Raw genomic sequence first — 261,761 nt, 5'->3', positions numbered from 1 at the left:
TCCAACCCATGGTATGACTCCAGTTGTTGGCACGCAGACCCCCATATACACACACACATGCCCTGAATAGAGTCCCTCACCCATGAGAAGAGTCAGAAAGCAGTTCAACGAGAAGAGAAGACAGACTGCACTAAGTGGGCACAGGGCACGGCCAGACAAGCGCATTGACCAGCAGCTGTCTATGGTCATTTTTATCCACTTACCCTTCTATTGTCTTATACTTGTTTCTCCCAAAATCACTTAGATCCATCCCTTTCATTATCCCTTTGGAACCTTTGGTTCCTTCCCTAAGCATCTCATAATAAGCCTTGCGCTATGTCAAAATGCATCCCATAATGTGTCCCACAGGGCACCACCAGGTAGCAGCTCCCTCAGTCCGAAAGGTGCTGTGGTCTTGTCTTATCCTGGTGGGCTCCAGACCTGGGGCTGAAGTTCTCCTGGGAGAGCCCTGGGAGGAGCCCAGGTAGGGTGTCCCTTTCTCTGAGTCTTTTGTTTGGGTTCCCACCTGCCTTGGGGCCGCCTCTGTGCTCCTCTGTGCTTGTGGAGATGGCTTTCTGATGGGCTGGTACCTCCTGTCACGGGCCTTGTGAGCATCAGGGACTGCAAGTTATTTGGGCTCACTCACCTGCCATTGCCTCTCCATGGGGGTGCGGAGGAGGTTTGATCATATAACTTAACATTCCACATTGTCCTTTCTGAGGGGCTCACACGATTCTGAATATTTGGACCCAAGTCAGTGAATGAAACCAAACTTTGTCAAGCACCTCCACGGCAATGTGCTGTATCAACATAAAACCTGATGGCTTCCAGGTAGGGATCCCCGTGGCTTCTCAACCACCTGCTGGCTTATGGCCCATGAAAACATTAACTGCGTACTGCAGATGGCCGTACCTGGTGCTTATGGCAGAGAGAGAATGAGGGATCGCGCCCACCCCTTCCTCCGGCGCACACCTCTGCCATGTGCATGCTGGCCATGGGTTACAGCTTTGGGTTTGCTTTGTATTCCATACTTAGAGGGTAGCTGCTCAGTAGTAAACTGTTCTCACGGTGGCTCCTTGGTCCTTTGGTAGATCAGTGTCCTGAGTAATATTCCTGTTTTGGGGTTGCTTTCTTTTGGGAAAGTTATGGCAGAGATCTGTCAGGGTTATGTTTTATAACAAAAGAAACATTATCACAGCAAACAAACTCTATACTGGACTGTATTATCAGATTGCACTATCAGGTTATTGAATTGCAGTTGTATCCCCCAGCAGGGTCGTTAAGTGGCAGGGCACAGAGCTATGTAAAGTTGGAGCAGCAGCGCACCGCTCCCGGGCTTCACGGCCACCTCGGGTGCTGCTGTCACCCGCCGCACTGCCAGTGGCGCCCGCCTGCCCGCGCGTGGAGCACACGCCATAACGCCACCCGCCCGTTCGAGACCGAGGGGTACCAATTCCCCACGAAAGAGCGTTTCCTGTTAAGAAAAGCGAAAGAAAGCACAAGCGCGCAATCAGCCGCGCGGCCCGAGCCACGCGCCCGCCCCCTCCCCCAGGGCCGCCCGTGCCCGCCCGCTTGCGGTTTCGTTTCCAGCGAGCCCGCGGCGGGGCGGGCGGGGACAGCCGGGCCGGGGCCGGGGCCCGGCGCACAGGGCCCAGCCGGGAAGGGGAAGGGCGGGCCGGCTGCTGCCGGGAGTAGGCGTCGGGCGGCTGGCAGCTCCCGGCAGCGGGGAGCCGGGGTGGGGCCGGCCGGGCGGGTTGCTGCCCCACCGCCCCCTCCGGAGCGCTGTTTGCCCGCGCTTCGCCGACCCCCGGCCCCCCTCCCCCGGCGCCCGCGGGGGGCGAGTGGTCGCGGAGCCCGCCAGGCCGGTGCCCGGGGGCGGCCGGTGCCCGGGGGCGGCCGGTGCCCGGGGGCGGCCGGTGCCCGGGGGCGGCCGGTGCCCGGGGGCTGCGCCTGTTACCGGCCTGGCTGGGCAGCGCCAGGCGCGGTTTGCCTGGAAAGCCTGTCGCAAGCGGAGGTCGAACGGACAAACCAACCCCCGCCAGCCATAGTAGGTAACTATGCTGTAAAACGTGTGGGTATGTATAGATGCGTGTGTGTGTTACGTATATGAAACAGCAAGAAAACCAGCCCAGACACCCTCTCACCCACCCACCCTTTCCTGGTCTGTTTGCTACTGAATACCCCAAGGTGAGCAATGAAAAGGAGGAAACTAAATTAATGATATTGAAAGCCTGGCTGCATCGGTGGCTTCTGTGGCCTTACAGTCAGTATTTTGCAGATTCGTTTCAGTTTCTTCTTGTTGCATTTTTTTTTTTCTGAGCAAATGTCGCTAAACCTGTTTTTAAGCACAGATGAAATCACTGGAAATTAGCCTTCATCAGTCTCACCTGTTTCGGGAAATCCACCTCCACAACCTACTAAAGTAGTTTCAGGTTATTAGAACCTAAACGTTAACACTTAGCTATTTCATACACCACCGTCTCCGTGCTCCTCCTACACACCAAGTGAAAAGGTTACAGGTTTTCTGTATTACGTGTTTTTGCTTCCGTGACAAACACTGTGAATGTGCTTTCAAGTGGAAAGAAGAAAATACTTTTTGAAAACTTTTCAGTGGTCATTGCACAGTATTTTAACTCTTCTGAGAGGCTCAGCCCTTTTTTGAGACAACATAAGCGGGTGAACTTACACTGAAACATATGTTCAAAGCTGTGTTTGGTGCTGTTGACCATGGTATCCCAGTACAGTCTGCAAGTTAATGCGAGTACATCCTTCTAATACTTGGGTTTTTTCCTGTATTCTTGAGTGACTTCTAGAATCAGTAAAAAGAAAGCGCTCTTTATTTTTGGCTAAGCTAATGCATAGGCTGAGCAGCTCTTCTTGCCTTACACAACAGCAAGGCAAGGGGCCTTCACTGTGCTCAGACCTTGGGGAAGGGGTATCTGTTCTTAGCAGAGAAGGGTAGGCAATGCTCTTCCCGTTATTCCTGCTTATGACCTTTGCAGACATGACTAGTAAGTTGTGTAGGAGATTTTTGGTCATTGTTAGCAGCTGTTTGGCACCATTTGAGATTAATGTTGTAGGGACCCTGAGTTTGTGTAGATGGATGACTTCTTGCTACTGGTGTTCCAAGGACTGTTGCTCAGATACAGCTTTGATCAGATGACATGTTTCTTAAAATGCCTGTGGCATTTTGTGTACTAATTTTCCCAACATTTCTGTCTCTGGTTACAGTGAACCACTGTTAGCAATAAAGAATTTTCCCTAGTGGGGAATTTTCCAATAATGGGGAAGTTTCCTGAAGAAGTAGGTGGAGTTACATCAACATTTAAATTCTGTCACAAGAAACCTTTGGGCAAATAGTTCTGTTTTTCCTGTCTTCTTCATTTGATTGTGATACAGCAGTAATACTGAAGAGCATTTTGCACAGTAAATTATCTTGGTTTTTATAAAACTCTGTTTGCATAGATGTCAGAAGCTGGCAGGAGGAGAGAAGGGGAATTGTGGCAGGTTCTGTAAGAAACAGAAGATTGCAGCTTTGCTAAAGTTCTTTCATTGGCATCTAGGTCTTGAGCTGCTTCAGCTGATCCAGCCAGCGGATTGTTCTTCTCAGGGTGAAAGAGGAGAAGGGTCTGTAATTGTTATTGCAACAGGTTTTTTAATGTGCATCTGGATTTGACCTGGACCTACTTTTTTTCCTCTCTGAAAGTGAAAAGTTGAGCCCAGCAGCAGACTTTCTCGCTCCTGCAGAATTTTGTAAGTAAGAGTCATACTTCTTTTTGTGTGCAGTAAGGCTTGTTTTCCTCTACAGTGGGAGAAAGTTTATGAATTAAAATTCAGCAACTGCAGGATACAATCTTGGGTCTTAGAACTGTAAAAGTTTACTTGTCATCCATCTTACAGGAGTTAATCAGAACACCTGTCCTGGAGTTCACACCAACATTCAGATTTCCAGACAAAAAAGTGGGTATGAGTTGCACGCATGGGTATGGGTATCTTTCTATGACTACAGTGCACATGTTACTTGTTCTGAGCAGTCTCTCAGCTACAGTGTCCACTTTAAAAAAAAAAAAAAAAAAAAAAGTAGAAAGTATTTTGGGGCTGGGTGTGCTACAGCTCTGGTCATTCTGGCATGGGGAGTGTAGAGAGGTTGCACACTCACTATACCCATCAGTCTCAGCGGCTTGCTCGTCTGCAGGCTAGCCTCTAGAGTAAGCGCAATCAGAGCACACCTGTGAGATTGGTATGCCTCTGTCTTGTTTGAGAAGCTTTACTTTGGAGCTTAGTTGGTGCTCTGGACTGCTTGTTACACATGAGGCAGTGGCATCATGATGGAGGCACTCTCATGCGTTACCACCAGAAAATCTTAGGTACCCACAGGATTAGGCAGCGGTTTGCTAGTGCTTTTAAGAACATCACTTGTCATTAAGGGCTGAATTGGGTACCTAACCATCTCAAGAAACCTAGGATTTATTTATCAATGAAACAGATCTTTCACCCTGAGAATCTTTTATTTTCCTGTCCCTGTTAGCAGAACATCCTTTCGTAATTGCTCATGCCTGCCTCACAATGTGTTAGACTGACTCACTTTCTCAGCTCTGTCTGTGTTTGCTTCTGCAAACCTGCTATTGGCATCAGCCAGCAGCAGCAATCTGAGGAAAAAAGTAGCTTGAATCAATTTTTTATAAGAAGTCTAATTCCATTAAGCCGTAACACTGCAAAGGCACATGCCTTGTGATTGAGGACAATATTGTTACCTTATTATCATCTTAAAGTTGAAAGCCAGAGAAAGAAAGACAAACTTACCAAAATGGTAAGAGTCACAGTCCAGATAGATTTTCATGAGTTAGGAAGCATGATGGGTATTACAGTTGCCTAATTTCTTACACAAATGCTGACACTACCACTAGAAAACAGCTGAAGGCAATCTTTCCTTATTTTTCTGGGTCTTTGGGTATCCAAAATGAGGACTTAAGATTCTACAGTTTTCTGTACTCACTGAACACTTCCCTTACAGCGGGTTGAATATTTCTTGACAGTAATTTGAAAAACGATGGCAGTGTTTGATACCAGTATTCCTCTGACTTAAAACAGACACTTAGCAAGTGCAGGGTGTGTGTGAAGGTAATCAGTGTTTTTTAACGTTATAGTATTGTGTAGGAGTATAAAAGCTATGTCAGTAAAGAGGGAAAAAACTTCTGATGGAAAATTGAAATAATTTACATGTTCAGAGGTAAAGCAGCAGAAATTCAAGAAAATAGATTGTCTTCGTAGGCTGACTGTTTTTGTCACTGTTTTACAAAGGCACTATTGTGTAAATACTCATAAAGTGATTAATTACCACAGGAATTCTGTTGGCAGAATATGTAACTTCACAAGCCCCATGATAAGTACTGTGAGATCAGGTGTTACAAAACCAGGTATGTTCACATTATGTTAAAGTATGGCAAACAGGTGGGGAAGAACTAAATTCTTTTTCTTCCACCGAACATATATAGAAAACTTCTCCATACTCCTAGGAGGAACAGCACTCCCTGCTACAGTTTAGGGGAACAACTGGGGATTTGTCAGTATTTATTTACTAATTGACAGATAGTAATAAAGCATATGTTTTGCCATAACCAAGGGAAAATGTTTAAAGCAAGTAAAATCGGATATTCTTCCTGAAACTGTGCAGGAAGGTTTCTGCCTGATCATCTACTGTAGCTAAAGGTGCAATTTTGTCATGTTTTCAGCCAGAGTGGAATTCAGTGCCTTCTGTCTAGTTCTTTGCATGGAGTGACTACAAAGCGTATTTTACTGTGCAAATTAGAAAAATGAGCAGATACTTATACTTACCTATTATTTTTATCATTTTAGGTTCTATCTACATCATGGAAAAGCCTTTGCTTTTGTTTATATTTATATTCTACTGGCATTTCCTAAATGGTAAGAAGATGAGTCCTAAGAAGCAGTAGAACTGTTTAAGTATGTTTCCGTTCCATGTGTAAGCACAAAAATGTTAATTCTTCAGTTTTCTTTCAAGTGCTAGCGTCTGGAGTTTTTCCATTAATGTTTTAAATAAAAAGGTCTTAGCATGTTTTTACTTTTAACTAAATATGTGTGCTTTGATACAGGGCCAGGTTGAAATCCCCAGTGTTTCAGCATAGACATAATTTCAGACAAGGTACTATTTGCATTACACAAAAGGTTTTATTGGCACTGTCAAACCTGGGAGTTGTCATGTATTTAACATTGTGTGTAAAAACAATTGCCTTTTGTATAAACAGAGCATTCCTATCCAAGGCACTAACCATTGCCAGTTACTGTGGCAGTGTTCTGAAAGCAACAGGCTATGCACACATTTGCCTATATTTAGTACAGCATCACGTTGCATGTGTGCACAAAGTAGGTGTCTGCAGGTATAAATAACGCAGTTTGTACCAAAATTGGGCAAGTGCATACAAGAATGTTTAACTTTTTTGAACAGGGCAGGTACTTTTGGTCCTTAAAATGTCCTATGTATATGGTAAGGCATGACTTGAAAGATTAGTCTTAAAATTGGAAAAGTAAGGTTTCTTACAAATTTTGTTTTTCAGCTTTATTCACAGTTGAAGCCCCCCAGTCACTCTACACTGTGGAACATGGGAACAATGTGACCATGGAATGCACGTTTCCAGTGAATGGGAAATTAAAGTTTGGAGATTTAAGTGTCAGCTGGGAAAAGAAAGATGAGTTGAAGCAGGTTTATGCACTTCTTAAAGGAGAGGAAGACTTCAAAAGTCAACACAGTGACTTTAGGGGAAGAATAAAATTGTTGAAAGAAAATCTGAACTTGGGTCGGTCTCTCCTTCACATCACTGATGTGAAGCTCAGAGATGCAGGGTTTTACCGCTGTGTTATTGGCTACGGGGGAGCTGACTACAAGATAATCAATCTGAAAGTTAAGGGTGAGTGTGCTACTGCAGGAGGTTCAGTGTTCTCTGATACTGTTAAAAGATTTCGGAAGAGTCCCTGAAGTAAGACATGACTGTGTTAGCATTTAAAGAAACCTTTCCAGGGGTAGAAGCTGACTCATGGCCCTTGCACAGCTATTTATCTTTGTGTTTCTGTCTGGGTTGAATCCATGTTCTGTCCTTTATTTCCCACAATGCCATATGAGGAACTGTGTTGCAAACCCATTTAGACAGGATGAAAACCAGAAAGCAGATGTACTTTTCTAAATAGTGTCAAGACTGTAATAAATCCTGTACCTCCAGTTACTATGGAGAGACACAATAGTGATATTTACTTTTCCTATCAAGAGCATTATTTACAAAATCCTAGCTGATGTACAGAAACTGGACCGAGGGGCTAATGATAAAGAAATGCTGTCTTGCTAATATATGCTGTTCTTCTAGCTAACTACTAGTAATAATCTTCTTCCATTTGTTTAGCTCCTTACAGAACTATAACCCAAGGAGTAGTGAGCACGAGAGACAATGAATGGAAGTTGACATGTCAGTCAGAAGGATACCCACAAGCTGAAGTGATGTGGCGAAACAGACGATATGAAGATTTGACTGATAAGGCAAACACAAGTTATGAAACTGGAAGTGACCAGCTGTATCGTGTGACAAGTACCCTTACAATCAAAAGTAGGATCGATGAGTTTTTTTACTGTATATTCTGGAATAAAGAGCTGCAAGAAAATACATCTGCCATTTTACACATAGCAGGTAGCTTTTCTGATATTCACTTATGGCAATATACTTCGAAGGTACTATGTAACTTTTTCCCAGTTGTATCAGCTGTGATTTGGTTCTCTTTCCTATATATTTTTGAAAATGCTAAAAAGAAATTCTCGTGTTGTTATTAGTTATTAGTGTATAGTTTCACCGTAATAACATGTTCATCATGCACGTCTGGACAGAATTCAAGGGTAGAAATTTTGCATGACATACAGTTATGTGAAAATTGACTCTGAGTGTTAAAAAAGTTCCATTATTTGAAAAGCATATTGCTTAGAGCCTAGAAATTAAACCCTCCCCATATAAATTAAACAAACCTTTCAAGAAAATTCTGTTTTGATGATGGTAACTGTCAAATAACTTTGAACACCGTTTTGTCTTTTTCTGCAACTACAGCCTTTGCTTTGAGCAGATTTAAATCTAACAAATTGTACACAGATATTTTTTTTCTCATAAAGTCTGGATTGAAGGAAGATGTGTGAATGGAGAAGACCAATGCAGTTTCTCATTAGACCTTTTAACTGGGCATCACCCCTACTGCTTTTGATTACTCTTAATTTCTGCATTGTACCCTGCTGTGTTTGCACAAGCTTTCAACCAAACTGGAGACCTGAACCAACCCAAAAATAGTATTTCTGTTTATCAGACTTACTTGGTTAGGTCATTTCCCTGGTTCATCATGCAGTTTTAAAAACACGTGCTGGCAAGCTTTTTGGGACTGACAAGGGGTGGAAACAGGCAGCTTGAGAGTGAGGAAAGCCAGGCCATCCTTTCAGTGAGCGGTGAGCAGGCAAGTATGGTTTTAACAAGAAATGTCTCTGGGATTCAAGGAAGCCACTTACCCTTTGCATTCAGAACTTTACCAGCTGAGAGGCACTCCGTTCTCAGTCAGCTCTTTCCTGTAGTCCTCATGGAAAACTAAGCTTCTAACACTTCTAACCGTGGTGACAGGCAGGATTTGTGCTTGTAGGTAAAGACACTATCACATGGAATGAGGAAGGCAAAGATAAATATGAATGTTCCTTCTTTTCCTGTGTTGGGATGAGATATGGTGAAGCGCACCACCAGCACCTGACCTTAGACAAAATCTGAAATGCTGTTATCATGTCAGAACTGCTCATAGCAAAAGTAACATGGTGAAAATGAAAGGAAAAGGGAGAAGCTTATGCAATTATGTAATGTTTTGCCCCCTTGATTTTCTTGAAGATTCAGCTGATGGTCTTCTGTGGCCTAAGAGCAGACACTTTGTTGGACCAATTCTCATTGTGACCGCTTTCTTTGGATCAGTGCTTCTATTAATGCTCTACATAAGAAAAGGTATTAAAATTATTTATTTTAGTGTATCTCAGTTATTATCAATCTGTTCTACTGATTGCGAACCAGAATGCTAGGAGAAGACAGGGTACTAGAGTTGTTTTTTTTCCCTACATTCTCTAAAAAATTTCACTGAACTGTTAGTGCATGGGTTTTTTTAAGTGATCTAATTGTTATGAATTCTACATACATCTTGATTCTGGTTAAAACACCGTATAAACTGCGGACTACATATGAAGTGATAGATCTAAGGTTTTGAGTCTGAAAGATTTTTGTTTTTTTCTTTTCCTACAAGAGCGAATATTCCCACTGTGGCTTCAGACAACTGGATTTATACCCTTTGAGCTTTTTCAATTCACTTCACTGGCTTGAATTGGACATTTTCAGCATCACAGTATGCTGAAGAGCTGAAGCATTGACAATGATTTGTTTTCACTTGCTAGCTAACCAGAGAAAAATCTTGGGGAAATAATTTTGAGGGTGAGCATGAAAAGAATGTGGTTTGCCCCCAAGTTAAAGAAAAATGTTTGAAATGTGTTCCTTAACCTGAAATAAGTACTGCTACATTTTGTTCTTTGGTTGTTTGTGGGGTTTTTTCCCTTGGAGGCAAAGTAGGTTTGAGGATTTTGTATACAGGTCTATTTTTTAGTCTTTTTTTTAACAGATACAATAAAGTCATGCAGGTCTCAGAACATCCATGGGACTCATCCAAAAATGTCAAAAGGAAGGTGGTTTTGCTGAACATCCTGGTTTTGAGCAGAACTCTTCCTCTGTATAACAGATTTGTGGATTTTTTTTAGCTGGTGTGTAGCTACTTCTTTTTTTCCAAATAACTTTTTGAGTTTGGTGGTTGGGGTTTTTGGTTGTTTGGTTTTTTTTGGTTTTTTTTTTTGTCCAGTTGTCTGCAGAGAAAAAGTACAAGAGGCATTGAAGCCGATACAATACTCCTAGCATTATATCATACTGGCATGACTGTGTAAATTATTACACAGTCATGTAATGTTCCAAAAACCTGAACAAGATAGCTGACTAAATGCTTCTCTTAAAATTCTTGAATTTTATAGATGTACATATGTGTAGGTAGCATGAAACTCAGCTGGAATTAATGCAAAGGCTAGTTGTACTCTCTTTTAAAGTGGTATCTCAACAGCTTCCACACTAAAAGGTGTACTTTCTGAGGTGGTGTAGCAGAACTGTTGGTTTTCCTGTGTGCCTGCTCTCTTTTCCACAGTGAAAACCAGAAACAGCCCTAATTTCTGTCTAGAAACTACACAAACTATCTATGAATAAACTCCAGACCGAGCATTCACGTTCAAGTTGCAGAAAATAAATACAAGATAAAACTAAATGTGTTATATTCTAAATATGTAATATAACTGTGTAATATTCAGTGTTTTGGTCACAAACTTATCTCCTGCATTGGTGCTATGGAAACAAGTCCTGGGAGAAGTGTTTGTAAGCTTAACAGGCTTGCAGGTGATGCTAACAGACTGCAGAAGGCCTGTATATAACCCTGCATGTATAAGAATACACTGGCCTAATAACACAACAGGGACGTGAGCAGAACATGAAAGTGGAAGGAGGGACAGCAAAATCCTTTACTTCTCAGAAGATTCCCGCTGGGGATTTCAGTGAAGGTCAGAAGTTTCCTAGGTTGCTTGAGTAATGTTTATTGTTCGTGTATATACATGATAATGTATATATGTCACAATGTATGTGATTATCATGATTATGTTGTATATGCATGTGTGTCATAAACTACAAGTTGATTCAGAAGCTAGAGCAGTAGCAACAGGTTTTTGTTTTAAAACGCAAGCTGTCCTAGATGACAAATGATTCTTTCAGAACAGAACCTCCTTGGAATATGGGTGGTTTTCCCCTCAAAAAGCACTGAGAAAGTGATCCCCTTTTTGTTCCCTGTTGCCCAATATGTTCAAATTCTTGGTTATAATATACAATGGGAAAACATTTTCTACAGATAGTAGTGTATAGTATCAATGAAGTTCTGTCTTAGGAATGAAGAAAGGAAAAGGGAAAGGACACTGACAGGTCGGGGGCGCTCAAGAATATATTTTAAATTCTTTGAAGAAATGGAGGGGTTTGAGAACACTATGCTAAGCATGCCCTTCCCACCAGTGTGCTTAAGCTCCCATTAGCTCTGAAGTAAGTATGTTGTTGGTTTTCTAAATTTTTCTCTCTTATTTTCTTTCAGCTAGAGCAAATAAGGACACTGGAACACCTGTGGCTAGTTCATCAATAGCAAGTATGTACACACAGTATAAATATAGATCAGTGTAATTAATGCAGAAATAATTGCTTGAGAATTTACTTTGTAATGGTGCCAACCAAACACAGATTTACATACAGCTTTCATTTTGCTTTCTACTTTTCCCTTACGTAACAACTATAAATTACAATTGATCAGTGACTTTTTTGTTACTATGTCAACTTACTGAAAGGAAAACATGAAAGAAAAGCATATTTGTTCCAGGACCAGATGTAGTCCTGATATGCACAAGGACAGGGCGGTGTGCTATGATCTGGGAAGTCTGTGATAGGATAGGACATGCTCCCTGGGACATGTACCTCACGATAGCAGCATATTCTGGTGTGCAGACTTTATGCTGCAATTCAAACCATGTTGGCACAATCCTGTGTTTCCCCCAGTATTATAGTGTGCATTTGAAGGTCTTTGTCACACCATTGAGGACAGAGGGTTTTGCCCTATTGAGAAGAAGCTTTAGCTTCTCTTAACAGTTTCTTTTTCCTCCTGTTGAGATACTGATGCTATTTGCTATAAGCAAAGCTCAGTGAATGGCCAGTAGAAGCATGGCAGTCAGAAATAGAGGAAAGAGTGGAGAGAGAGTTAATATTTACAGCAGGAGAGAAGAGACTAAAATCCTTCAGCCTCCTCTCATGATGGCTCATGTATGGTATGGGATATTCTGTTTGTTGTATGGTTTTATTTGGAGACCACTATAAATTAAACTACTATGTGAAAATTAGTTCATACTGGCAGTTGGGGGTTTTCCTAAGAAAACCTCTCTTGTGAATACTTGCCCAAAATGGACACAACACTTGGTATTAATCTCTCCTCCCAGCCTGCATTTAAGTCACACCATTCCTGGATGACCTGAGATAGCAGCTTTTAACACAGATTTATCACTACATGAAAAGTTCAAGCTATGCTGACTGTTCTCTGTATGTGTGTAATTTGTTTAAAGAGCTGTCAAAAGAGAAGGATACACACGACTGCAGAGATGCTTCTTTTGAAGATGAGTTGAAATGTAAGTATAAATTACGAAGGGAAAAATAGTAGCAAATTGCACACAGTGTAAATCATCAGTAGTTATCAGAGCCTTGATTCATGGCTGGTTTGTTCAGTCCCCTGTTCCAACAGACAGATGCTCCAAGTCAGAGAGTTGAGGCGTGGGGTGTGCTGCTAGGGGTACCAACAGATAGAACACTGAATGTATTTGAAGAACTTTAAAATAAGATTTTTTTAAAAAGGGCGACCCAAGCCACAGCAATTTCACTGTATTTGCTAGAGTACTTCCCACCAGTGTGTTTGAACTATCACTGTATTTCCTCCCATGATCAACTTCTTATTCTATTTGACCTTTTAATTTCATTTTAGTTCTTTAATTTTGACAATAAAGGAAATTTTTTTGGTACCTCTGAGGTCTAGGAAAGAATCCCAATACCATGAAATGGTCTGCAACACCATATTTTGTAATTTGATAATTTTTTCATGTAATTCTTCCTTTTACAGATATGCAAATTGAGAAGACCTAGGGAAATCGGAGGAAGCTTTTTTTCCTCTGTGGTGAAGGTTTGACAGCTCAGATGTTCTTTGTTCTGTCTGTTAAGGGGGATATTAATTTTTTATTCTCATTTTGTGATGGCAATCTTTCTCCACCTTGTTGTAACTCAGGAAGAACTGCAATGAAGTACTAGAATCATTATAGCATAAAAAGTCCTTGGATTCAGGCTTCTGCATATGAGACTAGGTGTGAAGGTATTTATTTAAATATTAATGTCACATCATTCTCAAGTTTATGCACTTTCAAAGACATGTTTAATTTAAAATATCTTTAAGGTAAAGCACTTTAGGTCTATGACCATCATGAATTTCATGGCTAGTTCTTGAACAGGCCATTTTCTGGGCTTGTTTTTTTCCTTTTTTTTGCCGCCTCCCCCCACCGAGCTCTCACTTCTTGAAGAGGTTTTGTTTTCCAGCCTTTGAAGAATTTTTTCATTACTTTTAATCCTCATAAAAGATAAAGGTACAACAAAACAAGATGCCATGCAGACAGGGCATTTTTTGTCCCTACTATAGATCGTAAAAAACCCAGATACTCACAGTTAAGCCTGAAATAGGTGCTCTAACCCTCTTGGCAACTATGGTTTGGAAATTATTTGATAATACAGAGTTTCTTGATCTCTTTCTCTGAAATGTGTTTTGGGTTTTTAATTTCCTTGTGATATAGCTGGAGTATACTTAGTTACTGCTCATTACTCTTCTGACTTGGGGATAATGCAACTCTTCAGATATTTGAGAAGGACAGCTCTTGATTTGGACTGCTTCGTTGTTCATCTTGCGAATAGAAGGAAGAGAACCTTCTCACGGCTAGAACACGAAATACACGCTCATGTGATTACTTAAGAAATGCTGAGGGAACGGGGTCCTGGATCGCATTTCTTAAGCTATTGCTTTGTGACATTTCGCTAGGTGCATTTTCTTTGCTTTTATTGGGTCATACACAGATTAAAATTATTTATTACAATGCTATTCACAATTACATTTTTAAAATAAAATATGTTTGTTTTTCATGTGTTTTTTCCTTCTCACTTTGACTTGTCAATAAGTAGTGTTGGCACTACTTGTGCTTTTTCTGGGAAAATCATGTATCTAAAATTTGGGTGTAGAATAGTACCTACAACCATGTCATCCCTCTAATGGCTCCCACAAAGAAGAGAGAGTAGAAAGCTGGAATCTCACTGGGCTCAGGTTTTATTTTTCAGTTTAAAATAGATGGGTCTATTGTGCAGTCTTAAGAATGAGAATACAGCTCTTGGCCCAGGGCTTCACTGCTGGCAGTATTTGATCTAGCTAACGTAACATTGTGTTTAATACATCTCAGCAAACTGCCTTATATAGTAGGATAGAGAAATGAGTCTCTTAACCATAATGGAATTGGTAGACCCCAGTTAAGTAAACTAGATACTATAAAGTGATCTCCTAATTCATTGCAGAACTTGCATATTCTGATACCAGTTCTTGCCATTTGATCCTTTAAGGAGCTAACTTGAACATCCCATCCTGCTTCCCAACATGCTTTTTGAAGCTACAGTCTGGGTGTCACTGAAGATTATGGCCAAATCTTAACTGTTCCCAGAGTACAAGAATGGCTTTGGGAATGTTAAGGCCATTTCTAGAAAAAGCACTGACCCTCCTCAACACAAAAATGTAGCTTCATATCACCATGTAATGGTGGTGATTTTGGGCAGCCTCTTCATTTCCTACTTCCTCTTTAAGACTACAACAGCTGTTTGCATATTAAAGCTAAGAGTGTACTCCTGTCAGTTATTATCAGCCTTTGCAAGGCAGTGCTATTACCGCCGTGCTTAGTATCATGGAACTGAAGTTGATGTCTTTATCAAGCTCCCCCGGACAGCAGGAACTGTTACATTTATCTTTTCCCAGCAGGAGAAGAGGTAAGTTACTACTGGCAGTACTGTATGTCAGGTCAGTAAGATAATGAAATGAGGGGATATAAATATGTTTTTAAATTCTGTAGCTGAATGCTGCTGTCCAAAATGCAAGTGCTTGAATTCCTGAATGGTTGATGGGAATCTTTAAATTTTGCTTCTTCATTAGAAAAGCAGGATGTGTGGTAGATAACAGATGATGTGAAAAGACCTGTCCTCTCTAAATAAGCCTGACTTTGTATTTCTCTAAAATCCAAACCAGAACTTGTCTAATCTAACCTTAGTAGTTTTACAAATTAGGGTTTTAGGATAAGCTAAGACTTTTGGCTTCATTCATGTGAATAGAGAGAGACAGGCCCACACACTCATCCTCTGGTGCCATGAGTTCTTCCTGCACAATTGCTTTCCGCTTGTGACAGAGGGAGAATGCACACCTAACTGAAAATACAACACAGTGAGGTCATGAGAACTAGGAAAAAGGAAACCTTTCCTATCCTAACAAAAACTGGAGTTAAGCACCATATTTGCAATAATTTTTTTTTTCTTCAGTTAATAATTTTTGCATGCTACTTCAGTGAGTTTGGGTATCTGGAAAATGAAGCAGGAAGCTAGAGCAGACTCAGCTTCAGTAAGCTTTGTTTTTCTTCCTAATAGCCAAGCATTGTTAGATGCCCAGACATGCTCAAAAAAGCCTGGTTCATGTGCACAGTCAAAATTGGCTTGTTCGTATGTGAGTTCAGGATTCATGCATTTGAAAAATATAATTATGAACCAGTCTGGTGGCCTGTTTTGTGATGTGGCATTTAGTTCTGTAGAATATGAATGCTATTACTAATAACAATTACATTAAGGAATAACTAATAAGAAAAATAGAATCACTGCTGTTGGCCTGCAGGGCTTTTCATGGAGCAGCATGGAAGATGCATGTCCCTTTTCCCTTTTGGCCAAAAAAGTAACTTTAATGTGGGTGTCGTATCCAAGCATGGGCTAACCAGCAAAATGTCAGAGATGTTAACTCAATTTCTGCTTTTGCACATATCAGAAGTCCACAGTGGGACTTCTGGTTTTGCTGCATCTTCTCCCTGATTCCCTGTCTCACTCTCCATCCTGCAATCTAGGAGATTGTCCCAGGCAAGTCCCTGCCAGTTGCTGCTGAGTTCATGAGATGCCCGAGGCTGGTCACTGACTCTGAGGCAATTGCACTGAGCTTTTGTCTCCCTGTCCTGAAACAGGAACACATCAAGAAAACCCACTGTGGCCAGAGCTGGCTTAGAATGAGTAGGTGGTGATGGTAACTGAAGTAACTTTGAGGTACCTTTTCTGTCAGGTGGGAAGAGAACAAGGAACACTTCTGTTTTCCTTCCATAAGTCTCAGTACCTGCAGGGAAGCTAGAACTTAAGACACAGGGGGTGTAGAGATTCCCTAACAAACAAGTGGGGAAGTTGTGAGTGGGGTAGGCAACCAGAGGGCTAATCAGAAGGGAAGGACAGCAATCAACAAAAAAAGGCTTCCCTGAGGACTTCATGCAGCTAGACAGCCTTCCTTGGTAGGCCACTGGTGCTCTGCAAAGGCATTTGCTGGGAATCACCGTGACTGCAGCTGGGATGTCCATTTTTCACAATGTCCCTGGCAGAGGGCTGTCTCCTGCCTTTCCCACTTCAGGATGCCTGTGGGCTCTGCACAGCTTGCACATCATTCATAGTTTTCTGCCTTTTTCTTTATTTTATGATTAAGAGATCCTTTGAAAACCGATATTAATGGCAAGGTGTGGTTGCATAAAAAGTCATCCCTAAACAGGCTATTAGTCTTAGCATGCCACAGAGCAGACAAGGCCTTGGAGAGTTGGTGGAGGGAAAAAAAGTTTCCCTTACTGTTAAGGGAAACAGTAAGCACAGGCAGCAGCCGGGAAGAAGTGCCCTAGGAACATTGAATTCTCCTGTTTCTCACCTACAGAAAGAGCACAGATTTCAGTTTGCTGCCATCTTTTCCCCTTTGCTTTTAGTGAAAGTTAGGACATCAGGCTAACTTGATTTTGATTGTAAATCATAGACCAAGCTCAGCTCTGGCCCTATGGGCTCTTATCTCCCTTTCAAGTGTCCAATCATCCAAACCATTGACTTCTGACAGCTGTCCAAGGGGTCATCGGAGCCTTCCTGGAAAAAAGGCAGGCTACACAGGAATTACTGTATGTGGTAGGGTTACACAGGATAAGTTTACTGAGGAAAAAAGAAGTAGTATAACAGTGTTTTCATTGAGATGGATTGCTCTACACCAGGCAGCAGGAGACATGATTTCATAGTCTGAGTTGGGCTGGAGCTCTGAGGCAGGCAGTCATCCCACATCATCCCAAACCAGCCAGGACCCATGGGACTCAAGCCACAACCATTATTTCCATGGAGATGGAGCACTATTCTCCCAAGTCATGAAGAACTAACTGTAGACAAAAGAGTATGTGTGTCCCACCTGAAGCACCAATACATCCAAGAAACCTGGGAAGAAACTGTATCCTCTTTTATGTCTCCTTCTTGCGATCTGGTCATAAATTAAAAGGTAGAGTGATGAACAACAGTATGGGAGTAAATTGTACCTAGTAACAGTAAAATGCACAGAGACATCCATCAGTAAGGTTGTTCAATAGAACAGAATACTTTATGCTGAAAAAGAGCCCTGGCAGTCACCTAGCCCAACCTTCCACTCAAAGTATGGCCAACTTAAATCCAGTTGCCCAGGCTTTGTCCTGTCAAGTTTGGTATATTTGCAAAAGTGGAGACTGACAGCCTTCAGCTGGGCAACACTGTTTGACTATGCCTCATTGTGATTATTTTTTTATAAATGATGTGGATATAGATGAAAAATGTACAGAAAATGTCTTCTGCAAATGTTAGGTAATCTCTCAAGGAGTTATTGTAAAACTAATCTGATGAAAATTGAGAAAATGTAACTTGATAGTTTCATGAATGCAGAACAGTCCTAGTAAATGCTAGTTCAGATGCCAAGGCTGTGTACTACTCTAAATGGGTATAAATCCAGCAAAAAAATATGGCTGTAATTAAAAGCAGAATTTGACCATATAAATTTTACAGAATCCTTTGAGTAAGCTTGTTTGAATGCACATTCTCAGCAATGCAGAGCATTGAACTCAAACTATGAAATCTCAAAATGAAACTGGAACTGCTGACAAATTCCTATGAAACTTGGTGGTTTCCTTTTAACACAGTCAGTTGTTCTGTGACATAGAGCCTGGATAAGATCAGCCTCCAAGTTATGCTGTCGGTACATGTTTTAAACTGATCATGAGAACTGGATAGTTTCTGCTGTAGTGCAAAGTAGCTGATAGAGCTACTTGGTAAAACCAAAACTCCTAGCTGTTGCATGAACCTGATTCTTCCAATGCCTGCATAAACATCTAAAGTGAGTACAATGCTGCTAAAATGCAAATTGATATTTACTGTATTTCTGACTGGTGGATTGCAGGGTTTTTTCCTATATTCTAAAGATTTACTTAAATTAAGTTTATTTTTAAATGATATGTAGGAAGTAGACTCTGATTCTGAACCAGAGATTGGATAAGTCCCAGATCCTAAAACACAGGTCCATATAACTTCAAACTCTGGGGAATAAAATGTTTTAGAAGCTGAACCTGTCTTGCATCTCAATCTTCTGTCATAAGCAATGGCAGAAGAGTGGTGCTAGCGAGCTTCTTGAGCTTATGCATTGGGATGTTGCTGTTCCTGGATCTTTCATTCTGAATTTCAGGGAAGAGTTGTATAGAGAACAAAATCTGTACATGTTTGTATCTGTATGTTCCTGCTTACTTTCTTTTAGTTGTTATTCAACCCCTACCTGCAGGTGGTAGGTTGTTTTAATTGTACAGCAAGTCTGGAGACCTTCACCTTCTGCATTCCCAGGAGGAGCACAGGCTAGGAAGAGGAGAAGTTCTTGTGCTCCTCTGAAGTCTTTCTTTCTGTAGAAGCTGGAGATATGAAGGAAGATTTGCAATGTATCACACCAAAGTGTCAGCCTGTATTGTTCTGTGCTGCTGCTTAGAGCTGAAAAGCATGCGTTCCCTAGATACGCAGCTGCATTTTAAATATTTTCTGTAACAAGTTTTCAACCCAATCTTATCCTAACATTTATGGCAAAAAATATGTTTATTTGAGGTTGTACTCAAATTATAGTAGTTAACATTGAATAAAATAACAGTGAAAAATATACAACAGGTGATAGTTACACAATGGAAGGAAAGTGAAAATGCGCAGCATGGGTGAGCAAAGAAGGAAGTGAGAAATGTTATCTCTTTATCTGAAAGCTGAAGTGAGATGGAGAGCTGACTGAAACAATGCAAATAGGCTGTCACAGGTGATGTGAACATCAGATACAAAGCAATGGACTCAACAGTAAATTAACTGCATATTGAGGTGGTGTGCTGGTTTTGGCTGGGACAGAGTCAACTTTCTTCATAGTAGCTGGCACGGTGTTATGTTTTAGATTTGTGCTGGAAACAGTTATTTTATATCTATATATAGTAATAAATATATATATATCAACGGTGTTGACAATACAGAGGTGTCTTCGTTATTGCTGAGCAGAGCTTCACAGAGTCAAGACCTTTTCTGTGTCTCACCCCACCACACCAGCGAGTGGGCTGGGGGTGCACAAGAAGCTGGGAGGGGGCACAGCTGGGACAGCTGATCCCAACTGGCCAAAGGGATGTGCTGTACAATATGATGCCATGCTCAGCATACAAAATTGGGGGAAGAAAGAAGCGGGGAAGGTTCGGAGTGATGGCTTTTTTCTTTCCAAGTAACTGTTAACGCATGACGGAGCCCTGCTGTCCTGGGGATGGCCGAACACCTGCCTGCCCATGGGAAGTGGTGAATGCATTCCTTGGCTTGCTTTGTAGTGTGTGGTTTTTGCTTTACCTATTAATCCATCTCTATGTTAACCCATGAGTTTTCTCACTTTTCCAATCCTGTCCCCCAGCCTGCTGAGGGGGAGTGAGTGAGTGGCTGTGTGGTGCTTGGCTGCCACCTTGGGTTAAACCACAACAGGTGGACAACAGGGGACTGCAGTGAGGGTGCAGCAGCAGAGGAAGAACAGCAGGTGAGAGGGTGTGTGGATGAGGTGGGTTGGAGAGGATGAGGGCAGAAGACAAAGTCCACAGAATGTACTAAGACAGCCTGAGAAATGGACCTTGAACAAATGTTAATATGCATTGCTAGTTTTTTTATGAAGTCCTTGAAATGGAAGCAAATACCTTCTTTCTGACAGTGAGATATAGAACAGAGGTTATTTGTATAAGGATCTAATGCTGCTAGGAATTTTAAACTTTTTTTTAAAACCTTTTTTTTTGTTTAAGCTGGATCCTTCACTGAAAGAAAAATCAGTTTAGTCATGTCATGAGGAGGTTGGAAAGGTTGTGTCTTTTTGCACACGTGAGAGTTTTGGAAGGAAGCTTCTGAAACCACAAGATGCACCGAAGGCAAAAGAGTTTCAGTAACAGAGAAAGACAAAGAAAGCAAACAGTGCCTGGGACCCTTCAGTCTTTTGCCGTGTACATATGTGTATGAGAAGATGGTCTGTTTTCCAGAAGAATAAGCATAAAACTCAGTTCATGCAGGAAGATCTGAATTACCCCAAAACAAAGTAGTTTAGGCATGAGCAGCAGTACAGTCACATTAGCCTGGTATTGCTCTGATGCTTCTTTTGGCCAAATGGAGCCAAGCAGGATACCATGTTAACACAGCTTGTTTGCTTCTGGTATTCAGATGAGTTTGTCTTTCTGGGATATTTCCAGAGGGGACTGCATTGTGCTTTGCACAGACACTACCTTTGCAGTACAAAAATACAAAGACTTTAGAAAGAGAGGGAATAGGAAAAGCATGATCTGAGCTGATCTCTGTAATTTTATAGAGTGTATCAGTGGCAGAGCAAAAATGTTGAATGTAGGAATGAGCAAATCAATTTCAAGTTTCAAATCTATTAACAAAATGTATCAGCTCAGGATTTTTCACTAGTCTTTCACATCACTTCCACTACCCTGTTTGCTGAAGTGCATTTGAGAGTTTGTGCGGAGGTGGACACAGGGCATCTGGCCAGCCTGGTGAACGGCCAGCCTCCTCCCATCTCCCATCTGTGGAGTGCAATGAACCTGTATTCTTCCAGGAACTTTGTAAGAACATGTGTCTTATACCTGCTAAAATGGAGCATGATCACATCGCAAGTGCTGTCAATGTGCTAACTTGATCTGCAGGGAAATACAATACAAGCAAGGGTGTGTCTACAATACCTGCTTAACTTTAAAAGGGCCAAGTACCCTTTCCTTGGTCCTTTAATTTTTCACACTGAAGTCTGAGCGATTATTGTGAACTTCTCTGTATGTTTGACTTGTACTCTACACCTGGAGAAGGGCCAGTGTGCCTGGAAACTTGTTTAGATTTTCCAGCACTTCTCGTTATTCTAGTGGAGGATACACTCTTGGTCTACAAACTCTTCTTGCTTACTGCCACTAAGTGTCATTATGTAAATGCTAAATGTTTTTGCTGTTCTTAATTGTCCCTTCACTGGAATACAAAATATTTTAATAGCTGAAATGATGTTTCCAGGAAAGGGTTATCCATGGCTTTTTTTAGGCTATGGAGTCCCTGAATGACTGACTGCCTCTGGTTGTGTTCAGCTGTGTTAGCGGACAGCATAAAAAAGATTCATCCGGCACAGGATCCTTTGCTACCCTTGTTTGGCAGCAATCGTATGATCATAGAATGCTTTGGGTTAGAAGGTCATCTAGTCCAACCCTCCTGCAATGAGCAGGGACAACCATAGCAAGGCTACTAACCAGCGCTGGTGCCAGAGGGTCTTGTACTCATGTCTTATACTAAGATGTTCCTTTTATTTAAGAAAACCACTATGATCTTTCCGATACACAGATGAAATCAATAAAACTGAATTCACAGTTCACATTATTCAAATGTGGGTTTGGATTCTTATTACTAAGCAGTAAAATGCAAAATATTCTGTGATTTCCATGTTCCTTTTCTTACAAAGCTTCTTGCAAATTTTTCAGTATTGTCAACATTGTAGGAGTTGTCAGTAACTGAGGTCAAATCACTCTTAACACTTCTGAGCAGATTGTGCCAATCTCCCTCATCAAATCACTGTGGTTCATAACATGAGTGTTCCCCAAAGATAAGATCCACCAGCCATAACAATAAAGACATGCCAAAGAGATCTACACAAAGCACAGCTGCTTAAAGGAAGCATCCCAGCTTTTGCTCAAGAGCTCCATGGTTTAGGCATATACCAGAGTTTAATGTTCCCCTTTTGCCACCACTTGTACCTCCTGTAAGGACAAGCACCCCTTCACTTCTGTCTGTAGAACTGAATGAAGCCTATGCTTAATATTGAAAATTGAACACTAAGTTGAAAGCAATACTGTGGCCTGGAGCACACAGCTTGTGCAGTTTGAGATGGGAATGCTGAGCCGAAATTTTCAGAGGGAAAAAGAAATATCTTTCTCACTCTTTGCCAGGAGAATTTTGAGCAACTGCTTGAGATTTTATGTGAACTGGGGCATTCCACTGGCCAAAAAATTCTTTTTTTTTTTCAGAGATGAGTGTTATAATCCCTGTGGGTGTGTGAGCTTGGGCCAGGACTAAAGTCATAGATGGTCAACTGAATCAAAAGGAGGCAAACTACATAGTATTGTTTTGACATTTTGGGGAATTTTAGCTATTTATTATCATTGCCCTCTGAATTTCACTCAGCATTCACTAAGAAAACTTACCAGAACATGTTTCTTTTGGGCCAAACAAAGTCAAATATGAGTTTCAACTAAGTACTTTTAGTAAAATAAAAAAGCTGTATAAAAAAAGAAGAATATATTCCTCCCTTTTCCTATTCATATTGTCATGTCTTTGTTTTCATTGTTTCCACTTAAATTTTTAGGCTTGGGCCCCATAGCCTCATTGGAACTCTTACAACTCATAAAAAGCCATGATGGTGTTTAGATGTCTGATGCTGTGGGTTTTATTACCTCAACCTTCAAAGGTTTATTCAGCTTCATTTTCATAATCACACAGCACTGTGTGAAAGCTTGCTTTCTCTTCTGCAGGTTGGTCTGGGAAATTCATTCATTTACTGACAGGATCCAAATTGCTGTTGAAATGTCATGCAACTTCCTTGTGTTCTTAGATGTGGATTTCAATTCCTGACTTTGCTGCCAGAACCACCAAGTGCTGATTTTTATGGTGCAGTGTTGCTTTGTTACATCCCTATGAAGTTGTAACAAAGAGATGATAAATGCACTTTAGAAATGGCCTTTTGCCTACAGGAAGAAAAAGACACAAGTGCACAAACTTGTTAGGATAGTTGTGTACAAGGATTACTGCATGGCACATGTTTCACAAAAGGTAGGGAGAACATACGGGCTATTCTGTAACAGCATGAATGGTTGGTACTGCAAGCTCAGAAAAAATCACCTTCCAGATGCTGGTGCAGACCTTCTTCATGGAAGTGCATCAGGATGCCTGGCAGAGCCATGTGGTTGAGTTGCATGGGTAGATTGTGCTGAGATTGCACAACAGATTGATGTACACTAGTAAAATCATGGAAAAAAAGAAAGATGGCTTCTAATACAGACTGTTGCTTCTAATACAGATCCTTGCTGGTCACCACAAGCATTTTATGACTCTGCTTTCAATATCACAAGCAAAAAGTTTCCCTCTTTGTATTCTTCTATGTATTTATGGTATATGTCAAACTCTTCTCCCTCTAATCCATCTGGCCAGGCAAGATTTACTCTTATTTCGTATTTAATAATTACGATTGTTATCTGCTGGGGCTTTGATTATGTATCCCCTTATTTTTATTCTACCCTTTTACTCTCAGTAATAATGTATATTTTAAAAAGTCCCATCCCCTACATTATGCAAGGTACATGGTCTGCATTCTTAATGTACTGTGAGCTATAGAAAGAGAGTAGATCACTTCAAATGCCCCACAGGAGGCTAACCCAGGGATCTCAACATTGATGTGAAATAGTTGCATTCTTCATTCAGTTCTTCCCTCCATGTCCACCTGTTTCTAGGTAGGCTGTGTGGAGAAGTGAGTATAGCAGGAGATTGAGGATGGTAAATTTCTTTATAGTATTAACCAGGGGTCCTCAAACTACGGCCCACAGGCTGGATACAGCCCCCCAGGGTCCTCAATCCAGCCCCCGATATTTACAGACACCCCCCCCCCGCACCACCCCCCACCCCCCACCCCCCCGCCGGGGGTTGCGGGGGGAAACCAAGCAGCCGCAGATGGCTGCCTGCCACTGCATCCGCGCGCCGGCCCCCTGGTTAAACAGTTTGAGGACCCCTGGTATTAACTGTGAAATGCTGTGTTGGCTACATAATGAATGAAATCTAACCCAGCTGTCAGGGATGGGATCTTTGTTTCTACATCCAAGAAATGGAGATAGTGATGCTGATGTTGTTTATTAGCTCCTTTCTCATACAGCTAAAATAATTACAATTTATCACACATTAAGTAGTGGAAACTCAGTCCTCTGATAAAGCTAATTTGCTTTTATTTACATGTAATAAGCCTGCTTACTGTAGTTTGCACACACCCCTTTAGGGTGACATAAAGGTCACCTTTAGCTGTGACATCAAACAATTAAGGCCTACATTTCCAGGAAAATCTTGGCTGCTAACTTTACTAAAGCTTGAGCCTAACTTTCTGGGGTACGGAGGGCTCAAAAATGGAAGCGATCACAGAAATGCAACACCTGAGAAAATCAGAGCCAGAATGTTTCAAGCTGAGCCACAAATGAGTGGGGAAGTAACGTTAAAAACCGTCTCCAGTAAGTCTAGCTCCGGGGAAGTCTAAAATTGCTTCTTCTCTTCTTTACTTCCTTATGCCTACTTCTGGATCTCCTTCGCTGATTTTTTTTTAGAGTATACTCTATGTTAGCATGCTTTATTCAAAGTAACTCTTCCTTCTTTTCTATTATCTCATCAGTTTTGTTATAAATGTCCGTGGGTTTTGTGCTTGGCTTTTTAGTTATGTTGATCTGTATACAAAAGTACAGTTTGCTTGTTACTGGAACAGTAAGGTACTCTAAAACTGGACTTTCTTCTATTGCATTATTTCAGGGCTGTTGGTTTACTGTCAGTAATACAAGGTACTTTGCATGTGTCAGGCGCTGCCACGTGCAAAGCGAAAGAATTAACAGCAGTAGGTTTTCACATCTAATCCATTCTGAAGCAAACTTTAATTTACCCACCCTGAGATTTCCAAGTATCTCTTGTTGAGTTCTAGGTATCTGCTGGTCTTGAGGTTAAAGAACTTGGGCAATAAGTATCCACAAAAAAGTATACAAAGCAGAGTTGAAACAAAATCAGGGTTAGCAATCTTGTAAGCTAGATCAGGCATTAGTGCAGGCAGTTAAAAAAGTCTGCTTGTGCATGTTTCTGAAGCTCTTCCACATGTGAGAAGCCAACTGCAATTGATTTTTATTACTGATGGGTAGAGGTTCAGTGTGAAGTTGTAAAAGCACTGGCCTGTCAGACTAAGACTGCCCTGCAAGCTACAGACCCTGAAAGCCTCATGGCTGAAGTAATGGAAGTTTTATTTCCCTTCGTTGCCACAGGTCAGTAGTTCACATTCCATGTGTGTGCACAGGTTGTTTTAACCAGGATTTTCCCTGTTTCTAGTGGTAGCCTAGTGTTTGTTTTTATTTTTGCTGATTTTTAGCTGCGATGGGTTTTGAAGGCTAGCATGGCTCTAACCCAGGGGTCCTCAAACTTTTTAACCAGGGGGCCGGCGCGCGGATGCAGTGGCAGGCAGCCATCTGCGGCTGCTTGGTTTCCCCCCCAACCCCCGGCGGGAGGGTGCGGGGGGGTCTGTAAATACCAGGGGCCGGATTGAGGACCCTGGGGGGCTGTGTCTGGCCCGCAGGCCGTAGTTTGAGGACCCCTGCTCTAACCCATCTCAGCAGGAGGAGGTAGCTGTGGCAAGTTCTGGTGCAAACCCACTTCTCTTTCAGATCCACCTGACAAAATGCTCCAGATCCTCACAATGCTGTTGCTGGAAACACAGCTCTCCATGGTTTCAGGTAAGAGAAACTGCCTTTCAATTCCACCAGTAGAACCAATGCAGCAAATATCACCACGCCCTCAGTACACGGGCTTCAGCACTTCCAGTGACACCTACACGAACAGCCGGCGATGTCTGCAGCCTCTGCTTTGCAGCGTTGTGCAGAAGGCACTGCGTACTAACTCAGCGCAGGGCAGATGTCCATCGCTTTCCACAGTCAGGCTTCTTTAAGGCACAGTGTCCTGCCAGCTGAGGCGCAGAGCAGCAGCGGGCACGGCCATGAGAGGGAGGATGCCCAAAGCAAGCTAAGCCAACTGTGAGCAGAACAACCCCAGTGTGAGGCAGAGTGAGCGAAAACCACATGTATTCCCCTGTCCAGGCCTCCAGCGCGAGCAGCTTGGCTAAAACCCAGGAGGAGCTGGGCAGCTTTTTAATTACTTTTCCTTCATTATGGTTGTATTAAAATACATAAACAAACATTCCTAGGAGGAATTGAAGCTTTCCCTGTATTTCACAAACACATGAAATAACAGGAATGCATAAACAGGTGCATGAACTTCTTTTTTAATGTCACTATCAGTAATTCCAAGTGTTTCTGAATTAAATCTACCAGTATATGGTACATCCAATATGGAAAGTAGTAACAAGGTATATTGAATGATGTATCATAAATAACTCCGTTATCAGGTACACTTTAAAATGGTAAACTAGTCATAACTATTAATTTCATATTTGGTGAATAGCTAAGAAGATTATTTTGATATACTTTCTGTAACACTGTTGCATGTATCTGAGAAGATGCGTGGGATAAAGTTATGTTCAGGTGGTCCTGGGCTTGTAGAAGACTGGAATTGCTAGGTACCAATTCTTCCAAGTTACATGTGCTTATCCAGTGCAATGCTGTTTCACAGGAGTTGCACTGTTCTCTTGGTAAAGGATAATGAAACCAGATTTACTATTTCCAAAATTAACTGTTGCTTTTACTAGAATCTTAGGATTTACAGTTCAATCACAGTTCCACAGAGGTACTCCCTGTGTAATCACCCTCTCAGCCTTAACTTATATCTAAAACGTGAAAATAAAACCTTGCTCATTTTGTCCTTGGTTTTCAGACTCTGTTATCAATAGAGAATATAGAAGATTTGCTATAAATACTATTGACATGGTAGAAACGTTAGTGTGATTAGGAACAAAAAATGCTAAAAACTTTTAGTTAAACCAGTAGCCATATACCTGACTACATGACACGTTTTCACCCAAATTTAAAGAAAATCAGAACATATTTTAATACCAAAAAAACCCACCAAAACTCTTTTCTCTTCCTGTGGCAGCTTTATTTACAGTTGAAGTTCCTCAACAGCTATACATTGTGGAGCATGGGAGCAATGTAACCATGGAATGCAGATTCCCTGTGAACGGTTCATTAAACCTAGGACTCCTGACGGTTGTTTGGGAGCAAAAAAGGCAGGGCCAGTCGAAATCAAAAGAGGTGTACACGCTCCGCAATGGGAAGGCATCGCTTCCATCACAACATCACGATTATGTAGGAAGAGCAGCACTTCTGCACAGCGAACTGAAACTGGGACGAGCTATCCTTCAGATCACCAGCGTGAAGATCACAGATGCGGGATCATACCTTTGTCTCATTGACTATCAGGGTGCGGACTACAAGTACATTACTTTGGAAGTAAAAGGTTAGTGGCTGGCTTGAATGTTAAGTATATATTCATTGCAATGTCCCCCCTAAATTCCTACAAGATTGTAGAAATTGACTAATTGGGAGGGATTTGTTTCTAACTCTCTCACCAACACCTTGTGCACAGCCCCCAGGGCCATGAAAGTTATCTTTGTGCTGGCTAGTCCTTGGTTCAGTGGCCAGCCGAGCTTCTCCAGGAGCAGACTGCTCTGCCTCCATCCTTCATCCCTCTGACTTCTTCCCACACTCTCCTCCAGTGGCCCCACCCCATACCTCTCATTTGACCCCCTGCCCTTTTGGGTCACCTCTGGCGATTCCCAAAAGTTTCTCAGAGGTTCTTTAATTGACTTACAAGCCCTGCTGCAGCTACCTAAGTGGCTGGGAATTCCCCGAGTGACTGCAGCTCCCAGAGCAAGGACGTGATTTTCTGAGCTTGTCAAAGCCAAAGGGACATTAGTAATAGATGCGTACGTTACCGGAGAGCATGACAGACCAGTCCTTTGAAAGGCCTCTAGTGTTTCCCTCTAACTGCAGTATGCCTGTGTGATACAAAGCAGCGTTCATTTCCCACCCAGGCATTTAAATACGGATTTTTGTCAAATGCAAAAATGGATACAGCTGTTTTTAAGACCCGCATTTGTTCCTCTGAACTGTCCTTACAGAAATTCTAAGTTCATTTTGTTGTAAAATGACTAAAATATCACACTTGTCTATAAGCTATGGTAAAACAAATATTAAACCCAGCCTTTTTCTTAATGTAGCATATTCAAAAAGTGGAAATAGGGTCCTGTGAGACTTCACTTGTTTCCTGTGTATTGATAAATTATAAATTCAGTGTCAGCTTCTGCCTTGTATAAAGTAGTGAAGTAAGTTCTGTCACTGGAGGCATGAGAAGGATTGAATAACAAATACTGAATTGTTCTAGAGAACATCCTTCACCATTTCAAGTCAGTGTGCCTCAGACACAGCCATAGACAAAACATGGCATTAAAGGGAAGGAAGGAGAGCGAACTGGGAAAATGATGATTGTTGCATAAAGGAATTTCACTCAACTTCTTATGCAGCATCCTACAAGAGAATAAACACTCAAGTAATGAGAAAACCAGGTGAAGACAAGTTTGTTTTTATATGCCAGTCAGAAGGCTTTCCTCTGGCAGAGGTTTTCTGGCAAAATGAGAAGAACTTCAGTCTCAGTGGATCTGCAAATACCACCTATACACTGACTGCAGACGGTCTCTACAATGTCACCAGCATCCTGACATTCAAACCAAACCTGAGTGAGAACTACAGCTGTGTGTTCTGGAATAAGGAACTGAATGGACAAACTTCAGCTCATATTTCCACTTTAGGTTTGTATGACTTTGAACTTATACAAGACAGAGAGTGTTAGTATATACATTGTGCCCTATAACCCATCACTGGAATTTGGTTCTAGAAAACCGTGTAATATTGATGCTCTGGAAAAGAAACAAGGCTATTATTTATGCCTTTGAAGCCTCAGCTATCTCACACTCCAGCAAGCTAGTCTGTCATTTTTTTGCTATGTATTTTAGGTTCAGGGTAGCTCCCATTATTTGGCTGCTAGTACAGAGGAAATTCTTTAATCTGCATAGGTGTCTCCCCTGATCTAGACTCCTAATTAATTGTTCTCCAAATGGGATACAAATAAATTGCAGTAGTGCTCACTCAAATGCCACACAAATGGAAGATTTTACTCATGTTTTTTAAAGCTTCCTATAGTTATATTGCAGAATGAACTATTCATAAGATGAGTGTAAGCCACCATGTTGATAAAGTTTAAGAATCTTTCGTTCAGTCAGAGCAAGACTTTGGAGAGTTAGAACTGATTACTTCATAAACAATGCCTGTTTTGTAAAAGTTATAAATTTACTTTATTTTCATGTTTTTTGACAGCTTTAATAAGTACACAGTATAATGGACAAAAATCCCTGGTCTTATTTATCGTCCCCACGTGTGTGATGGTGGCTGTTCTTCCCTCTGCATTAATAATCTTTCAAAAGAGAAAATCATTTGAGAATGGGCAACCCAAAGAAGGTACATTTTACTTCAGATAGTGGATCTTTTCACTTAGCATGACCTTTTGGAAGTTTTAGTAACTCTAGGCACACTTGTGTGATGTTAGTCACATTTTATTTCTAGATGCACTCTGTTCTAAAATGAGATCTTGGATCATTTGAGTTGGGTTTTATTTTCCTTACCTTGTTACTTACATGAGACAAGGTATGTGAGAAGATATATTTTTTAATCCTATCAGCTACTATTCTGTAAAGAATACAAACAAAGCTTTGGTTTGGGTAAGAAGGGCTGTCAAAACATAGTTTGAACGATGTTTTTCTTCATGGCTACAAAGTCACCGTAGCTACAGCATACAACACAGAATTTTTATTTTTGATTCCCATTAAGGCTGTATAATTAAAATGGTATGCTGTATAGGACTATTACAAACAGTGTTTCTTTCCTTGTTTGCAAGTGCAATAGTGGAAGGTAATAAAAGAAGCAGGCTATTATTCTAGTCTTGCATATGGATAGACTCTAGTAAACTCAGGCAAATGCATTTACTGTCATGAAATTAAAGTCTTGCTATTAAGGACGTCCAAATTCAGTTCAAAATTTGTAAAAGAAAAGAAGTGTAGAGAAGTTTAGGTATTTGGTAGGAGTTAATAAACTTAAATGTGCTTAAAGCTCGGTTTAATCTAAAAGTTTGTTGAATTGTTTTTTTTTTTTTCAAGTCTAGAAATGTTTAATCTAAATTTGTATATGTATTTACTTTAACAGACAGGAAAAGAAAACATAACCCTAACCCGAAAGATGAGAACAGTAAGTCATACGGTTTTCTATATTTATGCTTACAGCTTTTTCTTTCTTACAGCTAAAATCTTATGGCAGCTTAAGTAGGTAGCAGCTTACATCAAAATAGAGACTAGCTTTGAATTTGGATTCAGCTTTTCTTCAATTTTCTAAGAATGCCAAATCTAATGGTATAACTTTCTCACAGGTGATTTAAAAATGTGTAAATGTTTGTTCCCTTTCACTGAGCTACAGATAGCTTACACACATAGGTCGGTATACACCTCTGTATGCTAACTGCAGTTCTAGTAGCCATAGCTGAGTAGGATACACACAGAAATCTGGTTGTTCTAGAAGGCATCAAGATTTTTCTGGTAATAGTCTGTTATACCTGTGGCTCAGGCTACAGGTTTTGACAACAAAAAAAGATACCTCGTTTACATGGAATATTAGATCAGCAACTGAGCCAGAGCCACTTCTCATCTTATGAGTATGTGCCTGCCCTAGACAACCAGGAATTTTTGCATTGCAGAGGGAAGGTAATGCCTCAAAAAGTATCAGGATGTATGTAACTGTCCTGTACTAAAATGGAACTGAAAAAAAGAAACTACCATAGAGAACTATAATGCTATGGTAAGAAAGCTCTTAGAATACCTACTTACATAAATCGCTTTTGTTACCTATACCTAGAAGTCTGACAGGTTAATGTACTGTCAGAAGAGAGGCTGTGGCCAGTGTTAGGTATGGTGGTACTGGGCTCAGCTGTAACTCCTTGGTGTCCAAACAGAGCCTAACACAGCCTATGGAGATCAGGCCTGAGGCTGCCAAGTGTGCTCTAGGTATATAAATGATTCTCCCCCAAGGAGCAAAACTGGAGCAAAACTGTGATGCTGCTGACCAAGCAGCCTGAAGAAACAATACACAGCAGTTTCTGGACACATAGGCAGCTTTGGGCTTTTCCAGGGACAGAACTGACTTGAGAAGCCACCTGTGTTTCTCACTGCTAAACAAAAAATAGGTCAAGAAGTCATCAGCCTAAAAAATAACTTCTGCAGGTAAAATGAAAACTAGGGATTGAATGGAGAGGGCATGAATTCACTGATTCCCACATCACCTCAGATTGCGGTGCTTGTATCTTACCTGTAGCTGTCCAATCCACTGCCATTGGTAGGTATTACAGTCAAAATGACACTTTCAGAAAAACACTTTCATCTTTCGGAAGTCAGCACTTGCTGTAGTCAAAGCCCTTTCTTATTTTTCACGTGATGGTGTGATTGCCATGGGCAAATGAACAGAAGCTCAAGGCAAGCAGCAATCTGAAGGACAGCGTTGGTGCATGTCTGGACGTGATTCCAGTGCACGTTGTCTGAGCGTAGCGTGGCTTCCCATGGCTTGTTGTATTACTGTTGCAGAATTTTTTCACTTTGTGGCCGTAGCCGCCTCTATGCACTTACTGAAATGAAGAAATTAAAGGAGAGGTAGCAGCTTTTTGTGGTCTTGTTTTACTTCTTCATTTTAATGACCGAAAGTCTTTGTGCAACATGCAGTAAGTCATATGACAAACATTCATATTTCTCAGCATCATATATTTTTAAGAAACACTGGAAATAACCTTTTTTCCATGATGAATAGGTAGTTGAGGCATAAAAGCCACAGATACTTTACCAGAGACCCTTGGAAATGACCCACATGGCCTTGGTTACAGGAACAAGGATTGCTCATGTTATCATTTTATCCTACGGCTCAAGCTGTATCAGCACTGAAGGTGTAGGACATTTCACCTCATCACTGAAGTCCCAGTTCTGCAAACTTTTATTCAGATGCGCAGATTTTACCCATAAGCATTCCCATGGATGCTATCTAACCAGATTTTGGTTTTGTTATTTAATTTATATGGCAGATAGTGATAGCTCTGGTGTAATAGTAAATTCAGAATTTGGACAACAGATAAGAGAGAGAGAGAGAGAGAGAATTCTTCCCTCAAAAAGAATTGCAACAGGATATCTTTGTAATTAATGGCTGCTTTAAGGAGCCATTTTAACTTCAGCATAGCCCAGAAACGTTTGCATACAATAAAGACATGGCCTTCACTCTTTACCACTCAGTTGTTAAAAACAGTTCTTTATTTGCTTAAATTATTGCAGATTTAAAGAATAATACTAATCCATTTTCTTTTTTCAAGGAGATGATTTTAACTCTCAAACTGAGGCTTTATACTTATCAACTGTCACAGCTTCAAGAGACAGTGGGAGTGTGGGTCTCTGAAAACGCTTCATCTCACATGCCGTAATTTGCACTTTTTGTATCTGTTTTTGGGGACTTCAAAGGACAGTTACAGCACTTTATCTTTGGCATGAACAGTGAACTCAAGGGGATTTATTGCTACTGTAGCAATGGAAAGCTATGCTTCTTCAGATACCCTATTTTGAAGTTACTGAGAATTATGTGGTCATGAAATGTGGTTTACCATTGCAGAGAGGGTGTCCAAGTGCCTTTGGTACACTTTTGCACTTACTGTTGCTCAAGTTTGTTTAAGAATGCCTTTATTAACTGTTCCAGTCTCAGGAATGGTGCTTGGATTCAAACATCTTTCGGCAAGTTGAATAAAAGCTGTACATACTCTTATTTCTAAACAGTCATCTTTCAGGTGGAGACATCATTACATGCTCCTATCTTATTTCCAAACTTCCCAGCACATTAAACTGGAAATTACCACAAGCACCCACCAGCATGGCAATATATGGAAGGCGTTTCACATCAAAAAAGCAATAAAAGGTTGAAGTTAAATCAAAGGACAGACAAAAAAAATTTCTTAGGAGGAATTTGGAAGCAGAAGTGAAAAGGAAGCTCAGAAGATTTCTCCAGTGACTGTTTTTAAACAGTAATTACAACTTTTCTCAAAGGAAAAGATGAATCTTTTCCATGCCAGGCACTTATCTGTCTTGTTTCCTATTACTGGAACACCTAAAAATGCCTCATTCAACTCTGAACACACTGTGCACTGGGCATAGCTTCTACAATGCCAGTTTTGAAAAAATGCCCAACAGGAACCAACTCTGCATCTTAGTCATCAGATAGTGAAGCAAGGGCACTGGGTAGAATCTGTCACGTTATTTTCAAAAAGCGCTGGCTCTGGTCAGCTGTGTTTTCTCTTGAGATGTAACAAGATTGAAGAAAGGTGTTCACATGGAAACTACTTTTGTCATTGTCTTGCTATTCGAAGACTGCTATCTGTTTCACAAAAAATATTGTATCAATTATGTTAAGGTTTTCTTCATAGCACTTGCTCTGGATTTAGATGGGAGCTGCTTCTCCAGGGTCACGTTGCAGCTATTTACTTTGGCACAAAGTGGACCTACAGTGCTGCTACGAGCCCAGAAGGACAAGATGCACCCCCCACCCCCCCCCATCTATTTTACCAGGATAGCTGATTTTGAATAGCAGGGCTGCTGTTGATTTACCTGTAGAAGAGAAAACCGAATGTCTCTCTCTGTCATCACTTCAGTTATCCATGTGTTGTACCTTTAAATACTCATTTGAGGCTATAGGATTTAGTTGAGACAAATCCCTGCTAGGATTGTAATGTCCTTGCTGACATGGCAAATCAGGTAGATGTCAGAGAATCAGAGGCAGCTTCTTGAAGCACTTGTGTAGCTTCAGATGCAATAGCAGCTTAGGGACTGCCCTGGCTTGCACCACCTAGCAACACTTAAGGGTGAGTACATAAGGTCAAGCAATTTCTCCCCGTGCCAGATTTGTATTCTGCTGGGAACTATGAGCCCCTTCTGTCAGCCACAGTGAAAAATCTAACCCAGTGTATTCCTGGAAGGACTTAATTTTGCATTTTTCTATTTCTTTTTTCCTTGTAATCATAAAATGGAAGTAATTCATACTGAATTTATGTGGATGAACAGTGTGGATATACTAACACCACAGCCTTTGAAATTAGATTATGGTGATTATCATTGTACCTTACTGAAATGAAAGTCATCCTGACATCATCTTACGCCGCTGAGCAAATGTTGCCTGGGTTTGGGCGGGGAAGAACAGGTGTGGGCAGCACTTGGTGCCCGTTTTACAGGCATAGCAAACACTGTCCTGCTTCCCTATTCATGGTCTGTATACTGCTAGGTTTCACGCAGTATCCCCTAGGCAGAGGCAGCCCAGCTTTGCACAGCAGTCCTATGCCCTACCCACCCCGTTTCACATGAAAGGAGCAATAGCACTATTTGCTGTGATAACCGTAAGAACATCCAGAAATATATCCTTGGTTTACAGGTTTCTGTATTTTTACCAGCTCTTACTGGGTACTTAAGAACTGCAATAAAAACTAATCAGGATGGTTGTCACATTTTAGTTTGTGAAACTTAGCTTGTCAGCAGCTTGGCCAGTCTATATGTGTCTATGAATTCATGCATGAGTTGTTTTTCACTGTAAACCATGGAGCATATGATACGGGTGTGATACGATGAGTCTCTGTTCTTCCTGCTTCAGCTACTGTTTTACATGTGGGTATCCTGAAACAGCTGAAAAGTTTTCAGATACAGATAAACTGTCTGCAAACTGTTTGGCTTTTTTTTTTTTTTTTTAATAATTTTGAAGTTTACAGTAAGTCAAGACCTGATATTATTAGACCATAAAATATTAGATATTTTTAGATGTACTATAAAGTTTATTTTGTAGGGACTGACTTTAATACTTACACTCTCAACTCTCATTTCGGAGTGGCATAGTGGACACCTTGCATAGGAAGCCTCCATTATCTTTTCTAATATGTACCTCCCCTATTCATCTGCATAAGTTTGTCCCAGCTGGGAGACTGTCATAAGCAATAGCATGTGTCTGTATTGTGTAAATGTACAGATTCAGTGAACATTGATGGAATGTTTGTATGAAAATCTGTGCAAAGAATCTACTCGCTGGTTTATAGTCATCAAACAGGCTACTGAATATTGAGGAAGACCATTTTTCACAATGCGGGTATAAAAAAATAGTTTCTAAGCATTTAATTCTTGTCTGATTAAGGAACACTACTTTTGCAGTCCCCTGACCTCCTTTACTGTGAGTTATTTGCCATTTTAGCACAGGAGCAATGGGCAAATTAGGGGATTCCTCACCTCTGCTAATAAGGATAGATTTTAAGGGCTTGCAGTAGGTTTCTCTGAGGTTTGCTACTTGTAGCAACATTTTTAGTATCTGTGACTTGCAGATACTTGCAGATACTCTGCAGAACTGCAGAGCTTGCACTGTGATTAGGATCACAGAGAGTAAGATTATGTCTGTTTTGTATCACATTCACTTTCATACCAACAACAGCCTAAATCCACTCCACTTACTTGATTTCCATTAGCACAGACGTGTCTGAAAGCAACACTAAACATCAGGTAAGTTAATAGCTTTGGAAAAAGACTGAAGTGGAAGAAGGATTTCTAATGGCCAGTTGAAACTTAAGTCTTACAACACTTACATCTGCATAGCAGAAAACTGTCAGCTGATTCTGACCATGTGCTTACTGGGAGCAGTTGGAAATGCTTTTTTAGAGGTCTGGATTGCCAATGAACAAAATCCTGCCTTTCTTAAGAAATGGTGCAGTCATCTTTTCTTACAGACTTTCTTTCTTTGCCTGACAAAAACATGCTGCTTGCCACCAAAACTGGTATCTTCCTACTTCACAAAAAGGCAAAGGAGAAAGATTTTACAAACCATCTCTACACTGTGAAGAATCAACATTACTGAAACAGATCTAACTTCAAAATTGGCTTTTCTTTCTGTGGGGGTGGGGATCAACTAAGTGACCCTTCTAACCCTAAGTGACCTTTGATTGTAAATTTGTTGTTCAAATTAGCTTCCCTGTCCTTTGTAATTGTCTGATGAAAGCGTGGCCTGAAAAAGTATAGCCCCAGCTCAATGACTGGCCTCCGGTTTGACAAGGCATCCTGGTTTTCCTCAGCATCTTGTCAAGTGTGCCCTGAAATACTGTTTTATAGACAGCGCACTGCAGTATTTCACTCAACTCCCATACACAGCCATATGGTAAAAAGTAGCTGACACAGGTAAGTGCCCCATGCAAACACTGTTAAAAGCTGACTTGAAAGAAACATTAATTGATTCCAGTGTATTTACTTTTGGCTTTTATGTTTACTGACCTTTTTCTGCAGCTGAGGTTTGTTTACTCACAACCCTCCTTCCTTAATGGGCTTTTCCAAGTGAGAAGTGAAATGTCTTTCATGCAGTCTGTGTTAGAAACCACTTTACATAAGGAAATAAAACATGCAGTAGAAATTTGAAGAGTGGGTTTAAGTGCATTCCTTACACACGTGTTTTTTAAGTAGTGGGCCAAGATGAGTCTCAGCTGGTGACAACAAGGCTTTCTGCGATGAGGTGGGGAATCTAGCTAGTCAGAAATGTAGGATTCTAATTGTAATTGGATTTTTTTTTTGTAATTGTAAGAAGATTGATGTGCTACTGGATGGCTGCATTTGTGTATGAAATCACATTTTTTAGGTAAGACGATGAACACACTCTTCCCATATCTAAAACTGATAACTGTCAGTCTTAACAATGCTCCAGCTTTGCAACAGCTATGCCAAAAAACCAAGTTGACCAATGGTGAAATAACTCTTTCTACCTAGTATTCATGGAGCATTAAAGTAAAGCCTGGCAGAACAAAGAAGCCAGATAGTGGTAAAGAGTCACATAAACCTGAGAATGTCACTGAGAAAGGAGAAGCTTTTGGTGGGAAAAGGGAACAGGAGATGGCCAACAATTTTTTTTTCAAGAGGGACACAGAATTTTTGTGAGAACAGTAAAGTCAGAGGAAACACTGCCATTTCAAAGAATTTCCTGGTTCATATAAGAAGCCAAGAACTATTGAGGGATTCTTCTGTACACCTCCAAAATATTGCAGCCCTAGTCCATGGAGCTGTCTCAGACCGGTGAGATAACTGAAGCAGCAAGACAGCTGTAAACTTATAGAGCAAAAGCAATGTATCTAGACCTCCATGCAGTCTTTGATTTTCTGTACGTTTGCCACGCACACACTTTGTGCTCCTAAAAAGCTGTGAAGTAACAAGTAAACCACAGAGTGTAGACCCTGCTGAGGTATTGGGGAAGATGTCAGGGATAGAGTCTGCTTCTGGACTGGCTAAATGCTCAAAGCCAGGAGCAGAAGTTGATTTAGCAATCTCAGAGATGGAGAATTCCCAGCTGAGAAGCCTGTTTACATGAGAGTCTAAATTTCAGAGCCAGATGAAGATTAGTATATGCTGCCAATGGGAATTATTTCCACTTTCCCATACATTCTGCTGTTGACATAGGTTTCACAGTTTGACATCAGAAGAGATCACTGGATCAGTTATTTTAATTGCTCCTATATTACAGTTTATGAAGGGTTGTTTGGGTTCTTTATAACAAGCCTCAAACTACACCTCTATGAAGCTGTTCAGTTTTCCAAAACTGAAAATGTGTGTAACAATTGCCGCAAGAGAACAGAAGATCAGAGCCCCAGTTGCCTCCACTAGGAGAAAGCTGTTCGGGTCAGGCATTCTCAGGATTTCCACAATGCTGGGTTGTACAATTGTACCCCACATGGGAGAGAGGAAGGTAGAAAAAGCCCAAAGGAGTGAAAAATTTTCTTGCATCAATCAAGACAGTCTTGAACAAGACATATTCTGGGAATTATTTCAGGGCATGAGCCAACTGTGCTCTCAGTTAGTCACTGCTCACCTTGTCCAGTCTCTGATACTTCAGAAAAGGATGCTGTTATGCTGGAAGCCAAACTGTGCACTGGGATAACTTAATGTTACTGGTGCTTCCAGGTGACTGGCTACAGTCTGAAACACAGAGATTTAGTTGTGCATCTTGCCTGACAGGACTGCCAATGGGCAGAAGCTGAAAGGTTCTTGACTGAAATAGAGAAATCCATAAAGAACTGTAGGAAGTGATTAGCACAATTAACTAGACAGATAGGCTCACAGTCCCTATGCTGGGTCTTGATATAAGTCATGCAACCTTTGTTGATCTGCATATTTTCAGCTTTATTCTTTACCTGATCTGCCTCAGGTACCCGGTCAATTACAGCAGCGCGACTGCACATATAACATAGCTCCAGTTCTGGGCTACATGTATGATTTGCTCCTTCATCTGTTATCTCAAAACAAGATCATAATTGAGATAATTAAGCTTCCTGTTTCTAAGCCTGCATAGTTGCCCTTTTTGTCATTGCCCTTTGCAGTACTTGAGTACTCCTTGGGGTTTCCCTGCCTGCCTGAGGGGGAAGACAGGATTGCTGTTAAGAAAAATATCTCATTTAGGCTATTGGAGGAGTAGCCCACCAGGATGGAAAGGAGCTGTTTTAAAAGTCAATAGTGGCATAGAAACAAAGGTATAAAGTGACTCTGTGCTAAATGCAGCGCAGAGATCAGGCTGCTTGAGAGTTTTAGGGTAGGGGGGCTCAGAAGAAGCTTTTGAGTGAAAGCAGTAGAGCAAAACCCAAACTTGTTTACAGCTAGAGCTCAATTGGTTTGTGGAAGGGATTGTGTGACTCAGGTCTTGTGACATCAGGGTCCTGGACATGGCCATCATGAGGCCTTCTCTAACTCTGTGCTCTTGTCTTAAAGACTACACAAACCCTTTTTACCACTTGCTGAGGTCTATACCTGTGAGGACACCAGCTCTCCTGGAGTTAGAACTTTTGAGACACTACTTCCCACCCAGTAAGTGTAGCCTGCATTAATTTTCCTTCATAACCTCCTTTAATAAACTAAAGCAACAAGCTGCAGCTATCTACTGCTGAGCTCCTACTCGGAGACTCTGTTTGCTTAGGCCTATCAACAAGGTCTGTTTTAATAAAAAAGTTTTGCCCTTGGTGTCTGACTGGACACTTGTTCAAACCTGCGTTTTTCCCAGGAGGACAAGAACATGTGCAGTGCTTTGATATATATTGAAATCTTACTTGTCATGAGAAACAGCTTTCATCTTGCGGTGCCATGAAGTAAATACTCTAGTAAAGGGGCCTGCTGCTGGTTTCGAAACCAGAAGCCTCATGGAAGGAATAAGGAACGAGGTAAACCATTCTTCAGTCCTGCACGGCGACTGCTGTGAGCTAGCCATTCCTGCGTGTAGGTAGATGCTCAGGCTTGCTCCATGCCAGCCTTGCACTTCATAGCTGTCTGACAGCAGGAGCCCTCTCACAGAGGACAGCTACAAACCGGCTGCCATGCCTGCTGCTCCAGTTTTGCAGGCATTGGCCACCTAATGTGTGTGCTCACAGGCACAAGACAGCTTGGTTTTTTGCAGAATTGGACTTTGTGCCATGAAGATACACTCCGTGAAGAGCAACTACAAAAGCATTTGAAACAAATCATGCTAGTCAGCGTGCAGGGGAAAACATGACACAACCTAGTTTAAACCTCTCCTTGTGACTATGAATGTCCTAGAAAGTCTCTTAAATTGTTAATTAAATCCAAAAAGCCACAGGGAGCTAAGATAAAGCTGGAATGATTTAGGGAATCTGGCTTGTATTTTCAGCCTAATTTTTTGAATTTTTCCACTTTGGTAGATTTAAGTTAAACTTTTCTTTTTACTAGTGTTTCAACAGGATATAGTGTATTTTAAAGATCCCCTTTTGTACATGAAAAGAGGGGTTCCTCCTCTGGCTTTTGGAAGATTGAGACAACAAGATAAGGTTGTACTTGTTTTCCTCCAAAATCTGGTAACTGGAGATCTCAGTGCTGCAAGCTGATTTATATAAGCAGATGTGACACATTTACAGAAGCCCACTGAAATACAGCAGACTACAGCAAATACACTTGAATGCAGGGAATTACTTACCTACTTTTATCAAGTGTCTGCAGGCCATACACCCCAGCACCACAGTACCGTGTTTATTTGAGTTTCTAATTTTGGCAAACAGTGGCTGTTAAAATCAGCAGCAAAATAGCTGACTATGTTCCTGAAAATGTAGGAGTAACTGCATTGAAGACTCATGGCTGCTCTCAGAAGGAACAGGGTGGCCTATTTTGGCCCTGTTTTCTATCCTGTAGATGAGTTCACATAAGAAAACTCAGGATAGGGACTACTTTTTCCTACTGAATTTTGCTATTTGTCACCTAATCTATTTCGTAAGAAGCATGGAATTTCCTGAGAAAGGGATTTAATTAGCTAATTTCATGGTTCTGTAGGCTAGTGAAGTGTCAACACAGCATCTCCTATCTGAGAACCTCGAAGTGTTTTCCAAGCGTGTGCAAACACTATCATACTACTTTACTGATGAAGGTAAGCTTGTACCTTAGTCAATGCAGACTGAAAGACACAAAAGGAATAAAAGCCACATCTCTTGAGGTTTCACTACCATCCCCATAAAACTAGTTTTATTATCCTTGCAAAGCAATCTGTCAGTGGGTTGCTCCACAAGGGGCTATGAACCAGAAGTAGATGGCAACCTCAGCACCATGCTCTCCTTGGGCCACAGCCCAGCGGTGCCTAAGCAGGACCAGGGCTGGTGACAATCTCTCAACAACCTCTTTGTAGCCACGGTGATGGGTCAGGTCCAACATCTACGCAGTTACATGCAGCCAGCCAGGCCTGGAGACGGCAATCTACAGCACGGGCCCACAGTCCAGTCAGGAGAAGCAGTAAGTCAGGACAGTGGCAGACAGGGCTGGGCATGTACCTACAGCTCAAATCAGGCAAGACTGGGTATCTGGGCATGTGCTTGATGAGGGCTCCTGGGGCCATGGATAGAGCGGCTGGCTGAGGCTGGCCAGGGCAGCTGAAGCATGCTGTTGCATGTAGTCCCCTGGCAATGAGGAGCCTGTTGCTTTCTGTAAAACATCCTGTGTTCATTATAACTAGTTTTAATAGCAATTGTCTTTGTAGACAAGCAGGACATCTCCTGTGACTGCTATTCTTAGAGCAGCCACTTTGCAGTACCCACGCTCCTTCTGCTTTAGCTGTTATATTTAACTACAGCCCTGCATGTTGTTATTTTTAAACGTTAAAGGGTTTTTTTGCAATAGGGAAGCATAGATGCATAGCGCTATTATATTCATACTCACATGTAACTGACTCTTAACAAAAATTAAGTCAGTTAACTTCCAGTTGCTCTTCATTGCACAGCAGCATGATTTTTTCTCTTGGGAAAGCAGGAAAAGTCTGAGTTGCAAGCACAGATTTGGAAAACTCTGAGCAGAAATACAGCCAACTTCATCTGTGTACCCACGCAAATGGATTCTATCCCTGAAAATATGAAAGCGATCAAGAAACAAAAGTTGTCCCACAGTCTCTATAGTTAAGCTCTGCTGAGCTGACCACAATGCTGCTAACAGATCTTACCTCGAGTTAGGTGGATTGGTTACATGCTTTAATGACCTATTCACTTCTCTTTTTCAAAACAAACTTGGTTAAATCTAATATCGAGATGCCATCTCAGGACTGCTTCCGACAGCTGTACAGCGTGACTTTGCAACTTCACTACTTCTCACAATGCAGCAGACTTATAAACAAGATATCATAGTAAGATCCCATTATTTACAGAAAAAAACAATCTGGCAAAATGCAAGAACAAAGGAAGTGCTATTAAAAAAAGACAATGACAGATGGTAACTATGATACTTCCCCCCACTCCAAAACAAGGAATAGGCTGCAAAAATTTGAAGCATGTTTTACTAAGCAGCCCTGAAGATGTGAAAAGAAAATAGTTTCATAGCTAAGCAAATTGTGTTGCTATTCAGTTATTTAACCCCTGTCCTGGCTGTTGGGCACATAAACCTGCCATCCTGTGCATCTCAAACAGCAACAGGATTTTGATGGGGGTCTCTAATCAGGAATGTGTCAGCAAATTAGTAAAGCTTTCTTTAGTAAAGCTTTCTTTGTATGCTAGAATAATAGTTTTCAGTCCTATTTTCTGTCTGGTTCCTCTCCTCTCCTTGGCATATTTCATATTTCTCTTGAGTGGTATGTGCCAACAGCCACAGAAAAAGCAAATATAAAATGACAACACATTTATTAACATTTTTACCTACGTAACCAACATCAGCTGAGTCAGAGTACTGCTGTCTGTCTGATGTCTCCAATAATTCCTTTTTTGCTAGTAAGTCTCTAAAGGCTTTATTTTACAAATAAAGATCTGAACATTTTACACTATTTGACTAAGGTGCCATTTCAAGTCAAGACACTATAAATACAATCAAACAAGCTGTCGAATGCCTAAGCATTATGCTCTGTCCAGGGACATGGGTGTGTGTGAGGGTTGTTTCTGAATCCCATGAAAACAACAGCTGCAGTTGCTTCTTGCAGGAAGCATTGAGTGAAAACAACAATACTGAGAAACGTTTTTCTTTCTTCTTCTTCTTTCTTCTTTTTTTAAAAAAAAATTTGCTGTGTGCTAGTAGCATGTATGCATTTTTTAAGAGACTTGGAATCTGGCTCTAGTGTTCCTACAGTTTTAATGACACCTAGCCTAACAGTGGTACCTTCCATTGCTATTGACATGAGGAAGGCTTGTATTTTGCCGGTCATTTACATATTGAAACAATCAATTTCTAACTGGTTCCACCTGTTTCATCAATAATGAAATTATGATGTTCTAGTCTTGGTGAAAAATCCTGTATTTCTGCACCTCTTGTATTCTTCTACTGCAGAAGCTCAAGTTTTCAGCCCCTTAATTTAGATTTTCATGACACATTTGGAAACTTCTCTTCAAACCTTTGCAGCTACATTTGCAACACAGCACAGATTCCTGCCTGTATCATGGGAATTTTATTTTGCTGTCTCAGCAAGGGGTATATTATTTGAAATCCAGTTCTCAGTGGGAGTATGAAGGAAAGAGGGATGAAATGTCAATATTTCAAGGACTATTACAAAACTTCGGGAAAAGGATCACAAGACTGAAGTCTCACAAGGCCAAGAATGTCACATGAGTCAAGACAGCATGTGAACATGAACAAGTATGTCTTTTAAAACTAGCTCTTCTCCAGGTTTTGCTGAGCAATGGCATATCTGGTTTTACCACGTATATGATAGAGATACCTCCTGAGGGGTGCAGAGGTCTTGCAAGTCCCTTTATGTTCAAAAGAAGCTGCAAAAACAGCTGTTTCACAGACTAGATCTATATACTTCATTTTTCTACTGACTTCAGTTATGCATGTCCTGTGCTTCTGTGCAAGCCTCGCAAGCTGGTGACTTTTTCCAGCTAAAAAGCAAAGGTTTCAACAGCAGTTTTGCCTGTGTGCCCTCCCATAAGCTCTCACATGTCCTATCAGAGGAATTAAACAGAAAACAAAATTTTGCAATTCTATCTACTAAAAATTAATTTGTAATTGGCAAGTCACTAAGGTTCCTTTTTATGTCAACAGAGATTAATTAGAATTCTATATACATGGTTTCTGGACAACATGGATACTCCGTCAAAGAACACAAACATGGGAATTTGAAATGTGCTGCCTGAGTACAAGCTGAAGGAGAACCATTGGACAGGTGATGAAGCATTAGAGTTTTGCCTCATTTAATGCTGGGGACAGCTCACAGACTATTATGCACCCCACACTGAGGTGACACAGAAATGACAGTGATTTTGGTTCTGGGCACTATGATTTTTATGCTTTATGAAATCTTCTTCATTCTCTTCAAGCAACAATAGATTGTTCCTTGATCTGGCTGATCCACTGATTTTGGAAAAAAATTGTAAAATGGAGAAAAAACATGTGTCTGCAGTGTAACAGCCTACTCAAGAAGTGGACCCACTGACTTCAGTACCTACCCAAAGGCAAGCTTCATTGGATACTCCCTAGGTCTTATAATGGAAGGGACAGTGAACAGCAGGTCCTTACTTACACCACTAGGTTTGATAGATTTTGTAATGTTTCCCCCTCTTCTCTTCCTTCTGTGAATCCTACATAAACACAAACCACACTTATATAAGCACAGGCATACAGGTGGCTGGATCAGGTATCTCCTCGCTGGCTGATCAGTCTTGAAGGTCAACAGTGAAATATACGCATGTCCCCACTCACATATCTTACATGTACATTCAGATTTGCAGTTGTTTTCAGGTCACGTACAATAATTTTCCACATCCTGTGCACTGAGTTTAACGCTGGGTCAGATCCTAGACAGCATCCTGCAGTCCTGAGGCCTTTAATCATTCTTGGTGCCCTTGGTGCCCTTTTTGACGTGAAAGGGTGAGAACAACCAACAGTGTTAAAGTCACAAGAATACCTTGAACTTAAACACTGATAAAATAATGTTCTCATTACTATCAGTAAAGTAATACTGAGCTAGCATTTGTTAGGGAAAAACATCAATGATTAAAAAAGCATTGAAGAGTTTATAATGTAGTGCTGATTTAGGAGTGCATTAAAAACATGCTTCAGTAATTTTCAATTTGTGCATAAAACCCTCATCTTTACAGTAGGACACACTGAAAGGACTATGGTGTTTAGTGTATTTAAGTACACTGAAGTTGGCTTCAGTGAGTCACAAAGGCACTTAGAACACATATTTGCTAAAGTAGAGCCTTCTCACTAAACATTTTGCACCATCTGTCGTCTATCAGGCATGTGCATTTTCAGTCACAGAGATTATTTCGATATATTTGGGGCTGGCCAGCAGTTTTTGTTGACCTACATAAGTGAAACAGAAAAAACACTCTTAATATGGTAGTATTCTTAATAAAACCTAGCAATTAATAAGACTGTAAATACACCAGTCACTCTGAGACCTGCATTTCCTAGGATTGTTTAACAATTGGTGCTATGTTTCATCATATGATTCCAAAAAGATAAGTAATGGCAACACTTTTGTCTGAGTATGTCCTTATTTTGCATTAATTGTCCTTTATTTACTACAAGTATTAAGCCAAGTCATAAAGCGCTATTCAAGCTGGAAAACTGGCATTCAATGATATGTAACATGCTTACCAAAACAAGAAAGCGTCGGTGTAGAGAACTGTATTTTGTTCTGCCAGCATTCCAACCAGTTTGCTTCCCACTCAACAGTTTTGTGGGTATGGTCTACAAAAGCTGAAATGCTTCTCTTTTTTTTTATTAAGATCGTATCACTGAAAATAAGTGCTTTGATTACATTTAGGAAAACGTCTGTTCCACGCTGTCAAGGAACTGCTGAAAAATTGGCATGGTTCAGTGATTGAAAAAATATGACTGCTGGAGTGTAGCCTAAAACCAGAAGTTCATACAGCACTTGCCCTTTTGTTTTGCTGTTTTGATGCTAATTTACACCCTCCGGAGAACAAGCTCTATAGCGCCACACAGTGTTTATTTACGAATGTCGAACCTCTAAACAGCCCACAGGATAGTTAAGCGGTATTTCTAATTGTGGATAAAGTCAACCAACTCTCAATAATTTTTCTATTGTATTCTTGTTTAATGGGTGTATTTTGCTGATAGGTTATTTAATATCTGTGGGGTTCATCTAAGAACATAACTGACAGCATTCACACTTTTTTTGTGCGTGTATATTACCAGCGCGTCCTGACATTGCGCCTTCTGCCCCTTCAGATCTTCAGCTGAAGAAAACACAAGCTTCTGCTTGGCAGACAGGTCTCCTTACATAACTTAGACATAGCAGTTTGGTGAGGTATATACTATCAGAAATGTTTTAACAACAAAGACTTCCTAGACACCACACAAGAGTCCCTGTACAGTTTCAGACCGTAAGTCAGAATATGGTTGTCCTCACTGCTCTGACCCTCCTGATTGGAAACTGTATTTTTTTTGATGTGCAGACGTTAAGCATGAAGAAAAGCAATTTACTTGTAAATACGGTAATGTAAAGGCTCTATTTGAGCTTTTTTTTTTGCATTGAATGGGTTACCATTTAATCAATGATGATTTGGGATGAGCAATCAGTTCTCATGTAATTTACCAAGAGATAAATGACTTTCGAGTTTTGTCTTGCAAGTGGAAGATACTTTAAGGTGCAACAGATAGGTCACTAACAAATTGGAAAAAAAAGCAGAGTTCAAAAATAATTTCTTTTACATTTGACTTCAACAGGAAACAGCTCAAAATATGATGCCTTCTCTGACAGTGACAATTTCAGTTGTACTTGCAGCTGTATCTTAGGGATGTTGTAATGGCTCTACCTCAGTATCAACTTGGCCCTTATAAAAAAGCTGGGGGTTTTTTTCAGTGTAGTCAGTGATCACAAAGAACTTGAACTGATCATTTGTTCTTTCAGACACAGCCACATTAGTATAGACAGAGAGAGATGAGCTGCTAAGGGGAAGAGCAATGGAAACCAGAATTCTTGCTGCACACGACGCTGTATGGTAGTGACATACAAACTGATGGGAAACCAGGCTCTTGAAACAAGCAAGTAATTTGTTTGCATAGTGCTTCACAGATGTTCACTTACAGTACTTCATGTTTGTTTCCACCCAGCTGGGAATAAAATTCCAACATTCAAAGAATGCTTTGCTAGGAAAATATTTAATAAGAACTAGCTCAACCACTATACATATGTAATCAAAATAGAGTGGAGTTGCTACAGCTCTCTTTGCCTACCAAATAAAAGCCTATAAAGGGCACTGCTAATGCTACAGGTACCTTAATGCTGCAGATGATGTTCAACAGCCTACCAGATGAGACTCCTGCCTCCAACATGTATGTTCTCCTTTACTGTACATCTTCAAACTCAAAACACTCTTCAAATTTAACAGTGGAGTCAAAGTGTGATCTATTACAGATAATACTGTATCCACAACACTTGTGTTATGGATAACATGTATCAATATAATATGTATAGCAATATAATTCAAGTGCACATTTGCGAGTTTCAGATGATGCAATACAGCAAATGTTTGCGAAATTCCACAAGCCCCTAGAATAACCAATAATTTAAATATATAACATAAGACAGGTCCATGTCACCCTATCTACCAATGCTTCTATATGTAAGAGCTCCTATCCCTCCAACTGTTTTGCTTGCACTTCTCATATCTATGCAACATACTGTAACCGTACTGTGTACCCTGCACTTCAGGAAGAGATGCTACCTGGTAAAAACATGCAGCCACCATCCCACAAAAGTTTAATTCATTTCTTTCCATACATGGCAGCTTGCATGGTTCTTTGGCCAGTTTGTTTACAGTGAAAAAAAAATGTTTTTCCAGCACTGGTTTATATTGAAAATTATGTTAGGAAATGCATACCAGAGTCATTTAGCTCCTTCTACTAACAGTTTCAAGGAATGCAATTCTCTAGACATATTCAGAAACTGCAATGGCTTTTGGCAAAAGTAATTGTGTGCATAAAGTAAATACTTCAGTGGTAGACTCATGAAACTAAGCGCATATTTTGTCAGTCACTGAAACCCACATAAAGTCTGAAGGAAGACAATGTATTTCTAAGGATATTTTCACTGACATAGAAGAATGTTTTAAAAAATAACCCCTTACTGAATTTATAGCAGTTATGAAAACCAAACTGAAGTTTGTTTCTATATAGATTTTATTCCAAAGAACCCAAATCTTCTGCAAAGTTGTGGTAGGTATGTTAAATCTGATAGCCCATGGTTTTGGCACATATATTTATTGATGCTGACAATGATTAATCCATTAAGTTATATGGATTGCTTTCAGAACTTTTCAAATCTTTTTCTGCCTTCCTATTTGGCTTTATATATTGTGTACAGCTGTTAATGTATGGGTAAGTGCTCTGCTCTGACTTCCCTTTCTATTTTCTCAGAGACAAGTAAACATAAGAAAGTGTTTGGGCCCAAATTTATTTGATTTCTAACTGAACCACAGCGATGACTTTATTGTAGTATTTGTATCCACACGTATTTCTGCTCCAAAATTCACTAGCAAATCTACTAATTCACTTGCAAATTTCAGGTTTGGGTTCTTGACTGCTTGGTGAAAGCCATCTCTGAATAATATATATGTTTCCAAAATCCAGAATAAAAGTATGCTCGTTTGGTTCGTCCACTGAAAAAAAATCCAGAAATATTATTGCAAAATTCCATTGCAAAACTCAGGAAACTGAGTTCTAATCCTACTGGTTTGTACTGCTGGTTAGTTACATAAACTGTCCAGTGAGAAACTGAAACAGTACTCTCTGACTTGTGTGAAATGACATACCACTATGAAACAGATGGAGTGTATTTACAGGTAATTAGGGAATGATCTGAAACAAATTATTATTAATTGCATAAGCTTACAAATAATCAAATGGTAAGAAATGTTTCCAAATGATTTTGTGACCATTTGTGAATAACTGATGGCTAGAAAAAACAGCTGGAATGTATTCAATTAATTTTACTACTTGCACTTTCTTTGCTCACAATTACTTTTTATTCTATGTAACCATAGCTGGGTATAAAAATAAACAATATTGACAGAAAGTTAGCATAAATATGATGATTAATCCAAAACCCCTGTCCTGGTCTAGTCCAGAATGATTGTTTTATATGGTAAAATGATGGAGTCTACCTATCGTAAATAAATTTTGTCCCAGTATTTCAGGTCACATACTGTATTTAAGCACAGTTTGATGACTTTGATTTTGCAGTAACAACAGAATAAACAGACCTTCCCCTTCCAACAGTCTCTTCAAAGGAATACTCCTTCCATCTCTATTGGATGAGTTCAGAAAATGTCTGCAATAATCAGAGTGACTTTTCTCTATACTTTATTAAAACTCACAGCTTTGCAGCTGACTAGCCTTACCATTTAATCCACTGTGGTTTTTTTTTCTTTTCCTTTTAAAATATGTATGATTCTCCTGTGGTGTTATAGAAAATAACTTCCCTTTTACTTTTTTTTTTTAGTTTTTTATCTTAATGTTTTGGTATTTCTTTAGATTTCGTCTTTAAGGATGGCAACAACCATTATAATTCACCCTCTGAAATGAGCTCTGTGGATGGTCTGTAGGAAAATTAGTTGAGTATTTGCCCTGCCTTGTTCTGTTTATATGGAACTGTTGTCAGTGAAAAAGCCCATTTTGGTGGGTCAAAGGATGACTAATAAAACAGGCAGTTTAAATGAAGGCTAATCTATGCAATCTTCACAGGTCAGCAGCAGAAATCTACAAAGTAAAGGACTCGTTTGTTCCATAACCAGTTTTAAGAAGTCAAGATGGCTCAGTTAAGATATTTTGATGTACATAACACAGGTGCTCATGTATAATCACAAGCTTTCTGTGGTTTATATGCCTTAATGCCTGCATCTGTAAACAGCATGGCAAAAACTTCCTGCCATTGACTATGACCATGCCTCACTGACAGTCTTTCTATAAGGTTTCTTAGCTTTGAGCTATACTGCTGGCAGTTATAATAGTGGGGGGAGGGCTAAGGTGGTTTTTTTACATTTCACATACATGGACTGACCCTTCATAATTATTCATGCAACAGCTCCAGATATAACATCAGGTGAGAGCTAGCTGCACAATCTAAATGACGGCTCATGGCAATAGCTGCAAATAAATGCCAGGAGTCTTAACCATGGCAACTGTTCAGAATACCTACCCTTCTGCAACATCTTCATCCTGGATCTACTTCTGCCACCAGCAGTGCCCCCTCCTTCCTTTCACTAGCCTGCTAATACCAAGACTTATGTATCTAGGCTTATGATATTTTAATGTCCCTGGATGTTCCCACAGCTCTGCATGAGCTCTTCCTTTTCAGGACACAGCTGAGTGCAGCTTCCAAAACAACATGACTGCCACTGAGTAGGCAGCTGCAAGGAACTCCTATCTCAGACTAGGTGAACTTGATGACAACTGACAATTGGACCTCTGTGCATAAAGGGCTTTCACAGTTCTCTTGAGCTTTGTTATCATAGTCTTGCTGCTATATCCTGTAATTGTGCTTTGATAGCCACTGCCAGAACTGTTCAAGAAACTCCGAGAGCTTGGTCTCCCGCATACACTTGATTTCTACACAACTTTTGTGTCCCAAGGCATTATGATTTATATTCCCATACTGCAACACTGAGAAATGTGCTTATGTTTTCAAGTACAAACAGCCTATGATTAAAACCAAATTACCACTCTAGGCATCTAAATAAGTACTCGGATCAGCCCACAAAAACATACAAAAAATTACATAGTTCAGAACATATCCATATCATTGATGTGAGGATTTTGATAGTAACACCTTTAACAAAACACTGCATCGTTTTATTTCTGATTTCAATTATGCGCCTCATGTCTCTCCACAGAGAAAGCAACAGTATCAGCAATACAAACACTACAAAGACGTCAGCCTCTTTACTTTTGGCACAATGTACAGTTAGAACAAAATCCTACCATGTAATTGCTATTAACAGCAGAAGCTGTTCCCCCCATTAACGCTGCTCTCAGCACACAACCTGGCGTTGTTCTTCAGGAACAACATAAGCTGGAAGCATGTTTGCCTTTTATGTGTTAGGATGCTGTAGCATTAACTAAGTAAGCTACAAAGAAGTATGAAAGACATGCAAGTCCCTTATTAATTGTTTCACGATTTTTGAGAAATTTCTTCGTACTTTCATCAACATGAAGCTGGCAAAAAGTAATTAATCCAGAATGATGATTCTAAAAGTCACATCTGTTCTTCAGGATGTACTTTGGGCTATTTATTTTATAATATGAGCAATAGAAGGGGATTTTATGAATGAGATGCTGTTACACTCCCGAATATTATTTCCATTTCCTAATTTAGAAGGCTAGATATCAAAAAAACAGGCCAAAAAGGGTTCTGAGAAGAAACTATAGCAAGGAGGGTGTTAGTAGCAGAAGCACTGATTGCCATCCATTTGACAGCAAGGAATTTGATGGTAAGGCTGTGTCCAAATTGTCCACTTAAGTCTGGGGTACGAAATATCTTGGTGTTTTGCTCCTCTACTACATTTTTTTTTCAGGGTATATTATGGTTTTGTCTGGATTCTAGTATGTGCATCCTTGTAACTCACTTCTCTGCTTGTGATTGTGTTCATATGGGAGTATTTCAGCTGGAGCATGGTATTTGTATGTTAACAACTTCCAAACAGGAAGATGTTCAGAGAGCTGGCCTTAGGTGTGTGGACACGCCATATTCTTTGAAGGGAACTGAGTAACTCGCCTGCAGCGAGACGCAGTTTCAAGACAGGTCTGGAAGAACTCCTTTAACAAGCAGTGCTGGGGGACTGCTTCTGTGAACGTTCCTGATTATTTCTACCAGTGGACATCTACCTTTCGTTCTCTTCTATCTCCTTTTATTTTCCAATTGCAGGAGAAGACTAACAAGCCTCATGCACTACATCTAAAGCTATAGCATTAGTTTCCACTTCAAATCCTTCATACTACATGTTCCTGCTCTCTCCTTAATGCGTGAATAAAAGCATTTGGGCAATCATGAAAATAAGAATAAGAAACAAATAGGTCCTGCATAAAAAATAACCTAGGGAGTTTTTTTTTAAAAGAATCAGACCCTCGATCCAACTCATCCCTTGGGTGAAACGTCTGTGCCAGCACCTGGCAGAAGCCTGACGCCAAACCCACGACGCTGCACTCCTCCCTGTGCCTGCCCTCATCCTGCCCCCAAACCAGCCTCAACGGCAACGCTCCTGTCGGCGGCTCACCGGTTCTCCTCACTCAGACCTGCCTTTGTCACCTACAGCTGCTATCCCTGGCACCTTGTCATGGAACCAGCCCCGCACCTGCGAAGCGCTGGGTGCCAAACGGACCTCCGCCACGCCGCGCCTCCGACAGCACCAAGCCCGGGCCCCCCGGGCTGAGGCTGGCCCGGGCCCCGAGCCCCCAGCGCCTGCCCGTTCGGCACCGCCCCCACCGCCCCGCCCCCCGCGCATGCGCAGGCCGCCGCCAGCCCGGCCCCGCCCCCGGCCCCCCAGCCAAGTGGCGGGCGATGCTTTGCGCGCATGCGCAGAGCGCCCCGCCCCGCTCCTCCCCCCCCTCCCCCCGAATGCGCGTGCGCTCCCCGCCCGGTCCCTCCCCGCCTGCGCGCGCCTTTTCGCCCGGAACCTTGACACGGAGTCTCTTGGGCCCGGGAGACTCAGGCGCCTCTGACGTCACTTCCGCGCGGCTCCATCGCCGGGGCCAATGGGCGCCTCCGCGCCCGGCCCCACCCCGCCCCCGCCCTCCCCCTTCCTCCGCTGCGGGGCCGCCGTCGCGCTTGGGGCCGCGGCGTTCAGACGCCGTAGCGGGGGAGGAGGAGGATAAGGAGAAGGAGGAGGAAGGAGATGGCGGCGGGGGCCTCGGCGGTGACGACGACAGCGATACGGAGAGCGGGCGGGCGAGGCACCCGCAGGAGGGAGGAGCCGCCGCTGCAGCCGCCGCAGCTCCCGCGGGCCCGCTCGGAGCAGTGACCGGCCGCCTCCCTCAGGCCGCGGCCCGCTCGGCACTCGCCCCGCCCCGGACTCGCCTCCACCTCTATCCTCGGCGGCTGCGGCGCTCCCCGCCCCCACGCCCGCGCGAGAGCAACGGCGGAGGCGGCGGCTGGGGACACGGCCCGCGGCCCCCGGCCCCCGGCGGCGAGCAGGCCTTAGCCGTCCCCCGCCTGGGCACGGGCGGTGGCGGCGGTGGACCGAGGTGTCCCGTCGCTTTGCTGGTGATTATGCATGGTCGGCCCCGGGCCGGTGGTCAGAGCCCGTCGTCCGGAGGCCGTCGAGCGGGCAGCGAGCCCTCCTGCATCTCTCCTTCGGCTGATGTGCCTGCCGCCCCCGCCTAGGCTAGAGTAAGCCAAGAGCCCGCTTCTCGGGAAGAGGGAAATCTACAGCCATGTATTTTCTTAGCGGCTGGCCTAAGAGGTTGTTATGTCCTCTGGAGGTCCTGGAGCAACCTCTTCACATCCAGACGGATCCCCAGAGAGCTTTCTTCGCAGTGTTATCCCCATCTCAGCTAAGCATCTGGTACTGCAGAGTGAGTATCCATCTTTATGTTACCCCTCAGGTCCTGTGCTCCCAGCTGAAAAGCCCTCTTATCTGTAAATTATTTTTTTTTTCGTTCCTGTTCCAGAAAGGGTCGTAAAATTTGGGACTAAAACTTACAGAATACTTCATTATTTGTAAATCGGAGTGGTGAAGCCTCCGTGGTTACTGATATCAGGGTAGTGTTAAAATATGTAAAGTCAACCTACTTGGAGTTAACACCTGTTATTCCTGAAAATGAAACTTTGAACCAACTTGTTTTTTACTTGACTTTAAGTAGCGCTTAAGCTTAATATGAGAGTTTGTAGCAGTGCTTCTTTTTGCAAGTACTGTTAGTGCCTTCTGCCTTGGTATGTATTGTATTTTATGTAAAAGAATGTATGAACGCAGGAGATACGAAACATTTTTTATAAAACACAGAACAGACTGTAACATTCTGTGTAATGGTATTACACACAAGTTCACAAACTCTTCTTTCTATGAAAAAGTTTATGAAAAGTTTTGCTGCCCTAACCAGAAGAATTGCCATGGCTTTTGCATGGAAATTGCTGCTTGAGCAACATCCGGTTTGAGACTGCCTGTATAATTAACATTAAATGCCTTCCTTTTAAATCGCGGTAACAAAAATGCTCTTTGTCAGTTTGATTTGGTGGGGTCAATGAAACAGCTGTGATATTGATTTTAAGTTCTGATGCTGGATCCTTTTAAATAATCGTAGATTAGACCCTAAATCTGTCTATAAATATTTCCAATTCCAGATAATTTATAGAGTTCATCTCAGATTACAGGAGAAAACTTAAGCCAATTTTAGAAAGCTGATACTGGAAGGTCTCAAATGACAGTTAGCCTTAAAAGCTTGTTTTATGTTTTAACATGTTGAGATTTCATTGCTTTTCCTTGTGTTGTGCTCTGCGTGGCTGTTCATTAGTTCCTGGGTGGGGTGCTGATACTGTTCTGGGGTTTTTTTAACCTGTGTGAGTATCCAACTAGGACATAACAGCCCAGCAGGTACGCTGTCTGAACATCACGGGGCCTCTTGTTTTTTTTCATTTGTGGCCCATAGGGTAGATAAAGTGTATGCTCTTCTAGCTTTTGCCAGTTGTTAAACCTATAGTTGTAGTCAGTCAACAGACCACAACTGCTGTTCTGTTCCAGAAAAATACATTAAAAAAGCCCCCAGGCTTGTAGAATGCTTCTCAAGATGTGCCCCGTTGTCTAGAACGTAGTTTACTTTATGGTCTGTTTCTGAGGACGACATTCTTTAACTTACATGCTTGAACTTGTTTTGAAATGTTGAATGTTGTATAACTGGCTACAGACAGAGCAGTAAAAGAATTCACTCGATGCAGAAGAGTTGAGCAAACTTACAGATTGTTTCAGTTTTTTAAATACACTTTAATTCAGTATGTAATGGGTACTTTTGAGGAAAGTGCTGACTTTGCAAGGCTTCATCACTGGCTGATCTTAGACTAAAAAGTATGTTACAGTCTCACCACTGCTGTGGACATCCAGCCATTTAAGAGCATTTTTAAAGATAATCTCTTGTGTTATTTTCATGCATGTCGTGGTGGTGGTTTGTTTTGTTGTTTTTTGGATTGGGTTTTTGTTTGGTTTTGAAGGTGAAGCTTAAAATTGTGTGCTGGACTTCTGTAAAACAAACTGAAATTATTGCATTCTAGAAAATATTTTCATTGTCGGAAGTATCTTCTTTGGAACAAGGCTAAGTTCTGGTCAGGCTAAACTAATGCAGTTTCTTGAAGTAGAAAAGCCTTCAGGCTAATGTTCTTGTTAAGAATTTTCTCAACTGTATATTTGAAAGGTTTCATGTAAGAATGAGGTGACGAGGCTGGTGAAGTTCTGTTTTGATTTTTTCAAGAGCAGGGAGCCCTTTGAAATACTTTCAGACGTGTGAATTTACATTCAGTACGTGTATTTTTCAAGTAAGGTGGTAATGTTTAAAGCTCCTTTTCACCTACCGTGTCCTAAGAACTAACAGAACTAAGGAAACTTTATCCCAAAGTGTGGATGGTTTTCTGGTTTGAAACAATATATGTATTAAGATAGAAGCTTGGGTAAATGATGTAGGTAAAACCAGAAGGAATTCTGTTAGTGGTTTTGAGCCAAGAAGCCCGTGACTATTTTACATGTTATTTTGTACAGGGAGATTGGATTGTGGATCGAAAAGACCACTGATGAGTGGTGAATGTTTTTGATCGTGCACCAGTATTGGTGAAAGACTCTTGAGCATGTGCCTCCAAATGTGTACTTTTTTATGCATCATATGCATGTGCCACTTTACTAGTATGCATGTTGTCAAGCACACACAACATAGAGTAGAATAGAATGGACTGTTTCACTTGGGAGGGACCTACAAAGATCATCTAGTTGTTGGACTAGAGTAGACCAACTGGCCTTGGCCTGACCAATTCAGGGCTGACCAAAAGTTAAAGCATATTACTAAAGGCATTGTCCAAATGCCTCTTAAACACTGACAAGCTTGGGGCATTGACCACCTCACTAGGAAGACTGTTCCAGTGTTTGAAGAAAAAAAAAAAAAAAAAAAAAAAAAAGAATGAGGTAAAGTTGAAATAAACACATTTTTAAATTTTTACTTTATTTTGTTCATTAGTGCTACAAAAAATATTTTCTTCTTTCATCCCAATGGATTGTATTAAATGCATCCCACGTTGGAGAACGCTGTTCCAAATATTTTTCTTATATCAGAAGAAATTTTTGGCTTGGGTACCTCAAAAGATTCTGTGACACCAAGAGCCAATGAAACTGTTTTCATTGACAGCTTTGGAAGGCTTGTCACTGTTTTCATTCCATAATGTTAAGTACTTGGATGCTTGAAATGAGAAATTTAAATTAGCATTTCAAAGTTTCTTTAATGAAAATGAGGTAACTGATGTTTAGTAGATTGACTGGGGAACTACAGGTGAGTTATCATGAGGCAGCCGTGCAGTCTTGAGTGTCATGATCTTTCCTGCTTGCACATGTATTCTAGTGGCTCTTATTGTGAACTGGGGATGGCTTTTACAGGGTTGTTTGGCTTGCTATTTTTCAGCCTATTTTTTTTCAGCTAATGAAGGAATCAAAGGAGCAGTGTAGCTGGCTTGTTGAAAGTGTTACTCCTTTAACAGTAGTGGCATTTAATTTTAAATTGCTTTTGTTATTTCATGAAATAAGAGCTTGAGGCAGTACAGGAAATTCTAGATACTCACTCACAGGGCTCTACATATTAAGGGAAGATGTATGCAACCAAGGAAGGAGGTGTGATAGATCAGTGGAGCTCCCCTGTAAGTGTTGAAGAGTGAATTATGTGCAACAAGAATAGTCTGATGATGTAGTTCTATGTGTAAATATAGTTCAGAATGTCCCTTCTTTAATAACAAACTTGTGGCAATGACAGGAGTAAGTACTGGTGTTGAATATGTAATGAAAATTCCTGGAGGTTGTTGGACAGTCAGCTATGACTCTGCCAGTCAAAACCAGTTTTGTTAGCTCTTTGAAGCCAAGAGTAGCTTGCCCCAACTACTCATTTTGAGGAGCATTTCTTAGTTACCTAGGTGCTTATCAGTTTATGATTTATGTCTGCCCTTGTTTCTAAACTTTCCTGGGCTTTTTGTGATGATCCGATGTTTAATCGGGACACCCAAATGAACTGTAAGCTCATGGGAAAGCATGCATGTCAGAATCCTAGATTGTCAAATAATCTGTATTCATTTTAAATGCTGAGTAAGTCTGTATCCAGACAGCCCTCGTAACTCACACTCTTGGGTGCTTTTCAGTCTCTAGCTGTTGCAGTACTAGAGTTGAACTTGATGCATGCTTTAAATGTAAGCATACACATTTGTTACACAGGACAAAACAGGGGACTGTGCTTGTTAGAGAAGTGATCTCCATAACCTGGAATTTTGGCATGATACAAAAGGAGTTGCTTGTGACACCAGTCCTTATAGTTCATATGATAGATGAATAAATATATTTTAAAAATACACAGTTGTTTTGTAATCTTTTTTTATTGCAGGTGGCCATTGAGATAAGAAAATAATTATGTTTTGACTGTGCTTTCAGGATTATGCTTTCATCTCAGAACTGTAAGCAGAATAATTTACTGAATTATTGTATGTGGCCTTTTCCTACATAAGATTAGATACAATGTCTGTAGCATTTTTATGTGGAATTTGATTGCAAAATGAACAACAGAAGTCTTGATAATGATGTAAGTGGTTGTGTATTGTTAACAATATGACATGGCATCAGTGCAAACTAAGACATCTTGCCTCTTCTGCTGTATTTTTTTCCTTAGTAATTTAACCCCTGAGATGCTAACCTCTTACTGATACCTATCAGACATGTCTGAGAAGGCCATTTCTTCTTACACGTCAGTAGCAGTTGTGCTGTTGCTTCTATTGCAAAGATATATTGTTGTTATGTAATTAAGGAAATGAGGATTAACCGGTTAGACTGATGGATTTGTAATGTGAAATGTAAAATTGTTATGTGGATATTCAGTAGGTCTTACCAAGTTTTCCGTGTCTCCTGTGTTAATATAAAATAGGTGACCCCTGAAAGGCATCTCAGAATTACTTGCATGAAGAGAAAAGCATCCTCAGTTACGAGTTTTAACTGTCCAACTAGTTTCACATAATAGAGTTGTTTGCCAATAGGAGATCAGAGATGAGGTTAGAGGGTCTGTTCTCTATCACACGCAATTCCATTTAATCCGTATGTAAGCACTTGGAAATTAACGGGGCTGAGGAGCAGCAGCAAGTATCTTATCGAATATGGATGGCTTTTCTTATTTGCAGCACTTTTAAGCAGCAGATTAACTAACGACTTTCACCTGGTAGAGTTAGTTGTTGACAGTTTTGATGCACTTTGGTTTTTTGAGCTCTTTCACAGTAGCTTGTGAAGCACAGTGTTGGGAACTGTGTCTGCCATGTTTGTTGGATGGATACTCTGCTGATTCTAAGCTTTCCAGTTGCTTTTAAAACTGAATTAAAGGAGTTACATTTTTATAACTAACCGTGCTTTTAGAAATTCTTTTATCGCCATCTTGTATCTGTTACTAACAAAATGGCTTTTTCGTGGTCTTTTTTTTCTTTTTTTTCCTTCTGGTCCTTTCTAATGAATTGTCCTGTTCCTTATGCATGCATGCATGCTTTCCTTTTTTCCATCTAACCTTTCTGGTTTGTTTGTTTCTAAACCTACAAAGCTTCAGTCTTTAAAGTGGAACATAGACCATCTACTGATGAAATAAAGTGCAGTGTCACCAGCCTTTTGTTTGGTTTTCTCCAAGCCTTGTCTTTGTTGCTTAGATGGTAAGCTCATCAGAACAACATGCTTTTTATTTTTGTCTTGGGCCTACAGCCTAGTGAAGTGTTGAAGCATTTGTCTTAGAAAACTGAACAGTACATTTGTGGTTTTGAAAGAAATTGTCTCTTGATTCTAAATGTGATTAATTTTTGGTGTCATGAATACTAAATGTTAGGGGTTGAGAATATTAGGATTTTAACAATTGCCTATGGCCATGCAGGTTCTTGAATTGATGTTACATTAAAAACCCAAACCCATATATAACACCATGTTGTCAGTTGCTAATACTGTTGCATGCTCTCAGCCAAGCTAAGAACTTTTTCCTAGACATAACTGTTGTGAAAAGATTGCTATTCTTCCAGATACTCAGTGTCTGAAAGCTATAATTAAATGCAAAAAATTATTTGGTAATAGTGAATTGGTGGCATTAAAGATGAGTTGTTTAAAAGAGAGAAGGAAGTATTAAGGATTGTGAAATTTACTTGGTTTTAAAATTCAAGTTACTTTGGATTTATGGTTACAATAAAAAGAGCAAAATAAAAAAAATGGAGTTCAGAGTTGAACACATCAGTTATGGATAGGCTAGGCAAAACATTCAGAACTTCTCAATGTTCTTGGGTATTATTTGGGTAGAAATAATTTAATTCAGTGCAGCTTTATCAGTATTCTAAAAAAATCATTTAACCTCTTGTGGTATGTAAGAATTGGAGTATGACTGTATCCTGTGTGATGCAGCATTCTTAGAATTTAGGCAAGGGTATGATTTTGCTATTTATATTTCATACAGATATAGTAACTACTTCTTTGTTTTGCTTAAAAATTACAGAAGTGCTGGTGTCTCACACGAACATCCACAGGCCTGAGCAAGAGTATTACTTCGTATTTTCAGTAATTTTTTGTGTGACTATAAGTAGCAGTGTTCCTGTCTTGCTCTCCTCCCTTCTGCGTTTAAGTAAATTCTGTGGTAAGAGAGCAACTAAAAATAAGGGAACACTAAAAAGTTTCGTTGTCTGAATGCATACATACTGTTAGGTGTTTACTTGTCAAACTTAGGCCAGTAGTTTTCCATTGTATTTGCTGACCTACTTAACTTGTTAAATCTACTGTATACACAGTTCATCATTAACCTCCAGCAGTCAAACCACAGAGTCCAAATTAAGGGAGACTCACTGTTTCATTATTTTATATACTGTCAAACAAACAGCGATTGTACTTCTCTCCAGTATAGTTTTCTTCAAAGCCTGTTAAACATCTCAGTTAGGATATACACTTGCTCATGAGGGCTGTTGCCCAAGTCTCTACTGCTTGTCCTCTTTAGACAGTCTGTTCAGAGCAATGTTCATGTCTTGGTTTGGTATTGAAATGTCTGCTTGATTTGCATTTACATCAAATGTGATAGAATGTTTGTGTTTAGAGAAGTTAAGTGGTAATATCGCAAGTCTAAGCTCTCCGAATCTGCTGTGTTTGTGTATCTTGATAGATTTCTTCCTAAAAACCATAAGGTTCAATGTTCTGAGACTACTTACGTTGCTCATAGTTACTGCTTAAAAAGAAATGGGAAAGATGTTGTATTTGGTCAGGTAGAATTAACTAAAATAGTAACAACTTAAAATTATTTCACCATGAGTTTGGTTTGTGTGGTTTTTTTTGTTTTGGGGTTTTTGTTTTTGGTTTTTTTGTGGGTTTTTTTTTTTTGGTGTTTCTTTTTTAATTGTTTGCTTAGGTATTTTGTCCTGATGTTGATGCAGAGCTCATCTTTTTTAGTGGAAAGTCCGAAGAAATTCCTAATGTACAACAACAACTAATAATGAAACAAAAGTGAGTTTGAAAATAGTGTAAGTGTCTGCTCATGAAGCTAGCTTGCTACCTTACTGTTTTATAAATAGTGCAATTCCTATATTTCAGTATTGGTCATCCAAAACACATTTGCTTTTGTCTGTCTCTTTTGAATTTTGTCAAAATCTCACATCACTAAAAAAAGGCATATTTTATGCTAGAAAGGCATTGTTGAGACGTGTAAAGATTTTGAAGTAAGTGCTTCTGTGGAAAGTGCTCTTGTGAAAAGGTAGCCAAATGAATGATGTATGGGGAGGGAAGGAGATAAAGTATATTTAGCTGTGGGTACAAGAAGTTCTGTTTCTCTCTTTTCAGTAGCATTAACTAGAGCACTGGAGAATTTGTTTCCTCTTTGGTAATAAAACTGCTACATTCTTTTAAGGTTATCTTCCCCTCTTTTTTTTTTTTTTTTTTTTTTTTTTCTTCTTTTCACCATTTCTGTTACCCTGTGAGCATCCACCTCCACTGTTCTGTTTTGTGAGTGTCACCTTCTGTTTTGTGTGATCTTACATTCATCCCAAGAGGCAAAATGTACTGTATCAAAATGCTAGATTTTCTCTGCGGCAGATTGTAACATGCCAGATATGCTTCTTATCTATTTTGGGAAGCTTTTGCTAGTTTTAGTTGCAATTTGAGTGAAGAATTGCTTACTCAGTTCTTTCTTCCTGGAGAACTGAAGGTGTGTACTTCTGTTATGTAGACAGATTTTGTTGTTGTTTGTTTTGTTTAAACAACCCTTTATTTGTTAGGTCACTTGCTATGTTTCAGGAATCACTAGTTTTCTCCAAAAGCTGTGGCTCTATGGTTAGTATTTCAGCAAGCATTATAAAGGAGGATTAATATCTTGGCTTACTTGAAATAGTATGTGTGTCTTATTAGTTCTACTTAACTAGGTTTCTTTATAATTTTAGTAGCTGCATGTAGAAGTGTAAAGAGGAAAAAAACATGGAGTTTTCATGAAGCTGATACAGACAGTTGGTTTTTCCAGCAGAGACAAATGTAAAAATTTAAGAAAATTTTGTGTAACAGAATCTGAACAGTTTCTGTACAGGCCATGAGTTAAATATCTAAAACTAATCAGAGAGAAGAATTGTACTAACTAGGCCCTTATTTTTGAGAGAATGTTTGTTTAATGGCTTGCTCTGTTCAGAGCAAGTAATTAAAATTAGGCTGATAGACTTCTGTACTCCTCTGCCATTATAAATCTTTGGTCACTTCAGATGTAATAAATTACTTTAGGTGTAGAATGACCATTTCTCCTTCTCTTGCATGAGCCGAACAGGATATTGAGCTATATTGAGCTGCCCTTCTGGTTTGTTAATGTAGCAGTTCATGCTTTTGAGGGAAGCTCATACACAGGAATAAAGTGTCGATGTTGGGGTTTTCCTCACATACAAAATTATGCTTTTTAGTTGGGAAGTATGGGGAAATAAATTGCATCAGTGAAGTATTTATGGCTTAACCATTAGCTGGGTAGCCTTTTTGACCTATTGAATTAGAAGTGGGTCTGCTTTCTAATACGAGAAGAAGCTACTTAAATTACAAAAAGGTAAAAATGATTGCTTGCCCTCTTAATGTTAACTCCTTTAGTCCTTGTCTGTAAGGCACAAAATAAAATCAGTCTAGAAATCAATTTGTATAAATTGTATAGCTGCTGCTTATGTGAACGTTCTTCCAGATTTTAAGTTGTAATAGCAGCTTTCTTGTGAATAAATGTCTCAAGAACATTACAGTATAAGAGCTGTTGTTACATTCTGTAAAAGTAGCAGTGTAGAAGGAAAATTATTCAGCGTTAATGAGCTTCTAAAACTTTCTTTGCCTGCTGCTAAAATGCTTGAAACACAACAGTGCTTTACAATAGGTCTCCAAATCTGCGTTAATGGTGCACATTACCAAGATTGTACTTGTCCTCACAAGGCACTCTCTATCTGTACATCTACAACAGTTAAGGCGGGTCTCAGCCAAGCAGTGAAAGGCTGTAGTTCATGAGAGCAACCAATAAGAATCTGTTGAGAATAATTAGTTATCTGTTTAGTGTTAGAATAATTTGATCAGCAAATACCTGCAAAAGAAGCCACATGAATTGAAAAAAGTGGTGTAAATAGTTTTGGGGTACAGATTAGTTTGCGTGTTATACTTTACAGTATAAATACTTAACTTTGTTTTTGATAATTCGGTTCTGTGTGGGTGTAAAATTTTAAGTAATAATGCTGTTTACAGGATGCAGAGTTACACTATGAATTTACCAACGCTAAGACTCTCTGTGCTCCTTTTTCATATGTATGATGAAAGCATATGATTACTTATTCATATGATTTTTCATTTTAAATTGATTTGGTTTTAACTACTTTTTTTTTAAGGGAAACTGAAGCAACTGATTCCAAATATGATGGCAGTAGATATCCACTGAGTTCTCAGGTAGTTTCTGGGTAGGATTAATGTTTTTAGACTTGCAACAGCTTCCACTGTTTGAGCAAGTAAGCTCACTAAGAACAATGGCAAGTTGCCATCACCTGTGGTTCTTGTGGTGGACGACAAGCTTTGCCAGGGGTTTTCATGATTAATCACTCTTTTTGCTGAAAGTACTCTTCAGCCTTTTAGTTTCCTTACAGGCGCTGGAGGAGAGTGCTGGTTTTGGTAGAGTTTGCTGCTGCAACTATGAAGGAAAATTGGCACTGATAAGTTAGGAAGAACATCTGTTAGGAAGATGAGGGGGAACTTCTTTTACAGAAGGAAGTGTGGCTTGTTTAATTTAACTGAAGGCTGAGGAAGTACAGTTGTCATCTAATTAATATACATGCACCTTTCACTGTTGCTACCTCCCAGTGGTGTAGGGTAGCAGACTGGGGAATACCTTGTCTTGTCACGAAGGAGGGAAGACACAGTCACTCAATATGAGTGATCAGCAGACTTCGTTTATTGTGCCTTACAGTCACCTTTTATGCCTTGTTATAATTAGCTCATACATATTATGAAAGTTAAGCTCATTATTGGTTAGTTGCCTAAATACCGAGCCCGCCCCTAGTTTATCTTCTGTAGTTATCTGTTCCCACCTGCAACATTCTTTTCCCACCGCAATCTTCCTGTTATTGTGTAACGAGAACAGCCAAGGATAGTGTATTTTTGCTTTACTTCAGATAAGCTGAGAGCGATGTGCGTTTTTGTCCAGCCAGCTGGACTATGTCTATGTGACCTTTTTCAGCTAGCCAGTTATCCACAATACCCATCTAAGCTGAAAACTGTTACTGGTTCAAGAGCAAGAAGGTACAAACAAAAAGAGTGTTTCTAAGCACTGGAGCAAGGAAGGGTAACTTCCCATTAGGTTGTTGTGTCACAGCTCTCAACTGCTTTCATGAAAGGGAATGAAGACTTACTGCCTATGGTAGCTTTGTGTGGGCTGTATGGCCCCAAAGCTCTTTTTCATTCCCGGGAGGAAAGGTGTTCATGGGTATATCTCATCATATGCAAAATCTTTTCAGCAAACAGTAGGGATGGTTTTTCTGCACAATTTCTGGCAACCAGTTCTTGAAGTGGTGTGAAACAGATTACCTGATTATCATTCTCTTTAATACAGTGACCCATCTATTTAGTAGAAACTAAGCAAATGGATTGTACCAAATACTCTGTAGAATTTTTCATCTTAGTTAATTTTGACAGTCCTTTTCATTGTAGGAGCCTCTTGGAGGTGGTTCTGTTTATCAGTCACCCTTTGTCTACCTTGAAACTACTTTTGTATTCTGTAATGACTCATTTCTGGGCAAATGAAGGTTTTTATTTAAATATACTGGGTTTGAAAGAGTGAGATTAGGAATGACAGTGTGGTAGGAGTTCTGCATAAATTTCTTTTAAAGGCACCATTGTGTAATGCATTGTCAAATACACACAGATTTTTTAACCTTCCCCTTCAAGGGAAATGTGTTCTTGCTGTTAAGAAAACATAGTTGTTTACAGTTATATCACAATATGACAACCATCCCATTCTTCTAGATATGACATGTAATAGTTTGGGTTTTTTTTCTTCCAGCCCAGTGTATTAATCGTAAGCTACAAGGAACTATCAAAAGCAGCTTCCCAGTTTGGACCTTATAAACAAGCAGAATGGCGTCCTGACAGCACCATGATAGCTGTTTCAGTAAGTGGAGTTTTTATTACTTCTGTGGTTAAACAATTGCAAAGACAGTTTTGTATTACCAGTTTCTGTGCTTATACAAATTTGCAGATTGTATGTACGTTTAGTGTATATATATATTTTAATAATAGTACCAAGGTATTTTTGGATGATAGAAGCTTCCTTTAGTAGCTTTCATTCATTTTTTTCCCCCTGAAGAATGAACTGCAATTCTTGGTATTAAAATAATGCTTAATGTATTGGTGAGGGGTGATACAGCATCTCATTAGTTTAGTAATCTGGTCACAGAGAATAAAGGAATTGGAAGATATGAAATAGTTGAGGAGTTAAGTGACATAAACATATGCCACTTCATAAGTAGGATTTACAGTTGTTTCAGAAAGGTGGTTATAGGAGGATGAAACTGTAGTTTTATTATGGTGCAGTATCTTTTGGTGATTCAGAAAAAATGCAGGGCACTGAGAACATAGAAACATGGGCAGTGATAGGTGATACATAGACTCTTCTGTTCAGACGCTTAAAGGTAAAGATGAGATCTTGCCTTACATGGAAATAAAATCTTGTTTTGTAGTTGATGCTGTGCTCACAGCAGTAAAGTGGGCTATTTCAGCACCAGCATATATAAATTTGAGATGCAAGGTAGACACAGAGGTGTGAGTAGAGTTTGTAGGAGTCAGAATATGGGATGGCACTCCTGGTGATTTTTGGTCAGGTCTTACATTAGGACGAGGCCTTGAGTTGGGTAACTTTCTTTTTCTACATTTTCTTCTGAGAAGGTGCAGAAGAAAAGAATGAAATCATTAAACTTCCCCACCAGAAGTTCATTATGTGGAAACCGGGTAACAACTACCGTATTTGTTGGTGTACTGACTTTACCTCCTAATATAAACTCTCCGTGCTTAAAATTATGCCTGTGATGCTTTGTAGTTTTTAAACCAATCAGATATTGTTATCTTAGTGGAAAATACAAGATGGTTTATGGAATAGTTCCTGTCTCTACTAATATCATCATTACTCTACATCAGCTAAACTTCCTGTGCTCCTGTTTTCTTGTGTGTAATGCAGGGCTAGACTTTTCTGAGTAGCTGGTTTGGAATGTTTAATTCACCTAAAAGAATCTCATGGAATCAATGCAATAAACTATTTCTGTTAGTGTCAGCTTATATTTTCAGTTAGCAAATGCTAATGATTACCAGCAAAGACAGAAGGGAGACTTCTGTAACATTTATTATGAATAAAAAAGAACTCTGCAGTTTTATAATACAGCATATAATCACATGTAAAATATCCAAATATATTTTATTGTCCTGTAATTTATGCAGTAGTTCAGAAGAGATTTAAATTCTTACATTGAATTACTTTGCATATTATGGTTTTTTTCTGTGATGTTGGGATCCGTTTGCTCAAGAAACCTTGTATGTCAGCTGACAGTCAGACTAGCTTTAGTTTCTGCCAGTTCAGTTACTGTACTTTCAACTTTTTCTGCAGCTAAATGTTTAGTGTTCTTTCTGGCAGATGATGTCAGAATCTAAATGCCCATAAAGTCTGTTTGTAAACCTAGGTTTTACAAATTAAAGTTTAAAATGGTCAAACAGTTTATAAAATAATGAGTATGATGAGATTCCTAATATTCTTCATGTTTCTCATGCTTACATTGGATCTCCTGAGTGTATATATACAAATAATATAGTCAAGCATATTTGTATCACCACTTCTGTTTTGCAGGTTTTTTTTAATATGCTTTTGGAATATATATATGAAGTTTAATTTGAAACAGTTAGTGAGTCCTACTGAAAGACAGATACTGGTATTTTTGTTACAGAGAGACAGGGTGGAAAGGCAATTCCGGGAGCTTAATGAAGAAGATGTTCCTGCTGATGCATGATATTTTTACCCCCAAAGTAAAACTGTGAACTTCTTTCCAAGAGGATAAACATTTTCTCCCCTCTTTGACTTCTTCTTAAGAAGAAAATTAACAAATACAAATGAAGAAGCAATAGCAAAGCAAGTTCTTAATTAAAAAGAATAGCTTGTGCTACTAGTTTTGTTGGACTAAATTAACTTCAGTTTAATTACTGAAGTCCTGTACAATAGCTAAAAATACTAGTTTGAAAGCTGAGTTAGGTGATATAGTTTCTCACCTGTTATTACCTGTGCTCTTGAGTTTCTTGAGTGTAATAGTTCTATGTAATAATAAAATTACGTTAAGAAGGTGAACAAAAGGCTTAGTATGGACTTGTAAGCCAAGTGGTACATTCACTTTTTTTTTGGATGGGGAGCGTAGTCTGGATTTAACGACCACTACAGCAGTGATAATACAGCGTTTTATATTTCTGACTGCCAGAGTGTTCAGAGCATATCTATGAAAATAAATCACTTTGCAGCATGTGCTTTGAGGTAATTATTATTAGTACTGAAGGCAAACTTTGGTCTACTATATAAGGCTTTATAAAATACTTCCAAGTAGCTTTAATGGTATGCAGTGAAACTTAAGCAGTTCTCACACTGTCATCATCCCCTAGCAATTCTAACTTCCTTTGCTACTAATACTTTCTACTACTAAACTGTTGGCACCCTTTCTAAACTGATCTTTTTTTCCTTGATATTTTGTAGTTTCTTCTTTCATATTGCTGCATTTGTAATTTTTCCTGTGTTACTGGGAAATACTTTGTTTCTTGTTTGGATTAGTACATACACCTAAGGTAGCTAATACTAGTGGTTAAACGTTGTGATTTGGGTCAAGATGCTTCAACATGGAGAAATATACAAGGCATATCCTTCCCTTGCTACAGGAAGTGCTTTGGTATAAATAGACTGCTCTTCGGTGTGCATTCCCATAGCTAAGCCAGAGCTTTGCTAAAGATTATAGCATACAAGAAAGTATGTTGTGAAACTCCTTGCAACATACTGTATATTTATACTTTTGACTGTCAAAGATGAGAATGATCAGGGAACAGATGACAGTGATGGTTACTTCAGTAAGTTTCATTGCAACACCGACATTTCTAAAGCAATGTAGAAACCTGTGTGAATGAATATGATCAATTTGCAGGACGTGTAGGTTGAATGTTTCTGCATTTCATCCAGCTCTTTGTGGAATTTGAGGTTCTGTTTAGAAATGAACCTGTAACAATAGCAACTCTGTGCTTGGAATAGTGTTCAGTAAGGCTCTTTGTACTTAATATCAGTATAAAGATACTTCACAGTATTATTTTACTTTCCCTTCCAGTGTAAGATAACTTACAGGTTGAATATTTAATGATGTAATGGAAAGAACCTGTAAAGATGTTAGAAATGGGCACGTTTCTGTGCCACATAATACCTGAACATGATATTACTGCACACAGAGAAGCTTCCATTTACTTTCAGCCTATCTCAAGCTCACCGCTGTGGTTCGATTTTATTCTTGCATATACTCACTTTGAATTAGGGTAATTGTGTTTCTTGGACTTGGAAGCCAAAACAAATTTCTTTCATGATAAAGCAAAATGACTGGGGAAAAACATGGCAATTGTGAACTGATAAATTAAGCTAACAGGAGTGTTACTTCTGCCTTTATTCAAAGAAAAGGAATCCAGCTTTGCAAAGCAACTTGATAACCATTCATTCCAGTGCTTCTTGTCTCCTGTAATAGTTCTTTGGGTACATGCCCAGCCTATATTAAAATGATTCGATGGAAACCCTGTTTCACAACAATGCACTTGTCTGAAGGATAAATTTGTGCTTTAAACAAATCATACTTCTTGGAACAGCTAACCTTATTGGTCATCTGCCTCTCCTGTGCTTATAAAACACTGGATCAGCTTCTAGTCATGACTGGAACATCTGATAACTAAATGATTTATATTTGTTCTCTGCATAGTGTTATAGTTTGAAGTCAGTCTTCCAGAATGGCAGGATATGCATTGGAATTGAATTGTAGAATTTTTTTTTTAGACACCAGAAGGTTTTGAAAAGGTGTGTGGCATGAGGATTTTTTCAAAACTACCTGGATGACCAACATTGAGAGGCAGTGCCCAGCTTCTTTGAACTCTGTAGCGTCCATTTGTGTTCAAACACCTGGAGGTCTTGTTCTGAAGGATTGCTACCTTCTACTACATGCTTTCTGCGTTAATTGTCTTTGTTGGTGTCAATTAGATTCTAAATCTAACACCAGATCAGGTACTACGTATTTGTATGAATCGGAGGAAAATTTCTGCTGGATTTTTCTATTTATCTATCTACTAAGTGATCTGTTCAGTGGGCTGTAAAGGCTAGTATCGATTTTACTTAGAATGAATTTCAATGCATGGGTTTTTAATATATCTGAAATTTGATACATTCAATGTATGAGACATGCAGAAATTGCAAGAGTTTGTATGGATTTTACTCATGCAGATAGACTATTTATCTTATCAGTGTTTCTCTTTCAGACTGCAAATGGATACATCTTATTTTTTGAAATCCCTTCAGCAAGAGACAAGTATCTTTATGAGCCAGTGTATCCCAAGTAAGTGTGTTAAACTTTCTTCGCATCCCCACAGTGTGAAAAAAATATGGCTAGACAAATCCTAAGCAGATTTCATGATAAAAAATATTTCCTTCCAAAGTATGTTTTAAAACTTGAGTGTGAAGCATCATTCCAATGAGAGTCAGTTCAGAGAAGCTGGTCTAATTGGTTTGTGGTGCGCTAGTAAGATTCCTTAGGTCCATCTTACAAGCTGTCAACATCTTAAACAGCAGGGTTAAAATTGTCTAGTGTTAGAATTTGAGGAAGTCTGTTGAATTCATGATCAATACAAACTTTAATAATCTCTTTTGAGTAACTCAGCTGAGCAAGTCATGTTTCTTTGGAACTACTAGGCTGCAGTTTTTAATAGATTCCTCTCAGCTCTTCAACTCCATAATAACCTGGCTGCCATTCAGCAGGACCTGGACAGGCTAGAGAATTGGGCCGAGGGCAACGTAATGAAGTTCAGCAAAGGCAAGTGTAGGGTCCTGCACCTGGAGAGGAACAACCCCACGCACCAGCACAGGCTGGGGCTGACCTGCTGGAAGGCAGCGCTGCGGGGAAGGGCCTGGGAGTGCTGGTGGACAGCAAGCTGCCCATGAGCTAGCAGTGTGCCCTGGTGGCCAAGGCAGCCAGTGGGATCCTGGGGTGTGTTAGGAGTGTGGCCAGCAGGTTGAGGGAGGTCATCCTCTCCCTCTGCTCTGCCCTGGTGATGCTGCATATGGAGTGTGATGTCCAGTTCTGGGCTCCCCAGCTCAAGAGAGACAGGGAGCTGCTGGAGAGGGTCCAGCAGAGGCTACAAAGCTGATGAGGGGACTCAAGCATCTCCCGTATGAGGAAAGGCTGAGAGAGCTGGGCCTGTTTAGCATGGAGAAGACTGAGAGGGGATCTTACCGGTGTCCACAGTATCTTAAAAGGAAGTGTCAAGAGCATGGGGCTAGCTTTTGTCAGTAGTGCCCAGTGGCAGGACAAAGGGCAGTGGGCACAAACTGCAACACAAGAAGTTCCATCTGAACATGAGGAAGAACTTGTTTACTTTGAGGCTGACAGAGCACTGGAACAGGCTGCCCAGAGAGGCTGTGGAGTCTCCTCCTGTGGAGACGTTCAAAAGCTGCCTTGGTGCAATTCCTTGCAACCTGCTCCAACCCTGCATCCAACCCTGGCCATTCCATGATTCTGTGGACTTCAGAGAATTTTGAAACAAATGGGAAATAAATTTGCAATATTATGGAAAGTACACAAATAATTTTTAGTAAGAATACACAAGTATTTTAGATGCAGTGTGTTGTCATTGTCTTATTTTCCTTATTGACAGAGTATGTGTTAAGATGTGACTGTATGTTGGACGTATTTGTGATTGACTTACTTGACTTTGGGTTTGGCAGAATTGGGAAGTATTTTGGATAAATTAAAACCTCAAGGGATGTGTTTGCTTGTGCGTTTAGATATGCAGAATCTGTAGTCATTGATGGCTCAAATTTGTCTACAGAAATAATAAAACACTCTTGATTTCTTATTGGCTAGGAACTGATTTTTTTGGTTTATCTCTCTGTATATGTTCATCGTTATGATAATGCTAGATAAATTAAAATTTTTTTTCATATTTGTAAAATGAATTAAAGTTGGTTGGTCATGTAAGAGGAAAACATTTTTATTTTTTTAAAACCATAACTGTTAAACTGTGAACATTAAGGAAAAATAGATCAGGTTCTCAGGAGCATTTACGTTTTAAATCTCTATTCTTTTACAAGTGCATATAGGAAGAAATAACTTGGCAGGTAGTAGATGATTTCAGAGTGAATTCTTGCTTCATTGAGTGGAAGATTTGGTGTGTTTTACTACTATAATGCATCTTTTAGCTCATCTACCTAGCCCTCAAAGCTCTGGAATTATGTGGATTTTACTGTTGCAACTTGTCTATTTTCCAAAAGCTTAAGACCAATGTGTACAAGTTATTACTTTACTTGCCTTTTTCTGAGATGCAAGTAGCATTTTTCAAACTGACTTTTCACGTCTGACTTACTGTCATCAGGAAAAAAATAAGCAGAAAACCTGTTAGTGCACCCTGTTGAAATAAATAAAGGGATAGTATATCTTCAGCAATATGTGCATTGTACATAATGCAAAAGACTATTGTATGTTCTTCCTGTTCTGTTTGCAACGTTGGGTTTTTTATTGGCAAAATCTGAAAATATATGGAAATACATATAAAATATGCAGTAAGAATTAAAAAAGAAGCTTTGGAAAGTTCATTTAGACATGGCACATATAGGAAGGTTTGAAAATACCTGTTGAACAGTCAGTGACTAACCAGTCTGAATTTTCTATAAAACAATGGTAACTCATTTGTGTTGTCAACCTAAAAGCATGTGTTTTATGATTTTATTTTTTTTTGTTAGCTGTGTGTTGAATGGTGAGGATTTAAAGGTATATTTGTATAGCCCAAAAGGATAGAATGCTGAAATCTGTGGATGAGTAAGATGAGGTGTTTGTCCCTAGAGTGTTTATGATGGGTCACTCACAATCTGCTAAGAGTAATGCATATGCTTAACTTTAAGAAGATGAATTATTACACTGAATTTACTGGGATTACTAGTCTGTCTTTATTTAACCCTCAATTTTGAAAACCTACAGAAAATTACTACTGTTCTGGTTATATTAGAGCAAAAGGAAAACACAAGCATTTGTGTGTGAATTATGCCTGCTGTGATTAACATCAAATTATTCTACAAGCTATTATAATGGGATAAACTTTTTTTGGTACAGATACAGCCTGTATAGTTTCACTAATTTGCTTTGTAGATTAAATACGAAAAAAAAGCCAAAGAAAAACCACCTCAACCAAAAATGAATAAACAGACAAACTATAAAGGCCCAGAATTGAAACTTTTAACTTTCTTCTGACTTCTGGTCATTTTCCGAAGACATTTCTCTGAAGTGGCTGGATTTCATTGCAACTGGTCTGAAAAATGCCCAATTAATTTTGTTGATTCTGAAGCCATTAAAAATCAGTGAAAGGCCTTATATCTCACTGGCCTTGTTCTTGGAAAGGGGCATCTTACTGTGTTCTACCACTGTGAAACTGTGTTCCCTGGCTCCTTCCTCTGTGTTGGCAGCAGTGACTATGCAGGTGTGCCTTAAGTAAGGTTGGGTTGTTGACTCAACTGGGAAACTAAACCTGCCTGTCTACCTTCTTCACCTCTCCCTATCCCCTCCCCTGCATTCCAGTAGCTTAGCTTGCATGTTGGCATATAATAAAGGCTGGCGTTAGAAAATGGTAACCATGAAGTAGCACTGACTAGCAGCAGTGGGAAGCTCAAAAACACAGAGTGACTGCTCAGCGATATTCATATGATAGTTCATGATAAAGCAATTGCTTGCAATGTTTTAATTCTAATGCAAATGTTAATTACAGCTTGTCTAGCTCTGTCTTATGTGGTCATTTACCTATGACAGACAAAGTGAGTGGGAAGGTGATTATTTCTCATAGAGTCATAGAATCATTTAGGTTGGAAAAGACCTTTGAGATCATAGAGTCCAACCATTAACCCAGGACTGCCAAGTAATACCAAAACTGCTAAGTCATGGCCATAAGCACCACATTTATGTGGGTTTTTTTTTTAAACACTGTCAGGGATGGCGATTCCACAACCTCCCTGGGCAGCCTGTTCCAATGCTTGACCATCTTTTAGTGAAGAAATTCTTCCAAATATCTGATCTAAACTTTACCTGGCACAATTTGAGGCCATTTCTTCCTGTTGTATAGCTTGTAACGTGGGAGAAGAGGCCTACTCCCACCTGACTACAACCTCCTTTCAGGTAGTTGTAAAGAGCAACAAGGTCCCCCCAAGTCTCTTTTTCTCCAGACTAAACCACCCCAGTTCCCTCAGCTGCTCCCCACAGGACTTGTGCTCCAGACCCTTCCCCAGCCCCGCTGCCCTTCCCTGGACACGCTGCAGCCCCTCTACGTCCCTCCTGCAGTGAGGGGCCCAAACCTGAACACAGGGTTCGAGGTGCAGCCTCACCAGTGCCCAGTGCAGGGGGACAGTCCCTTCCCTTGCCCTGCTGGCCACACTGCTCCTGACACAAGCCAGGGTGCTGCTGGCCTCCTTGGCCACCTGGGCACACTGCTGGCTCATGCCCAGCCGGCTGCCGACCAGCACCCCCAGGCCCTTTCCCACCAGGCCCTTTCCAGCCGCTCTGCCCCAGCCTGTAGCGCTGTGTGGGGCTGGTGTGACCCAGGTGCAGGACCCGGCACGGAGCCTTCTTGAACCTCATCCAGCTGGCCTCGGACCCATCGGTCCAGCATGTCCAGATCCCTCTGCAGAGCCTTCCTACCCTACCATCAAGCAGATCAACACTCCCCTACAACTTGGTGTCATCTGCAGACTTACTGGGGTCACACTTAACCCCCTCATTTCAGGTTGTCAATGAAGATACTAAACAGGACTGGCCCAGCACTGAGCCCTGGGGAACACCACTTGTGACCAGTCACCAGCTGGATGTGACTCCATTCACCACCACTCTTGGGTCTCATCTGTCCAGCCAGCTTCTTACACAGCGCAGAGTGCATCCATCCAGGCCATGAGCAGCCAGTTTCCCCAGGAGGATGCTGTGGGAGATGGTGTCAAAGGCTTTACTAAGGTCCAGGTAGACAACATCCACAGCCTTTCCCTCATCTGCTAGGTGGGTCATCTTGTCATAGAAGCAGATCAGGTTTGTCAAGCAGGACCTTCCTTTCCTAAACCCATGCTGGCTGGGCCCAGTCCCCTAGTTGTGCTGCACATGCCACGTGATGGCACCCAGGATGATGTGCTCCCTAACCTTCCCTGGCACAAAGGTCAGGTTGACAGGCCTGTAGTTCCCTGGATCCTTCTTCTTGCCCTTCTTGCAGATGGGTGTTACATTGGGTAACCTCCAGTCTTCTGGGACGTCTCCAGTTTTCCAGGACTGTTGATAAATGATGGAGAGTGGCTTGGTGAGCTCCTCTGCCCGTTCCCTCAGTATCCCTGGATAGATCCCATCTAGCCCCATATACTCTGTGTAAATGGAGCAGCAAGTCACTGTTTCCTCCTGGACTGTGGGGACTTCATTTTGCTCCCCGTCCCTGTTTTCCAGCTCATGAGGGCTGAATACTCTGAGGGTAACTGGTCTTACTATTAAAGGCTGAGGCGAAGAAAGCATTAAGTATCTCAGCCTTTTCTTCATCCTTTGTGGCCATGTTACCCACCGCATCCAATAAAGGATGGAGATTATCCTTGGCCCTCCTTTTGCTTCTGATGTATATCTTTTGGCAGTGGCCAGCTTGAGTTCCAGCTGGGCTTTCACCTTTCTAATCTTTTCCCTGCATAACCTCACGACATCCTTATAGTCCTCCCGAGTTGCCTGCCCCTTCTTCCAAAGGTGGCAAACTCCTTTTTCCCCTGAGTTCCAGCCAAAGCTCTCTGTTCAGATCTCCTTTTTGAAGAATGTCCAGCCTTCCTGGACCCCTTGGCCCTTTTGCAGAGTACAAAGATGTAATACTGTCCTTGCATTAGTTGTGTGATAGGACAGCTGCTGGAAACAAGTCAGTAAAAACAGTGAAATGGATGGACACCAGTTTCAAATGTAGGTCTCCACACTTTGCATATTTTGAGGTAAAGTTTTTTTTTGTCTACTGTTCTTCTCTTTGGACACATCCACAACATGTCCGAAAGTTAAGAGGTCTTGTAGAACATCATCAGTTTCATGAGTTGTGTTATTTGGTTTGTGTGTGTGTGTAGGGTTTTTTTTTTGGTTGGTTGGTTTTTTTTTAGCTAATGAGCACACTTCTGTCAGTGCTTCTGAAAGTTCAGTCTTAATCTACTTTGTAAAATTATGACTTAGTTCTTAATCTTAAACTGTCCATATCTACTAACTTTTTATAAGTGGAGCAAAGCCTGTTCTCTGTATCCTTTCTTACATAATAATGACCAAATGTGACAGAAACATAAAATTTCAGTATAGTGACTACAAAATAAAGTAAAACTCTCTTAATACAACTTCAGCTTGAACAGAGTTCTTAGGCAGCATAAGTTAACATAATGAGGTGGTTGTGCACTGGAAGGACACACCAGTAACATCCTTAGCTGCACCAAAATCCTGGTGCAAGATTTTCTGGTTTAGTCAGTACCCTGAAGTTGCACTTGCTAGGTTTGATTCCATACAAGTGAGAAGATTAAGAAAGGTTGTGTTTAAATTCTCTTGTCAGCTCAGTTCTCATTTGAATGAAATTATATATTTTACTGTAAGTAAAAAAGGAACATCAGAAAAGCAGGTGATAAGGTATATGATAGACCACCACTTTCTTGACTTTAGTTACTTTTGCAGTCTTCCAGATGGGGACACTGGTAGCTGCAGTTAAATTACAGTTTTATTTGGTATTGGCATTTTTTAAGTAACTTCTTTAAAATTTGCTTGATAGTGGTTTAGCCTTGATTTGAAGAAAAGGATCAAAAAAAGTTGCTGAAAATAAAAACCACTCCTCATTTGTCCATATGGGAGAGGTATGTTTGTGGAGAAAAAGTACAGTCCTTCCACTTCATAGCTGTTTGTTACACGGAGTTGTTACTATATATGGCTGTTGAGCAAGATGATCCAGAAGAGCTTGCCTGTATTTGATCTGTTCACAGAACTATTCTAGCATAAAGTTATTGTGTAAACTGTAATTACATTTGCAAAATTTTTCTGCTGGTACAGCTTGAACGAAATGCACGAAGATAAAACAAAAACCAAACCTGCCTGGGGAATAGAAACATTTTTCCTGTTTATAGCGCAATACACGTAGAGTATATCTAATCACAGTATGATTTTTGTGGGTTTTTTTAAGGGTCAGGTCTCTTCTATAGCAATCTTTAGTTCTGGTAGAAGAATCAAAGTGTGAGTTGAGGCTAAGCTATCATTGTGTTTGAATGCAAGAGTCTCTGCTTCCCTTATCTTTTAGTAGAATGAAATGACCAGATTTTGGAAAGTAAGGTTGAGTGAACTCTCCTTGCCCCATGCTATTGTTTGTTTAAAACTGGACAGAATCAAGAGTCTAGGAAAATTGATTTCCTGTTTGAAAATGCCCTTTTGGCATGACTTCCTCCTTTTCATATCAGCCTATTGTAATGGTCTTTATATTCTGAAATTAAATGTTTTAGTGGAAGTGCTGGAATTCAAGGTTATCAGCATTTGTTCCTGGAGCCCACAAAACCTTTTTAAGTTTGTTCTATCAAAAATTGAGGGCATAGCTCTTACAAAATTGAGAATATATGAAGAACTTTAAGATGGTTGAGGGGGGAATGCTTTTTAAATGCTAGCTATTTTATACCTTCAGAGGTTTAATCAGTTAAATAAGGAACTGACCTGTTCAGCTTTATGCACATTTTATGTAAAATCTATTATTAGGTTAATGTGATAAAGCGAGTGCTGATACCATAAGTGCAGCATTCTGTTACGAATTTTGAGTATTTATACTTATATTTAAAAAACAAGGAAGCTTTTTAAAACTTTTCTAGAGTTGATAGTTTTTTGTCAAATTGTAAGATTTTAGGAATGTTATGAAGTGTAGTTGTTCTATTGAAGGAAATATTTTTGGCTTTGTTGATATTTGGCTAGGAATTCTAGTTTGTTCTTGGAGTGAACAGACATTCATGCGCAATGAAAACCTAAAGTATCCTGCTTAACTTCTTAGACTAAAAACAGGGGAAAAGGCAGTAATTGTGTGGTTTTGTTTTGTTTTCAAATTGAGCCACAATAGTCTGCAGCTTCATTCCAGCTCTTAGAAGCTTTGCTCCAGTTCAGAGAAGACTTGGAAGAGAATCAGTATTGGCCATTAGCCCACATTCTGGGATACTTTCCTCCAGTGAGCACAAGTACAAAGTCCTGCTTCAATTAGTTCAGTCTGATTTTACTACCATATTACCAAAGCCGTTACAAGAAGAAACATGAACAAAACATATGTATGGCAAAGCAAATAAAATTAATCTCCATCTGTGATACACTTAAGAAAAGTGGCAGTGCATACAGGCTAATTTGTACCTTTGTAAGCTGTGGCAAGGTATAGTAATATCTTTTCATGGAGTTTCCAAAGGAATTTTACAGATATTCCTTTGTTTCACAGTGATGAGATGCAGCAGAGGCTTCCCTGTACTGAAATGTTACTTACTTCTCCTTAGAAGTTTGGCAAGGAGAGTCACTTAAGATTTGTCACTTGAAGAGACAACATGTGGTGACATAACACTGAGGGTATTTTTGCTTTTAAAAAAGACAAAACCTAAAAAACTTTACATGGCTAATAAACTAAACATGGTAATTGGGAGATTCTTCTGCCTCAAGATTTCATCATATCCTCAAGTGGAGCCTGCATGTGGGGAATGGGGGGAAGTCATGTGAATGTCGTGTAAATCTAGAATGCAACCTCAGTGCTGTAGAGTTTTATGTACCTGAAAATGCTTTAAAAATAAGTTGCTTTCTGACCAATATGGGCAGGTGAACAAACCTAGTGTTAATATTCTAACCAATATGGGCATGTGAACAAGCTGGTGTTAATATCCTGGTTTACAATACAGCATTGTTGCTTATATGTCTGTATTCGTGTCCTACTCTTTCTGGCACTTTTCAAAGCTTTTTCCTTTTCTGTAGTGAGATGGTTTATAGGTGCCATAAATTACCTAATCAGTGGGGATTTTTTTTCCTGGTTCAGGAGATTTAAGATTAGTGTGTACAAAGGTTTTGAACTTTAAACTCTACAAGGGTAACTGATGAGGTGTACAGTTAATTAACTTACTAAATAATTTTTATTTGGAATTAAGCTTGTGCTAAACCTTTAACAGTGTGGTTTTCCCCGTAAGTTGTTTTTAGTATTGGTTGGAAAATTTATTTTTAAAACTAGATTACTTGTAGAATTTTTGTTAACCATTATGGCACTTGCTAGACCTTGATGTGGTTCAGGAGGCTTAAAATGTCATCAAGAAATCTTTACAACTGCAATAATGATTTGGTAAACCATTTAGCATTTTTACATGAATCGTTGATTAATATGCTAGCTAGTTATTTCTCTTCTCAAGCCATGGAAACCTGTTACTACTGACTTGGGTTAAAAAGGCTGTACTAAGAATTACTTTTCTAAACCCTTATTCATTCTTTATAGTTCCTGTGGGCTTTCTTTAAATCTTCCTTTGTCCCACTCTTGCCAATCTGTGTGCATATAGCTGTGGATCCAGCTGGGTAAATTTCACCTTCAGCTGGTGGCTGCCTACACTGGATGGTGAAGAGATGCAGGTTTATGGGTGAGAAGACTCTAGACATATGGAAATCAAAGCTCATAGTGTAACTTGTTTTACTTGTTTAAGAACCACTCCTAAAAAGCATGGTGGACAGTCAATTATTAGTGAAGAATCACATGTTCAGAGATGATGATGCAGGCTTTTTGAATCAGGTATAAAAAAAATTAAGTCCTTAGCTCTACAGATAACTGGCTAACTGAAGTCTTCGCATGAACCAATTAAAAAACAGTTAATAAACATTGCGTAATTGTGCTAATGCAACAATAATGGCTGCTCTCAGTGTTTTGCTTTTTGTGCCATCAGGGAGAGCAACGCAGACTTCTTGGTGGTGTAAATTAATTTAGAAACATTTTGCCCTTTTTTTCTCACATGTATAATGCTCTTAATAGTTGAAATATCAAGGCATTGGATTCTTTTTCTCTTTTCCAAGAAGTACTACTGAAGAAACCATTTTAGCAGCAATGATTCAGAATATCATAGCCCTGAAGTAGTATAAAAATATTTGATACTGTTTATGTCAGTTATTTTTTCAAAAGATACTTACTGAACAAGAGTTTTTTCAGTAAAATATCTCCATTACTTCCCAAGCAGCTATGATTTGACTAGGGGGAAGGGATGCTACTGACTTGTTCATTGTTTCTTTGTTTTTTAATTAATGTAGTACCTGCCAATAGCCACACTCTTTTCTTTTTGGAAGCATAGTATTTGACTGTGGGAGCATCTCTGAACTTTTCTAAACTATTATCCAGCCATAACATCTACATGTATTATTATGATTACCCCAGATAGTAAGGTCGAAACTTAAATCCTAATCTAATGCTATTTCTACCTCTGGAATAGAATTCTCCAGTAATAAGCAGAAAACAGTGAACGTTATTTTGTAAAACTGAACATGATTTTGAAATACATAGAACAGACTAAAAAAGATAACATGTTATGTATCTTAATTGCAAATTATAAAGTCCTTAAGTACATCCTTTCAGATTTTGCTGTAATTAACTTCTTAAGTATTTCTTAGTTGCTTCTGCTAGCAGTGACTATGTCTGGTAATGATGTTTCTGAGTAAGTTTTGCCCATGGATCGTGGTGTACCACTTAACCACTGTGCATGTAGTGGAGGACAAAGTGCAGCACTGTGCTGCTAGAAAAATTTGCTGGGTGGTGTCCTGTTTCCTCCCTGAGCCTACCCCACACCAGATAACAAACTCAATGAAATTCTTCCTCACAGACCAGGGGAGGCTAGGTCGCTATGGTTTTGCATGGTGCTGCCTCTTTCTTGAACTTAGGATGCTTAAGATTTCTTGTTGTGGGGTTTTGAAGAGGCTGGGGGGGAATTAAATACAATTCTCCATTTTCTCATTGTTGCATCTTGCATCATGATTTGAGCTTACAGGTTTTTCTTCTAACAGAGTCAGTGCTACTTGCAGAGCCAGTTCTTCCCCTGTTAGGGGATCAATGAATACAAAGGAATTATGACTCCATACTAGGAATTTTAGCAATTCACTTACTTATAGGCTCTTCTTTCATTTTGAGGAAGTCAGGTTAGAACTGAAGCAGGAGAAGGTTAATGTGGGGAAAGCTGAGAGAATTGGAGTTTGGACACAGGGCAAGCTATTAAGGTAGACTTATATTTACCATTCCTCTTTACCATTATTTAAAAGGTGATCCATGAGATACAGTTGTGTAGGCTTTCAACATCTGAAAGACATTTTGTTACACCAAATAGTGCTCAGTTTTCTGTGAACAAGCGTATCACTGATGACATGCTAAATAGTGAACAGACAATGAACCTGTTAGTTTAAAAAATACACCTTAGTCTTCAAGATGTGAAACTTCCCGATAAACCTTATATTCTATGTTTAAAAGAACAGCCTGCATTCCTAATCTTTACATGTTTGGGGGTTTCTTGGATTGCAGATATAGTGGGAGATTTTTCTTAGTTCTGAGTGTTAAGAAGTTTTATTCACAGGTTTAGTTACATTAACAGATGGCTGTGCAAACAGAAGTGAAGTTATATTTGTTTCGGCATGCTGCTGGTTGGTCACTGGAATGTGTTCCTCTCAATTCTTGTGCAAAAGTGAGTTACTTAAAAGTTTGGCTACAAGCAGGTGCTGATGTGGCAACCCAGAGCAAACATTCTTTCCTGCTTCCGTCAGCAGTGCACATTCTTCGTGTAAAGGTCAAAATGACTTAACTAGTATGGCTGACTCTTGCAGATGTGGACTATATGAACGCAAGTGTGCTTGGATTTTGCCCCTTTGCACCCATGGTAAGGGTTTCTTTTGAATCGATGAATTTGACACATTCTTTTGAATCGATGAATAATCACAGGCAATGCATTAAAATACTGACAATTGGAGTGTCAGTCATGATGATAGTGCTTCAATGGAAGAAGGTATGCTCTGCAGATGAAACTAGCTCATGAAACTGAAACTACTTAAATATTCTTGTAAACTATTTTTAATAGAGGTATTTAAAGAAAAAGAAGCTTGCCCACATGGAGATTTGAAATTTCTCTACTAGCAAAAGTTGTCTTTTAAACCTTATTTTTTCCATTCTGGCTTTGTATTTTGTGCTATGCAGAAACACTGTGTTTATATTTGGTTATGTACCTCAGTCAGTTACAACAGGCATATTGTATGGTGTTATGTAGGTAATATGTACAACAAAATACCTGGGGTTTTGTTAAGAGTGTCTCCAACCCCCAGGATGTTGCATTGCAGATAGCGACTTAGAGATCTGAAGGAATTAATCCTCTATGTTATATTATTTCATCTGTGAAATCCCTGACTCTAAAAGACAGCAGGCCAGATTAGGGGGATTTTGCTTCATGAACTTCAAGAAATGCAGTCTCATTTACTGTTTAAAAGAACCCACAAGGCCATAATGCTAGTATTAACTAGCCACATTTTCTTTTTAACTTGTTTCAGACCTCCTGTCGGTCCAGGATAGCTACGTTACATGAAGGGCCGTTTTTTCCCCAAGACAGCTGTATTTTTTTGAAATACAAACATTTTAGTAATGTAATGTTTGTACAAGTTACCATTTGTGGGTGGTAGATTAACTAACTAACCAACCTTACAGTAATTTTTCTCATTTTCTGCTATAATCCTTCATGGTCACCATGGTTTTGTTCTGAAAAGATGTTACTGCTTTGGTCTGCTAATTCCAGAATGTCAAAGGTTGCCTTGGCCTTACCTTAGCTAGCATGTATCTTTGTCCTTGCTGTGTAAGAAAAGGTGTAGTGTCCATCAAACAGTAACAGGTAGGAATTTTGTGTTTAGCTCTAAAATGGTAACGGAATTAAGGCATTTGATATTGACTGTGATAACCAAGGCAGGAAAGAGATTGAGGCATCCCTGTGGTGTCAAGCTTACCTAAAACTGCAGCTGCTTGGGTTTTTGCCATGTCTTGGGCAGTTGCATTGGCTACCCTGGTATAAAATAGAAGAAGGGTTTTGTCAGTTAAAATCCAGGTAAAGATTAGTAGATTTGTGTATGTATCTCTTTGTTTCTAAGTTATACTAAACTCTTAACTTGTCTGCAATGCCTGTTTCATGCATAGTTTGCTTTGTTTACTAGCATAATGCTCATGACATGGATGAGCTGGATGGCATGTTACAATACTTAGGATTGTAGGTCAGTTTTCATTTTTAAAAAGAAAAGTTAATGAAATGTGTGGCACATCTGGTAACCCAGACAAATAAGGAATATTTTATTGATACTGTATTGAGCTTTAAAATAACTGCATTTAGAGAATGAAATGTGAAAATTAAAATGAGGAAAATAAAACCTGAAAGCTTTCAACATCTAGAAGTTGATACTGTGTAATGGTCTGTTTAAAGGAAGAGAATCAGTGCTTAGTTATCGCTTTGTAACAGGTCTTAGGTTTACTCTTAATTTGTTATAGGGAGGTATATTCTTAGGAATTACTGTAATAAATGTCTACCTGTTGGGTTATGCATGCTGAATTAGTAGTATAAATATTGATCTGGCAAAAGTAACTGAAGAAACATGAATGTTTTACAGTCTGTAGGGTCTGTAATGTAACTTGAAAAAGAATGAATTGGAGATACATAAAAATTCAACACATTTAATTAATGGAAACTGTTGAATACCATTTTACTGATTCAGAATTTGCATTAATATATATCACTTATTTTAGGATTATTAAGGTGGGCTACACAGTTATTTTAATGTTCATTCTGTATTCATTGTCTTATTTTGTTTACATAGTCTTTATAGGTGTGTAGGATAAGACAGACTAAAGTTTTTGCACTAAAATTATGTCTTAGATATTAAGTATTGCTTGTGGCAGGTTGCGCATGAGTGTCTGGTGTATATAGGGGGGAAAAAAAACTGGGAATGTAAGTAACGCTTAGCTCTTTAGAGGGTCATCTTGTTTCAGTTGTAGTATTTCTCTTTTATTTTAGAGGAGGCCCACATCTAAAAGGAACCCCACATTATAAGGAAGAACAGTGTGCTCCTTCATTAAACCTAGAAATGAAGAAGGTGCTGGACTTGCAAGCCTCTATCACAAGGTATGCTCACTAATCATGTCTTAAGAATTCTTCTGCATATAGTGGTTACTAGTTGAAAAGTGAAGGGGAAACTGGATGGAAAAAAACCTTTCTAATAAGTTTTTAGACTTATTAGTAGTAAGAACTAACAGTTACTAACAGTAAGTAAAGAGGTGAAAAAGTAAATTGCTGTTTGAGAATTCTTTCTTTCTGTGCTTGGCTATACTAATATTTTTGCCATATAGAGGTATATAGCACATGTACATTCAGTATTACGTTATGTTACTATAAATGTGTTTGTCCTTTGGCTCAAAGTATCGATTAGCAATTTCATGGGGACATAGGTGCATAAGAGCAAAACTGTACGCAACATTTCAGCATTTCTCCAGCTGCCTGCAGAGGGTCCCTATCTGTCCTGGAAAACCCTTTTGTTCACCTCTTCCTTTTTTTGTGGTGATTGCCTTCCCTATAAGTAAGCTTTGAACATGCCTAATAAGTGTGTGTGAAAAGTTGATGCAAATGTGTAGCATTGGGATGGGGTGGAAAAGTACAGTTTGGGAAGAGGCCCCACAGGAAAAAATGGATGTTGGAAGAAATACACTGTGTACGAAAAAAGCTTTCCTGGGAAACTGCAGGTTGTTATCGCATACAAATAGATTAACAGTAGTTTTCAGAATTTTTGAGATGTTTGGGGAAGGATTTAGGAAAAGTCTAGTTTCTGCTTCATCAATGAACTTAGACCACATGTTACATAGTGTTGTGGATTATTTGCAGCCTAGGCAATATTGGTTATTTTCTGGGATAGATGAATAACCTGACTGTTGGCAGCAATGTCTTATGTTTAGTCAAAAGTATTAAAATTATCTTCAGCAATTCATACACCGGTTGAACAATTACTCACACAATATGGACCTTATTGCTGGAGAAAAATAAACATACACCATATTTTGTCAGCTTGGTACCTTCTAGAGGATTTAGGGACTTAGTTCGTAACTTATTTGATGTAACTTCTCAACATGGTTGCTGATATAAGAGGTGGTAGTATGGTGTTTGTTACAGTAATTGATCCTTTTGTGAGTTTGATTTGAGATGCCATTTTTTAGAGAATGACGAATACATTTGTTAGTTTGCAGTCCACGATAGAGGATCTACTTGTGGCTACTGCTGATGGATTTCTCCATCTCATTCACTGGGATGGTATGACCAATGGAAGGAAAGCCATCAACTTGTGTACAGTTCCATTTTCTGTGGACCTCCAGTCTTCTCGAGGTAGGTTTTGGGGTTTTTGTATTGCTTATGATAGTCAACTATTGGCAAAATACTGCCTAATATAAAATGTTATTTCTGTTCTGAAGCAAAGATGAGAAAAATGTGCCTTTTGTAAATGTGAACAAAATAGCCTATTTAAATTGGGTTTCTCTGTGAAGCAATAAGTAAACAACTTAAATGACTGCTGGCTTGCAGTATCACTGTGTTCACATATTTTAAGTTGGTGATATTTCTCAGCAGGTTCACTTTTGGGCTTTGAAGATGTTTATGTCAGAGATATGGAATACTGTGCCACGCTTGATGGTTTTGCTGTTGTTTTCAATGATGGCAGAGTTGGTTTCATCACACCAATGTCAAGCAAATTCACTGCTGAGGTATATTTCCTTTAGTATTTCTAGCATGCACTCTAAAATAAATGTGTTTCCCTTGGTCTCTGCATTTCAGTTAGCTTTCTACTTCAAATAACATTCAGCTGCAAAAAAATTTAAAAGTTTGCAACTGCTTAAGAGGTAACTTTCATACCATAATTTAAACTAGATTGGTTTAGGGCTAGTACCTGCTTATGGGAGACCATAGTTGATAGTATATTTAATATTTTCTTTTTGCTACAAAATATCATTATAATTCTGCGGTCTTCTTACTGTCTCTGTGACAGACTTCCTGTTATACGTGGGGAGATAAGAATTGGTTTCTCCTATGGCAAAGTATCATAGGTGCTATTTTTAGCTTTTAGCCATAATCAAGTCTAACTCTTCTCATAGTGACAAGCATACTTCACAATCTGTTTTAAAGGAATCGTTTCCTAGTTCAGTCTTTTCTTACCTGTAGTTCACCCTACAAACTCAAATATATTTTGTGATTAAATATCCTTATTTTGATTACAGAAAACCCAGAAGAATTTGTGTAGTCTGTCCCTAACTTCACACATTTAGAATATTTGTGATTTCAGCTGTTGCAGATGGGGATTTGTTTTCTTGTTCCGTGTTTTCTGTTCGTCCTTAGTACCATCTGCTGCTGTTGTTTTTTTTTTTTTAAATGGAGTATCAGGTGTATCTTTGCCTTATAGGTGTTGACTTGCTTTGATTATTCAAAGCTCTGATAAACAGTTTCCTTACATACTGGCATCTTTCTGTAATTTCTGTTAGGAGCAATGAAACCAGTTTTACATATACTGGATTTTGTTTATCTGTGCCATGTCAGTTAATCTTGACATTTGCAATAGAAATTTCTTGAGGTGATGAAGGTCAGCTGGCAGATCTGTAATACAGCATACATGGGTAGCACATGGGTAGAAGCTGACTGTCATGAATAAAAGCACTGTTAGCTAAAACCTCTGTGAATTCCTTTCTTTACAGCAGCTCCACGGTGTCTGGGCTCAAGATGTGATTGATGGAACTTGTGTGGCAGTAAATAACAAATACAGGCTAATGGCATTTGGATGTGCCAAGTAAGTTTTGTAAGGCTGGTTCAATGCAGGGGACAACCACGGGAGGCGGGGGATGAGAGTGGTTTAATTACAAAGCTTAAGTACTAGTTTCTTCTTACAAGTTGTGCTGCCAGAGCTATAAAGATGAAAGTGATCAGTCTTCCTAGAGATTATATAATCTACTGTGTCAAGAAGTTGGGAGCAATGACGAAAGAAACGATTGCCTGCTTGAACTGCTGTTGAAATTGGTGCTGGCTGGACCAGTAGCAAGGATTGGAAAGTGTAGCTGTCCCAGTTAATTTCAAAGCAGGACTATAAAGTCAGTTCTAAGCAGTTAGTTGTAATAATACTGGACAAGAATCAGCACTTCATCCCCAACTGAGAAAATGCTCTGTGAAGCATTGATTTGGTCAGGAAAAATGTTGCCTGTTTGCGTAATTGGGTATTCATAAACTAAATGTTACAAAAGTACTTTAGTTCTGGTGTTTTGCTTACTGCTCCTTCAAGAAGTTCTGTATAAAACTACTTCAGCTGGTCTAGAGTGCAGCTGCTTGTTTTTTTGTTGGTGGTTGGTTTTTTTTTTTAAATTGCATCTTATATATTTCTTTTTTATAGCATTTCAGAAGATCTGGGTAGTTTAGTCTTGAACTGTCTTCCTAAGAAAAAGTACTCTTGGTAGTAGCAACAATGCAGTGTGTTGGTGTTTGCCTCTGAAATAGGAATAGTGACTATAATTCATTGATCTTGGTATGCATTAGTACACTTCTGATCAGCACTGAGTGAATACTGACTTCCCTCTTGGATTGTCTTGCAGTTGGAAGCCATAGATATTTGTGGTTGTGTGTGTACACATGTGTTTATCAGAGAATGAAATAGTCTTAGTGCATTGGGTTTTCAAGGGCCAGTGTTTTGGGTCCTCCACTACCTTCTGGAAAGTATCTTACAAATTTGTTTCCTAAAGTTCTTTGAGTGTTACTTGACACAATGTTTCTGTTCTAGATAAATTTGGTATTGGTGAGAAAAAAGTAGATTATATTGACCTCTTGAAATTGATGAGAAATCCAAATGGTCTATAGTCTTAAAGCATGTGTAATCTCTTCCAGCGGCTCTGTGCAGGTTTATACAATAGATACCACCACTGGCGCCATGCAGTTTTCTCATAAATTGGAGCTGACACCAAAACAGTATCCTGGTGAGCTACTCTTATTACTAGAATTTTCCAGCTATTTTTAGGGTATTAAAGAATATTTTTATCCTTGGCTAGTTAACAACTATTTGTTGTTTGCTTTATCACTGATGGGATTAGTATTTACTCTTGCATGTTTGTAGTAATTTACTTTTGCGCGTTTGTTCTTTAAGCTGTTTGCTTTTAACTGACTTTTGGATGTGTTTCATATGTGCGGGTGTGGGGTTGTTTTGGCGTTTTTTTGTTTGTGGTTTGTTTTTTTTTTGTTTTTTACTAAAACTGAATCTGAGTTAGCGGTTTACAGACTTGCTGCTTCTGGTTGTTCCTTTTTAAATGATGCAGATTTTAGTAGTTCCCACAGGTAGTCTTGAGATCACTTTACTGTTACTCACCTGAGAAAATGAGAGATTATTGTCAAACTGTTAATGAAATAATAGAGGTATGAATTAACTTGAAACAACTGACATGTAGGTTGATTATTATTATCAAAAAAAAATGAGTAATCCAGGACCCTGCCTGAGCTGCAGTGAACAGAAGCTCAGTGGAATTTTTCATGTAGTAATGATGAGTGTTGTGGACTTGAGAGTGAGGAACGTACAAAGTGGGCGAATTGTGTCCTGAACTGAAAATCTGTGTGCCTACTAGGTTTCAACAAAAAAATCCAGTCTGTGAACAACAGAGTTTTACAGTTGTGCTAAGTGCCAAAGGAAGAGGTTTCGAGGATGGATATAAAGTCTTCTTTTGTCTAAAAATTGTGTTACCAGAATTGCAGTTCTATGGTTGTGTCATAGCACAGTATATTTCTCGCCTTTCTTGTATATACTTAGTTTCATATGAAACCAAACATGTATTTGAAAGAAAACATGCATTCATTTGCTTGTTCATGTTGCCAATGTCAGTTTGATGAATGTAGCAAAAAAGTTAATTGAAAAATCAAATGTTTATTTCCATGTATTTTTGTTTCTACTCTTATGGTGAAAGCAGTTGGAGGACATTTAATGTTTTTTACATGGTATGTTATTGTCTGTTTTTAAACAGATATCTGGAATAAAACAGGACCTGTTAAACTAATGCGATGGTCACCTGATAGCTGTGTTGTGATGGTGACCTGGGAATGTGGAGGCTTGTCATTGTGGAGTGTTTTTGGTGCTCAGCTTATCTGTACTTTAGGAGGTGATTTTGCGTGAGTATCTTTAATGAAATTGTGAAATGCTTTATTGGAAACCTTTATTTTTCTATAGTTAAAATCATGTAATTGAAAACTAATTCACCAAGTTAGCTTTTTTTACATCTTTTAAATTATAATTCCTTAGATATTGGAATCATTGAATAATATTTGGGAGGGGAACTTTTGAATATAAATGAAAATGTATTATTTTCTTTTTGTATTGGTCTTTTTGGCTGTAAAAGCAAAGCACCCTAAAAGCAGGCAAATATTAAAATTTCCTCAGTGCCAGTATATATTTGCTGAAAAAGTGCTAACATCCAGAAAGCACAATTCAAACAGTTTATTCTAGACATCTGACAATTCTATGGCCTTTTATGCAGCGTCATGGATCAAACAGGCTTTATAGTTTCAATATAGAGCCCTATGACAGTACAAAGATAAGAAGATGATTTCTTATTTTGATGAAGTTATTTCCACACTCAAATTTTTCTGTTCTGTTTTTAAGGTATCAGTCTGATGGTTCCAAAAAGGACCCTCTAAAGATCAGTTCTATGGTAAATACGAATGTAAAAATACTGTAATAGGATGGCTGTTAATATTTTTAATTAGTCTTAGTAAAACAGATTTTCAGTTTTCTGAAAAGTTTTCTTTAGCTTAATTTTAAACAGTAAGATGCCTTACTTACTTAAGAGTAAGATTCAATACACCAATGTTGTATTGAAGGAAGAGGTAAAAGGGACAACTGATGATTTTTTAAATACTCTTTTTTGTGTATATGCCTGATCATGAAGTGTGCATGACATGCCTTTTCTTGGACTTGATTTTAATATTAAGAATGAATGGTTTTTCCTTAATCTTTTGGGTTTTTTTATTCTGATGGCATATTTCAGAGTACAATGAGGCACAGAACAACACTAATTGTAAATGTATTTGTTTCCCTAAAATGGCTAGCTTACCTTTGGCTGTTAAGTATCTCAACTCAAAATATGAATTCAAGAGAGTCTTAACTGCTGTTGTTTCAATACAGGCTAACTAAGATGAAATCCTGCTAGTACATGAAAAAAACCACATTTTTCAAGGCCTCTTTTACAAACCATGATGAATTTTGTACAATACTTCTAAAACACTAGATTTTATTTATGTGTAGCTTAGGTGCTATGAAGATAGACAATTTTAAACATGCAGCATATATTTGCAAGGACAGTACAATGTACCTTCTAAAAAACCCCAAAGATTGAAATTCTGATACCATTAAATTTAATGAACAGCCAGTGTAATTCTGGGGATCGGGCGTTTTTTCATACCGGATTCTGTTTGTGGATTTTTTGTTATTTGCTTTCAGCTGCAAGCTAAACAGTCTTCATTACTTATGTGGATGTCTTACATAGTTACTTTTCATTTAATCAACATTTTTTATGTAAAAAAGAAAAGAATTTAATCTAGGTTCTTACCATTCCTTGTGGACTTTACTGCTGTGGGTTACTTACGATTCCTACAATGATTTTTTTTTTAAGAATACCAAACTGTGTGGTTTTTTGCCAGGTTCATGTCTATCATAAAATTAGTTACAGTAAGTTTCTGTAGTTCTTGTTTTCTCAAAAACTATAGTGTTTGGGTTTGGGTTTTCATTATTGTTATTCTTTTACATTCAGACCTGGGGATCAGAAGGGTATCATCTGTGGGTTATTGATGGGAGTTCTTCAAACGTGAAGCCTGAAAGAGATGCAAATAATGAAGCTCACCAGTTTGGTATTCTGCAGTTTCATTTCATCAAGAGTGCACTCACTGTTAATCCTTGCATGGTAAGATTTTTGTTTGATAAATATATCCTTATTTTAAAGCATATTTTCAGTTTTCAGGTGACCTTGAGTTACTCTCTTAACAGGTTTTAAAGTCTGCTTTGCAGCCATTAGGCTGGTCTTCCTTTTTTGTCATAGAGCCTTTAATATAGTACTTTGAATATATTGCTATGCAATATTGTAACATAAAACCTACGAGTACGTAGTGATAAAAAACCTAAGAACTGCCTTAACACTTACTGTTCATGTTGTTTACATAGAACCTGTTAATATATTGATTGTGTGTTTTCCTTTGTTTTCTGTACATGGAGTTCAAGGTTGCTTTTGGGTTTTTTTGTTGTTTTGTTTTTAATGTAGAGTAACCAGGAACAAGTCCTCCTTCAAGGAGAAGATCGCTTATATTTGAACTGTGGAGATGCAACCCAGGCTCAGAGTCCCAGAAATGCTTCAGCACACTCTGAACATAAGCCTACCAGGGAGAGAGGCCCATTTTCGGATGGCAGTTTAGATTCTCAGGGTTTAAGCACTTTACTAGGACACAGGCATTGGCATGTTGTACAGGTAATTGTTGATGGTTGCCCATATGTGCTTTGTGCTTGCAAGAGTTTATAGGGCTGGAATTAGCAGCTGATCACTGTCTGCCATACCCTTTTCCTCTAGTATGAGATCATTGCCTTTTAATTGGCAATTGGATTTCCTCTGGTACGGCTTTTTCTTACTGTGAAATGGTAAAAGAATGTTGACTATCTCAGCCTTGTGGCTAATGGGTTTGCATTCTGGCCAATAAAAAAAAATACAATGTCTTCTTGACTTCAGGAAGGAGTAGTTAAATTACTGTCCTGGGCTTTGAAAGGGAGAATAAATGCAAAATGCAAGAAATCCTTTAGGGATTTGTTCTGTTATTTATGCAAATTGCTTTAAGCATATTCAGCTCATGAACATATCCTTCAGACTTTGGCTATATTTTCAACCAGTCTTAGATGGCATCTATTTAATCATGTAATTAAAACTTCACAATATCAAGCTTGCAAAGAAGAATTTCCAGAGGTAGTAATGGGGCAGATTCTATTTTCTCTGTAATATGGAGAAAAAATTAAATAACCTTTAATCTGTAATGTTATTGTATGCTCTTCCATGCTTGAATTGGTAGATATTTTTGTAAATAAAAGTTTTTAAGAAGTCCCCCCGATTTTGTTTTTCACATCGTACCTGAATCTCTATTATTAAACAGCATTTGACTTGAGGCATGTATGTCAGGTTCTAGACACTGTTGAATCTTCCCTTAGCTGGCCAGGTAGCTCTTCAGTCTTCTGAAACTGGCACAGGAGGGGAAAGTCATCGTTCTGTGTAGGAGTAAAACTAACACAATTGGAATTACTAGAGTGAGCAACACACCCATGAGAACAGTCAGTGGCTGGTTAATGAAAGCACCTACATGCCTTGTATCAAACCAAGGGCTGGAGTTTGAACCTGGATTTGTATCATTCCATGTGACATGAAGAAACCATGTGACATCCAGGATCAAGATTTAATTTGTCATATCCCAGTCAAGTGCTCTCATAACAAGGCTTTTGGATGTGCTGATGTGTACCTCTGATAGGATTAGAAATTTCATCCCAACACTGGAAGTCTCTCCTGAATGCTGTGTTTTATCAAAACTTGTATGTTCCCTTGAAAGGTTCTAATGGGGGAGAAGTACCTAGCAGGGGAGAAGAGCAAAATTTGACTAATAATCTGTAATATAGTATTGGCTGTTGGATGTTGTTAAGGTATTTCTGTGTATCTTATGTTAAAAACAGGCTAACATTTAGGCTTCAGTAACTTCTGGGGTGAGGGGTGGGAGAAGTAATTGTATTTAAAAAAGAAATCCCACCATTAAAAACCTTTAAACCAGTGTTTTGGAAAAACGTGGGCATTGTGTACATTCCTTCAGAACGTTGTAATTAATCATTACTTTAATGGTGCTTGGTATAGTTACATGGGTTTGGGTTTTCTCTTTGTTTTCTTTTAGATTCATAGTACGTATCTAGAGAGCAACTGGCCTATAAGGGTGAGTATTTTAAGAATACATTCTTGTTCTTTAAAAGTACTGGTTTTTTATAACTGTCCCTTACGGTTGGATGACTCTGGAAGATGAAGTCAGTGTTTTAAATTACAAAAAGAAGAGGATGTATTGAGCAGTGAAGTAGAAAACATGAAGATACTTTACAGGTTTTGACTCTTGATATTATATTGCCTTGTGGTGCTGCGCTTGGATAGGATATATAATTTAAATAAGCTCCTTCCTGAAGTTTTGGGGTTTTTTCTCTTTAAACAGTTTTCAGCCATTGACAAGCTTGGACAGAATGTAGCTGTTGTTGGCAAGTTTGGTTTTGCACATTATTCTTTACTTACCAAAAAATGGAAGCTATTTGGAAACATTACCCAGGTGAGAGGCTGTAGTACTTTATTCAGGTATATTGGGGAGGTTGTACTTGTTGGAATGTGACTCTTGAAGAAAATTAAAAAATACCTTTTTCAAATAAACAACAGCCTGTAGACACACTTGGGATTAGAGATGATGGTTTTGCATGTGTTTTTCATAAAATGGCTGAAATGCTTATCCTGTGGCTTTGGCATAATAATTTGTGTCTGATTATTAAAAGGCTTCCAAATCTGAGTGTGTATAGTCAGACACTGCCATATGTCTTATCTGAGAGTTTGTGTGAAGTACAGCTTTAGATGCTAAGCTTGTAAATTCTGGCCAAAAGCAGAAAGTTAATTTGAGAGAGTTCAGTGATGTCAGTAGCATAAGGAACTGTGGAGCTGTGTTTTGCAAGACAATGTTTGTCCTTCACATATTTTTCTTAGCATTTTAAGAGTTTTTTAAACAATAAAAATTTCACATACATAGATTGTCTTGCCTCTATCAGTAAGGCTTATAGACATAATGTATGGCTTTCAGAAATTACCCATAAAGTGTACGTGTGTGTTTATGTGTGTATAAGTATATAAAAATACATGCATAAATAAAATTTACTTGCTTTTTTCTTTTTAGGAGCAAAATATGATGGTAACAGGTGGCTTAGCGTGGTGGAATGACTTCATTGTTCTTGCATGTTATAATTTAAATGATCATCAGGAAGAGGTGAGCTATGAGTGAATTATGTTTAGAATATCTTTTCTACAGTGTAAAAAGCTTGATACATAGGTGGCTTTTGGTCATGTTCTGTATTAATATGTAGGTAATTCTTTTAGAAAAGTTTATTATTGCTATTAAAAATTATTTTCTGCTGACTGCCATGGCCTTACTATTCTGAAAATTTTGTGATATTTTCGCATGTTAGCATGAAGCCTGTTTCATGAAGCCTGTTTTGATATATCTAGTTACAGTATTTTGAGACACTTTTGTAAGGTTTTAAATTAGATGGGCAGAAGAGCTTTACTTACTCTTTGCTTTTTAAAACTAATGGATAAAACTCCTTCCTTATGATTGTTTTTCAGTATTTAAGATTTGACTGTACTGTTCTTTAACCATTTTGGATGCAATAATATAATGCAATGGATAAAACATTTGATGAAACAAGAACCCAGTAATGTGTCTCACTAGAAATCCTCGACAGCCAATTCACAAAAAAGAAAGCAAGTAAACATGGAGTGACTATTAGTTTGTTGGTAAAACTGTGTTCAAGCGACTCCTTTTCTTGTAGCTGAGAGTCTACCTGCGAACATCTAATCTTGACAATGCATTTGCACACATCACCAAACTGCAAGCAGACACGTTACTACTGAGCATCTTCCGGGACATTGTAATATTGTTCAGAGCAGATTGTTCCATTTGCCTTTACAGTATTGAGAGAAGGCCTGAAGGGTGAGTGTCACTATTTAAATGCTTTTGCAGTAATGTGCTTGTAAATCTGTTCTTAGTCTGGGTAAATTCTTACGATGCTATAAAGGTGTTGGATAACTTGCGGAGTCAGATTTTTAAAATACAGAGAGGTAAGTGTTATCTGTATGCACAAGTGGTAGTTCATGAGTGTTGTCGCTTGCATGTATACAGATACGCACATTAGGTGTGGGAGTAGTGATTGAGATATGCATGTTTCCAGCTGTCTGTACCAGCATCTTCTAGTTGTTAGAAACTTGAAAACTGAGTGTAAATAGAAGATAAAGGTACTAAAAGACAACCACATATTTGAATATTTTTAATAAAAAAATGTTTCTAATGTTAGAAGTAGGAATTGGTGAGAGTGGTGGCAGAGTAGCAAAGATGATGACAGAAAATTTTGGTCAGCAGTAAGGTTGTGGGGAGCTATTTTGGTGCAAAAGTAGCAGCAATATAATCAGGAAGTTAAGAATAGTGAACCTAAGGAGGTGATAAAGATTCCCAGATAGTTTTTTGAAGTACCTAAGCAGGTGGTTTTTCTTACAGTTATGGTATCTTGGCTGCAGCAAGAAGGGACCTTTTTTTGATTTTAGCAGAAAGCAAGCTGTTGATCTGCTTTAAAGGAAAATATTTTCATTGCTTTTGAAATGCAAAGAGCCCTCCCAACAAAATCCAAACCCTGGAATTGTCTTACTGAAGGGTGAATAGAGTCTTATTCTGATGTAGCTGATACTGTCTTCTATCCACTCATACCTGTATTCCCCAAAACTCTCAAGATAAAGTAGCCTAGCTTAGGTTTATTTGGTATCTTTAAATAGATATGTGGGCCTATGGGATTCATGGTTAAAGGATAGTTAGTTATGTTGTTCTGTAGAGTAAACTGGTTGCTTATTTTCATTAGGTTTATGTCAAGATAGTAGTTTTACGTTAAATACTGTTTTAAAATTGCTAAATGTAGTCATCTTTCCTTTCAGTCTTAACCCTACTGCCAGTATCCAAGTTCTTCAAGAAGTGTCCATGTCTCGGTACATTCCTCATCCTTTTCTTGTAGTGTCTGTTACATTGACATCAGTGAGGACAGAGACTGGCATCACCTTGAAGATGCCTCAGCAGGTAACAGATCTATAGCACTCAAAATTCAAAAGAATCTGTGCCTGGATTTGTTAGCTTAGTCCTCAAAGCTTACCTGGCTGATAAATGAATCATAAATCAGTGGTTCTTTTATGTGATAAAATGCAGAACATGCTTTTTGTGATGCTTGTTACATGGACATTGTGTGTGTGAACTGGGGACAGGTGGGCGGAAATAAAATCCAAACTGTCCTATTTCATATCTTCTTGTGTCATCTTGTAAAGTTTGGGGCCAAATCTTGGAGGACAAGTTAAACTTAACTGTGTCAATGGCATGTTTCTCTGTTGTGTATTGAAAGCTGAACACCAGAGCAATCCATTGCATTAGGAGATGCCTTTCTGGCAGCAACAGGTCCATTACTCAAAGAATAAACAAAAAAGAGGAAAAGATAATGACCCTATAAGGTTACTTCTAGTCAATTTCCTACTACAGTAAAATAAAGTGAGATAATCTCTCCCACTAGTTACATCAGGAGATAGGCCAACAGCCAAACAATGACTAAGGTGTGAAGGGGAATCCCTGTCTTAATGTCTTAACTCCAGAAATTATTTAGTCCACTGAAAGCACAGTGCAAGGAGAACTTGGATTTTTGTTGTCTGTGCTTTAAACAAATTAAGCTTAACTATTGGGATAGCTGCAGTATGAATCATACTTTTTCATCAGAGCAGCTACCTTAAGATCATTTAGAAGTTGTGTCATCTGTGAGGCAGGCCTGTAGACATGTGAATGTACATATTTTTCCACGTACCAAAGCCACTGGCAGATATGAAAGCAGTGGCATGGATGTAAAATGAGGTTTCTGCTTGCTTCCTTCAGTTCATTCTAATTTAGTGTCCCATAAAATTGAACATCTGTCCTGAGACTTTGATATGATCTTAGGCAAGGGCATGAAAAACAATATACTTGTGGTTTTCTAGTCCATCTTGCCTTATTCCTGAACTACCTGAACTATGGTGTTTCCTAGTGTTAAGAAAAAGCTACTGGAACTTTTTAGAACACTAGTACTATTTTAAATTTAGTTTCAGACTGAACAAATATTACCCCTTTTCTTTCTAAGAGCCCATATCTTCAAACTTTGTCAATCTTCCTGATCAAAAGAAAAGTATTGATGTTAGCACTGAGTATGACACTGCACTGTAGGCAGAGCAATGTGTCTGACTTAGCAGAGTGTCTCAGCTTTTTCAGTGATGTTACTTGTTAGTGTCCTTAACCCCTGATGCTGCCAATTTACCATACAGGCCCTCTACCCATGTATTTTAAAACTAAACTTCATGCACAGTGTGGTATTAGCTCCAGTGGCTTGGTTTGAAGTTAACACGTAACAGTTCTGAAATAAATCTTTAGAAAGAATACTTTGCTTCCTTGATATGTCTAATAAGAAAAATTTTTCTGTAACTGCAGCTTTTAAAAATTCAAGATGCTGTACAAGTGTGGCTAGACCCTTTTTGGCTTGTCTGCCAGTGTTAGTCTTTGCAGTCAGATACTGGCTGCCATGTAGTGGTGATACTGATAAGAATCCAGAGCTTTATTTTTCTTCAAATACTGGTGGCTTGGCATAGCTGGAAAAAGCCTATATCAGATAAACACATGGAATGAGTCTGGTGAAAAAGAAACCTTGCAGTATTTACTCTTTTGCATGAGAACTGCTTAAGTGAATCTATCTGTAGGTATTTAGTTCTACGTGATTTTCCCAAGTCCTTCTGCTTTGAATTTGGTTGCTAGTCATCTCTGTACGACAGTGCAGTTAATTTACTCTTATTATGCTGGGTTTGTATTGTGGTTATGAGTAAAATGATGCGTTCAAAAGGCTTAAAATACTTTGCATAATACTCTTTTATCCTTAGGCTTGTGAGGCTGAAAGTATTATGCTAAATTTAGCAGGACAACTCATCATGTTGCAAAGGGATCGATCTGGACCCCAGATACGAGATAAGGATAATAACCCTAATCAAAGGAAGCATGTGAGTAAATATCTGTGGAATATTGTATGGCTTCAAAGATGTTGTCAGTGACTGCAGAAGTTGTGGAATGGAGTGGTCCAGGCATAAAGAAAAGATGTCTATAATGCAAGGCAGTGTTTGTACACTTACAGGCTGAATTGTGAGCTGGAAGTAACTCATTACTCCCATTATATTTTTTTTTTCTCTAAGAATCTGTGAAATGTTACTACTTAATTGTGTAAATATCTAACTGAAATATTTAATACTGGTGTTTACTACTTGTATTGCATTGAAAAATATGAATTTTAAGAATAAAATTCCTGTGCAAAATCTGGTATGCACTAATGACAGAAAATCTCCAGTCTGTCTAAAACTAGTATCTATGTTTATGGAACATTATCATCTGTTCAGAGTATCTTTTTACAAAGTTCGTAAAAACAACAGTAAGAGAAATCAATGACTGAACTTTTCAGTTTTTCTGTGCTGACAAAAACCATTTCTACATGAAACAAGCACTTTGGAAGAGTGAAATCTGTAAAGTTTAGATGAATAATTGTTTGCAGCTCAGTAAAACACTAGCAAATACGGTGTTTGTAGTAATTTTGTCAGTTCTAGATTAGACTCGTGGGCTAACTGAAGAAGCAGAGAGCAGGTTTTATTTTTCTCCCTTATTCTCACACCTCTGGCTTCTTGACTAAGTATAAGGAGGTTAAATAAGTAAAAGAAATGTCTTTTGAGTTAATGTAAGTAAAAAGTAGTGTTGTCCCAGGTGCTAGGGTGTAGTTAAGCAGATTTGTTTCTTCTCTGTTAGAAGAATTAACTTGTTTGAAAAGAGTAGTTCATAGCTGAAAAAAGAGTTCTCGTGGAGAGGGTAAAAGGAAAAAAAAAGGAATAATGAAGAATTCTGATTTTTCTTTTTTTCTTTCTTTTAAAATAGCTGCCTTTTTGTGCTCCAGTTGTCCTAGCCCAGTCTGTTGAAAATGTATGGACTACTTGCAGGATCAACAAACAGAAACGCCACTTACTGGAGGCTCTGTGGCTCAGCTGTGGTGGGGCAGGTATGAAAGTCTGGCTTCCCCTGTTTCCCAGAGATCATCGAAAACCGCATTCCTTTCTGTCAAGACGGATCATGCTGCCTTTCCACATCAACATATACCCATTGGCTGTTTTGTTTGAAGATGCCTTGGTTCTTGGTGCTGTTAATGACACTGTGCTCTATGACTGTTTATACACTCAAACCAGTGCTAGAGAACACTTAGAGGTTCTCTTTCCTTTCTCCATTGTTGAGAGAACCTCTCAGATCTACCTCCATCACATTTTACGCCAGCTCTTGGTTAGGAACCTCGGTGAACAAGCCTTGCTTTTGGCCCACTCCTGTGCCACGTTACCATACTTTTCTCATGTACTAGAACTGATGCTTCATGAAGTGCTGGAAGAAGAAGCTACCTCGCGGGAACCCATTCCCGACCCACTGCTTCCCACTGTGGCGAAGTTCATTACAGAGTTCCCCCTCTTCCTGCAGACAGTTGTTCATTGTGCTAGGAAGACAGAATATGCCCTGTGGAATTACCTGTTTGCTGCTGTTGGAAACCCAAAGGACTTATTTGAGGAGTGCTTAATGGCCCAGGATTTGGACACAGCTGCCTCTTATCTTATTATCCTACAGGTAATGGTACTTACATATTGCAAGAGAAGTGATATTTTCTAGTGTAGTATTTTAAAAATATTGTCATACCGAAGTTAAGACATGTTAAAACAAATCACTTTTAACAGTTTTCTGTTGAGCTTATGTCCAGTTGTGAAGGGGGGGAATATCATGCAATGTAAGTAGTTAGTTTACTGTTATAAAAAGGAATATAATAGCTTGAAATATGCTGCTTCTAATCTCTGGTATATTTGACTGTGACATGGTGTGGTTTGACTTAATAGGATTTTTGTTGCTTGATAGCAAAAGCAAGTAACTTAATTATGTTTTGTTACTTGCAGAATATGGAAGTTCCAGCAGTTAGCAGACAACATGCTACTCTCCTATTTAATACTGCCTTAGAGCAGGGAAAGTGGGATCTTTGTCGTCATATGATCAGATTTCTTAAAGCCATTGGTTCTGGAGAAACAGAGACACCTCCAGCTACACCAACAACTCAGGTTTGTAATGAGAACAGCAAATACTATGCATCAAACCTTTTATGATTAATCTTGCTACTATATAGCATGTTTGCTCCTTTGACTGTATGTTTTGGTTTTCTTGGTTTTAGGAACCTAGTTCAAGTAGTGGCTTTGAGTTCTTCAGACATCGCAGCATTAGTTTATCCCAATCAGCAGAGAATCTTCATGGCAAGTTTAATTTGACAAAGACACTGAGTATGCCCTCTGGCCCATCTGGAAAAAGGTAATTGGTAGTAATACCTTCTTCCTGGCTTTGTTAGGTACTAACTTTCTCACCAATTTAAGTTATAGGAGAACATTATATGAGAGTTAGATTTGTCATAGTCTCCCTCCACATCCCTCTGCATGTGTCTCTTCCCGACTGTCAAAATGTCTGTGCCTCTCTCTTACGTTCTTGGGAGGATATTTTCTCACACATGTAAATACACATGTGTGTGTTTGTATGTACACATACACAGGCACACCTAGGTAGATACTGCTGACCAAAAACCTCTGAATCCACTGGATGTGTATGTAGTAGTTTAAATAGCTAGCAAGACCATGCCTTATATCAGAATGATCTGTTTTGCTAAAAGGTAAGTCTTGAACAGCTCACAGTACTGCAGCGTCATAGCATACTTTGCACTGTGATACTGTGCACATCTTGATCTAGCAGTATGTTGCCAAGCCATAAATAGAGCCTTTACCCCTTGGGGTGAATCCCGCTTAAACTGCTGTGTACAGAATACTTATTGATCTGTATTAGTGTTCAGAAGCAGCACTGAGCTGGGATTCGTTGTTGTCTTGGTTTCACTTTTTTGCCCATGTAAGACTTTCAGAACAATCTCAGTAGAAATTCAGATGCTTCTATTTAGTGATTTTCCATAGAGAGTACAATCTTAAGAGTTTTGATAAGCATTAGTCTAGGACCTTTCCTGACTTGTTCTCTAAACCTGTTTTCTCAGAAGTCACTTTGCAATGGCATCTGCCTTTTACCTCTCCTTTACTTTTTTCTGCGTTGCTGAGAGTTTAATATTCTATGGACACTGCTGCTGTTGTAATGTCCTGCCCTTATTTCACTTACCTGTTGAGACAATGGGATCTTTCAGAGAACATAAATAGCAAGGAACAGTGGAAACTGCTTTTATTGGTGTATAGAAAGCTCCCACTACCTAATGTACTGTGGTTGTGGTCAACAGCCATTATGACTCAGTTTTACCAGTCTTAATGTCCCTGTTCTCTGCTCTGTCTGTAGGTGGAGTAAAGACAGCGACTGTGCTGAGAACATGTACATCGACATGATGCTCTGGCGGCATGCTCGGCATCTGCTAGAAGAAATCAAGCTGAAAGACCTGGGCTGCTTTGCTGCACAGTTAGGCTTTGAGCTGATCGGGTGGCTGTGCAAGGAGCGAGCCAGAGCTGCCCGTGTGGAGGATTTTGTGTTTGCTTTGAAAAAGCTGCACAAGGATTTCCTCTGGCCATTTCCAGTCATACCGGCTTCCTCCATTAATTCACCTTTCAAGAATGGAAAGTACAAGACAGGTGCTGTAATGTCTGAGTTGATTTGGAATAAGTTTTCCTTCTGCTGTCCTGTACCCATCAGTCTGAGTATGTCCTTCACATCAGTTCAACCAAGCAAAGAACAGGCTGAGGCTTTTTGGACAGGTTGAGGCTTGTCACCTTCACAGCTTTCTCCCACAGAGTGTGTTTTTTGAAGGGATTCTGTTTAGCACGAACAGCATCTCTTGTGTAGTCTGATTACACTACTGTTTCTGTTGAGGTTTCTTGCTTTCTCAGGTGCACTGAACTGGGTATCACTTGTGCAGATGTTGAGTTGAACGTGGATATTGCTCTGTGATGGAAATTCTGCTACAGAAATCTACTAAAATCAACATTCTTACATAGTTTTTAGATTAGGTTTTGATGAACTTTTTAAAATTTAAAAAAATAATGTTTCTAATATTTGAAATTTGCTTTATGTTGAAAGGTAGGAATTTTGACTACTTGCTGTAAGCCTCTGTTGTATTATTAATCTCCTAGCTCGCTGGTTTACCTTCTTATGGCAAAGTTGACACTAGCTGCCAAGTCTTCCTCTTGGTAGTAGCAGCACTGTTATTTAGTTCTATTGATGCTAACCCTTTACCAACTGATATTTCTTTTATGCCAGTGCATAAAAAGTTGATCAGAAATTCTTGAAGGACCTAAACTTGGTGCATTCCCTTGCTTTTGGTGATCCCTCAGCAAACTAATTGAATACTGACTTAGATACGAGTTTTAGCTTCCTGAAATGCCTGGAGAGAGGTTTCCAAATTTCATGATTACATGACTTCTTTTTGATGGGTTCTTGGGGTTTTTTTTCAGCTGTGGGGGAGCAGCTGCTAAAATCTCAGTCTGCAGACACCTTCGTAAACATGGAAATGGACACAGGGGTTTCAAACACACCTCGGAGTCGCAGCTGGCTTGGCACTATCGGCTCCTCTCAGAGGGAGATTGACAACGTTTCATCCCATGGACCACACATGCAAGATGCATTCCTTTCTCCTTTGCTAAGCAAAGGTTAGTCACTCTTCCTTCTGTCTGCTCATTGCAAAAATGCACCTGGAAGTACACACACCTTGGTATTTGCATGCCACTGCTCTATTGTTGCTTCTCAACTGCTGATAACCGTAATGGGGGTGGGGGTGGGTCGCAGGAAGAGGACTTGTTGAAAAGTGAACAGAAATTTTTACAACAGAAAGATAATGCCCATGTCATACATCTTTATGTACTTTGAGTATGAAATTGATACTTGCTGAAGTTCCTGTCTATGGTGGTAACTCAAAATTTAGTACTTTTACAGTCTGGCTGAGAAGAGTGTTCTAAGTTTTTTCTATCTTTGTCTCTTGCTCAGGTCAGCCTTTTCCACGAGTTGGCACTGTTCTAATGCATGAACGTTTTGCTTTTGGATTTCTTTAGAAAGTTATGAGATAAATTCTTCATTGAGAAAGTTGAGAAAACGACAGTCCCATATAGTTTTCTTTTTCCCTTATGGCTTTGCTTAAATCACTTTTCTAAAAGCTCAAATGATTAACAGTTTAGGAAGATACAAAGGGGAATATTAATCTGTATGCATCTTTTCTGACCACAGAGGAACATTTTCAGCAGTGTCTAGATCATCTAATTTCCACTTTATTAGGCGAACGGCTTAAGTACCTAAGTGTGAACCACAATTTCCCTGAGATGCTTGTGCCTCCTGTGACAGTCAGAGCTGCTATTAAAAAGTGAAGGAAGAGTGAGGTTCTGTCCCTGTGCTTGGGCACTGCCTTGTTCTATTTTCACTCCTGTTTCTCATGTTTATTACTTCTGGAGACTGCAGGAATGCATTAGGTTTAAATAAATTTGTTACAGAACTCTCCAAAAAAATGGAGAAAATTTATTTCTCTTTTCGTTGCACTATTTTGTCCTGCCACTACTGCTGTTCCTATAAACAAGTATCTCATGTTTTTTTCTAAGATGGGTGAAGACCTTTGAGTTCAGTGGACATTTTGAAGCAGTTTATCCTAAAGTTAAAACTAAATTAATAGTCTTTAAAATGTTACAAGCTGAATTCTAATAATAATAACTTCGTAAATAAATAAGCCAGCAGTGGCATTCATGGGCAAGAAGCTAATAAAATTACTTTCTGGCTTTGTAAACATGTTCCACAGAAAAGTTGCATCTACTTTAATATGGCAGCTGTTCTGGAGGGTAGGTGCCCTCATGACTTCACTATGACTTCATAACTCACCACTGTAATGGTTTTCACTTTGCTGTTACTGTTCTTGTGAAAATTCTGTGGCTGCATCTACTCTTCACGTTTTTAGTAGAAACACCTCTTCTTGAAATTAGTGCAGGTAAATATTTACATTACCAAGCATTCAGAATGCTCAGAGTTTTGTATGAAGAAAAGAAGTTGCTATTCCACCTTTGTTTTTTAAAAAAGTTAAAGGTTAAGAAGGTGGTATCTTTAGACAGACTGCAACCCTTCCTGCAGACATAAGACTATAGTATGTAAGAGGCTGTCGCTGTGCCCTGACAGTGGTTGCCAACATATCTGTAGGATCCCTTATTGATACTATTCTGCAGAATTATTTTTATTTGATAGAAAAACTACTGCATTCCTGCAGTAATTGTTCTACCATATAGTGTGACAAGAAGAATGCTGAAGTGGGATGGACAGTGTATGCCCGTAGTACCTTATGAGCACTGTGAGCAAAGCAGTACTGTGTAATTTGTTTATTTCTGTAGGAAGTGGTAGTTCTGAAATTCTGAGTCTCATGGAAGTAAGCAGTTTCTTTTTCCCTTATGTTTCTGAGTGTTTTTGATAGGTGATGAATGCAGCATTGGTTCAGCAACAGACCTGACGGAAACAAGTTCTGTGGTGGATGGTGACTGGACCATGGTGGATGAAAACTTCTCCAGTTTAAGTTTAACTCAGTCAGAGCTTGAACATCTCTCTTTGGAACTGGCTAGTAAAGGGCCGCACAAGTCACAGGTCCAGCTGCGGTAGGTAACATAATCTTTGTATTTGAAACTAAAAATTACTAGTATGCAGCATTAGGAGAAAAAAACAGTCTACAGAATCACACTGGGATTTTGTCTTCTGAGTGCAAAAAGTAGTAAGTAGACTGTTTCTCTCTCTAGGTACTTGCTACATATCTTCATGGAAGCAGGATGTCTGGATTGGTGTATTATCATAGGCCTTATCCTCAGAGAATCTTCAGTGATCAACCAGGTTTTCAGCATAATGCAATCCTCTGATATTGATGGAGAAATCTGTCAGAATATCAAGACTGGCCTACATGCTGTTGACAAATGGGCTTCTACAGATTGGTAAGTGTTATTTTCCATGTCATTTTCATTCCAGTTGTAGATAATTAGTTGCCTGAAAAATAACTTTGAGTTATCTCGGCTCTAGCTGAAACAGTTACTTAAAAGCACTTTTACAGGAAATTTCAGGACAGTCACTTAATACAGTTGTGAACAAACTGGAGGGAGTGGGGGTGCTGGGGGGGTGGGGGCGGAACAAACAACAAATTAAACCCCAAACAACAGTGTCCCCAACTTTGTTTGATTTCCCCAACATAATTTGTTTGATTATAGTTGCCTTTTTCCCTCTATTTAAAAGAAAAAAAATTGTACAGGAAGGATTATAGAAGATAATTATTTATAGCAAACATCTCCCAGGAAAAGCTGCTTTTCGGGCATATGACAGAAGTACGCTTTTTGTAATTGACTCATGGTGTTCTATACCATTATTTTCCTAGCCCTGGGTACAAGCCATTTCTGAATAGCATCAAACCACAGATCCAGAAACTAAGTGAAATAGTAGAAGAGCAAGTACAGCCTGAAGCTTTTCAGCCAGTGAATCTTTCTAAGGTTACTGAACAAGCAAACCCCAGAGCTGAGGAAAGCAGGACGTCTTCTAGCCATGGCACTAATCCTCAGAGTGATGCTGGGAGCAGCAATGCAAGCAGGCATGAAGAGGACAAATCTAAGACAGAGGATGAGGATTCATTCCAAGAAGGCAGTTATGACTGTATTGTGTCTTAAGTGGAAGATTAATTACTTCCCAAGCATCAGGTGTGAAAGGAAGCAAACCAGCTCTTAGACATGCTTCCATGTTTTAGATTTGAACTCTTTATTTTTTTAATATTTCAATCTTTGAAATCTTTAGTGGGGATAACTAAGCAGCAGTTTCATCTAATAATTTCAAAAAGAGGCAAGATTTTTTTTTATGCAATCTTCAGACTAGCTTGTAGCTGTTAATACTTTAATAGTGTTGAGAGACAGCGAATACATATGGAGACAGGTTCAACTAATATTCATCAGTACCTTTACATCACCAACACATGTTCTGACGAAACTACTTATCTCTTGCTTGAGTTTAAAAGGCAAAGAGGGGATTAAATTTAAGAACTGTTATCCTTCGCAGCTTGCCTGCCTAAAAAAATGTCTGATCAATGCAGTTCAGATTGGTTTGATATCAATATTTTGTATTAAAGGACTGTAAAATATATTGTATGTTTTTGTGAATACTCTTGTACAAATACTCGAGGTTGTACCGTATTTGAAGGTACTTAGATGTATTGTGCATGTTTCTAGATGACTAGTAAAGCAGAGTTGCACTTCTTACTGGATGAGGCATATTTTACTGACCTAACATTGACACAAGGTGGCTTGACTGTTTTTTACTGCCACTTACAGATCTTGTAGTTGGGTTTAAGGGATTGCTGAAGGTTATTTATTTCATTGTAAATTCTTTTCTGAAAAATGAATTTTTAAAATGTAAATATCATCATATACTCTTGCTATGGAAAATTAGTTTAACAGCTCATACTTAAACATTTTTCAAACATTTTATAATATGCATACTTGTAACTAAGACATATTTAACTTTCATACAATGTTATGGAAAGATGGCTGCAGAAGTCTGTTGCTTTGAGGTACTTATTTTTTCTAGCTGCTGTCCCTATGTAATAACTACCTGTAACAGTATTAATTTAGATATTAGCTTGTTTGTACTGTGCAATCTGAAAAATGCAACATTACTCATTTTATACAAAATAAACTAGTTTATTTTTTATAACATCACTTGATTACTGACATGGACCAAACTAGTCATCATAGGGTAGTTACAGCATTTGTTGCTTTTCTAGTGTAGTTACTAATTGCACATCCATTTAAACTCTGAAAATTAAGAATATTCACAATTAAGTTGAAATAAATGGTGGTATAATCATGTTTATTTTCTTTGTAGATAAGATCAAGTGCTTTAAAATGTACAAATATTAAACTGTTGCTTTAGAACGGCTTTACTAAGCCAATACAACCAGTACAAGTGCAATAATTGCAAGTATTACTTTGAAAGCTGGGGATTTTAGTGAATGCAGCTTGAATTTCCATTTAAGAGTTGAAATTAATATTGAAGTTACAGTAAAGAAGTCTGGTTCAAGAGTCCCAGCATTAAGCTTAGTCTGCATTGTAGCTACTGGTTACAGATAATGTCTATCATACCTACATGCCTGTTGTGATCTGTCGTCAAAATCCATTATTGTTATAAGGGGATACTTAAAGCTTTTTTATGATAAAAAACCTGCTTAATCTATGTTAAAAGAAATAAAAACTGTGCTTCAAGTTAATATTTTTCTGTGGTTCTGTGGTAACAATGTAAGTCAAGCCCATCATCAGCTTTCTGCTGATCAGGTTTGGGTCTGTACAAGTGAAAACATGTATTAACTGATATACTAACATTCTTAATATTAGTATCTTACTATTGTGCTACTGTTGTTTAGCAGTAAAATCTTTCTAGTTGTGAAATTTTAGAAGTTTGTACTTCTTTAGTAGTGATTATCTCTATGCAAATCCTATGTGCTAATTTTGTATTTCAATTTCACTGCTGTTATACCTGTAATTAAAAGACAACTGTATTCAACTTTACTTGAAGTTACTCCTGTGGAAAATAACTATTTCTGACTTCAACCCATTGACAGTAAGTTACCAAAATTCAACCAAGTAGTCTCAGAGAAAGAAAGCTGTCAAAGAAACTACCTGATGAAGATTTTTTAAATTTTTTTACATCAGACGCCTATGGCCTGTTTTACAGGATGAAGGCATTGAATTTCCAAGTTAAAATTACCTTATTAGTGCATCTTTGAAGTTACAAGCAGCTGCTTTGAAAAGAGGTGTATTGGGTTTAGGTGGCAAGGGTGTGGTAGCAAGGGTGCTGCAGGGGTGGCCTTGGTGAGTAGGGGTGGCCTTGGTGAGTAGAGCTGCCCATGGCAGCCACAGCCGGTCCCAACAGACCCACCATGGGCACAGCTGAGCCTGTCAGCCAAGCTGGTGCTGCCTCTCTGTAATATCTTTAACAAGGGGTAAAAGTATTGCATTTGGTAGCAATAGTACTATCATTTGACAAAATCACTGTGTCTTGGTCCGCTTGATATTGCATGAAGAGACGTCCATTCCTTCCAAGGGCTCTCCACAAGGTCGCTCCTGGTGAAAACATCAGGTTAACTACCTGACAAGGTTTATTCACTTCGCAGGTATTGTTGCTTTGTGTTCATAAGTGGGTACTATTTCTCCACCACCAGCTTGTGGTCATTGTATTAGTCATTCCTGGATAGCTTCCTGGGGTAATGGTATTGCCCAAATGGACCATAAGACATAGGACAAGATTCATGATTCAAAACAGGTAGTTCTGTAAAAGATGGAGCTAAAAGGTCATGATCCTGTTCCTAAAGAAAACATCTGTTAGCAGGGACATAATTCCCATTCAAATTCCTATGTCTTCCAGGTCATTTCATACAAAGGAGCAAGAATTTGCCCTAAACATGGAGTATGCTGTCTCCAAAATCCAAATAATCCAATAACTCTTTGTGCATTGGTTTTATTTTATGGTGTTGCAAAATCCAAATTTTTCTGCCTGGCTTCTGGCAGTATTTCTTTGTGTCGACGATGCCACTGTATCCCTAAAAACTTCACTGCCTGAGCTGGTCCCTGACTTTGCTTGGATTAATCTGCCATCCTTTGTTTTTCATATGCTGAATTAACAATTCTAATTGATCTTGCACCTCTTTGCTCACTTTCTCCCTGAATCATAATGTCAATATAGCATACTGTCTGTATGGTGGCTGGCGGCGTCAACAAATGCAGACACTCAGCCACTGTCCGGTGACAAATGGTAGGGCTGTGTACCCACCCTTGAGGCAGATGGGTAAAAGTACACTGTCTGCCTTGCCCAGTACAGGCGAGTTGTTCCCAGTGCTCCTCGGCGCTGGGTATTGTAAAGAAAGCTTTAGCCACATGAATTGCTGCATACCAGGTTCCTGGATGTTGTTGCACCTTTTCAATCAAAGTGACAGTATCTGGCACTGTGGCTGTTAACAGCGGAGCGTATTTAGCTGCCTGTAACCCACGGTCATTCACCAGGTCTCATCGCTTTTCTTCACCGGCCACACTGGATTATTCCAGGCAGCAGTGGTCGGTTTTAAAATGCCTGTCTCTAACAGATCCTTTATTGATGAAATTTCCTCATGTCCTCTGGGATTCTGTATTGTTTTGTTGTAACAACTTTCATTGCAGAAGGAATCTGTCTCTGGGACATTTTTACTTTTCCTACAAGTACAGGTGTAGCCATAATATATAGCTTTACTCCAAACTGATACTGTCGGTCTTGTAAATGCAATTTAACCCTTTTTAAATACCAATTCCAATAATATATTTGGGGATTAGGACAATTGTAACCAGACAGGTTCTTTTTGGAAAATTTCCTATTTTCATTTCAATTTTAGTTTGAACAGCTTCGGACCTTTAAATCACTCTGCATTTCTGTAAATTAAAGAGGCCTCTGCTCCTGAATCTACAAGGGCTCTGACTTGTTGGGGGAATTGAGTCTTCCAATAAATTTGCAGCTCCACATGTGGGTGACTGTCTTTCTTAACCTACCTTTGTATTGGAGCTTGGCCCTCTTTTCATTCCATCTTTTAACTCTTCAAATTACTGAAGGAAGGTTTTGACATCGCGCCAGGGATGTGGCTCGTCAAACTGTCCCCAGTCCTCCCTGTGCCCTGGAAAGTGTGACTCTCCAGTGGGGGCCCTCTGCTGGGGTGTGGGGACCCCCTCCAGGTCCGCAGGGTGGGGCAGAAGGCTGAGCTGCATCCTTGGGCGATTCTGCAAACCTCTGCCGGCTATGGCTATTTACTTACTTGATTTATTTCCTCCTCTGTTTAAATAACCTCCACATCTCATTTGTAGGAATTCCATCAATCTTATCTTGACATCTTTTAACAAAGCAGCGAACATTTCTTTCTGTGAGATTCTATTATTTTCAGCTTTATTATTTTCATTTCTATTACCATGCCCTGTGTTTTGCATCAGATCCCATTCCCCTAAATCTCCCAATTGTTGTACCTTCCCAATTACTTCTTCTATGGGGCTCCCTGTCTCATTTATTAAAAAGTGTCATGATGACATTGTTATATGCAGGCAGAGCAATTTTAATGCTATTATTCCTAACAGGTGCAGTTAACCCAGCCTGTATCATCGTGCCGACGTCTCCTATGAAGGCAGCAATTTTCATCCCTTCCTCTTTGAGACACTGTATGCACTCTTTTAATCTCCTCCTGGCCAGTCCCCTTCCGTTGGGGTATTTGCAGTTGCAACCTGCAGCTGCGAAGGCGAACAAATAAATATCTCCCTCATCATGAATTTGAAAAACATCTTGCACAAAAGAATCAGAACTTGATGTTACAAACTTCTTACTATCTACAGCATCCAATGCAATTCCTGACGCTCCTAAATCATACGGCTGCACCATCCAAGTGAGCAAAGATTCCCTTGATTTCTGCCAGAATCGCTGTCATATCATTAATTTCATGCTGAGTATAATCCTCAATTACATCATGTCTCACTTGCCATCCATCTGGCCCCGATTCTAATTTTCTTCTGTAGTGATGAGTTTTATCTCTACAACCTCAGAAACAAACTCTCCCCCTACACTCACATCTGAATCAGTTGACTCCATGTATCACCGTCCCACTCGTCAGGATCCCACCGTGTTCCTGCCTCAGCAGTAACTGCACATCTTTTCCCTTTTCACTCTACGCCACCATTTACAATACTTACCACTGAGCAACCCGAACCCTTCTCAGCCACAGTCTGGTAAGCATCCAACTTGTATTCAACGAACAATTCTGGCACTGCAACAGGACCACCTTACTTTACAAATTACGTATTGCTCTGACTCCACTTTCTCTACACAAATCTGCTCCTGCTGCTGATGCTGTTTCCTCTAAGCCGTTAGCAAATTCCATCCACAACGCCCTAACGCAGCCACTCCCTTCCCTTTTCCAACAGGTACCTTTTGCACACGTTTTACCACATCAAGGGGTTCTGCTTCTCCCAAGCATGCATCCCAACTTTCACAAAGTCCAGCACAACAAGACCACTTGGTGGCTAAAATACAAGTAAGGCATGTGTTCCTACCTGGGAGTATCAATCGTCACACTAGCGACAGTTGAACTTGCCTCTTTTTTATTAAATACAGACATTTTAACTTTGTATCCTGTCTGTGAGCCTGGCTTGTGTTTTGCTGACTGACTGAGTACCAAGAAAAAATGGATTCCAAATAAAATATAACAATAAATCTTGTTTATTATATTACAATATAATAAAGTAAAATATCATGCAATATGATAAAAGGAAACAGTACTGGTTATTACACACAATATGATAGAAGAGCAATAGGAGCGATGCACCAAATTGTGACTGTAAAGCATTACGGTGATTAAGAAAAGGATACATCACCAATTACCACCTTAATAACATCATCCAAGCCCACGCTTCAGCTGGGAAACCCCACTGCCACTGGTGCCCGGAGTATCTCAGTAACTGGGAAGTTCCTACACGGTGCCTCCACCCATAGGTGAGGCTTCTGGCCCAGTCCCAGAGCTTGCCTGCCTTTATACTTTGTGAAAACAAAACCAGCTTACATACCTAGTGTATGCAAGGTTTTAAAGTTTGTGCCACATGCAGATCTCATGGTCCATAAGGTCCACACGCACCAATGATGCTGGCCAGATGTCCGAGCATGGTTGAGTTACTGTCACAACACAGCTGCACACCGTATTTGTTGTCTGGGTGGTCCCGCATGCATCCTGCCTGCGCAGGGGGCCTGGGACAAGCACCACCTGTCTGACTCACTAAATGTGATTTGTAGTTGTCCTTGAGCTCACTGCCCGAGTTAAACAGTCCTGATTACATGCATGATCAAAGACTTCTTCATAAGCAGTAATCAATCATTATTTAATAAACTTTCACCACACCAGTCCACAAAGGAGAAGCAGGAGTCTCTGCTCCAGGCACTGGATCCCCTGCAGCCTGTGTCTCCATACAAGTGAACACGTATGTTAACTGATACACTAATGCTCTTAATATTAGTACCCTCCTACTGTGGTTTAGCAGTTACATCTTTTTAGACCATGGTGAAGCAGGTTGTTCCCCCGCATCCCACTGTGGAGCACACCGGAGCAGACAACCACACCGCAGCCTGTGCAGGACCACACGACAGAGGGGTGGATGAGCCCTGCAGGAAGCTGCAGCCCATGGAGAGTTCGTGCAGGAGCCGGTTTTCTGGCAGGAGCTGTGGCTCACGGGGGTTGCAGTCTGCAACAGTCCGTTCCTGAAAGACTGCCCCATCAAGAGGAGGATCCTCTTGAACTGCTGCAGCAGTTCATGAGAGACTCTATCCCGTGGGAGGGACACCATGCTGGAGCCAGGGAATAGTGTGAGGGGAGAGGAGCTGCTACAGACACCATGACCTGACCCTCAACTGGCCATCCCTGATCCCTCCGCACCGTTGTGGTAGAGGAGGCAGAAGAGTAAAGTTGAGTCTGGGTAGAAAAGGGACGTTGGGGGAAGGCGGTTTTTATTTTTTTCTTTGTTGCTATCCCACTTTAATTGGCAATAAATTAATCTTCCTCAAGGCCAGTTTGTTGTGCCTGTTACGCTAACTGTCTCAACTCAGAAGCTTTTTCGTCTTATTTTCTCCTCCAGCCCTGGTGAGGAGAGGGCATGAATGGCGCAGTTTGGTGGGCAACTGACAGCCAGCCAAGGTTAACCCATCACAGAAGGTTTATTCATCATGCGCTATTATTTCAATCTAATCATAGCAGAAATGGGCCATTTAGAGGGTCAGCATCTTCTATGGAATTCCAGCTCACTGTCTCTCCTCTCGTTTTGCTTATCCAGCTTACATAAAACTGGCTGTCCTGGTTCTTGCCCCTCTGCCCTACTTAAGCATTTAGCAGCACAGAAAGAGGCCTGACTTCCTCTTTCACCAGCATTTGCATATCATCAAGCTTTCTTGATCTGGTTCTCAACCTGTGTAAAATTAATGGCCTTTGAGAAACAGCAACAATGCTGGGTTCCGTGCTACCCCTTTAAAAAAAATTCTCTCATTCAGGGTATACTTGTAAAACTGCTTGAGTCAAGTCACGTTTCTGACGATGATTTTCACCATCACTTTTGTCAACCAAAGCAAGCTAGTTTTTCACTAGTATGTTTTAGTCCAAGGCAACTAATTTAGATGGTTTTAGAGCGGAAGTATCTGCAAGCTACAGGCTGAGATCCACTACTACTTAAACAAATGAATGCATCATCTAGCCAGAACCTGTACAGAACAGGCCCCTTTTCATTATAAAGGGAAGAAGTTGTCTACAGCTACCATGATATTACAAGAGATGATGGGTAACTTGCTGAGGGCGGTAAGCTCACTTTAGCTGAAGGAGAGCCTCCAAGAAAAAAAAAATTTCCACAGCCCCAACTTACTGTCTCATCTTAGTCTCCTATCCTAGAGCAGAAGGCTGTTGAGATACTCAACGGGGCCGCGGAATGAATGCCATCTTATGGCGAGTGGCCGTACTCCCAAGTGCTTAAACACAGAAAAGGGAGGAGCCTTCCCATACCGCTTTGAGTGCAAGACACAACTTGTTTTCTATTGATCACGTACACGACATGTACAGGCCTCCTTTGCAACCACATGCTTAAATTGATAAAATGCTGATCTCTGAAGCTCTTTTACCTATACATAGTAGCAGTACTTGTATGTTAACAAAGAGCATAACAGATTCTCAAAGCCATCGAAAGTCAGGGAAGAGCTCAAGCATTAAGGAAGAGTAAAGCAATTTAGAAAAGGCTGTGCATGTGAACCGTTTCAGATGAACACTGAAGAATTCCAATGCTTACTGCTCCCATTAAGAATACTTTTTCTACTCCCATGCCCTTCTATCCTTAAAATTACCAGCTGCTTGCTTTTTGTGTATTTCAAGAGTAAGACACACACTACTTTTTATGAGAAATAATAAACTACAGTAGAAGACTAATCTGTTTGTACTGAATGGTGAAGCAGATGGACACTGAAACAGCAGAATCTTCCATCCTGTTTTTTGACCTGCACTCAACAGTAAGTTTGCCCTTGCCTGTCTGTTTTGCAAAGCAGCTTTGCTGCCAGTGACTCTTCCACACCACATCTTGTTTCAAGAAGAAACACTTCTTCTCCAGGCAGCCAGGCAGGGCCCTCAATTTAACGCTTCTCAGCTTAGTTAATTTATACATACTTTGCCCATGTGTATCTCTGCTCTAGTTGTCTAATGGCAGCATCACTTAGCAGTATTTCTACCCCAAGCTTAAATAGAACATTAGTGCAATGAAAGAACTCCAAATATGCCTTTAATCATGCTGAAAATCTAATTTTACTGATTTAAGTTTTGCTTTTATTTACAAAAACAAGTATTTACAACAAACTAGACATCCCTCAATTTATTTAATAAGGGTTAAATCCTGAGTTAGCACAATTATTGCTTCACTGACATTTCAGAAACTGCTAACAGACATTTTTGTATTTTTGGTTCCCAGTAGGAATTCCCACACAGCACTTTTTCAAAGCTTTAAATCAGAAGCAAAACACAAAATAAAAATCAAAACAGGAAGTCAGTAAATATCAGTGCAGCTTTAGTTAACTAGCTGTGCATCGAGTGCAGTACAAAATATTTGTTGAGATTCAAAACAAGTCTTATGAACGAAAACTGGTTTTCAAATCATTAATAGCACTTTTTAAAAATTATAAATGCAGAATATAGGGATTGTAGTTTCAAATCAGATACAATCAACTGAGTGATGATTACACACATGTTAATGTAAAAAGACTCACTGGTTTTAAGAATTGATGGCCAGCTCATTATGATTACAGTAATCAAACCTCTTAAGTCCATGAGTCACAGTTGGTAATTTTGAGGAATGCACCTTGCAACACATGAAACTGGCTCTTGCCACTACAGAACAATTTGAAGGAAAAGTACCTGACCAGGGAGCTGCTACGCATCACAACTCACACAAAGCATCACAAAATGTTCTTTCACATGCCCTGCAGACTTCCAGTTCTAGCATGTTTTTACTTGAAATGATGATGCACGCACAAAATCTGTTTTACATGCTTTGGCAATACACATGAGATGAACAAAATACTAGTTACACAATTTGTAGCATGGTACTGATGTCACAGAATGTTTATATATGGTTCAGAAAAAAGCATGAAGACGTTTCTTCAGGTACACAAAGTTCTTTGCATTTCAGAAACTAACATTAACTGCTAACACTGCACTGAAAAAAACGTGAGAGTATAAAAAAAAAAAACCAAAGCGGTCAGTGGCTTCCGAACTTGTAGATTAAAACTGGAAGATATTCTAAATCACTCACAGTCATTTATAAAACCCATCCTGTGGAAATAAAACAAGAGCAATCCAGAGATATTAGACCTCATTTAAAGACGACTCTTCTAGGTATCTTTCCTTACAGAAAGCAAATGGTATTTTAAGAAACAAGTTCAGTGTATTAACAAAGTGCAATGCTGTCACATTACCAAGTCTCTCCAGAGGAGATACCAAAATTAGCCAATTCTAATAAATTAGAAGATAAGTTGAAATTTAGAGTAGATTAATTATAAGACATCCACATAAAGGAGTGGGGATTTAGCACTCTTACATACAAGAGACCAAGTTACACGGTTATATGCTTATACTGAAAGATCCCAATAGGAACAGAAAGATAGTTAGGTCAAACCTGCCCACTCAAGTTGTAAGACTGAAGAGACAGGGAAAAAGGTAGGATTTAGGTTTTTAGCAGAAACATATTATTTGGAAAAGATAATTCAGATAAATAATTACCACATTCTGTCATAGTATCTATTTTTCTGCATTATGCATTTGTCGAAGACTGGGAATGCAAACTACATACGTATCGTAGCTTTTACGGACTTCATCCAGTGACATCCAGTCACTGGCCTTGCAGTAACTAAAGGGGGCTTACAAGAAAGATGGGGACATACTTTTTAGTAGGGCCTGTAGCAATAGGACATGAGGTAATGGCTTTAAATTAAAGGACGGCTGACCTAGATCAGATACTAGGAAGAAATTCTTTACTCTGTGTGTGGTGAGGCAGTGGAACAGGCTGCCCAGGGAAGCTGTGGATGCCCCATCCCTGGCAGCGCTCAAGGCCAGGCTGGACGGGGCTTTGAGCAACCTGGTCTAGTGGAAGGTGTCCCTGCCCATGGCTGGGGGGTTGGAACTACATGGTCTTTAAGGTCCCTTCCAACCCAAACCATTCTGTGATTCTATGACAAAAGTAATGTTTAGGACTTTGCCACCTCTGCCACCCTATCATGTAAACAAGCATCTTTTAGTTGAAGGTCTTACTTTAATGGGATGGGTAGATTTCATAGGTGATAGTTCCCATGCATGAAAAGTATGGTTATATTTTACATAACATCAAAACAACTTCATGAGACCCTTTCAGTACAGTTGTCATTACATTATGCTAACCTTACCTGCTCAAATGAAGTTTTCATTTTAAGAAACCCACTAGTCAAACTAGCACTCCAGTGGAAGAACCAAGGTGAACTGTATTCATGTTGACATGAAGTGTCACTATATCCCCAAAACAGCAGTAGTCCTTAAATAATCAAACTGCTAAAGAAATACCATTTGTGCCAAAGTACTTTAAATTCTTGTGAAAGTCTCCAGCATCTTGTTAGGAAGTGTTTGCCACACCAGCATTCTCTGTCACAGAGATTACCCTATTAGTGCTGCATTACTGTCAACATTAAAAGACAAAAAGGTCATAGGTGCAGGACCAACCAGAAGAAAACGTCCAGTTTGGAAACCTCTCCAGTAAGGCATAGAGTTGAGGTGACTTTTGATCTTCCCCAAAAAAGTAATGTGCTGCTACGGCAAGAGACACTATTCCATCAGAACGCTTTCCTGGGGCCTGAAAGTGAGAAAAGGGCAACAGAGTCTTTAGGAGTGTTTATGGCTTTTAAATATGAGATCAGTCCAGATGTACTTTTCCACAGACTTGGTATGTATCAGTTTGCTCTTGCCTGTACATCAAGAGGCTATGGAAAAGGTCCCAGGCGAGGCAAGATATCAAGACACCCCCCGCCTCTGAAATGGACATCATGACCATGCCAGCACTAATGAAAGTACAGGGACTTTCTGAGGGTATGTCCCTGGAAAACCCCTGACCTCTTATATGGGGACAGGTGGAGATGGTCAGGAATAAAGGCCTGGACGACCATTGCTGGAGACAGTATGGGTACACTACTTTCCTTGTATATGAGGGTTATTAGATAGAATTCATTAGATTAGGTTCTGAGCAACCTGATCTAAAGATGCCCCTGCTTATTGCAGGGGAGTTGGACTAGATGACCTTTCCAAGTCCCCTCCAACCTAAACTACTCTATGATCCTATGCAATAAACTTCATCCTGCAGGTCTTCGTCCTACATGTTAAAACACTTTCCCTCTTGAAATGTACCAATTTCATTACATGACAAGTCAGATTTTCATTGAACTTGCAACCAGGTATTTAAATCACAGTGCCTCTGACATGTTACATAGCTTGCACACGCTCTAACTTCAATGTTTGTATCTGGCAGTTTTGCTGACAAATCAAGACAGACTCCAACAGAGTATTTATACTGATCCTTCTGTTGTGATTCCTTAGCATGAAAAGCCTTTTCTCCCTAGCTCTGCCACTATCAGTCTTGCAAAGCTTATCACACTGCAGATTCCTGTCTGCCTTTATCAAGTACCCTCAGAAGATTATTTGGTTAAGTGTTTAGACTGCATGATCCAGGAGGAACAAGGGACTTTCCAAACTTTCAAAGGTTCTTGTACTATTTACTCAAAGAAAAAGACACTGTTAAAACTCTTCAAAAATATGCAGCTCTGCAAAAAGTTTTTCACTGGCAAGTTCGTTGGCAGGGGTGGGGGGTGCGGGGTGGCAGATCATAAATCCCACTGGAACAGCAATACTGGAAGCCTTGCTTTCAACTGAAAATAATGTAAAAGAAAATTTAGTAAACAAAGCTTTTACAGCTCTCTTCAGCTTCAAGATAGGTAAGTTTCCCACCTTGCACTCCCTGTAATTTCCCAACACCAAGCAAACAAGACACATGAAAAGAAAACTACTCGCGATGGGAAAAAGAAGTCTGAAATAACAGTTAATGAAGATAAAACTTCAAGAACTATGAGATCCAAACATACAACTAAGACCATGGAGAGAAGTAAAAAAATTCTCCTTTTGGCTGTTTAGCAAGTTAGTGAACTAAGCATCAAAACCATATTTGAGCTGATATATAAAGTTGAAGGACAAATTAAAAGAGGGAAGCTACAATTAGGATCTATCAACAAAAGCAAAGCTTAAGGAAGTTGTTATGACATTTTTGACATAAGAATGCAGCAATGGGGACAACAGGGCAGACCACAGGATCATCAGGTTTCCAGCAGCATACTCACCGTCAGTTCTACCCAGAAGTGCCAGGGCATAGCCTGCAGCCCATGAGAGTAAAACACAAAGTAGTCTCCCCCTATGCTAGCAACCGGTGTACCATTCCCAAGAGACCAGGCAGACAGAGACGACCCTTCATGTGGCCGAACATACAACGACATGTGACTTGGACCTGCAGAGACAGGGATATATATCTATATGTACCAGCAAGTGGACATACGGAATAGCCATCTGTTTTCCTATATTGTAGCATGTTACCTGTGTATTACTATTTGTGTCTTCCAAAACACGATGCAACTGTCTTCCGTATAGCAGAAACTGCAATTATTTCTAAGTGGTGAAATAAATGAGATTACGTAGGAGAAGGACAGAGCTATAAATTGGACTTCACGGAAGGACTTGCTATAAAAAGATCAAGGCTTACTCAAAATAGACAAGGTTATCAGTCCCCCAAATAACAACTGCAATACAACACCCACAGACTCTAGAGTTATGAAACTGAATTAATTCATGCTAATCCCACAAAGCTCACCATATTGGGAATGGCACTAGAACCTGCAGTACTATAGTAAAAATCTGCCTTATTATGGATATAAAAATAAACACGAATCACAAACCAGAAGCTTCAGTCACTCACCAGATACTTCAAAGCTTAACCTCACAGAATTCCAGGGCATCAGCTCCTTGGACAGAACTTTAAACTGAATGGGGCTTCTTGGGAAAATTTCTGGAGCAGGAAGATACCAGTTTTTCCTGTAACAAAGACAAACAAACATTAACTACTTGTCAGTGCAACACTCAGGGGTACTAAATATGAGAATCCCAGAAGTTTTTGGACAGCACACCTGACTGTGCTGTTACTAAACGAAATATTCAAGAGCTACTGATTCTAGCAGAAGGCAGGTAAAATTATCAGCTTATGGCCAGACAAATATTTAAAGGGTGCGTTAATAGAAAAATAGTCATCAGTGTGTTCACTCATTACTTCCATCTGCTTTAATGTACAAAACAATAAAATAAGTAAGAGTATCTGCATCTTCAAACTGGTACACTTCTGCTCACACAGTTCCTCGGGTATGAGAAACAGTCACAACAGCTAGTTTTCTCCTGTGGAGACCAGCTACTCTAGACTTCCTCTGCTGCGGTGAGGCAGGGGGAAGGAAAAGAAGAGACATACGTACTCCTCCTCTGAACTTCCCTTTAGAAGGCCCCCCGTTCACCTTATTTTCCAGGGGTGCTGACATCAATTTTCCACACATCAGCTTCTACAGCTCCTGCAACAGACCCAGCAATTTCTTGCACAGATTCTGGCAGAAGACACTCCACCTACGCAGAAGTTTAAGTGTCTTCTGAAGTGGCAGGATTATTTACCTTTAGACCAAGATTAGCCTTGTGTTTTCTTCCCTTACATAAGCCAGATTGCATAAATAACCAATATACTCTGGCCAGTTAAGTGCTCCAGTGAAGCGGTGTTCACACTAACCGGAACATGAAATGCACTGGCAGAATCCAGGGAAGGCCACAGAAAGGAGCTTTCTCCTCGCATGGAGTTCTGATGGTGTCATTGATTTCAGGTACATGGGGAGTTATGTGAAATATTCCATTATAATCAAACCCATTAATCCATATAGCAGAGTCACTTTTAACTATATTTCCATCTAGACCATGAAATCGTCTGCTCGTGTGCTAGAAGGAAGAAAAAAAAAAGATACACAGAAAGATGATGGAGCCTAAGCAGTTCACAAGAGTCAGAAGTGATTCTGAAATACCCTCCCATGTCAATCTTTAAGGTCAACTGTATTTTGAGTATGCATTGAACATGTATCTGAGTATTTATGGTATTTATGAATTATATAGAGAGAATTACTCAGGTAAGAGAAACATATCATAAAAACGCCTACATTCAGAACATGACTGTGCCTGTATTTGTTCATCTCCCATCACGTTCACTTTTTGAACTACCATTGCTTACTCAACTCTCTGACCTAAAACCCCCTAAAAAACCCTGCTCCTCTGACAGAGATAAACTGAACACAGAGGTTGAACAAGAGAAACACTAGCAATTCTTTCAAATCCAGGAAATATCATTAGAGCTTTTAAAGCAACCAAGAAAGGGAAGCTTACGTTTTGGGGGGCAGTGGTCTTTGAAAAAAACACACCCTCTTGCAAACAGACACAATATGATATGCAAGGCTTTTCTTACCTGTAGAAAGACTCGCTTAGGCTTTGGATTGGCCACATCGGAACTATAAGGGAAGAAGATTCCACTACAAACGAGAATCAGAGTGACTACACACACAGTAGTTAGAGTTATTAGTGTTGTTTTTGTACTTTTGACAAGGTAAATGAAGTTAATCTAGGGAATAAAAAGACAGCCTAGTTATAAAACTGCAACACTTCAGAAATAAGACACTATTTGTGTAACTCTAAGATCCAATTATGGAACTAAAAGTACACTTAAAAGATTCCATTGTAAGTACTACCTTTTACAAGACACTTCTTTGCAATCTCAGTATTTAAAACCAAAAGGAATTAAGTACACTTACAGAGCTTTTAAAAATTTCCCATTTTTTAAAAACGTCTGCCAACAAAAACCTAGAACCTTTGTAGCAAGGGCAGCAGAAAAAAAAAAGAAGCCCTGAGAATATTTTTGAAATGTAGTGTATGTATTGTTCAGCCACATATTATACTTCACCTAAAGTGAAAGCCTGTCCAAATTCCAGCATTAAACTGCTTATTTTACACCAATCTTTACTAGTTCAACATAAAGCAGATATGTTTTTGTAACCCCTGCTTCAATGACTTTTTTTGACAATACAAAGCATGGAAACTTTGACATGTTTCCTAGAAATTTCCTGTAATATTTATAATAATATCATTAACTTCAAGAATTAATTTAGAAAAACACTGATTCTGAACTCTACAGAAAGTTTAAAAGTTTCAAACAACATTTACAAATCTACTTACAAAGTAAGATGACAAAATCATAGTGATGACCACAATAAGTCCTGCCAATACCATATCTGGTAGAATTTCTGAACCACTTCGTCCCATAATAGGTGTAAACATTTCAAATACAGTCCAACTAAGATACATCATATACAGATAGGGAACAAACATTCCCAGCATATACATCATGACAAACTTCATTGTGGTGCCTATAGGGGACAGAAAGAACCAAAAGACAAAAAAAGTAAAAGCTTAAAAGGACATGGACAGCTTCACTAACATATGTATCTGTATACTGCTGCAAGGCCAAATACACAATACAGGTCCTAATCCCTGACATGGACACGGAAAAGGGATCTCATTTTACATAGCCAATGCCAATATAACCCTTAAACACAACACAAAATTATTAGTGTATTAAAAAAAAAATTAAACAGGCGCTCTGTCCCAAACACTGTTTAAATATGACAGTATTTTTTACCAACCTTTACTGTTTATCCAAGTATGTAATTGCTTATTAATAACCCTACATAGTATTGTTCTTTTTAGACTGAGACACAGTATTTCAGTATTTTTTTTTTTAAGAGCTTCTCCATACTTTCAAACCATCTGTAGTTCAAGAACACTTTCTTGTTACAGAAATGCCACATGGTTACTTTGATTATTCAGGTTCACAGTTTGGGATTTCTTTTGCTTAAATAACAGAGTTGGGGCAGAGGTTTCAAAATACAACCTCCTCCCCTCAGAACTCTTACCTTTTTGGCTGAATTCTTTATGGATCATCAGCCTAGTGAGTAAAGGAAATGCTACCCATAATGTACAAATGAATGCTGAACAAAGGCCCATCTGAGTAATCACAGCCAATGCTATAGACCAAATCATCAATGAGGCATCAAAAAAAGTATCTCCCAGGTACTGTTCATTCATATTCTGTAACAAAAAAGCAAATACACTCATTACTGAGCATATTCCACATCTCACATCTCATGAGAACACACAGAAAAATCCTTATTTCTTGTGTATAATCGTTTTCCTTGGACAAAATCTTGACAAGCAGCATCTCACCATTCTCTTACCACTTAAGTTACCCATGATGTATCCTTTTTTTCTTAAATTTTTTAAATCTGCTCTGACAGATTAAAAAAAAGAGATTACATGGGCTGGGGCGGAGGGAGGATGGGAATGCACAAATGACAATACTAAGAAGTTGCAAGACTGATGTTTCAGGTACACAGGCAAAAAGGGCCTTTCTATAAAAAGCATTCGTATTTGCACTACATAGCTTTTTTATATGCTTCACTTATGCATGAACAAGTTATCTGTATCTCCTTGAGATTCTAAACCTGGTTTTACACAGCAGCTGTTAATACTCTTATACAAGCACTGTTACTAGTGTACAAATACTATATGGGTGCCTTTATGTGTCATGCCATAGCTGTCACTTTAGAAGTCTGCTTTTTTAAATATATTACTTGTTTTGAAGAAGAGACATGCATGAGTCACATAATACCAGATAAACTTCCCTCTTTTTTGAAAGTGTAACCATCAAAAATGTGGCTTGGTTTTGTGAGTTTTTTGAAAAATTGTATGAGCAATGCTGCAGTGTTTGTAGTGCAAGATTCTTGACCGTGACTCCTGCTAGTAGCAAGAAGGACTGCTTGCATGAACAACGGCTATCAGAAAGTGCTAGTTCAGTTTTGGCCTGACAAGAAACAAAAAGAAAAGGAGGGAGGGGAGAAACAAAACCTATTTCAAAACAAAAAGCTTAGTAATTCACAAGTTCTTGTGCCACTAACAGAAAACACTGAGGCACTGCCTGAGATTGTGAAGTAAGAGATTAGCTTCCAAAATTATTATGCAATGCTAAGTACAACATTAGTTACAGAGGCAGCTACTGAGGCAGCATAAACTGTATGGTGTACTGCAAGCTACAGCATGCAAGACAATTAAGAGACTCATGATATCAAGTTGGTTGATCTGCTGATAAAGACAACCAACAGGACAGAAGTAGATCCAGAGCCTGGAATAGCTGTACAGTTAGTGAAAGTACAAGAGTAGAAAATTATAACATCAGATCTGTTTTATGAATGGCTCATCTCTTCCACAAATGGACGCCACCACATAACTGGTATATGTAAACAAATACATCTAACACTCCCCTTGCCTAAACAATTAAAAAAAACACTTGCAGATAATGGAACCTTCCATACAATCACATTTCAGTAAATTCTTAAAACTTCTTCAAATACTTGGATGAAGCTGGATTTGGCTGACAACTTTAGATTCCCTAAATTCTCTTGCCAAAAGCTTGTACAAATGGCTGAGAAGGTAAGTAACAGCAAGCTGAGTGACTAAATATTACTGCACCTAAAACCTAAACCTAGTAGCAGACTTCTGCCCTGGAAGTGTCAGATACCTCAAGGCCTTAATTGTTTTTAATACAAAACCATTAAACTATCATCTAAACATATGGGATTGTTATAAACTGTAATTATGACATAATAATGCAAGTTAAATCATGTTGGTTAGTCCGTAAGAAACAATTTAAGCAAAAAAAAAGGCAGACAGACAGTAATTGTGACAAATGACAGCAATGGAATGGTAACACACCAAATCCTCATCAAGCCTTTACCTATTGCAGAAAAGAACATGGGACTAACAAGAGCTCTGTTCCATCTCCAGTTGTGATCAAAACAACTATCAATCAGAATAATCACAGAGAGAAAGTGGCAACTCCAATTTTTACAACAGCTTCATTTAGAAAGTGCTGTACAGCAGATTACTATATTGGAAGAGGGCATGGCAGAATTATAGGATCTGACAGATGTAAGAAAAAAACTTTCATATGAACCATATGAAAAAAATTGTATTATTTGCTTAAAAGGTTGTGAATACAAATGACATTACCAAAAGAACATGCATAATAGGACAGAATAAAACAGAGAGAACTAGAATTCCAAGTTACATAACAAAATGTAAATGACAAATTAGATCAAATAAAGATTAAAAATATTAAGAGATATAGAAGAGGCACCATACCAAAATAAGTTATTAAATTTAGGGAACCTGTTATACAAGTACATTCAGAGGCAAGAATCTGGCAAGATTTAAAGAACATTTCAGTATATATGTAGATTCTGCAAGTATCAACAGAACATTGAAACATATCAAAACCCCTAAGTTCTCCAGCTGTTGCTCTGCTCTCTTATTACTGAAGTGATGGCAGGAAGAGAAGTATTGGACACTGTATTCTACTAGGCTTTTTGCCTTGTTTTCTGAAGCAGCTCCTAAAGGTCATAAGCAAGGAGGAAGCTTTAAACCACGAAGCTTTTAACTCTCTGAATTTAGTAGAGCAAACCCTGTGCTTAGATGAAGCAGTTTTTACAGTGACAATTTCAATACTTCTGTCCAACACAGTAAACTTATTTTGTCTTTTTAATCAACTCAAAAATCCTATCTCCCACAGATCAAACACTACATTGCCCTTCAACATTAGCAACAAAGTCAAGTTTACCTTGTAGAAGAACTTCTTGGCTAGCGTGTGCACAAGAATGAGCTTAGCTGCAGCTGCCGTGCCATACAGAAACACAGAAACATAGAAATGGGTATACCAAGAAAGAGACCGTCCAATAACAGAGACAAATCCTGCCACTGTAAGGACTGTCACCAGTGTGCAGACCCAACTTATCAGTGTTAAGCTGAATGCAGTGAAGAATTTCTTCAGGTTAGGAATAGCTATGAAGGAGAAAAAAACAGAAGTTTCATTCAATGGTCATGTATTGAACTGCAGGCTATCAAGACTGTAACTACCCCACTGTACAATCGCTTTAATGACCAAAACAGAACTGCACAAGGAAAGAAGAAAGCGTGCCCTGGGCACTTGGTCTCTTCTCCCAAGTAACAAGGTAAGAGGAAATGGCCTCAAGTTACGCCAGGGGAGGTTTAGATGGGGTATAGGAAAAATTTCTTCACCGAAAGGGTTGTCAAGCATTGGAACAGGCTGCCCAGGGAGGTGGTTGAGTCACCGTCCCTGGAGGTATTTAAAAGATGTGTAGACATGATTCTTAGGGACACGGTTTAGTGGTGGACTTGGCAGTGCTAGGTTAACAGTTGGATTCTGTCATCTTAAGGGACTTTTCCAACCTAAACCTATGATTTCTTAACAGCATGGTCTAAATCACTTAGCCTATTTCTTTGCAAATCTTTTTGCAGTCTTCCCCACTGCAAGATTTATTCCCTAAGTACTAGCATATTTTGTAGATTACCATGATCCTAATAGTAAAAATTTCCCTAGGGAACCAGCAGAGCCCCTCTATCACCTATAAAGTCTAAAAAAAAAAAAAAAAAAGAAAAGAAAAAGGAGTTGTTTTTCCTAAATTTTCTTTTACTCCAGAAATGATTGCTGGATTCTGGGGGTTCAGGGACCATGTTTTGTTTTTTTTTTTTAAAACAGGCATGTTCTTACACATACATGGAAAGGTCTAACTAGAAAATTTAAGTTGTTTTACACCCTTTATTAAGCTTTGTTTCCCCATCTGTTGTTTTCTTATTTGCTCTTGCCTATGAACAGGTGCTAAAGAAACATGATTCCAAAGCCTGACCAGTGTTAACAGAACAAAGTTTATACAGATACTACGCAATTTTTTTTTCATTTTCAGACCTTTAAAAGATTTAATTCTAATCTTCATGAAAGGATAAGAGACACTATCATGATTCACAAATGCTAGACATCTAGGCCTATCATAGCCCTTCTTCATCATAATTAATCACAGTTGAGAGATTTAAACACAAAGCAACTCCTAGGGCATGCTGCACAACTAAATTTTATTTCTGAGGTTTATCTTAACAGAGGCCTTAATTGCCTGAACACTTCCTTCATCTACTGATTGCTATTCACTAAAGAGTAAGGTGATATAATTTTTTTTTATGTATATATATATATATTTTAAGACCTAGACTTACCTCTGGTTTTGGGTTGTAATACTTTTTTGCTTAAATAAAGAAAAGCAATTGCTGCTGTAACATTGTTCATGATGGTGCCAACACGAGCAGGATAAGCCAGGACAAATAAACCAAGTACATCAAAGAACACAACATTCCCATGTCGATAGTCAAAAGATTTCGCCAACCTGTCTGATGTTGCTAGGTATTTTAGGACAGCTAGAATATTGTCACCTATTGAAAAAGCAGATAAAGAACATAACTGTATCAGGGTTCACAAATTAGTACACAGCATTTTTTTAAATATAAACATTCTTAAAAATAAAACTGTATTGAAATATCCTCAAAGACATGAATATACAACTGATTATTCCAAAATAGCTATAGGATGGTACACACAGCATAGTATTTTCTATACAGCTGTCACTAAAATAAGTATACTTGATAAGCTTCATGTATTTAAATACTGTTCAATGAAGGCACTAGCCATGCTTTCAGCCCATAAGCCCTTCATGTCTGACACTGAAGCACTGGACTTCAAGGCTTACCCATAAAGGAGTTTATAATTTCCTAATCTTCCTCCTCTTCTCCTTGCCACTAGCAACCCCTCTATGTTTCAATGACTGTTAACTACCTGCCTTTCTTTCCCTAGATGACTGTAAGGTAGGAGACAAGAAGGCTATTTTCCTTTGTAGCCTAGGGGTACCAACCATTTCCTTTCCCACAGTACAGCCAAAACACATGTAATCAAATGAGAACAACTGTTCTCAATTTCATTTTGCTTTTACTTTACCTGTAAAAGTGCTAATTGGCTGAAAAGTTTGTCTCTTTTTTTCCCCAGCTGTTATATGTTATAGCAAAAGATGTTCCACATAACCACCATGACCAGTAAAACCATCTTTCCGACAGGAATTTGGAAGTGTTATTTTCCATCTTGCCACTGCATTGGCACAAAAAGTGTTTAAAACTCTTATTCATGGTGGTCATCTAAGCTGGCTTCTGTATAAGCTTGAAGAGGAAAATGGTCAAAATCCTGGAGGCATTTAGGATTATGTTAGGTTTTCCTGGGAAACTAGAAGCCTTAATCCAATTTTCTTTACTGCAGTCTGTCAAATACTCTGCTTTGAGCACAACCTGCCAGTAGAAAATAAATCCTGTTTATCTGTAGTCTGTGTGCTATGTTTGTAAGTTTGACAGATTCATTCTAAAGAAAAACCTCTGCTCGCAGATCAGTCTCTCTGCTACCAACTTAACCATAAGCTTCCCATGAACATTAATGAATAAGGGGACTTACTGAGAGAAAAGGAATGCAGAACACTGAACAATGAGGTATCAGTGGCTAGATTATAACCTTAACTAGATTCCACCATTACCTTCAAATCAACTTCATTGGATGCTAATGAAGTTTATCCTCCCAAGTTGACCAAACATATTTCCTTCATATTTTAAAGACATGCATTCAGTTCATGCTTTGTTCTTTAAAACACATAATAAAATTTATTAATTTATTGTGATAGTAGTCTTACAGCAGAATGAAAAAGCAGCTACAACACAACTCTCTAGTAAATTACCATATTCTTGAAATACAAACCTGCCCTCTGAATGGAATCGGTTACAATTCTGTCTGATGTGTCATATTCTGTGTGATAAATGTAGCCATTTTCAATAAAAGCCAAATCTATTCCTACATAGAAAGAAAAAACATATTTGAAATTACGTAAATGTAAAGCCTCAAAACAAACGTGAAAGTTTTCACGCAAAACATTGCTCTACTTTGTAGTGTACTCACTGTTTTTAAAGATTATGATAATAGCCTGCCTTGTAGAAGGAAGACCGAGATTGCACGTGTATTTAAAGAAAGGACACTTTTAACATTTTTAAAATATCTATCCTTTCCATTTCCATCCAATCCATCCTATCGATTTGCTTGACATCTGTACACAAACTGATCTCTACTGGAGCAACATGAAAATTCCTAATCAACCCAGCTTCAGAAAAGATGAACAAGGTGCTTTCTAAACATTTACTAGTAAAACATCAATAGAGATCCATGATGAAAAGCAGCACTGTGGAACTATAGAAACACCCTCTTAAAATACCTGGTGTGTTCTCTTTACTTCTAATTTGTAAACAGCTTTTCAAACAGCCAGTCCAAAAACTCTTAAAAGTCCAAATAATTTGTAAAAAATAAACAAAGCATTATAGAAAATGAAGTTTTCTGCAAGATTAATTATACATCCATTGTATCCTAAACACAGGCCCCTCAGCCGCATATCCAAAATGCTGCTGTCTGCAATCTGAATCCTCACAAGTTTCCAGGCATTTTACAAATCAGGCCTAAATTCTACCAGCAAACAAAGAGGAACAGACAAGTTCTTTAGCTCAACTACTCTATTTCTGTTTGCTTAGCAAAAACTGAGATCTGTGAGAATTCATTTACCATTTATGATCCAGGTGAGATTCTCAACAAATAATGAACACATTTTACATCAGCTACTTTATTTTTCATGCTAGAAGCTTACTTTGGAACAGTTCTGTTCTAAGAATCAATTCAGAAATATCACTTCTCTTGAAAGTGAGTCCAGTGACAACCTGTGCCAGACAGCAAGGATTTTACAGAAGTTTACATTTCTTTGAATTGTGTTTTCATTGTGTGTTCCATGGTTTTATCCCACTGGTCATTCTCCGCAGAATTATAAACAGATTAGCAAAACCAAAACCTGCTGTCCTGTGCTTGATTGTGATGAAAGAAAAAATAAAAGGTAATGAAAACGCATTGATTACTAAGTCACTATCTTTAAAAAGGATTATTTTGGTTTATCCATTAGGTACAGACATTTAATTCCTGCAATTTATTAGCAACATTACCAAAATGTTTCAAACCAGAGTATTTAATATTGTACTGTTAATTCCTTGAGTGTTTTCATGGCTTGCAGGAAACTTTTCCACCATGTTTTTTCCTCCTGGAAAACAGCAGTCTCCAAAAAACATCTATAACAACCTACAGGACAAGCCAAGTCTAAAGGTTCTTGCCTTAGAAAAAAAAGCGGGCAAATCTGCTCTCAAACTGAAAGACAAATAAAACATGAGTACCTTCACATACTGAACCGCAAAATAGTCTCCTCGTTATAAACTTAAAATAAATGGTTGCATGATGCACATTGACATGTCTTCTGATAATATACCTGGAACATTGCCAAAGTCCCTGTAGATACGGAAGTCTGTGTCTGCCGGAATAATACCGCTCTGAAATATTTCCTGTGCCACCACAGAGGCAAAGGGATGTTTGGCTGCAACTACATATGCTTGTACCAGCCAAGGATTCTCAGGTCCTAATAAAGATGAGCAGAAAGTTCACAATTACTTTTTGAACTTCAGTTAAGACATGTATCTTTACGGTAACAAATAATGCAAAGGAACTCAATAGAGTTTTAATGCTGTTGCCCCACAGGGTATATTCTAAGTGCATCTGTGTTGGCTGCATGACTCATACTTGAGAGAAAGAATTAGCTGCACTTGGGGGGGGGAAAAAAAACACTGATGTGTTGAGTGTTCAGCGAAGAGTAGGTAAGTCATTTCCCAAAACAAGATCCAGCACTAATGAAGAAGTCACAACCTTTAGTAAAGTTTCCAATTTATCATCTACGTATCATACCTCCAAACTGCTGTTTACAAAAAAACAGTCTCTCCATTAAAGCATTCAATTAAGCACTTCCAGCAGAAGGAAGTCCGCAGTCAGCTAGAATGGAGCAGAACTATAACTGTATCCTACAAAACACACAAGTTTTCCTGCTTCCTGAGCAGCAGCTGGAGTTTTAATGCCAACATCTCCCTGCAGACATTTTGCAAGAACTGCTGTGAAAATTAAATAAAGCACATGACAGTATTGGTATGCAAGACATAAAAGAGACCCAAATCTGGTTTCCTCCTTATTACCTTGATGTAAAAGGTAAATACAACATCTGTAATTCTGTTCTACATAGGCTTCCCCCTATGAGGCAACTTCTGTGGCAGTGCTTTAGCCTACGTGTATCTAAAGATGGAGGGGAACTTTTATGCACAGAGTTGGGAAAAAGGCACAGAGGTTCTCCTGTCTTTTGCTTATGTATCACTTTCAACATTCCTGCAAGTCTACATTGTTTATTATCAAATTATCATAGTATAGAAACTGGACACAATGCAAGCTCATACCTGTTTGAAAAACAAGTTCTTTTCCTCCTACACCTGCTGCCTCCAGGTTAATAAAAGCTCTAATTGACTTGGCCCACTCATGTTGTGTAATGAAGCCATGACTAGCCTTGAGGGGAAAACAAAAACAAACAAAAAAAAAATAGGTCAAATATCTTCCAGACCAGCCTAAACGTTATTTTCCACCATGTATGACCGTAAATGAAGACTGGACAAGGCAGCCAGATCACTTACAACACTAACAGATGCAGAAAACCCAAGTCTTCTAATTAAACTAATATGAACAACATTCTTAATCTATGTATATTTTTCCCTTTGAAATCAAATACATTTTCCTCAGAATGTTAAAGACTGGCATTTAACTAGTATTTCAACAGATTAAATACTAGAGTAATATCTAGAGTTACTCCTCTGTCAGTTTTGATACACAGCTTTGATGGGTATTTTATAATTCTGGCATATTCTTACCTGCAAAATGTTTTCTTCTGCACCATTAAATAAGAATATGACAGCATGCTGCAGGGACTCTGATGATTTTGAAAGCGTGTTAAGTATTTCAAGCATCACTGCGCAGCTAACAGCATCATCACTGGCACCTTAAAATAATCAGCAGAATGGCACGGCTTACAACAAACATGCAGAATTGCAATAAAGACCAGAAAAGTAAAAAGCTTTATGCTATCTCAGTCACCTAATCTAACCGAGGTACAATTACGTCAAGCTGTAGTGTATTTTTTACTACTGCTTGTACCCTGCGTCTACACTAGTTAAAAGCAACAGCAGAAAGAAAAATAATGTTCCAAAGCTGAGCAAGTGAAATAATAGATACCAGATCCAATACTGCTGTTCAAGAAAAGTACACTAACCAGGTTACTAAGCAAGTAAAGTAATCATTATCTATTTTTCTAATAACAATACAAATAAACAAGGACATAATTTTTACTTCTGGCATACTCAAATTTTTAAAAATAAACATTCTCACACAAGTCATCCTAAAGCATCCTACACTTGTAACATATTCAGTTAAGAGGACAAAATTTCAAAGTAACATAAAGCCAAGATTGCAAAATAAAGCAAAGGAAACACCAGAATTCACACCTTGAAAACATTTTTTAAATGACAGTACACATTATAATACATATTTTCATGACAAGATGCTTTCCATCACCCTTCTTTCTGTGCAGAAAACCTCAGTTGCCGAGAGCTCAGTAGCCTGTTCTCTTTGAGTTCCTCATCCAACACTATTCTGCCCGTGCTCCGAGTTCCTCACACCCCCTCCCACACCTTGCCATTTTTTTAGCTTGATTAAGTGCCTATCTTTTAGCCAAGGTCTACCATTGCCTCATTTCTCTCACTTTGGTGCCAGCCATAGCATGTCCCTACCCCACTCTCATCTATAAAACAGGAGCAAACGGAGATTTAACTCATTCTTTCAAGCCTGCATTGCACATATGATGCCCACATGCACTGACATGCACACACATGTCAGTGTGGTCAGGCGTCAACATGCTGTTAGGGCAGACTCATTAGCTGCTAAACTGTTTAATTTACACATTCAAAAATAAAAGAGAAAAAACCAAAGCAGCTCTTCCAAAGCTTGTTACTTGGCAAAATTTAGATATATCTGCCCCTTTCATGAAAAGGGCATGTTCCTGATCCAAACACGTCTCAGTCTAAATTTCAGCCTTAGTTTATTGTATGGAAGTATTTTAGAATAAATAAATAAAACCAAAATGTTTCCAATCCACTGTTCTCTAACCTGTTTCTCACAAATGAATGCCTTGTTCTGCCAAAAGCTTTCCAAAAGCCCCCCCCAAATACCCAATTTAAAGCCCTGATTATATTGCTATCTGAATTTACCAGTAGTTTACTCTTAGCCACACGAGTTCTTTTATCTAACTTATGCTGTGTTGAAAACTCGGCAGAGAAGTGATCATAATTTTCAATGAGATTAATCACTTATCTGCCTTGCTGTAAAGCTAAGAAATTGAAAGTTATTCATTTCAACAGACAGACAGATTTACATCTGACTAAAGCAGCCGTGAAACCATATACTAATGACAGAAGCTCACAGTGAAAGTACCATCCTCAAACACTTCATATACAGCAAAACTGACAGGAGGTTAAAACAGATTTTATGGCAAGTATCAGTAACGTAAGGGAATGACATCATCAGCTACATCTGCAATGGTAATTTCAAGGATGTTTCTGCTTCAAGTTTATTGGAGAAGAATCAAATAGGCCATACAAACTGGAAATTAGTACCATTAGAACAAGAGACATGTTTTAGGAATGTAGTTTATGTTCTTTCTTCACAAGGAACTCGAGCTTTCTAACTAAGCATTGATGTTCTAATGGCTCAGTGAGTTTTGCTTTACTCATTTTGTATACGTAAGCATCAATAGCAGGTCATGTTTTATCATCTGACTTTCAAATACATTACTTATTGAGCACTGAGTCCTGCCGATTCCAGTTAAATAACAATTTTTGGAATGAAAAAAAGCTGTAAGCAAGTACCTTACAGAAATACAAGAGAACAGAAAACAAAAGGTTCTTCTTTAGCTGATGTGTAAGTTTCACACTAAGACAATGAAAGACAGCAGTTCCTGACTGTTGTGGTAAAGGGCTAGGCTGCTTTGTGATTACAGGCAAGCATACAGGCTGATTTCTAGCTCCTCCATAGATTTCTGTATAATTCTATACAAATCACTAATATTCCTGGCACCACTGTGCAAGGCGGGTGAAGTATTTTGCTGTCTGAATGAGTGTAAAGAAAGTAATCGTTGCAGATGTAACGGACCCACAATTTACACAGGCATCAATCTAAAGACAGTTCTCAATAATGATTGTATTATACTTGCAAACTATTCTTTCTGAGTCTAGGCAGCCATATTTAGACTATATATACAGTAATTAGCATCTCTGCACTTCCTAAATAACAGATCATGTGTAATAATCATGCAGTTATTAAGCTTAATTTGGAAACTCAATCTTGCATACATATGATTGAGAAATTCTGCATCCTATTTGTTCCCAGAAAAAAGGCACAAGGAGTACCGCAAGTGCTTTGTTTCTCTAGCTAATACTCAACTGTTTTCTCAATAATAAAAGACTATTTGCATGTGCTAAAGAACAGAATGTTTACCTTCAGAAATAAAATACCGTGTGGGGTGTAAATGAAGAAAATTCGGTAAAAGCTGTGCTGTTGGTGAGTGAAACCTGTAGTTATTTTTCAACAGCAGTAACAGGCACACACCTGTGGCTGAGTGTTGTAACAAATGTTTTCGTGTGGTTTTCAGTTCCCTACCTTCCCTGCACTGTTAAAACCATGTATTTACAGAGCTGTTTACACCACTGCTGCAATTATTATTTAACATGATCAGACTTATAAAAATGGAGAGGGACAAGAGTAAAAGAATACGCAACAGTGACAGTGAAAGTAGCAGTGAGAGAATGTACATGCTACCAAGGCAACAGTACCCCTTAATCTTTGATCGGAAGAGTTTCTTAAGAGAGCTCTGAATGCAGAAAGAAAACAAAGATTTGGCATAGCTTAAGGATTTCACACTAGAAACATAAAGCAGGACACCAGAAGAAAAACACAGGCTAGTTAGTGAGGGTGGGAACAGTTTCTGGCACAAAGCATCTTGTGAAAGGAAAACCAGAATTAAATCAGTACAAAAGTATGGAAAGACCTGAATGATACGTGGAAGCAGCACATGAACTACGTGCGTAAGCAGTGAATTATAAGAAAGGAAGACATAACCAAGCTTTCTAGAATTCTAAATGTAGTATCCGTAATTTGCTGCCTACCAGAAAGTGAGGGTGAAATCCTGACTTTTGGAGGAGCAACTTGTCACTCTAAATACTGGATCTTACTGAAATCAAGCAGATTAGCTGGCACATGCAGTATTCTAGCATGTGGGTATAAGGCTATTTGGTATAACAAGACAGCAAGCCAAGTTCTGTGGCTCACCTAATACACAGAAACGCAGAACGAACATGTGGACCTACCCGGGGTATTTGGTACGGAATCAAAGTGACAATTGGATAACACTGCATGCTCGGCTCCGTTTCGGGGTTCCAGCTTCACTACAACATTGGTTATGTTTGCATAGTAACTAGTAAAGCCTCCTAAAAAGTCAATGCTGAAAGAGCCTGTAGGCCTCTGTATGTCTACAGATATCTTGTGAGCATCTGTGCTTTCTCTTTCTATGGCCCTAATTTGTTCTAAGAGGTAGTTAACTGTAAGAACTTCATTTTCTGGACTTCCAACTGTTCTGGGCCCAATTGCTGTTATGTTGTCAAGATATCCCCTGTAAGAGATAAATTACACATTCAGCATCAACACATTCAACATTTAGTATGCAACTTAACTACAACTATAATACTGTTGTACATTGTTCTATTTCAAAACTCGTAGTAAGTGGAAGAGACTAAAGCCAATTAGACAGTAACTGCAGTCAAGATGGCAAGGACCACCATGGTAATGGGCATACAGTACTGATCCTCACTCCGTGCTCCTCAGGCTATCCATCACAACATTAAACCAAACCACTGGTTTTCTGGTTCGAGCACACCATCCCAAAAAATAAACAAAAGGCTGAATGGAGAAGCTGAACATTTCCTCTTCAGCAACGTTCTGCATAAGCATACGTGCTCCTCCCTGAACGAGCGCACCGTCAATAAGATCTACACCGCTGAAAATCTGCAAAGAAAACCCTTTTCCAGGCACTAAGACCTTTGTAAGACTACGAGAATTACTACGGAGGATGCGCTGTTTGACCAGCCCAAAGCAGCACCTTTACGGGGCGGCCGGCAGGAGCGCGGGGGCCCTTACGCACCGTCACCCCATTTCTGGGAGCCCGAGCGAGCCCCGAGCTCCTGCCGGGGCACGGCGCGACTCGCGCTCCGCCAGCGACCGCGACCCAGCGACCGCCCGACGGCAGAGGGCCCCGACGGCCGCCAGCCGGGGCTGCCCGGGCGTCTGCCGAGCGGGGGTCGCCCCGAGCGGGGCCCCCGCGCCAAGCACAGGGCAGCGGCAGCCACCGCCGCCCGCGGGGTGATGCCGGGCGGACTCTGCCCCGCGGCCGGCCTGACACGGGAAGGCTCCGCGGCCCCGCCCGCTCGCCGTACCTGGCGCGGAGGGCGCTGAAGTCGCGGGGCCCAGCGGCGGGCGGCTGGCTCAGCAGCTGCCGGTGCGAGACGTGCGCCAGCGCCCGCAGCCCCAGCAGGAACAGCAGCACCAGCGGCGCCCCCCGTCCCTCGGGCAGCGGCCGCGGCGGTGGCCCGGCCCGCTTCTTCCTGCCCACGTAGTCGTCGCCGTCCTCCCGCGGCGGCGGGTGGCGGCGGTCGCGGTGGCCGCCGGTGGCGCGGAGCCGCCACACCGTCGCCGCCGCGCTCCGCTCCATGGGCCCCTCGCCTCGCCTCGCCTCGCCTCGCTGCCGGCGCCGGCTCCGACGCGCAGACGCGCGATACGGGCACCGACGAGGGCCAAAAAGCGCCCGCCCCTCTGCGCCGCCGGGCTCGGCGCGCGGGGTGGGGGCGGGGCCAGGCCTGTCACGGGGCGGGGTCTCGTCGCCGCCCGCCCGCCCGCGCCTCGTGCTGGCCCGAGAGGGGTGGGCAGCGCGCGTCGCCCGCAAAGGCGGACCGCGCTGGGTGTGGCCGCGGCTTTTTTGGGTTTTTTTAATACCGAAACGCGAAGGAAAGCGCGCAGGAGTAACCGTGGTGGCGGGGGGGCGGGGGGCGGCGGTGAAGAGTGCCACAAAGCCACCACACCAGGGACAACGGGGGGTGACGCCCCGTACACACGCAGTCCCGGCACTAGCGGAGCTCTGCGCCCCCGGGCCCGTCCGTGCCCCCCACCCGCACTGCATCTTTGCCATTGCGCAGCCGCCGCGCCGGCCTGGCGGAGCCGGGACAGCCCGCGGTGGCGCGGCACCTCTCGGGGGTGCTGGCAGCTGCCGGTGAAGCCGTGCCCGGGCGAGCACCCGCCGCAGGGTAGCCCGAGAGGTGGCACGGGCCGTCGCCCTCGCAGCACTCCGCTTGCTCCTGCCCGGGAGCCAAGCCTTTGCGGTGCCTTTGAGTGGTGGCCCAGGCCGCTCCGTGGCCATCTCGCTGCCTTCGTCACGCCGCGGCCCGCCAGGTTTTGCAGAGGCGGGTGCGGGGCGGCTGCACCGCAGAGCTAGTGCGCCTCTCAGCACGGGCTGAAACACGGTACAGGCTTCGAGCAAGTAGTTTTGGTCAGGTTTAGTCACGCTGGAGTCTCACAGGTTCTCACCAGCCTCGTCCCCACTGAAAGGCACAGGGTTCCTCCTTTCCACGGGGTGGGGGCTTCATTAGCAGGGGGCTCTCTTTGCTCGGGGGTGGACCTTTTAGCATGCTCTCTGGGGTACTCCACACGCGGTTCAAGTAATTTTCTCTTTGGTCTCACGAACCGTTTGGTTCTCCTTGCACTTGCTGTTTCTTAGCTTCACCTATTTCTGGTGTCTATTCCTTCTCCCAAGGCTGTGTCATGGTAACTGTTTGTAAGGGCTGATTAACACCCTCTTGTTTTTCATTATAGATCTTTACATGTTTTGTCTAAATTTCAAGTTGAAGGAAGAACAGACTGACCTTCAGTTAAACCACCTGCCTGCGTATGTTTGATGTAATACTGAGCCGGTCGACTGCGGTACTGCTCTGCAACGTACCTGGCTACTCCCAAAGCTATCGTAAGAGGTGCTTGTTTCTTGTGCTCTGTGACATAATCTGGAAACAGATTATGTAATGGTGTCATCCAGAGAACTGGCTGTTCCACTATATCCAGTGTTTGCAGAGGAACACTGAATGTTGCTGCTTTCTACCCTGCCTCTGTGCTGCCCCATGGAATTGCAATGCCCTTTGGGATGAACAAGTCTGAAGGAGTGGTGCACTGAAATGTGATGTCCATGGTCTCTGCACATCTCCAAGTGCTCTAGTAAATTTCCATATTCTGGCCTAGTGAGTTTCCTCATTTGCTTCACTGCACCCTTAGTACAGACAAAATTATTGCTTACAATTTATGATTTACACTCCAGACTCTGCTACTACACTTAAGACCCAGTAACATAGTTGTAACCTGAGAGGTTTGTTTAGTTCTTCTTCTTCCTGCTTTTGTTTTACTCACCTGTGTTACCTCCTGCTTCACAGGCAGACAAATATACCCCCAGACTCGGCACTCGAAAGAAGATTTTACATTAGAAGCAGCTCTACTATGAAAAATTCCAATGTAAATGTTTTCTTAAAAATACAAGTGTATAAGAAGTTCAGTGAAATGCCTGCAACACAAATAACCAAAGCTAATTAAATGTAAGCCCCCACAAATGCAATAGAATGGAAGCTGCTCTTTGAAATTGTCATATTAATAATCTGCATGATGGTAAGGCTGCATTACTGAAATACATAAGAAAACGTGATTTTAAAGAAAGATGCAGCCAGATAGTCAGTATTAATCTGCATTTCTTCTTTGAAATTCCTAAGTAGGTCTTAAAGATGTATAGAGAAGTCAAACAAGGAATCAAATATGCACTTTCATCTTTTATTTTGATTTCATGTATAATATCATCAGTGCTGAAGTACTGGGGTCCACCACTCCTGAAAACCTCAACTCAGCAGCTTTATACAGGGGCAGTTCCTCTCCAGCAACACATTTTGCTGCATTTCAGTTTGACTGTGTTAGAACAGGCCCTACACTATTGCTCTGGAGGGTAACACAATCTGAGAAATCAGGAGCTACACATCGTTCATTTATTTTGGATTTACACTTACCTGAGGATTAGAACTCTAAAAGAATTTCATCCCTTTCTTAATAGCCTTTTTCATTTCATTCTTTGGGCAACATTTGAACATTAAAAAGCCCCCAGTTAAGAAAAAGACTTGACCACACTGATTTTGGTGATGGTCACACTCTACAGGTCAAAATTATTTTTAATATTCTGTCAATTCAAAATTCAGAAGTAATTTTCTGCTTTGGACCAGAAAGGCTTCTGATGTTTGGAATACCAACAGCCCTTTTATTATCTGTTCTGAGCACAGTATTTGGAAGGGCACTGTGCAATGTGAATTAAACTGGAAGTATAGTGCATACACGTTTTGACATGACTGGAACATCAGGGTCAAATACGTCAACAAATACAGTGCTCTTTATTGCTCTGTTAGTCTGGAATGACCGATTTAAGATAATTGGATCTAATTTCCAAACAAATGATTCAGCATAGATTTGATTTGACTTTATGTCAAGAAGGCTGATGATTAACCTAGTGTCTTGTAATTCACGCTGCTTCATTTTGCCAGCTCACAACAGAGGGAAATCCCTTGCTCACTGAGCATGAATTATACTTGTAAGCTATGTTTTAGGCAGAAAAAGTAAAAATCCAGCCTTTCATTCACATGGACTATGGGCCTGGTTTGTTCTCCAACTTAGTAGCATAACCAAGTTAAATGATAGCAGGATAACATTCTTGCTTAACCAATAAATAGAAATATGAACTTTTCATAGGTTAAGGCCACCATCAGTTATTTACAGTAAGGGATCTAGAACACTGTCTTCAGAAAAGCATTTAGTTTTGATCAAAAATAAAAAATTATGAAGCATCCATCAAATAATGGGAAAATTGTTCCCAGAGTCACCTTTCTCATTCAAATGTGATTTGTGCTACTAGTTTCTTCACCTTCACTTCTTTTCCATCCATTGGATCTTCTTATATCATTGACTGATAAATTGAAAATCCCTTTGTTACAGGATTTCTGGTCCATTGTAGGTATTAACACATCATGATCAAGACTCCCTCTTACATTCATCTTTGAGCTTGAGCCTTATAAGCTGTTACTTTTCTAGTCCTTTCATCCTTTTTCTAACTGTTCTCTGATGATTTCCAGTTTTTCAGTAACTTTCCTGCACTGCTGAAGCAAAAGGAGAGGTGGTATCTCAGTGCCAACACCAATGCCAGATACAAAGGTAAAATACTCGCTACCCTGCAGGGAGGCAGAGCTGTTTGTTTAAGCATGCTGCCACAGTTTTGAAGTGTCAGGGAATCTGTTTCTGTCGCTACAACATGTTCCCTCCATCTACTCTGTGTCCCATAGCGTCTCTGACAGGCAGGATCTTCCAGACCAGCTTTCGGTGAAACTGGAGCTTCGCAGGAAGCAGGAAACCCTGTGAGGAGGAGAAACCAGATTTTACACCCTGAGTATCCAGGGCCTGTTGTGTCAGCCTTTCCTAGTGACACCTGTGGGTCTGGAACAATCTTACTTTCCTGCACTACAGCCAGGCCTGGACCACCAAGCATCTGAGCCCTCCTGCTGCAATACAGCTAGATATTCACTCCTCCCTCAGGCCTTGGAGCTATCCTCTCTTCAGTCACATCGAATGATCTATCATCTTCATAAGTCACGTCACTTTTATAGCCACAGTGTTGTAACTGGAAGCTTAGATTGAGTCAGTTTTCTACCCTGTCTTCAAGGGGTTTTTTTGGTCACTACTACCCACAGGCTAGTCTCCATCTCTTAGCTATGGCCAGCCTCTGATTCCGTGTGCTGCAAGCCTGAAAATGTTTGCCTTGCACACTTGATAAGCATTCAGTATTGCTCTGAATCAACAGGTGCTCTTTATTATCTGTAGCTATCCTAGTCTTAAACATGGAACCAGAAAGAATATTGTAAGAACTCAGTGCAAGCATCCACCCTTGTACAAACACAGTGTAGTCTTGTGTAGCCTGGATTCAGTTCAGATATAAGCAGCTGTTCACTTTGAAAACTGTTCCACACAGGCACACTTCATGCTGTCTGGGGAGTTTGCATTTCTTCTTGGTCATTATTGCCTCACTTTATGACATAACTCCAAACTACAGTATCTAGCCATTAATTGATGCCAAAACAGCACAGAGTAACTGCTCAGAGGCCAATTTTGTCTTTAAACAGCAAAGGTATTTATTTATTTCGTGCAACATTGGGGAGCTAGCCAATTTGCACCAGACAAACTAGCTCCAAAGTTTTCAGTGAAAAGTTAGGTATTTTATACAGTTTTCGTGAGAGGCTACACAACATCTTAACATACATGCTCATTTGATTTTGACACCTAATCATTCCGTTCACAATAGGTGGGATCTAGGTGGAGTAGACTTTCAATTTTCTTTGTTCAGTGATTTCCTGACTTGATGGTCTCCTTACCTCCTTCAGGTGCCCACCTTATCTTTTCTAATTATTCAGAGTACATTCCTTTCTCAACACAAACAGAGCATCACCCAGAGCATTGTACCAAACTCATACTGACTCATCTTTTTTTTAAGACTTTGTTCTGTTTCAGTATGTAGCCATTGATGGCATTACCTATGGTAGACTAGTTTAAGAAAATGGCACAGGGAATCTAATGAGCTTACATCCCTCAGTGTCAGTACTCTCAGCTGAATCCTTGTGAAAATCTTTCCCGGACATCAACCAGAGGGTATTAAGGGCTCATTTAGCTAAACACATCCATCTTTTTTCCCAAGATACAAGGACAGCAAATGCCTCATCAACACTCCAGACGTACCCAAGAATTGGGTGTTTCCACTACTATCCCATGATTAAACCAGATTGATGAAACCCTGGTCACTCATTCTGGAACAGGAGGTGGAAGAACCACTTACAGACTCTAGATTGATAGGGCACAGACAGACTGTTATTTGCATTTTGTTTTGGTAAGCTTAAGAAGTTTTTACCTCTCTTCCCTGTTTAGCAGTACTTATTTTCTGTGGTCCCTCTCTTTCTTACCCTGTTATTTTGTAATGGGAGCTGTAATCATAACCAATAATTACATAGTAAAAATGAGCTGATTGTTGCTTATTGAAAAACAAAACAAACCCCAACAATTCCATACAAAAAATGAACTGATTATTGCTTGTTGAAAAACAAAACAACCTTTCTTCAGACAGATATACCCTTCCGTTGAAGCCAATACAGGCTTTATGTCACCCTCTTCCCTGTGGATACACGGCTCCCTTTCCCATGCAGACTCAGCATTCCCTTTGTTATTAAAGGGGGGCAGGCCTTGATGTTACCCTGGAGAAAGGGGAGGGTGGCTATCACCACCCCCGCTGGGATTTCAGGATAGAGGTCTTTTTCTTCATTTGCTCCCAGCTTGGAAAGGGTCAGTCAGTCTTAAACTAATAATAATTTCTTAAGCTGACAATAGGATAAATGGAACCCAGTCCAAATATAAGCCATTTATTCTTCCTTTAACTATTAAATATGTCACTTTGTGCAGTCTGACAACTTCTGTGAAATCCTGCCAGCTATCCTGTCTCCACAAAACACAAGCACAGAAATCACCTCCTTCACCAGCCTAACGTTTTGCAACCAAATCATTTCCCTGCTTCTCCTTCTCTAATCACATTGAGCAGATCTCAATCTCCTTTTTCTTTCAGGACCTCAAGTCTCTCCACACTCACCTACATTTCTTTTCTTACCCAGTTTGGTTTAGCAACCCATGTCAGCTGTTTTGGCAGCAATGTCAGTCTGTTTATTTATTCCATAATCATTTCCCAATACTTTCCCATGCTAGCATCTCTCCTACACACAGTCCTCAGACAATTCATGTTCAGGCTACCCATATTACATCAGCAGTCATTTAACACCACAGACTAAAGAGACAGTCATTTTGGTAAATATTCTGTTGGCTGAGAAATGATATGACCTGGCAATATTTTATCTTGGCTTACTATCTGTTTATATAATGTTCTCAGAAAGCTTTGGTCAGTAAAAAAAGGGTGTGTATGTGATAAGAGCTGGTAGGTCCAGGTTGAAGGTCAAGTGTGATCCCCACCAAGGACTGCTGAGTGCAGGAAGCATGGTTTCATAAGCTATCCTTATGTCCTTCCACCAGAGCACAGCTGACTGCTAGGAGACTTTGCCAGGCTCTGTGTGTATTTATGGCAGGCTGGCCTTTTACGTTTGTGTAGTCTATTTAAATAAGAACTACCCTCCAGAGACTTGTTTTCCACATCTTATACATACTACAATAATAGACAGCCAAAAGACATATTTTGTGTCTTCTTCAAAAGCAGCCCTGTTCCAACTGAGAAATCAGTGAAGAATTTCCCTGGTTGGTGAAAGGAGTGAAATAACTCTGAAATCAATGGAGCTGAAACCATTTGCAGCAACCGAAAACATAGTCACAATTTTTAATTTTGAGACCATTGAGGAAAAGGCATTTTGAAAAGCATCTATAGCCAGGCTCTGCTTAAGCCATTGCCAATTTTGTGCTACAAACCTAATAGTAAAAGCCAAGACACAGCCAACTCCTGAATGGTTCAATAATTCTTTATGACTTAATTGGACTGAATTGAAGCATAATCTCTTCCTAATAATAAGTCACTATTATTCTCTGAAGGACGGGTGTTCCAGGCAGATTCTTATTTCACTTCACAGCAGATATTTCATGTAGCAGTCTACCTATGAATGTATTTTGTGCTTACCCGAGCACTTAAAGTGGAAGCTAGCCATTGGACTTAGTGAAAGCTGAGCTGACGAACTAGATCTAAACAGAAATGACTCTTCTTGCCACCTGAAATAAACTATTTTCTCCAATGTATGAATGGAAACCTGAAAGCTCTCTTAAGAGTGTTCTGAAATGCTTAAATGCTAAACAAGAAATAATGTAAGTAGCATTTATAGAAGTTCGGTCTACAGCTTTTTCTTATTTCTTAAGGAGAAATGGGAGAGGCTTGGGCTTAATTTTCAAATGTAAAATGTGGAGAAAAACAGTGGATGAATAGGGAGAAGTACTGTACAAAGCTGCAGGTATAGCATAAAGATCTCATATGTTGACAGAAAATTATGAAAATGATAATTTAGGCTGATCAGCTGAGCAAAAGCTACTGTGGTAGTAATTCATAATAGTAGTTCTGGATAACCCAAACTGAATGATATAACTAAAGATGTGTGCAGTAGGAAGAACTGTAGAAAGTGAACATTCAGTGTACTATCAGTAAGACCATCTGTTTTTAAGCCACAGTCATGACAGACCATGACAATACTCCTTTGCACATAATCTCCAATAATTTCAGTGAATATAATATTAAAAAATGATCCAATGGACTGATGAACTGTTCCAAAATCATTATTTTCTCTATCGACTTAAACCTCCATGACTGAAAAATAACACAGTACTGAAATAATGAAAAATTCTTGATGAATAACAAACTCAAAATAGCAAGGAAGTCTTTCCAAGTGTCTTTACTACAAAGAATCCTGCTCTTTTCCCATATGTATTACCAGATAGAAAAAAAATCTTTGAGGTTTTTAATCTTTAAAGGCTTTTTCTCATCTGACTGCTGATTTAATGTCTGATTCCTAAGTGCTAACACATCTTAAGCATTTTAAATGGATTAAAAAAAAAAAAAGGGAGGGGATACAAACTATTAAGGAAAATCTAATTTTGTTTACATGGTATATCCTTATTTACTAGTTCCTAGGCTTGGCAATTTCAAGCAGCTATTCTTCCTCATCCACTAGGCTATCCTCCTTTTCTACATTGTACCTCCTTTTCTACATTGGTGTATTTTCTAATGGACTGCACAGAAGTTCAGTGCAACTGGCAAAAAAGACTTCAAAACCCTCTGTAGGCCTGCAGTGATCATACGAAGAATTGCCTTTTGCTTTCAGTTGAGTAGCACAGGAAAAGGACAAAAGGCCAAAGCCATAAGCTACAGCGAGGAAAGTTCAAACTAGGCATTAGGAGGAAAATACCATGATGACAGTGGTACAACATTGGCACAGGTTGTCCAGAGAGGCTTCATCTCTGCTGTCATCAACAAAATCCATTTGGATTGCTGTTTGTCTTCATCTGGTTTACAGCTCTAACTATGTTAGAAATGTAGTCTTATTTATCACGGTCACTGTGATATGTGCATCTGTCTGGACAATATAGCTTGGTGTCATCCATCTACACACATTCAATTTCTACACCGTTCATTTTTTTCATGGTGAGGCTCTGGAAGGCGATGTAGGCCTGCAGAGTAAGGAGTGGAAATAAGCCTGTGAAAGAACCAGACCTACTGATCCAGTTTATATATATCAGGGTGTAAAGAAAATATGGCTTAAAGACATTTTTCAGCTCACAGCCTTTCAGGTTTCTCAAACAGAAGCCATGCAGCAACGTGGCACATAACTGTCTAGCGTGGGGGGGAAGGAGGAAGGCAGATGGGAGCAGTGTCACTGCTGACAAGTTACTCTGAAACTTTGCCTTAAAGTTAAGTCCACAATTCAGTTATTGCGCCTTATTGGCACCACTGGAGCCACCAGCTTCCCTTGTCTGTATGGCAGAGCTTCTAGGCTCACAGCTTCGTGGGGGCTATGAACATACTATGCTATAATTGCCATGCGAGTGTCTCCTCTGGATTAAGCAGCCCCATCTACAAAGTTTCATTCCTAGCTATTTTTTTTCTGCCTTCTGCGTTCTGAAGGCACACAATGAATTTCTCCAAATTGAGGAATTGCCCCAGCATAGGTTTTTCCCAGCAGGATCGGTTCACCAGTCTGGCTCACTGCATGAAAGCCCACATAGCAGCAGGAAGATGAAGAAAGGCTGGCAGCAACTTTTCAGTCAGCAGTGCAAACTTAAATACACTTCAAAAACTACCCCATAATTTTTCTTTGCCATACTTTTGACTTCTCCAGCCCTACAAAACAGTCCTAGAGAATTCTCCCAGCAAAAGAAAATTAGAACGTTACCACATGAACTTGATTTCCCACTTGAAAAATGCCAAAAATATGAAATAGATCTGTTTCTTAGTTATACAAGTCCACTGACCAACCTGTATGTTCGTACTTCCTCTTAGCACACACCAACTACACAGATTACTGACCAAGCCATAAGGTAAGCACACAAGCATGTAAATAAAAACATTTCAAAAAGCAAGAAGCTACTGCAACAACCCACCCTCCTCTCCAGGTATCACAACGCAGGCTATAGCCACCAGATCTTATTGCAAGGCAAATTACTAGGAAACACAGAATCAGCTACAATAAACCAGCAGCGAAAGCCAGGAGTTGAAAGCTTTACAAGGTCCAGCAGTATATAAAGAATTGGAGGCCCTTAAAAAAACAAGCATATAACAGAGGGACTTCTCTGATATGGTGAAAGGTTCTGACTGTCCATGTTGAGGCTCAGGACCTGGAGAACATACTCGAGCTTCCCACTATTTCTGTAGTTGATACAGATGATGTGATGCTCAGCTTTCTCCAGCGTCTGCCCAACAGCCACGGATGAGTTTCGTATTTGAGCGAATATTGGCAGTAACCGCCCTAGAACTCCAGGGAGTTTGAGGCTGGCTGACACATCTGAACTTTCTCGTTGGCCTAATAACTGAGTTCACTAAAAACTGTGGACAGCAGTCCAAGTGTAGTACAAGTACAGTGCAGATGCAGTATAAAATTTGCCTTCTTTCTTTCATTCCCTCCACCCATCTCTGATTTTGCTTTCTTTGATCTCTAGTCTGGACAGAACTTTGTTTTTTTGAGTGTAGGTGGAGTCAAATGACTTTGGGGGAGGGGAAGAAGGAATTCTTATAAAATCTGATGGCTTATCCATCCTGAATGAGACAGATTGGCTTGTTCAGATAGACTCTGCGTACAAGGAGCAATGAGTAAGATGACCTGGTGGTTTGGAGCACAACTCAAGAACTTACATGCAACTGGAAGGTGAGGAGAGATCTTCATATCCCATACAAGCCTGGGTTACCTGAATAAGGTAATTTCTTTGTGCTATACTTCTTGTAACTTCAAACTGGCTGCTCAGAGCATTCAGCCCTTCTTTTCCATTCTGATATGCTTTGTCAGTAAATTGTGTTATAGACCATATTAATTGCACGGACTTTTACTAAAATGATGTTAATGAAGTGAGAAAGGAGAATTTTATTAAGAGGTCCTCTTGAATTTGTGTCTGAAGAGCAGTAACTAGCATGGCTCTATTGTATTTGAAGCTGCGGCAGTGTGAGAGCACCAGCAGAACTGGTTTGAGTGTTACATGAATACCAGATATATCTGAGTGTGACAAACATAGTAGGTACCTATTCCCTGGCTGTGTGCAAAGGCACGTGTGTGAAGGAAGTTTCAGCATAAATTACAATTTATTTCAGTGCTTCTTTCAAACCTTCTTCTAATACAACCATTAAAACAAGACTCTATTAGTTACTGTGTTGTCAAACTACTTTGTATTTAGTTTTATGTAGTTGATTTTGCTGAATATTTCCTACTTTCAAGGTAATCTAGCTGGTGGTCCTGTCCCAGTATCAGCCTTTGGTAGAAGTAGTTTGCCATAGTGTACGTCAAGTGTATTTTCTTCTTATTATTTATTTTTCTTTTTATTTGGTAAGTCTGAATCCAAGGTAAAGTAGCATGCTTGTACTGGAAACCTAAACCAAATCCCCACTGACAAGTCATCTTTCTTCATCTAAGCATGGAAAAACTTAATGTTGCCTTTTTTGTCATCAGGCAACCTGTTTCTGCAAAGTGCTAAGTGTCACCATCTCACAAAGAGTCTACCCAGCCTCTGAGAGAGAATGAGCATAGTTATTTGGGGTGTTTTATGTATGAGTTGCATGGAAACAAGATTCATGGCAACAACAGTCTTTTCTTGATTCCACCACCAAGTTCTCCAACATGCAGCAAATATGTTAAACTCATTTACTTTTCTGTAAAAAACAAATTAGAACATGCAACACAAGATAACCAAGTAACACAAGTATCAGTCTTCGCAAGTTTATATGGCACCCCGAAATGCAAGCAGTCAGACAAGCTTTATATAATTTTATTGTCTGATAAACCTTCTGATTCACTGACAGAAATAAAAGCAGAAATAGCTTGGAGAACTTGCAAAGCAAGAATAAAGAACACCCCCAGTGCCACAGAAAGCCTCTGTAGCTATCCAGCTGCAAAGATAAAGCTTGCACTTTTGCCTGTATGTTGTTGCTGGCAAATTTCACCATGAAGGGGATAATACTATTGGCAGAGCTGTCTGCTCTTGCTGATGCACACACCAAGCACAGATGACAGCATTGTGGCTTTCCTAATTGAAGCCCCTGTGTCTCTTGGGGCACCCATTCCAGCTGCCAGGGGAAAACCTGGAGGTAGAAGTTAGTGGGATGCTAGGTAGAATGCTGATGCTTCTGAGCATGGCTTTACATTCTTGAGGGACATTGTGTGTGGCCAAGCACAAGAGAAAGGACAGTTTCCTCACAGGTTTTTCCTTTCTTTTAAAAGATTAGTTTCAAGGGCAAAAGGAGAAAGTGAAGATACTAAAACTTTACCATTTACTGTTACTCGATAGCTAAGAGCAAAAAGAAATCCTGGGTGTGTTTTTGCAGCTTAGTTTTTTCTCAGTTACATTCTTGCAGTAAACTTTCACTTGCAAGTGAAGGAGAGAAGGAAGCAGAGCATGGTGTCAGAAACAACATACCCAGCCATTGCAACATCTACGCTTTCTTCTGCTCTGTTCAGGCATTCCAGCAGTTCCCTACAGCATGTAGGGCTCCTGGCAGATATCTACCTCATTAATTAATCACGCAACTGAATTAGTAATTTCATTTTGGAGTTTCATGTAACACTGTGATCATTAAAAGAGACTGGAGGATGAATTCTGAGCTGTGACATACGAGAGGTATTTGTGGTCGTGAAAAAGACTGTTCATTTAAGTCTTGTGAGAAGTAGGGCCTGATTTATGCTCCTCCTAGGGCAGAATTTGCCTAATGAGGGTGAAGTGGGCTGGGTGGTGTCAGGAAGTATTAGATTGTATCATACCTGTTTTAGTCTGGGTGCTGCCTGATAAGTAGCGTGATTTCTTCTGTCTGTCTTGTGGCAGAAACCATAATCCCTTGCCCAGGCATGTCCATGCAGAGTGCAGTAATATCAGCATCACTCTGCCTAGGCAGGCTCGTTTAGCTTGAATGTTGCATGCTTTTTTTATGTTCTTCAGTGCCGCAAATCAAATTATGACCATGCCACTTGAACTCGGCAATATCAGAACACATGACTACAACTTGATCTAGTTTCTGTATTTTCTTATAGTATTTGTGGACTAATGCAAGTATTAATTTTTCAACCTCACAAAATTCATGACCCTTGAAAGTATTAGCTGTATTTGACAATGGGAGAAACAGACACAGCATAATCAAACAACTTGCCCAAGGTCACCCAGAAGCTTGGGAATGAAAGCCAGATTCTCTCATATAGACCTCAACCACAAGGCATTCCTCCTGCTCTTGTGGCTGAGTTTTAAGAATTTCAGGATGTTGTCTGAGACCCTGTGCAACTGATGAATCTGTCTGGCTATGTCCATCGTGCAGATGCATCCAGTGCCGCGTGTTAGTCTGAAGTTTGAGCCAGACATATGGCAGCAGAATGATTTTGCTTCTGATCCCTACAAGGCTCTGACACTTCTTTCCCCTACCCTGCTGCAGTGGTTTAGGTCCTCCTGAGACCATGTACCTCAGTGGGTGGCTTCTAGTGGTATGGACTCTCTTAACCCTCACCTTTTCCAGCTGCACACAAGGATGATAAATGTAAGTATAGTACATCTTCAGCTATCTTTAGCTCACATTCTCCTTCTTAGAACAAACCTGCTTTCTGTGCCATGTCTTTTTTGGTCTCCTGCATTCTCTACAACACGCCTGCTCAGAATTTAGTGTCCATGAAGAAACAAGAAAAATGTAGGAATGTTTTCCTCCCTCAGCCAGTTCCTGTGCCCTCTGTGCACTGCATTATTACTCCAAGTTTGTCACAAAACTTCTAAGGGGAAATACACTTTTTCAGTTATGCATTAATAAGATGTGCTTCCCTATTAAGATGCCTTTAAAAGGAAGCATGTTCCCCATTTTGGCAAAAACGCCTTGCAGTGCTGGAGCCATGAATGTTTATAAATGCTTAAAGGTTGAGGGCCCTAAAATTCTTGTGCAGTGTTCGTTGCAAGTTGCTTACACTGTAAAAATGGCTATACTGGTTCAGTACGTGCTGCTTTTTTCTGCCCCCCTTACCTAAATATTTTTCCTTCTTCCAGTTTTTTACTTTCTTTTGTTTACTTTCTACCCTGCTTTTTGTCTCCTGGGGCATGTTTCCAAGGTAATATTTTCAATCAAACCACTGAAATGCATATTGTATTTTCACTTGGTGATTAATTCTGTAAGCCATTCCTAGAAACTTTAACTGATTTCTTTAATGCTGGTCCTTCTACTAATTTGCAGATCTGTTAAGAATCCTCACCACCATCGCTAGTGCCCCAGCAAAAAACGCCTGAGAGGAGACCTGAGAATTAGAAAAGATGCAGGCCAAAGACAGCAGTCCACCAGATGGTGGCTATGGATGGGTTGTGGTAGTGTCAGCCTTCATCGTGATGGGCCTCACTGTTGCTGTCCTCAAGACTTTTGGTCTGTTCTTTGTTGAAATCCAGGAGCACTTTGATGAACTTGCAAGCACCACTTCCTGGATCACATCAGTAACTATTGCCATCTTTCATTTAGGAGGTAGGTAGAAGTGCTCCTCTAGCACCTTATTTTAATGTCTTAACTAATCAAGAGATTTTGAAGACCTCCTTTATAAAAACCCACAAAATGAAAACGTGTAAGGACAATACTTCCTCCTTCTGTCTTTACAGAAAATTGGCATTTGTTTCCTCTCATAAAAATGTATCCATGCCTCAGACATGGAATGGGTTAATGAGGACTCTACACATACGCAGGAATCTGATTGCCATAAAGAACTTCACGTACCTAGACTTATGATTCAATTTTCCTACAGGCTTTGAATCAAACTCATTTGAGATAATCAGAAGAACTGCAGAGCTTGTTGGATCAAGCTCTTAGACTGGTTTGTACAAGTCCACTGATCTTACAGTGACTGCCGCTTTTTCAAAGTACTTTTAGACATAAGGACTGTGACCCTGCCTAGCAGATAAGCAATCAAATACCAAAATGGTGACTCTCACTCCTGCTTTCTGCCACATCTTTTTATCATATCAAGGTCCCCCTTCCTTCTGTGTATTGCCAGTTCTAGCTCTCCTTTTTCCCCTCTGAATGATTCCAAGTTATTGATCTAACAGAAAAATCACTGAGTTAAAAAGAAAAAAACACCCCACTTCACTCATGGAGAGCATAAGGAAGACGAGACCATGCAAACAGAGAGTAAGGGAAGAGAAGTGAACTTTCCCAGTCAAAGGTAATGAACTATGCAATCAGGTCAAATACCATATCTCACCAAACAAAGGAGGGAAAAATACCAAATATGCTGCATTTGACTCTTAATTTAATTGTTTACGGAGTCCTTTGCACCTTTGTAAACTTGATGATCCTTCACCATTATGGTGAGGATTCCAAACATGTGCAGGCACAATCTGTACCAAATTTGCGAAGTCCACTCTACTTATTCTCATACAGCTAAATAGTTGCAATAGGTAAGTATCCTTATGTAATAAATTCCTTACATAATAAATGCTGTCATAATTTTGTTTGTGGAGACATTTCATTGCACAGACACTATATAATTATATGCATCCTACTCAGTCCACACCTATCAATATTATTGCTTGTAACTGCAGTACTTCCTGAGATCATGAGCAACTGATCTTTCTTTGAAAAATTTATTCAGAAGAACAAAACAATAATTCAAAAGTCAAAGTAAAAAAATAAAGCAAGCCATGAGTCAAAAAGATTTTGTGAGTTTCATAAACTGTTATCATTGCTGCTTGCTTTATTCTGACACAAATAATTAATTGACAAATCAGTGAAAAAACTGCTTTTCCACCTACTTCACAGACTACAGAAATTAATAAAGGGGAATCTATCAAATTTGGTTTACAAATTAGACTTATCATGACCTATTGTGATACTATTTTGTCATTCAGGCATATGAACTTAACAAGAAAAAAAAGCCAACATAGGAGGATAAAAGAACTCAAAGTCCTTTTTAAGTCTGTTTTGGGTTTTTGTTTTGTTTGTTTGTTGTTTTGTTTTGGTTTTTTTTTATATATATTTACATTATATAGGAATGTATCAAGGATAGAGTATATTAAATAATAATATAAAGTATAAACCAGCAAAACTGTATTTGCCTAGCTAGGTGTGAGGCTGGCCTACTTCAAAGAAGGCAGCTGTAATTTTCAGCAGAAATTGTTTTTCATCCTTCGAAATCCAATGAAAAGAGTCCTTTTTCAGTGAATACAGCTTGATGGCCAAATGTTCCAACCCCCTTCTGTATAGAAGCTCATAATGTCTTGGGTCACTAGGTAATTTTCCTTATCTTGTCCTGCCTTTGCTTCATTTATAGGGACCAGAAGACTTTCTGCTGAAGATCATCTGAGCCTCCAGTTCTTTGAGCATCTTTCCTGGCCTGGCTTAGTCTTTCTTAATATGTTCCTCTGGGAAACCTTCAGTGTCATTTGACTCAGTATGAAGGATGATCAGTGGATTATTATTTTTTCCCATTTGGATCCTTTCAAAAGCAGCTCTGTGTCTTTTGTGGAAGGAGAGCACATGCTTCTACTTCTGGAGTTTGCATCTGCAACAGGCTGTTCAATTTACCACAGCAAGGATTCTCCCCATCACACACATAGGCCCTCTCCTGGTAGTGATGTACATCTCCCATATCCTTTCTTTTTAAACTGTGATTGTCATCCCTTTCCGTTTTTTGTAAGTTTTCTGTGTATTGCCCTGTATCCTTTCAGACTTTGGACCCTAGCTATCTTCCCCGTCTCCAGTTATGTGGCTAGCTTCTTTCTTCCTCCTGTTAATCCATATTCAATTTCTGCCTATTTCTTCTCATTTTCTGTTTAAAATACTGCTTTTTGGCAGTATTTGTGCCCCAACTGCAGATGTTTCAAAAACTGCTTTTGGGCAGTATTTCTGCCCCAACTGCAGATGTTTCTCTTGTGTTTAAGCACTTCTATGGATCTCTCTCTTGTTATCCTTAGTCTACTTTTCTCTTCTTTTGTTCATCATATATGTACAATCCTCTAACTGTATATGCTTTATCCTGTCTCATCCGTTCCACTACATCTTACAGACCATGACTGAATTCCAGTATCATTTTTACATGCTTATCAAATCATTGTATTTTTGCTGTAAATGCTGATGAGACATTTGGGATTTGTATAACTTCTGCCAGCTACCTGCTGGTGTAGTAGCAGATATTGAATGTCCTGCAGATTTTGCAGCCATTAATATCTCTCTGCAAGGTTTATTTCAGTTGTTCTAGCTACCAAATTCTCTTAACCTACTTAACACAGGTGAACGTACAACAACCTTCCCCTACAAATGACTATAAAAGCTTCCTTGCTGACTGCTCTCTTTTCATTGTCTTCCCATCTATTTCAGTTTATAAGCATGGTCCTCATTAACTGAATTTCATTTTATTCCTGAACTCCAGTTTCCAGAATATTAGTAGATCGTAGGGAGCTGACTCCCTGTTTGCACTATTAAACCCCACCGAGAACGGGTAGTGTCAGGTGCTGCCTGGGATCCCTCTACAGTCCACAGGTATTTAAAAATAATCCTCAACTTGGGGTGTTAAATCATCCCCACAGAACAGCGAGTCACTTTCCATGATAGGCATGGCCTTGATCGTAACTCTGTGACACTGATGGAAAAACAGCCAGGCAGTATAACTGATCCTTAATGAAGCAAAAATAGCCCTAGCATTTCAGGTGCTTCCAGACCAGTGCTTTGATGGTTGGAACTGCTGCACCAGCTCAGATCTGTACTTGGTGCAACTTTGCCCTCATGTGTTGAAGTGTTGCTGTAGTCTGCTGACAGGAACCATACTGCTGAAATAAATTTAAGAAATGAACTGCAAATTTACTGGAGAAGTATTACCTCGACATAAACCTTGATTTTTGGTCCTTTATAAAGCATTTGCAATTCCATGAACAGATAATTTTGCAAAGCTCTAAAAGATGAAGATTAGTATTCTCCAGAAAGTTTTCATGCCAGCCGTATTGATAATACATTCTAATACTATTTTTATAGGTTAACCTGGAGGTTGTATGACCGGGGTTTCGTGTTCTGCTGAAATGCTACACAAATTTCTGTCATGTCATTAGTTGTGTCCTTACATGAAACTCCACAGAACTATTCTGCAATGAAGGCACTTGAATACTTTCCCTTTAAAAAAGTCCAGCTATTTTGAATATGTTTTAAAATCTGCGTCCCAGTGACAGTCATTTCCCTATCAGCAAGAATCCAGTTTTAAAATCTCAATTGATCCCCCCCATCCAGCAGAATTCTGGCTGTTTAAGACAAGCATTATAACAGTGTTTCTCCTCCAAATGCTTTATTTGATTGTTTGGTGCTGTCAATCAGCTTAATGTTCCTAATGTATTTATCTTTCTCGTGTTCTGCTGCTGATCCAGCCCCTGTTGCCAGCTCACTGTGTGTACGGTACACCCATCGGGCAGTTGTGATCACTGGAGGACTCCTGGCTTTTTCAGGAATGGCACTGGGATGTCTTGGACTCAACATGATCTGGATGTATGCAACAACTGGCTTCCTACAGGGTATGAACTTTATGACTTTGTGGATTTCATTCACCAGCAGCTCAGAGCCCTTATGTGAGGCTGCTAATTGTAGGAGTTTAAAAATACGGTTTCCATTTTGATTTCATGAGCAACTGGAACCAGCAGCCCTCTTTAAAGGTCATTTCCCTCATGTCCCACTCTGGAAGTAAGAATTTGTGCTAGAAACCTGCAGCAATGAAGAAGGTCAATAATTAGATGCTAGTAATTTTCACCTGCAAATTACATGCAACCAGAAAATGAAAAGTGTTTCCTTTTTTACTTGGAGCCAAAGGCTCTGTGAAGGTTTAAATGATCTGGAGTGCTGAAGTACAAGGACATAGAGATCCAAAATTTTGTGCTTTCTATCAAATAACCTTATGTTTTGAACACAGGCCCAGGCTTTCAGTTGATTTCAATCCTTTCCTTTACTCCAGGTGAAAACAGGCCAGAAAGCTGTCTCCTACAGCCAGCACATTTTCCTGGAACAGGAAGTGGAGTTGGCAGGGAGAAAAATAAAACATTCCCAGTTCCACGCTGGATGCCTGAGAAAACGTCTGGAATTTGAGCTCTCTGGCAGCCCTGGGCTGCCAGATAGTTTCTAGGGAGCCATTAAAATCGCTGTGACGTACAGCAGGTTGAGGCCTGCTCAGAGCGGTGGGGCAGGAACACCAGGCGCAAAGCGCAGCAGCTGCTTTCACGTCCTCCTGCCCCCTGCTCTGAGCACGGCTCAGATTAACCCAGCGGCCTGGTCTGCTGCCAGCCCTCGCTCGGACAGCAGGGACACCGACATCCCTCCGGTTCCAACCACACCGCCATGTAATTTCTCACCCACTGGCAAACTTGTCAAACCAACCTTTTTTTTTTTTTTTTTTTTCTTCACAGTGAGCGTATAGTACTGTATAGTTCATACTCCTGTTTTTTTCTTGAACGTACAGCTTGCTCTTACAGAATATACACTGTAAATAAACTCTTACACATGGTACAGCTGAGCTCATGCTTCTGCTAGGAACAAAAATTATTTTCTTTTACCAGTTTTTAACTTTGCAAATGTAGGAGCACAGACTGCTTTAATTTCCACCTTCACAAAATGCCTCAATAGTGTCTAACTGGTGCTATTTGTATTGGTGTTTTTCAGGACTTGGGATTTCCTTTTCATGGACGCCAGCCATTAGCATTGTTAGCCATTATTTTTCCAAGAAAAGAGCTTTGGCCAATGCTATTGCCAGTGCTGGAGAATCTGCCTTTGCATTCACATTTGGGCCATTTTTCCAGTGGTTGATCAGTCAATATGGATGGAAAGGTGCCCTCTTGATCATAGGTGGCATCCAACTCAACATTTGTGTCTGTGGAGCACTGATGCGACCCCTGGCAAGCAGCTGCCTGCTTGAGGCTAGCCATTCTGAAACTGAGACACCACCTGGCGATGGTGAATCTAGGACAGACAAAGATCAGTCTCCCATCACACACAAAACCTTCAACTGGACGCTTGTGAGGCAACCAGAGTTTGTACTTTATGCCATTTTTGGCCTATTAGCTGCTATGAGTTTTTTTGTTCCTCCATTATTTTTAGTTCCACTTAGCTACAGCCTGGGAATAGATGAATCGTGGACTGCATCCCTCCTATCCATTTTGGCTACAGTGGACTTTGCAGGCAGACTGCTATGTGGCTGGTATGCCAATCTCCACATTACCAGAACTGTTCATTTGCTGACAATGACAATTGCACTGATCAGTACTTCCCTGATGCTGTTGCCACTGGCTAACAATTACCTGTCCTTGGCAATATTCACTGGCTTCTATGGATTCTTCTTTGGTACGACAGTTGCCGTTCACATTACAGTGCTAGCAGATGTTGCGGGCATGCCAGATTTTGACAGTGCTCTAGGACTTTTCATGCTCATTCGAAGTGCTGGAGGTTTTGTGGGGCCTCCTCTTGCTGGTAAGTTAAGATGATGCTCTGCCAAATACAGTTTACAAGAAGAAAGGGGAACGGTAACCCAAACTGAAAAAATATGAATCTGGACCGAAATTTTCCCCTTTTTTAGCTCAGGGGTATCTGAACCAAGAACCATATATAAAAAAAAATTAATTCCTCTCCACAATATCTTGCTCCCATCTTCTATGTGGATTTAGATACCTATTCAACATGGGAGCAGGTAAGAATGGCAGGGTTTGCATAGTGGTGTTGCTGCTTCCTAAATCCCACAGAATTCCACTGAGTGGACTCCCACCCTCTTGCTATGAAAGTGTACCTTTGAGACAAGCAGCAGATCCACACTTTCAGAGAAGAAACTGAAATCTGAGACTAGCGATGTTGCATAAATGCTGGTATTGCTGGGAGGGTTTCTACAGAAGGTCAGCTTGAACAGCTTGAAACATTAGGCTATGTAAACCTCAAGGAAATATTCACAGAGAAGCCTGCTGTTTTCAGACAGCTTTTGAGCTAATCAATATAATAAATGGGGGAGGCAGCACATAACAGTGGGAAGAAAAAGCAGACAATAAGACAGCACATGGATTTATGGGCTGGCAATGAGACAAAGTTGTCTTGGAAAAATGCAAGACACAAAACCTGCAAGCTGTAGGGACTTTACAAAGTGATATGGCAGAAAAAAGACCACTGTGGCTTGTAAAATGTGGATCTGAGTGCTCGTCCAAAGACCGCTGCTCACGTGGCACAGCGACTTTTGTGGTAATGACACCACTAAGAGGTTACAAATGGGTCAGACTAAATACTGGAATATTTTCATTCACTTTTGAAAATACAGGAACCAGAAAGATTTGTAGAGAATTTGAGATAGAACAGTATCAAAAGTATGTTAGGAAGATCTGAACAAAATACAAAGTTAACGACATTTATATAGTGGCTGGTCACTAGCACTGATTACCTGGGGATCAGTGTAACCTCTTTGTGTATATATAGTAAGCTAGAATGTATGGAAGAGAAGAGAATCCTAAGTGCTTCCCGAGCTCTTCTCTCCTGCTTTAAGGATAAAATCTAAAAGATTTAGATTCAGAGTTCCTTTGCCTAGCAGGACTGATGTTAGTTTGGAGTGAGGGCTAGGGAGTACACTAAATGCGGACAGACTTTCCAATGGGAGACCAAGCCAGCAACCTTCATCAGCCCACAAATGAACCTGCCATTGTACCCGCAGGGCTGATACTACCACACATACTGCTGCAATGCCACTACTAAAAACTACTGTTTTTACAGTACAGTACACAATGGCATTAAGTATTTCGGTTGGCTTAAAGCTGCCTAAAACCTAGGGTCTTTTTGTTAACATCCATGACTCTTTGTAAAATGAAAGGGAAATCCCACTACACTTCAGGCAACCTCTCCAACATTGTCTCCAGCAGATGCCTCTCATTTCCTTCCTTAAACTCTCTTGTGCTGTACAGTGACAGCCCAAATTACAGCAGCTGGTGATAGCTACACCACAGAACATGGGGCTACTCGGATACAAGGCTGCATGATATGTTTTTTTTTTTTCTGTCATTACCTTAATTTTTGGCTGTGCTTTAGGCTGGAAAGTGCTTCAAACTGTAAAGCGTTTTGTATTACTAGCAATTCACATACACGAAGTAAATGAGATGTGAGTTGTGTTTCGAAACTTAAAATGCTATAATGGGGTGATGTTCCATGCACTCATGATGTAGAAAGTTGCAAGACAGGCGTAGCCAGGGTACTCCCTTCAGAGGGTATGTTCACACTACCGAACTAATTCACATTACCCTGTTTTCTATCATTCACATTGCTGCCATTTGTTTCTTTCCAGGTCTGATTGTGGACATGGCTGGAGATTACAGAGCAGGTTTCTACATGGCAGGAGCCACTCTTGTTCTATCAGCTGGATTTTTAGTTACTTTAGACCAACTTCAACAGAAAAAAGAAAGAAGCAGCCAGCCTAATACTAAACCGAAGAAGCCAACATTACTCTACCCTTCCCTCCACCTCCTGAAACTTCAAAACAGAAGGTATCAAGAACATAGTGTAGTGGTGTGACTACATCAGATACCTTAACAGCATTTCAGGATGTATGGAAGTGCTTTATTTTCTCAAAGCTCAATATTAGTAGGTTTTATAAAATGATGGGAGTTTTGGGTAGGAATGTTTGAAACTGAGGAAGAAAGTCATTAGTTTACAAGCAAACCACACCAGTAACCTTTATCATACTATTTTGATGTTGAAGTTGCATTTTTGGCTATAGAAGTCCCACAGGAACATGATAAGCAAAGTAGGGAAACTATAGTCTAAATCAAATTATCATGAATATACAGCATATATACGTATGTATACAGCAGATAGAAAACATCTCCCCAAATGCAGACTGCAGCGATCACCATAAAACAGAAAAAGGCATCAGCTCACAGATGTTTAGCATGGAGAATTAGTGTTCAGTGTCTTCAGTACACAAGCTGGATGTGAAAGCAAGAGTACATGAATATATTTTTGAGCTAAAGGGTTTGCAGCTACTCTGCAGAGCAGAGCTTGAATCTGATAAATAAATAAACTTCATATATGGGGAAAGTTATGTAAGTAAAGAGAAATGCAGTCCCAAATATTAGAAGTAAAAAGCAAAATACACACACATAAAATGGAGAAGGATTGATGAAGAACAGAGGAAAACCTAAGGCTACAGTGGACTTCAAGTGAGAATCCAAATGCAATCCTATACTAAAAATAGTAAATGTTTTTCCATGCTATGATAAGATAGAGGAGATAATGATGCTTGCAAGGCTTTAAGTGGAAGAGGCATGTAAGCTGCAAAGAATTACGTGGAACAAGAATGAGAAAGGTTAAGAAAACACAGCCTAAAGAAAAAGTGTAAGAAATAAAGTTTGTCTGGTTTAGAAGAAAAAAGGTTGTACAGAGCATGAGAACAGCCTTCAAATCCATAGTAGGTTGAGATAAAGAAGACACCCTTAATTCATTTTCTTATTAAGGCAATTTGTAACTAATATAATTTGCAGCAAGGCAGAGTTATGTAATGGGGAAAAACTTTACTGTAGCCTGTTAAGCGTAGAAACAGATTATAGGGAGAATATGAAAACAGAGACATGTCAGATAATAGATAAGACACGAGAGAGAATCTGAATATATTCAATTGTCCTTCAGAAAGGTGGGATGGACTAGGTGACTGCTTATACCTACATTTCAACTATCTTGAGGCTCTTTGAGTGAATATTCAGTTTATGAGAATAAAGTCTATAACCAAATAACATTTTTTTGTCGTTTTATTTTATCAGGGGAAAAGGGAATGTAAAAGAAGTGAGGAGGAGCTGGATCACATTTAAAAAGAAAGACTAAAAGGAAAAACCATACTACTTAAAAGCTTTCAAGCTATCACAAATATAACTGCCCTACTTATGAACTTCAGAAACTTTTACCATTGAAACAATTCATCTGTTAAGCCAAGTTTAACATAAATCACTCACCTAAATTAATTATTTATTGTTTCATAAGAATAACAATTATTTAAAAAATTTAATTTAACTTACAGGAAATTAGCTAACCACTAATAACTCAAGTATCAGCTTGATTGCAGAACACACGTTGAAAGGGACACAACTGGGTGGGCAAAGTCTTGTAGCAAGGCCCTGAAATTTCTGAGAAAACATTTTTCAATCCTGTCAATTGAAAAACTTAAGATTTTTCTAGAAAGTATTAGTCTTTAGTCTGCTGCAGTGCTCCGATATTTAAAATAACTTTTCATTTTATAAAATAAAAGGAAGGGAAATTGCTGGAGGTGGTGAGGGAGAGATGTTTACCAGATGCAGTGTCCACCTCTGACTTTGTTAAAATTCTATATTTACAAGCCCCGTCACTGATTTCTGTATTTTGGTATGTCCTGACATCTGATACAGGCAGTGAAGAAGGCTAGTGGTATCCTGGGCTGTATGAACAAGGGCACAGACAGTAGTAGGTCAAGGGAGGTCATTATTCCCCCCTGTTCTGCAGTTGTGCATCCATTTTGGGACACCAAGTACAGGAAAGAAGTTGATAACCATGACTGAGTTCAGCAGAGGACCACCGAGAGACTGTGGGATCAGGGCTGGTCCAGCCATGAGGAGAGACAGCTTTGGGGGTATGCAACAGCATCCCCAGACCGACAGGAGGGAAGAAAGAAATGCAGCTGGGCTTTTCAAAGTGGCAGGTGGCAGAAGGACCAGAGGCAGCCGCACAAGCTGAAAGATGAGATGCTCAGGCTGGAGCTATGAGGACAGACTAGCGGTGGAGCTGGGGCCCGGGGAGGTTGGGCCATGTCCATCCTTGGGGGTTTTGTGCCCTGCTGTGTGATGCCCTGAGCAGCCCGGTCTGAATCCACGGCTAGCTCTGGGCTGGGGCTGCGGCTGGAGAGCCCCCCAGGTCCCCACCAGTCTGAACAGGATCCTGTGAGCCTGTGAAGGGAGAAATGAAGAGTCATTCTTTTATTTTTTTCTGCTAAATGCGCTGAATAGCATTAGTTGTCTGGACACTCTGTCAGCTGATGACTATTATCTGTTTAATAGCACAGAGGAAGTAGCAAGTGTTTGTAGTCATTTTGGGACTGCTTTTACTTTAGGTGTAGCAGCAATATTCCAAGTCAAGTTTCACTGGACTGCTACTGCAGAGATTGCTTGCAAAGGGCTGTTTTGTTCCAAGCTGCTGGTGAATATATAGTGAATATAGGCAACGTAGTCAGTGTTGCCTATATTCACTTTCTTCAAACAAAGTTTCTGAGATGGCCTCAGAAACCTAAATCAGCATCTCACCTGCAAAGAGTTTCTCACTCCAAACCACTTAGCCACTCACTGGTGGAAGCAGAACTGTGAGGCTTTAGAAAGCAACACCATTCTCTTGAACCCAGATATGGCCTCCTGAAATTACATGCAAGGGAAGTCATAACTCTGCCTCATCCCAGATAGCACCTGAGTGCATCCAAAAGGTTTTCACCCATGGTTGGTCATCCTGCATCTCATGGAGAAAGTCCCATAAATCTGAACAATCCTCCAGTCAACCACAGATAAAGTAGCAGCAAAGAAAAACACACCAGAAAGCTATCCAGTCTTTTTTTCTTTGGAAAAACAAGGTGCAGGACCACAAACACCACTGCATTCAGGGCATCCTCTTGGCATAGCTACTACAGGATTAAGACTACCACTCCTTTACTGTACATTTTTCAGAGATGGAGCAGAGGAAGATGGGTCTGACACTAAGGACCACAGTTTCACTTGGTAATTACTTGAGGAGGAACTTACTTTCATGAACCAGGCTTTCAGGATGACAGCATATTAATGGTATCTGTGCAAGGCAGTCACCAGGACAACATGTTGCTTCCTGGAGGTGCTTGCAGTTGAGGCATGCGGCAAATGAAGAGACAGGACGCAGCTTGATGCAAGAAAATGTCAATTTATTGTACAGAAGCACGAGTTTATATACACTTTCAGAAGCTGCGCGTTTTAAACAGATTGGTTCTTGAAGCTAAGCATTGCAGGCTAGGCAATCCCTGATTGGTGGTTAACTGCCATCAATTAACCGCAAGGTGTTACCTTTCCTTGGTGCCATCCATGGCGCCATCTGAACCCCACTCCCCTGTGCTCTGCAAACACGCCTCATCATGTTAATTGTTGTCTAGACAAGCTCGAGCACATTCCCCTCAGCTAACTGATTGCCACGCATGGTCCTAGTTTCCAGCCCGCTCCTGCAAGGCAGCAGCAATTTGAGGAATAACTTCTTTTAAAAAAACCTCCAAATCAGGCCTATAGTAAAACTGTTCTGCCCTGGAAGCCTGATAATACCTACTTCAAAGTAAATCCCCAAATCATGGAGAGATGAGGATCTCTCACCAGCTGAAAGGGGTATAATCTCCTTATTCACTCTTACTGCACTGTTTTACTGCTAATGTAGATTTAGCACTGAAACACTCGACAGTTTCCACTGAAATTCCTGGAAGACTCAAAACTAAAGCTGTTAATCAGCTGTCAAGGTACTTTGCTCTGTCTGCTCAGAAGCCAGAGAAAAATAAAAATTGTCAATTAAGAGAAACAAATAAATTAATAAGAATCCCAGAATCTTGTCCTAGAAAGATGGACTCACACTGTCAACAGCATAAAACCAACTGCTATTCTTGTAAAAAGTCAGCATGTTATTTTCATTTACACTTGAAGCATTAATTTCATACCTGTCATCAAGATTCATGAGAGTGTCCTAGGCTTACCACTGCTTGCTGGCTATCACAAAAGACCTGGGCTGATCTGGGGTTTCTCATAAGTACTCTTCTTCTGAAATGTTATCTTTAAAAAGGTAACACCCATGGAATCCATACATCAGTTCCAGTGACTTTACAAGTCACGGAGTTAGCAGTGCCCTCAGAGAAGTAAGATTTTGTAAAAAACCCTGAGATCAGAACCAGGACATGGCATTTCACCTTCTCATCCATCCAATTCCTTAATAGCAGCAATGTGCATTTACATACCAGATGGCACCACAGATCCATGAGAAAGTTGTTCTTTTTATTCCCCTTCCGTGTTATACTATTAAGAAGAGATACATTCAGAACACAGAATATTCAATCAGTTGACATTTTGCTCCCCCTGCCCAGATACATTCAGAACACAGAATATTCAATCAGTTGACATTTTGCTCCCCCTGCCCCCCATGAGGCAAGGATGGGGCAGAGACTGGTTTTGACATCACATGGATTTTCTGTAGGTCTCAGTTCTGATTCTGACAAGAACAAACAGGACCCTTTAGTTATCACCGTCCCCCAGAAGTGGAGCTTTTCTTCAAGAAAACACGTGATCTGACAATGAGCTCCACAACATTTTCAGAGTACTGCACAAGGGCTGACATTTCGCTTGGGAATGTGATAGACTGTGATAGCGTAACTTACTGTTTTACACACACGGGTATCTACAAAACCTTCCCCTGCATCTCTTTCACCTTTGAAACTCCCATGGAGTTAATCTGGGATAATATAGGAGAAACGCTGAGACATTTGGCCAAATAAGTAAATTTATGCTTCTCACTAATGTTCATTCTTTCTCCTTCCTTTATTTTTCCCTCCAAAAAAGGTGGTGTTTCAAACTTTAGTGGGTCTAGCAAAAACAGTTAGACCCTTGTGGTGTTAATCACAGAATGGCTGAGGTTGGAACTCTGCAGGTCATCTCATCTAACACCCCTGCTCCAGCAGGGCCCCCAGTTGCTCAGGACTGTGTACAGACAGCTTTTGAATATCTCCAAGGATGGAGACTCTGCAGCCTCTCTGGACAACCTGTGCCTGGGCTCAGTCACCCTCATGGCAAGAAAGTGTTTCCTGGTGTTCAGCTGGAGCGTCCCATGTTTCAGTCCGTGTATGTTTCAGTCCATGTCCATTGCCTCTGGTCCTGTCACGGGGCACCACCATGGGAAAACGTCCAAACAAAGATTAGATTTTTACCATAATTAGACAAAACACACAAGCAGAAAAATGGTTTGGCTCTTCCCAGCCCTGCACTAGCTAAGAATATTGATGTAAGGACTTTTAATCTGATTTCCTAAGGAAACGGATATTGATCTATCACACTGTCTGTTCTTTCCTATTCACTTTTGAGTCTATCAAGTCATTTTCAATCACATTTAGAGCCAGCTTCACAGCTTCAAAGATAAGTGAAAACTTCAAAGTTTGGAGCCCTTCAAACTTAAAAAATCAGTGGCAGGACAAAGGCACCCAAATTAACAATTCATTGGGACAAATGACAAGCAGAACATGGTTATTTTATCTTCTTTTTTACTTTCGGCAGTAACTAACACTGCTAGCCGATCATAGTAACCAGACCCCCAAATTAACCCCAGACTGCCATTTCTTGCCTGCTGTTGTAAATGGAATTTCTGTAGCGTGAGGACAGGCAGTTCACACAAATCTGTAGGAAACCAGGCTTCATTAGTCCTGCACAGAACTAAACTGTATTTTCCCTAATCTAAGACACTTCTATCATGGTACAACAACATCCACCGATGAGCTCTGTTCCAACTATGCGAGTTTCCACAGTGTTACAATGGTGCAAAAAGTGTGCATAAACAAAGCTATAGTTGAACACATAGAAAACCACCAACCCTCTGTCACAACATAATTAGCCCTAAATAGAAACATGTTTGAATTTAGAAGCAGTGTGCCCACTCTAGGAGCTTGTACTAATTAGGCAGGTAAAATAGTGTTAAGCCATTTCTCAGAGGGCACGTAATAAATGAAAAAATAATTTTTTGAGCTGCTTATTAGGAGGGAAGGATGCAGACTGTAAGAAGAATATGAAAAGTTGTCTCCTTGCCTCTTTCATGCTAATTAATGCATTCAGAAGCTGTACTGAAAGGAATTTAAACTCGTGATAGTCATAAGAGAACAGATCAAAGAAGAAAAAAACAGACCAAGTGAAGGGAAAGCAAGCTGCACATGCCATTCAGTTAACAGACAGGATACAGGTCTGAAGGAGGTAAGAGGCCTTTTATTCTACCCAAGATTTTCTGTGTTGTTTCAAAATTATGCTTCAGAAGAGGCTTGACTGTCTCTAAGCAAACTCTGCAAATGTTTTGTATCCTTGGCTAGAATTCTCTTCAGTGAAGTAATTGGGTTTTGTACTTTACCTGTGTAAGGCTGGTACATTAGCTGGAAACTATCAAGTAGGATCCGTTGCTGTGCTGTTTAAATGACAGCACTATGACTACTTGTGCATTTCTTCTTTGCTATATTTGATCAATTAGATTTTTAACTATTCACACTGCTTTTAGCTGGATGATTATTCCTTTAAGAATGCAAATTAAGATTATAATATAAAATTCCCTGCACATCTAAGTATAGATTGTCAGCAGACGTAAATTAGTATAACCATCTGAAAATCAATCAGTCTCTGAGAGTTTAGGCTGATTGAAAACTTGAGCATTTACAGGAAGTAACAGAAATAAAGAACAACTACTTTTAAGGACAATATTAGTTTTTCTTCTGCAGTTTTTCTTGTGCAGGTAAATTGCCCTTCTTTCCATATTCCTAAGAGACTTTGCTTCAGAAGTCTGCTGTCACTTAGTACCTAAAGAGACCATGTTGAATTCTTCTCTGTTGCACTCAGGTATAAATATCTTGATGTCAGTGGAGCTATTCAAAAGTAGGCTATAGTTATGGTTTTGAGTTTTGCCTTAAAATTGGGCAGGTGCATATGTATATGGATCTACTCGATTCTGAAGATATCAGATTGCCCTGACTCCCCCAAATGCTCCTGTTAAAACAAATAGGTAAAAAAAAATTAAAAATATATATATTAAAGATAACAAATTATTTATTCCACTGAGGCATTGTATTCCTATCCTGTAGGTTTGAGCAGGACCAAGGTCACAAAATGCCCAGGAGAAACCACCATGCAGATGACAACTTTTTCAGAGGGAAAGGACACAGCTATATTGCAGCAGAAGAGTAAGCATAAAGCAAAACCTATATTAGTATGTAAGCTGGTGAATAAAATTTATGGTGAAAGAAGTGTACAAAATAGTATCAGAAAGTCGCCATTGTATATAGATGGAGTGCATTTTAGCTATCCTGTAGTTGTCTCTGATGTTTGTCACTGCAGAATCATAAAGAGCCCTCAACAGTTAAGAAAAATTGCAGAATTCAAGAATCTAGACTGTGATCATATGATCACAAGTAATTAGTCTTTATAATAAAATTACCAGGTTTACTGAGGCTTATTTAGAATTGTGAGGCTGTTTGCAAGGTGGTCTTTACACTGTTTTATCTCCAGATTCACAAACCACTCTTCAGAACCTCAAGAGATTGTCTCACCCTAAAGAATAATACAAGCCAAAATCCCAGAGAAATGGTAAAATGCCATCAAAAAGCAGACAGAGACATCAATGCCATACTAATGTGACTGTCAGTAAATTGTTTCTGTGTGAGACTCCACTTAAGCAGAACTAATTCAAGTTAATTGTTTTGGCTTACAATACATTATGTTTGGTCTTGGATTACTAGTGACATTATCCCACTGGTGATATGTTATTACTTTAAACAAATATTTCCAATATGTTTGGGATATCTGTAGGTGGAATGCGCTTCTGATACTGGTCTACTGGCTGCCAAACTTGGTGGCTTGTGTGTGTCCCCCTCCCCCTACTGCAAGATATTTGTTTCTCCATTTATCCTGGGCAGACAGAACAAAGAAAAGGGGAGGCTCACTCTCTCATAGTCCTTCCAAAGCAGTTCAGTTCTCTAAAATAAAAAGCTGGCTAGTCATGTCTCAGCACTTGAAACTAAGCATGCTCACCTCTAACTGCCATGAGTTCTAGTGGCTGCAGCTGTAAGCAGCTCTTCTAGATATGCAAGCGAAAAAGTGACTCTCTCTCCTTCCAGTACCAGAAGGAGCATTTAAGATACAAGCACAGATTCCTAACAGCACAGCTGTAGCTATAGCTGGAATTGCAAGAAATTGCATACACGCTTTTCATACTAGCCTCTGAACAGGTAGGGAAGGAGTTTACATGGCAAACATGCAGTTAAAATCACCAACTCCAGAAATTATATTCTGTGAGGGATACAGGCTAATGGATGGCTAAACCCACAGCGCACAAGAAAAGCAAAAAGCAGTTTCAAAAGGCAGAAAAGGCAGCAGTCGCTTGGAGAAGTAGTCTCTGCAAGTTTTAACTGTGCTGGGGACTGTAACAAAACCAGAGGAGCTATCTTGTGACTTTGAAGATCAGCTGCAACATGGCTGCACCAGGAAAAAAAGTGAATGCCATGAGCTGTGTTCTTGGGTTAAACAGGTCTCCAGCCAACACCCAGTCTTGAAGGGCAGGCGTAACTTGCAAGATTCAGGTACCTGTGAAAAAGAAAATCTCTTCGGCTACGAGAGGCTTCACACTTCAAACTGCACACAGGCAGTTCAGACAAAAAGACAGTGTGTTCTGCCACACAAAACCTGCTGGCATCTTCTTTCAGGCTTCTTAGGTCACAAGGAAACACTCCTTCACAAGACTCTGAGTCAGTGAAAATGACAGCGAGTAGATACAAAAGGTCTCTGATAAATCACATACTGCACTACTCAGTCCCAATGGAAGTATGTTAGAATGGGTTTACCCTGACTCATGTGGTCACTGTTTTCCTGTCCTCTTTTTCCTTTAAGGATTTTGCAGACTTTTCTGTTCCTGAACAGACAAAGAACAAAAAAAGTGGGGCGTGAATTCTGTATGTCTTAATGGGGAGTATATTCGCATAGGAGGAAGGGTTTTTGTGACTAGGAAACTTGCAATTACTTTGTCAGCTTGCTTTCTGACAAGATAGTGGAACCGCACTACCTCTTCCAAGCCCTCAGTGAGCTGTGGGAAGGATGTCTTACAGCACAGTTTGCAAATCCTAGGTTCCCTAAAATGACCCAGTGACGCCAATTCTGTGCCTCGTATGTCACAGAACAATAACTAAAGAATTACAGAGCTCTTTATGAAGAATTCAGTTTCTTACTCAGGTTTTGAGGTTGTTTGGTGTTCTATGTATCAAAAAAAAAAAGCTTCTGTCACCAGCAGCTGTTGCAATATGACTCAGTTAATGCAGTCAGGACCCATTTCTCAACACTTGCTGCCTAGAGAAATTTGACAAATAAATATGAGCTGTGTCTCTGAAGATTTACAGGCAGGGATTTTTCTAGATGCAGTAGTCACTGGTAGATTATTATCTTCGAAGCAATATATTCCTCATTTTTAAAATGCTTAAGAACTTGGCAGAGAATTTAGCCAACTGACTAATTGACAGAGAGTGGCTGAAGTTATTGATACTTTGTCTATTTTCTGAGTTAAATTCTGCTCCATGCTTTCCTCTGATAAAAGGATACCGACACAAAGTTTTGCTCTAATCATTCTTAGTCCTGGAAGAATGCATGTAGCTCTGGTATTAATTATTTTATTTTGCTTTCCCAACAGAGCTCTGGGTGTTGGACTCTTCATTTTGGTCCTGGCAATTTTACTTATCTTTGGCTGCTGGTATTACAAAAGACGTATTGGCTATAAAGGTCTGCGGGTAAGCATGGCTGCTCACTTTCTAGCATGCTATTATTTTAATGACACATTATGATTACTTGCATTACATTAATGCAGAGAACATCAAATCTGTAGCAGGACATCATTACCTCAGGCAATATATACACTGACCTATACACAGGTAAAATCACACAATAGGAAACACACCTTGCCCTGAAGAACTTGCAAGTCAGGCAAAGGGGTAAGACGAAGCAGAAGCATAGGGCGATGAAGCCTGTTGCTCAACTTTGCACATCAGTGGAAAAACTGATCTCTAGGAAGCATTATGATATTTACACATAACCAAGATGTGTTCTATGTAATCTCATTTAAATAAAAATAATGTATTTATTATTCATAAAACTTGCCCCTAAGTAAGGACAGATATGATTAGAGTTAATCTAGGAAGCAGAGAAGAAGAATAACTTACAAGTAGGTAAGTAAGTATTATGTATGGGTGATGCATGATTTATTTGTGTAAAAGTTTACTTGCAGTTTTAAGATTTAAAAAAAAAAACAACCCAACAGTGCAGGTTTGAGGTTTACTTTCTAAACACTGCTTCTAAAAAATTCTACTTTGTGTCTTCTTAAAAGATATTAAAAACAAAGGTACAATCCTCCTCATAACATCTGTTATTAGAAGTCCCAAAGCTTTATCTCTGAAGTTCTGCTTTCTCTCCTATAAAAGAGAGGCCACTCTTAATTATTTAAAGCGAAAGCCTTATTGAATTTTTTTACATTGTATGTTTTATATTATACATATAATTATTTTTATATGTTTAATTAAACATACATATGTTTAATATATAAAATATACATTACATTTATTATATATTTACTGTAAATATTATTTACAGTAAATATCTTCCAGTCATCCTAGTGTTTCAAAAAAGATGTGACCATTTGGAATTAAAAAACATCTGTCATCTAAGTTAGCAAATCCACTTCCTTGCCAATTCCTATAACTTTGTCCCGTTACCTTTCCAGTGATCTATCCAATACATATATCAATTGGCAGAATACATAAAACCTGAACTTTCATAGTGAAATGTTGCAAAAATGAAGGTAGTACTCAAAAAGCCTTGAAAAAGCAAACCAGAATTCCTTTATGCCTGCTTTGTACATCATGTCAAAAAGCACAATCTCTTTAATTCACTCTCATTGCATATTGCTACTTTCTGGTTTTGAAAATCAGATTTTTATTAGCTTTTTGGCTAGCCTGGTATGGAATGTATATAAAAGAAAGGTGGAAAAATGGAAAAGAGTTGGAGATTAGAGAAAGAAATGGGTGGGATAAAGAGGCGGCACTTGGGTATGTGAGAAAGTGTCAATTCCTGCAGCAGTCCTGGACCTAAAAAATGTGATTCTCATTTTTCTGGTAAATGCCCATTCTCATTTTCTGATAATTTCATAATTTCTGGTAATCCCATATTACTGGATAATATAGGGGAGAGGGTATGTCTCAGCAGAGACAGCAAAAAGTGACAGGTAGATGATCTCTCTTACTTGCTGGCATTGTGCCTGACCCTAATCCCAGATTCTAATACATACTGTACATACACCGTCAAATATTAAATGATGCATAGTTTGCTCCAACTTCACATTCCCTTCTTCCTTTAATCTTCCCCATATTTCTTCATAAACTGTCACAGAAAAGCTCTAGTGTGGGTACAATACGAACCGTCGTAGGTGAAGGAACAATACTGGACTGCAAAATGGCTCTGCAGGAGTACAGAAGCTTTAATTCTGTGGTAAGTTGCAACTCAGGGTTTCATTTGCTTACAACATAGTATGACATGGCCAGACAATCCTGGTAAACAGCCACTCAATGACTCCTTTCTTGGGGTGTGCTCTCTAGATTAGGTTTTCAATGCCTCTACATTAATTTAAAAAGTAGGATTTTGCACAATTTTTACTGTAAAAAGTGTTTAACAAAATCTACTATTAAGAATTCTTCTTTTAAAAAATTCTCTTCCTTCACTTATCTTTATTCTTAAGTTGTATGACCATTATGCAGTATGTTAGAATGATGTAACACCTTAATGCTGAAATATACTGAATATACAAATATCTCCCTAATACAGGGGTCCTCAAACTACGGCCCACGGGCCAGATACGGCCCCCCAGGGTCCTCAATCCGGCCCCTGGTATTTACAGAACCCCCCGCCCCCCCCCCCCCCCCCCCCCCCCCCCGGGGGTTGCGGGGGGAAACCAAGCAGCCGCAGATGGCTGCCTGCCACTGCATCCGCGCGCCGGCCCCCTGGTTAAAAAGTTTAAGGACCCCTGCCCTAATACAACAAATGGACCATGCCTGGTATACTATAACCTGACAAGGACTGTCAGGGAACATTGTAAAACTTCAAGGTTTTAGCTCCTCTAATCATTGCAGAAAGATGGACTATTCAAACCTATAATTATAAAAAAGTTAAAATAACGTAATTGATAAATATGTATGTCAAGTTATGGGTGTGTTTAAAGAGTTTTAAAATAGGGAAAAAACTAATTTACAAATAATTTAAAATAAGCTGCCCATATTGTTAACATTGGAAATAAGACAATATACCTGCATCAAGACTTTTAGAGAAAAGTTTCAGTATTAGTGTGAATTCTCAGGATAAAAAAAAAAAAAAAAATCCTGTCCTTATAACACTAAAAATTCCCTCTTTGGACGAATGATAAAACAAAATTAATTAAATCTGATGCAAAACCAAAAAACATATTAGCAAAAACTAACCTTAAAAAAAATAAAGACATAATGAATGAGCTCAGCTATTTTAAGAGGTAATGCCATATGTGATATAATGGTAAATAGCTCATTACATCTTTAATGTAATTTTCTTGTAACTCAATTGTTTTTTTCCCTCTTTCACACCCATTTTCTTTACTAAAGGTACCTGATGCTCCACCAGCTTATGAAAAAATTGCTGCAGATCTGTCACCACCACCTTATTCACCATAACACGAAATCTTAAACTCTGAACATATGATTGGATTTCTTCATGCTCCCTCTTAATTTCCTGTACATGCTTAACTTTCTCAAAGCTTCAATAATTTAACAAAATCACATGCTTTCACTAGTAGTTGCTGAAAATTATTACTGCTTAGTTTACAGAACTGCTTCTTGAAATGCCTCAATAAATTTGAATGTGCTTTTGGTTTAAGTTTTTAATTTCCTGTAGTCAGATTAATACACTATATTTAAGTCTGGGCATCTGGCATCCTTCATAGCTCTACCAAGAGTAAGTACATACCATTGAGTATCAACCAGAGTAGAAAGTGTTGGCACCTTTGTTTTCATCTTCCCTTTCTGTAAAAAAGTAATAAACTATTCCCTAGAATGTAATGTACACGGAATCTGTCATAAAATGGACAAAACCATTTGATGACATGTCCTGTTGCAATGACTAACCATTGCCCCTACCAGCAGTTCTAAAATTAACCTGCAAAAAGTGACTATATTTTACAACAGGCTTTTACCTCTCATCACTTGTTTACGTACCTGCAATGAAATAATGCTTCATAAAACACGATCGAGGCCACCTAGGAATTCCTGCTTAGAGTCCATATTATTTCACACTGGTCAGTCAATGGGCATAATGATGATCACCTTTAGTTTCCTATGGGCAGTCTTGTGAGAAAATAAAAGAGCTTGGTAGACACAGACTTTACATATCATCTGTTTCTAATATGATGAAGCAATATAAGAATATGTATGAAGCCCACATTCCTTGAAGAATACAGAAGACAGCAGACTCCAAGGTGTTTATTTTTCCTGGTTGTCAGAATGCTAGCAGTAACAGAAAACGAAGAATTGTGATAGACATAACTTAGACTACATACATTGGCAGTTGTTTACTTAGCCTTTTTTGTTACTGTTCACCTGACAGACTGTTATGTAGGATTATATGCAGATCAACAAATTTATACACAAGGACAGGTACCTTCAAGCAGGAGGCAGCTAAAACCGTACAACAATCATTAAAATGAAAAGCAGTTACAGAAGATAACTGTTTTCATAAAGCAATTAACTGCTATTAGTAATTAATCTAGTTCTTTATCATCAAATATGCAAACATGAACACCTTAAAACAAAAAAAGTTTTAAACAAAAGGTAGATTTACTTGCCTAACGCAAACTTCATATATGGTGATAATTAGACATAAGTTTTCAGAAAATCTAGAAATTTAGAGAGGTGCTTTAACCTAAAAAGCTGTCTTACACGTGTCATTTCCAATATACAACTTCAAGGAAAAATAATCTGTGGACTTGTTTAGTGACAGGAAGAAGAATACACTGGCAAATATATAAAATGCCAGCTTATAGCTAGTAAGTGCCAGAGCGGAGAACACATGGCCCATTCATTTTTTTGCAGAACTGGAAAACTTAGCTTAAGGCGAATAATCTTGAGCAATTTTGTATTCTGCAACTCTCTGCCGTGGGGCAACATCCTTTCAAAAGACTGTGAAGCGTTACGGTTGGATGGAACATTCATGGCTAAGAGAGAAAGTAATTTCTGTAAAGATTAATTACTATAAAGAAGTGAAATGCTTAGAGTTCAAACTGCTTTACTTGATCCCACATACTTTTCAGTAGCTTTGTTACCGCACACCTGAGCCCTGAGCCCGGTGCGCGGGAGCGGACCCACCCGCGGGGCCGGGACACCCGCTCACGGCACGGCTGCGCAGGGGGGGTGAGGCGGTGGGTCCGACAGCTGTCCTCGGCCAGGTTCAGGCACAGCTGTCACCGGGTCTTCCCTGCGTGTCCCAGTTTGGAGGGACCACGCTCTTCACTGCCACACACGTGCTGTGAGGAGGGGGCTTCATTAGCAGGGGGCTCTCTTTGCTCGGGGGTGGACCTTTTAGCATGCTCTCTGGGGTACTCCACACGCGGTTCAAGTAATTTTCTCTTTGGTCTCACGAACCATGTAGCTCTCCTTGACCTTACATTGTTATTTCTTAGCTTCATCTATTTCTGGTGTCTATTCCTTCTCCCAAGGCTGTGTCATGGTAACTGTTTGTAAGGGCTGATTAACACCCTCTTGTTATAGATCTTTACATATTTTGTCTAAATTTCAAGTTGAAGAACAGACTGACCTTCTGTTAACCACCTGCCTGCGTATATTTGCCATTTGCTCTAATACTGAACCAGCCAGCTACAAGACATTCTTAGCAACATCTCTACAGCTATGCAAGCAACCTTTATGTAGATCTACAATGAACAACCTGAAACCTGGCTCCTTATTAATATACTGTGTTTGGGTCAGATTGGTAAATTATAATGGCAATAGCAGTTGCATTGTCTGTGTTTGGAATCCTGGTAAGATCTTGCTGGATCATCTACTTCATAATGAGGTTACAAGACTCAGGGTAGTCTTAAAAGATTCCAGAATATCAGTCAGCCATTGCACAAAGGTAAAATGCAGCAGGTCCTGATGACTGCAATATTGCTGGCATACTGAACCATGTAGCAAACCACTTACTGAGCAAAGTGCCATAGGGTATTAATAACTGTATTAGTATTAACTATGTTGCTTGTAATTTTTCATTTAAATAAAACATTGCCACCGTATTTTGATTCATGTTTATGTCCAATACTGCTAAAGCATCCACTATTCTGTTGGTGTATGTCCATGTATTTACATGACATGAATACATTTTCTTGCCTTGAAAACGTTTGCTTTTAACTTCTTACACAAAGGAAAAGGTTAATGAGTTCCTCTGTGCTTTGGAGAAGCAGAATTTATTCATTTGTACTTTCCTGCATATTAAACTCTGCAACAAAACTGACACATTGTTGCATGTTCATGCCATTTCATTAAACATATTTTGTTGCCCATTAAATCTGAAAAGTGCTTGAAAGCTTCCAGTGTTGTCTTTTGGCCACATACCTGCACTGAACTTCATATATAGTAATAAAGGTAAACTAACAGCAGTACAAAGTTAAAAAAAGCTATCTACAGCTGCTATCTGCACATCTCATACAAGCTGACAGCTAAAAACCAGCCCTTGAGCACTTTTTGGAATTGACCCTCTGTATTCTACATCCTTACCATTTTCACTTCCTTTCCCCAGAAAATTCTTGGCACAAAGGCAGCTTGGTTTCTAATAAAGAGAATGAACTATTATTTCCCTTGCTGCAAAAATCTAGCTCTCCAAGACCTTCTGTCCACAAAGATTCTACTCTGAGACCAATGAAAAGACCACATTTTTGTAGGTAGCAGCATCCCTAAATGCCTTGTGCTCACGGGAATATAAAGTTCAGACCCTTGTTCATCTCCTCCTCATCCACTCTGAACTGTCTCTCAAATTTACTCATCAAAAGAGTACCAGAGACTACGGGGCCCAATCTTACCTGGAAAAAAAGGGCAGAATGTATAATCCACTGTGACACTATTGACACCTAAGCTACAATGTTATTGCCTTCTCTAGTTCCCCCAGAAAACTCCCAGTAAACTCCACTCTGGCTGGGCTCATATGGGCCAAGCCCTGAACGACGCCTGAGCAGTAGGTGTGCCTTCACATTTCCAAACTATTTTAGAATAGCCGCAATTATGTGTTTCAAACACATGCTTTATTTGTTCCTTCCCTGAGAGGCACATCACGAGTCAAGCACAAACGAGTATGAGACAGACTGATGGCCTAATATGTAAATGCTTCAGTCTTTCAATACTGGTTTTGTAAAGTCTTTTCAATTCTGCTAGCTTCCATTTCTGGATGGGAGAAACAGACTGCTCTGCTGCACATTCACTATGTTCTCTGGTTATGCAGAAAAGCAGCCTTCCTTCTTCCCTGTTCTTTTTTTGGATTTACCTTATCATTAGCTGCATTCTTACAGCTGTCACGGAAAAAAATTCTTGTTGAAGAGTATTTTCTAAGGAAAAGGTCTAAGCTTTCAATTTCTATCAGTTTTTCCTTTCCCATTTATCTCAGCAAAAGTAACTGCTGTTTCTGCATACAATCACTTACACCCCAACTAAGTCTTTACTGACACTCGGGAGCAAGACAGCAGCCGCTTTTAGACTCTGTTCAGTGCTAAGTTTGCTGCCTGCAGTTGGTTGCAGGAGGAACTCCAGGCTTGTTATCTGGTAACCATATTTGGAAAAATCTTGGAACCACTTCAGAATTTGCAGTAAAACAACACAATCTTACAGCATGTGTGTATATTCCCTGATCATTAATCTCCTGTAAAGGCATCCTTACAAGAATTAAAAGGTATCAGGTGCCTAACTTACAATAAATTACTCCTATTTCTGTATCTCCAGAAATCTCATCCTGAACATTTTTGGTATCGGCATAGATTTAAGAAGCCTGTGTTTCTTACATTTGTAAGTAATCCCCAGGATATGCAGTCCACATACTCTATACCTCTTGGGTTTTGGCCTTACCAACAGGAAGGCCAACTATGATATCTCAGTCAATTCCTCATTCAAAACTTCTGCTTTTTAGGATTTACGCACCCCCTCCTACCACTTCTTAAACTGAAGAAGTGATTTTTAATGCTTTTATGTCCATCATTTTTTCTGCTTTTGTTTCTCTGAATTACTGCTCACCTTGTTCCAGTACCTGATTCTCTGGCTGCAAAATCTGTTCTTTCATGTCACAGACAAGTCCAGGCTGAATTCACACCATTCTGGAATTACTGTTGGAGCCTGTGTATACATACTGGGGAAAATTAACTCATACTTGACCTATTTCGTTCTTTCCACTAAGCACTCTCTACTGGGTACTACAGAGAGACAAATACCCAGTCCAAAGTGCAGCTCATACAAGGACTGCTATACCAGACGTATCACTCACACTCCACGTGCCAAAGCAAGAAACCAAGAAACTCGCTTTCAAATGTGGGGGGTTTTTTGTGGGTTTTTTTGTGTGTGTGTGTGTGTGGTTTTTTGGTTTTGGTTTTTTTTTTTTACCAAAAGGTTATGTTTTTCCATCAATCTCTTAGGCCAAGGAAGGAGGAAAATACGACAGGCCCCCCGACTTTTTGTGTTTGTCTATCAAAGGTTCTTCTAATATCACCTTGCAGAAAAGCACTCTATAGGAAGGAGCAGTATTTTGAAGGCATAACATGTAGTGAACAGTAGACTACTAGCCAGACAAGCCTTAAAGAAACTATTGTAATTTTAGTATTGACATGTTACTAATATGAATTGGTAAGTTTATTTAATAAACAGCTGTAAGCAATTCCTCACCCTCCCCAGTAGCTAAAATTGAACATAATGCTAAAAATACCTGCTTCATATATTGCATATGTTGATTCCATCATAATTCCACTCATACCTTTTTGTAACCCTGTCACTAATACTTCTTTGATACTCTATTTTACTGCTGCAGATAATTTAAAAAAAGTGAGGAATGATTTTACAAATACTAGCATGTTATGTGGACAGGATCTCAGTGTATATGCTGGTACTAGGCACCCATGACCTATAGACAGCCAAAATAGTCTGATCTTACACTTGTACATTTACTGGAAGGAATCAATATGAACAACTAATTGAAGAAGTATATTGTCTTGTTTTTATGACATCAATATTGACAAGCAAAGTTCTAAACCTGGAGACAATCATAAAAATCACAGTTATAGTGGTTTCTTTCCTATCTTGTTTTCTTGTGCTATTAAACTTGTATAAATGCTATCTGTCAGTGCCACTCACATCCTTAAACGATTTCTTTTTTTAATTAATTTATCTTCTTTGTAAAAAGCAAGGCTAGTTGTCTAACCTTTAGTTACAGATGGGATGCTGGAAGAGGAGTCGGGGCCAAGGATCCTGTTCCCAGTTTTTCCATGTTACTATCAGAACTCTGTACTTCACTGTCTTCATCTGCAAAAGGTGGAAAATCATGCACATTTTAATACACTTCTTGTGTAATAAAGTTAATTTCAAGGAATATTATAAGAAATTCATTACATTTCCTTTGCTTTTACATACCATTTCCATTTAACGTGTTCAGTTCAGCCAAGATTGAAATAAAAGATAATTGTAAGAACGCCAACTTCCTGCAGAACTTCCGGACCAAGCGTACATGAAACAACAATGCATCCTGGTTTCCAAGTTTACTCCAGACATCCAGGTATAAATATTGATCAGCAAATTCAATATTTTGAGAAAAGAAGACATGTTTATCAAGATTTGGTTTATGCAACTGTAGTTTCAAGAAAAATATTTAAAATAGAACATACCATGTCACATTTACAAAAGTGGCTCTTCGACAACTCAATTTTTTTTATTTAGGTGCCTATGTATGTAAAATGATCATGCACCTAATATACAGACTTAGCTATGCAAAAAAATAATGAGATAAAAAATAATCATGTTCAAAATACTTACAGCAGTTTGTTCTTCTGTATTTTCAAGAGAGTTAAACCAAACAGAAGTAGGAACTGTACAGAGAGGAGAGCACCAGACTTGCACTGGTTTCAATAATCTGGCTTAAAGACCATGCCTTTACAGCCATGACATTCTGCAAGTGGTATATCCTTACAGGACAAACTGAATTTATTTTGACAGTGCTGTGTATTTGGTTTAAACTGATATTTCTACAAAAAAAAGTTGGTACAGGGTTAAATAATGGAAACCCACTCCAAAAAATTGAAGTAATTATTACAAGAAAAATCATCATCACAGTGCCGAATAGATTCATACTGCTTTAGAACATGCACTATTCTGATCCCAAATCTGAAGGATACAGTAAAACTGAAAAAGGTACACACAGCAATGACAGTAACTGGTTACTTCCATATAAGAAATAGTTGACTATGTCTCTTTATTCTAGAAGAGACGGTCAACATGGCAAATGTCTACACACGCCACATGGAAAAACGTATGAAGAACAAAGGCTTATTGTATCTTACAATATAAATATCATTTGCATCAAACAAAACTAGCAGGTGTCAGGTTCAGAAACAAACAGGAGAGTTATCTACACACTGTAAAAACCTCTTTATCACAAAAGCCTGCGGATGGTAGTAGTTTACATGTGCTCAAGAGGAATCCTAGAAAGGACTGGTCCATTTAATAAAGAAAAATACACTGAGGACTATTACATTGAAAAAAATCACAGCTTCCTGAGCAAGACTCTTTCTTAGGGATTAGGGGACACCAGAAGAGTATTCAGGCCGTTATTACACTCTTTCGAACTGCTTCTGTTGACTGCTCCAAGAGACATGATACTAGGATAGACGGACCTTTAACATTACTAATCTTATTTTGAGTCAGTAAACTCACTTCAGGTGCAGCTTACCGAGACCAGGCTACATGAATTTAAGCCTTTGTGAGCACCTCCTACTGTTCTAAAGGAAACAGCCTCATCATAACAAACATTCGTGCCTTAATGAAAATTATTAATCTACTTTAAATTCAGTTTGGGCTACTAAAATTCCGCACTACCACAAAATATAAGCAAAACCAGCTGAGACAACACCTGCGATGAAGCTATTGACTCCCTTCAAATGCCAGCTTTTAGTAATTTTCTGACCTACTTACGTGAGACAAGTAAGTTTCTCTTCACTTACGAGAATTTTTGCTTCACTTTTGACATTGTACTTACTCTTTGCTATGTCACACAATGAAATCAGAGTGGGTTTGAATGACTTGACAATAACACACATAATTTGAACAGGTACTTCCATGACTCTTAATACTTATCAAATGTAATTGCTTCTAGTATGGTAGAGGCAGAGTCCCTAGAAGAAAACGGTAGTGCACACGCAGAGGTTTGAACAGTGAGGCAAAATGAATGTAATTTTTTACTCAAAGCAAAGTAAAATCATTGTGCAGAATATGTCTATTTAGGTAAATATCAAATATATCATCCAAAATGTTGTAAGTCATTAGTATCTCAAAGTTTTGTATGTAATATAGTTCTGAATATCCGTATGTATCTGAAGGGGTCTAAAAGCAAGGCATTTTACAAGCTCTGAAAAGCTGAATGTGTTTTCTTCAAAGATTGATTTATATACTTATTTGTTTATGTGTGTAATAAAATGTCTTTTTAACTTCAAGTAAAGATGCAGGTAGTTCTGCTTTTTCATTGTATCTGTGAATATAATCTACTTTTTTACAGTTCTTGTGCACTAAACATTCGGTACAGAGAACAAAATAAAAAGCAAACTGTCAATGGCTGTTTACTTCAATTGAAAGAAAATTTTACTCTGACTGACATGTATATTATCAAAGAAGAGTGATGGCAAGAGGAATTTTATTCACACAAATAACTAAAACATGTTTTTACAAAATAATGAATCATGCAAACCCATTACATAGCAATCTCAAGCCTTTCTCCAATAGGATTTGGAATCTGAACATGGGTCCAGTAGAGAATAGAAGTCCATGAAAATTCTAATACAACTTCGCATGTGGCAAAGTTTATCCTGCCAAATGATAAAATATTTATAAACCAATTCTAAAATATTATTGTACTAATTCAGAAAACTTCAAAGAAATCATTCAGGTAGGGAGCTTCAGTTGTGAGTTCCTCATTTAAGGTTTCCTCACTTTTTATTAGAATTAATTGTAACATAAATCTTCCTACTACATAAGCACGTAGAAAAATATCATGCAAGATTTTTTTCTCCATCCAGGCCACCTGCTATAGCAGAATCTAGTCTTAACCTTTCCAAAAAATGTAGCTATTCAGTCTACAACAAACAATATAAAATTTAAAAAGGAAAACCAGCCATTGTAAGAGAAGAGAAAAATCCAAGAAAGTCAGTTCCAAGGTTCCACCAGTGAAATGGAAATAAAATGTGTTGCTGGTATATATGGTTTTAGAGTACTTAAAATGTCCATAAAGAAATTACCATTCTCTGCTGTCTTCCCTGCTGGAAAGAATCACCTGCAGCATTCAGCTGCAAAATGCAGCCAGATTTAAAAAGTCTTAATATTGGAGGCAGTCATTAGTTACTACTAGGTGTCTTCAAAACCAATTATATAACACCTTTAACAAGAAATACCAAGTGTACCAGGTAGTTTATTCTAAAAGAAAACCAAACCTTCCGTCACCACAAAAACTGACAGCTCAGTCTTTCCCAGCCCTGAGGTAATATGGAGATTGCTGACCTAAAATGAGGCCACTTCCTAACTCAAATTTTTTAGCTAGTGCAGAAAAGGAAGGTACCTATGGAAGGCACAAGCCTTTCTTCCCTACGCTTTTCCTGAACTCTAGTTAACTAGTTACTTTTCAGAACAATATTACGGGCAGCCAACACCAAGGGAATAAGCTTTAGTCTTATTCTTCAACTCAAGATCCAAACTGCCAAATTATGTAGAGCAAATGGGTAAAGGAAGAAGAAAACTCTACAGGATGGGGAGCAAAAGCTTAAGCTTTGTCTTGATGAAAATCTGTCTAATAATGCTGCTAAATACAGATATGCAAGCTTTTATCCCTCTTTGAAGTCATAGGTATTAAAAAGGCAACTAACTTTCATGAGTTCTTCTGAAATCTTCCCTTCTAGATTCTAAAAAATAAAATCCAACAAAAAAATCCCACACATACAAAGATGTCCAGCCTAAGACTGGATCTTCCAAGCAACTGACAGAGACTATGACCTCAGATTTTAACACAGCATTTCTAAAATCATCACCTTCCATCAAATAAGAGGTGCTGGATAGGCACCCTTTCTTTATATGCCAAGACTCAAAAGATACCAAAAAACTTCTCTACTTCCATGAACACTGCAGCAGACACCTGTGAATTTAGCCGATACGCAGAAAATGACTCAGGGGTTTTATCAGATCAAAAGCTGAACCTAAGCCAAATACTGAATACACTGTATAAAAAAGGAAGATTTATGTAATATGTGAATTATTCCCACTCAAAGCACCAATAAGGCCTCCTTTAATACTGTGTGAAGTTTTAGCACCATGCGTCCAGGGAGAACAATTAAAAGCTAAAGAAAAAAAATACAGATCTAGAAAGCATGACTGGTGAAAAAACTGGGTAGCTTGTTATAGCTAGACAGAAGATTGAAGAGTGAACTTGTTACAGTCATCAGATATGTGGAAATACATACAAGGCTGTAAAAATGAGAACAATGAACTGTTCAACACACTTATGAGCTTTGTAACAAAACACGGTAGTCCTGAACAGCAAGCAGCATGACTTAGGCTGCTGTCTGGGAAACCATTTCTAACCTTACCACATCACTGGAGATTTTAGGCAATATAACCAAACATTATTAAGAATGGATGAAGTATGGGTTAACCCCACGCAGGATAACAGGAGTATCCATAAGACAACCTTCTTCCCAGCTCCTATGAAATCATGTGAAATGCAAACCACAAAGAGAAGATTAAACAATTTCATTCTACTATATTCCAAAAGCTGAGATGCATTTTAAAAAGGAGGATGTATACGTATGTATCCTGCCATGGTGTAACAGATATACAGATTTTTAAACTATTACCAACACAAAGCTGTACAGCAACTTGATTTATTATATGCAGATTTTTCTGCTTTGCTGCTAAACAGTACACTGGTCCAAAGTTACTAAAATACTTAAAAAACTATACATTATGTAAACAAAACATAAATAAGACAGCATAGTTCTTTGTACAGATAGTTTAGTACAGATTGTTAGGAATTCATGAATATGTACAATTCTGTATCATAGATTGCATTTTTACAATGCATAATTTTTTTTACAGAAACAAATAAAAAATAAATTTGACAAATAAAAAGGAGATATATACTGTCATAAACACACTGGCAAACAGTCCATAGTGTAAGATGGAACATGTGCAAAAGGCTGGATTTCTCCGAACTACAATGTTTAATGAACTCATTGGTCAGAAATGACCTTTTTTACTAAAGAACTCTCTGGAAACTTCTCTCTGACAAACTAAATATTTCTTCCTCCTAAGCCTCACAGGTAAACAGGAAAGAACTATAACCTTCAGTAATTTTGAGTAAATCAACTATTTCAAACAATGTAAGAAATCATTCAAGTTATAACTTCAAAGTCAGAAGAACTCCCCAGAATTTCAAAGTGGCTCATTTGCAGTAAATTCAGGATGCAGCTTTGTCAGGTTTGTCAAGGCAGGATGACTGCGATGTTGGGAAGACAGTTGTAGGATTTCTGCTTGTGGACACAGCAACAGGAGGCAGTAATGAAGACAGAGATGAAACTTCTGATGCTGGAGTATTTATAGCATTTAAAATGACTCCCTCTGGACTGACCAACAGTTTTTTGATAGAAGTGTCCAAGTGAAGCACTGAAGTGTTGCTTGGTAACTGAGAGTTTTGAGGATGAATGGCAGAAACCACAGAAGACGTAGCTGCAACATTAACAGGAGATTTTATCACTGAAGGCATAGACAGTGCTGATGCAGGGAGCGAAGTACATGAGCCAGCTGGAGTACTAAATACCTGGGGTGTTGCATGCACAATGGGTAAAGCATCCACAGACCCAAAAGAGTTCACAATTTTTGTAGAGCTTTTCAAAGGATGTTTTGATATTTGACAACTTAATGAATTACTTGGTGCTAGCATGATTTTTGAGGTTACTGGATTAACAGCTGGTACACCTTGAGCCTCCTGACTATGGTTAATAGTTAAAGAAGTCTGTTTTGTATTACAAGAAAGAAGAAGAACATGGCTGCCAGCTCCAAAGCCTTGTGGTGGAACAACAAAACAAGTACCATTAATCATTATCTGAGTTCCAGGTGCCAAAGGCATACAGGTGTTAATAACTATTTTCTGTTGAATACAAGGTTCATTCAACTGACCTCCTGCCTTGCTTGTTACAGTTGGTGAAGCTGCAGACATCTGAACAGTAGAAGCGTATGTGTAAGCATGACTTTGTTTCTCTATACTGGGAGGCACCTGCTGGCACTGTAGGGAGGAAAAACTAGTAACTTTACCTGTATTTGGTGATGGAGGGGGCAACACACTCTGAGGTTTGTGAATAACTGCACTACTTGGCAGAGCAGCTGAAACTCCTGATGATTGAAACTGAAGCAGTGTGGGGAACTGGCTTTTTGGTACTGGAGAAAGAGCCGGAACTGCTGTCAACTGAGGAACTGTATGTAACACTTTGTGGGGGGTGGCTACAGATCCAGGCAAGCTAATGACTGGAAATTGCAAAGCAGATGCTAAGCTTTGAGGAGATACTGTTGGTTGCGTTGTTGAAATCAGCACAGATGAAGCAAGATGTCCTGTCTTTACAGTTGATATACCCACACTATTTCCAATATTTGATGTACACAGTCGATTACCCAGATTTTGCCTTATTTTTGAGGGATCATTTCCACCAATCAAGACAGTGGGCTGCATCCCAGAAGTCCCACTTGATGTTACTGAAACAGATTCTACGCATGCATTTACTGTTGTTACTGTAAAGGCATTTTCAGCTTTTTTTGCAACACATACAGATTCATCAACTGACACAGCACTTTGACTCACAAAATTTGGAACAGGAACCAAAGTACTACTACTTGTCAAAGACAGCGCCAAGCCCATGCACTTTTTGTCTTCTCCCTTAGAAATGGCAGAGTGCAATATATTAACTGGTGCAGCCTGTTGTGCATTGGCTTTAGTATTTACAATGGTTTGACCTATATTTAGTCCAATTTTCACATCTTTTACTTGAGCAACAGTTGGTGATGAATTTATTCTTACCCGTGCTCCTACTGTAGTTGGGATCAGAACCACCTGTGGTTGCTCTGTGGCACTAACAAAGGTTTTGCTTAGGGAAGAAGGAAGGTTATGTTTCAATGACTCTGCAACTAGATTGGTGGTTGATGGGACATTGGCAATTTGTGTGTTAATGAAAAGCAACTTCTGAGCATTAACAGCAGATGCCAGAGATGGAATAATACTGACTCCTGATGCCGCACAGGGTGATAAAACAGGTGGATTTGTAACTAATGTAAGTTTCTGGACTGCAGTACCACTGATGAAATCTCCATTTGCTGCTGAAATAGACTCAGATTGTATAACAGGATTTGGTTTGGTTTTAGTATCAGCTTGTTGCTGCATTGAAGAATTTGGAGTTATGACAGTGTTATTTTGTCCAATGCTAGTCACACTAATAGGACCGTTTGGAGTTGCTGACATCAAATTGGTAGCTAATGAAATGGAGGATAAAGGAGGAGAGGACACATAGCAGGAGTTCGCTGTTACTTGACCCAAAGTGCCCCCAGCAGCCGGCTGCTGTAATGTGAATTTGATATTTGCTTCCATTGTCTGGGTAAAATCAGCTGGGAAAGCTGGAATGTTAACAGAAGAAGCTGTGGAGGGGGAAAATCCTGAAAGAGATGATTGTCCAGTATGTGGGAGACCAGATGTGGCTGTTGCTACAGATGGAAGAGTAGAGCATGATAACGCTGTGGTTTTTGGCACAAGAAAAGCCTGAAGTTGAGGTGTGTAAGTGAAAACTGAACTAGAAGATAAACTACTAGGTGAAATCTGGTCTGGGTTTGCTCGCACTTTAACAATTCCTGTATTTCCACCTCGTGTTGTGACGAGAATAGATTGTGATTCTCTTACACACACAGTCTTCAGCTCTTGCCTAGTTTCAAAGGAGTCAGTTGTCTGCTGTGATGCCAGACTGTAACAGGTAGAAGCAGTGTTTGTAGACCCACTTAATGCTGTTGCTGGTATCAAAGACTGGCTAGCTGTAGAGAGATTAGATGAAGTCAAAGACACAGGGCATGTGGCAGTTGAAACTGTAGTCTTGATCTTCTCAGTTTCTGTTTGGCTCACCTTAGTTACTGATGATAGTAAGTTACCTGCTGAAGTTACAGCAGGCAATGGTTGCATAGTGTTCATAGGACCAGTCATTTGTGACAAATGGGTACTATTCTTGTTAAAAATTGTACTAGGTGACTGAGTGGTAGCATTTGCAGGGCCTGTTACCAGAACAGGTGTTAAAGAAACACTGGCATTTGATATTTCTGGTAAAGTTGTACAGTGCAGCTCAGATGATTTTTGTTGTAGTGACTGAGTGTCCTTGGACACCATTTTTTCTTCCTTCTGCTGAATAAGAAAATTCTTAGGTAAAATAAGAACTTGTTGCATGACTTTTTCTCCTGTTTTAGAGTCAATCACAGGTTGCATTTGAATTTTTACAGAGCTGTTGTGAAGGTCTATTGGTACACAGTGGCCATTTGTCATTTTGTATACCATTTGTAAAGCAGTCTTTGAACTGGTCTGGCAGGGTAACGCTGGTTTTATCAGCGATGATTCCAAAGGTGACAGAAGTGGCTTTTCAGAAGTAGACACATTTATGCCTTGGGGAGGTGACAGTTGATTTGTTAAGGTCACTTTGTTCCCAGTACTCTTGGCAAGCAAGGCCTGGATGGGTTTGGTCCCTTTCAGAAAGTTTGATACTGATGTTGCAGCATCTGTCAAGGAAAATGATTCTAGAGTTGACCCTTCAAATGGTTTCAGCTCAGTCACACAACTAACTGGCTGCAGGCTACTTTCTGAACTCTGAACCACAGTCTCATTAGTGCCCAGCTTAGCTTTCTTCCTTGGTGAAAAGTCATTAGTGCTTTGATCCAGACAACTATTTTGCTTGGACTGTCGTTTAACAAATCTGGGCAGTGTCTTCTGTATTTCTTTAGAAGTTGATTCTTTTTTCAGAATTCTGCTTTTTCCTGCAGGTAAATTCACCTCTAATAGTTTCATTTCATCTGCAAGGACATTAGAACAGAAACCATTTTACACATTTGCAACTGGTAACTCTAGATAACGATCTTACAATATCTAGCTAAAGACAAAATGCTAGTTTGCAAATGTAAGGATATATGGAAGGCGAATGTCTGCTTCTTTAAGGGCATCTGGTCAAGGACCTTTTTCAATGCAAAAAGGGGGTAATAAGGAAAGGAGGAAGTCATAAGCATGAACATACAGGGACACAAACCTGACCAGCATGGGAGACAATGTGGAAATTGGTCATTCACACCAATTGATGAGGGCATGTGAGAGTGTAAGAATGTTTTATTCCAGCAAGATTATCTTGAGGGAAAAAAAAAGGGAGAAGCCACGCTGTGCAGAAAAGCATGGCAGAGAGGAGTGAGAAAAAAAACATAGGAGAAACAACACTGTAGACACCAAGGTCAGTGAAGGAGGGGAAAGAGGCGTGCCAGGCACTGGAATGGATCCCCCTACAACCCAGGAAAATCATGAAGCAGGCTGACCCCTTCCCACAGCGGACCATGGTGGAGCTGGTATCTACACTGCAGCCTGTTGAGGACCCCATTCCACAGTGGGTGACCTTAAGGAAGCTGCAGCCCATGGAGAGCCCATACTGGAACAGGCTCCTGGCAGGAACTGTGGCTTATGGAGGACCCACACTGGAGCAGTCATACCCTGAAGGACTCTAGACTGTGGAGAGGACTGAGTGAAAGACTGTATTCCATGGGAGGGACCTCAGGGCAGAGGTGTGTGGAAGGAGCAGCAGTGACAGTGTTATGAACTGACCTCAGCCCCCAGTCCCCATCCCCTCTGTGCCACCTGACAGGGGAGGTGGAAGAATTGGCAATGGAGTTCAGCCTAGGAAGAAGGTGGAGAAGGGGAAGGTGAGGGAAGCTGTTTTGGGTTTTGTCTTTGTTTCTCACCATCCTACTCTATTTTTAATTGGCAATAAATCCAGTTCATTTTTCCCCAAGTAAGTCTGTCTTGCCTGTGACAGTAAGCGGTGAGTGACCTCCCTGTCTTGACCCATGAGCTTTCCCATCTTATTTTCTATCCCTCACCTGTTATGGAAGGAGAGTGTAAGAGTGGCTGAATGGGTGTCTGGCAGCCAGCCAAGGTCAACCCACTATAAACAAATTCTGAGCAGGTCTATTATGTTATCCCAGAAACAGTTAGGCAAAACCATGCACTAATCAGAATTTTCATCTTGATCATGTCTGTCCTCTTCCAGTCTGCATCTGTCAGACATGCATCACAACCTATTTCAATACTGTCACAGTAGTAAAGGTAAAAAGTAGAACACAAGTTCACATAGGAAAATTAAGGTCCTGAATCAACTTGATTCAGCTCCTGAATCAAATTCAAGCTATAAAATGCCAGTAAATGCTTACCATTGTCTGGGTGATCTTTTCTGGGAACTTCCACATGTTCTGCAGACTCTGAAGATTTACCACATATTACTGCAAAAGAATCTTTGCCATATTCAACTTCACTTTCATCATTACTGCACAATTCTCTGGTAAATTTATCATGGTCTGGATGTCTTTTAAAGTCATCATAGTCCTTCTTCAGTCTAGACCTTGAAAATAACAAAAATAACTTTACTAAAGAATGAGACCCTTTTTAACATTCTTTTTTTCCTTTGTATTTGATGCCATACAAAAAGCTGGTGTAAAATTGCCTGTGCCCTTCAAAAAACTTTAGGGTAGCTCCGTCTGCAAGTCTCTAAAACCCAGAAAAAGTGAAGTGATGGTAATGTCCCTGAGTCAAGTTATGTCCATCATTGTTTTACTGCATCCATCTTCTATTTCTTCCTTCATCTTGCACTGTGCCAACTGTACCTGTATGGGCTTGTGTATTAACTGTAACAAGTTTATTTTTTCCTCTGATGGCAAGCCCAGCTAGAAAATTAACTAAATCTTGTTTTTCTCAAATGCATCATGCGCTTGGCCTAGCTATGGGACTGTAAAGTAACTTCCTCCTTTAAGAAAACTTTATCTCTGGGCCATTAGAACAGCTGCCACTGTCATTTCCATAGGCTCACACTCCACTAAATGTGTATATGATGAACATACATAGCTGGTCTACTCATTTGAATAATGTTCAGAAACATATCCACTTACCTTGATACTCCTGAACTGCTACATATTTCCAACTGTCCCTTCTTCTAAACCACTTTTTAGATGAGATCTAGGGGGCATTTTAGGGTATTTCAGTGTACAAATACAGTGAACTACAGGATTCAACTGTATCTAACACAGTAACTAACACAGTATCCGTAAGGATTACTTAGCAAACAAGTACAGCAATTACAGCAATTAGCACCGTGTGTGGAATAGAATCTAGGCTCTAGTCTGGATCTAACCCTTATGACAGTTAAGAACAAAATCTTAAGTTTACTCATTCTCACATGTTAAAATATCAGCTGTTTGCATTGAGTACAGCAATGGGCAGCTGCTCTCTAAAGGATGGAGAGGGAGAAGCCAAACATGATGTTAGAGCTGGTAGGGCATAAGCCTCACCAACCAGAATACTTGTGAATGAGGGTGCACATCAGGCCTAGCCGTGGTAACCGGGTTTAAGCAAGAGCTCAGATTAACAGGCAACCTCCTGGTGCTGAGGCAGGTGGTATGATGTCAAGGTGGGAAGTCAAGTCACAGGTTCAGATCAGAATCAGGTCCATGGTGATGATGCAGGTCCAAGGTCAACCTGAGAGTCAGTCCAGATCAGCGGGACTCATGGGCAGGCAGGGTAACTGCTGTAGTTGATCTGGAAACTGGCATTCCTACAGCAGAGACTGAAGGCTGCAGAATGACCCGAAGTGGGGATCCTGGGCCCATGGGCAGGTGATGTGGATAGAGGCCCAGGTGAGGCTGGTCAGGGTCAGTAAGACCTAACAGTTTACTCACAGCTTTGACACTCTCACTGAGAGAGGACAACCTTGAAGTCTGTATGAAGATCTAGTGTGGATGATACTTCAACTCTGTCATTAGGATTTCGAGCTTGAAGTCTAGGTGTAGAAGAACTATAAGAAGACACCACGGAACTACAGAAGGACACTAGGGAACCACTACTGTACTAAACTTCTGTACTACTTCTAGATAGGAATTTGCTTTTTTCTTTTGAGGAACTTCTACTGTGGGGCCAGTGAACAAATGTGATCAGTGGACACAAGCAGTTCACCTTAAGCTCAGTGCCTGGGAAGGTTATAGAGCAGATAGATGATCCTGAGCGCCATCATGTGGCACGTTTGGGTTTATGAAAGGCAGGTCCTGCCTGAGGAATCTGACCTCCTACAAGATGACCCACCCAGTGGATGTGGGAAAGGCTGTGGATGTTGTCTACCTGAACCTTAGCAAAGCCTTTGACACCATCTCCCACAGCATCCTCCTGGGGAAACTGGCTGCTCACGACTTGGACTGGTATACTTTATGCTGGGTAAAAAGCTGGTTGGATAGCTTTGAAAAGACCAGAGGACCGTTCAGAAAGGGGAAAAAAAATAAAATTTGGCTCATTAAGAGTGCTCCTATTAAAGACATCAAAAAAGGAAGGCAGAAAAACTCCAGACTCTTATTCCACACTGAGGTCTTGCCCAGAATCAAGCTCTGCCCAGCCCTCGATAATCTAGAAGGCAACACTGAGGTTAGTAGCTGGCTGAGACACCCTTTAGACACTGCAACTGCAGCTAGACTTGCAGTGCTGCTGTTTACACCAGCACAAGCAATCTTTACTCAGTTTTTTCCCTGCCACATGACACACCTTTCTTCACCACTGTCACTGGCACTACACAGCTCCCTAGCAGCTACATAATGAACCAGACCAAGGCACTGGTACAGCTTCCTTGCCACCACCACCCCCCCGCCCCTCCCAATCCCCTGCCGCTTTTGCCCCTCTTCCCCACAATTTGTAAAGATCGTTTTTCAGCTGGAGCTGTTCCCTGGTATACTATGTCTGTCCAAACATCGTGGAAATACTTAGCTAACATTGCTGAATAAACCAGGGTTACAGCCTTAAATATACATCCTGAGAAATGAGTTAATCTCAGAAATTATTCTCTACTCTAAATGCATGCTTCTCTAGCTACCAGTGCACAGATGTGCAGGACCTCAGCTATTGTCTTGCTAATACAGTTTGTTACACGGTGCGGGGGAGCGGCCCCAGCCGCGGGCCGGGACAGCCGCTCACGGCACGGCTGCGCAGGGGGGTGAGGCGGTGGGTCCGCACAGCCCCGCACCTCCCAGCGCGTGCCGGGACACCCCGCACAGCTGTGCTCGGGCAGGTTCGGGCACCGCTGAGTCTCACTGGCTCTCACGAGCATCGTCCCCCTCGAAAGGCACAGTGTGCTTTCTTTTCACAGGCGACTGCTGTGAGGAGGGGGCTTCATTAGCAGGGGGCTCTCTTTGCTCGGGGGTGGACCTTTTAGCATGCTCTCTGGGGTACTCCACACGCGGTTCAAGTAATTTTCTCTTTGGTCTCATGAACCATGTAGCTCTCCTTGACCTTACATTGTTATTTCTTAGCTTCATCTATTTCTGGTGTCTATTCCTTCTCCCAAGGCCATGTCTCTTAACTATTTGTAAGTATTAACTAACACCCTCTGTTTTTCAAATTCTTTCTTGTTTTTCATTGCAGATATTTATAATTTTTTTCTAGATTTCAAGTTTGATCTAATACTGAGCCAGTCAACCACACAACCACCCAGTTTCAGACTAGAATTCACTCATATTAGGCACAACTCATATATAGTACTTCTACACATTTTACATAACAGTTCTGTAACCATATTTAGCAAACAAGGACTAACACTGGGCACCAAACCATTCCATAGCAGAGTTTACATGAAGGATAGAACTGGAAATCCCATATACAGGAAAACTGAAATTCTTTCTAACAGTAATACTATCTGCCACATTTACAAAAGAGTCTGAATTCTATAAACAGGAAGAAATGAACTACTAAGGAAAATGAACAGAAACTTGAATAGAAAGGAATAGAAAAAAGTAAAGTCTGTACTTTGGTCCATTATCCAAAGCAAAATGTTCAACAACATCCTAAATTTCCAAACAAGGATTTTATTTCATGCATTATATCCATAATAAGCTACTAAGGAACAAACACTTAGTAGTCCTACCCATTTACTGTATTTAGCACTATGTTGTTGGGCCTTTTATTAAACACAATACCTTTTACACTTTTCAGCATTAGTTCTGCACAACCTGTGTAATCTGATTCCTTCACACTTAACATTCAAGCAGCTGCCTAACTTGCTAAAGCACTTCCAGTGCCTCACTCCTCTCCTCAAAGTATTTTCATTTCATTTATGTGAGAAGCCAACTTACTAACCTTTAGAAGGTGAATTTTGTTCTGTTTTCCATCCCATGCACTATTGTTAAAAAAATGAGCAGCTAATTACCTGTTTCTTTGAAATGCTTTCATTAGCTTTGGTTCCCATGGTAACAGTTCATTAAGCAGTCTCATCAATGTACCATGCAATTCCTTTACTGCTTGCTTCCGGTGGTACCATCTTCCCTGCAAACATAAGTACCATTTATTTATCATTGCATTAGACCTGAATCTTGCTATATTGTATTAGTAGTACAATAATCCTTGTAACTAACACAGCATATGGAGGAAAACAAGTGGAAGACAATATTAAGTTTCACAGTAACATCCACCCTCAACCTGTATAAGACATCAATACTTTTCTTTTTTAATAATATAAAGAGATAATGTCCGAGTTAAAAATGCAAGGATGTTCACTTTTTACGGGTCAAACTTAAAACTGAAGCAGAAACCTACAAACACACCATGTGTTTAAAATTACTTAAATGAGTAACAGACATAAGCAGTAATCCATTCAGGTCAGGGAAACCAACCATGTATGTACATTTTTAAGATACAGATAAAATTTCACAGAAAATCTTACCACAACCTCATTTAATGTAAGTGATATCATTTATATCATTATTATTTACAAAAATAATTTGCTACAGTTTTCAGGGATAAAAGCCACACAGGTTTTGCATTACATTCTTTTATTTCTAGAATTCTAGACAAAGGGTTTTTTAAAAAGTTTTGCAAATTGGTCATTTATGAAGTAAATTTATGAAGTAACAGGCTACACAGAAAAGACTAGTTTTCCAACATAAAAGCTTTAAGCTTTTAACTCAAATTTATATGATTTTCTTTGTATATAATCTTATGGTCTTCTATGAAGAATTAGTAAGTCTGGAAAAGCTGAATGAGGATAAAAAGACACTGGGAAATAACTAGCATGTATATACATATATACAGTGCGACTGTGGTGGCCGTAATACGGCAGAACACATTTCCTAACTCTCTTAGATACCCCTTATAAATATTTCTTCTCAAAACTTTGTTCTGTAGTTTATTACATAAAAGACTGAACAATGCATATATGTATAACAGCTACAAAAAGAGATGTGGTATACTCTAGTACTTCTGCCACTTTACTAATTCTGTGCATTTTACATAAATGAGCATTTTATCTCCTGCCTTGTCAGAGAGGATGTAAGGCAGTAAAAAGCCTGATTCTGCAAGAAAAAGAAGCTATATTCATTTGATTTCAACACCTAACAAATAATTCTATTCATAGTAGGTGGGATCTAGGTGGAGTAAACCTTTCAGCTTTCTTTGTTCAACAATTTCCTGACCCATGGTCTCCTTATCTCCTTCAGGTGCCCACCTTATCTTTTCTAATTATTCAGAGTACATCCCTTTACTTTAACATCCTCAGTGGTGTATCCCTTTACTTTAACATTGTCAGTGGAACCTTTTCTTATTATTTGTTCCTTTCTCAACACAAACAGAGCATCACCCAGAACATTGTACCAAACTCATCCTGACTAATCTTTTTAAGACCTTGCTCTGTTTCAATAACCACTTACATGTTACCTAGCAAAGCAAATAGCTACTTGTCATTCTTCAATTAAAATTACAAAAGCGAAGATTTTAAGCAAGAAATTATGCCACATTACCACATAATGGTTAGTCTTGAGCACACAGACAAGTCAGCAAACTGTATTCTGATATCCTTCATTTGTGGCCAATAATATTTGCACATGTAATGCACTGCAGCATAAAACCTGCCATTGAACACTGCAACAGAAAACAGCCCCTGTGTATACTGTAGCCTATGAAGGCATTTGGTATCACCTCCTAATGTTAGCAGTCATCAGAATTAATGGCTAACATATAAAGAATATTACATGCACAGATTTATATCTATTTTAAGATATACAAAACATTTCATAGACAGTTTTAAAACAATTAGTTTATATACTACACAGTATTAGTGGATTGTATCAAAACAAAAATCAAAATGGCAAAAATCAACAATGGCACTGTTGGAAGAAGGGTTTGCTGGAGTCAAGAAGACGCTCAATATGAGTTATGCATCTTGCTCAACTTTATTAGTTTCTAACACTACTTACATAGAGCCGATACACATGCATATTCGTAAAGCAGAAATATAATAATTGGTTAGTAGTCTCTAAACGCGCGCGGTTCTCACACCCCTAATTATCATGACTAAAATGAGCATTCTATCCATGTAGCTAATTGTGTTGCTGTGCTGCAGCCTTGTAGTTTGTTACTCCCTATTTTCCCATACCGCTCCCTATCTTTCTTGGCCCTGCACCTGCTTTCCCAGCAGCTGTAGCTTGTTACAGCCACGGCCTGTTGGCACAACGTAATTACTTGGTCTCAGGACTCAAGAATAGCTCAAGGCCACCTTTCTTGTTATCTTCAGCACAGCAACTTCAGTACAGTTCTGATTACAGGCCTATTCTAATACCAGGCCTGGATTGTGCAGATCTTCAGAGATTCTAAGGCCACGCTTCTGCAGTCATTCTTCTACATGGCACTACTGTCAGGATACAGAAATGCTGTACATACATTTGATAGAGCAAAAAATGGAATGTGTGAAAACAGTCTTCAAAAGATATGAAAAAATACTACAGAGTAAACACAACAAAAATTATTAATTTCTGAGAACTCATCTTTAAATAAGGCTAAAATCTTGGCTTAAGTAGGAAAAAAAGTAAGAAAAAGAGTAAGATGAGCCAGATAAATATCAGCTGACCACTGAGTAAACTTGAAGTGATAACTGTATTATGCATTGAATAGCCAGATGCAAGGAAAATGTCATCAATAGCAGACTTCAAGACTTTACTGCCTTCAAAGAAGAATACATACAAGTCACTATCCTTGCTTACAAAACTGAACAAAAAAATAACCATAAAACCCCCACCCCTGCCCCCTGAATTCCAGAGCTAGTTTTTAATAAAAATCAGTGTCCTCTGGATATAATCTCTGGAAAAATCCACATTTGCTTCCAAATAATTTTAATGCAAGTATTATAGCAACATGATTTTCTTAAGAAAATGTAAATTAATTATTTCTTTGTATCTCAATTACTGATTTTTCTTACTGGGGGGGCTTAGGAATTGATGATAAAGCTGTTAGTGGAAACACACAATTTTAAGCCATGACAAGAATTTTCTTCCCTCAGAAACAGTCAGGACACATAACAAACATGGGCCAAAAGACTGAAAAAAAATTCCTAACTTTTAAAAATTATTTTGGTTCAGTTGGTTTTCTGTGCAAACCAGAATTCTGTGCAAAAAAGATTTCTGCAAAGCCCAGATGTTACACAAATTATATGCTGTTATTCTACGATTCCTTAAAAATTACAACAATAAAAAAGGACATAAAGAAAGATTCTATAACCTTAAGATACATCACTACAAAATCCAGCATTTTATTTCCTATGCAATTTTATTCTCTAACACAGTCTTGCTTTTTTTCCAGTGGGGTGGTGGGGGGTGGTGGGGGTGGAAAGCAAATCAAGAATTGATAACGGTATGACTTAACTCCCTACTTGAGCATTACACAGCTACCTACTAATTTCTACAGATAATAAACCTGCCTTTACAGATGTCTGTGTTGCAAGTTCTTTTCAGTAATACTGAATAACATAATACAGGAGAAGAGCTACAAACTGAAGCCTAGGAGTTCAGGCTGGACCTTAAAAGTATATTTGCATCAGAAACACATGGCATTAGAACAGGTTGTGCAGAGAAGCTGTTGAATTGCCATTCTCTCCTTCTGGTTTTCAGAAGGTGGCTAATCGGGTTATGGATGCTTAATGAAGCACTGACAATAGCCCTGCTTCAAGGTGGGGAGATCTTCAAATGTCCCTTTCAAGTACTGCAGAGTTCCTTACAATGAAAGACAAAAACCTCTGAGTATGATCTGATGTTATGGGTTAACTAACTAATCGAATGCAACATAATGGCAGCGGAGAAGGAACTGACCACAGAATAGCCATGACTGTTCCACTCTTAGTCGTCAAAATACAGTTCAAAAAAAATCCCACCAGGAATGGTTTAGTGAAACAGCAGGGTTACTATACAGGAATAGCTATTACAGCCCTGCAGTTCAGTCCTCTTGTCAACAAGCATCTGGAGAAATGGAGATCTGTATGCACTGCCTTCTGGAATCCAGCAGGTTTTTGTTAGTAGACATGAACTAAAATTATGCAATTACATCAACCCAAGACAGTACTTCAGATGTAAAAACAAGTCTTTCTCTACCACTGAAGAGCTTGGTCTTAACAGATGTGTGAAGAAACTGTTCTTCTTCAATTTACTTGAGCAAATTCTAAGTCTGATGACAGCCTGCATTCCTAACTGATTATTTAAATAGAAATATCCAGTACATAACTTGGGTGTGTACTCAGTTATGTTCTTATGTGATCTGTAATTCACATTCCCAGTACAACTGCTTCTATACCTTGGATCTGACTTCTAGAATCATAGAATTATTTAGGTTGGAGAAAACCTTTAACATTATCAAGTCCAATCGTTAGCCTAGCCCTGCCAAGTTCACCACTAAACCACACCCCTAAGTGCTGCATCTACATGTCTTTTAAATATCCCCAGGGATGGTGACTCCACCCGAATACCTCCCTCAGCAGCCTGTTCCAATGCTTGACCATGCTTTCGGTGAAGAAATGTTTCCTAATATCCAATATAAACCTCCCGTGGCACAACTTGAAGACATTTCCTCTTGTCCTCTCCCTTGTTACCTGGGAGGAGAGACCCACTCCCACCTGCCTACAACCTCCTTTCAGGTAGTAGACAGCAGTAAGGTCTCCCCTGAGCCTCCTCCTCTCCAGGCTAAACAACCCCAGTTCCCTCAGCTGCTCCTCCCCTTCCCCAGCCCCTTGCCCTTCCCTGGACACGCTGCAGCCCCTCTACATCCCTCCTGCAGTGAGGGGCCCAAACCTGAACACAGGGTTCGAGGTGCAGCCTCACCAGTGCCCAGTGCAGGGGGACAGTCCCTTCCCTTGCCCTGCTGGCCACACTGCTCCTGACACAAGCCAGGGTGCTGCTGGCCTCCTTGGCCACCTGGGCACACTGCTGGCTCATGCCCAGCCGGCTGCCGACCAGCACCCCCAGGCCCTTTCCCACCAGGCCCTTTCCAGCCGCTCTGCCCCAGCCTGTAGCGCTGTGTGGGGCTGGTGCAGGACCCGGCACGGAGCCTTCTTGAACCTCATCCAGCTGGCCTCGGCCCATCGGTCCGGCATGTCCAGATCCCTCTGCAGAGCCTTCCTGTCTTCCTGCAGATCAACACTCCCTACCAACTTGGTGGTGTCCGCAAACTTACTGAGAGTGCACTTGATCCCCCTCATCCAGATCACTGTTAAAGATGTTAAACAGAACTTAGTTACCGTCTTGTTCCAGGTAGTTACAAACAAAATGCTATCTTTGTCTGGAAACACAATGTAAGGAATTGACAACCGTACAAAAGAGAAAAAAGTCCTAGACAGAAGACAAGTATAAAATGAGACTTTCAGCTGTGTTAATTTACAAGTGTATTTTAAAAATGCAAACACAATAAAAATAGATTTTAGTAATATGCTGAATGTTTCCATATAAACAGAGAGAGACATTCAACACATTTATCACTGAAAACTTACCTTTTAAAATAAGGTTTCTGACATCCAGAGCAGCCAGGAAATGCTGACTCCACTCTCCGTGATGCCTCAACATACACTATTCTGGCATACTCATCATGGAACCCCAAAGCAGACTGGAGCCAGGATATGGATATACGGGGTAAGGACTGAACTTTTTAGGGGAGGGTTTTTTTTGTTTTTAAATAAACACACACACAACCACAATATTATGCAGTTTTATAAGATTTTCTTTCATCTTTACTTTATATCCCAGGGACATAAAACAAAGAAAATTATAAATCTTATAAAACCATGCAATATTGTTAAAAAGGGGTGGTGGTGGAGGGAGACAACTTACCTTACCCTTAATAGGCCTGCTCCATTCTGCAGCGGGGTTCTGTGGTATGTGTGACATCACCAGTCTAGCGTTTTCTAGTGATGTCACACAGAGAGGGAGTTGGTGATCTCCAGCTGCTTTGGACATCAGATACCTAAAGAAAAGAGATTGATAACTTTTTCAATTCTGATGTGGATTGATATTGAACATTCTTATTAACCAATTTGTGGGCCAAAGAGTAAGATTTCAGACACTTACTTCAACGGCAGTTTTGATTAAGAATGTATGATGAGATTATGTATTCCTACTATACAAACTCATGTATAATCGAAAGTGTTTTCATTTTCAAAATGCTTAGAGTTATCTTCTACTTTTCCGTAAAAGTTCCTGAAAGTCAGTATCTTGTATTTTACCTTCAGCAATGTCATTCTGAATATTATAAATATCTATCAACAGCTAACCTCTGATAAGGCAGTGGAACAGGCTGCCCAGAGGAGCTGTGGATGCCCCATCCCTGGCAGTGCTCAAGGCCAGGCTGGACGGGGCTTTGAGCAACCTCGGCCACTGGAAGATGTCCCTCCCAATGGCTGGGGGGTTGGAACTAGATGGTCTTTAAGGTCCCTTCCAACCAAACTATTCTGTGATTATATGTTATTTGAAGACTGGGACTGAATATAGTCAGTAAGAATTATTTGTAGTATATTATAAAAGAAATTCACTTATGACATCTTTAATAAATTTTATCTTTAAGCATTTATCAGCAATTAATGAAAAGCTATAATCTTTTATCAGCCCTCAAACTTTTTTTTAAAGACTTGAGCTTGCACTTCCATGACCTAGATATCCCATCACACCATGCTATATCCTAAAATGGTATCCCATACTTTTATTAAGCATTGCAAACAAATGAAGTAAAAAACACCAATAAATTTCTTGCTACCAAGAGTGTCTTTATCTCATAACTCATTACGATGAAATGACTTTTCATTCAGCCATTTAGTCACATGTTCTGTGTGTTTTCCTTACACAAAATTACTACATGATCATCATTGTGTTGATCAATCTACCACATTTATTTTGAAGATATAAAGCACAAAAACAGGAGAAAGTTTATTATCAGCATGATCTTACTATCTTTTTGAGTCTAACTCAGAAAGGTGAAATTATCCATCACTGAACTGTCACATTTTAATCTTCCTTAAAAAAGCTTCAAGATATTAAATAACCTACACATCCAGTTTCTTCATGAGTCACAGAAGTATGTAGTATCCTAAACTATTTATAAAAAAAGTTATGGTTTTTAAGTTGTTCTGGATCTCACTTAACTGCCTTCCATATAGCTGAATTTTGCATCTTCTTAACTCTGGATATACATTATTTCTCTATTCTTCAGCTGAACATCTTAAACAGCTGTTTTGTAATAACTGTGTGGGGACAGAAATGCCTTCAACAACTTTTTCAAAATAATATACTAACTGAACAAAATCCAAAGCACTGTGAAGTGTTCTGAATTTACAGTAGTGTCTTTATGACAAAAAGGTCCCAGATTAAATATGAGTACACATTCATATCTTTGATGTAGAATCCACACTTTCACTTTTGGAACTGTAGGAAGGTACATGATAAAAGTGGGTTAAGGAAAGGTTCTTAGCAAACATTTATTGGAGGGCTAGCCTCACAAGAGAAGGCATGAAGGATCATGGGAAGCTAAGATAAAATAGTTGTGAAAAAACTAGACAATAAAGACAGAAAAAGATGATACTGGAGGAGCTAAGAAAAGCTGAAGACTGGGACAAAAAATTGGAAGTTAGCTAAAAAATCAGAAGACAGAAATAACAGAAAATAAAATGTAATTATTGTGGAGAAGATTTCAAAATTTGAAGCCTAAAATTGGCTTTATTTATTCACATTATCCAACTAAATAGCTGGCTGACAACTAAAAAGCTGTTGGATTTCCAAAAGCTCCACATGCTCAATCTCTTCTCAGAAGACACTGCATGGATGTAAATTTGTAAATTTCAGACTCAAAACTCAATGTCTTGGGCTTATATCAGTGTTTTTAAAAGATGCAGGCAAGCCAGAGAGAAGCAATGACAGGAAGTGACTTCAGTACAAATCAAGTTCTTGGGACAAAGAATGGAAAAACAGAGTATGTTAGATACATTACAGACAAAAACGCACAGTAACACAGAAACTAAGCTGAAAATGAAAATGTTTCAGCTGAAAGACTTCAAGCAGGTCTATTAAATTCTGTTATCCTAATTATTTATTGGAATAAGAATCTCTTCATCTGCAGTTTAAATCTGTGAACGTGCATGCAAACACAGGTTTCTCAGACTATGTGGTGACAGGAATGCCTTAATTTTTTTCAAAGTAATATACTAAGTGACCAAAATCCAAAGCACTGTGAAATGGTCTGAACATACAGTAGTACCTCTATGGCAAAACTGTCATAGAGACATCTAGTTGTTTACATGTACATTTACATAAACAGTAATACAGATGAAAACAAGTATAACTAAAAACTTCTACATGCAAAAGCCTCAAGCATGGTACACATTTTTCTCAGGAGTGGGGGAAGAGGCCAGAAGAAGAGAAGAGAGGAATGAGAAGAAGGAAGTCTACCTCCTGCAAAAAAGTGAAGATGACTGAACCCAGTAATATTAAGGTTTCCACCAGGCCCAAATGAGAAGAGACAGTGATTTTTTTCCACTTTGTTTGTAAAGTTGAGGTTCGATTCACTAAAATATTAGTAAAAGTCCTAATCTATTTTTGATGGCTACATCAATTCTACTGAGCGTTCTTGGGAAGTCCCTGTAGAGACTTGTCTAAAAACAGTTTCACTACTGAATGTTTTCAAACATATGGCAATATTTTCCATTTCTTTAGTGTACACAGAAGAAATATTTTATAAACTGATTCAGTAAATGAGCCATTTTGCATTATTTTTTGCCATATATTAACATTTTTTTAAGTAAAGTGTAGCAAATTAACAAAAAAACCCCCAGAAAACAGTCTCTTCTCTTAGTTTAGATACTTCCACTTTCTATGAATACATTTAAAAGCTGCCTGTTTGGAACATGAAAAAAAAAAAAGCAGACACAGAAAATACTATGTTCCATCCCAGCCCAATGTAATCCTTTGGATAGCTCAATATCCTAAAAATTGATTTATGCCTGAGGTTTTAAATATTTTTTACTTGAACCTGTGGGTTTAATTGAATCTTTAAGTGCACTTGAAAGACATTTCCGCAGGTAATATGCCCTTAGAACAGGAGAAAACCTGTTTGTTTTTAGCCCTCCTGACTCATCTGCATAAAAAATACATCCACTCCCAAACACAGACAGACATTCACCTGTCTTGACAAGTATGACTGTCTAATTAAAATGTTCAGGAACAACATTAGAAGATGGCAGAACCCAAAAGCTTTATAAAGGAGGTTTTTACATTTTTATGAAGAGTGTTTTTTTACAACAGAGTGTAACAGACCTCTGCAAAAAAATAAAATCTTTGATGCATTTTCTCCAAACCCTAATTAGCCATGAACTTGGATAGTGTCCTTTGACTAAGTAATTCTCCTTCTTCTCACCTTTCTCTCACTTCTCTTCCTACAGGGAGCTACCTTCTCACTCCCCAGACAGCTACACACTTACCAATCAGACTTGCAGGGAATGACTCAAATCCAATGGCACTACCAAAATAAAGTCTTACATTTCAGTAAACAAGGAAACTTCCAATGTTTATGTTCTCTACAAGACAATCTATGCTTTAACATAATCAGGACAGGGTCTAGAATTAATTGCCCTTGTCAAAAGCCAGTTCATTTTACAATGAACATGCTCACGACAAAGTCAGCTTGCAAAATGGCATTCTGCAAAAAAGCCCAAAGTTATTTGATACAAGTATCTGAAATCCTGTCAGTTTCATACTACAAAATGGCAAGAAAGGATTTTTTCTTTTAAAAAAATCAAGTTCTGCTATGATATGCAACAGTTAAATACGTACAACTTAAATAATAATTTAATTAACAGTTTCACAGAAAAAAGTGACTTCAGATTACAAGAGAAGCTGATTATCTAAAAGGCAGTAAAAAGATTTCCATTCACCCTGCAACTCCCACTGATTTTACCTGACACAGAAGACAACAAGAAAAATGGGATTCAAAATATTAGAAACTGATAGTTTCTATCAGAAACTGACAGGTGCTACTTCACCATCTCTTCTCATAAAATAGATTTCATATATTATATAGAAAACTTAGATGAATGCTTCACTATCACGGTTGTCAAAATTTGTTTTTCATTTGTATCGTTGCAAATAGATTTTCAAGTGGAATTAGGCTACTTTGCATGTCTTGATCAGTTTGCTAGTTGTAAGAAATTTCTCAGAGTCACATTCAACTGAACTGCCATGCTTATATATACAGTCTAAATTTTCAGCAAACAAGGTAAAAATGCAATAAAATCTCAATAGAGTTTTTAGCCAATATGTTCTACTTCAGATTTATAATTTTCTACTGACTGCTTGTGACTTTCCCAACATTTTACCTATGTCAGTATTACCAACTAAACAGATATGATTTTTACTAGAATCTGTTTATTACTGTAAATTCTTTGTTTTTTCTATTCATTCCATTTTTACTCTATTTTTTAGTTACATTGCTTTAAAATGAATATCACTTCAGATGTCCTAAGGAACGTACAGAAGCTAGAAGATATTCTAGCTTAGACATTCCTTAGGAAGTCACCGCCATCTTTTTGCCAGACAGTGCACAGAGCATTAGATTCAAGTCCTTCAAGTCCCCTTTCTGTACCTCCCGCTTTCTGATTTCCAGTCAGGCACTCAAATAGTAAATCCGACTAACTTATTCTCTCCTCTCCCTCTAGAAATGTAGTAGATGGTAAGGAGAAGAACTGTTTAGTAGCTGAAGGGATAGACTTTTCAGAGCACTCCTGTTTTTAAAATAACATACAATTTCACCTGCCAGAAAATGGCACTTTTCCTGTCAAAAGCAGTCCCACTGCCTTTTGCCCCCAGGTGTTCATTCCTGTTCTTAGAGTGACCCCTCAAACTGTGGCAGAATACAAGTGCAGATATTTGTGCAACTGCATGATAAATTGCACTAGAAAACTGCTCTGGGTTACAAACACCTCAACAACAGTAAAAAAGTCGTCAGGTTTATCACAGACTAACTCTATCACCATGCAGCTGAGCACTTTGCTACCCTCTCTCATGGGGTAGCACAGAAAATATAAGCTGTGAGTACATCCATCTGTCTATCTATATATAAAAACAAGAGTGCCAGAGACACCGGGAGGAGGAACTATTTATTTGGCAGCAGTTTTGGCTTATTCAGTCGAAAGGCTATGTGAAATTGCAGCCTTGCTTCAGAACTGTGGCTACAGTTCAAGAGCAAAGCAGTCTAGTATGTGATAACACCAAGACTGAGTTGAACTTCTGTTTAAAAAAATATTGAAGAACTATGGTCATTTTAATTTTCCTTTCTAAACAATTATGGCAAACTGGCACAAGGGAAATCTCATAATTGTTACAACAAACTCACCAGTAATCAAGCAAAAGTGCAAGATGTTTTAAATGTAAAACTATTAGTCACAGCTAACTCAAAAGACAATACAGATGTACAAAAAATACAGAACCAAACAGTGAAAATCCTTTCCAACAGGTTTATTCTTTCATTTTTCAGAAGAAACAGGTAGTAATGCCTACACTTAAAATTGCCCATGGCTTTCCATTACATAACCTTGTGCTAATTTGCTTTTAACTTGCCAAACTAAATTCTTTGGGCTAAAAATCTCTCGTGTCTTTTGTTGGCTCAAGCTGATGTTCTGAACAGTGTCAAATACAAACTGTCCAACTACCTACAAAAAAATTAACAGTTTACTCAAGTTAAAAGAAGTCTTACAGCTCAGCTCTTTCATTACAGCCTCCAGTACTTCCAAGTTCTGGAGAAGGATTTCCTTTTATGTACTCTAGAATAGTCTCCTAGGAAACAAAGGGCAGTTAGGAGTAAGAGAAAGGTTATGCTTTAAAGTCTCAACATAAATCAGACAGGCCCTATTTCTAATATATGTTAGTTTTTAGCATAAGCTTTAAAGTTTGCCTTGAGGGTTTCTCATTAGCATGTGCTAACAACTACTAAAACTAGAATTACCAAGGAAGTTAGTCACAAAGAAGAAAGATTCCTGTGGCTTCATCTAGGTCACTATTGCAAACAGAAATCAATAAAGTTACCCAGAAGTAGTAAGACCACCACCATCTTCGGGTCAAAACAAGAAAGTAGTCCATGAACAGCAGCAAAATGAATACCATCCTATTAATGTAACCTATCATATTAGGTCAGATTTCCATCACTAAATTAGAACAGTGTTTTTACTTGGTAGACCAGGTACTTGAGAAAAGCTGAAACAACCTTTTATTCTGGATGCTTCTGAAACTGCCACTGTCATTTGTGTCAGAGCTAAAGAATGAAAATCTGCATTTCCTCCAGTTTTTAAGATATCTGAAGTAATTACACAGAACATTAGACATAAAAAATGAAGTTCTAATGACTTCCCTTGAAAATAAAACCTCATTTTAGCAAGTCAAGTTTATTGACTAGTCATCTAACATTTTTTATTTGTATTTCAAGTGAATATGAAATTTCCCTGATAATTATTGCTTAAAAATCAATAGTTTACTGTCTCCTTATAACAACTTTTTCAGCAATTAGTCCTAGCATTTCTTCTTTACATAAAATTTCCATTTGATAGATCTATACAGGCACACAGAAAGATCGTTCTTACCTCACAGCTTCTGAATGCTGAATAAGTTGTATTTTAACTCCGCTCTACTGAAGTGTTTGGGTTTTTTAAGACTGTGTGATTAGAACTAAACATAGTATTCCTGCTGAAGTCATCAAACTTATTTACATAATGACATTATCAGATTTCACTCCAAAGAGCAATTATGACATATTTAGCATTTGTCTACCCTTGAAGAAGTCTTGTTGGTGTGGTTTTACTAGTAGACTAAAAAGTCTCGCCTGTATTAAGATTATTGACACATCAGCATGTACTCTCATTTTTGGCTTTTTCTTCTATTGTTGAGCTATTGTTCTGATAACCTCTTGACAGTCTTATAAAACCAATCTGCAATTTAGCAGCTACAAAATAATTTCAAGTTAAGTCTGTTTTTATGCCTTTGGATATTTTAACAGCTATTATGCTAAGTATCTGCACTGAAATTTGTCTTTCAGAGTCCTAATTTGTATTGCCTCTTACCTACCATATCTCTCTCCCCTATTTACATAATTTAAGAATGAATTGTTTCTGTATGAAACTAAAGACATTCACAGAAATCAGCAGCCTAGTTTCTCAGGTATAGAAAAAGCAACATTTTTATCATAGAAGTGCCACAGAAATGCCTATCGAAGGTTTAATAAACAAAACTGCAATAAAGAGTAAGTAATAAGAAGAGTTGGCTGTAGAAAGCCATTTCAATGAGTACCATTTATGTATTTAAAACTAATCACCATCTTTATGAGAATCATTGCCTCCTACAAAATCCCAAACATGTTGGATTCTCTTGTCTAAGCATTACTCTTTTGAGGTTTTCAGTTGCATAGATTGAGTGATCCAGTGTACATAGCTAGAATTTGTATCTCAATCTGGTATCAAAAAGCCAGATAGCATGCTTTCCTGTACAACCTATTTGAGTAAAAATTAAGCAAAGCCAATTTTAATAACTTACTTGCAAACAAAAGGAGTTAGGAATCCTAACAAGCAACATAAGAGTCAGCTCACAAGAAGATCTGATCAGCACTGCATAGGCAGATATAAGAACTCTATCCTGTAACTGCTTGTTGGTTAAGAGTTTGTCTTCACAGAAGAATGCTCACATATTTAATAGAAATTAACTACTCCATCTAAGGTATTAGCACTATCCATATTTTATTTTGGCAGTGAAAAGTGTTAAAACAGTTACTGAATTTACTTATTGTAAAAACATTGTGAACAGAGAACTATATACAGAAAAGATTAAGCTTACAGTCTCCAGTTATTAACCTTATGAGGCTTCATGCAGTTACTGAATAGGCATAAAAACTTCGGTTGACAGGCCTCAGCAAACAACTGGCACCGTTTTATACCCATACAAGAGAAAGCTTTTAATGTCACATACCGATTTCTTTTTAATGTCCTCCAGATCTTTGAGTTCATTCTCAATCTTTGTGATTAATTCCCTGAGTTCATCAAGATTAGTGCAAATAAGCTAAAAAACAAATGAACACAAACACTTGGTAATATGGGACTTGGAAAGTGTACAATGAAATTAAATAAAACCTAAAAGCATGTGTTATTACTTAGTGCCACCATTTAATTTTTTCCTTATAGCATTTTAAAATGTAACAAAATGTCTTTTTGAAAGTAAGAAAATCTAATAAATATTTAATTCTTCAGATATAAACCACATCTCTGCCTGTAAGCTTCCATTTCAAAATGTAGGTATCTTCTTAAAACTTCTGTGAATGACAGCTACCAAATCTGTCTCAACTGTAGTAATGAATTGGAAGAGGTTTGAGTATCAAACTAGTCCTTGGTGAATTAAAGTGTACTAGCCTTGGATTATGCTGCACTTGTAACGTAATTATACTTGTTACAGCCTTGGATTATGCTGCACTTGTAACGTAATTATACTTGTTACAGCCTTGGATTATGCTGCACTTGTAACGTAATTATACTTGTTACAGCCTTGGATTATGCTGTACTTGTAACGTAATTATACTTGTAACAACTTTTCCTGAATGTAACTTTATATGCTTACACAGAGTTTTCCTGAAAGACAACCTAGTCATGTCTACAGAATGTACCTACCTGTCTATGTTTTGAAAAAGTATTTTTCTTATTCCTGTCTTTCAAAAACAGCTTTTTATGTTTTTCCTTTCAAAATATGGATGCTGTTTTCTTGAAAAACAACTGACAAACAAAAGTAATCTGTGTGTTTTGGCTTACCATCATTTAGGGCAATTAAAGACCTTAATAAACTGGAAATTACTAAACTGTTAAGTTCTTCCATATCATATGTTAAGACTTGCTTCTTTCTGAACATCCTTAGGTGGAAATACTTTCATTAATTTCAGGAAATAAAATCCAAACAGGAAAAAATCCACAAAAATGTTATCATACAACTGCTGATTTTTAATTTTTTTTCCAAATCAGTAATTCATGACAATATATTTTTACTTCAATTACACATGCAGTTTTAGATTTATAGTGAATGTGTATTAAAAAAACATTGTTTCACTATTAAAACACAGAACTGACACTTCAGCAAAACACGTAAATTTCAGAAACCTCTAACACATACATGCCATTATTTTCATAACACTTGTGTACATTTGAGAGCATTGAGAAACTGGAGTGACTTAAACTAAAGTTCACAGGGTTTACATTTATCAAGTTTAAAATAGCAAATGAATAGGAAATTAGCACTGTCTTGCTGTAGACAATGTTTGTAAAATTAAGTTGCTAAAGTTTCATCTCTTAACCCAGAAAACAGCATTACTATGTGTAACTACCAGGTTGAACTTGCATGTCTATCCTGCCCTTGAAGAAGTTCCAAATATGTAAGATGTAAACTGGAAGCCAAATATTGGATTTGCTTTTCCCATTTGGCCTGAAATCTGTAATACTGTAGTATTAGATAAAAAGGTACAAGTTTGTCACATCAAACCCTTGAAATAAGTAAATAAAGGCATGGATAAAGATTTTTCCCTGCACAGTTATAATCCACTCCTTTGACTATATACATGACAATTCAGTTTTTAGATTTTATCATTGCTTTTTATTTTCTCCTTTGAGACACATTTAGTCCAGTGTACCATGGATCGAAGATTAAGCAGAACTACGAATCAAAGAAAGATACTGTCTTCATTAGCTATAAGCAGGTGAATTTCTTTCAAGGACTCACTTCTAAGAAGGCAAAGAGTTTGTAAGGAGAAGGATGATTTCAATGTTGTTAGTTGAACGCTGTCCTGGAAATACCAACTCTATCTTTGACTCTACCATAAAAACCTCCTACATGTCATCAGACAATTCATGTGGCCAAACTTTTCACAGGTCCCAGTCCCGTCTCTCCTTTTCAGAAGAGTCACTTGAAACATAAGGATCCAATTTACAAAATTGTTAGTGTATACTGATCAAAAGTATGTCAATGTGAAAAGCAATGCCAATATGTAAAGTTAAGTTGTCTTGGGGCTGGGGGTGACAGTGAAGAGTAATCAAATCTCTAAGTCCCAATTTTCATCAGGAGAGGTGTACATTTGAGGCCAATATGTGTTTTCCAACTGCCCACTGGTAAAACAAGGAAGGTAACAGCACCTCAGCTTAGAGGATTTACTGTAAAATTTAGTTTATTATTTGAAATACTCCAATACTGTACTAAAAACCACTATAAAAAAGGTCAAGAAGAAATTTATATTTCTTCAACCACAGCAGGATTTGAGATGAGGTACTAAAGATGCACACTGATTGGGAAGAAGCTATTTCTGAAACTTCTCTTGCTTGGTTAACATTTCCCTTCTTACAGAACGAAGCCAGCATTTTGAAGGAAAGATAAAAAGAACAGTTATAAAGTGTAATCTATTTTGCATGAACATTTTAATATGGAATCTAGCTGCTATTTCTCATGATAAGCCTAATGTTTCAGTATTCTTTTCTCATGGTTGTTAATTAGCTGAACTTAGCAAGTCAATTTTCTGCAAACACCCCTGACTTTTTAAATTGTTTTGTATGTTTTAACAGGTAAGTTAATGTGAAGGCAAAAATGAAGGTATTAATGTTACAATCTAATCATTCTGTCACATTCCGATAGCTTTCTGGTAGTTTCACATACTGGTCATGAAGAACATGCCTTCCAATCATCCGTCATAAGAAAAAATGTTTCCTTTATAATTGATCAAAGGTAGTGAAAGATAAGCTAGACCCTATTCTCTAGAACACGGCGTGGTGGCTTAAAGATTGATTAATGTACAAGTCATGTAATTAATTACGTACATGCCAACTACAACAAAGATGTTTTCACATCAGGCACAGTACTTACTAAATATGGGCTTATTGAATATAATGGAGGCTTCAGGTATTCAGTATTCCAGTAATTTTTCAAATTCAGTGTTCAACTCTCCTCTTAGGATACAATCTCAGACCTTAGTAATCTCTCAAAGAACCTCACTGACTCCTCAAGGAGGAAAGACAGGAAACATCTCCTGTTTTTTTTAAGGGAAGACAGAGGGACCAAGCTCTATTCCAGCTGGGGGCTCTTCCATCATCCATTTCTCAGAATTTATAAATGAACTATTCATGATTATAAAAACAAATCTAATCTGAGGATTATTCATAAATACAAACCTAGTGCACTCCCCCAGATCACTGATGTTCCTTCCTCACCTCCCTTAACTTCAGCCAACCTTTTAGCATAATTTTTACTCACTTCAGTGGGGTTTCATGCTTAACTTCAGGTTATCTGTGTAACCGCTGCAAGTTATACTTTTATTTCTGATGAACCTGTTCTTTTATTGCTGCCTTCTCCATGTGGAAAACATCCAGACAGTCCCTTTCAGTATCTGTATTTAATATAGACCATAGCTGATAAAACTGAAACTGTTAAGACACACTTAAACAGTACAGCTGAAGTTAGTCCAGTTCCTTAAAATGCATGTGTTCCTTTTTTTCCTTAGTTATAGTACATGCACGTCTATATAGCTACATGTGTATATATGTCAGGGGAAAGGAGGAAAGACTGAGACAAAGCACTTCTTACCAAACCTAAATGTACTTTAACTGGAAAAGAAATCCAAAAAATGCACATTTAGTGTCCCTTCTGTAATGCAATATAATTGCTGCAATGTCTTTAAAACATTAGTAAGCAAAGGTGGTAATAAGCTTGGAATTCAGAATTTCTTTTAAAAGGAACTATGCAACAGCCAAATAACTCTGCATCAGTGAAGCCGTAGACTCACTTCTCAATGTTCAAGATATTAAAACCAGGACATTTCTTGTGTCTTTTTCTTTCGTATAGAGAATTTAACATGCATCTGCTTTTGTTCTGGGTTTGTTTTTTGTTTTGTTGTTTGTGTTTTTTCTTTTAAAGCAGCCTTGAGCTATGAAATTAACATAAGGCCTGAAATCACATACAAAGGAGTGACTTTGACTGACCTATGCTTTTACTGCTTTGTCCATGACATTCGAACTATGATAGAGAGCAGCAAGTCTCTCCAGTGTGTGTGTATATATATATATCTCTCTATCTAAAAATGGTAATATTCTTATGATTATACCCTCCCTGGCACACTCACAGGGCCTCTATATACTCAAGCTGTCTTACCAAATACTTAAAAAATATGCTCTCACCTTCAAACAGTTGTATAATTTCATTATGTGTCCATGTATGTGGAGGAGGGTATCTTGAAGAATACTTTACTAGGCTCTAAAAGTCTTAGCAGTATTCCAAATATCAATGTTCTAATATTTGCAAATACTCTTAATTTATACCAGTCCTGCCTGTCCTCTTGAAAAAGACAGGTTAAATTATTAAAAACTTCCCTAATAAGATTAAACTGCTCATACTTAACAGTCTTAGCTTTGCCTAAAACAAATACAAAGACAAGCTTTGACTAAAAGAGCCAGGATTATTTTGTTAAGTTTTAATTAACATTTCACCTAGGTAATGTGATAATGTTTAGTTTTACACTTAGGTAAGAAGTTGGGCTAAGCATTAATGTTTTAGACTACTGAAATGCAATGGTTTAATGCTGTAAAAAAATATTTCTAACCTAACCATGTACTTTCATGGCATGCAGGTAATGTGCTGGGAAAAATTTTTAATGTTACCTGTTTTTTGGAGCTGCTAGGAAACATTTTAGTCACTACCATTAGAATACAAAAGTCAGTGTACACTCAAATATCTCGATATTGGCTGTTACTAAACAATTTTATCACCAGATATCCTACTAGCTCCACCTGAAACACATCATCATCATAGAATAAATTGATTCTATGTGAGAGTTTTACAGAACAGTCATGCTTTAATGTGGGTCTACTGCTCAGGATAGCAGATTGCTTTCTGAAAAAGAAAAATTTACAGCCAAATGAGAACTTCAAGCCAAGCAGTCATGCATAAATAAATTGTGATTTAGAACTGAAGTACTGTAACTATTACAGTATCATAAAACCACCTTACCATAATTAGTACTGTTTGCTTAGTGCTCCCTGGTCTAAAGGTCACATACAGACAAGGGGTAAAAGCTGCAAGCAAGATGAACCCAGCAGTCTACAAATTTTTTGCAAGTCCTTCTATACATCAAGCTAGATTTCAATTCAAGGATCACAGTGTCACACCACATACAAAACCCAAGTAATTTTATACAAGAATACTATATCTACCTGAAAAAAATCCATTAACAACTTTAGTTTTTACAGGTTTTGTCCTGTAACAGATTTATCTGGGATCTTTAACAATACTGTGAAACAGTGTGTAAGAAGCACATAATAAAAAGTGCTAGAACATTCTCTACCAAGAAAATGTGAAATGCACTCCTAAAAGCACTATCAGATTAAACCTTGTGAACTAGATGAAGGAAATTCAACTTTGATTAGGATATCCAAGGTCTCCATCAGAAACTAAATGACTTATTTTATAGACATTCAGATTTCAAGTGTTTAAAGCAAAACTTAAAATAATTTACCTGAAACTCTGGTATGGTAGACTTTGTGACACCTTTCCTCTTCTTTGTGATTGCTTTTTTAGATACCGATTTTTTTCCTTGTAAGATTAAAAGAGAAAAGCTTTATAAGGCTGTTTGTTGTACTTCATTAATAAAACCAAATTACATATAGACTTGAAAGTTAAACTATAACTAACGGATTACAGTAAGTCACATAAACATGATGAATCAGAACTAGACTCAGCAAAAGCAAGCATTAAACAATTCTCTGTGCAGGGCAATTGGGGAGAAAAGAAAGAAAAAAAAAGAGAAAATAATAAACCCACTATGATGCCCATAATATACCACCTAAAAATGTAAGTCATAAAAGAAACATTGACACCACCGTTCTGAAAGGAGTGAAATCCACAATCTGCCACAAACTTAAGAAAAATATCATCTTACCTGCAAGATTTTTTCTCTGACACTGTAAAGTGAACCACATATTATGGCCTGGGATCTCTGTATCTTACAATAAAAAATACCCGCAAAGCATCAGTAATATCTAGAAATCTCTAAGTTACCAATTAAATCAGATCGCTGATCTTTTTTTCCTGGCCGTAGCAAAGCCTAACATTTTAGAAGAAAGCAAACACCTTCCTATGATGCCACTCACAGTCAACTGTGCTATGTAAGAACATGGATGTAACTAAAAACCTCCTTGAAGCTAAGGCAAGTACTTTACTGCCTATAGTATCAGGGTTCAAAATCACATACATTTCTCAAATCAAGTAGCTGTATCACCAAGCCATATATGCAAGATAATGGTGTTTCTTATATAGTTATTTCTACATTCACATGGTAAAATGAAACAATCTCACCTTTGCCCTATTCATGCAGACCAAAACCATCACTCTAAGATTATTGCCGTGCTCACATTTATGAGTCCTAAACAATAATTAAAAACCTTTAAAAAAAATCATACGAAAGTATGTGGCATTTGTTGTCAAATAGAATCATTACAGGCACTTGGCAATAACACAAACACAGGTAGATTTGGTATTTAAATTAATGAAACTATTCACAGGAATTGCATTTAATTTTTCCTAATAGATGCTTGCTTGTGTGTGCAAATACATATGTACATATACATAAACCCACTCATAGGTGCCTAGGCACCTATGTTTTTAGTTTATTACACTACCTTATTTTCAATTTATTACACTGTGAGCTTCCTGAACATCTTACCTGAATCTGAAATAAAACACACTTAAGAGACAGGGCACAGGGCTCAAAGGATCTAGATTTGAAACATCACATAAAACCAAATCATATAAAAATCAATAAATCAAGCTAGATTTGGAAGTCCACATACTGAATAAATAACAGAATTTAAAGAGCCCTCAACTACCAAAACGAAACATAGATTTTACGCTACAGAACAAATGCTAAAACACAGAAGCAAGGTTATTAGAACAATAACTCAGTTTTGACAATGGGCAAAAAAGTCAGCATTTGTTACGTATTTTATGGATCCAACTGCACTGAAAACGTAATTGCTACTACTGAGAACTGTGTTGTCCATTTAACGAACTAAAGCAGACAAGTAATGTAAGATTTCTTGACTAACTGACTCAAAAAGAAGTATGGTCATATGGCGGTTCCTTGTTATAATCCTGTAAAAGAACATTACCTGGCAAGAAATGAAGGGATAAACACATGGGGCAGCTAGACTTGTCTTGCTTCTTTACAAAAAGAAAGACTTGAATGTGATTAAGCTGAAAAATCTTCATTTTACTTGAATACTTTCAACACACTTTTCAGCAAATATTTACTTGAAAATTTTCGGCACCAGGTGCTGTATGATGTAGTATACTTCAAAAAAGTAACAGTTAACGGAAATATACTCTTTTTTTCACCAATATTTCCTATTGAAAAAAGCTGGGGGTGGGGGATTTGTTAGGAAGAATTACAGTTAATTACCAAAAAAATAAACTTAATAGTTCTTCCTTCATGGCAGCATCTGAAAAGCATGCAATAGGGAAGATATGGGGTAACAGACAGAACAAGAATTAAAAAAAACCACACTTGACTAGGAGCACAAGACAAATGAGCCTTACCTTCTGTGTAACCAAATCAAGGGAAAAACATTTTTGAAAATAGAGTATGACATATGGGTTATCATAAAGCACACCTACTGGAATATATGTACCGTAAGACTTGCACAAGTCCCAGGCTGACATCGGCCATGAACTAAGAACATATCTCTACATAGCAGCACCACAGATTCTTTCCCACATTGTGACTGTACACACTAGATATCCTTTGGTGCAGGCACATATCACATACCAAAAAACCCCAGAAAACACTATAGATATTTGCACAATGGGAGAGAATTAATATATACAGCAAGCCAACTTTGGCAAACTCATCTTTTACCTTAGAAATGTCATTATAAAATAATCACACTGAAATTCAAAAGAAGCTATAGGAATAATACTGATAAACTTTTTAAAAAAGTTATCTCTGGTTTTCCAAAAACCATATTCTTGTTTGTCAAGTTTTAGAAGAAAAAAATTATTCAGTAATTTTTCAAGGAAAAACATCCCCAAAATGATAAAGGAAAACTTTTATTTATTATTCCTGAGACAATGTAGCTGCACCTGTATCCAGTTTCCAAATTAGCTTTAGTACCTAAAAATACTCCAATTCATTTACCTTCAAGCTGAAAAATCTTTGGATAAGATTAACCAAGGATCAGATTTCCACAATAAAAAAAATCAAGATCTCTTAGTTTAGATTCTCAGACCACAAGCTGACACATTCAGCAAAACCAACAGCAATGGTAGGGGATGCCAGCCTCTACCACCTCCCTGCTACTGGCTCTGTCTTATGTAGCATAACCATGCAAACACGTCAGTCATGCCACCACAGAGCAGCCAGCTTCAACTGCCAGGCTGAGGTGGGCATAGATTCTGTATGGAGCATAAAAATCACTAAGGGGTTGAACAGGCATCAACTGTGAGTGGCAACTTCTCAAACCACTCCAACAGAGCTTCTCTGCCCATATGCAAAGAGGCTATTTAAAATGGTTTAAATTACTTCAGCAGATGAAGTAACATCTCTGACAGTAGCTAGACACATTTTGAATCACAGCACACTGTACTTTTCAAAGCATTCTCAATATATAAATATATTTAATTCCTCACTAAAAGTAATCAGTTAGAAAAAAACACACTTTAATGAAGAAAAAAATTTCTAACAAAGAAGCTCATATGATTATCTCTTCAGGTCACCTATTCCAATCCAACATACCCTTGCTTGCTTCCCACCTCTTGGTTCCCAGCTTCTACTAGCCATACTTCATAAAACACCTGATTAACAGCTCTACACTTAGACAAAATAACAATTTCAGTACAAAAATTCTCAAAGAGGGAAGGATGAACAGTGGCTCAATAGAAAGATTTCCATCTTTAGAGGTCTTCAAGTCGACCTGATCTGGTATTTGTGACGATCCTGGTACGAACAAGGATTCAGAATAGGTGACTTCCAGATGTTCCTTCCAACCAGCTTTTCTATGGCTCTGACTCTTGAGAAGACTGCCATGCACAGCATACATATATTAGTAACAGATACATAGGAAATCAGTAACTTTTGTCCAATCAATTTCTTTATGCTTCTCCCTAATCATGTAAGAAAGGAAGGAGAAAAACATTCCCTACCAAAGCAAATTAAGTTTTCCAAACTAAAACAAGAAGTCCAAAGAAAATAATGACCTTGAAACAGCTGAAGCAGCCTTCTCCTTCAATAGCTGCAACAACATAAAAGCTGTTTTTAGCCCCATCTTGAGATGCTAACAGTAGCCCCCCTATTCTGCCACAGCTACAACACTAAATTGTTTTTTGCAGAGTAGAGAAATACTTGGACAAGTATTGATAAATGTTTTATAAATAAATATGGAATTATTCTTATTCCTGTTTCCACTATAGGGTAATACTTGTAATAAAGATTGAAATTCTACTTCTTTTTGATACAAAGTTCAATTTCAGATACAGTCAATCCTTCTTTGGGAGAGAGAAGAAAAAAAAAAAAGAAAAAAGACCTTTATTCCTCCTTGCCAGAATTACAAAATAACATTACTGAATAGAAAACAAAGCTAGTTTGTATTCAAATATATACATATCAAATTTATGTTTAAAAAAAACAAACCACAACAAAACCACAAACTCCAAAACCAAACTACTCTGCTGCAAATGGAACTGTTCCAAAGCTAGAAAATGTCAGCCTACATTATTCCTGTGTAACCTTACAATCACCCACTAATCTGACTTCACCGTGCCACAATTATTAATTATGTCTCCACACTGCGTTTTCCAAGAGGCTCCATCCACATCTTGGGTTTCAGTTCAGAGGGAAAGAGAGTACAAGACATCTTACGTTGGACAGAAGTCGTAACTATCAGCTCTTTTCCCCTCCCATGCTGCAGAAGAGGATCAGCTCTTTTTACACCACCTCCAGTATTGACAGAGAGCTAAGCCATTCTTGAGATTAGGCAGTGGACAACTACAGACACACAAGGCAAGAGCCCTTCCATGTTCAGTGGACATACCAGGAGTGTGCAGCAAATAGAGTCCTTCTCATTCTGTACCAGAGAATAAAGGGAAAATATATAATCACTTTAATCTTCCCAACAAATCTTATCCTAAATTAGACTACAGTTCAGTTATTTGTGGATATAGAACAAAGCTCTTTATTGATCTGAGGTAGTATTACTCTGCAATAGCATGTTACCAACCTATACCTACAGCTGGTAGCATTGGAGCCCAAAAGCTCAATTTGCCTGTTTCCTGACTTTACTTGCTGAAACAAAACACTTTAATATCAGATTGAAAAAAGAACACTGTCAAAATGCATACAATCTGCAGTAAAGGACAGTGCAGTTGTCTAACATTTTAGCCATCATTCCATTGTTTTTTCTGAATAAAAAAACAAACTCCACCTTGCAGCAGGAATGGAGTAAAATACAGGTTTTCCACAGTAAACTTATTTGAGCAACACCTTACTTATCTGCCAAAAAAGCTGAAAACTGTACTAAGCAGACACAAGTATCTTTAACCTGGATACTGCCCTGTCCACCCAGACAGCGTTTGGCTCTTAATGGATGATGAGGATAGAAACCTGTATAGTGAGTATTAGCATAAGCCAATAACAGGGGTTAATGAAAGCACTAACATGAATATGAAACATGCTATTTGGACAAAAGCTGATTTCAAAGTAAGTGAATGTTGTATTGGAAAGCGCTGAAATATCTGTACTATTTAAATAGTGTATGCCAGGTTTCATGTATGACTTAGTCTCAGAGTAAAGACTACTTTATGCAACAAACCTAAACTAAACCAAAATAAATGAGTAAAATAATTCAAAGATGAAAAAATTTTACATTACTGTGTTTTAATTTTTAGTTCTATAATAATGGTGATTACAATTTGTGGAGTGGAAGAAATAATGACTCCCTTGAATTAATACTGTTTTGATTTATTATCAGTTCAAATTTCAATTCCAAGAGATTGGATTATTTTATACCTTTGACTGGTAGTTAAGAGCAGGTTTTTATCTATTTTCCTTCTACATATTTTTAATTTGTTAAACAAACTCATTGCTGAAAGTAAAAACCAAATCCAGATCTACAGATCTTTCATGCTTATTCCTTTGAAATCACACCACTGCTGAAACACTTCTGTTGTAAGATTCACTGGCAACCAACATTGTAATAGTCAACAGCCCCTTAGCCAGCTCTGAGAAAATTCTTAGATGTTATTTAAGTTCAGTAAGCCCAGAAGTTATCTGGCTGCCATAGGTTTTCTTTCAAGCAAAACCAAATTCCACAGATGTTATTACTGAATAGATGTGCAGGCAATTAACAAGGTAACATAAAAACTAGGGCTTGGACACAAGTTATGACGTCCAAAAAACCCACTAGGGATATATGATGCAACTAAAACAGAAACCACCTCAAGCCATCTGAGGTGCAGTAGGGGGAATAAATAAATGATGTTTCAGATCTCTTCTAGTCCTATTTTAGAGGCATAGAAATGCAGACAAAATACTAAGCCATAGAAATGCTCCTGACATTTGTAAATTACCTCAGGAAGGACAATAAAACCCATTTATAAGTTATCATAATATAAATCATTTTGACTTGAAAACAGGAACATTTTTACAACATTTTATGAACTATGATATTTGAGTCCTTGTGGCTTCTGGAAGAACAAAAGTAATGTCAATCCATGCTTCAAATTATAAAGTGGCAACAGAGACCAATTTAAATATCAAAATTTTAATATTTTTTATTAAAAATGCATTTTTTACTGCATATGCAGCAGAGCCTTATTCCTCCAGATGGGGAAATGGATGTTTTTGACATCAAACACTAACTCAGTAATGTTTGCAGGGTAAGATAAAGTTAGCCCCCTCCAAGAATTCCTGTTTTCTTGTTACATTCTAGCAGCAACTCCACTGTTCTCAAATAGAAAACCTGGCCCCGTATTTTCTTGTTCACAGACTTGTAAGACACGTTTCATGCCTTTCAAAGATTTGGCAACTGCTGGGCATGTCCTGTTTTCTCTTTATTCTCCTAATCTATCTTGCTCCAAACAGCTCCCCTTTTAGAAAAATATAATGTGCAATAATCTGGAAAATGAAGTATTACTATAGACTTTGAAGCTTCCGCACTTACACTACTTCCACACATAGCATATGCTTTTATACAGTCGAAACAGCAAAGCAGATAATGTTGATGTACAGAACTACAGAACAATGCAAGCTAAGCCAATAAAACCTCAGTGGCACCTGTTACCAAAGATACTGACACCACAGCTTATTGCATTGAGTACATTGTTAAAACTGGGTAGAATACCTCATCTACTGTTTTCAGTGTGGTTAACAGGGCTGTTCCAGATCCAGAGGCTGGACAACAGTAGAAGGAAGTTTTTGCAAGTCTGAAGACAAAAGTGAAGACTAAACTCCCAAAGACAGTACACAAGACACTACAAATCTACGCTGCCAGGCTGTTGAATTCAGTTCTTCACATTCAGGCAATGCTTGATGTCATACACAAAGTGTAGTGGTACTCTAAAGAAATAAAATATACCGTGAAATAGACTTCAAGCAGGTGCACTGCTATGAATCTTTCAGAGCACAAGTACAGGGTATAGAATTTACATTGAGGTTCTTCTAAAGGTGTGTGCTATGCTGGTGTTTTCTACACCAATTGGAATAAAAGAGATTCAACTTACACTTACTTCAACCTCTGCTTCAGGCACATCAGAGGTACTTCAAGCAGCCTCTGGTCCCTCCTATTTTCTCAACCCTACGGATGTTCTAAATTTCATCCAATCCCCAACTGAAACAATTCTCATGCTTTTGTAGTGTGCCTTGCACTATAACCCTCGTTGTACCCCACAATTCACTTCAGCACAGCCATCTATCTTAGTCCAGATCCAAACAAGCCTATCGCTATTGTCACAGTCCAATTCAAGGATTTATAGCCTCATTTATTTAACTCCAGTTGTAAAAATATAACATTTAAAATGTACAGAACTACTGATTCTGTCTTTCCATTATATTTGGTACTACTCTGTCAATAACATTGACACAGAACACTCCCACAGTAATAACCATCACCTTGTTTCAAAGACACAGATTCAATGAAGTGGTTATGTCATCCTTTTCATAACTTGCAAGAAAACCTTGTAACTACAGCAATGCTCATGACATCGCTGTGCTCTCCAGTAAGTTTTGCTCACAATACTTAATGGAAGTTTTCAGCTAAAAAACCCCGGCACAACCAGTCTTAGTCATATACAGTATCTTCAGTACCACAGCTACAGCAAGCCAGGAACATGCAAATCACCAACAGAAATATGAACTATGACTCATTTACATTTAGCTGCCTCAGAGAATCAACAGTGGTGGAAAAAAATCACCTTGTTAAAATATAAGGAAAGGTACTCACTTTTACATTCCTGATGCTCTCTTCTACCTCCTATACTTTTAAAGAACTTTGTAAAGAGTGGTTATGGCTATGATCAGATTTAAATCAAGTGTTTTTGTGAATTCAGAACAAGTTTTACCAAATCTTTCTCTATTTTACACTGTAAGGGTATCTTTAAACACAAGATTTTGGAAGAACTTTGAGAAATACTACTTAGCCTTAAACATTACAAAACATCACAAAATCATAAAGCATTACCATGAATTCAACCCAATCCTATCCATATCAGCCTAACAGCCACAGGACTACCAGACACTTGACAACCATAGGAAAAAGGATCTTGTAATACTGTAATGTTTTAGGAAAGTTTTCTCCAGTGAGGTCAAAATCTGAAGTGATGAAGTTGTCAGAATAAGAAAGAAAATGCCTCAACATATTAAGAGGTAAAGTACAAGAGAGTATCAAAAGAAATAGGACCCTTCATACCATGTAGAGGACAATGAGATGAGATGCAGATGAGAAAATGTTTTATGCCCTCCACCTGAATGGCAACAAACACACCATCTGAGTGCAACTTCAAGTATCAGATCCAGCAGATCAGTTAGTCAGAAACACGGGAAAAGTAAAAGTGGAGAAGAGAAACTTCCATCATTTCTCATTGAATAGACACACAGGAAGTCTCTGCATGCACTCAGGGTTGCAAAACTGAGCAAATACCAGAGAATGTGTGACATAAAACCTTTTGTTAATCTTTTCAGGATTCCCACCTGCACTGACACATTTCCTCCCTGTCTGAAACTGACAGGGAGTAATACTGTGTTCTCTGATGATGAAAATATGTATAATTAAAACCTAAGTTCAGATGATCAATGGCATCTGGTCAACAGTCACAGATACTCTTAACAAAACTGTATACTGACTATTTTCTGTATTAAATTACCTCTGATAACGTTAAGCTCCTTACAACAATATGGAGTTGGAAAAACAGAGGTACATGGCATTCTATTGCTGAATTTATTATTCAGTCAAGTAAAACCACATATTAAAACTGAAGAACTGTTTTAACTCCCACATTTTTAGTAGTATGGAACACCAGCTTGTTTTATAACAAGCTTCTGAAACATATTTGGGTCCTAAAATGCATTCTAATAAAGGATGATAACTGAATAAATAACCTCCATTATATTCCTATATCTCACAATCAACATTAGATGAGCTTTGGTATTAAGATGCTACAAAACCCAAACCTTTTTTAGAGTTTCACAAAACAAAAGAAACATTGCAAAAAATGGAGATCACATAATAGCTATACAGGTCAATATATGTAAGGTAACTGAGATAATGAAGAGCCAGGGATTGCTGTTTTCACTTAGCATCCATGCACATATGCGAGATACAAAGAGGAAACTGACTGAAGTAACGTCCTCCCTTGATTCCAATTCTATTAATGAGCCTAATTTCCAATCTGTCAATTAGAAGACAGGAATTTTGAACTGAAAGAACTGCTTTTAGTTGTTGCAATTAAGCGTATTACAGTAAGCACTACAGTTTCCAGTGACAGTGCAGGATTTAGTCTGGATTCTACTCAAGACCACAAATTCTTCAACGTTACAGACTAAAAATTAGAAATTGAAAATGAGAATTTTCACTGAGATTATTTTCTGAGATATTCAGTGAGAATATCTATAATATCTATAATATGATAGAATACATTTTATTATAAATACAATCATTCTGTGATAGCTGTTCATGACTCATTTCTTTTTTAAATAAAAGTTTAAACTCCCATGCCAGTATTTACAGTTCTTCCAACAGCACTTCAAAATTTGTCTCTTATCTTTAAACACTGGTGGTTTGATCTTGCCACACAAGCCCAACACAAAAACAAAACATAATTTTTAACTATTAAAAAGTCCTGCTAACACGCTATTAAGTATATCAAGTATCAAGATGGAGGCAAACAGGCAGCTTTTTTTAACTTTTGTTATTTTTCTGACACATATAAGAAAAGCAGTTACCACAGTAAACATCATCTCTATCAATTACCTTCAAAATCTACTTTCAAATATTGCCAGTCTGTTTCACTAACAGGGGTTGTCTTTCAAAACAATTACCTATTAAAAAATGACACATGCTGTTCCAGGAGCATCGATTAATTCATAGAAAGTGTATTTTTAAGCATGAGTTGTAAAATGAGGGTTACAATGAAGATGGGGACCTACGTTAAATACTTTCACAGAAAAATAAAGCACAGTTGGTCCCAAGTTTTTCCCCCCCGTTAGTTCTGTAACTTAAAGCCCTCTTATTCGTAATTTTGCTTAGTCATTTTGTTGTTGTTTGGTTTGTAAGAAGAATGAAAACAGTGATACATTTGAAGACCAAACAGTCACAAAAGTGAATGTAAAATACATCACTTTCTGAATACTACCTACATAACTTCAACTGTAACTCTTCAAATTTATGTTTAGATGTAGGCATTGAAATCTTTTTGGAGGGAGGGGTTTGTGAACTACATGGTAAGACAGTTCTTTGGGTATTCTGCACAAATATCTAGGATCTAAACATTGTTTACTTAGCTTTAAACTTCCACTCAACTTCTAGATAAAATGCATTGGCATCAGACCTCTGAATTTTCTTACTCTTTAGAAGCCATTTTGTTACATAGATCTCTGGGTTTGGTGCTCTGCTTTTCAGTTGAAATCAGTATTTACACCGTTCTGAAGATAAGCTTGTTACTTCAAAAAACATAATGTTTGAAGCAGTCTAACTAAAGCTAAAATCTAGCACTGATAGCTTAGCTCATGACTCAACAGGAGAGCAGATCAACCTTTACGGTGCTTCATAGGATATCAACAATACAACTACCTGACAATTTCAACTGATTTAAAGACATTGTAACTTTACTGTTTTAAATTTGTTTTAGAATTTTCCAGTGAGATAACTGCAACATGGACCATTACCTAAAATACTTAGTTAGATTCTGCCCACATCGGTAATAAAAATGCCATCTGCACAAATTCTGTGTCTCAATTGTTGGACTAAGCAGAAACATCATAAGGCCTGCAGTCAAAGCTGTATGGTTTGGTGACCTAAGACTGCACGGTTCCAGTAGGAATGATTTTAGATTCGTGATCTCATAATTACTCTACATTTCTTTGAAATTTGGATAAGGTAATATTATCAGAAAGTGGAGAAATATTTCCAGAATTGCTATGACATAAGGCAGCATAAACCAGCTTCAACCTATACTGATGCTAACCAGTCAGATTCATCCTCCTAAATATTTTTTGTAACAATGAATTATGTTCTCTACAGATACATTCTGCAAATGGATCATGGTTTAATCAGCTGATAAGCTTGTTTTAAATGTTTGTTATTGAATGGGAAACTTTCACACCAAGATTAACATCAGAAAAGTCTAATGCCACAAGGCTATCTTGTTCCACAAAGCAAGATGTAGACTAGTCAGCTAAGAAAAGACTTAAAACCCAGAAATCAGTACCTTTGTAATTTTTACTGCAGGTTAAGAATGTCGACTTACCAGATTTGTGCTTCTTGTGTTTCGCTTTCTTTTTAATTATAAACAACTTGTTCTGGATCTCAGATTTATAAGATTTGAATGGATGAAGATGAATCTCACGCTTTCTTTGCAAGTCATCAAGTTTTCTGTGTAGATTTTCATGTAAAATATCCTTCAACTTTTTTTTCTTTTTCTTCTTTTTTGCCCGCAACTTATTTAATTCATTATTTTGCAGTGAGTTCTCTAGGATTGTTTCTTTAGCAGATTCATGGTAATTTATGCCTTGGTTGTCCCAGTGAGTGCCATTGACATGCATTTGGCAAGCTTTCAGTGTGTTCTCCCTGAATGGACTGATGTCTGCTTTTACTCTGGCCACTTCAGCACAACCTTGTCCATTCTCCACAGCTCTTACTTCTCCTGAACTAGGGTGACCACCCATACCAACAACCTCTCCTGAACTAATCAAATTCCTCAAGTTCTCTTTACAGCAACCAGGTTTTTTAATGTTGCAGACTCTTGAGGTCTTGATTTCATACTTAATCTCCTCTGTAGTGGCTTTAAAGCTACTTGAACGTGTACTTTTTTCTGGACAGGTAACAATGGAGTTCGTACTTTTCTCTACTTCTGTCTTGGAAGGATGTAGCGGTTCTCCTCTACCACAAGAAATGACCTCCCCATTGGTTTTGTTTACATATTCATGTTTTACTTTCTCTAATTTCATACGCGACACTTTTTTAACTTTGATGGGAGGAGATGGGAATTCAGGAGCCTGGAAAGGTTTTTGTTTGTAAATCCGAACATCTGCACCACAGAACTGTGGAAAATGAACATATGCGTTCTCCAAGTAGTCATAACCAAGAATTACTTCTCTGCATTCGTGGATAGGCTGACCTAGCACTGCATCCTGAACATCCTTTTGTGTTTCATACACAAAATCACAGAGACCTTTTAGCAGCCACACTTTTTGATAGAATGGTAGCTCATGAAATGGTTTTTCCTCCAAGGGATTAACTTCTCCAAGGACTCTGAAAAACTGAGGACACAATCCAAGTTTTTCTGCAGCACTTTTAGGATTGTCAGTCTGCCCTACAACAGTATACCAGTGTTGCACCTTCTGTCTGAGTGCTGCTTCCCAAGTCCGGTAAGAAAGTGTAGGCCTGCGATGTAATGTAGATCTGCGATGAGGAGGACTTAACAAAGAAGTCATTATTTTAGATAAAAAGGCATTACACTGAGGCATCAGAAGACAACGTTCCAATTCATAGAATACTATTTCTGGTAAATTTAAAATCTGTTGTGCTAAACAAAGAAAATGACCAATAGCTGGAATTTCCCACATTGTCTCCATCCTTGTAGGTGCTGCTTGAGCTAAAAGTGCCTTTTCCCATTCTTCTATTTCTTTCTGACTAGCTTCTTCTGCTTCTTTTCTTTCTTGCTCTCTCAGCCTATTAAAACAAAGTTCATGAACATTCCGTTATCAGGTGAATGAAAAGAAACTATGAAGAAAAAAACCCAGAACTACAGCATGACAAACATACTTATCTTGAAGTAATAAAGAACACAGTACATAAACTTTTAATTCAGTTTGTCTTACTTTGGATTACACAACACATCACTGCACCAAAATGGGAAATTATAGTCTTTTATTTCTATTACTACTAGTTTAAAAAAGGGGGAAAGAAAAAAAACCTGGCATATATCAGTAGTTTAGGTGGTTTAGATTTTTCTTTTTAAAATATATTCCCTTCCCCAATCCATTTTTGGCAGCATTAAGTATTTCCAGCAAACTATCCATTTAAAAATCTCTGAAAACAAATTCCAGGTAAGTCTTACTTTCAAATGGTTGCCCTGTGATTTATGTGACCTACCTTGTAACTCCCTTCCTCAGTACACAAGTATACATGCCTAACTTGCGTACTTCATTCACATACAAAAGCAATTTTCCCTCCCACCCATAGGCATGTTACTAGTTGGTTTGTAATGGTGGTCAAAAAGCAAACAAATATCAAGATGCATGAATAAATGATGGAAAATAACACCAGAAACAAAATGTTATTAATAAATGGTTTGCCCTCACCTGAAAAACTGTATTCAGTTCTGGTCCCCCTATCTAAAAAAAGGATAGAGCAGAAATAGTGGGTATTCAGAGAAAGAGGTTATCAGTAATTAGAGGCCTGCAAAAACTTCTGAAGAATCTGGGACTCTACGCAAAACACTAGCAAGAGGTAACATGACAACAATATACAAAACTAATATGATAGACTGGGAACGTCTATTTACTTTTATTTAAATTTCATGATGAATTTATAAAGGCAACAAGTTTAAGTGGAAGAAATGCTTCCACTCCAGATAATCAAGCACTCACAGCTTAACATCTAATTTAGTAGAACACACGGTACATTAATTTAGTTTCAAAGGGAAAAATAGGACAACTGTATGAATCACAAGAACGTAAAGGGTTACCAGTAACAGGCAGGATCTTTCTTTAATGTTGCAATGGTAAACTAGCGTTTTTGCCTTGAAGCGTGACTAGATTCCAAAAGCTCCAATTCAGACACAGTTGTACGTAAAGGAAAATATTTCTAGAGCTCATCCAAACTTCTAACATCTTTTCCTGTGAAGCTTCTACCACTGACCACTCAAGAAACCATCACCAGACTACATCATTAATGTGACCTGTTACTGGAATTTACATGTCCTTATTTCTAGATTGTTAACCTCCAGTTATTCCTCTGTAGACAAGTAGCAAATAAATGCCATGTATCCATTCAAAGCATCAATGTTCTCCAGATTCAGCCAAAGAGTAATGGTATGTTAAAATGTTTCCTTTGACAACATGAAGCTAATAGTGGCTTCTAGCCTGATGAACATGTATTTGAAGCATTAAGTATTGACTGGATATCTCAATAATTTACAAATGTGACAAACTAGCTTAGCCCCCATTTTAGTATCAATGCAAGAGAAATATGCCATAACCACAAACTTAAGATCTGCAACCTCTGTGTGTGCAAAACGACATATAATACAGTAAGATTCCACTAAATGCTTTATCTTATATAATTAAATTAAAATTCAAGTGACTTGCTACCATAATTTGAACAGCAATTTTTAATATTACATGCATGCATCGTTATTTATGTGCCTATCAAACACAGAAAGACAGATTCATGTAAAACAAAATTAAAATGTAAAAGCAAACAGGTCAGTAAATTCTCAGCTTCACTCTCCCAATGCAGCATTAATGTAACCATTCAACGGATGGGATCTAAAGACAAAAATCCCAATCTGCAGCACCAATTTAAACATTTAATCAATGTGGTTTAATGACAAAAATCCCATTTGCCATTCTAGGTGAATAAACCAGTAAATTCAACAACACTACTTGCATAGTTAAAGTGAGCTTTTTTAAAAATTTTTTTTTTCTATTTCCATGCATAAATATTGCATTAATATAATAAATAAAAATAAGCAACTTACAGGTGGGGTAGAGGAAGAAACTGTATTAAGTAGAAAGTGTTCTCAAAAATAAATTTCAAAGCATTCCTAAATCCCACTCCCTCCTAGCTGTAAAACATGCTTCCAAATAACCTGCTGCCTCCAAAAGGTGTGAATTTTGTTAAAATGGTATGAAAACAAGCTTAAATATGAATAGAGAGACAGTGAGGTAGAACAAACTGTAGAAAAAAATATCAGATTTCAGTATTATTTAACAAAAACACAGGCCATAGACTACCTAAAAATTCTGCCTTTGCAAGCAGTTTCAACTTACCATCAATTAGTAATTTAAGGTAGAATTCTCAAAACAAATACAATAACCTAGATTCACCTCTGTCCTGCATATCATAAAATGACAATCATTATACTATTTTAAATATCCTTTTAAAAAAGAAAAACATACATTTCACTTCCAAAAAGTCTGCCTTTTTTTTTTTAAACTATCATTGTATCACAATATCTGTAGTCATTCCATTCTCAGCAGACATTCAAGAGAAAATGTATATAATAGCACACTTTCACATCTTCATTATTGAGGTCTTCCTACTAGCTGGCCACCTTTTAGAGGGTATTGCTTTTTCCTGAGGTTTGGGTGGGGGTTTTTTATTTCTTGGTGTGGTTTTTTGTTGTGTTTTGGGGTGGTTTTTTTTTTTTTGGGGGGGGGGGGAAGCGGGTTGAAAGGAAGGAGCAGGATGAAGAGAAGAGAGGAGCTGGGGCAGAGGAGCAGGTGTGGAGGGTAGAGGAGAGAGAAAAAATAATGATATTTAGCAGTATCCTTCACACTAAGAAATTCTCTGGACAAACATATTTGGCTTTTATGCTGACAGCAACTGTAAAAACACTTGTTTCATACTTTTACTTACATTTATAGATAATATCTTTGCAGACATGTATTGTGTTTACAACAACACAAAGCTATTCTAAGGTCAGACTAACAAAAGACAAACATACTCCTAGAACACATCTGCAGCAGCTGTTTCGCAGCTTTTGAGTGGATAAACCCATCACACTTGACATTAAAACTTAGCGGGCATGCTCCCCAAGTACAGATACCACCAAAATCAGAATCCAGACATAACCCCCTACTTGTCGCACAATTTTCTCCCTTAAGACAGCAGGCACATCTCACCACCAGATCCTTCTCACTTGCAACAAGAGATTTCACTTGTAAGGGACAGGAAGTAGAAACTACATTGTACTTTTTTCCCTGGGCTGAGTAATTTTTCACAGGTAAAAAGGTAAGGCATTGGAACTCTAATGACAAGGTACAGAGAACTGTTATAATTCTACAATAACTTGCTTCTACAAACCTTTTAAAAATAAACTAAAAAGCTACACACAAAATAGCAATATTACACATTAAACTAAATCAAATATTTAATAGCCAGAAGAAATTAAATTTGCAGATGTCCATGTGACCTTAATTGTGTATCTGTAACGTCTTACATCACATTATGACATATTCCACATTTTTCATAGGACCCAGTTAATTCCATGCAAACATCCTCATGAAAGACAAAATTGACTGTACAAGCATACCTCATTCTACAATTTGCCAATTTAAATTACTAACTTTCAGCTGTAATTGAATTCTTTAAATGTTTTAATGAATATGTCTGAAATGCATCCCAGGATCACATTTTCAGAGATGTTAAAGACATAGAGCTGCCTAGCATAATTGTCAACAAATCAAAGCCATACAAACACTTAATTCACATTGAAGTCCACCAGTTAATTACCTGTCACTCACCGGTGGTTTTAAAAATTTCAGCAGGAATCTAACTCTGTGTTTCCATGGCTAAATGCCTCTAAATAGGCAAGCATTTCCAATTATACAATAATTCCACAATTACTTACTGTTAACTAACATGTAAGTTAGTATGTATATTGATAAGTTACTTAATCAGCATGTAACCAAGCAACTGAGTCAAACCTCATGGAAATGTAACTAATAATCCAAAGAAGATATTCAATATTCTGGTAGTTAGAACAATTGAATAAAAAGGAAAGTTAATAACCATACTGACAAGAAAAGTAAATCAGATGTTGTTACACACACACACACATATATATATACACTCGGCAGAGGGGCAAAGTGCTTTCACTACTGTACAGAAACTTAATAGCTGCAAAATAGTGAAATCAGCTTCGCAAAGACACCTCAGTTTTCACATGTTGAGTCTTCCATGATGAATGTATCACCTGAGGGAGGCTATAGAGTAAATAAAGACAAAATGAAACAGATTGTGCAAGAAATGGATAAACTACACTAAAGAAGAAACAGAACTCTCTGCCTATATAACAAAAATAACAAGAGGATTTGGAGTAGTATTTCCATGAAGCTAACTACAGAAAAGAAGATAAAAACCACACTTCAGGATATTCTTGCAAAACATGCAATTGAAAAAACTTGCAAAATCAATTTGAGGATTTTTTCGGAAAAAAATATTCAAAAACTATTTTGAAGATTTCATTTACTGCAGTTCTTTGTACTCATCCTAAGACACCTGTATCTTACAAGAGTATCTAAATATCTAAAGCAACAGATTAGATATTAACTTGGACTTCAACAGACAATTTCTTCAGGTATGAGGCTAAGTTTGTAGAAAGGCATTTGCATCCTTACTTATCTGGGGCTGAAAGTATGTAATTCCTAGCGATGTGACTAAACAAGTTAGAAAGTACACGTATGTAAAGTGGTCAGCTGGATGGCCAGAAAGTGAAAAGTGAGCACTGTTTATGTTCCTGATAACTCATCTGCAAGTTGAGTGAACAGAAGGTGCTGCCTATCCAAACACAACTGATTTGCCAGCACACAAGCAATTTACACTACCACACTGCTCACAATGTTATGGGGAAAAACAGCAGCAGAGCTAGACTGGGAAGAAGGCAAAGTTCCATATGGTAGCAATTAAAATCCTAAATAGTTTACCCACTCATCTGAGTTGACCATCACAGTCACTCATAATCATATTCTGACACAGGATAGCCTATATTATAGCAACAGATTCAGATACTCTTTTACAACTGCAATAGAAGACTGAATGAAATAATCAATAATAACAATCAGTAAAATAATCTGTATCCACTAAGGTAGCACTTCAGTTCTAAGAATACATTAAACAGCAATTCTGCACTAACATTTTGTAGCCTGAAAAAGATGTTGATATTATTCAGTCATATATTTTTACTAGAATTTTCATGGCAGATTTAATATAAGCTTTGAACAGATTTAAATGCAATTTCAGTGCAGCAAAATTCATTTTTATTACAAAAAAAATGAAGAGTGAGCGAAAGCCAAACTCAATAATGAACATGCATTTTGCCTATAGACCAAGACTATAGCTCTAAGCAATACTGCAATGGATTATCAGAAGGTCAGCACTGTGCACTCCAATTAAACTACTCAAGTCTGCAATTTTGCATATAGTTTTGGAAGTATCTATTCTGTGCCAACCTCACCATGTGGTATTTCTAAAAAAAAAAAAAAAAAAACAAAAACCACCAAGAAAACCCCAAGCTAAATAACAATTTTCTCTTCCTAACATATAACTATGCATTCAACAAAATCTATATTTTAGCAATAAATCAAATAAGTTTAGGAAGTTGTAAAACATTTTTGAACAAAAAGTGTTCCATCTTAGTGTTGCAAGTATGTACATTTACATATAAAACTTCAGAAATTTGTATCACACAATCATCACTAGCAACATATTCCTAATTTTACAGGCCTTCCAGTTTCCAAGCCTTTTTAAGGAAACACTACTGCTACGTACCTAAGGAAACACTACTACTACGTACCTTTGGAACATTTTCACTTTGGTAAGTTGGGCAGTAATTGGTACAAAGAGGTCCAAGTTACTTTGAAAACATAGCCAATCCACGAGGAAATAAGTTAAGAAGATACCAGAAGCATGATTATTGGAGGAGATCAATAGAGCCATTTTCAACCAGCTACCTGCCGATACATATTTTAGGGCATAAAGAGGCAAGCTGTGATCTTTTTCTGTATTGTAGAACATTCTGTTGAATCAATCACTGTGGAGTATCCTTTGCACAGAATCTGGGACTTGTGAGCATATCCCTATGTATGGATTTAGCTGTTAATAACTACAGTTCTGCAGGAACATGCTTAAAACAGGTGTATAAAAGCAAAATTTTTATTTCATCAGGTAGTATGTTCTACTGACTATGGATGAATTCAAGTCCAATCAAAACATCCTTTTTCATAAGTGTTACCAAGTTCAGAGATCCAGAACACAGAGTTGAACACAAATCAAGAGAATTTTACCAGAGAAACAATAAACTTTGTGATCTTTGTTGTTTTGCAAAGTATGAGGTGGGTTAGAAAAACAAAGATTCACTCATTTTTAGGGAAAAGGTACTGGCTAAGACTTCAGTCAGCCAGAACTGTATGGTTTCAAATCTGTTGCAAATGAAGATTACCTGCGAAATGAGAGTGAACTGGTTATATATGGGAAAAATCTCCAAAACTGTGAACTTTGAAAAAAAAACTGGAAATACTTTGTTTCCTAAACCTAATGCTGTCTTACCATGTGCAAGGTTTTGGTAGTGGCGGGGGGCTACAGGGGTGGCTTCTGTGAGAAGCTGCTAGAAGCTTCCCCTATGTCTGATAAAGCCAATGCCAGATGGCTCCCAAGACACACCCCGCTGCTGGCCAAGGCTGAGCCCATCAGCAACAGTGGTGGTGCCTCTGTGTTAACATTTTTAAGAAATATCTGCACAACAAATTGCAGCAGAAGAGAGGAGTGTGAATATGCCAGAGCAACAACTCTGCAACCACCATGATCAATGCAGACAGAGGGGCAGGGGGTGCTCCAGGCACCAGAGCAGATATATATATATGACTCCTGCAGCCCATGGTGAAGGCCATGGTGAGGCAGCCTGTGCCCCTGCAGCCCACGGAGGCCTGCAGTGGAGTAGATATCCACCTGCAGACCATGAAGGACCCCACTCTGGAACAGGTGGATGTACCTGAAGGAAGAAGCTGTGACCCTGTGGGAAGCCCACACTGAAGCAGGCTCCTGGCATGACCTACGGACCCATGCAGAGAAAAAAGCCCACACTGTAACAGGTTTGCCGGCAAGATTTGTGACCCTGTGGGTAACCCACGCTGAAGCAGTGAGTAAATAACTGCAAACCATGGGAAGGACTCATGTTGGATAAATTAATGCAGAACTCTCTCCCATGGGAGGGACCTCACGCTGGAGCAGAGGAAGAGTGTGAGAAGGAAGCAGCAGCAGAGAATGTGTGATAAATTGACCACAATCTCCCTTCCCCATCCCTCTGCACTGCTTGAGGGTAGGACATAAGAGTATTACGGGGTGAAGGTGAGCCAGAAAAAGGACGAGATTGTGCCTTATGCTTTGAAGTCCTAGATTCATTCATGAACTTAAAGACAAAACGCACCACAACATTTATTTACCTAAAAAATCCTTAAGGAGCTAGCCCCTGTAGAGAACTAGGGAGGCATACTTATTTAAAACCAAACCAAAACAAGTTTTCCTATTACCTCTTTTCTTCTTTTGCTCTCAGCTGTTCCTCTTGTCTTAGAACGTGAACCATCACAGACTCAAACATGCCTGTTGACAAGCCTACTAAATTGCGAGGTGTGGAACGACGTCTTGTTGAAATGTATGCTGTTCCTTTCTCATCTTCCAGCCCATAGCATCCTCTAGATGTTACAGCTATCGATGTTTTCTCTCTTAAATGCCTAGAAGAAAAAAGCAAGCCAATTCACAATTACAATTTCCCTTGCCAACAGCACTTCAATACCTACACTACCAATCATAGATCAAGCGTGTAACTCGAAAAAAAGCAGTTATTTTTCACCTGACATCTAGCTCCTTTATGGAATTCTAAACTTAAAACCAACATGCTAACATGAGCTATGTTTTCACATCTTTTGAAAATGGTCAATATTTATCTCAAGTAACCAAATATTACTTGTAGACTTGGAAAGAAAATACATCCACAATACCTGTGATAAAAAACTATCACCTCTAGGAGACACCTAAAAATACACATGCACTTGCTGATTTGGGTTGGGTGGGTGTGTGTGTGAAACAGCAGTTTAGTTAAAAATTAAAGAAAGATTAAAAGTGAAACACTGTATATTTGGTTGTAAAGTTATGTTTCATCTTATACTGTTTCAAAGTACTCCAGCAGAACTGGTATGAGAAGTAACACTCTACCCACAACCTTTGAAAATATTTGAGGGGAGGGGGAAAAATCCAACTTCCCTTCAAAAGCAACATCCACTCTAAGGTAATTTTCTGTGGTTTGTAAATCTGAGAATCATACAACCAACACTGATTGCTTCCCTTGAGTCAATTGATGGGGATCATTGAGCTAAATACTGCTCTGTAATGAAGTAAGAATGATTATTCCAAGATTTGTCATTTGTCATTTGTGTGTGACATGTAAAAGAATGACAACAGAAATTGATTTTTTTTTTACTAAATACATATGTTCCTATTTGATGACACAGTACATACATTGAGGTCACTTTCTTACAGAGTTTCTACTAAAAAGGCATTGAGCATTCTCAGGTTCTACAGAATCCAATTCAACAAAGTCTTCAAGAAAATGCCCTTCAATTCAGTACAGTTGAGACATTACAGTCACAACACATACAGAAATTAACTTGGCACATACCTTCCAAGCTGGTTTGGTTAGCTATTTATTTTCTAGCAGTAAGTCTTTTAACCACAATTTCCGAATTATTTTTTTTCTATATCACCTTTACTCAAGCAAACTTGCAACATTCATGCCCCATTAGGCTCAGTTCCCTTCGCTTCTATCCCAAACTGTCCCAAAACAGCTGTTGCACAAAACCAGTTTCAAATACAGTGTTGCTACACCAACACAGAATACATTCACTCTGGCTTATACAGTCAAGTTCTGTGCCACGCTCTTCAAGTGTTCCTACTACACTCACCGCTGGCAGCTAACACTCCATATCACCGGCGAGTTTAAGGTTGACAGACATGCACAGCTTTAAGCAGTTCCTAATACTGTTTCTTCTTCACCTTCACCCCTTGCCACAAAAATCCTCTTGGTTTTTACATGCACAACACCAAGTCACTCAGAAGACTGGCAGACCTTTCAGTGTAAGCAGCCACCACGGTTTTCTGAATATGACTAAACTAAGCCTATGTTAAACTCATGAGAAAGCATATATTCCAGTCACGATTTACACTGGGCTTTCTACACCATTTGACAGCTTTCTATGCTTCAGCTGCTTTGGCTGATAAACAAGTTCCTGCCAAGGGCTTATATTTAAACATACCAATTTCCATTTCACCATTTAAGACTGTAATATGCTAAGCATTATCTTTCATTTTATGATGATCAAAAAATAAGCAATTTCAAAGCAGGTACTTTGGCTCAAAATTTTGTTCCTCCTATTTTGAAGACAATAAAAATTTCACAGGCTAAAATTTACAATTTTAAAAAGCCAGATGTTCATACAAAGTTTAGGTAGTTTCACTTGCTTTTGACAGTACACAATAAAGAAAGAAGCATTTCACATCTTGTCTAAACAAGTGTGCTTCCATGTTCATAAAGGGCACAATCTTAACCAGGAAATGCTGTGCCCTATTTTGCATTTTGGTATTTTCAAGTTTGGAATCTCTGAAGTATTTTGAATTACGATTTTTATAGTTCCCAGTAGGAAACGTCCCCCACTCTGGCAGTACTGACAGCTAAAGTGTTTTATTGTGTTTTTTTTTTAAAAAAAAAAAAAACGCTAACAGTATTTTTCACATAAAGAAACACACCGTTTACATAAACAGGATCTGGCAAGGCCCCTATAGCGTTTTCTACACCTACCGGGAGAGCAGCGCCAGCTTCTGTTCCAGCATCATCTCCAGCTTCTGGGCCTGTTTGGACAGCCAGTGATCTACACCATGCAGCCGGTAACATGTCTCCAGCATGAGCCGGAAGTCACCCACAAAATCTGCTATCCCTGCATACTGCCCACTGGAAAACTTCTCTTCCATCTTCAATAGCCACATTCCAGCTGGCGACTGCTGAAGGCAGTCACTGCTCTCAGGGCCCGAGAGGGAGCTAGCTCCTTCTTCCTTGACAGACGCCTGATCCGCGAGGGGCTTCAAAAACGGTGCTGTCAGAGGCCGGTACTTCTCCAGGAGAAACTCGCGCAAGATGCGGTATCCCTGCTGCAGCTCGTGATTCAGGCTCCGCTCCCAGGCGCAGCCGTCGCTCTTCCCCGCCGCATCATCTGCCTCCATGTCCGGCTCCTCGTCCCCGCACGGAAGGCGGCTCGCCCCGGGCCGATCCGCTGACGAGTCTCCCCGCGCTGCGCCCGCGGGCTCTGCCGCGTCCATCTCCCACCCCGCGCACGCACAGCGCCTCGCCGGCTCCAGGGGCGCTGCCGGCCCCGGGCCGGCTCTTCAGCATCAGCTAGGGACCGCCGCGCTCCCCCTCGCCCTCGCCCAGCCGGCGAATCGACATCGGGCTCACCTACGCACAGAGACACGATTCAGTCCTCGCCACGCTCCCCCCGCGATGGCCTCAGCCCTGCCCCCCGCCGCGGGGGACGGGCCACAGGTGCCGGGCACGAGGCAGCGGCCGGCCGCCGGCCTGGCCCGCCTCTCCCGGCACCCGCCTCCCCCGGCCTCCGGCTGGCGCCCGGGCCTGCGCGGGGCCCCGCCCGCCCGGGCACCGCGCCCTCGCCCGGCTGGGCCGCCCCCGGCGCGCCCCTCCTCCCACATCTCGCCGCCCGCGCCCCCTCGCCGTGACGGGGCCGCCCTCCTCCCCTCGCCCGACGCCCCCTCCTGAGAAGAGGGCGAGAGGGCGGGCGGCGGGCGCCGTCCCCCGCGCGGGCCGCCCCCGCCAGCCCGTGCTCTGCGCGGCGAGCGCTTCCCCTCCTCGCCTCACAGCGCGGCGGGGCCGGCCCGGTGGCGGCGGGCAGCCGTGCCAGTTAACGGCCGGCGCGAGCGGGAGGGGGCGAGGAGGACGCGCGGCGGCCCGGCGGAAGGGCGAGAAAAAGAGCCTCAGCGACTCACCCAGCGCGCATGCGCCTGAGTGGCGGCGGCGGCGGCGCGCTGGTTGCTTTAGACGCCGGGCGCGGCGGCGTCATCAGAAGGCGCCCGGCCCGGGCGGAGGGAGGGGCGGGGGGCCCTGCGGGCGCCTGCGCTGGCGGAGGCGGCGGCCGTTGGTGCGCGCTGAAGTGGGGCGGGGCGGACGGCAGCCGCCGGGAGGGTCCGTGGGCAGGTCCGTGGGCGGGGGGGGGCGCGTCCTGCGGCGCGCTAGGGGGCGCTGCGGGCTGCTGCGTGCCGGGGTGGTGCCGCTGGCCGGTCGCGCTGGGGGGGCTCGGCAGGGCAGTCGCCGCTGCTGCGTAGTGTCCGCCAGCCGTGCTCCTGTGCGGGGGATGTCCGAGATTTCCTCCTAAGGGCACCTGGATAACGGATTTTGGAATGTTAAAGGCGTGCCGTTAAAGACATTCAGCCGTTAAAGCGAGGAAGCCTGAAAAAGCAATGAGTTCTACCTGCTGAAGTACTGACTGGAGAAGTTGGTGTGTTGTGAATGGAACCTACTAGAAACCACGTTGATCCGTCCTGGGGGCTGCACCTGCAGTCCTTTCAGATTTGCCCTTCAGCCCTGCAGCCCTGCTTGCCACACAGCGGCACGGAGGGACACTGCCTGCGCGCCAGGGTGCCGCAGCAGCAGCAGTAAGCCCCTGGGAGACAGATATTCATGTGCACAGCTTCGAGCTTGTCCCAACATCGTAAATGAAACGTTTAGTGTATCATGCTAACAAAAAGAATGAATGTAAGGGGCGGGGTGGTGGTGGTGGTGGTGGTGGTGTGTCAGGGTTTATTAGACCCATCATCTGCTCATATAGGGGCATTCTTTCTTGTACACTGCAAGTATCACACCAGAGACCTTGCTCATGACACCATGAGAATAAATCAGACTTTGCAATATAAAGAAATGTAGGAACACTCCCCTGTTGTTACTGTACTTACTCATTCTAAGGTCACTAGGAAATTTGTCCCCTCCATGCCCGGTTGGTCACAGCCAGCTTTCATAAATGCTTCTGTCAAGCTGTTTTTGCAAAAGAAGCCTAAGCGGAGACCACAGACGTGGTACCCAGCTCGTGGTGCTATGCTTCCCCTGTAGGCTGTGCCTGCAAGACAGAAGTTTGGGACCCACAAGGTTAGCAGAAGCGCCCTTTAGCCCCACCTTCCAACACCAGTCTACAAAGCCCTAGTACAGCCTATGTGCAAAGGCTGATCCTTGAGGTCCTGCCATCTCTCCTTATCACTTAATAATATTACAGCTACCTGATTTTATCCTCCAAAACCTCCTCTTGAATTGCAGGCTCCACAGAATGGAGGTCAGACTCCTCAGCATGCAGGGTGTGTTACTGGAGCAGGTGCTGCAGCATTGAAGGGAGGTGATCTTGCCTGGAGGATCATGGTAAGTTGAGACCTTAGTGATCCATGCAAACGTTAACCCAAGTGTAGCCATGTACAGCATGACCCTCAGGCCTGTGTTGTGCCATGCCAGTGCCATGGCCACAGGACAAACAGCCATCTCACGGGAGTGGGCAGCTCCAATGTTGTACTGGCAATTACAGCACCTCCATGACCTTACCTCTATCCAACAGTGCAGCAAGAATTTATCATGTGAATATCGCTTCTGTAGAAACAATGAATAAATTTGTTTTCTTGTGAGAAAATACTCTAATAGCTGGAATGACCACAATGGGGTAGCCCTTCCACACTTCCTTCACAGTGTGCCCTGATCAGAGGCCCATTTGATGCTGTGCTACTCATGGCACACAGCATCTGAAGTGCTGTAAGGTAACAGTTCTCTATTTCTTTATTTCAAATTGCATTTGAAATAATACTTTGCAGAGTCTGAGTGCCTTTCTTACTGGGACCATAATGGATCAGCACATCCTTGTACAAAACAAAGGGAATGATGTCTTGTGTTTTCTCTAATAACATCCCAGGAAGAGTGTTCAGCTTGTCTAATTCCCAGTCCAAGGTGAAAGTGGAGGGTCACCATCAGAGGGACAGAAGTGTTGGAGGGATTCCTGTAACATATGTGAAGATTAAATCAACTGTAGAAAAAGTATGACCGAAGATGATGGAAAGGAGCCATCCCAACCCACAAGAAAGTGGGAATTACTAGTATAAATAAGAGTAGGTTAGACTAGCAGCTCTTTTAGCAGCTTTTTGGCTTTGGGATGTTCAGCCAGCAATGCTCACTTTCTGGTACTGCTGGGTCAATCAGATGGGAAAATTCATCCAAGCAGGACTCTTGGCCCTCTTCCCGCATAACACTCAAGCAGCAGCTTCCCTCCTCCCTTCAGTCCTTGGCCTAACAACATGTAAAGCCACAAGCCTTCACAAGTCTTGAGATCAGGCCTGTCCTGGATTAGTGATGATCATCTCTCCAGTAATCTTCAAAATAAAGCTTTTCTTTCTTCAGGGCCGTGCACGTCCTTCTCCTGTATTTCAGTCCCGTTGAAACATGTGTTGCTTGCATCCTTCCCACTGTAGAACATGCCTGCAGCCAGGCACTTTGCAAGAAGTCTGTTAGCCACAGGAAGAGCAGAGTGAAAGAAAGCTTAGCAAGACTATAGTCCAACTGTTTCAGCTGGACCAAACACATACTGTCGGAGGGGAGAGGGAATTGTAAGTCATATTCTTTTTGCTTGGGTACTTGGTACTGCAGCTCTTGTTAGTCAGCACTCTGCCTTGCATGCCTTACTGTGTCTCTCTGCTCCTGGCTAGCCTGCTCCCTGACACATTATACCGACTACACCCGCTTATGATTGCCCAAAATGTGAGAGGTGTTCTCCAAAGGGCCTCTTCCTCTCTGAAATCCAACTTCACAGAGACTGGAAATAGCAACAATAAAGTGGATTTGACTTTTGTCAGCCAATCAGTTACCATCTTCCCAGCTGCTTAAAAGCTCTTAGGGTACAGGTGCCTATTACGATTTCTTTGAGGTGGCTGTCTTCTTAATGAAAGAAAAAGAATTTGTAGTCTCTGGAATATGCAGTTTTGTGATGGGGAGAGAAGCTATCATGAGCTACAAAGCCAGTATCTGTTTTCTGTTGCGACGGAGGGAAGACACAGTCGCTCAATATGAGTGATCAGCAGACTTTGTTTATTGTCTCTTACAGTCACCTTTTATGCCTTCTTATAATTAGCTCATACATATTACAAAAGTTAAGCTCATTATTGGTTAGTTGCCTAAATACCAAGCCCGCCCCTAGTTTCTCTTCTGTAGTTATCGGTTCCCACCTGCAACATTCTTTTCCCACCAAAATCTTCCTGTTATTGTGTAACAAGAACAGCCAAAGACAGTTATTTTTGCTTTACTTCAGATAAGCTGAGAGCAATGTGCATTTTTGTCCAGCCAGCTGGACTATGTCTATGTGACCCTTTTCAGCTAGTCAGTTATCCACAATTCCCCCGTTTTTATTTTGGGCGACATAGGCTTGGTTGACCATTTTCAATAACAGCATTTTAACACAGGAAAATACACAGCCAACTTATAAAATCTCAGTTCAGAAGTATAATTCCTGAAATACTTGAAAAATAAAGTTAGCTTGAAGCTTTAATTTAGATGCTCTTTCTGTTCCAGTGATATAAAAAGTTTAAAAAATTCAAAGGTAATTTTAAAGTTCTGAACATGGACTAATGCAAGCTCAAAACCCAAAAAGAAACCAAACTGATGTTTGACTATGAATATTTGCAAATATTTTAGTGGAAAATCCCTGACCATTAACAATTTTCTGTCCAAATAACAACTGCCCTTATGCAACCAACCAGTCCATACATTTTCTGAAGAATTCCTCATTGATATCAAAGAATTAACAAAGGGAAAAAATTAGTTCTAAGCTATATACATTCATAAGTGGATTTTTCAATAGTTACATACAGATTTACACACTAAGCCATAATGGCTTGTAGGTGATACACACAAGAAGAGTACGTTGCTTATCTGTCTGAATGTCTATGCTAAATTTGACAACTATGCCACAAGCCAAGCCTACATGGGTGCTGTGTTATGCACGTTCCTTAACAAACAGAAGTATAATAGGTAAATTCCCAAGATCTAGTCCCCAACCTAATTATATTATTTTGTAGCCAATTAAGGAAAATAACACAAATGTGCATATCTACATGTGCACACACCTTTTAGTTCAGAACCAATCTGTGATATAAGGCCTTAGCCTTATGGCATCATCAAATCTTAACGAGTACAGTAATTAAAAATGCAGTCTTACTGTAAGTGCGATTTATGCTGACATTCCCTCAAATGCTACACGTGAGTATTTCTCACTCAACTGCCTCAAGGTAAAATAGTAGTATTCGTCAATATGTATTAAAAAATCATTAATTCTCTACAATAGCAGTTGACTTCCATAACACTATGTAAGCAAAAGAGGCCTAAGATGGGTTTTCTGAATACTAACAATTTATTTTAGACTGTCTAAACTCAGGTCTTGAAAGATTTCACTCTGCCAGACATAGAAACACTGTTGCACTCCAGTTGTGATATCCCTTTTCCCAAGTTGTCACATGCACATCTCGCTCAAGCGACATTATTGTCAAAGTTTCTCTCTGCTACATAAAAGCATGTTGCACTTGTAGATATAAAAGACAGCACCCTTACTTAGATTATTACCTTATTACCTCATAACTCTTAGTATACCTTGTATCTCTGATTTCATCACTTCAAAAATTCACCAGAAGCAGATAAAACCACAGCATCAGACTAAACTACACCTTAACTGCTGATTCAAATAAAGGCATTCTCTTCAGATATGCCTAATGCTTACAAATAGTGTTGGCTGGTTTTGATCAAGAAACTATTATTACAATAACGATCAAAAATAATAATCCCGTTTGCAAAATGCCTTTAAGCCAGCCTCCTAGTCCCAACCAATTTCCACATTCAGAATACAGCATAAATACAGAATACAGAATAAATTATCTCCATCAAGGCAAAAAGGCTTCTCTTTAAGCACAGAGATGTTTGCTAGTTCAAGGCAGAAACCCATTTCTTGTAGGGGACATCTGAAGCACTTTTTTTGGTGGGTTTGTACTCAATTCCGTATTTTTCCTTCAGAAGCTTAAGCTGTTCCTCTTGTTTCAGGAGTGTTTCCAACTCTGATTTGTCGAATAGGTCCGTATTTCCCAAAAATATCATACATTTCCTCCGCTGTGATTCATACGGCAGGTTCCGAATATAAAGGGTCCGATTGACCTCTGGGGGCAGCCGGATGTCAGCTCGCTTGGCCGCTTGCATCGCCATGGCGCCGATCGGAGCGGGGGGGGTGGAGGGGGGGGGGTGCCGCCTTGGAGAGAAACCGCGGCCGGGACGGGGCCTGCCGGGCTGCGCCGCCGCTCGCCGCTGCCGCGGGGGACCCGGATGCTATCCCATACGCTAATAACCCGGGTAATGCCTTGTTACAATCTATGTCCCGAACGCTCCGCTTTTCTAAAAAGCATATGAGCGAATCGTACGTCGCTTGTCCCTCCATACCTTCGTCAGCGCTGTTGCAGCCTTTGCGAGACTTCGGCGACGCGTGGCCGGCGGGACCCTCTGTAGGTGCTCCCGGGCGCGGGGACTGTGCCCTTCCGCCTCCTGCGCTGCTTTCAGGACCGGTACCCGAATCTCCGTCGAACCGTGGCTCGCAGGTTCAGCCCTCTCTAGGGTCCCTGTTCGGGCGCCATTTGTCGCGACGGAGGGAAGACACAGTCGCTCAATATGAGTGATCAGCAGACTTCGTTTATTGTACCTTACAGTCACCTTTTATGCCTTCTTATAATTAGCTCATACATATTACAAAAGTTAAGCTCATTATTGGTTAGCTGCCTAAATACCAAGCCTGCCCCTTGTTTCTCTTCTGTAGTTATCGGTTCCCACCTGCAACATTCTTTTCCCACCAAAATCTTCCTGTTATTGTGTAACAAGAACAGCCAAAGACAGTTATTTTTGCTTTACTTCAGATAAGCTGAGAGCAATGTGCATTTTTGTCCAGCCAGCTGGACTATGTCTATGGGACCCTTTTCAGCTAGTCAGTTATCCACAGTTTTCTACTTTTTTTTGCATTCCAAAAAGTTAGAATTTTTGTTCAATGCTTGTCTTTGAAAATGTTTTGTTAGTTCCTCAAGTCAGTACTGAGATAACATGGATGGTATATATCATATGCTGCTTATCTAAATAAATAAAAGCAGATGTTTTTAATGTATGTTTACCTTTCAATTCCACTGTTTTTTAGGGTTTGTTGTTGGTGGTTTTTTTTTTTCCTGAAGAAGGGCTTATTTGCCTGGAACTTCATTTATACTTTCTTCAACACTACTAGGTAGCTTAATAAAATTTGCTACTTCTTGCTATACATCTGGCCTTGTCTTGAGGCTATGAGAAATTGTAGTCAGAATTCTGCATACATTCCATAGATTAGTACCTGAGAAGCCACGAAATGTGATGTCCGTAGATTTTGGTGTGATAACATCTCAGCTATATTCAGGTCTGCCTTAGAAAACAGATCGTTTCATCTATGGTGATGAAAGAAATACAAATATTAAGACTACACCCTGAAATTAAATCTACAGTGAAGAATGGGGCCACATATGACAAAGCAAGATAATAGCCTTTATTGGGAGCTGTGACATGTATCACCAAAATATTTGAAAAAGGATTTTTTTTAAAGTATGCAATCAAAGTAGGATAAAAGAATAACAAACAAAAAAAGAGAAGGTACCTGAAATTAATTATACTGGCAAACGGATCATTGTATCTACCTACAACAACTTTTATGTGTCATTTTGTCTTCTGTAATGAAGAATTACATGGCATTTAACAGAGATGTACGTACTTTCTGAGTCTTGCCATGAGTGCACTGTTGAATAAACTGCAGTAACCCAGATATGAATGTCTACTTCTGACTGGAAAGAGAACTTCTCCAAATGTGTTCAAATTATCAACAATTCTACAGTGTGCATTGTATGTCACTGTGGTTGGTTGCTGGTGTCAAACAAAAGATGCTGTGGCATTGCTTAGTCACCTTACACGCTGAACACACATACAAGACAGCACTTGTATCCTACTGTGTACCAGTCCATCAATGAAGAATAGTGGAAAGACTGGGCAATACTTGAAAATTATAAATAAAAATGATGATCTGTATTTCTGGATAACTACGAATACTGGTGCTTGTTCTGGAGTGTTTTCACAAAACTTGTAGGAAACCATCAGTAAATTTTGGTTAAATGTAACCGTCTTCAGTCCACCCAACCACATGTCCGCTGTACATCTGTTTTGACTCTACATTCAAAGAAAAAACACAGTTATTTCCAAACAGAAGATTTAGAAAAGTTGGAGTAAATAAATGAATGAATAAATATAAATAATTAATGTTTTTCTTAATATCATTTTCACAGAATCACAGGATAGTTGAGGTTGAAACAGACCTCTGGAGGTCTGTTGCCTCCATGCTTCCATGCTCAAAGCAGGAGCAACTAGAACAGCTTGCTCAGGGTTTTATTCAGTTGGATTTTGAGTATCTTCAAGGATGGAGGCTCCACAACCTGTCCAGACAACCTGTTCCATTTCTGCCAAGCTGCTTTCCAGTCAATCAGCCCCAAGGCTGTGCTGGTGTGGGGTGTCATTCTTCCCCAGGTGCAGCAGGTTGCATTTCCCCTTGTTGAACTTCATGAAGTTCCTGTCAGCCCATTTTTCCAGCTTGTCAGGGTCCCTCTGAGTGACAGTTTGTGGTGTATCCATCTGGTGTATCAACCACTCTTCCCAATTCTGAGTTCTTTGCAAAGTTCCTGGGGGAGAACTTTGTCCCATCATCTAGATGGTTAATGAAGATATGAAACAGTACTAGTCTCTGTATCAACCTGGGGGTACACCATGACTGTCTGATCTCCAAGATGGACTTCATGCCGCTGATTACAACCCTCTAAGCTTGGCACCAGTTGTGGAAAAATTGCTTGGAGGGGAGAAATTATAGAAAACTGGGACCTAATGGAAGTTGTAGTATTATAACCTGTTTAGGGTAAAATACAGTTGCCCCTTTCAGAATGGTTGGCACGCACACAATCTACTCCAACATGGCTCCCTTGGCAACACAACTTACTATCCTAGAGGAGCAGTGGAGGGTGGAGTGGGGTGGAGACACCTCGGCCAGGCTCTGCTGTACTCCCTGCAGGACTGGGAATGTGATAGTACCATACAGCTGATAAGCCACATAGCAGCTGTCAGGTGGAAAATGTAAGAGAAGATGTCTGTTGCTGAGCCAACAACTATGGAGAAATTATTCTCCTTAGATGAACCTTGCTCATTATAATCTCATTATAATCCTAATGCACACCTCCATCCCAACGTTACCTACCTCCAAGGCATGACCACCCCTCCCTGAGCATGCGCTCTCTATTTCTTATAACTATGTCTTTAAATGAAAGTGAGAGAATCTTACACCGATCAATAATAGAAGTGTATGACTAGAGTCACTCAAATTCCACTTGAGAGCAAAGTAAAGTATTAAAAGGGAATGAATGACAGGAGGAGTTAGGGAAGACTCCATCGTAACTTTTGGGATCGGGTGATGGACTGAACCTGTCTTCTCCTCATAGGGACGCCTGCTGGGTAAGAACTTTGTCTTATGCACGCTAAATAACTTACACTAGCTGTTATTAGTGATTAATGTTTTGGCTGTATACAGTTTGGTTGTATGTAAGTTCAAGCTTGTTTTTGCAGATAGTCCCTATTACTGGCACTCACAAATCTTAACTTGTCACGATTTCATAATAGTGTTATTCTGCAGAAAGTGTTAGCCCTTTGTGGGTGCCAGCCGTTGCTGGCAGCAGGTAACATTCAAATAAAGTGGGAAGACCTGCTGAGGGTCCCCCTTATGCTGTTGGTGTGTTTCCCTGAACAAGTCAGTCAAATTGCCCTTCGATCCAGCGGGACTGTTCAGTGAAGGGTCCCTGTAATGGTACGCTGACAGAGTGGTCGGGCACAAGGGTCTCAGCTTTCCTGGGGTGCTGATAGACAGATCAAAACCACAGGGTTGGGAAAATCTTCACCTCCCCCCTCCCCATCCTTTTTATGTGACACCAGTTTTAAACCCACCTCACTTACCTAGCTCATATTTCATCAGTTTGTCAATAGGTATGCACTGGGTGACTGTCAAAAATCTTACCAAAGACAAGGTAAACAGCATCCACCGTTCTCCCATGATCCACCACACCAGTCATCTCGTCACAGAACACTGTCAGGTTGGGTTGGTAACACCCTGATAATTCACCCTCCATGAATCCATGCTGACTACTCCCAATCACCTTCATGTCTTTCTTATGGTGTAGAAATGTTTTCTAGTATTATTTGTTTCACCTCCTCTGGGATCAAGGTGAAATTAACTGGTCAGTACTTCCCTCAATCCTTCTTCCCATCCTGCTTGGAAATAGGAGTGGCATTTGCTGTTCTCCAGTCCTCAGAAACCTCTCCCTGTTGCTGTGACTTTTTAGAGATAACCAAGAGTGGCCTCACAATGGCATTGGCCAGCATGATCAGCACTTGCAGGGGCCTCTGTTAAGTACCGAGGGCTTGTTTACACTCAGCTTGTTTAAAAGTTGGATCCTTCTGCACTGAGGATAAGTCTTTGTTGTGCCTTATTGAAAATCCCTATTGAAATCAAAACAACTAAAAAAAATAAAAAAATAGAAGAACTTACCTCATTTTAAAGATACAGTATGGCCTCCTTTTGTGTAACTTTTAATGTGAAAATGTAAACTTCTGAAATGCCCCTTTATATTGTGTTACTCCCATTCTCTTCTAAAATTAACCCTACTCTCCTTTGGAATAGAAAAGCTAAAGCCAAAGTTAATGTGACTCAATTTTGCATGTAAGAAAAGAAGCTACTGTATGAGAAGGAGATATCCTGACAGCCTGCAGGTTTTCCCCTGTACGCAGTGAAAGCACATGGCTTATAACATGGCTGGGTGTTGCAGCATAGTACTATGCAGTGGGCTACTTCTGCTGAACCGTTTCTGTGGACCTCTGCCGCCCAGCAAGTGAAGAGAGAACATCTTTTGTGAACTCAAGTTCAAGAAGACATCATCCTGTTGTTCTTGGAATCACCAAAGATGACGTAACCGATAGTGAAAAATGCAGTAACATTTGTCCCAAGAACTCTAGACTGAGAAATGTTAAAAAACAGTGAAAAGGAGCAGAAATAGCTTCCATGTATACAGTGCCATTTTTCACTTTTGTGTGTGTATTTTTAAGAACAGAAGTTTCTCAAAAAAGACTTTGCAGCAGTGGTCAGCATAGGCATTACTAAATCATTAGTCTTCTGTTGTATGCAAAAACACATGGAGATTTAAGTAAGTCCTGCTGTTTTGAGTAGTAGAAAGCTTCACTGTACAGTAGAATAGAATTCTTTAATGACAGTTTGGAAATACTGGGAGCAATAGATAGGCTAAATAGACTTGGTTTAGTCCTATATACATCTTTGGCATGCCATGTAAACAGGATGTGAAGTAAGATAAAGTTGACTGTTACATGCTCATGTTAAAATGTTCTTAGAATATTAAAAACCCCTATCGTATCCAAGAAAAAAATGTATCAATAGATTGCACTGTCAGTTTGTTTTAGTAAGCTGCCAACTATATTACATTCGATACCTTCATGCCTTTGGGGGAGAAAGACCTCAATGTGAAGAAAAAGAGGAACTTCTCACACAAATATCAATATATGTTCTGGTATAATGAAAATATAATATGTATTCTCTAATAGTAAGTCACTGGATTTCAGACTAGAAAATTTGTATTCAAAACTAGAGCAAGTATTTTTGACCTGACATCTCCAAAATCTGAAAATCTTATCTTTCACATCTGATTTAATGTTTTAAGTTGCTTTCACTGAAAATGTTTTGCATTGACTTTCTTTAGAATATTACTATTTGTGATCAAACTTTTCCTCAGTGTTAATCTGGCAATACACTGGAGTCAGAATTAGAAATAAGTCTTTATATCTGATCTTTTTTTTGGTGCAGTCCATTGGCTGTTTCAGTTTTGTTCCACTTGAGAGACTTTGAGTGAGGTCTCCTGCAAATTGTTTGCAGATTAACTGGCTGATAAAATGTGGCTGCTGGTATTTACTGTATGTTCAATATTATTTGTGCAATAGTGTGTGGTACCAGGAAACTTCTTTCCTTCTCACTGCTGCAAATACTAACTTTTTGCAGGTAAATATCCTTTCACCTAAAAAACCCACAAAAACAAACCAGTTTTAGGCAGTTGTTTTTCTTGTTACTTTCCATGCTGATAATTGCACTAAAACTAATTTTATAGTAATTTTGTTGATGTTTCTCTCAATACAACTCTTTTCTAAAGGCTTTTGTCTTTCAGGGTAATTTGGTATGAGATACTAATTTGAACTAGAAGAAAATTTTGAAAGTATGTGCAGTGCTGGACTAGACCTAGTGTTGTAATTCTGGGGATATAGCTATTAGTGGGGTCCATGGCTGATGAATACATTGACTTTAATGGTGAAGCTAGGGAAAAAACAACAACCAACAAGAACCAAACAAGGAAGAAGAGTAAGAGACAGAGTGACAGAAAGGGAAGAGGAGATGCAGGAACCAAAAAGGGGGTTGGGAGGCTGGGGAGAGAAAGAGAGAGAATGGAAAACACTATTGCTGATGAGAGCACGTGCTGGTCAGGGAAGGTTCTGCACAGATGGTTTATTGCTGAGCTTTCTGCCAACACTAAACTTTGAAATATAATAAAATAAAACCTCTATTTATTATTGAAGACCACTACTGATCTGGATTTAGAAAGACTCTTGAGATCCAGAAATGCTCAATGACATAGTCAATTACAGTCTAAACAACAATAAAGTTTAAAACAAACCACAAGGGCTAAGATGGAAGGTCAGCTGCAATAAGCATTTACGTGGCTTAATCCACCTAGACTGTATCAATTATTAGTTTGAGATAGGTCCTTTTTATGGCTGCTGCTGGCTTATGTTATTATTTAGCTATTCTACAGTAGTGTTGGTGTAGTGCATGATAACATTCATACAGCTGGTCATTTAAAATAAAAAATTGTTCTGTGCTGGACAGACCACAAACTCCTCACTTAAGCCTGGAATGTTACCTCGTGGCCTAAGAACAGATAAGCCTGTAAGGATGGTAATGTGACACGCAGTCTACATGTTGCAACCTGGATCCATCTGCTCCTTACCAAAAAATACAGCTGCTGAAGTGTCATCAGATCTTTGCCCAGTATAGCCTCTGAATGACTGTATTAAAAAAAAAAATAGCAAAAAAAAAAAAAAAAAAAAAAGCTTTTACTGCATCTGACATTTTTCGTTGCATTTGTTCTTGTCATGTTCAGCCTGGCAAGGTAGTTAAACATCACACAGCAGCTTGCTCACTCCACCCCCACCCCCAGTGGGATTCAGGAGAGAACTGGGAAAAAATAAGTAAAATTCATGAGTTGAGATACAGACAGTTTAATAGGACAGAAAAGGAAGTGAAATAATAATAACGATAATGATGATGATGATGTTAAAATAATTAGAATATACAAAACAAGTGATGCACAGTGCAATTGCTCACCACCCACTGACCAATGGCCAGTCAGTTTTCAAGCAGTGGCCCCAGCCAGCTTTCTCCCTAGTTTATATACTGAGCATGACGTCCCATGGTATGGAATATCCCTTTGGCCAGTTTGGGTCAGCTATCCTGGCTGTGTCTCCTCCCAGTTTCTTGTGCCTCCCAGCCTATTCACTGGTGGGGTGGTGTGAGGAGCTGAAAAGTCCCTGACAGTGTAAACACTACTTGGCAACAACTAAAACGTCAGCGTGTTTTCCTATATCCAAAACACAGCACTGTACGAGCTACTAGAAGGAAATGAACTATCTCAGCTCAGTCCTGTACTGAAGCAACAGTTCTATGTCATCACATTTAGAATCTTTCCCACATTTTTGAGTCTGCTTGAGTAATAGCCAAAGACTTGAGATTTCAAAGTTTCATATTGCTTTGTCTTTAAACATATCTTTTAAAAAAGTCTTTCAACTGACCTCATATACTGCCAGTGTCCAGTGAGGGCTTAAAGAACTAAAAGAGACTTTTCCTAAAACAAACACAGGTAAAATACTGAACTTTCTTGACACAGTACGCAAATTCTAGATAAAAGCAGTAGCTCCTTGATTTTAAGAAAACAAGAAGTCATCATTGGTTTTAGTGGAGTTTAACTATTTCAATGATGTATACAAAAGTGTGATTCACTCCTTTAAAAATGCAACCTTGTGTATTGAAACAAATTTAGTGTGTATGACAGAGGACCAACAGGTGAGTGAAGGGTAAGGAATGTACTTAGGCAGATAGATAAAGCCAACTGAACATGCCAAATGTAATAAAGACAGACCTACCTCTTGTATGATGAAAACCATTATCTGGGCTTTATGGGCAAAGAAATACAGCACACCCACTATAAACGAGTTCAGTCATGTCACAAGCAGTCCAACTACTGCCATTGGTGCAACGCCTGCAAAGCCCATTTAATAGCTGGGTAAATGTTTAAGCAGTTACCTTGTTTCAAGCTCCCTGCTACACTCCTACTTTTAATGTGTCTATATTACTGTAAACCAGCATCTGTCCTTGAATCAGCCTTGGAAGGAATGACAGATAACAAGAACATTACCAGTGACGTAAAATATCAGAGCAGAATTTATAAGGATATTCAGGCATTTACGCAGAACTACCAGCTAAAAATCTGTGTGCAGCTTCAGGGAAGACAGCTTCTGTGGCATCTTAGAGAAACACTTTTTAAAGTTTGTTGTTACTGTTTCCAGCACTCCTGGAATTCCAGCAGCAGTTAAGAGTTGTGAGAATATTGATGCAAATGAGTGAATGTAGAAATCTAAAAGATTAGGTCCATGCCAGACTTTTCTTTTATTTAGAGGTTTGGCTTCCTGCCATGTGTGCAGGCAATAAATTGGCTGTAGCAGAGCTGCTGCTAGCATTCTGCTGAGTAGAAGTGTCCCAGCAGAGACAAAAGCAGGCAAAATAAGGTAAGCAAGAATGGAAAATACAGTAGGGGCTTCAAGCTAAGATTATTTTATCAGACTGCTTGTTTAGATTCTAACAAATAGTGATTTTTTCAGTTGACTTTAAAATCTTCTTCTGAAAATTTTCTTCTTCCTCAGTCTAATTTATCCCTGTTTTCATATATTTCTGTATCTAGTTTAGAGTATAGATTTCATAAATCCTGTCTGATTTGAAAGAGATGAAAACTTCATTATTTAACAGCTATAGGATGCCAAAAGTTCTTTTTAATCCACTGTAAAATTTTAACAAACTTGGAGGACTTCCTTAATGTTCTTTGGAAGCAGGACTGGCAGCTGCAACCCAGTACACTCCACAAAAACAGCTCTGATCCTTTGATGGTCTTAGAGATACCTTGTTATGCATTTACTAATATAGCATGAGATAAGATTTGGATGGTACCACTGTGTGAATGAACCCCAAAATTTTAAATTCTGTTTTCATGTACTGAATTTGATTTATTTTTGTGCTCGGATGTGCCTGGGGGTTAAGTGGAAGAGAGAATGGTGGCTAAGAAAAAATGAGATCAATAAGGTGCCAAGAGAAGCTACGTAAAAGGCTTTCTTTGGTGCCTTCATATAAATGAAATGGTACTGTCTGTGTAGCAGGAACAATTTTCAAAGTCCCTGTGCTTTGAGGGTGATCTTATCACCATTGGCTATAAATGTGCTCCAGTATACCTGATTTCTGCAGTTTAAAGAGCTACAGCTCAAGTTTTCTTTCTAGCTTAGCTGGAAACTAAAACAAAACAGATCCAAGTTTCCAAAACAAACCGTGGTCTGCAGCCAAGAACAGTATCCAGATCTTCCTAGACCTCTTCAGGCAGCATATGCCTTACAGAAGAGAGAAAAGAACTGAAGAAATAGGCATGAAGGACATTAAAACAAAGAAATAGACACAGGGAGAGACACACAACATTAAAAACTATGAGTGAGAATGAAAAAAGTGGGAGTAGGTGAATCTATGTAAGAAAATGGCATGAGAGGAAAGGCTTATTGGAATTGGAGTATTTATGCGTCAGTCTTCAGGGACATGTGAGGCAATTCAGACTATGGAAGCTTTTGTTATTTATTGTAGTGAGCTTTATTTGTTCTGGAGAGCTTACAGAAGTGAAATTCTACTACTGACTTCCATTTTCTACTTGTTCATACAAGCCAAAATAATTAAGTACAGTCCTTCAGAACTTCAAGATTACCTGTCTATCTTTCTGTGTATATAATGTCGATGCAAGACTCTGAATCTAAATGGTTTGCCTGGTATCACACTGGTTCTCAAAAAAAAAAAAAAAAAGAAAAAAAAAAAAGAAAAAAGGACTAATCTACATATCTACATACCTTGCCATTAGTAACCGTAATATATGAAGGGCAAATCCAGGAGAACACAATTCCGGGCTGCTTCACAGGGCATAAAAATCAGGAATTGGGATCTTCAGAACTTCTGATCAAATGCAACCAAAATAGAATTGCACTTACATTTTCAGCAGGAGTGTTCTGTAAGGGATTAAATGTGTGTTTTCAAGCACCCTAGATCTAACGGAGTTACGATGCTTTGTTAATGTTGAGCACCTAGCACACTAACATCTCTCAAGACCCACAAGCTGGTATTACTGCCCACATACTCTGCAGAGCCTGGTTCAGTTAGATGTTTGCAGAGGTCTGGTCCCAGTCAGGATTTAGTGGAAGACCACGAAGGGTCTTCTGTTTTGTTTAGCATGCTTAGTGATAAAGCAATTTCAGCAAGATAAAGAAGATCAGCTTTTACTTTCTACCTCTGACTACAAGTTATGAGACATATGAAAAATGAGACATCTTTAATAGGAAGAAGAAACTAATTCTTTCTAATAGATGTTTCTATTTTCAATGCCCTAACTGAATAGTTACAAATAAAGAGACAGAGAGAGAAAAAAAGCCTTAGTTAGCCTTTGTAGTCTAGTAACAAGAGAATTGCAAGGGACAGAGGTCTTTAATTTCTAACATTTCTTGTAAATATTTAATGCAAAATTCTGCATCAATGAACTGAACCAAACCAGAACACTGCACTCTCCTCCTCTGGGTGAATTAACAAATCATTACAACTGCATCAGAGCCATGATCTCTCTGGCCGAACTGATATTTAGTTATTCTGTACAAAGCTGCATGGGGCTGAAATTACACCCATCTTTGCTTGGTTCTTTTGCCAGGATACCAGACGAAATTGCAGTTCGTTGTTTTCTTTGGTCTGTACTTGCCATAAACAGTTGTCATAAGCAGTTGACTTCAGGAGAGTTTGTAGACTTAAGAATTCCAGTTTCCCTTTCTTCAGACCAAATCAAAGTCCGTAGCATTTTTGGAATGCAGTAATTCAGGCTGCACCCACAGAATATCTTACTAGCTGCCTAGGTGGTTCCTCAGTCAATAGGCACCGCCCTCTCCTTAGGATATCTGGCCTAGGTAATGCTTAGATCCTTTTATTCACCTAGCCTTTAAAAACTGAAAAGTGTTATTTTTTGTAAATATAGTCACAAATACAACATCATTGGAAAAATGCAGAGCACATTGAAGTCAGATTATTGAACTGTAAAGAGAACATTAATTATTTGAAAATATGGATCGCAGAGAATGGTAGGAGATCGATACTCTTTTCCTGATCACTTGTGATAGTCATTAACAATCCTAATATACTCCTCAAATTTCCAAACTCCAGTCCTCGTTCCTGAGGTAATTGTTTCCTGAACCTTAAGATTGTAATATGGCTGCATGTCTTTACTGAAAGATTATGCTGTGTTGAAGTTAGTATCATTTTCAATTACTTACAAATACCCTGAAAATTATCTTAGTTTTCTGAAAGAATATGATTTTTCAATCCAGCTAGCAAAGTGTAGCTAGCTTCCTATGACTAGAGAAGCACAAATAAATTAAGCTGAAGTCAATTAAACTGCTTATATTTTATCTAAGGGAAGTTTTTAAAAATATATTCCTTCAACACAAATATATCTGTGATAACCTGCATCTTAGTGGAGGTGTAGATAGATAACTGATTTGCTGTCACTGGAAACACACCATTACAGGACACAGGCTTGAGTCATGCAAGCAGTCAAATATTACTGAGTTTATCCTGCCTTTAACTGTTATTTACCAAAATTAATACTCTTTGCAAACTGTTTTCTTATCTGAAACATAAAGTATTGTGAAAAATCCTAACTCCTGCTTTAGGACTGGAAAAGAGGGACATCTCAGTTTATCAGGATTTCTTGAGTGCTGCTGCAATGCTGCTCCGCTCAGGCTGCAAAAAGCCGTGTGAAGTGTCTCTCCACAGAAGGCAGCGTGTTAAGAGGCAATGTCTGCTGAGCACTGTGAGAACAGCTCCTGAAAAGTCAGGTAACTCTTTCCTGAGTGACAAGTATGTTTGTAATCTTGGAAACATGGTTCCGATCCAAGGCAGAATCCAAACAAATTAGGTATCTGGAACAGCTTATCTATAATAAGGTCAAGAATGGAGGAACAAATAAAAGCTGGCTTTAAAACAACCCATACAGAACAACTCCTGAAAATACAACATTAGTTTTTTCACACCATGAAATTCAGACCAGTAATTCCTAAAGTACATCTACACCTCCCTGGAAAAGAGTGAACGACATAGCAGGCTTGCCAACCATTTTATTTTGGGCACTGTACTTGTAATTCTAGTTAAAAGTAGAACTCTTACACTACAAAGATTTAAACAATTTTTAAAATGTTTGCTTTGTTGTTGTTGATTATTGTAATTGTTGTCTTGTTGCTTTTTTGGAACAACCCGTCTTTTTTCTGGAAGCCTGGCAGCCTTAATTGCCAGGTCTGTGAAGAGAAGGTCTTTGCCCATGCATAGATCAGCTGCGCAAGGGTGTGATGCCAGTTGTTGGTGTGTATCATCTCTTTTGTTGAATGTACATGCAGAGTTTCGGCTCACCCTGAACAGGGCAGGAAGAAAGCTTCTTGGAAACAATTCTACTGTTTTCAAAATGTCTGCTTAAATGCAGGTATTTCAGAGGAGGTACTTCACCAAAAACTTTGTTACTCATTTTATATTGAAGTCAAGCATTCCCAGAAAGAACATTATGTCATGCTGGTGCATTTTGAGGATCCTGTTGTTTTGCCGAATTGTTCTGGTGAAAAAGGACTCTTTATCTTATACCATACCCTGGAGTGTGGTCTCAGAAGTGTCTTAACTGAATTTGAAGACAGCAAACATATTCCAGTAAAACAATGTTCAGCCTAACATAACCAAAATTGTGTGCCTTATAGTGTTGTTCTGTAGGTGTGTGACATGCAGGTGGCTGGGCCTACATCTTCTTACATCCAGAACAGCACAGTTGTGTTCAATAGTGGTAGGGAACAATTTCCCTCCTGACTGCTTTTAGCTACAAATATCTGATGTGGGGTTTTGTTTGGGTTTTTTTTCAGTAAGAGATGTCAGGTCCTCAAAATAAATGCTGCTCTTTTAGGTAGACATTTGCACTGTAACCTAAAACTCTTGTCTGTACACAGATCCAATTTTCAAAGTGCAAAACTGGGAAACAGGCAACTACTTATCTATGAAATAAAGGAAACTAGTATAGAAACAGTATGCTGCAGTGACACTTTCCCTACTTCACCTCTTCTTCAGAATGAAAATGTAACTCCATTTTTCACATTTCTCTCCATGCGCAGGCTCCTGTGCACAACTTTGCTCTGGCCTCAGCTCCCCACAGAGCTCTCTTCCCCACTGAAAGCCTACTCATTCACCAGCCAACTGCTAATTTATTCCCTCTCTCTTGTGTTTAAATTCCTCCCACCCCCATTAATATCTTTCAACACAGCTATCTGAAGGTTGTCCACAATCCCCCTTCTTACACTATCCATCAGGCTCTTGGGTCGGAAGCCATTTTTCCAAGCTCAAGTTTTTCATAATAACTCTTCAAAAGGTACAGCATACATCTCTTCTTCTCATTGAGATAACCTTCAAAGCAAATAAACCTTTGCTTTCCTTCTTCACACCAACACCAAACCCAAAAAACATCTGCTTAAGCCCACTGTGTGATTTGTATTGTACGTTTGCTATACTGTTCATAGTTCAAATGTACATAGATGATCAAGCTAGATTGCTATAAAAATACAGTCGATCTTTTTATTGAGAAATTTTACTGTTTTTCTGTTGCTAATAAAATTAATTGCAATTCATTTTTGATTAGCATTCAGTCTGCGAGAAACACTGAAATGCTATATACTGACTGAAGATTCAAAAACGGTGCATTTTGACATAGATGAAGATGGTCATCATGAAATATCAACCAAGGACTCACAATCTCATGAAGGTAGTGTGCTTTTTTATATCAAACCTCACCAACAATATTTGTTAATGTACTGTTATGTGTACTGTGTTCAGTTTTGGGCCCCTCACTTCAGGAGGGACATAGAGGGGCTGGAGCGTGTCCAGAGAAGGGCAGCAAAGCTGGTGAAGGGTCTGGAGCACAAGTCTTACAAGGAGCAGCTGAGAGATCTGAGGTTTAGTCTGGAGAAAAGGAGGCTCAGGGGAGACTTTATTGCTCTCTACAACCACGTGAAATAAAGTTGTATTGAGGTGGGGGTCGGTCTGTTCCCAGAACAAGTGGTAGGATGAGAGGAAATGTCCTCAAATTGTGCCAGGGAGGTTTAGTTTGGATATTAAGAAAAAATTATTTGCTGAAAGGCTTGTCAAGAATTGGAACAGACTGCCTGGGGAAGGGGTTGAGTCACTGTCTGGGGGATATTTAAAAGATGTGTAGATGTGGTGCTTAGGGACATGATTCAGTGGTGAACTTGGCAGTTTATGGTTGGACTTGATGAACTTAAAGGTCTTTTCCAACCTAAATGATTCTATGATTTTATATTTTCTGTAGATGTAACACTGTATTGCATATTAATATTTATAGTGATATAAGAAAACTTTTATTCCAGTTTACAGTAGGTAGATAATATATTTAAATAATAAGACTATTTTGTTCACTCCCATTTGAGTTAATGGAAAGTGTAGATGCTTAGCTATTAAGAGAGTGAAAGCAAAGATAATCCTTGGAGACAAGGGCAAAATGTAGAAAAATAGAGAAGATTTTGGAATTTGTGGGATTATTTTATTTTTCATGGAACTCTTCTTTTATCTCAAATAGGGCTTCTCTAATTGTCACCAAAAATGATATCACAACTAACATCACAGAAGTAGTTGTTAGAGGGTGATGTTTTGGGACAGAAAGACAAATAACAACAAATAGAACTATTGTAAATTTCTACATTTTCCAGAGATGTGAAAATTGGAAGAAAAAGCAATAAACCATATTTCTAACTGAAATACAGGAAAAGTTGAAATCTGTGAGATAGCTATCAACTTGCTGAAACATTATTTCTTACAAACCCCCAGCTTTTACAGGAATTTGAAAACCATTACATATGCTTCAGATAAAGACATAGAAATACTTGTTTGATATATTTATAACTAAATTAATGTTATTTTTATCCTATTAAATTGTAAATAATGACAGCTACACTAATAAGGTATTTAAGTATGCTTTGTATCCTTTGGAGTATCTTTTACTTGATAACTTCATAGAATTTTGAAGTAACTCATACAACTAGTATTGCTAATTTATGAACAGGACCAAAATCTGTATAGGTATATAATAGAAGCTGTTTGTGAATAAATTCGTAGTGTGACGGTTGTGATGTAGAAGGTACTGACGTTCTAGAAGAAAAAGAAAGGACATTATATGTGATATTTTTGTATATGTAAACACAAACACCACAAACATATATTAATAATCATATAGTTAAGACAACATCATGTTAGGAACCAGCCGTAACCTGGATGTTTGTGACTTTGACCTGAAGTGGGTGATACCTTCCCCACATAGCTGGCTGATTCAGGCTGATGTTAGAAAAGCCAGAAACCTCCCTGCTGTAGCTGCTTGTTTCTTTCCAGTCTTGTACATTCCATAGTAGTGTCCTCACTTCTGCTACCAAAGACTTGTAGGCTTCTCTTTGATAGCATTTTAGGCCTTACATCTCATTACTGACCCCTCTTTTCTCAGGTACATTCTCTTTCGTAAAAGATAGTTAATGAGTCAATACATGTATTAGAGTTCAGACTTCAGGGTACCTGTTCACAGGTGTAACTGCACTGTCTTCCAGGGTTATATGAATTCAGAGACCTCCAAGAAATGAAGCCTGATGCCTATTGCTATTACAAGCTCTTTCTCAGATTATGTTTTAGAGCAATTATTTGTTTGTGACATTTTTAAATTTGAAGAATGTAACTATCTAATTCCACATATTTGTTAAATATCTTCTATTTCAGATATTGCATGGTTAAGCGTATTCACAAGGAATGAACCAGCAGTTACTGGTAAGACTCCTATGGGAATAAAAGGTATCATTCTCTTTGTTAGGGTCTGATTTTGAAGAGATTTGAGAGTTAGAAAATAAATCAGTAATGTTTTATACGTAGACTTGACATTAGAAGTAACATTTTATACCAGTTTTTCATTCAGGTCAGGTTGCTGGACAGTTCTGAAAACAAGAGCCTTTTTGTGTTCCATAAGAAGAAATCTTCCAAGTCACAAAGTTTGTGGTAGCAAGTTATGAGTAATGGCTTGGACTGAAGACAAATGTATTTGAGGAAACAGAATGTGTGTAAGCTAGAAAATCCAATTATTTTTTTTTTAAAGAAAAGTGAGCGTGTTCTATTGCTGGCATACAGGTCTTAGCTAGTAACAGGAGAGGAAAAGCAAAGAGAAATGGATATGAAGAAAGAGGAGACAAACTTTCATATTTAAGTATAAGAAGTGATTGGGAAAATCAAAGATATACTAGTTCCAGGTATTCCACTAGAAAAGAAACATATTCCAGTTTCAATCATAAAGGGCTTCTGTAACAGATGAGAGCAAGTATCTATCTGGTCCAATACTGTATCTTGAACAATGGCCAAATGAGGTTTTCTAGGTAACTATAAAATATTGATACCTTCCCAAATCCCAGTGCTTTGCATTTCAGGGACACCCCAAACAAGTAGTTTCTTGTATTTAGTTAATTTCAAAGCATTTCCTTAGCATGAATTTGTAAAATTGCCCCTTAGACTCTGGTAGGATTTTAGTAACCAGAGAGGCTAGGTAATTAATCTGAAGTCCATCAGAGAGTGCAAGTATCACATATAAAATCATGGAAAGGTTCTGTACTTCCCCTACCATTCACTGTCTGCCTGATACCACTTGTCAAGTTTTTCAGAAGTGATAGGGAAAGCTAGACTCCTTTGGATTTACTCAAACTAAACAATGTATAAGCGAGTCACAATAAAATCTACAGATGGAGACAGCCAAAGATTGTTAGGATGTAATTCATTTTGACATATTGTCAACTGGCTGGACACCTGCATTCCTCTTTTGTTGTCATTCTTACATCTAAGTCAGAACATTCTTGACTTGGGTATGAAATCTCTCTTGCCTGCTGATGTGCCTCTTACATGCTACAGCTGGCTGGACAGTTGCAGCTGAGGAAATCTAAACTGATGTCACAAAAAGTAATAAAAATGGCAAAATTTTAGACCTTCTACATTCCACTACATTAATCTGAATACACTTGTAAACTGAGTAAAATACATTTGGCTGGAGTCTGTCTCAATTTTTAACAAGAATTTTTATGCTATTTTCATGCTGCAGCTGGCTCAGACAAAATTCCTCCACAAGACTTTCACAAAAGCATTACAGTTAGGGTAAGTTAGGGCAACTAAAACCAGGGCCAGGATTAGAGCAGGTAAAATCAGTCAGGTGGGTTGAACATGTCCTGCTGATTCCAAATACCCTTCAAAGGCTAAAAAATACCTTTGCTAATATGAAAAAAAAAAAAAATTCTCCTTAACTGCAGCTGCGACTGTTGGTGCATAATTACCTAATCTCTGTAACATTTGCATCAGTTGCTTCAGGGACAGACATATATATCAACTGGTACTTTATTTTCTCTCTTGAACAGTACACCTCTGTACTGCACAAGTGGTATTATTTGAAGTAAATCTGCAAGGCAGACAGATAATTACAGCATCACTGGATAGTTATTACTGTCATGGGTTTTGCTAGGTCATAGCCTTGTGTGCTGTATCAGTTGACAAAGGGTACCTTAATTTATTTACTTTTTGCTGAGGCCTTGAAGTACCAGAAGGTACGAATATTGTCAGTTTGTGAGGCTGAGGAGTGTCCTGTATTATTGATACACTTATTTCCTGCAGCTGAAAAAACTGTTATCTCAAAAGGGGCTAAATCCAATGCACCCATGGTATTGGAAATTATGGTAGTGGAAAGCTTTATGGTAATTGTGGTAGCTTGTCCTAGAAAGCATGCAGAAAGTAAAAGGGAAAAAATGCTGCATTTTCCTTAGTGATGTGTAGATAGTAAAGTGTATTATGTAAATTAAGTACTACTATAGATGCCTTTGTAGTTCATATTATATATATCAATGTATAACTGATATTCCATACATTACCTATAAATATAGAGAAATAAAGTATATATGTGGCAAATTTTAAACACCATAAAGACTTTGTTTAAACTAGACTGAGCTTTTTAAATAAAAAAATTCTTTAAATACCTTACAGAAGAGAATGGTGTCAAAAGTGATTATATTTGTTTTTATTCCTATGCCTATTGGTGTAAAGTGAACCTGAATCTCTTTACAAAGTATTTTCAGCTATGCTTCATTTTACGAAGTGATATACGTTTTATTGCAATATTCTTCTTTATGTAAAGCAGATTCTAAAAATTTGGTGATCCTCATGCAGAGATCAAAGCTTAATGAATTTGTCCTGTTGTGCAAGGGTAAGAAGCAGCTCTCTCTGAAGGTAAGAAGTAGTTTATTTCTTTTGTAATTTGTGGTTGCTTTTACTTACTATAGGACAGTTTCCCCCAAGACCTTTTCTTTTTCTTTTACCTACCACCTGCCACATTTCACAATTTCTACCTCCCTCCCTGTATTCTGTCTGGGGAAATATTTGAAGCTGTTTATTGCAAAAAATTTGGGGTTATGTAGTTAACTACTGTTACTAGAAGAAGTCAGGGATGTTGTGTTCCAGTCTTTGTGGAGGGAGAGGGGGCTTCTTAACCAGGAAGCATGCAGGAAATAGACGGGGAGGAATAAGGAGGAATGCTGCCTTGGAAAGAGATGAGTTTCAGAGGGGAATTATTTTTTCCTAGTGAATCTAATTTACAACATAAGGAATGTGATGAAAAGAAAATGCAGCTGAATATAGTATCCTGTTTTAAACATTTACCACCAGTTGTTAAAATATTCTCATTTTCTCTTGTCTTGTGAAGGTTTATTTATGGGAGGAAGAGCAGGCAAGGCTACTTTTGCCTATTGAAGGGTTATAACCTTTACTAAAATTCATCTAAAGAAGAACATTATGTTGGAATTTACCCTCTAAAACAGGGCAAAGGTCTAAGAAGCTCAGTTTACACTGGTTATATTGAGATAAAGAATGACCCTTCATCTAACACTGGCCATGCATGATGGTATAAATTAGTAAATGCTTCCTCAAATTAAGTCTTTGAAGTTTTTTGATTGTTTTTAATTCAGAGATGACTTCCCATATAATCTGTTTCCTGAAATGATCTGGGAAAATGTATGTTTTAAGATACATTCATTATATTTATAGCCTATTAACCTGCTGGGATTTTCCTTTCTGTCCTTGAAAAAGTAGCGATTTTAAAAGGATTTTTCTGGTTCAGAGATTATCTTTTCATAAATTATTTGTTTGAAAGGTGTTCCACCGAATCAGGGAAAGAACTGAGTGTTGAACCCTAATGGATTTTACTATCCCAATCACTTATTTTGAGTACCATGTTATACCAGATTACTTTTCTTGACATGAATAAAATCGGTTCTTATCTGAAAATTAGTTAAGACATATTTAGTGTCTCACAAATATGTAAAAACCTTGGAAAGAGCATGGACCTTCCTTTTTCCAGTAGAATACAAATAATTTTCTTAATCTCAACAGGAATTCTAATGTGGAAGATGACAAGGCTCCTTGTCTGTGATAAAGTTTTGGTTTTCCATTACAATGTGGTTCAGCCTTCACTGCATTGCAAAATAGAATCTGGACATTAAACACTTTGAAGGACTGTCTTCAGTATTTACTTTCAACCCGATTCATTTTGCGTTGCAAATGGTGAAAGAGGAATATATGTATCATGGAAGTGTTTTGAGAACTTAACATTTTATTAATCTTGGATAATTTAAATGTAATAATTAATAGACTTCATTAAAAAAGTGAGGGTTTTTTAGAATTAGTATTATATTCAGTGGACTAAAACAGCAAAATATGAAGACAAAATTACCGATCTATGTGGTTGTAAACACAGGTCTTGAAAGCATCCTGTTCAGAACCAAATTATCCTTCATTGACCAGATGCAACATGAAAACATGCAGCCATGAAGGTCCTGACTTCAAACAGGTATGTAATAATGATCAAACAAATAAAACCATGTGTTTGAGTGTATATACAAATCTAGGTATAAAAAAATGTAGCTAAATGCATCCTGCTGTTATTCATTAAGTGACTAATTATTTACTTTCCTACTTCAGCTGATTTTTAGTATTTTCCTCAGAGAAGGAATATAAGAACTTCCATACTTTTTACTTGACTTGTATGTATGAGTACATCCTTCAATCTACAGGCAAAATACCTGACTTTCAGTTAAAACAGGAAAGATGGAGATGTTTCCCATATTATTCTGCTTATATAAAATCCAGGGAGATACAAAATGGTTTTCACTTGGTACAACTTCTTATACAAGTTCTAGAAAATCTGCATGAGTGTATCTAGAAGGGTCAGATTACAAGACTAATAATGTTTTCAAGAAATAGTGAATCCATCAGTCAAAAATTTCTGGGAAATAATTAAAACATAATATATATATAGATAATACATTTTTATATATATAATCTAATATAATTAAGAAATTAAAAGTAAGCAGTCATGGAAATACTTTCAGAGTTGATTCAGTATCAGCAGATGATTATAAATCAGGAATAATGCATTGTGTATAGAAATACAGGTAGCTAGGTGGTTTCTTAACATGTTTTTGTGACCAAAGCTTGATTTTTGTTGGCTCTTCTCTAGATAGAAAAGACAAAACATTGTGAACACATGAACAAAACTACTTTAGTTGATTTATAAGAGATCTTAGACAGACATTCTGACCTAAAGAATATGAAAAACCAATGATATGTAGTTAATTGGAATATTTGTTAGGGATGTAGTCCAGTGTATGACTATTGAGGACGATTGAAAAGACAATCTTTCCAATTTCAGAGAGCAAAATTAAAGCTATCTGGGATCAGATAGCTTTCAGAACTTCGTAATAGCACATGTGAAATGCTGAAAACCTAAAATTCCCAACCTAATATTTCTAACATTGCTAACATTTCTCCTAGAAAAGAAAGGAATTCTGCTAATTTGAAATTACAAATTTCTTGTTTAAAGTCATTCTGAAATGGTCTTTCAAAAGTATGAACTACAGTGCTATTCCTTTTTTTACCTAATAATTAATGAACAAAACTCCTGTGTACTGGGCCTGGACGATTCAAGTGGGTCCTTCACTTTAAGTTCCTGTTGAGGCACTTACTTGCCACAAATATTTCTTGGCTCTATATAGAAGGAGAAAGCTACAAAGCTTAGGAAATTCATAATGCAACTTCTAACCCCCTCTTTTTATAATGTAAACTATCACAGTCATACTGCATTCTTCTAAAGTTTACTTCATATGCTTTTCTGTAGAAAAAACACATTTTTCTGTGGAGCTGTTCATAGGGAAAGAATTAATGTCTTGATGACTGCAAGTTTTGGGGGACAGCTGGAAAGAAGAGCTGTAACAGCCTGTAGAGACCTATTCATCACTCTGGGTTTCTAAACAGATAATAAAAAAGAAAAATCTGTTCTGAGAATGCATTCATTGCCTAACAAGACAGACAGTGATCTACTTACTCATCAGGGTTTACTGCTGATAACTTCAAATAAAAGAAAAAGAATCTTAGTCATTTGTGTGAGAGGCAAAATCATAGTCATGAGATTCTTAAGCCTTCTAGAATGAGTGCACTGACCAGGAAATAAATTCTGGTGTGATGAATTAAGCCTTCACTGTCCTTAGGCTGAAAAACTGTGGGAGTAGTCGACAAAGATGGAGAAATACTTCTCATCACCAATGACAAAGCTATGTGATGCTGCAATGTGATATTTAGTCTGCTAGCTTCTAACAGTAAATCTTAAAGACAGGCATTTTTCTTCATTGGAAGACTTCCAGAAGAATTACCAGAAATATGAGAATCTGTAGAGGTTGCTGTTACACCAGCAGAAAGAGTTGCCTATAGTATTGTAAATTTCCATTTCTGGAGCCAAGGTTTATGGAGACACAGTTCACAACCAATATTTATTAAAACATCTTTTATTAATCAGGCTGTTATCACAATAAAATAATAACAGCTTGTAACAGCAGGTAATTGTTTATAATAACGTCCTATTCTGGTAGAGGATTAAGTCAGGAAGGTAATACAGATCAGAACCAGTATTTATTGCAACACTATGTTGGCAAGAGTGGAAAACTGCATCGTACATGCAGTTACTACCTCACACAGTGCGCACACTTTCAGTCACCTGGATGAAGCAGCAGTGGAGAAACCAACCCCAGTGGTTGACTCAGGAGCAGCAGTGAAGAAACCAACCCTCAGAAGTAGGCTTGCATTTGCTTATTACCATAATTATTTTAACTCTATGATAGAGCATGCTTATCATAATTAGTAATATACTACAAGCAAATGCAGTTAACCACGTAGCAGGATGAATTAAGAGATACAGAACAGTATTTACTTTTAGCTCCACCACAGAAAAGGTTTTCCCTGCTATGTCCCTACAACATGTTGGCAATGATGGGATGTTTCTCACCTCTCATATATAATTCTCCCACAGTCTCTTCTAGCGTAAATAAGAGTACATTTACAGACTTTTTTCATTTGATGTAGCCCATGCACAGGGAAGTGTTAATCCCAGTCATTTCTGAAAAAAAACAGCATGTGGTTATGATGTTGAAATGAGTTTTATTTAGCATTCACTGTTCACACTAATGGCTTGATTTGACCTGGAGTTCTCAATTGGACTGCTACTGTTTCATGTCCTTCTTATCTTCTTGCAGGTTGTCTCATAAATTAGCAGTTTCCTTAGAAGTCTGGACCCAAATTATGCAGCCATGTAGTATCGGAGAGGAGTGCAGGGGGGACACATAGTAGAGG

At 39.2% G+C, this 261,761-nt stretch overlaps 8 protein-coding genes across 24 annotated transcripts in view; 6 read left to right on the top strand and 2 right to left on the bottom strand.

The window, feature by feature from the left end:
- The first annotated feature begins 1,096 nt into the window (after positions 1-1,096).
- On the top strand, positions 1,097-13,830 carry LOC130142556 (programmed cell death 1 ligand 1-like). Of its 11 annotated transcripts, none has more exons than XM_056324738.1 (10): positions 1,891-2,026; positions 3,686-3,732; positions 3,880-3,939; positions 5,836-5,904; positions 6,555-6,905; positions 7,392-7,673; positions 8,892-9,002; positions 11,212-11,262; positions 12,224-12,286; positions 13,490-13,830. In XM_056324738.1, exons 4-10 carry the CDS (start codon positions 5,850-5,852, stop codon positions 13,663-13,665), a joined length of 1,089 nt encoding a protein of 362 aa, XP_056180713.1. In that variant the 5' UTR covers positions 1,891-2,026; positions 3,686-3,732; positions 3,880-3,939; positions 5,836-5,849; the 3' UTR covers positions 13,666-13,830. The 11 variants fall into 11 exon arrangements, with proteins under 11 accessions (XP_056180704.1, XP_056180703.1, XP_056180705.1 ...); XM_056324737.1 differs by having other exon boundaries at positions 1,897-2,030; XM_056324734.1 differs by lacking the exon at positions 3,880-3,939 and having other exon boundaries at positions 1,894-2,026; positions 3,543-3,732.
- Positions 13,831-13,942: 112 nt separating this feature from the next.
- LOC130142559 (programmed cell death 1 ligand 2-like) lies at positions 13,943-34,864 on the top strand. 4 transcript variants are annotated; one of them, XM_056324743.1, is made up of 7 exons: positions 13,943-14,717; positions 25,745-25,813; positions 27,126-27,488; positions 28,555-28,839; positions 29,405-29,545; positions 30,287-30,328; positions 32,481-34,864. In XM_056324743.1, exons 1-7 carry the CDS (start codon positions 14,636-14,638, stop codon positions 32,561-32,563), a joined length of 1,065 nt encoding a protein of 354 aa, XP_056180718.1. In that variant the 5' UTR covers positions 13,943-14,635; the 3' UTR covers positions 32,564-34,864. The 4 variants fall into 4 exon arrangements, with proteins under 4 accessions (XP_056180718.1, XP_056180719.1, XP_056180720.1 ...); XM_056324745.1 differs by lacking the exon at positions 13,943-14,717 and adding an exon at positions 17,236-18,123; XM_056324746.1 differs by lacking the exon at positions 13,943-14,717 and adding an exon at positions 17,236-18,123 and having other exon boundaries at positions 25,694-25,813.
- Positions 34,865-52,411: 17,547 nt separating this feature from the next.
- Positions 52,412-106,130, top strand: RIC1 (RIC1 homolog, RAB6A GEF complex partner 1). Of its 4 annotated transcripts, XM_056324709.1 has the most exons (27): positions 53,031-53,154; positions 57,193-57,262; positions 64,345-64,452; positions 68,862-68,938; positions 82,657-82,764; positions 83,870-84,012; positions 84,250-84,386; positions 85,368-85,459; positions 86,542-86,630; positions 87,663-87,807; positions 88,298-88,346; positions 89,445-89,594; positions 89,949-90,152; positions 91,603-91,641; positions 91,909-92,019; positions 92,629-92,718; positions 93,281-93,441; positions 94,431-94,569; positions 96,432-96,548; positions 97,465-98,193; positions 98,514-98,672; positions 98,783-98,916; positions 99,928-100,214; positions 101,034-101,228; positions 103,019-103,196; positions 103,335-103,523; positions 103,958-106,130. In XM_056324709.1, the coding sequence occupies exons 3-27, from the start codon at positions 64,438-64,440 to the stop codon at positions 104,241-104,243; spliced, it is 4,023 nt and encodes a 1,340-aa protein (XP_056180684.1). In that variant the 5' UTR covers positions 53,031-53,154; positions 57,193-57,262; positions 64,345-64,437; the 3' UTR covers positions 104,244-106,130. The 4 variants fall into 4 exon arrangements, with proteins under 4 accessions (XP_056180681.1, XP_056180680.1, XP_056180682.1 ...); XM_056324706.1 differs by lacking the exon at positions 57,193-57,262 and having other exon boundaries at positions 52,412-53,154; positions 84,253-84,386; XM_056324705.1 differs by lacking the exon at positions 57,193-57,262 and having other exon boundaries at positions 52,412-53,154.
- A 6,852-nt stretch (positions 106,131-112,982) lies between these two features.
- On the bottom strand, positions 112,983-134,601 carry ERMP1 (endoplasmic reticulum metallopeptidase 1). The gene is made up of 15 exons (XM_056324725.1): positions 134,249-134,601; positions 133,127-133,428; positions 129,581-129,708; positions 129,116-129,221; positions 128,110-128,256; positions 126,516-126,608; positions 124,946-125,158; positions 123,498-123,718; positions 120,739-120,913; positions 120,002-120,192; positions 119,238-119,390; positions 118,518-118,720; positions 117,672-117,787; positions 117,043-117,206; positions 112,983-115,511 (listed from the first exon to the last, which is right to left on the bottom strand). Exons 1-15 carry the CDS (start codon positions 134,521-134,523, stop codon positions 115,347-115,349), a joined length of 2,652 nt encoding a protein of 883 aa, XP_056180700.1. The 5' UTR covers positions 134,524-134,601; the 3' UTR covers positions 112,983-115,346.
- A 13,823-nt stretch (positions 134,602-148,424) lies between these two features.
- Positions 148,425-156,654, top strand: LOC130142194 (monocarboxylate transporter 13-like). The gene is made up of 4 exons (XM_056323685.1): positions 148,425-148,626; positions 152,505-152,648; positions 153,784-154,587; positions 156,428-156,654. The coding sequence occupies exons 1-4, from the start codon at positions 148,425-148,427 to the stop codon at positions 156,652-156,654; spliced, it is 1,377 nt and encodes a 458-aa protein (XP_056179660.1).
- Positions 156,655-161,226: 4,572 nt separating this feature from the next.
- Positions 161,227-169,971, top strand: MLANA (melan-A). Its single transcript, XM_056325561.1, has 5 exons — positions 161,227-164,071; positions 166,564-166,660; positions 166,854-166,861; positions 168,317-168,410; positions 169,550-169,971. The coding sequence occupies exons 1-5, from the start codon at positions 163,998-164,000 to the stop codon at positions 169,616-169,618; spliced, it is 342 nt and encodes a 113-aa protein (XP_056181536.1). The 5' UTR covers positions 161,227-163,997; the 3' UTR covers positions 169,619-169,971.
- Positions 169,972-174,534: 4,563 nt separating this feature from the next.
- Positions 174,535-233,373, bottom strand: KIAA2026 (KIAA2026 ortholog). The gene is given in 9 exon segments (XM_056324334.1): positions 174,535-184,297; positions 185,693-185,880; positions 189,715-189,830; positions 203,801-203,890; positions 209,361-209,437; positions 220,853-222,276; positions 229,860-230,060; positions 232,181-232,699; positions 232,701-233,373. Coding segments are annotated over 9 exon segments (6,312 nt in total). The 5' UTR covers positions 232,769-233,373; the 3' UTR covers positions 174,535-180,668.
- Positions 233,374-247,392: 14,019 nt separating this feature from the next.
- The window catches only part of LOC130142778 (uncharacterized), a 24,450-nt gene continuing 10,081 nt past the window's right edge, over positions 247,393-261,761 (top strand). The window contains exons 1-6 of the mRNA XM_056325143.1: positions 247,393-247,432; positions 250,658-250,822; positions 252,652-252,774; positions 254,787-254,834; positions 257,227-257,315; positions 258,838-258,930. Coding sequence (XP_056181118.1) covers positions 250,711-250,822; positions 252,652-252,774; positions 254,787-254,834; positions 257,227-257,315; positions 258,838-258,930 — 465 coding nt within the window. The 5' untranslated portion in view covers positions 247,393-247,432; positions 250,658-250,710. The remainder of the gene's footprint in view (positions 247,433-250,657; positions 250,823-252,651; positions 252,775-254,786; positions 254,835-257,226; positions 257,316-258,837; positions 258,931-261,761) is intronic.

Source organism: Falco biarmicus, chromosome Z, assembly GCF_023638135.1.
Source record: "Falco biarmicus isolate bFalBia1 chromosome Z, bFalBia1.pri, whole genome shotgun sequence".
Taxonomy (NCBI): Eukaryota; Metazoa; Chordata; class Aves; order Falconiformes; family Falconidae; genus Falco; species Falco biarmicus.
The sequence above is the reverse complement of the archived record's forward strand: the minus strand, read 5'-3'. Positions and strand labels throughout refer to the sequence as shown.

Excerpts from the sequence above, each read along its gene's own strand:
- RIC1 (XM_056324705.1), top strand. The coding sequence starts at position 53,014 with ATGTATTTTCTTAGCGGCTGGCCTAAGAGGTTGTTATGTCCTCTGGAG. Across the intron at positions 98,673-98,782 it reads CAGCTACACCAACAACTCAG|GAACCTAGTTCAAGTAGTGG; the intron begins GTTTGTAATGAG and ends TCTTGGTTTTAG. Across the intron at positions 98,917-99,927 it reads TCTGGCCCATCTGGAAAAAG|GTGGAGTAAAGACAGCGACT; the intron begins GTAATTGGTAGT and ends CTCTGTCTGTAG.
- MLANA (XM_056325561.1), top strand. The coding sequence starts at position 163,998 with ATGCCCAGGAGAAACCACCATGCAGATGACAACTTTTTCAGAGGGAAA. Across the intron at positions 164,072-166,563 it reads AGCTATATTGCAGCAGAAGA|AGCTCTGGGTGTTGGACTCT; the intron begins GTAAGCATAAAG and ends CTTTCCCAACAG. Across the intron at positions 168,411-169,549 it reads ACAGAAGCTTTAATTCTGTG|GTACCTGATGCTCCACCAGC; the intron begins GTAAGTTGCAAC and ends TCTTTACTAAAG.
- LOC130142559 (XM_056324743.1), top strand. The coding sequence starts at position 14,636 with ATGGAACTGAAGTTGATGTCTTTATCAAGCTCCCCCGGACAGCAGGAA. Across the intron at positions 25,814-27,125 it reads ACAGCTCTCCATGGTTTCAG|CTTTATTTACAGTTGAAGTT; the intron begins GTAAGAGAAACT and ends TTCCTGTGGCAG. Across the intron at positions 27,489-28,554 it reads CATTACTTTGGAAGTAAAAG|CATCCTACAAGAGAATAAAC; the intron begins GTTAGTGGCTGG and ends CTTCTTATGCAG.
- LOC130142194 (XM_056323685.1), top strand. The coding sequence starts at position 148,425 with ATGCAGGCCAAAGACAGCAGTCCACCAGATGGTGGCTATGGATGGGTT. Across the intron at positions 148,627-152,504 it reads TGCCATCTTTCATTTAGGAG|CCCCTGTTGCCAGCTCACTG; the intron begins GTAGGTAGAAGT and ends CTGCTGATCCAG. Across the intron at positions 154,588-156,427 it reads TGTGGGGCCTCCTCTTGCTG|GTCTGATTGTGGACATGGCT; the intron begins GTAAGTTAAGAT and ends GTTTCTTTCCAG.
- LOC130142556 (XM_056324731.1), top strand. The coding sequence starts at position 5,360 with ATGATAAGTACTGTGAGATCAGGTGTTACAAAACCAG. Across the intron at positions 9,003-11,211 it reads AATGCTCTACATAAGAAAAG|CTAGAGCAAATAAGGACACT; the intron begins GTATTAAAATTA and ends ATTTTCTTTCAG. Across the intron at positions 12,287-13,489 it reads TTTTGAAGATGAGTTGAAAT|CTGGAGTATACTTAGTTACT; the intron begins GTAAGTATAAAT and ends CTTGTGATATAG.
- ERMP1 (XM_056324725.1), bottom strand. The coding sequence starts at position 134,523 with ATGGAGCGGAGCGCGGCGGCGACGGTGTGGCGGCTCCGCGCCACCGGC. Across the intron at positions 118,721-119,237 it reads CTAAGCGAGTCTTTCTACAG|CACACGAGCAGACGATTTCA; the intron begins GTAAGAAAAGCC and ends TCTTCCTTCTAG. Across the intron at positions 115,512-117,042 it reads ACTTCTGGGTAGAACTGACG|GCCCCAGGAAAGCGTTCTGA; the intron begins GTGAGTATGCTG and ends TCTCACTTTCAG.